This window comes from Electrophorus electricus, chromosome 18, assembly GCF_041902795.1.
Source record: "Electrophorus electricus isolate QZ-2024a chromosome 18, ASM4190279v1, whole genome shotgun sequence".
In the NCBI taxonomy this organism is placed as follows: Eukaryota; Metazoa; Chordata; class Actinopteri; order Gymnotiformes; family Gymnotidae; genus Electrophorus; species Electrophorus electricus.
Window position 1 is genome coordinate 662,697 of NC_137514.1, and position 288,358 is coordinate 951,054.

The 288,358-nt window shown below is 40.7% G+C and overlaps 12 protein-coding genes and 1 long non-coding RNA gene across 44 annotated transcripts in view; 6 read left to right on the forward strand and 7 right to left on the reverse strand.

The window, feature by feature from the left end:
- Positions 1-13,454, forward strand: part of LOC113585188 (uncharacterized) — a 44,179-nt gene extending 30,725 nt beyond the window's left edge. Inside the window, exons 48-65 of the mRNA XM_027022553.3 lie at positions 291-408; positions 1,130-1,345; positions 1,754-1,924; positions 2,051-2,194; positions 2,608-2,657; positions 2,907-3,036; positions 3,267-3,349; positions 3,514-3,643; positions 4,693-4,883; positions 6,113-6,203; positions 6,311-6,458; positions 7,176-7,357; positions 8,380-8,535; positions 8,642-8,778; positions 8,946-9,106; positions 9,357-9,451; positions 10,446-10,677; positions 12,523-13,454. Coding sequence (XP_026878354.3) covers positions 291-408; positions 1,130-1,345; positions 1,754-1,924; positions 2,051-2,194; positions 2,608-2,657; positions 2,907-3,036; positions 3,267-3,349; positions 3,514-3,643; positions 4,693-4,883; positions 6,113-6,203; positions 6,311-6,458; positions 7,176-7,357; positions 8,380-8,535; positions 8,642-8,778; positions 8,946-9,106; positions 9,357-9,451; positions 10,446-10,677; positions 12,523-12,641 — 2,554 coding nt within the window. The 3' untranslated portion in view covers positions 12,642-13,454. The remainder of the gene's footprint in view (positions 1-290; positions 409-1,129; positions 1,346-1,753; positions 1,925-2,050; positions 2,195-2,607; positions 2,658-2,906; positions 3,037-3,266; positions 3,350-3,513; positions 3,644-4,692; positions 4,884-6,112; positions 6,204-6,310; positions 6,459-7,175; positions 7,358-8,379; positions 8,536-8,641; positions 8,779-8,945; positions 9,107-9,356; positions 9,452-10,445; positions 10,678-12,522) is intronic.
- Positions 13,455-42,098: 28,644 nt separating this feature from the next.
- On the forward strand, positions 42,099-78,778 carry LOC113585190 (uncharacterized). The gene is made up of 29 exons (XM_081701559.1): positions 42,099-42,202; positions 50,984-52,442; positions 53,579-53,619; positions 54,035-57,117; positions 57,214-60,786; positions 63,940-64,136; positions 65,813-65,899; positions 66,103-66,296; positions 66,444-66,538; positions 66,654-66,784; positions 66,949-67,073; positions 68,621-68,738; positions 68,834-69,049; positions 69,409-69,579; positions 69,764-69,901; positions 70,006-70,055; positions 70,296-70,428; positions 71,151-71,233; positions 71,803-71,929; positions 72,998-73,188; positions 73,572-73,662; positions 73,860-73,989; positions 74,768-74,949; positions 75,603-75,758; positions 76,044-76,177; positions 76,453-76,586; positions 77,225-77,319; positions 77,461-77,725; positions 78,031-78,778. Exons 1-29 carry the CDS (start codon positions 42,099-42,101, stop codon positions 78,117-78,119), a joined length of 11,592 nt encoding a protein of 3,863 aa, XP_081557685.1. The 3' UTR covers positions 78,120-78,778.
- A 1,242-nt stretch (positions 78,779-80,020) lies between these two features.
- On the reverse strand, positions 80,021-89,369 carry txndc11 (thioredoxin domain containing 11). Of its 2 annotated transcripts, XM_035534523.2 has the most exons (12): positions 89,109-89,369; positions 88,448-88,664; positions 88,042-88,139; positions 87,684-87,813; positions 87,143-87,236; positions 86,743-86,855; positions 85,842-86,042; positions 85,126-85,735; positions 84,875-85,017; positions 82,645-82,757; positions 81,143-81,223; positions 80,021-80,990 (listed from the first exon to the last, which is right to left on the reverse strand). In XM_035534523.2, exons 1-12 carry the CDS (start codon positions 89,234-89,236, stop codon positions 80,522-80,524), a joined length of 2,397 nt encoding a protein of 798 aa, XP_035390416.1. In that variant the 5' UTR covers positions 89,237-89,369; the 3' UTR covers positions 80,021-80,521. The 2 variants fall into 2 exon arrangements, with proteins under 2 accessions (XP_035390416.1, XP_081557064.1); XM_081700938.1 differs by lacking the exon at positions 89,109-89,369 and having other exon boundaries at positions 88,428-88,565.
- Positions 89,263-100,340, reverse strand: LOC113585183 (bifunctional apoptosis regulator). 14 transcript variants are annotated; one of them, XM_035534525.2, is made up of 11 exons: positions 100,060-100,340; positions 99,197-99,424; positions 98,903-99,101; positions 98,489-98,655; positions 96,850-96,994; positions 95,075-95,251; positions 94,765-94,964; positions 94,560-94,592; positions 91,360-91,398; positions 89,560-89,618; positions 89,263-89,459 (listed from the first exon to the last, which is right to left on the reverse strand). In XM_035534525.2, the coding sequence occupies exons 2-11, from the start codon at positions 99,388-99,390 to the stop codon at positions 89,263-89,265; spliced, it is 1,410 nt and encodes a 469-aa protein (XP_035390418.1). In that variant the 5' UTR covers positions 99,391-99,424; positions 100,060-100,340. The 14 variants fall into 14 exon arrangements, with proteins under 14 accessions (XP_035390418.1, XP_035390417.1, XP_081557066.1 ...); XM_035534524.2 differs by having other exon boundaries at positions 99,197-99,503; XM_027022541.3 differs by having other exon boundaries at positions 89,281-89,459; positions 91,360-91,430; positions 99,197-99,503.
- Positions 91,730-96,789, forward strand: LOC113585184 (phospholipase A2-like). Of its 2 annotated transcripts, none has more exons than XM_027022546.3 (4): positions 91,730-92,007; positions 92,410-92,581; positions 93,067-93,173; positions 96,373-96,789. In XM_027022546.3, exons 1-4 carry the CDS (start codon positions 91,968-91,970, stop codon positions 96,579-96,581), a joined length of 528 nt encoding a protein of 175 aa, XP_026878347.2. In that variant the 5' UTR covers positions 91,730-91,967; the 3' UTR covers positions 96,582-96,789. The 2 variants fall into 2 exon arrangements, with proteins under 2 accessions (XP_026878347.2, XP_026878348.1); XM_027022547.3 differs by lacking the exon at positions 96,373-96,789 and adding an exon at positions 93,582-93,898.
- A 1,563-nt stretch (positions 100,341-101,903) lies between the features above and the next one.
- On the reverse strand, positions 101,904-110,657 carry LOC145652088 (uncharacterized). Of its 7 annotated transcripts, none has more exons than XR_014118299.1 (8): positions 110,510-110,657; positions 110,271-110,396; positions 110,012-110,085; positions 109,144-109,847; positions 108,641-108,685; positions 103,174-103,311; positions 102,423-102,487; positions 101,904-102,274 (listed from the first exon to the last, which is right to left on the reverse strand). XR_014118299.1 is itself a non-coding variant. In XM_081701528.1 (4 exons), the coding sequence occupies exons 1-2, from the start codon at positions 105,333-105,335 to the stop codon at positions 104,786-104,788; spliced, it is 462 nt and encodes a 153-aa protein (XP_081557654.1). In that variant the 5' UTR covers positions 105,336-106,734; the 3' UTR covers positions 101,904-102,274; positions 102,423-102,487; positions 103,174-104,785. The 7 variants fall into 7 exon arrangements, 1 of the variants encoding a protein (XP_081557654.1); XR_014118300.1 differs by having other exon boundaries at positions 103,174-103,315; XR_014118298.1 differs by lacking the exon at positions 109,144-109,847 and having other exon boundaries at positions 110,510-110,645.
- Positions 110,658-111,882: 1,225 nt separating this feature from the next.
- On the reverse strand, positions 111,883-116,014 carry sp6 (Sp6 transcription factor). Its single transcript, XM_081701527.1, has one exon. It carries the CDS (start codon positions 115,511-115,513, stop codon positions 114,623-114,625), a length of 891 nt encoding a protein of 296 aa, XP_081557653.1. The 5' UTR covers positions 115,514-116,014; the 3' UTR covers positions 111,883-114,622.
- Positions 116,015-129,693: 13,679 nt separating this feature from the next.
- LOC145652081 (uncharacterized) lies at positions 129,694-138,444 on the forward strand. Its single transcript, XM_081701462.1, has 4 exons — positions 129,694-129,990; positions 136,106-136,390; positions 136,859-137,107; positions 138,241-138,444. Exons 2-4 carry the CDS (start codon positions 136,156-136,158, stop codon positions 138,390-138,392), a joined length of 636 nt encoding a protein of 211 aa, XP_081557588.1. The 5' UTR covers positions 129,694-129,990; positions 136,106-136,155; the 3' UTR covers positions 138,393-138,444.
- Positions 138,445-146,025: 7,581 nt separating this feature from the next.
- Positions 146,026-151,029, forward strand: cdc37 (cell division cycle 37 homolog (S. cerevisiae)). Its single transcript, XM_027022562.3, has 8 exons — positions 146,026-146,336; positions 147,197-147,478; positions 147,651-147,756; positions 147,973-148,088; positions 148,261-148,383; positions 148,522-148,704; positions 149,335-149,406; positions 149,625-151,029. Exons 1-8 carry the CDS (start codon positions 146,229-146,231, stop codon positions 149,763-149,765), a joined length of 1,131 nt encoding a protein of 376 aa, XP_026878363.1. The 5' UTR covers positions 146,026-146,228; the 3' UTR covers positions 149,766-151,029.
- Positions 151,030-152,579: 1,550 nt separating this feature from the next.
- LOC113585194 (3',5'-cyclic-AMP phosphodiesterase 4C-like) lies at positions 152,580-178,830 on the forward strand. Of its 7 annotated transcripts, none has more exons than XM_081700677.1 (19): positions 152,600-152,715; positions 153,035-153,177; positions 153,351-153,886; positions 158,477-158,605; positions 159,893-160,014; positions 161,290-161,460; positions 161,564-161,603; positions 162,323-162,393; positions 162,778-162,827; positions 163,093-163,205; positions 163,597-163,690; positions 165,268-165,422; positions 165,861-165,959; positions 170,238-170,402; positions 170,634-170,733; positions 171,485-171,639; positions 173,721-173,843; positions 174,763-174,945; positions 176,148-178,811. In XM_081700677.1, exons 3-19 carry the CDS (start codon positions 153,845-153,847, stop codon positions 177,054-177,056), a joined length of 2,721 nt encoding a protein of 906 aa, XP_081556803.1. In that variant the 5' UTR covers positions 152,600-152,715; positions 153,035-153,177; positions 153,351-153,844; the 3' UTR covers positions 177,057-178,811. The 7 variants fall into 7 exon arrangements, 6 of the variants coding, with proteins under 6 accessions (XP_081556804.1, XP_081556803.1, XP_081556806.1 ...); XR_014118007.1 differs by lacking the exon at positions 152,600-152,715 and having other exon boundaries at positions 152,809-153,177; positions 176,148-178,532; positions 178,696-178,830; XM_081700678.1 differs by lacking the exon at positions 153,035-153,177 and having other exon boundaries at positions 152,580-152,715.
- LOC145651914 (uncharacterized) lies at positions 165,609-170,284 on the reverse strand. Its single transcript, XR_014118008.1, has 3 exons — positions 168,107-170,284; positions 167,679-167,876; positions 165,609-167,265 (listed from the first exon to the last, which is right to left on the reverse strand). It is a non-coding gene; the product is annotated as an uncharacterized LOC145651914 (long non-coding RNA).
- Positions 178,831-178,976: 146 nt separating the features above from the next.
- LOC113585192 (ADP-ribosylation factor-binding protein GGA2-like) lies at positions 178,977-190,196 on the reverse strand. 5 transcript variants are annotated; one of them, XM_027022558.3, is made up of 17 exons: positions 190,020-190,196; positions 188,055-188,139; positions 186,412-186,487; positions 186,175-186,273; positions 185,576-185,699; positions 184,684-184,784; positions 184,458-184,538; positions 183,086-183,208; positions 182,488-182,569; positions 182,209-182,325; positions 181,960-182,085; positions 181,495-181,556; positions 181,268-181,368; positions 181,055-181,185; positions 180,791-180,960; positions 179,979-180,089; positions 178,977-179,155 (listed from the first exon to the last, which is right to left on the reverse strand). In XM_027022558.3, exons 1-17 carry the CDS (start codon positions 190,060-190,062, stop codon positions 179,045-179,047), a joined length of 1,743 nt encoding a protein of 580 aa, XP_026878359.2. In that variant the 5' UTR covers positions 190,063-190,196; the 3' UTR covers positions 178,977-179,044. The 5 variants fall into 5 exon arrangements, with proteins under 5 accessions (XP_026878359.2, XP_081556809.1, XP_081556808.1 ...); XM_081700683.1 differs by having other exon boundaries at positions 180,006-180,089; positions 181,268-181,556; XM_081700682.1 differs by having other exon boundaries at positions 181,268-181,556.
- A 142-nt stretch (positions 190,197-190,338) lies between these two features.
- On the reverse strand, positions 190,339-195,820 carry ears2 (glutamyl-tRNA synthetase 2, mitochondrial). The gene is made up of 9 exons (XM_027022560.2): positions 195,369-195,820; positions 193,101-193,256; positions 192,779-192,968; positions 191,988-192,460; positions 191,674-191,782; positions 191,071-191,224; positions 190,846-190,976; positions 190,598-190,733; positions 190,339-190,489 (listed from the first exon to the last, which is right to left on the reverse strand). Exons 1-9 carry the CDS (start codon positions 195,634-195,636, stop codon positions 190,406-190,408), a joined length of 1,701 nt encoding a protein of 566 aa, XP_026878361.2. The 5' UTR covers positions 195,637-195,820; the 3' UTR covers positions 190,339-190,405.
- Positions 195,821-288,358: the final 92,538 nt, after the last annotated feature.

Genomic DNA, 288,358 nt, shown 5'->3' on the forward strand with positions numbered 1-288,358 from the left:
TATACTACATGTGTTAGAGAAAAATCCCCATATCCATATTAAGGTTATAATTATTTTTCAAATATTCTTCTTCTTCATAACAAATATAATAATTTTTCAGTTATTATTTTTATTTATTTTTGTATTGTTATATCATAGTTGTTGTTCTCATTCCAGTGAAATGTTTCGATGTTGAAACTTTTGCTTTATCTTTCTCCCCCAGCAGCCAATCAGAGTCTGTGTGTCTGTGTCTGTGTCTGTGTGTGTGTGTGTGTGTGTGTGTGTGTGTGTGTGTGTGTGTGTGTGTGTAGTCTGCCCCCAGCATTCCTTTGTTTTGCTCCTGCGAGCGCATTTACTGCTCTGTCCAGCCAATATGCCACAACTATCATGCAGTCCTTACATCAGTTCTGCACTGACGTAGGCTCTGACGTAAGTACACACGCGTGCACACACACAGTGTGTGTGTGTGTGTGTGTGTGTGTGTTCACGCATGTGTGTTTGTGAGTGTGACCTACTGACTCTATTCTCTGATTTTGGGTTTTGTCTGATTTGGAAATTACACTGGTTCCACTGGTTCAGGTGTGTGTGTGTGTGGTTTGCACTGTGTTTGTGTTTTGTGTACCAGAATAACACTAACTCCATACCTATGGGTGTGTTGTGCCCAGGACGGGATTAGGGTTAGAATTACAGTTAGGGCTAGGTTTAGGGATAAATTTAGGGTTAGGGTGAGAGTTAGGACCAGGATCACTGTTCTCAATACTCCAACACCAGCACGTGACATAGGGGAAATTAATGCAGACAGAAGAACTGAAGGTCTCAGTGTAACTACACTGATCTGCTGATTAATATTGAGGAGAGTGTGCCCTCCTCAGGAGAGGAAGAGGATCGCCAGGGCCAATTGTGACAGTCATTTTAAAGCTAAAGAGTTACTCTCTTCTATCTTGACATGATCTTTTTGTGTTTCATCTACTCTAATATTAATTTGATTTGTTTGCCAGAATCTCATTAATCTGAGTTTTTTTTTCTTCTTGTTAATCTTGTTTGTTCATCTGCTTAATACGATTTATTTAATCTGTTCATTAATCATATTTTTTTGTATGCTCATTTAGCTTGTCTGTTTTGTCTGCTTGTTAATCTCCTTTGCGATCAGGTGACAGCTGCATTGGCGGAGAGCCTTGGTTCGGTGACGTCTGCGTCCATCTCAGCCCTGGGGAATTACAGCACTGGTCTGAGCACAGGCCAGCTCAGCAGCACGCCCCCTGCTGTCCTCTTTTCCTCCCTCAGTGTTCTCAGCACTGTGGTTAGCTGGAGCCAAGGTCAGGCCCTTGCTATCGTCCAGTCAATGCTCTCTGCGGGAGTGCTCACGGTATGCTTATTCACCCTTATGTAAAAGACTTCATGTGGTTGTAGTTCATGGTAGTAAATGTTTTTGTTTGTCATTTTATTGTAGTGTGTGTGTGTGTGTGTGTGTGTGTGTGTGTGTGTGTGTGTGTGTGTGTGTGTGTGTGTGTGTGTGTGTGTGTGTGTGTGTGTGTGTGTGAGTGTGTGTGTGTGTGTGTGTGTGTGTGTGTGTGAGTGTGTGTGTGTGTGTGTGTGTGTGTGTGTGTGTGTGTGTGTGTGTGTGTGTGTGTTGTAGGGTCATAAAAAAATTTGGTCATCATAGTTGATCATTTTCTCTACCACTTTCTACCTCTCCCACAACTCTTGATGTCACTCCAATGCTCTCTCCCTCTTTCCCTCTCTCCCATCTCTCTCACTTTCTGTGCTATCGTAGCTACACTCGTCAGACTCTTTGCTCCAGTTAGGAACCCTGGTAACTGGCATCCCATCTGAAGTCATTGCCAACATTCCTCCGGGCCAACTGCTCATGGCTGTCCAATCACCTGTCTTCCTGTCCAACATCATCACAGCGCCCATCATCATACAGGAGAGCATTGTCAACCAGGTAACACAGCTATATAGGGTGATATAGCATGCTTTCCTACTTTTTTCATTCTCATTGTCAAAGTTCATTGTCTCTCTCTCCTCATTTCTCTCCCTCTCCCCTTCTCTCTCTGTCTCTTTCCTCTAGCTCATCTTAGTGAATACAAGTTCTGACAGCATTGTAGAGAACGTTCCTGATGACATGGCGATGCTGATTCCGAGAGTGTCTCTGCTGAACTTGTCTCCATCGTCTGTTGCAACACTCAATCGGAAACAGTGGCAATATGAACAGGTTCGGCTGTTATGTCATTTCCTATAGGATCTCAGGACACTACCTGTCTGAAGCATAGTGCAGGGTCAAGTCCTAGGCTGGGTCTAATGTTATATAAGTCCCTCCTTTTCTGTCACTCAAAGTGTAGGAGTCAGTGAGGATCAGTGGTAGCTCAGTGGTTAAAGTGCTTGACTTGTAGTCAGAAGGTTGCCAATTCAAACCCAACAAAATCTGTACAGAGAGGGCAGAGATGGTGTGTGGAAACTAAGACTGACCAGCACTGGGAAAGCTAGAAAAAGTTTGGAAAAGCAAATTAAGGGAAAAAAAGATGTCAATATATAAAATCAATAATGAACCTTCATGTATCAGTCCATATTGATTATTAAAAAAATGTTAAGCTGTTCTGCTGAAACTTCAATAAATGTGTTTTACAGGCGATCCTGTTCTTCGACATAGCAGCAAATGGGATTCCTGATCCGGCCAAGTAAGTTAGCTTTTTGTGATCAGTTATGCTGTACCAGCGCCTGCAGTTCCTTTCCTAGAGCCCCACTGCAGTGGCCAAGGTCAATTCGCCTGGTGGAGTCACACCTGAGTTGGCTCAAAAGGCACTCAGTGATTAGCAAGGTCAGGTCAGATCAAGGAAAACACTAAACCTTTCTCTTTCTCTCTCTCTCTGTGTGTGTGTGTGTGTGTGTGTGTGTGTGTGTGTGTGTGTGTGTGTCCGTGTGCATAGTATCTCATTCCAGTTATTGCAGGGTTTCACATGCACAAGTGTTCAGGACTATGATGTTGTCAAGGTACAGAACCTGATCAAAGGCTGCCGGAAACGTGGCAATACCAAGATTGTGCTTCAGGAGTCACAGGTGAGCAAGAACTGAGCACTGACAAACGTGAAGTCCAACTAAAACAGAGTCCCCACCAACTATGTACCCACTTAAAGAGGGTACCCAAGAGTGTCTGGAGCAAGCCAAGTTAGCTGTCCCCATATACCATCCAAGCTTCATGGTGTCAAGCGTTTTATTTGTGTGATGCGTACTGTGTGAAGACTGTAATGCTATGTGATATTTAATATTATTCTCTATGACTCCTCCAGCTGATGTGCATGTATAACTACATGAAGGACTATAATCTGAACACCTTCAATGACTACCCTGCTGATATGCTTCTATATTACGAGTATGTCTATACACACGCAATGGTTTAATCCATATCCACACACACACACAAACACACACACTACCCCACCCTCATATTTATGGCTCACACTCTCTGGATGGAAAGTCTGGTTGATTGTAGCAGAAGGTAATGAAGCCATGTTTTGTGTTTGTTGTGTTTCTCAGCTACTCCCTGATTGGACAGTCAGTATGTCAAGCCTACTTCTCTGCTCTGGGCAATGCTGATTTCACTGTGTTCTCCAACACTCTGGCCTTCAGAAGACAGCTACTGTTTAACAATGCCAGGCAGTGCCTTGTTAGTCTGCATACACGCGCACACACACACACACATATTCATGCACCTATATGTACACTCACTCTCACACACACACACACACACACTCATGCACCCATATTTCAACTCTTTAATAAGATTCAACAATGCAACGCATTAGGCACATTTGCACACGGGCACGTTCATTAGGCACAATAATATACAGACTCAGGTTTGTCCATTACAGACAGCAGGCTATGTATTTGAGGTATGGAAATGAAGTATGAAGTGATATGTGGATGATATGGAGTATGGAACATTAGATGTATGGTCTGGAATAGAAAATAGAACATACATTTCAATAGTCATTTCATCATTATCAATGCTAGGCACTCGTATACAGGAATACTTTCACAGTGAATTTACTATACAATATGAATATACCATAATTCCGTAGGTTATCCAACAGTGCCCTCTAGGAGGGGGGGATGCGGTAGTTCTCCTATATTCTTACATGTGAGGTTCTAGAACTAGCTCAACATAGCACTACTATGCCAAATAATACTCCATATATATCACACACATCACAACTAGCAATTCAATCCACACTAGAATTGCTTTACAATTCACTCACGCATTACAATTCACTCACGCATTACTAGTGAGAAGTAACATAATTAGTGTAATTTCCAATTAGTGTAATTTCCAATTGAACCCACTATCTAACTAATCCTCCCCACCCCATTGCGCAATGATACCAAGCCAAGAGGGTGAAGGATAGCACTTGCTTCTTTATATATATATATAATACACAGTCAGCCAGCAAACCCTTTTGAACTGCTGCTAAATGGTGACATCCCTGGACAGATCAACATGCATGGTATACTTACTTGCATACACACATACACTCATGCACCTATATATACACTCACTCACGCATACCTATGTACACACACACATACATACACTCAAACATATATACACACACTTACAGACACATATTTCACTAAACAGATTCTATATTTGTTTCTGTAATGTATATTAAATTATGTTTGTATTTAATATTTTATTTAATTTATCTCCTCTCCTAGGGAATTTCAGGGTTGAATATTAGCCAGATGCAGCTGATTGTGTTGGGAAACATGGTTTGTGTCCTGAACGGATCCTACATCCAGAACTCAGACCCGTATGTTCTAGAAATGCTGAAACGGTGTCCAGATCTCTCAGCAGACCAGAGCAGTGCAGTGGAGAGCATGTTACTGACAGGACACACCATATATGGGTACAACACACAAGCACAGCCCATATTACTGACAGTAACACCATATATGGATACAACACACACAAACAGCCCATATTATTGACAGTAACACCATATATGGGTACAACACACACACAGCCCATATTACTGACAGTAACGCCATATATGGGTACACACACACACACACACCATGTTACTGACAGGAAATACCATGTATTGGTACAACACACACACACACACACACACAGATATATATATATATATATATATATATATATATATATATATATATATATATATATATATATATATATATATATATATATACACACCACATTTAAGACACACACTAACATACCACACAAACCATATTACTAACAGGAAACACCATATATGGGTACAACACACACACACACACCATGTTACTGACAGGAAATACCATGTATTGGTACAACACACATATATAGACATACACACCACATTTAAGACACACACTAACATACCACACAAACCATATTACTAACAGGAAACACCATATATGGGCACAACACACACGCACAGACACACACATACACACTGTAATTACATAAAGGGCCCCTGAGCAAGGCCCTTAACTCTCAATTGCTCAAGTTGTACTCATAATTGTAAGTTGCTTTGGATAAAAGTGTCAGCTAAATGCCATAAATGTAAATGACAGGAAACACCATATATGCATGCAACAAATACTCACACAGTGTTACTTATTGACAGGAAACACCATATATGGGTAAAACAAACATGCCATATTTCTGACAGAGGGGAAAAATGTGTATATATATGGGTACATGCACACAATTTTTGCTATTTATGAATGGTATTGAGTTTCACTCAATCTTAGTGGCATATCTGATGTATCTCTGATGTCTGGTGTATCTCTTGTGTTTCTTTATGGCGTATCTGTGTGGTGTAACTGTGTGGTGCATCTCTGTGACATATCTCTGTGCTGTGGTGTACCTCTTGCATATCTGTGTGGTGCATCTCTGTGATGTATCTCTCTGGTCTATCTCTGCGATGTATATGTGTGGTGTATCCCTGTGACATATCTCTGTGGCATGTCTATGTAGTTTATCTGTCTGGTATATCTCTGAGGTGTATCTGTGTGGTGTATCTTGGAACATCTCTGTGTTGTATCTGTATCTCTATCTGTGTGGTGCATCTCTGTGGCGTGATACTGTGATTTAATTTCTATTTTGTTCTGTCATCTCTTTTAGGGCTCCCACCAGCTGGAATGTAACCACTCTGACCAACTTGGGCTCTCTTCCTCTCTACCTGAGTTCAGTCTTCTGGTCCCAGTTCACAATGGTGAATAAGGAAGAACTGCTTACTGTAAAGCCTAAAAGAGCGTGTGTGTGTGTGTGTGTGTGTGTGTGTGTGTGTGTGTGTTCATTTGAATCTGTTTGTTGATGCAGAATAATAAAGTTCAGTTCTTCAGGACATTTTTACCCCAGCAAATAAGAGGCAGTGTGTCCCGGGTGCTCATCAGCAACATGATGACTGAAGCAGCATACTCTTCAAGGCCCCAAACCAAGAGCACATACAGAGCAAAACGAGACACAGGTGAGAACAAAAGAGACACTGATGAGAACAACTGAGATGTTGATAAGAAAAAGGCCACACCATTTTTGGCTTAAAATCTGTGTGTCGACAGCAAGACCTTATCGATTCCACCTGTGACATTTCAAAGCTTTTAGCCAAATTCAGAATCACCAGCACCAGAGTCTGCATCTTACAGACATCAGGACTCCTTTGTCTGCCTATATTTTAATACCAGATTAAGCCAGTGTTAGCTAGAAGGACATCTAGTTACTTACTTTCCATCTTTTTTTTATTAGATGTGGCATGTCAACTGTTTGCTAACATTAGCTAGCAGCTAGCTAGGGCTAAAAAAAAATCACTGCCTCTCAATGAGCATCTATCAGAAGTGTATACTGTCAACCAGGTCATCATCAAACAGTAAATCTTTTAAGTCATGGATTAGCTGTGCTGTGGTTTGTGGTTACAGCTGCAAAGCAAGTCGATGAAGCTGTCTAGTCCAATAACCTCATGATGGCTTCCAAATACCAACAAACCATTCATTTCAAAAACACAGATATCATACAGAACAATACTGGAAGCAATTATAATATGAATGGAGCCTGTTGAAATTAAGACAACTACTGAAAAAATTGGGTGTGTACATTCATTGTGAGGTCTAACTTTCGATCTGTTCTGGCTAATGTAAATTTTTCCTTTTGTTTTTACACACACGCACGCATACACTCTTCTCTCCTCCAGCATGTACTATGGGGCAGATTACTCAGGTGCAAGTGTCTGATGGCTCCTTCCCCTTCGGCTACGACGTGACACAGTTTAATGCATGTCTAAGTGTTCAGGTACTGAAGGACAACCTAGCCACCATAGCACAGAAGGCTATGGGGAGTGGCTACCAGCGTGTCATCCTGGACAAACTCAACCAGGTAAACTCAACCATGTAAACAGGGCAAACCAGGTAAACAACTAGGTAAAAAGGGTAAACCATAAACCGGGTAAACCAAGTAAATTTGGTAGAATGAACTTCCACTTGCTGTTCGGACAGCAGAGTCCCTTGCAGTCTTCAAATGCAGACTGAAGACCCATCTATTTGTAGAATATTTAAATGACCCCTGACCATATATTGACTAACTAAAACTAATACTTATTGTAGGGTATTGTTTATTACACTGATGTTGACTGCTCCTTTGTTGCACTTATTGTTCTCTGAGATGCTAGGCATCGGCTAGGCATCAGCATTGATCCCTGTATTTCAAAAGCATTCTAGTTGATTGGTATATTGGACACTAACCTACTGCCCTGGCTATTATGTGTGTACTGTGAGTAAATCACAAAGCACTTTTATAAGTCATTTTGATAAGAGTGTCTGCTAAATGCTGTAAATGTAAATACAAATGTAAACTTCACCAGGTAAACAGGTTAAACGAGGTAAACTCATCCATGTAAACATGGTAAACCAGGTAAACAAGTTAAACCAGGTAAACTTAACCAGCTAAACATAACCAGGTAAACAGGGTAAACCAGATAAACATAACCAGGTAAACAGGAAAAAGCAGGTAAACATAACCATGTAAACAGAGTAAACCAGGTAAACAGGAAAAAGCAGGTAAACATAACCATGTAAACAGAGTAAACCAGGTATACAGGGTAAACCAGGTAAACTCAACCATGTCAACAGGGTAAACCAGGTAAATATAACAATGTAAACAGTAAAAAAGGTCAACTCAACAAGGTAAACTGGAAAGACAAAATAGCAGCCTGGTCACATTTCTGCAGTTCTGCATTGAACATAAAATGCAGGGAAATCTATTACGAGCTTCACGAAGTAGGAATATCTGTGTTAAAATGAGATGGCTGCAGTGAGCAGCAGCTTCTGCAGATGTTCTCAGACCCTTTGGCGTTATGAAGTCAAAGCCAGTATGGTGACACTATCTCCTCCATCACTCAGGCTTACCCAACGGGCATCAGTAACGAGGTGCTGCAAGTTCTCGGCCCTGCCTCCCGTGCAGCCACCTCCGATGACATCAGCAGGTGGACAGTGACAAAGATTGATACGCTGTCCAATCTGATGAACTCCACATACGGATCATGGACCCCTTCACAGGTCTTCCATCACTGGTGTTCACAAAAGGAGAAATAGAGAGAAGGGTCTATTTATTTAGTCTGATTGATTGATTGTTTGGTTGTCTGGTTGGTTGGATGGTTCTCAGGTACAAGCCATCGTAAGCAAATATCTGAGTGGCACAGGGAACTCTCTGGGCAGCTTTGAACTCAATGCATTGAGAGGAGCAAAACTGTGTGCTCTGAACACTAGCATTCTGACCAACATTACCTCTACTAGCCTACAGTAAGTACACACACGTACACACACTCACACTCAGAAATATACACACTATAGATAGACATAGACGCACACAAGTACACACCCTCAAACACACTTAGATACACACTCACTCTCTCTCTCTCTCTCTCTCGCTCTCTCACGCTCACTTATTTGTTGGTGATGTTGATCAGGCATGCTGAAGCCATATCAGTCTCTAACTGCAGTCTGGAGCAGAAGCAGGCTCTGTTTACAATCGCTGAGGTCGCCTTCAGTGACCGCACTCTCTACAAAAGTACACGAGCTACCAATACCATCTCCCGTACCTCCTACTTCCTCACACAGTCATTACTGGGTAAGAAAACACACACAACATCTCATACCTCCTACTTCCTCACAGTCATTGCTGCATAAGAACAGACACATACACACACCATCTCACATAACTCGTAGTGCCTTTTACAGTCATTGCTGGGTAACAAAAGACACTTTATCACAAACTCAGATGTATACACAAACATGTACATTATGTAGGACTGAATTGAGCAATGTTCTAAACATTGCTATGTTTGTGTATGTATGTATGTGTGTGTTTGCGGCCTTAGGTGGTGCCAGGCTTCCATATGTGGAGGCCCTTTGTAGGTCAAACATCAGCATGGATTTGAACACTTTCATTTCACTCAACCAGGAGGTCATCAATGTACGTGTACCTTTCTGCCACAGTTACACAGATCTCTGTCAGACAGGTCTGTGTGTACAGTTAATTACACAGGTCCCTATATCTACAGGTACACAGGTCACTATGTCTAGAGTTACTCACGCACGTTCCTATGTCTACAGTTGCACAGGTCTTTATGTGTACAGTTACTTACAAAGGTCACTTTGTCTACAGTTACACAGGTCCCTATATCTACAGGTACACAAATCACTGTCTACAGTTACCTACACAGGACCCTATGTCTACAGTTACCTACACAGGACCCTATTTCTACAGTTACCTACACAGGACCCTATGGCTACAGTTAGTTACACAGGTCACTGTGTCTACAGTTTTGTGGCTAGTTTTATAGCTTCTGCAGTCTAGTGGGTATTTGTCCCCCTTGCAACAAATCAGCTGGGGTTCACTCCCCATCTTTGGTTGGTTACTTTTCTTGTTTACCGGTTCTACGAACTAACTGTTTCACACACGGGCCCGTCATCATTAGAGTGTGGTTGCTCACCCAGTAAGCTGTTGGTGTCATTATCTATCTGACCTGGGTGTGAGCCCACATTATAACTGTCAGGCACCTATGTACATGGGTCTATTTGCTTACAGTTACTTACAGAAGACACTATGTCTACAGTTACTTACACAAGTCACTATGTTAACAGCCTTGTGGCTTAGTTTAGAAGTTTATTTTGGAAGCTTCTGTGAGAACATATTTATTCCTACTCAGAAAGTAAGTAATTCTTAATCATTTCTCAAAAGCAAAGTTTTTATTTCTTCTGTCTTTGATTTTGTGACATATTAATGTGAGGATTTGAGTGTGTGTGTGCGCGTGCGCATGTGTGTATGCAAGCACTGGCGGTGCATGAGGTTGAGACCTTCCTGGATGGTAATATGGTCCGTAATCTGGTGGATCTCAAAAGGTATGCAAATGCATCTGCAGTGTGCTGTAATAACTGTGTGTGTGTGTGTGTGTGTGTGTGTTTAGGCACTCTCAGTGCCTCAGGTTAAGCAATTGCTGGGTCGCAATCTGCCAGATCTGAAGACATATGAGAATGCCTCAGCAGTGCACAGCTGGGTGGTGATGCAGCTCCAGTCCGAGCTGGACACTCTAAAACTTAACATCACAGGTGGACGTGCCTCACCTACACCTACCCCAGCAAACAACATGAATACCACTGCAGCCAGTAATGTGGCTTCATCCACAACCAAGCCCACAGGTTTGCTCAACCCCAAACACTCACATTCACCTCCAATCACAGTTACACTCACCCCCAAACTCACATTCACCTCCAATCCCAATTGCATTCAATCCCAGTTACCCCCTTTAACATTTTAGCAGGGACAAGGCAAGAGGCAGACTGCAAGTGCAAGAGGTTTATTTGAGCGAGATAAACTAACAAACATGGGATGCTAACAGAGGCTAAAACAGTTTCAGAATCCCCCTTAAGATGCGGCTCCAAACACACAAAACAAAAATAAAAGACAAACCAAGAACCTGGAACAGAAGCAGGCTAGACATGATACTGGAAACCCAAACAGATTAAGGACTGAACAAAAGACACAGGGACAGGAGAAAAGGCAAACAGGGGGACAGAGATGGACACACTCAGGCGCACAGGGTCCAAAGCAGAGAGACACAGGGACTGAAACAGGCACATCAAGAGAAACAGGGACAGGAACAATAACAGAGGCGGGTTAGGAGGCATTGTCAGTCAACTGCAGGTCAAGAGAGTGGCTAATGCTGACAGCGTGTCCAGGAAGTCCAGGGGAGCAGTGGTGAGTTCAGCAGGTCCGGTGGCAAGGGGGTAATAACAGAGGTGGAGAGGCATCTTCTACGCTAGGACCAGGAACAGTAAGAGGCTGCCTGTTGCATTCCTCACTGGGAACAGTCCCACCTCTGGATGCAGAGATAAAAGCCACTGAAGAGCTGCACTTGAGAGAGGTTGTGGCTATAACTAGTGATGATAGGACCAACAAGTCTGGAGTCACGGCTGCCTGAACACTTTCTAGCATGCTGAATACCGTGGCACATTACTTGCCTGGGTCTGGCAAACAGTACTGGGAACAGGAACAGAAGGACACACAGAAGAGTGAGCGCTTGCACGACTTAGCACCATAGCCCACATTGGCTATAGGGAAGGCCTGATAGGCTATGAAGGTCCGTCTCCCCTCAGAGGTGTGGAACAGCAGGCTTCTTGTCAATCGCAAGCTCCTCTCTAGTAGTGTAAAGAGGATAAACACCAGTTGCCCAGGTTGGAGAAACAGGTGTGGGTAGAACCAGAGGCTGTTGGTGTGGTCTCCCAGTAAGTCTTGCTATAAACAGCTGGAAGAAGCCTTTCACAGACCTTGCTTCCTGAGCTTTGAATTTGAGAATGTGTCAGCTCTCTCTAGTGCTTTTCCCCTGAGGAATGTTCTCGTTTACATTTACGGCATTTAGCAGACGCTCTTATGTAGGATGACTTACAAAAGTGCTTTGTCATTTACTCATAGAATATAGCCCAGTACAATAGGTTAGAATCAAACATACCAATTAACTAGAATACTGTAGAATACAGGGATCAATGCTGATACCTAGAAGTACAAAATACATAAGGTCTATCTTAAACAATGAGAAGTGCTATAAACAATAAGTGCTAGAGTTTGTTAAACAATACCCTGCAATAAGTACTAATTTATTCAGTCAGTATGGGAGCAGTGTATGTTGTCCTTTAAATGGACAGTACCTTGAACAGTACCTTGACTATCTCTGGAGGATTTGGGAAGGTTAGGTACTGAAAGTATAGCTAGCATTGCATAATAAATCCTCAAGCTGTATTGTCCTTCCCATCATACTCACAAGGAGTTACTATCAATGAAGGAAGAACAAATGGCTTCCCAGCCCTTTGAGCAGAAAGAAGAGCCTTCATCCACACATACACTAATTCCCCTCATCCACCCGTACACTCTGTTTTCTCACCCTCTGCCTTTCCTCTTCTTCTCTCTCTTGTTCTGTCCTTTTTTCTCTCTCTCTCTCTCTCTCTCTCTCTCTCTCTCTCTCTCTCTCTCCCTCTTTCTCTCTGCAGGTTCAAGTTCAAGAGTGCACACTCTTCCCAGTCTCCTGCAGATTCTCCTCCTGGCTGTTACCACGGTCATGCTGCAGCTCATGCACTACTCTCCCCATAACATAATCAACTCTCTCTGAAGGCTAAATATAAATTATCAAAAATTTATTTCTCAATGTATTGGTTTTATCATAAGGTTTTCATAATAAGTATAGTGCCTCTTTAGCTTTATTTACTTAGCTACACCATGCTCAGGGTCCCAGAAGGATTGTCCAGGGTCCTGATAATGACATTTGGGTTTTTCTCTGGCTAACCACAGTGAGATGGCTTTTTGGGTCCTACCTCAGTCTGCTCCTAGTGTTTACTTCTCTGAAGTTCAGCATTGGCCTTGCCGCACCCTTTTATGACTGTTTTTATAATGTTCTGTAGTTTAGCACAGGGCTGCTGCCCCTTTTATGACATCACAGTGTAAAGGTATGTAGTCCAGCACTGGGTTGGCTGACCCCTTCATGACATCATATTGTTTATTTTATTTTTATTTTATTATATTTTTATTTATAGGCATGGCTCACCCCTTAAACTAATATTCCAGTTTTGTTCTTTGTCAATCCCAACTGTTACTACATTGTGTGAGGCTTTTGGTGAAAATAGGCCTATTAAGAATTTTGAGGTTGCCCCTGGGATATTTCTTTAATCAGTTTAACTGTGCTCTGTGTCCCATTTCCTTCCTGTTATAAATGTGCCAGTAATGTCATCTGGTCTTTTCATTTTGGGTTCATTTTTCTGCAGTGCACTGCACCATGACTTATAGAGATTTGCACAATGTGAAAATACAGCGATATGAAGGCACAGTGTCAAGTCAGTGTATTTAAGACAAAAATTATTAGCACACGCTTTTCTATCTGTATGTATTGTTCCAGTGAGGTAATAAAGCATATATCATTTGCTCAGAATTGCAGATGGTGTTCTTATCACTTTAAAATGTAGATGAAAGCATCATAAATAATTCAGCTGTAGAGATGCTTCATGAATTGTGGCTTTTGTCACTATCAATGCCAGTATCACCAAAATCATTAGTTCATCTACAGGAATGACACAAGAAAAGTAACAACACTGACATTTATGACCCTGGACCGTGACTATGACTCTGATTATTGATTTGCCTAATAAATCTCATACTTCTCAACGTGATCACTCCACATTACAAAAATCTCTTCCTGGAGTTTGATCTGTCTTTCTCTCTCTGATTCCCTCCCTCTCCCTCTCCCTCATTCTCTCTCTCTCTCTCTCTCTCTCTCTTTCTCTCTCTCTCTCTCTCTCTCTCTCTATCAATCTATTTAGTAACAGTCCAGTAATATTTTCTATGCTGCATTTCTGTTATTTACAGATTCATGTGTATTGTCATTACAATATCTTACTAATTATTATACAAATTTAACTGTCTTATACTAAATTGTCATCTTGAATTCATTTGAAGCGTAGCTTTAGATAGCATTACATAATTACCAATACCAAAGTATCCAATTTGTTTTGCATTTCCCAAATAGTAAACCTCTGACAAAGCTGTTTTATCATATTCTCACAATTTATGCTGGGCTATGAAATCAATTTTTCTCTTTCTAACATCTGTTAATTATCATTTGGTGCTGGTTAAATGTATTTAGTTTTCCACATTTTAAACTTTCACCTGCACCTATTTCCACTCCCTGTTTATATGTAAGTGGGGTAGGAGTAAATAAATACACAAACAAAACCTAGTACAAGCCTGGTAATATACATTATAGATAACATTATTACTTATTACATTATTTAAGATACTAAATTACATTACAAGTTTCCACAAAAATGTGGCGTTCAAGTAGTTTCTAATTGATTAGAAAGCGGCATAATTCATGACTAACCAAAAACTGTTTATATTGTAATAGCAACCAGTTCTCCATGAAAGCTTTTTGTTAATTTAGTTTGATGTACAGGAGTAAAATGTGTCAAGTGTTCATTAACTGCTGTAATGGTACGCTCCCCTCCACTCACATCGTGTGATATGGCCCACCATGTGCTGTAGGTATCATTTGTTGACTGTTCACTGTGACCACTTCCTTGTTTGGAACCACTCTCTTGTTGTCATTATGATCACACATGCACCTTGTTACACGTGTTTGTGTCCATTGAAACCCCTGTGTTTTAGTGTTGGTTCTTGGTCATTGTTCACTGCTCACGCATGCCGTTTTCTGTGCTTATTTACCCTTCACATCACGCTGCACTGGACTGTTACATGTGAATGCCATTAATGTTTCTTGTTTCTCTGTGTTTTGTCTTGTGCTGCGGTGCTCAGGCCCTCCTCCCAACTGGCAATTGGAAATTATGTAATAACTATAGCACTCTTGTACTGAAAGTGAGTGTGCAAAGCAAAGGTCACTCATATAGTTATGAACAGAACTATAATTTAGGAATTTGAACAAACGTTATTCAGGTTGGCAGGTGACAAAATTACTATATGATCTTTCCATGTACTTAAATAGAAACACCTTTTACCTACAATTCCTGTCAGCATTGTTAGGTACACTGTATAGGTTTTAAATATACCAACAGACTGTATGTATTTGGTGGTGTGTGTCTGCACACACTCTATCATGTAATTTAACAAACAGTGTGTGTTTGTGTGTGTGTGTCCACACACAATCTTGCACTTCTCTGTATGGAAGAGCAGCAGGACAGAAGGAAAAAGCTGTAATGTACAACTATAGGACTATAGGAAAGAAATCACAGCAAGGTCACACTATTGTAACAGTGCGCTGTCTGTCCTTTACTGTATAAAGGGCAATCTTCACCTTATAGATATGAAAATACACTTCATTCTTATCTTATGAGAGTAGTAACAGTGTTTATTTCCTCATACATAAGAAAGTATTTATACCAAGTTATCCTGTATCAGCAATTTCATTTCACATAATCCTGTTATTTTACTGGTATTTTGGTTGCAGATGGATAGGTTGTTAATAATAATAATAATAATAATAATAATAATATGCACTTATTAGAATACATTGTGGAAAACTAATTTTTCCCTTTATAGAAATGAAAATACACTTCATTCTTATCTGCGAGTGGTAGCAGGGTTTATTTCCTGATACACAGAAGAAAGTATTATAGCAAACATGTTATCCTGTATCAGCAATTTCATGTAATTTATTACTATTTCTTTTTAGAAACTGGTTCAAAATGACCAGTCCTTCAGGTTCCATCTCCTCCAAGTTACCCTCTGCCCTCCGTCCTCTGTAGCCGGATCAATCCAGGGAAGTCAAGAGACCCTGACACCAAGGTAGTGAATTAAGAGAGTTCCACTTTATTGAGGAAAGCACAGAGTATATATGCGTCCTATATCTACTATCTAAATCTACAGGATGACGGGGAAAAGTGAGGCATGTTCTAAGGGTCTACGTAGAAAGGAAAGAGACAAGGTTAGTAAAGATTAGATGCTCTCTGCATGAACAAGCCACGAGCTGTTCCCGTGCCTGCCATGAGCCACTCCTGTGCTTAGAGAGAGACAGAGAGAGAGAGAGAAAGAGAAAGGGAGGGGTAAAGGAGACAAGAAGAGGGAGCAGATGACCTCGGGTGACCAGCGCACAGTCAAACCTCCATGTCATGGCTGATAGGCAGAGACCTTGCGTTGGGTGCCTGAAGACAGAAAGGCTCCAGTGTCTAACAGTGGCCAAATGGTGGCTGAGGCTGTGCTTTATAATTGTTCTGTAGCAATGGTCTAGTGTCCTGTTACCCATGGTAGGGCAAGTGATGTGTTGATAAAAGTTAGGCACTGCACATTTGAGGTTTGCATAATTGAAATCCAAAATTACAGTTAGTGCAGTGTCATGGTGCTGTGTCTGAAACTGTGAGAGCTCACACAGTGTGTGTTCGTGATCACCTGAGGTGGAATGTAGATGGTGCTGACTATGATTGCCGTAAAGCCCAAAGGTATAAAGGATGAAACCTGAGGGCAACCAGCTCCAGGTTGCGTGTGCAGGAGCATATGAGGGTAATGATCCTGGCATTGTTGCACCATCTTCTGTTCACAATAATGCACACTCCATGACCCCTCGACATCCCTGACTCTACTGTCCTGTCCATGCATTTTCCCAAGAGGAACCTGGCTGGCTGGATGGCATGGCTCTAAGCCATGGGTTAAGACATGACTCAGTGAAGCAGAGGGGATTACAGTATTGAATGGCCCTCTGGGAACTTGATCCTGGCCCTGGATGTCATCGAGCATGTTCTCTAGAGACTGGACACTGGCTAGCAGCAGGCCAGACATGGGTGCTCTGTGTGCCTGAGTCCTTAGCCTGTGCCTGATGCCAGCTCACTTTCCTTGGGGCCACTGCTTTACTTTGTTTACTTTGTTCTTCCTCAGGATCTCAATCAGCCAGCTTGGATCCAGAGTTAAACACGACAGAAGGTGGGTGGATTGTAGACTAATAGAAACAAGAGTGTTTTGTTATAGCTAATGTGAGTCATGGTGAAAAGAAAAAAAAAAGTATAATGTAGGTGAAAAAGTCAAAAATATGTGGAAAAAAAGCAAAGTGTTCAGAGCAGATGTGACAGCCGCCATCTTGGTGAAAGATGGTCATCTATTCAAGCGCCTGACCGAACATTTCCCAGTGTGATTTTTCAGATCTATTTTCAGTGTTTTTCACAAAAAAACACCCATCCCTGTGTAATACTGACATGATAATGTTAGGTATTATGCCCAGTAATATTCATTCCAGGAATGGACAGTAATTACAAATGGTAGTAATGGAATACTCTACTCAACAAATATACTTTATGTAAAATGAATATGATTACTAATAGTAAAACAGGCAGACATCATATAACCCAAAAGCTTAGTTAATTGGAGATTTATGTATAGAGTCATAACTTACTTGATTTGCCCCTTACATGATGTGTGTAGAACAAGAGAGGATATGAGAAGTATAAACCTCAAACCTAAGTGTAACGATTGCACACACGAGAAGAGGATCCAGTTGCAGAGGTTTTATTTTAGCAACTAAACTACTACATGCAGTAAGACAGGTAAGCGTGGTTGGGTTGGTCCGGGGTCGAAGCACAGGGTGGTGTTCAGGAGGTGTCCAAGGGTCAGAGGTGACGAGGTCAAGAAAGCAGGTAGGAGTCAATAAACACACAAATAAGGAACCGCTCGGTGCACCACATAAGTGAGCAATACTTCGCGACTAGTATACGGGGAGGAGGAGCTTATAAAGGGGTTGGTAATGAGGTGAATAGGGATCAGGTGTGCACTAGAATTCCGGTGAGTCAGATCAGGGCTGAAGTGCTGAAGACAAACCTCACACAAATAAACTATGCACTCCTGTTGCAGTCTAAACCAGCACTGTACTCTAAACTGTTCTGGCTGCTACCGGTGACTATGTTCAGGGTAGCATGTCACTGATTGCTATGCACAACTCGCTCTACATATGCCCAGTACTGTGTACTGTACTAAATAATTGCACTGTCTACTCATTTTGTATTTGTCCTGTCCTGTAGTTATTATTGTTTATTTAATGTTTATTTAATGACATTTTGCACTATATTGGACTGTTTGCACTTGTGTAGCATGTTGTCTGTTGCACTGTTGTTTTTGTGTTGCACCATGGTCCTGGAGGAACATTGTCTCGTTTTTGTTGTGTATTTGTATATAGCAGAAATGACAATAAAACCTCTTTGAACTTTGAACTTTGCTTAAGGATACAAGGGCCAAGTGGCAGGTTTATGGGTCTGAGTTTATGGGCACAAGGGGTAAATATCAGGTTTAAACACTGACCTACCATTGCCCCACTTATCAGTGTGTCTATGTGCATTTCTGTGTGTTTGTCTGTAGGTGGAGCTCCTCTGTTGGCTTTAATAACTCAGAACATCAGCATGGACATTGCCACCTTCATTAGCCTGAACCATGATGTGGTCATGGTATGATATAAACAGCTCTGCAGTGTTAGACTTCTACTATTTCCAGAATCCTAGCCCTGCCTCTCTCTCTGTACTCTGTCACTACAACACTCTCCTCAGACTTTCTGAATACACACCCACACCAAGTCTTCTTGGTGTAGGCCTGGAGATTTTCTTTTTCACTGGTGCTCTAAAGGAATCTCTACCACAACGGAAAATGATACAGTACTTTGTCATTGTCTATACCAGTTTATCTCCAGTCATAATGAAGTAAAGACATAAATGACTGGAAATTGACAGAAAATAATGTTTTATAGAAACAGAAGTATTCCAGACTTCATGATAACATTTATTATAACAAATTTGATCAGTGTATGAATATTATACTCACTTAAAAAGGTAAATGAAATGTTTATCTAGCTTTGCAGAAAATATCTTTGCAAATGATATTAAATAATAGTATTATTATTAATAAAAAGATGTATTCGTATTATTATTATTATTATTGTTGTTGTTGTTACGTATATTATTATTATTATTATTATTGTTAATATGTTTCATTTATATAGCACCTTCGAAGAAAGATAAAAATAGAACAAAAGAAAAAGAAGAAACTATGTTTACAAACAGAACAAACCAACGTTACCCCGAACTTGGGAACCATGACCCAGTGATTGCATCCACGACGCTCAGTACTAGTGCTGCACACCTGAGATTGAAAGTCATGGTCAGACTGGCTGTTATGGAGAAATCCTACCAATGAATTTCAGAGGCCCTAAACAAGCGCTAAACAAGAGTGGCTACGGATAGGCACCTGTACATAGATGACTCCTGTGGGCAGAAGAGCGCAAACACTGGATTACTGAGCAGTGGATAAACATCACCTTGTCAGATGAATCCAGATTTCTATGGCACATTTCTGTTGGCAGTAGGACACTTTCAGAAGGACCATGCACCATGTCATATGGGTTGTATTGTCAGGCACTGGTTCCAGGAACATGACAGTGAGTTTTCCATGCTTTCCTGGCCTTCACAGTCCCCAGATCTTAATCTTATATATATCATAATCTTATAATCTTAATCTTATCTAATTTTATCTCTGGGACAATGAAGAATTATCTGTCCAAAGCATGTCAGTACTTCCATCTAATCTGCAGCAACTGAGAAGCTATCTTGCATGGGACAATAGCACTTAGTGCAATCTATACCATTATTTAAATCATTATCTAATTGTTGTAATTGTTTTTTAATTAATTTGCTTATGCCAATTCTCAAATGTATTTAATCATCCTCAATAAAATTTATATCTGAATTTAGCTTCTTCTTTTTTTTCAAATAGTACAAATCAAAGATCATCCTCTTTTATGTTTGAAATTCTAGATTAAAACACTTGCATAAAAAATTGTAAATTTACAGTAGAATGGATTATATACAGCCAGAATTTCAAATTCATTCCAATTCATTCAAGAGCATTGGCCCAGTCTATTGGTTCTGTCACTCTGACTATGATGGTTTTCCATGCTGTTGAATTCTGGTTTTAGCCTACATCATAGAACAAGGGGGTATTCTCCTTGTTTAATAAATTACTAGTGTCACATCTGGTTTTAGATTAACTGAGCATTCACCTGGGAATAAGCCAATGGCAGTGAAAACATCAGCAAACTCTTCCATGATGGGCTTATGTTCATCCTTACATGTCACTGATAGCACAAGTTTAGTGTATTGTACACAAACTTCACACTGTAAAGTCCAGGCATGCTTTTGTAAACTTCATTTTCCCACACTTCGCACATGACTTGCCTTTAGCTGGGCAGCTTTAACTGGAGTCATGCCTCTTCTTGCCACAAAACCCACACGTTTCTCTTCTCCTGGGATTCGTTATACTTGAGGTTCTTGCCTTTGCTGAATCAGGTTCTCTGCATGTTTGCATGCTTTGTATGCTGGGCAGTGATCGCGTTTGTTCGTGAGGGCTGCTTGCACCACCAGTAATGGTCTTTAGCTGAGCCTGAGCTAATTTATGTGATCTAGCAATGTTTGCAGCTTGGATCCAACACTCGTTATTTTCTCTCACACACGAGGTATTATGCCAAACATGACATTTCTCTGACCATTTCTCTGACCATTTCTTCATTGTTTGCATAAGCACAGTCCTCCACATGCAAGTTTCGCTCAGTCAAAATGCTTGAAGGTTTCACTAGCACCTTGAACCTTTTTGTAACACTCGTTTAGCAAAAATGGTATTTGCCTTGGGCATTACATTTGAAGGATAATAGATTTTGAGAGCTTTAGTCTCATCTGTGGTGAGAGTCTTTATGTTAAAGATGTCTTTGCATTTTTCTCCAGTCAACAGGAGTACCAAGTTGCATTGTTTTTCTTCAGGGGACATGAGCTTGGCATGTTGCTTAAACTTGCGGCGTATGTCAGGCCAGTTTTTTTTCTTCAGGGGACATTAGCTTGGCATGTTGCTTAAACTTGTGGCGTATGTCAGGCAAGTTACAGGTGTAATGCCCCAGAGGTTCCTCTAGCTAAGTGCATTGGGTTCGTAACACGTCACGAATTAGATTATATTATGACAGGCTTCCGAGTTCAAGAGTTTTTCCTTATCTCATCCAACTTATGGGTAATGAGTAACACCTATCAAACAACTCCATCACTGTGATAGGTTAAACATCAAACAAACCGTCATCAATAATGTCCACTCGACTTCATTAAATGAAAATTAACAGCTTTTACCTTAAGCGATAACACAGTAAAATAGCACCAAACCTTAGTAATAAAACACCCTTTTCCAAACCCAGTTACTTTAATTTAGGGAGTCTGTATTCAACTAGTGTAGCAGGCTACTCTCCTAGCATAGCATATACGATGGCGCCTTTCAGATTACTCCAGTCCCTTCTCCTAGTCTTGCACATTAAATTTTCCCATGCACATTAAATTTTCACATGCACAGACATCCTCTGCAGTTACAGCTGCATTAGCTTCCTTGAAAATGATACCCCACTGCTGCGGTCCCTTCACTGGTTTCCAGTAGCTGCAGGCATCAGATTTAAAAATTTGATGCTTGCCTACAAAGCCAAAAATGGACCAGCCCCTCCATACATGATGTCAATGGTCAAAGCCCGATCAGATATACCTGTTTATAAAATTCTGAATATGAAATATGAATATGAATATGAAAGGTCTGATGGCTATTAGAGGAAGACTAGTAAGTAGTGAGTTGCAGTAGTCTAGCTTTGAGATTACAAGAGACTGCACAAGCACCTGGGCAACTTCCTGCGAGAGAAAGGGCTGAATCCTTCATATGTTGCAAAGGAAAAATCTGTAACACTGGGTCATGTGAGGTCATGATAAGGACTGAGAGTCCCTGGGATGTACAGAAGCACAGTTTTACTGGGATTGAGCTTCAAGTGGTGGGCTGTCATCCATCATCCCTCCATAAATATGTTTTATTTTCCAGTCTAAATACAATTGTTGGATCAATGTTCATGAGGCATGTTCCCTCCACAGTGCTCCACATTGCCCTCTGTTTATTTTCACTACCACCACTCTGTTCTGTTATGTGTTTAGAGGTGCTTTTTGTGACATCACATCCTGTGCTCATAGTTTAAATGTACTGCATCAGAAGTGGACCGAGACTGACCTGCTCAGGTTGGCTTGGTCTCCTTGTTTGGTGTGGACAATGGTTCAGAAGGCAGCGTTTACACTTGTTTGCTGTGAACACAGGTTCGGATGGCAGCATTCACACTTGCTCTAACAAACCATACTTTGTCATGCATTTCTGTTGCTCATGCTGTATATTTTGGTTTTGTGCCCTTCATAGGTGGCATGTGTCCTTTACCATGACACCTGTGTGTCATTATGGTGTATGTATTGTCAATTGTCAGTATGACCAATTGTCAGTCACACTGAACTTTCTTTAGTTGTGGATTTTGTGCACGCTTATGTTCAGTTTTGTTTTCCTACAGATGTGGGGGTTTTTTTTGTTCAAATTGGGACTTAGAATTACTATGACAGTGGGCTTTGAATAGCCAAAACCTGAATTTGGAAAGTTGATTTGATTATGAAATTTATTATGCAATAACTACAACATTCAGGATTTTTTTGGGGGGGAGGGGGGTGGTGTACAGTTATGGCCAAATGTTTTGAGACTGACAAATTTTTATTTTCACAGTTTACTGTCTTAGTTTAGGATCCTTTTGTCAGATGTTTATATGGTATAATGAAGTACAATTATAAGCATTTCATGAGGTTTTTTGTTTTTAACTTTTTTATTAAAAATACATTCAGTTTAAGCGAATACTTAATATCTTTTTAAGACTTCTACAATTCAACTTGGCATGCTGGATATCAGCTTCTGGGCAAAATCTTGACTGATGGCAACCCATTCTTGCCTAATCAGTGCTTGGAGTTGATCACAGTTTTCTGTGTTTTTTTGTCCACCTATTTTGAGGATTGACCACAGGTTCTCAAGGGGATTGAGATCTGGAGAGTTTCCTGGCCATGGACCCAAAATTTCAATGTTTTGTTCAGCAAACCACTTGGCTATTACTTTTACCTTGTGACATGGGGCTCCGTCATGCTGCAAAAAGCATTGTTCATCACAATATTGCTCCTGGATCATTGGGAGAAGTTTTTTGGATACCATTCCTTATTCCTGGCAGTGTTCTTAGGCAAAATTTTGAGTAAACCAACTCCCTTGGATGAGAAGCAACCCCACATATGAATGGTCTCAGGATACCTCACTGTTGGCATGACACAGGACTCATGGTAGCACTCACCTCTCGAGACAATCATTTGTCCAGATGTCCCAAACAGTCTGAAGGGGGCTTCATCAGAGTAAATAACTTTACCCCAGTCCTCTGCAGTCCAATCCCTATACTTCCTGCAGAATGCCAGTCTGTTCTTTCTTGGAGAGAAGTGGCTTCTTTGCTGCCCTTCTTGACACCAAGTCATCTTCCAAAATCCTTCGCCTCACTGTCATTGCAGATGGGCTCACAACTCACAACTGCCTTCTGCCATTCCTAAACAAGTTACCATCAATGAAGGAAGAACAAAAGGCTTCCCAGCCCTTTGAGCAGAAAGAAGAGCCTTCATCCACACATACACTAATTCCCCTCATCCACCCGTACACTCTGTTTTCTCACCCTCTGCCTTTCCTCTTCTTCTCTCTCTTGCTCTGTCCTTTTTTGTCTCTCTCTCTCTCTCTCTCTCACTGTTATTGCAGATGGGCTCACAACTGCCTTCTGCCATTCCTAAACAAGCTTTGCACTAGTGGTGACCTGATCCCATAGCTGCATCCTCTTTAGGAGATGGTCCTGGCACTTGCTTGACTTTCTTGGGTACCCTAAAGCCTTCTTCACTGCAATTGAACCTTGAAGTTCTTGATGATTCCATAAATGCTTGATTTAGGTGCTTTTGATGTTTTTGCCTGTGAAGTCCTTTTGATGCAATGCCATGATGACTGCACGCGTTTCCTTGGAGGTAACCATGGTTAACAGAAGAAAACTTCAATGACCACCACCCTTTTAAATACCAGTCTGCTCTTCTAATCAGTATGAGAGAGAGATATCAGCTGCCTTGTCCTCATTAACACTTTCTCCTGAGCTAATGAGAAGATCACTGAAATGATGTAAGCAGGCCATGTTATTGTGACGGTGGCTGCTCAGAGGAAGCGAGAGGCGGAGTTGCAAAAAAGTGCTCTTTATTATCAATCAGACTTTCAACGATGGAAGCACTTAACAAAACAAATAATAATCTTCTTCAAGGTAAACGCAGTGACTTTTCTTGACTGAATGTTGTAGGTCCACTAATGTGCAGCCCTGTCTCTTGGAATCTGTGGGTTTAAATAAAGGTGAAGCAATTAGGGAACAGTTTAAACTAATCAGTACTGCAGAGATTGTGAGCAGGGTAGGTGAGAGGTTTGATCCCTAGCAGGAGTGGGTGTGTTCCTCCTGCTAGCTGGCTGACCAACCATGACAGCTGTGACAGGGCTGGAATGCAGTGGCTGGAATGCAGTACTTTTTGTGATTAAGTTCATTTTCATGGCAAGGAATGACTTTGCAATTAATTGCAATTCATCTGATCACTCTTCACAATCCAGAGTTAATGCAAATTGCCACCATAAAAACAATCAGCAAACTTTGTAAAAATCAAAATTTGCGCTAGTCTCAAAACCTTTGGCCGTGACTGTATGTGTGGGGGGCATGGGCATACTTTTGTTTTGAAAATTGCTGGGGACAAGAATGTGGACTGCCCTTCAAATTCTTCTTCTTTTAAGAAATGAAGTCCATGGGGACTGATAAAAAGTCAGCACTGGGACAGAAAGGAGGAGGTCCACAGAAGGTTTTATGGCCTTTTGGCATTGGATAATACCAGATGTGTCAGACCTATGGTTTAAAATATATTTGTATTACAATTCTTTTTTATTTATTCAAATTCAAATATTTAAATTATTATTGAATAATTGAAGCAAATGCAGCATATAGAAGAAACAATATTTTCATAGTAAACTTTTAAAAAGCATAACTATGCCTCTGTGTGTGTGCATGTAAAGGATCACCGAAATAGAAAGCCTCACAGTTCTGAAAGGCACTAGAAAATTCCTATGCAATGTCACTCAGGTTGCTAGGCGACAATATTACAAAGATTGGTATTTATAGCAGAATACTGTGTACCCGGTAAGACTTGTCCACAATAATCCACAGATATGAGGATGTGTTTTGAAATCTTCTGACATCTGCTAACACGTTACTGTAGGACACTGTTTAGAAGGATACATGACATTAAGTTGTCATTAACTGACATGACATTACGTATGACAGTAAAAGAGTGCAGCATTTCTTTTTGGAGTGCAATTTTACCAACTCACTTGACAAGCTCAGCATCATTGGCTAACCCTAATCCTAACTCTAACACTAACCCTAACTCTAAACCTAACCCTAACCCTAACTCTAACAATAACCCTAACCCTAAATCTAACCTTAACCCTAACTCTAAACCTAACCCTAACTCTAAACCTAACCCTAACCCACCCCACCCCCCCATACAAAAAACACTGCTCTGCAAAGTAATGTAATGTTTCCCTATCCAGTGTTATGAGACATTGTAATGTTAGCAAAATTACATGGTTATGTCAGTATAGACTGATGCTTGTTAGAATAAGCATTTCACATATCGGTTGTCATGAAGAGCTTATGTAGGTGCCATTTAGCCTTCTAAACTGTGCCCTTCATCAAAGATCTACCCACCTATTTCTTGGGATTTAAGAAAGTTGTATGACTGGAAAGTAGGAATTCATATGTTTGAGTGCTAAGGGCAGTAATGCTTCTCATATGTCATTCAGCTTCTATTTTTCATTTAATGTTTCCTTCCTTTATACATCTTTTCTTCTTTTAACTTCAACCTACATGATTATAACCTGTGATGAACCCTGGCTGTTTGTTTACTGAAAGAAAGCAGGCTATGATTACATGATGGACTGCTGATCAGAGTGACAAAGAAACCCTCAGGTCAGAGAGTGCTATGACACATGTTCTCTCAGACATACCATCCTGTGGCAGGACATCCCTGCATAGTGAGTCAGGTTGTTTAGACAGACTAATGACTTGTAATGGTAAAAAGAGACTGACAGTAATGTCACAACTTGTAGAAGCTGTGTTAATTCTAATATGGAACTTGCAATATGCAATAGAAGTTTTTTTTTTATTTATTTAATTTTTTTTCCCAACATAACTTGGAATTTCGATTTGTAGTCAGATATACATACGTACATTAACCTTTCATCCAGACCTATGTCCAGTGCTAACCCTAACCCTAAGTCCAATGCTGATAGTATGTAAGATTGGTGAGTCTGTTGTGGAGCAGTGCATAGCAGAGACAAATTCTCTTTCAGATGTCTCATAAGGGCAGGTTCAGAAGCACTCAGAGTAGAAAGTGGAACTGTGCATGCTGTCTGTATGGGGTGTGGATTTCTTTACAACAGGGGTGTGTGATCCTGGCCTATTCAAAGTAGCATTCATATAGCTTGTCAGCTAGGTCACAGTCACCCATTGTGTGCTGGATGTGCTCTTATAGCTGGTACATTTACATTTACATTTACGGCATTTGGCAGACGCTCTTATCCAGAGTGATTTACAAAAGTGCTTTGTCATTTACTCATAGAATATATCCAAGTACAGTATAGTAGGTTAGAATTAAACATACCAATGAACTAGAATACTGTAGAATACAGGGATGAATGCTGATACCTAGGAGTGCAAAATACATAAGGTCTATCTTAAACAATGATAAGTGCTATAAACAATAAGTGCTAGAGTTTGTTAAAAAGCATAAATAATGCCCTACAATAAGTACTAAACTAGTCAGTCAATATGCGAGCAGTGTTAGTTGTCCTTTAAATATTTTGCAAATAGATGGGTCTTCAGTCTGCGTTTGAAGACTGCAAGGGACTCTGCTGTCCGGACAGCAAGTGAGAGTTCATTCCACCACCCTGGAGCCAGGACAGAAAATAGTTGCGATGCTTGTCATCCATGAGACCTGAAGCAAGGTATTTCAAGCCGAGCCCTGCAGTCTTTTCCACACAGTCAATGGGTCATTAGAATGCAGCCTCTTCAGTTTGCTCATACCACTCAAAGAATAATGACATTTAATAATGACATTTACTGTCTGTTGACAATAAACTACATAGACGAGTGACAAGTACATAAAAGGTTATCTGTAGAAAACATTGCATTAATACATTAAAGGTAAGATGTATCATAAAATTATTCAACAACTGGATATTCCTTTATTTTTCTTGTCTTTAATAAATAATATTTTATTTTTAAGTGCCTTTCAGAATACTCAAGGCAGTGAGGCAATAAGAAGAAAATAAGATTTAAAGATTAGGAAAAGCAGTCTGAAAGAGAAGTTTTTAAAAGCTTCTGGAAGGTGAACATTGATGGCAGAGACAGAGGTGTCAGGGGATGGAGTTGCATAGCTTTGGGACTGCAACACTAAAAGATCTATCACTATATGTGTGTAATTTGGCAGGAGGAACAGAGAGCAAATGAGCATCATCAGACCAGAGCGACCATGAGGGATTGTGTCTGGACGACAGAGCAGAGGGCTAATCAGGAGCCAGACTATGTAAAGATTTAAAAACCAGGTGTAAGATTTTAGACTGTATGCGATAATGGATCTGGAGCCAGTGTAGGCTTTTTAAATTGAGAGTTATGTTTTCCCTTGATCTGGTGTGCATGAAAACCTTTGCTGCTGAATTCTGCACATCTTGAGAAGACTAGCAGGGAGCCAAACCAGAAGTGAGTAATTCAGTCTGGATCTAATAAAAGCATGAATTAGGGTTTCAGCTTCATACAACAATTGGTCATTTTGGTGGAGTGGAAGTCAGCCTTGACCTTATGTGGGGCAGTTTTATAGGAGATAATGTGTTCCTTATAAGCAACTGCATGAACTGTCAGTTTACTTTTCTTACTAATGTGTTCCAGTTGACGTCCTCTTGCTTTCATTAAGTTCAGAGGTAAACCACAGATCAGTGACAGAAAGTCACAACTCCTGTACGAAGAGGAGCGTGCTAGTTAAGCACAATTAGGACAGCATCAGTGTAATGGAGGACCACAGGAGATGTAAGTGACTATGATATGGGAAACTGGTTGAGGGTGTTCATAAAACTGAAGGACCAACATTTCTAATATTTCTAAATGATGCTACGAGGAGTGGAGAGACAGGGATAGATTAAAAAGAACTGTTCCATGGCCAGAGATATGAAAATCAGCAATGTGCACATCAGAAGATCAGACACAAGGAGTCATACACACAAGATCAAGGATATGACCCTTAGTGTGGGTGGCAGAGGCTACATGGGTGAGATCCAAGCAATGCAACAGGTTCAAAAAAATCAGCAGAGTGAACACATTTACTTTAGTCAATATGAATGTAAAAGTCATCTAGCAGTAACACTGAAGGGTATAATGGACAAAGTACAACTAGCAATTCAGACAGATCAGATGGAAAAACAGGTACAGAACTACATTTAGGCAGGTGGTAGACCATCAAGATAAGTAAGGGCTTTGAGTCCACTATTTTCAGAGCAAGGCATTCAAAGGAAGCTGTTGGCTAAATGGACACACTATGGAGCTTATAAGTAGATCAGTAAAGAACTGCTACATGGCTGATCCACATACTGAAACCCAGGAGGTGTGGCTTAAGTCAACACCTTGTTGCTGGCAGGTTTCAGTCAGCAGAATGAAGTCAATATAATGATCCAGTATGACAGCCACAATAAACATTTCTTTGTTAGTCAGAGAGTGAACTTTGAAAAAGGCTTTGTTTATGTGCTTGGCAGAGATAGAGACAGGCATAACAGGCCAGTCAGCAGATCTAGGAAGTTGCAGAAGTAAAGACCACTGAGTAGTAGAGAAGTGGTGATTTAGGCTCCATATGAGAGGGATACAACCAGGTCCAGGAGTGATATAGTTCACTGATATAGTTAAGAACGTGAGCCACAGTGTAAGTAGCGTGGATGGTGAACTATTCCAAGGCTGACAGTTAAAAACACTACAGAAGGAAACCTACATTTTCTGTCCTTAAAATGAAGCAGTTCAGGAAGTGTACATTGTAGGAAATTGCCATGATGAGTAGCAAAAGTGCTTCAGAGTCACTAATTATCCGGTGATAAACCCCGGGATCCACACTACAGCAACAACACCTAAAAGCTGACTATTGAAGCCACATAATCAGCCACATAATCACTCAGCCAAGATAGATAAACCATGTTAGCCTTACAGATCACAATCACCGGCACAAACACCAGGTGGGAATGTGAAGAGGGAAAGTTCATATTAGGCTGTTCCAACATGAGTGCAGCAAGTAGCAGTCAAAGAATCCAGCAGTGTAGATATTTAGCACCTATGTTTAAAGGTGTAGTTAGTGAAGTCCAACCAGTATGCCACACCAGAAAAGTGAGGTTTGAATCAATGTGGACAATAAACCAGTAATCAGTGGAAAAGGGAAAAACACAAAGAAAAATAAGTACAAGCCAGGGCAAAGCAGCAGCCAAATGCACACAGCATTCTTGCAACCCGGAAGTGATCTTTGTGTTTTCCTCTCTCCCTTCTTTTTCTGTCTCTGTTTCTTGTTTTAATTTTCTTTCTTACTCTCATTCTCTCTCCCTCCCTTTATCTCTCTCCCTCTTTCTGAGAGTTGAGAGTGGAGAGTGGAACTGGGTGTGGATCTGACAGTTGAGATTTAGGTAGGTGTGCTAACACCAGCCTTTCAAAAGATTTCATGAGTATGTAGGTAAGCCAATAGATTTGTGGTCATTTAGTTCTGTGATGCCTGTTGTTTTGGGGATAGGTGTTAATCTGGAACATTTGAAGTAGAAAGGAACTTCACATAATTCTGTTAAAGGTCTAGATTAAGATCTGAATTAAAAGATGATGCTATCTGATCAGTGCAACATAGATTTTCAGACATGAAGATAAAACACCATCTGTTCTGTCTTTTCTGGCCTTTTGATCCATGGAAGAGTGGAGACATTTTCTTTCAGATGTCTCTTAAGAGCAGGTTCAGAAACAATCAGGGTAGCAAGAGGCAGTGCTCGTGCTTGAAGCCTGTTTGCATGGGGTGTGGGATTTTGATGCAGGGCTGTGTGAACCTGACCTTTTCAAAGTTGCCCTAGTATGTATTTAGCTTGACAGCTAGCTGACAGACAGTTTCTATAGCTGGTAGTGTCCTGCAGGTATTTCCAAACAATCATTGGGTCATCAGTTCAGAGCAGCCTCTTCAGTTTCTGGGACTAGCTTCTTTAGGCTTGTTTAAGGTTCTTTTTGCTGCTTTATAAATAAGGCAACAAAATTAAAGGCAACACTAACCCTCCTCCTCTAAACTATTTTTTATTTGTCCATGTCATGGAGATATAACCCCATTACTACTCAGAGTAATAACATATTGACAGTCAACTACTTAGATTGCTGAAGAAGAACTTTAGATTTTTGCAATTGCTAAGACACAAAAACTACTCATTGTGACACAATTATTGAAACCACATCTCTGCTTTACACTCTTTTTGTAATTTTAAAACACTAAACACAGTTCCCTACATTAGACACATAATCAAAAACAGAAATACCTGTGGGGTTTGTTTTTTGGAAAACACTGCTATGCAAATGACTTGCCCAATTATCCAAACCCAGTCCTCATAGGTCAACTCTTCTGGCTAATCAATCAAAAAAATTAAAATCTAAATTTATTTATATAGCACTTTTTACAACAGATGTTGTCACAAAGCAGCTTTAGAAATGTTCAAGTCCAAGCCCCCAGTGAGCAAGACAAGGGCAACAGTGGCAAGGAAAAACTCCCTAGAACATGAGGAAGAAACCTTGAGAGGAACCAAGACTCAAAGGGGAGGGGAGGGCATCCTCCTCTGGCCAACAACAGTCAGCACAATAATACAAATTTTAAGAGAAAAATAAATGAAAAAATGAAAAAATAAGCAATTAATGTCTATTCCAACTTTGTAGAGGTTCTAGTCTTGTCCCAGTGGTATGCACATGTCCGAGACACATCTTGTAGTAGTTGGCTGGGATGGAGGTGTGGTGGGCTACAGCATGTGACATCAAGGGAAGGTGGGAGTAGCCATGGCAGCTGAGACAGGTAGAGGCTCACTAAAATCTTGACATCCCCATTACAAGTCCCCCTAATATTGTAAGCATTGTAAAACATCCTGCAAGAGAACGTCCATTAACGCCAATTAATAAGAACCTTAGAAATCATAACCTAAGCACTACAAAGAGGCCAGGGGTTAGATATCTTGGTTTGGATATCAAAGGATGCCAATATTGGAGAGACAGTATGAGGAAGATCAATCACCATGGAAGGTCTATGATTGCCCACCCTACCAGCGCATAGCCCTTCTCCAGGTGATGGAGGAAACCTGGTGGCACTGATGGATGAGCATGTCAAGGGTGGACGCCTACCCTGGTGTCTGGTGAGAGAGAACATCATCTGTGATGTCCATGAGATGCTGTTAAACTCAAATATGAGATAAGATGCACCCACATTTTTTTTATTTCATAGTCCTGAAATTTTCCTCTCCCTTTCTCAAAACAATAAACACAAATCCCAAAATTCAAGCTACAGCTTTAAAACTTTGACTTTTGCATCCAAACTCAAGTATGCATCCAGACTCTACACACAAATATCAAATGAACAGCTCTTTCTATAGAATAACACTGATATAATAAATGGAAAACACTATTAACTTGTGTATTTTGAGTTTTCAGTGTGTAGGGCAAAGCAGTGTCCTGTAAAAGTTTGTCATAGTACAAATACATACATGTATTTTCACAAATATACCAGCTATTTATATATATTCAGTACATTTACAATGCAAAGTAAAACACAATTACAACAGGAATATTTGTTTATTTATTTGTTTATGTATTTATTTGCATGAACAGTACTGTAATACAATAAAGTCAAAAAGAAAATTAGCAAAATAAGCTTGTAACTCTGACATGAAAAATTATGGTGCATCTTGTCAGCATCCCAGGCGATGTCCTCTCTGTCCAGACAGTGGGCGTAGTACCATCTGGAGTGACATATCCACCTCGACACGCTCCCTGTTTCCTCCATGGTCTTGAGATGGGAAAAGTGTTGGTGATTTTGGCAATCACAATCCTTCCACCTCCATGCCAAAATAAAATTGTGGGTGTTCATTGAACCAACTGTGTACCAGAGGAGCCTTGTTGAAAGTTGTCACAGACGACAACAAACCTGGAGTGCTCTGGACCACCTGCTTGGTGATGGGGAATGTTGTGCAGTGTGTTGTGGAAGGTGGTAATGGCCACCATTTTTGTTTATGGCTGCACATATTGTGATTAGCTGGGAGAGGGAACACTGGCACATACTGGCTCCTCTTGATAATTCTAAATAATGAAAGTTAGTTCTAGATTGTTAGCATTTCAGTTATGTCCATTATGTTAGAAATATCTTCTTTTTAAATATAATATATATATATATATGTTTTACAGCACTTTTATGCATTTAAAATGTGATACAGACTGGGTTTCACAACAACATGTGGAGGTTGTGTTAGCTGGGCAATGCTAATGTTAGCTGTACCTGCTCAACTTGTTTGGATTTGGAATTGCAAATGTAAACTGGAGTGTGATGCAATATGTGAGCTGAGAAGTCTACTCACTCTGCACCATGCTCCTCTGAATCTGCTGTTATTATAGGACATTTCCAGAACTATTTTTCCAAAGTAATACAAAAAGGCCAGCGTGGTTTCTACTGTTTCATGAATGCTATTGTGTATTTCAGGGTCTCCTGAAAATTTGGATGTTAGTATTTTGAGGATTCTACTGTGACAACCTCAAGCATAATTTACAATACGCTTGGAGCTTTTAAACATACAGTCCCTCACTAATAAATCCACTCTAGTATATGATCACAGAGATTTGATTTCATGTGTCTAACAGAAACCTGGCATCAAGATGGATTTTTACAGTGTGCTATATGAAGCATTCCACTTTGGACATAAATGCATTGAAAAGTCACCTCTGGTCATGGTGGTGGTTTAGCCATCCTCCATTAGTCCTAGCGTGAAGTGTCCACAGTGACTCTACCCAAGTCGTCATCTTCTGAACACTTTGCTCTTAAGTGCAAGAGCCTATACATCCTGACACTGCTTCTCATTTATTGTACTCTCTAATATAATGCATCATTAATTTCAGAGATCCAAGAGTTTCTTGCATTTCTGTGCACTGCATCTACTAAAGTTATAATATTAGGAGATTTTAATTTACACATTGAAAATTTGACTGCCTAGTTTCTGAATCTGACCACATACCTTGGTAATAAGCAATACATTGATGTTCAACTTTGACAGTGTGAAACAACTGAATAATAAGGCATGTGCAGGTATGCTATGCTCTATTCTCACTGGTACTGTATTCCTGTGTCCTGTGCTACACAATAATAACTACTTTATGCCTATTTCATACTGTCATATAATACTGGAATGTTTGGTTTCAGAGAGTGATGGAGCTAGATGTTGCTGCAGTGGAGCACAATTTCTTTTACCACAAGTTCTATAATCATAATCATCATCATAATAATATGTTTTTGCAGTTGCTATGACCCAATATCTGAAACTATGTCTATGTTTTTTCTACACAACAATTACACACTGATGTGTGTGTGTGTGTGTGCGTGTGTGTGTGTGTGTGTGTGTGTGTGTGTGTCACTGCAAAATCATCTGTAAAGTTTATAGTATATCATCAAAGTGATGTACTGTAAAAACAAACAAAAAAACAACAAAAAAACCTTCTGCCACTAAATCACTGGAAAAGTTGCAGTGATTACTTTTCAGTGTTTTTTAGGAAGGTGTTTATAGTAGACGCTTTATCATTTGACATTTTGACACTGACATTTTGAAACAAAAATTAAAAATTATATGTAAATAATTCTTATTGCAGTTAGTCACAGTATCTCTTTATAATTATAAAGATAAATTATTATTATGGATATTAACCCAATTAATGTGAGTAAATAACAACAATAATAATAATTGAAATGTGTGTGTGTATGTGTTTCTTACACAGTTAGTGTTATGGGACAGGCTTTTTTTTCTTTGTAACTGTGTGTGCGCGTGTGTGTGTGTGTGTGTGTGTGTGTGTGTGTGTGTGTGTGTGTGTGTGTGTGTGTGTGTGTGTGTGTGTTTAATACTTCCTTTGTCTGCTTTTGTTTCCAAGTGTTTTGTGTTCACTAGAACTTCTATGTGCTACAATCTATTGTAACACTACATTTTTGTGTGTGTGTGTGTGTGTGTGCGTGTGTGTGTGTGTGTCAGAGAGAGAGAGAGAGAGAGAGAGAGAGAGAGAGAGAGAGAGAGAGAGAGAGAGAGAGAGAGAATGTGAGTGTGCATTAGCTGGTGCATGACCAGCAGAAACGTCACAGCATTCAGAAAAGCATCAGAAGGTCTTTACAGAATGTGGACAGGCTTGTCTTTCTGGTTCCTGAACTAACGTACTAACATGATAGATATAGTTATTTTTAGACTGGTATGTAGTAAAGTATAGTTCACAAATATAAGGTTAGTTAAGGTGCCAGTATTCATCTCCATAGTTGGGCAGGCCATGACAAAAATTATGCGAGGGCCTTGCTATCTGTAAATCACTGCAAAATCATCTGTAAACTTTATAGTATATTACTGTATACAAAGTGATGTACTATAAAAGAAACAAACAAAAAACCCTGTTGCTACAAAATCACTGGAAAAGTTGCAGCGATTACTTTTCAGTGTTTTTTAGGAAGGTGTTTATAGTAGACGTTTTGTCATTTGACATTTTGACACTGACATTTCGAAACAAAAATGAAAAATTATATGTAAATAAAAATTCTTATTGCAGTTAATCACAGTATCTCTTTATAATTATAAAGAGAAATTATTATGGACATTAACCCAATTAATGTGAGTAAATAACAACAATAATAATAATTGAAATGTGTGTGTGTATGTGTTTCTTACACAGTTAGTGTTATGGGACAGGCTTTTATTTCTTTGTAACTGTGTGTGCGTGTGTGTGTGTGTGTGTGTGTGTGTGTGTGTGTGTGTGTGTGTGTGTGTGTGTGTGTGTGTGTGTGTGTTTAATACTTCCTTTGTCTGCTTTTGTTTCCAAGTTTTTTGTGTTCATTGGAACGTCTATGTGCTACAATCTATTGTAACACTACATTTTTGACTAGAGAGATGTACTGCCTGTTAGCACATCAACTTAACATTACAGAAATAAAACTTGGAGATGAGAGAACAAAAGTTTGTTTTTTGTTGCCCCCACAGTTCAAACGTGTTTTTTCTCTTTTGACCACAAGGCTAGTTCCGCTTCACCCACTCACTGAAGCTGTAAACACTGACACCTGCTTTGTCGAGAGGGAGTCGTGGTCTTGGAGGTGATTACTGGTGCCCTATTCTTAACCCTAATACTGGTTTAACCCCAGCTCTAACCATAACCCTAATACTGGTTTAACCCAGCTCTAACCATAACCCTAATTCAGAGTTCTCCACTGTGTTTGATGGTTCTTTGCATCTGAACTGTGTGGACTGGTGCTCTATGTTCACTGGTTATTATTGCTTTTTCATTTTATAAATAAAATAAAGATTATGGTTACCCCAGTTTAAAAATCCTGTGTACTACAGGTCCAAACAGCCATATTTAACTAAACCTTCATCATCAAAGATGAAGAAGCTCTCTGTATTTGTGTCATATGATGAAGAGTCAGAAATATATTCTCATTACCTATCAGATTAAACATTTGCAAACCTCATTTTCCTAAATACCAGTCCAAAAATAATTATATCTAATATGTCAATACATCAATTCAGGAACCAGAATAACAAGTTTGTCCACGTTCTGTATGCTGTGACGTTTCTGCTAGTCATGCACTAGCTAATGCATACTCACATTCTCTCTCTCTTTCTCTCTCTGTGACATGCACACACAAAAATGTAGTGTTACAATAGATTGTAGCACATAGATGCTCCAGTGAAAACAAAACACTTGGAAACAAAAGCAGACAAAGGAATCTTCTTTGTTTCGGTGGTGTGAGCACACATTTACCACCTGTAGCACCTGGGTTTGAGATCTGGATTGGTTGTTGCCTTCAGCCTATCACAGATACAGGGAATTGGTGTCAGTAATCTATATAACTATAGCTGCTTTTTCATAACCAAAGGTTTGATGTGCTTTGTCAGAGGTTTGCCATTCAGCTAGCATAATTTAGAGTTTAACCAGTCCAGAATAACAAATGACTATTTGTGGTGGAGCAGGGCCAACGTGGTCTACAGCACTCTTCTTGCTGGGGTTCATGCTCAGGACAATTCTGGGGTCCCTGCTCTTCACTGTGGGCTCCAAGCTAAGGTCCATACTAGTAATGCTGCAAGAAGAGCTCCTAACATACATCTTCCTGGTTCCTTCAGAAGAAACCTCTCCTGGAGGGGACCAGGTGTGTGTTTATAATAACCAAGGTTAATATACATGTGCTAAACAGGGGTTAACATCTTTATTTCCTCTCAGTTGAGGCAGAGTATTTAGCAATTACTTCAATTACCAGGACAGGTATGGATGCAACTGCAAAGTATTTAATAAGGTGTAGAGATACAGGGACAAAGTCCAAAAATGAAAGAAATGTTGGTGAGGATGTTCTAGATGGGTGTGGTTAATTTGTCAGTGATGGGAAGGGTGTTTCAGAGTTGTTTGTGGACAGAAAATAGTTCAGCAACAATATAGATACGAATTTAAAAGGTTACAAGAGAAACAGGGAAACAATGTGGATCACAACCTACACAAATAGAGGCTGAGTACAAACAGAGGCTTGGACTAACACAAGGCAGGCTGGGGCAAACAATGACCAGCAAGACGAATAGGGAAACCACAGAGACAGGACACTAGGAAGGGTCAACTGTGACAGTAACCAGGAACAAGACTAGACACAGACAAGGATAAACCGGGCAAGATGAGGAGCAGGAACAGGAGCAGGACTAGGAACAGAAACAGAAACAAGACAGGAGGCAAAACTCCTGCCTTTGCTTCTCGGCCTTTTGGCTAAAATCAAGTGCAGTATCGTTTTTTGTCAGAACTCAATTCTGCTGAATGAAAACAGAAAGAACTCTGTTACATCTCACTCCAAAGATGCAAAAGAAAGAACATCCAACCACACAATCACCCTTTTTCACACACACACCAAACACACTGTTTAAGTGCATACTCATGTCTGTGCAGGTGCTTCTAATTAGGTGGCTGGAAAGTTTAGGAGTTAGGTTAAGGGTTAGGGGGTTAGGATTTGGGTTAAATGAAATGAAACAACAAAGACAGACAAATGAAATTGAAACAAAACAGTGGTGAGGAACACTAGGGATGCAGAGAGCATGACACAGTCAAGAACCAAACAGAATCAAGACATAACAGACATGTATGCAACCAAACACACCCACGTACTCAGTGACATAAAACGTTTAGCATGTGCTTTTATATGAAACTTGTGTACAAAAGTCAGGCCATCAAAATTAGTTTTCCACAATTTATTCTAATAAGTAAAAAGAGAGCATATTATTATTATTATTATTATTATTATTATTATTAATAACAACCTATCCATCTGCAACCAAAATACCAAATAGAAATAACAGGATTATGTGAAATGAAATTGCTGATACAGGATAACTTGGTATAAATACTTTCTTATGTATGAGGAAATAAACACTGCTACTACTCTCATAAGATAAGAATGAAGTGTATTTTCATATCTATAAAGTGAAGATTGCCCTTTATACAGTAAAAGACAGACAGCGCACTGTTACAATAGTGTGACCTTGCTGTGATTTCTTTCCTATAGTCCTATAGTTGTACATTACAGCTTTTTCCTTCTGTCCTGCTGCTCTTCCATACAGAGAAGTGCAAGATTGTGTGTGGACACACATATACCAAACACACTGTTTAAGTGTGTACTCCTGTCTGTGCAGACACACACACCAAACACACCGTTTAAGTGTGTACTCCTGTCTGTGCAGACACACACACCAAACACACCGTTTAAGTGTGTACTCCTGTCTGTGCAGACACACACACCAAACACACCGTTTAAGTGCGCACTCGTGTCTGTGGAGACACACACACCCAAACACACCGTTTAAGTGCGCACTCGTGTCTGTGGAGACACACACACCCAAACACACCGTTTAATTGCGCACTCGTGTCTGTGGAGACACACACACCCAAACACACCGTTTAATTGCGTACTCCTGTCTTTGCAGACGCACACACCCAAACACATTCTTTGTTGAAGTGCATGCTCATGTCTGTGCAGACACACACACCCAAACACACAATGCTTATTGGTACACTTAAACACTTATTAATGCCACCAATGTACTTAATAAAGCAAAGAGTAACTGCAGGTACAAGGTGTTTCTAATTAGGTGGCTGGAAAGTTTAGGAGTTAGGTTAAGGGTTAGGGGGTTAGGATTTGGGTTAAATGAAATGAAACAACAAAGACAGACAAATGAAATTGAAACAAAACAGTGGTGAGGAACACTAGGGATGCAGAGAGCATGACACAGTCAAGAACCAAACAGAATCAAGACATAACCAGAATCAAAACTAGAGTTTAGAGCTTTTTTCCAAAGTTAACACAAGAAGACATTGTTTTAAGTAGTAAACAGCCATTACCACATCTTCCACTCGTTGCAAATATGCTACATGACTGTAGTGTTCACTTTTTATATTTGTCAGTGCGAGCCTCTGTGTGTTAATTCTAGCCTTCTAGCCTCTGTTCATTTTCCAAGCCTCATGTTATTCACTGCATGTTTCTATTCGTTAGTGTTAGTTCTTATCATTGCTTATGTCTTTGGTATAGCCTGATTCCCTTTTTTCATCATTTTGTTTCATTTAGTTAATCATGTGTTCTTGGACTCTGTGTATTGGACTGGACTGTTATAATTATTAAGACTCTGGATTTACTCATAGTAAAACTCACTCTTCTCATTATATGCGTCCACCTCCTCACCGCTCACCATTACATCCTGAGTGACTGTCTCCATCACACCACCCTCTCCTACGGGGAGTGACAGTCTCTGACACAGTATCCAATCTCTGCTACAGAAATCTATTAGTTGAAACCCTAAATTAGGCTAACCACATGGTAAAACTATGACAATTTAATAAAGTTGGTTATGCATATTCTCATAACTTACACTGAGGTATGCAATAGTTGGTGATCTGTGCAACATAAATTTTAATTATAGTTTGGAATCAAATACATTTATTGCATTTATTACTTTCACCTGCACCTATTTCTACCATAAGTAAATATAGTAACAAAAACCAAAGTGTAGGGACCCCAGCATGAACACCTCCAGTAAGGGCGGAACCAACCAGTAAGGGCAGAGAGCACAACATGGAATCAACCAGAAAAGGTAGAGACCACAGCATGGTACCAACTGGTGGCTTTTAGAGGAAGACCAGCAAGTAGAGAGTTGCAGTAGTCTGGCTTTGAGATCACAAGAGACTGCACAAGCATCTCAGTAGGTTCCATGCTGTGGTCTCTACCCTTCCTGGTTGGTTACCATGCTGTGGTCTCTACCCTTACTGGTTGGTTACCATGCTGTGGTCTCTGCCCTTTCCAGAAATACTATGCTTCAAGTCTCATGGAAGACAAGCATCAAGACTATTCTTTGTCTAGGCTCCTAGGTAGTGGAATGAAATTCTGCTTGCTGTCTGGACAGTCGAGTCCCTTGCGGTCTTCAAACACAAACTGAAGACCCATCTATTTGTGGAATATTTTAACGACCACTGATCCTGCATCTGTGTTGAGTAACAAACTTTAATACTTATTGTACGGTACTGTTTATTATTGCAATGATTGTTGTCTGTTATAGAGCTTATATGTGTTTCACACTTCTAGGCATCAGCATTGATCCCTGTATTTCTACAGTATTCTAGTTCAATGGTATCTTGAACTCTAACCTACTATACTAGCTAGGTTGTATTCTATGAGTAAATGACAAAGCACGTTTGTAAGTCAGTCTGGATAAGAGAATCTGCTAAATGCCGTAAATGTAAACAGAACCAACCAGTAAGGGTAGAGACCACAGCATGGAAACAACCAGGGTTGCTTTTCCCAAAAGCATCGTAAAACAAAGATCATCTTCTAAATGGTAGAATGAGTATTACAACCTGGAAGGGTAGGCAGTAGTTAAAGCCAAGGAGGCAAGGCTACAGATTCATGACTACGGAATTCTTTACCATTTGGCTAATGAAACTTAAGGCTTAACCAGTTGTGTCATGCTCTACAGCAAGCAGAATGCATTCCAGTCCATGGCAAGACACAGAGCTGTTTGATAACAAAATATTAACCAATTAAACAATATAAGACAATATAAGTTAACATACAATATAATATAAACAGTAAATAAAACAAAAAAATAAGACCAAAAAAATAAAAGATTCAACTGAATGAATTGCCTATCAACCTGCTCTGGGATTTATTACAGGAAATCTGTCCAGTAATCATCACTGCATTTTACATGTGAGCGGGAAGCTCCTCTCTATCTGTAAGAAGGGTATCACATGCATTACTTTTTATCTAAAATGCTTGTATTGTCCAGATGCCAGAGCACAGAGGAAAATAACACAGATTCCTTGTTTGTTTGTTTGTTTATTATTATTTTGGGTACCAGTTAGAAAGAAATGTGTAACATAAAAAGACAAAGTTTTTTCCTCCATACCAAAATTAACCATCCAAATAATGATTTACTTTCTTTAATTGTTGTATTAGTTAAAGAAAAGCACACACAAACACACACACACACTCAAATTTAGATGTTTAAGTTTATTAAGAAAGTACCACTGTTATTGTCTTGGACCATACCAGTCTGTTTACAGAAAGTAGGAAAACATGTCACCCTGGTTCTCGAATCTCATAGCTGATAACATGTGAGATTGATATGTCAGAGATAACAGCTGGTCTTAAAATTTAAGAGAATATACTGAGACAATTTGATGCTCTATGAGAACATACTTTAATGTCTCCTACCATCCTCATATGACTCAGAGAGGTTTAGAATACACAGAAAACTACCAAAAACATTTCTTGTCAATGTAATAGATTTTTATTTAATTTGGGTTTTTTGGTAATAAGCCTGCAAACTATAAAAAATAAAACTTCCATTCACAAAATTCAATGTGATATAAACACATTCCTATGATGCTAAATCTGAGTGCACTACTGGTCGGTGCTGTTGGGTGTGTAGTGAAAGAAAATGCCTTGGGGGTTAATCAGGCATCCAGCAGGCTGGACTAACTGATACTATATGTGACCAGCCCCACCCTGTACAGACTCAAGCAGTCACTCTTCTCCCTGCATGCTGCCATTCTCATACCTGCACTGTACCATTGAACAGGTAAGCACTTCTCTCCCTTGCAAGGATACACACATCAGAGTGGACATCCTCTTTCATCATTATTTCTGGGGTATCTGCGTTACAAATCTCTGCCACTATACACTTGTAAACACAAGGTAATTGCTGTTTGTTTTTTGCTGTTTTTCTTTGTTTATTTGAGTTTGGATTTGGTGTAGATAATTGTTGAAGTGATGTTTGAAGGAATACCTATAGCCTAAAACCTAAGTGGTAAAGTGATTTTGGAGGGTTACATTTTGGAGGGTTGACATTCGCTTTAGTTTAATTTCATTTTAATTGTACTCAAATTTAGCTGTCCTTTAGTTTTAAACAAGTTGCAAAACAATTTTGCAAAGAACTGTATTTAGACCCCAAAAAACAAGCCAAAGATGACAATGACAGGAAGAACTTTCTGCCAGCATGAGAAAGATATACATCCTCCTCGGGGTGATACCGGACAATGGGATTTTAAATATCATTTCATGATGTTATTTAATTTTTAAAGGATGCATGAACATTTATCCTGAATATCAGTCAGTCAGTTCTGAATATAAACAGGATGTTAGGTATAAGAGGACCATAATCACTTATCTCAGTAAAAACAGTGTATAAATCACAGCAGATGTTTGATGAGTAGATCTCTGAGCTGCACAGATGAGATTATTTATTGCAGCAGGACTTTGCATTGGTTACAAGTTGGAGAAGCAGGATGAATCACAGTGAGGATGCTGAAGCTCAGGCTCCGGTCAGGCAGAACCAAACAGCAGGAGGGAGCACAGCTGAGGCAGCTCGGCTAGAGGAGAGAAGCAGAAGGTAGTGCAGATATGAGGGCTCCCTGAGACGCTGCATCCCTGGCAGATGCTTGTGTGGGGAGCGGCACTGTGTTTTTGGCTTCCCAAGTTGTGCTTATTTTGTGTACATACTTGTGCGTTTACTTGTGTACTTATAATTCATATGGCTCTCCTATGCACCTGTTTGCCTTTTGACTATTATAAAGAAGTGCTTCATTTTTATCACTGATACTGTGAGAGATCAATCATTTGTTCATTCAAAATAACTCACAAGTGACAGAGAATACGATATATAGGACTTCATTACTGCAACTGGACATTATGTATCAGATTCACAGTTCTGACCACCAGTTAGCAGACTCCATCCACAGAAATAGTTAGATTTACTGATATGAGCACAACAAAAAGTTTAAGAAAATTTAGTGGCCGAGAAAAGGCTGTTGGGGAAAGAATGTGCAATCCTGGTGTTGACTTTCACTATGTGTCAATTCTATTGGCCCACTGAATTTTCTCAATTTATTTACAACAATAGTATACATTAACCTGAGGGTAATTGCAGCCTATGCTGCAAGTGCTGGATTTGAGTACCAAGTTGCAGCTGTTTCATCTGAAACCTCAAGCCTTTTCTGCGGGGACATTCCATGTGTTCCCAAAAAAACAAGGCTCGTCTAGATTGTTTTAATAATATGTCATCTGTTCAAACAGGCAGGATAGGAACTACTATGGCATCCAACTTCTGAAATATATAACTGTTTTAGGTGCACAGACTGGGGAATGTTTTAGCACACTCCGATGAATTTACAAATGTAGTTTGCCCATACATTACCTTTTTAATTGGATGACTACCAGAATTTAGATATGGTGTGGTATTTTTGCCACCCAGAAGGAAGTCAAATAGTGAGATTTTATGGGCCAAACTAAAATAGGAATATGATAAATCAATAATTCTGAATATAAAGAAGAAGACTGAGATTATTAAAGGTAAACTAGAAAACTGTCTGCATTTATTACTTTCCAGAAGAGGGATATTAAAAGGTAGTTTTCTGTACCAGTAAATAAGAGACTCTCATGCCCCAGCCATCAATCAGCCAATCCACAAATGATCAGCCACATTCATTCATCCATTCACAATCCCCTGATGATTAGTTATATTTCTACCCCAGTTTGCTTTTCCATTTTTGTATTTAAGTCTCACAGGTGCCTCACTCCAGTGCTGTGCAGTCGAGCCTGCTAGGCATCTGCCAAGCCCGCTTAGCAAACATCGCTTTTTGTGCTCGCTCTTAATTGTGATACTTTGTGTTTTTTAAATCTTTTTATTAAAATTCTGTTCCCTTTTTGATCACTGGTGTCTCGCTCTGTGTTCATTAAAATGTCACAGAGACACAACTAGATAATAATGGTGAATTTATTGAAATCTTCTGCAAGGAATTTGAGTCCATTTTTATGATGTCTTCAACATGTCATTATATTTGCAACAGGCACTAAAGCTATGGAAGCAGGATTTAGTCATTCCTGTTCTCAAATCCCTTAATCCCTTAAAATCCTATTGACATCTGCTATAACATGTTAATATGATGAAATTTGAAACACCTGTCATGTCACAGTTTGTAAGGAATTTTATGCCTGACTTCTTGCATTTGGCCTGTAGGGCACGTAGGTGCAAAGGATACAATGACCCAAATTAACTTTTTTAAACATTTAGAGAAGGAAAATACATATGCCAGGTTGTTATTTACATCTTTGGCTTTTAATAGTAATTAGTACAAATATTTAGCTATAGAAGTTTTTGATAATTTGGTGGGATGGATTTTTAAAATATTTTGGTGTGGTATTTCACTGCTGTGCTGCTGCTACTACATAAGAGTGAGCTCTCTCACCTTTATTATGCATTCATTAAACCAGCATATGCCAAAACAATTGACAACAGGACCACACTGAAATCTGCAGGTTGTACAGTTGTAAGCTTTGACAGAGGCCTTGGTCCCATTTATGAGGATTTTATTAGTTGTTGGGAGGGTTTTCTTCTGCAAATAAATGTACCCAAGACAAAAGATATAAGATATGTGATCTTCACTTTCGCACACAACTATTAAACTATTAAATGGTCAGGTAGTGTGATTTGTAGTTAGAAATAGGGAGAGCTTTGAGGGGCACAGAGGGGTTTGGGGTTAAAGATGTCATTGCTTGCTTTGTCTCAGTAAATTGTGTCATTTTTAATAATGAAAAACATGATTATTCTTGCAGTTTTGTGTTGACTCAGTTTTATCATTTTATTTTGTATTTTGTGTTTGAAACACTCCAGAACATGAAATGCCAATTTGGAGAGAGATGAGGGTTTTTCAGATTTCTTCCCACAGACTAATCATATATTTCTAACTCCTATTCACACTCTTCTGAATCAAAAAAATAAATAATTGTTTTAATAGCAAGTTTAATCACTTCCACGGAGCTCCACTTAGAGATGTACAGACATTTTAGGTTACATATGCAAAGAACAGCACAATCTGTTGTTTCAGAACTGTTTGGAACTTTATATTTAGCTCCCATTGCATGTAGAGCAGAAATTAACCAGTGATGTAGGGTGCGTCTCAGTTGCATACTATTTACCAATACTAACTTGTTTTTTGAGTATGCAGTATGTAGTGTAGTTAAAATTGTTACATTTAAGTACACTTACAAACCCAAGACGTTAGCTGGCGGTAACAAGGAATCCCGCTTCCCCCTTCAATAGCACTTTTGGTGTTATATGATCTCAAGGTCACAACAGCTGCTACATCAGACAAAAGAATACCCAAATTGACATAGCCAATTGCCTTTCTTTTTATTTTGTTTCTATCAAAAAATTTTGGATTGGTTTTGTTGTCGAGCTATTGTAGCATATACATTTGTGGTTATGAATTGAAGTTTGTTTGATGTGCTTCATTTAACCATTACCGTCCCCCTGTGACACAATGCAAGACCTCACATGAGAGGGCAAATGGATGTGACGTGTAGCAGGAGCAATGAGTCTGGGATCTTGTACTGTAATATGTACTGTTTTGACCACGTTCTTAACCAGCTATATGTAAAAATATATATTTGTATCTGCAAGTAAACCAACTGTAAACCAACAAATAAAGTTATTCACTGGAAGAGAAGAAGTGTGTCAAGCCAAGCTATCAAATGGTCAGTAAACGGTCGGCAGCAATACAATTAGTTTAGAATTCAGTATTTATTTGCCCTGTACAATCATCACAAGACATCTTGAGGTTTCAGTTCCTCTTTTTTTTTCTTTTTTTTTTTCTTTTTTTTCAGTTTTAATTACTTAATTCCATGGAATTGGTTTTATTTTTAGGTGAAAAGACAATGTCTGTAATCTCCAACATTTATTACAAATGCAGAAAGTTCACCCTAAAAACACTATTACCTGACTATCCCCCTGAAAACACTATTACCTGATTATCCCCCTAAAAACACTATTACCTGACTATCCCCCTGAAAACACTATTACCTGACTATCCCCCTGAAAACACGATTACCTGACTATCCCCCTGAAAACACTATTACCTGTTGACTGTACTACCCTGAAAATGATCGTACCCTGATACCACAAAGAAAGGTGCCACAAAAAGGGGGAAGAAAATGTGTTTCAAACTATACATTTAATGAAACGATGGAAAACTCAAAACTAGTGTGCAAATGAAAATTAAACAAACCTAACACATCAGTAACCCACAAAGTGGTTATAACAGAAAAGGGGTTTTATATGTAAGAAAATTAAAACATAAAGACACACACCTATCATAGCAAATAAGACAAGAACACATGCTAGACACATTACTAACCTTCACACTTAAACACAGTATTACACTGAACACAATACTATCTGAAAATAATACTACCTGAAAACAGTACTGTATTTATTATGTTATCTTCATCACTTTGACATATAATTATTGCTGGTCAAAAATATACTGAGATGTCAGTCTTTGCATATTTCCCCATCTAGAGATTCATATTTGCTGTTTAAATTACAGTTGATAAATATAACGTGTGGACTGAAAAATTGCTTGCCAAAAGGGAATGAAGCAGACTACACTTAGTTATTTTCATGATAATTATAAGAGCTAGTTTTTAGTTTCAGATTTGACTTGAACTGAACTAATATATATGAAAAAATATTGAATCTCACGCTTAAAACATTTCCTTAAAGTCTAAGTCAAATGTAATTTACGCCTGAAATATGAGATAGTAAAACATATCATAGGATCTGTGTGTGTTTCTGTGTATGTGTGCATACATGTGCATGTGTAGTTAAGAGTCTAAAATATCAAGCTGTTCTGTATCCCAGACAGGTGGATTTAATACTGCCATCATATCACTGCAAAATTACCAGGGCAATCACATTTATTTATTTATTTTTATTTTTTACCATATTGACATCTCAGACAAAACAGGTCAGACACTCGCAGATGAAGGGACTGAATTTATTAACATAGAGAATGTAGCCAGAGGAAGAATCCAAATTTGTAAGTCAAGACAAACAGCCAGTATCCAAAAAAAAACCCAGCAGGGGCCAAACACAATTTAGGCAAAGTATGCACCAGGAAAACTAGTGGCAGTATTTCACAAGGATATAATAAATCAGGTTTATATAAGCATAGATAATATAAAACAAGTGAAATCAATAGTCCAGTGAGGATGAATGAGTAAAGTGACAAGTGATTGGTTGAATGTTGTACTTCACTGTGAATGGGATTCTGGGAAGTGCAGTGATATTGATTGTTGTCGGAGCTGGAAGAAACTGGTTGCATGCATGATGGCAACAGACCATGATAGCTGCTCCAGCAAACTTAACTTTGCTTTTTAGATCAAATTTATGGTATAAAAATATGATCCAACTTGTTCTTCGCTGCAGATTTTGGACATTGATTCCATTGTTAAAGAACAAAATAAATGTATGACTTACTCCATCATTTGTAACCTCAAAATATAATTCTTTTGAGCCAGATAAATGTAAGCTCTTATGATTATAAAGAAAACAGACTTTTGTCAATATAGCAAAATAATTTAAATTTGGTATATTTTTCATTGTTTGACATTGTAATTTTAAAATCAGCTTTATTTCTTCTTAAGAAATAGTGTGGTGTTTTAAGATGCATATTTAAAAAAATCACTTTGTATTCTTTTAGGATAACTGAACAATGATCTGGTAAATGTGCAAAAATCACAATGAGAACGAAAATTGTTAAGTGTGGAGCGCTTATCCTTTCTGCTCTCTGTATAGGTAAGACACATATCTGCTATCATAAGAAATATTTCATTACAATATGATAAAAAAAAAGTTTCTCATTTGAATAATTCTAATACAACTACTGATCCAATCCCTAGTATCATGCAGTACAGTGAGGTGAGTACCTTTTTATATTTCACACATCAGTAAAAAATAAATGTGTTTATATGATTAAATTGGTTTTACATTGTAAATTTTTACTATATGCATATCATATTTTCTAAGCAGCCCTGACACTGGAGCAGACAATACTATCAGCAGCAAAGATGTTGGAACTACCTCTACTGTTCCTATGACAACCAGCACTAGGATTGAAGCTAGCAACACCCCTTCAAAAGCCTCTCCTGTTGATACCAATACCACCATTTCCGATACCACTAACAGGACCCCTTCAGCATCATCTACTGTTACTACAACAAGCACTGATACTCGGAACACACCATCAACAACCACTAATATTACTATTACCACTAGCAGTATTCCTTCAGCAACCTCTACTGTTCCAACCACCATAAGTGCTACTCCTTTAGCAACATCTTCTGTTCCTAGCACCACTAGCAGTACTCCTTCAACATCTACTGTTCCTTCCACCACTATCAGTACTCCTTCAACAACCTCTATTGTTCCTACCACCATTAGCAGGACTCCTTCAACAGCCTCTACTGATACTACCACCACTAGCAGTACTCCTTCAACAACCTCTAATGTTCCTACCACCACTAGCAACACGCCTTCAACAACCTCTACTGTTGGTATCACCACTAGTAGTACTCCTTCAACAACCTCTACTGTTCCTACCACCACTAGCAGTACTCCGTCAACAACCACTACTGTTCCTACCATGACTAGTACTATTCCTTCAACATCTACTGTTCCTACCACCATGAGTGTTACTCGTTCAACAACCACTACTGTTCCTACCACCACTAGTATTAATCCTTCAACAACTATTACTGTTCCTTCCACCACTAGCAGTATTCCTTCAACATCTACAGTTACTACAACCACTAGCAGTACTCCTTCAACAACCACTACTGTTCCTACAATCACTAGCAGTACTCCAACAACCATGACTGTTCCTACCACCACTAGCAGTACACCTTCAACAACCACTAGTGTTCCTACCACCACTACCAGTACTCCTTCAACATCTACTGTTCCTACCACCACTAGCAGTACTCCATCAACAACCACTACTGTTCCTACCACCATTTCCACTACACCTTCAGGAACCTCTACTGTTCCTTCCACCACAACCACTACTCCTTCAACAACCACTACTGTTCCTACCACCACTAGCAGTACTCCTTCAGTAACCACTGCTGTTCCTACCACCACAAGCAGTACTACTTCAACAACCTCTGCTGTTACTACCACCACTAGCATTACTCCTTCAATAACCACTACTGTTCCTCCGACCACTAGCAGTACTCCTTCAACAACCACTAAGGTTCCTACCAGCACTAGCAGTACTCCTTCAACAACCACAACTGTTCCTACCACCACTAGCAGTACTCCTTCAACAAGCACAGCTGGTCCTACCACCACTAGTACTACTCCTTCAACATCTACTGTTCCTACTACCACAAGTAGTACTCCTTCAACATCTACTGTTCCTTCCACCACAACCACTACTCCTTTAACAACCACTACTGTTCCTACCACCACTAGCAGTAATCCTTCAACAACATCTACGGTTCCTACCACCATGAGCAGTACTCCTTCAACAACAACTACTGTTGTAGGAACTGTTGTTCCTACCACAACTAGCAACACGCCTTCAACCTCTACTGTTCTTACCACCACTACTACTACTCCTTCAATAACCACTACTGTTCCTACCACCACTAGCAGTACTCCTTCAGTAACCACTGCTGTTCCTACCACCACAAGCAGTACAACTTCTACAACCTCTGCTGTTACTACCACCACTAGCATTACTTCTTCAATAACCACTACTGTTCCTCCGACCACTAGCAGTACTCTTTCAACAACCAATAATGTTCCTACCAGCACTAGCAGTACTCCTTCAACAACCACAACTGTTCCTACCACCACTAGCAGTACTCCTTCAACAAGCAATGCTGTTCCTACCACCACTAGTACTACTCCTTCAACATCTACTGTTCCTACTAACACAAGTAGTACTCCTTCAACATCTACTGTTCCTTCCACCACTACCACTATCCCTTCAACAACCTCGACTGTTCCTACCACCACTAGTACTACTCATTCAACAACCTCAACTGATATTACCACGATGAGCAGTACTTCTTCAACTACCACTACTGTTCCTACCACCACTAGCAGTACTGCTTTAACAACCACTACTCTTCCTACCACCATTACCACTACCCCTTCAACAATCTCTACTGTTCCTTACACCTCTAGTACTATGCCTTCAACACCCTCTACTGATACTACAACTACTAGCAACACGCCTTCAACAATCACTATTTTTCCTACCACCACTAGTAGTATTCCTTCAACAACCTCTACTGATATTACAATTACTAGCAACACGCCTTCAACAATCACTACTGTTACTACCACCAATAGCAGTACTTCTTCAACTACAACTACTGTTCCTACCACCACTAGCAGTACTGCTTTAACAACCACTACTCTTCCTACCACCATTACCACTACCCCTTCAACAATCTCTACTGTTCCTTACACCTCTAGTACTATGCCTTCAACACCCTCTACTGATACTACAACTACTAGCAACACGCCTTCAACAATCACTATTTTTCCTACCACCACTAGTAGTATTCCTTCAACAACCTCTACTGATATTACAATTACTAGCAACACACCTTCAACAATCACTACGGTTCCTACCACAACGAGTATTTTGACTACCACTAGCAGTACACATTCATCAACCTTTATTGTTCCTTCCACCACTAGCAATACTCCTTCAACAACATCTACTATTCCTACCACCACAAGTAGTACTCCTTCAACATCTACTGTTCCTTCCACCACAACCACTACCCCTTCAACAACCTCTACTGTTTCTTCCACCACTAGTACTATGCCTTCAACAACCTCTACTGCTACAACCACCACTAGCAGTACTCCTTCAACAACCACTACTGTTCTTACCACCACTAGCATTACTCCTTCAACAACATCTACTGTTCCTACGACCACGAGCAGTACTCCTTCAACAACATCTACTGTTCCTACCAAAACTAGCAACACGCTTTCAACCTCTACTGTTCTTACCACCACTACCACTACCCCTTCAACAACCTCTGCTATTCCTACCAGCACTAGCAGTACTCCTTCAACAACATCTACTTTTCCTACTACCACTAGCAGTACTCCTTCAACAACCACTACTGTTCCTACCACCACTAGCAACACGCCTTCAACAATCACTACTGTTCCTACCATCACTAGCAGTACTCCTTCAACAACATCCACTGTTCCTACCACCACTATGCCTTCAACAACCTCTACTGCTACTACCACCACTAGCAGTACTCCTTTAACAACCTCTACTGATATTACAACTATTAGCAACACGCCTTCAACAATCACTACTGTTACTACCACCACTAGCAGTACTCCTTCAACAACATCCACTGTTCCTACCACCAAGAGCAGTACTCCTTCAACACCAACTACTGTTCCTACCATCACTAGCAGTACTCCTTCAACAACATCTACTGTTCCTACCACAACTAGCAACACGCCTTCAACCTCTACTGTTCTTACCACCACTAGCAGTACCCCTTCAACAACCTCTGCTATTCCTACCACCACTAGCAGTACTCCTTCAACAACATCTACTGTTCCTACTACCACTAGCAGTACTCCTTCAACAACCACTACTGTTCCTACCACCACTAGCAACACGCCTTCAACAATCAATACTGTTCCTACCATCACTAGCAGTACTCCTTCAACAACATCGACTGTTCCTACCACCACTAGTAGTCCTCCTTCAACAACCTCTACTGATACTACAACTACCAGCAACACGCCTTCAACAACCTCTACTGTTCCTACCACAACGAGTATTTTGACTACCACTAGCAGTACACATTCATCAACCTTTATTGTTCTTTCCACCACTAGCAATACTCCTTCAACAACATCTACTATTCCTACCACCACAAGTAGTACTCCTTCAACATCTACTGTTCCTTCCACCACAACCACTACCCCTTCAACAACCTCTACTGTTCCTTCCACCACTAGTACTATGCCTTCAACAACCTCTACTGCTACTACCACCACTAGCAGTACTCCTTCAACAACCTCTACTGATATTACAACTACTAGCAACACGCCTTCAACAATCACTACTGTTACTACCACCACTAGCACTACTCCTTCAACAACATCCACTGTTCCTACCACCACGAGCAGTACTCCTTCAACACCAACTACTGTTCCTACCATCACTAGCAACACGCCTTCAACCTCTACTGTTCTTACCACCACTACCACTACCCCTTCAACAACCTCTACTATTCCTACCACCACTAGCAGTACTCCTTCAACAACATCTACTGTTCCTACCACCACTAGCAGTACTCCTTCAACAACATACACTGTTCCTACCACCAAGAGCAGTACTCCTTCAACACCAACTACTGTTCCTACCATCACTAGCAGTACTCCTTCAACAACATCTACTGTTCCTACCACAACTAGCAACACGCCTTCAACCTCTACTGTTCTTACCACCACTACCACTACCCCTTCAACAACCTCTGCTATTCCTACCACCACTAGCAGTACTCCTTCAACAACATCTACTGTTCCTACTACCACTAGCAGTACTCCTTCAACAACCACTACTGTTCCTACCACCACTAGCAACACGCCTTCAACAATCACTACTGTTCCTACCATCACTAGCAGTACTCCTTCAACAACATCGACTGTTCCTACCACCACTAGTAGTCCTCCTTCAACAACCTCTACTGATACTACAACTACCAGCAACACGCCTTCAACAACCTCTACTGTTCCTACCACAACGAGTATTTTGACTACCACTAGCAGTACACATTCATCAACCTTTATTGTTCTTTCCACCACTAGCAATACTCCTTCAACAACATCTACTATTCCTACCACCACAAGTAGTACTCCTTCAACATCTACTGTTCCTTCCACCACAACCACTACCCCTTCAACAACCTCTACTGTTCCTTCCACCACTAGTACTATGCCTTCAACAACCTCTACTGCTACTACCACCACTAGCAGTACTCCTTCAACAACCTCTACTGATATTACAACTACTAGCAACACGCCTTCAACAATCACTACTGTTACTACCACCACTAGCAGTACTCCTTCAACAACATCCACTGTTCCTACCACCACGAGCAGTACTCCTTCAACACCAACTACTGTTCCTACCATCACTAGCAACACGCCTTCAACCTCTACTGTTCTTACCACCACTACCACTACCCCTTCAACAACCTCTACTATTCCTACCACCACTAGCAGTACTCCTTCAACAACATCTACTGTTCCTACCACCACTAGCAGTACTCCTTTAACAACCTCTACTGATATTACAACTACTAGCAACACGCCTTCAACAATCACTACTGTTACTACCACCACTAGCAGTACTCCTTCAACAACATACACTGTTCCTACCACCAAGAGCAGTACTCCTTCAACACCAACTACTGTTCCTACCATCACTAGCAGTACTCCTTCAACAACATCTACTGTTCCTACCACAACTAGCAACACGCCTTCAACCTCTACTGTTCTTACCACCACTACCACTACCCCTTCAACAACCTCTGCTATTCCTACCACCACTAGCAGTACTCCTTCAACAACATCTACTGTTCCTACTACCACTAGCAGTACTCCTTCAACAACCACTACTGTTCCTACCACCACTAGCAACACGCCTTCAACAATCACTACTGTTCCTACCATCACTAGCAGTACTCCTTCAACAACATCGACTGTTCCTACCACCACTAGTAGTCCTCCTTCAACAACCTCTACTGATACTACAACTACCAGCAACACGCCTTCAACAACCTCTACTGTTCCTACCACAACGAGTATTTTGACTACCACTAGCAGTACACATTCATCAACCTTTATTGTTCTTTCCACCACTAGCAATACTCCTTCAACAACATCTACTATTCCTACCACCACAAGTAGTACTCCTTCAACATCTACTGTTCCTTCCACCACAAGCACTACCCCTTCAACAACCTCTACTGTTCCTTCCACCACTAGTACTATGCCTTCAACAACCTCTACTGCTACTACCACCACTAGCAGTACTCCTTCAACAACCTCTACTGATATTACAACTACTAGCAACACGCCTTCAACAATCACTACTGTTACTACTACCACTAGCAGTACTCCTTCAACAACATCCACTGTTCCTACCACCACGAGCAGTACTCCTTCAACACCAACTACTGTTCCTACCATCACTAGCAACACGCCTTCAACCTCTACTGTTCTTACCACCACTACCACTACCCCTTCAACAACCTCTACTATTCCTACCACCACTAGCAGTACTCCTTCAACAACATCTACTGTTCCTACTACCAATAGAAGTACTCCTTCAACAACCACAACTGTTCCTACCACAACTAGCAACACGCCTTCAACAATCACTACTGTTCCTAACATCACTAGCAATACTCCTTCAACAACATCTACTGTTCCTACCACCACGAGCAGTACTCCTTCAACACCAACTACTGTTCCTACCACCACTAGCAGTACTCCTTCAACAACATCTACTGTTCCTACCACAACTAGCAACATGCCTTCAACCTCTACTGTTCCTACCACCACTAGCAGTACTCCTTCAACAACATCTACTGTTCCTACTACCACTAGCAGTACTCCTTCAACAACCACTACTGTTCCTACCACCACTAGCAACACGCCTTCAACAATCACTACTGTTCCTACCATCACTAGCAGTACTCCTTCAACAACATCCACTGTTCCTACCACCACTAGCAGTACTCCTTCAACAACCACTACTGTTCTTACCACCAGTAGCAGTACTCCTTCAACAACATCTACTGTTCCTACCACCACGAACAATACTCCTTCTACAACAACTACTGTTGCTACCACCACTAGCAGTACTCCTTCACCAACATCTACTGTTCCTACTACCACGAGCAGTACTCCTTCAACAACCACTACTGTTCTTACCACCACTAGCAGTACTCCTTCAACAACATCTACTGTTCCTACCACCACGAGCAGTACTCCTTCAACAACAACTACTGTTCCTACCACCACTAGCAATACTCCTTCAACAACATCTACTATTCCTACCACCACAAGTAGTACTCCTTCAACATCTACTGTTCCTTCCACCACAACCACTACCCCTTCAACAAGCTCTACTGTTCCTTCCACCACTAGTACTATGCCTTCAACAACCTCTACTGCTAATACCACCACTAGCAGTACTCCTTCAACAACCACTACTGTTCTTGCCAACACTAGCAGTACTCCTTCAACAACATCTACTGTTCCTACCACAACTAGCAACACGCCTTCAACCTCTACTGTTCTTACCACCACTACCACTACCCCTTCAACAACCTCTGCTATTCCTTCCACCACTAGCAATACCCCTTCAACAACATCTACTATTCCTACCACCACAAGTAGTACTCCTTCAACATCTACTGTTCCTTCCAGCACAACCATTACCCCTTCAACAACCTCTACTGTTCCTTCCACCACTAGTACTATGCCTTCAACAACCTCTACTGCTACTACCACCACTAGCAGTACTCCTTCAACAACCACTACTGTTCTTACCACCACTAGCAGTACTCCTTCAACAACATCTACTGTTCCTACCACCACGAGCAGTACTCCTTCAACAACAACTACTGTTCCTACCACCACTAGCAGTACTCCTTCAACAACATCTACTGTTCCTACCACCACGAGCAGTACTCCTTCAACAACATCCACTGTTCCTACCACCACGAGCAGTACTCCTTCAACACCAACTACTGTTCCTACCATCACTAGCAACACGCCTTCAACCTCTACTGTTCTTACCACCACTACCACTACCCCTTCAACAACCTCTACTATTCCTACCACCACTAGCAGTACTCCTTCAACAACATCTACTGTTCCTACTACCAATAGAAGTACTCCTTCAACAACCACAACTGTTCCTACCACAACTAGCAACACGCCTTCAACAATCACTACTGTTCCTAACATCACTAGCAATACTCCTTCAACAACATCTACTGTTCCTACCACCACGAGCAGTACTCCTTCAACACCAACTACTGTTCCTACCACCACTAGCAGTACTCCTTCAACAACATCTACTGTTCCTACCACAACTAGCAACATGCCTTCAACCTCTACTGTTCCTACCACCACTAGCAGTACTCCTTCAACAACATCTACTGTTCCTACTACCACTAGCAGTACTCCTTCAACAACCACTACTGTTCCTACCACCACTAGCAACACGCCTTCAACAATCACTACTGTTCCTACCATCACTAGCAGTACTCCTTCAACAACATCCACTGTTCCTACCACCACTAGCAGTACTCCTTCAACAACCACTACTGTTCTTACCACCAGTAGCAGTACTCCTTCAACAACATCTACTGTTCCTACCACCACGAACAATACTCCTTCTACAACAACTACTGTTGCTACCACCACTAGCAGTACTCCTTCACCAACATCTACTGTTCCTACTACCACGAGCAGTACTCCTTCAACAACCACTACTGTTCTTACCACCACTAGCAGTACTCCTTCAACAACATCTACTGTTCCTACCACCACGAGCAGTACTCCTTCAACAACAACTACTGTTCCTACCACCACTAGCAATACTCCTTCAACAACATCTACTATTCCTACCACCACAAGTAGTACTCCTTCAACATCTACTGTTCCTTCCACCACAACCACTACCCCTTCAACAAGCTCTACTGTTCCTTCCACCACTAGTACTATGCCTTCAACAACCTCTACTGCTAATACCACCACTAGCAGTACTCCTTCAACAACCACTACTGTTCTTGCCACCACTAGCAGTACTCCTTCAACAACATCTACTGTTCCTACCACAACTAGCAACACGCCTTCAACCTCTACTGTTCTTACCACCACTACCACTACCCCTTCAACAACCTCTGCTATTCCTTCCACCACTAGCAATACCCCTTCAACAACATCTACTATTCCTAACACCACAAGTAGTACTCCTTCAACATCTACTGTTCCTTCCAGCACAACCATTACCCCTTCAACAACCTCTACTGTTCCTTCCACCACTAGTACTATGCCTTCAACAACCTCTACTGCTACTACCACCACTAGCAGTACTCCTTCAACAACCACTACTGTTCTTACCACCACTAGCAGTACTCCTTCAACAACATCTACTGTTCCTACCACCACGAGCAGTACTCCTTCAACAACAACTACTGTTCCTACCACCACTAGCAGTACTCCTTCAACAACATCTACTGTTCCTACCACCACGAGCAGTACTCCTTCAACAACCACTACTGTTCTTACCACCACTAGCAGTACTCCTTCAACAACATCTACTGTTCCTACCACCACGAGCAGTACTCCTTCAACAACCACTACTGTTCTTACCACTAGTAGCAGTACTCCTTCAACAACCACTACTGTTCTTACCACTAGTAGCAGTACTCCTTCAACAACCACTACTGTTCCTACCACCACGAGCAGTACTCCTTCAACATCTACTGTTCCTGCCACAACTAGCAACACGCCTTCAACCTCTACTGTTCTTACCCCCACTACTACTATCCCTTCAACAACCTCTACTGTTCCTTCCACCACTAGTACTATGCCTTCAACAACCTCTACTGCTACTACCACCACTAGCAGTACTCCTTCCACAACCACTACTGTTCTTACCACTAGTAGCAGTACTCCTTCAACAACCACTACTGTTCTTACCACCACTAGCAGTACTCCTTCAACAACATCTACTGTTCCTACCACTACGAGCAGTACTCCTTCAACAACAACTACTGTTCCTACCACCACTAGCAGTACTCCTTCAACAACATCTACTGTTCCTACCACAACTAGCAACACGCCTTCAACCTCTACTGTTCTTACCACCACTACTACTACCCCTTCAACAACCTCTACTGTTCCTTCCACCACTAGTACTATGCCTTCAACAACCTCTACTGCTACTACCACCACTAGCAGTACTCCTTCAACAACCACTACTGTTCCTACCATCACTAGCAGTACTCCTTCAACAACATCCACTGTTCCTACCACCACTAGCAGTACTCCTTCAACAACCACTACTGTTCTTACCACCAGTAGCAGTACTCCTTCAACAACATCTACTGTTCCTACCACCACGAACAGTACTCCTTCTACAACAACTACTGTTGCTACCACCACTAGCAACACGCCTTCAACCTCTACTGTTCTTTCCACCACTACTACTACCCCTTCAACAACCTCTACTGTTCCTTCCACCACTAGTACTATGCCTTCGACAACCTCTACTGCTACTACCACCACTAGCAGTACTCCTTCAACAACCACTACTGTTCTTACCACCACTAGAAGTACTCCTTCAAAATCTACTGTTCCTACCACCACGAGCAGAACTCCTGCAACAACCTCTACTGATACTACAACTACTAGCAACACACCTTCAACAACCTCTACTGTTCCTACCACAACTAGTATTTTGACTACCACTAGCAGTACACATTCATCAACCTTTATTTTTTCTTCCACCACTAGCAATACTCCTTCAACAACATCTACTATTCCTACCACCACAAGTAGTACTCCTTCAACATCTACTGTTCCTTCCACCACAACCACTACCCCTTCAACAACCTCTACTGTTCCTTCCACCACTAGTACTATGCCTTCAACAACCTCTACTGCTACTACCACCACTAGCAGTACTCCTTCAACAACCACTACTGTTCTTGCCACCACTAGCAGTACTCCTTTAACAACATCTACTGTTCCTACCACAACTAGCAACACGCCTTCAACCTCTACTGTTCTTACCACCACTATCACTACCCCTTCAACAACCTCTGCTATTCCTACCACGACTAGCAGTACTCCTTCAACAACATCTACTATTCCTACTACTTCTAGCAGTACTCCTTCAACAACCACTACTGTTCCTACCACCACTAGCAACACGCCTTCAACAATCACTACTGTTCCTACCATCACTAGCAGTACTCCTTCAACAACATCCACTGTTCCTACCACCACTAGTAGTACTCCTTCAACAACCTCTACTGATACTACAACTACTAGCAACACACCTTCAACAACCTCTACTGTTCCTACCACAACGAGTATTTTGACTACCACTAGCAGTACACATTCATCAATCTTTATTGTTCCTTCCACCACTAGCAATACTCCTTCAACAACATCTACTATTCCTACCACCACAAGTAGTACTTCTTCAACATCTACTGTTCTTTCCACCACAACCACTACCCTTTCAACAACCTCCACTGTTCCTTCCACCACTAGTACTATGCCTTCAACAACCTCTACTGCTACTACCACCACTAGAAGTACTCCTTCAACAACTACTACTGTTCCTACCACCACTAGCAGTACTCCTTCAACAACATCTACTGTTCCTACCACACCTAGCAACACGCCTTCAACCTCTACTGTTCTTACCACCACTATCACTACCCCTTCAACAACCTCTGCTATTCCTACCACGACTAGCAGTACTCCTTCAACAACATCTACTGTTCCTACTACCACTAGCAGTACTCCTTCAACAACCACTACTGTTCCTACCACCACTAGCAACACGCCTTCAACAATCACTAATGTTCTTACCACCACTACTACTACCCCTTCAACAACCTCTACTGTTCCTACTACCACAAGCAGTACTCCTTCAACAACCACTACTGTTCCTACCACCACTAGCAACACACCTTCAACAATCACTACTGTTCCTACCATCACTAGCAGTACTCCTTCAACAACATCCACAGTTCCTACCACCACTAGTAGTCCTCCTTCAACAACCTCTACTGATACTACAACTACTAGCAACACGCCTTCAACAACCTCTACTGTTCCTACCACAACGAGTATTTTGACTACCACTAGCAGTACACATTCACCAACCTTTATTGTTCCTTCCACCACTAGCAATTCTCCATCAACAACAACTACTATTCCTATCACCACAAGTAGTACATCTTCAACATCTACTGTTCCTTCCACCACAACCAGTACCCCTTCAACAACCTCTACTGTTCCTTCCACCACTAGTACTATGCCTTCAACAACCTCTACTGCTACTACCACCACTAGCAGTACTCCTTCAATAACCACTACTGTTCTTACCACCACTAGCAGTACTCCTTCAACAACCTCTACTGCTACTACCACCACTAGCAGTACTCCTTCAACAACCACTACTGTTCCTACCACCACTAGCAGTACTCCTTCAACAACATCTACTGTTCATACCACCATGAGCAGTACTCCTTCAACAAGCACTACTGTTCCTACCACCACTAGCAGTACTCCTTCAACAACCTCTACTGCTACTACCACCACTAGCAGTACTCCTTCAACAACCACTACTGTTCCTACCACCACTAGCAGTACTCCTTCAACAACATCTACTGTTCATACCACCATGAGCAGTACTCCTTCAACAACCACTACTGTTCCTACCACCACTAGCAGTACTCCTTCAACAACATCTACTGTTCATTCCACCATGAGCAGTACTCCTTCAACAAGCACTACTGTTCCTACCACCACTATCAGTACTCCTTCAACAACATCTACTGTTCCTACCACAACTAGCAACACGCCTTCAACCTCTACTGTTCTTACCACCACTACCACTACCCCTTCAACAACATCTACTGTTCCTACTTCCACTAGCAGTGCTCCTTCAACAACCTCTACTGTTCCTAACATCACTAGCAGTACGCCTTCAACAACATCCACTGTTCCTACCACCACTAGTAGTACTCCTTCAACATCTACTGCTCCTTCCACCACTACAACTACCCCTTCAACAACCTCTACTGTTCCTTCCATCACTAGTCCTATGCCTTCAACAACCTCTACTGCTACTACCACCACTAGCAGTACTCCTTCAACAATATCTACTATTCCTACCACCACAAGTAGTAATCCTTCAACATCTACTGCTCCTTCCACCACTACCACTACCCCTTCAACAACCTTTACTGTTCCTTCCACCACTAGTACTATGCCTTCAACAACCTCTACTGCTACTACCACCACTAGCAGTACTCCTTCAACAACCACTACTGTTCTTACCACCACTAGCAGTACTCCTTCAACAACATCTACTGTTCCTACCACCACGAGCAGTACTCCTTCAACAACATCTTCTGTTCCTACCACAACTAGCAACACGCCTTCAACCTCTACTGTTCTTACCACCACTAGCAATACTCCTTCAACAACCTCTACTATTCCTACCACCACTAGTACTAATCATTCAGCAACCTCAACTGATACTACCACCACTAGCAGTACTCCTTCAACAACCTCTACCATTCCTACCCCGACTAATACTACTCAGTCAATAACCTCAACTGATATTACCACCACTAGCATTACTCCTTCAACAACTTCTACTGTTCCTACCACCACTAGCACCACTCATTCAACAACATCTACCGTTCCTACCACCACTAGCAGTACTCCTTCGACAACCTCTACTGTTCCTACCACCACTAGCAGTACTCCTTCGACAACCTCTACTGTTCCTACCATAGCCAGCATTTTGACTAGCACTAGCACTACTAGCACTAGCAGTCCTTCCACCACTATCAATACTCCAACAACATCTACTATCACTACCACCACAAGTAGTACTCTTTCAAGATCTACTATTACTACCACCACTAGCAGTACTCCTTCAACAACCTCTACTGTTCATACCAGCACTATCAGTACTCCTTCAACAATCTCTACTGTTCATACCACCACTACCACTACCCCTTCAACAACCTCTACAGTTCCAACCACTACTAGCACTAGCACTGCCAGCACCCCTTCAACTTCTTCTGAGGTTGGTACCACTACCAGACATTTCACTACAACTATCAACATCCCGTCATCACTACTTACTGTTCCTCCGACTAACATCATTTCAACTCATATCAAAACTCCTTCAATATCCTTTTCTGTTCCTGCCTCTGTTTCACCTACCACTATCAAAACCTCTTCAACATCATTTGCTATTCCTACTATCACTTCTGCTACCTTTACAAAAATCCCTTCGATATACTCTAATTTTCCCACAAGCACATCCACTATCACTATAAATATGCCTTCAACATCCTATGTTCCTGGCATGACCAGCACTTTCACAGCTAATATCCAAACCACTTCCACATCCTCCACAGCTCCTCCCACTAATAGTACTTTCATTACCACTGTTGACACCACTACAACAAGTTCTGTTATTCCTTCTCCTATCCCCAATTCTCCTACAACTATCACCACCTCATCAACATCCTCTGCTGTTCCTCCCACTACCAGCACTACCATAACTAGCAACACTCCTTCAAAATCTCCTGTTGTTTTAACTACCAGCACTTCAACTATCACCAGCAGTACCCTTTCAGCACCTTCTACTGTTCCTACCACCACTAGCAGTACTTCTTCAACAACCTCTACTATTCCTACCACCATTAGCAGTACTCTTTCAATAACCTCTACTGTTCCTACTGCAACTAGCAACATGCCTTCAACCTCTACTGTTCTTAACACCACTACCACTACTCCTTCAACAACCTCTACCGTTCCTACTATGACTACTACTACTCATTCAATAACCTCAACTGATACTACCACCACTAGCAGAACTTCTTCAACAACCTCTACTGTTCCTACCACCACTAGCAGTACTCCTTCTTTGTCCTCTACTGTTCCTACTCATTTCAGCACTACCACTGTGACTAGCAACACCCCTAAAACATCCTCTTCTTTTACTACCACATCCTCTACAACTCATCCCACTAACAGCACCAAAACTACTACAATCAACATCCCTTTACCAACCTCTACTGTTCCTGCCACTACCAGCACTGCCTCTACCTCTGGCAATACCACTTCCACAAGCTTACCTGTTATTACCGCTATTAGCACTACCATGACTAACATGACTACAACATCCTCTACTGTTCCTACCATCACTAGCAGTACTCCATCAACACCATCCACTGTTCCTACCACCACTAGTAGTACTCCTTCAACAACATCCACTGTTCCTACCACCATTAGCAGTACTCCTTCAATAACCTCTACTGTTCCTACTGCAACTAGCAACATGCCTTCAACCTCTACTGTTCTTAACACCACTACCACTACTCCTTCAACAACCTCTACCGTTCCTACTATGACTACTACTACTCATTCAATAACCTCAACTGATAGTACCACCACTAGCAGTACTTCTTCCACAAACTCTACTGTTCCTACCACCACTATCAGTACTCCTTCTTTGTCCTCTACTGTTCCTACTCATTTCAGCACTACCACTGTGACTAGCAACACCCCTAAAACATCCTCTTCTTTTACTACCACATCCTCTACAACTCATCCCACTAACAGCACCAAAACTACTACTATCAACAGCCTTTTACCAACCTCTACTGTTCCTGCCACTACCAGCACTGCCGCTACCACTAGCAATACCACTTCCACAAGCTTACCTGTTACTACCAAAACTAGCACTACCATGACTAACATGATTACAACATCCTCTACTGTTACTACCATCACTAGCAGTACTCCTTCAACAACATCCACTGTTCCTACCACCATTAGCAGTACTCCTTCAATAAACTCTACTGTTCCTACTGCAACTAGCAACACGCCTTCAACCTCTACTGTTCTTAACACCACTACCACTACTCCTTCAACAACCTCTACCGTTCCTACTATGACTACTACTACTCATTCAATAACCTCAACTGATAGTACCACCACTAGCAGAACTTCTTCAACAAAATCTACTGTTCCTACCACCACTAGCAGTACTCCTTCTTTGTCCTCTACTGTTGCTACTCATTTCAGCACTACCACTGTGACTAGCAACACCCCTAAAACATCCTCTTCTTTTACTACCACATCCTCTACAACTCATCCCACTAACAGCACCAAAACTACTACAATCAACACCCCTTTACCAACCTCTACTGTTCCTGCCACTACCAGCACTGCCGCTACCACTAGCAATACCACTTCCACAAGCTTACCTGTTATTACCGCTATTAGCACTACCATGACTAACATGACTACAACATCCTCTCCTGTTTCTGCCACTACCAGCACTATCACTTCCACTAGCAGCCCCCCTTCATCATCCTCTACTGTTGCTATCACTACAACTCCCTCTACTACCACAAGCAACACCCCTTCAACAGTCTCTTCTGTTACTACGACAACTAGCACTACTACTAGTAACACACGTTCAGCAACCTCTACTGTTCCTACCACCACTAGCAACACGCCTTCAACAACCACTACTGTTCCTACCATCACTAGCAGTACTCCTTCAACAACATCCACTGTTCCTACCACCATTAGCAGTACTCCTTCAATAAACTCTACTGTTCCTACTGCAACTAGCAACACGCCTTCAACCTCTACTGTTCTTAACACCACTACCACTACTCCTTCAACAACCTCTACCGTTCCTACCACGACTACTACTACTCATTCAATAACCTCAACTGATACTACCACCACTAACCGAACTTCTTCAACAAACTCTACTGTTCCTACCACCACTAGCAGTACTCCTTCTTTGTCCTCTACTTTTCCTACTCATTTCAGCACTACCACTGTGACTAGCAAGACCCCTAAAACATCCTCTTCTTTTACTACCACATCCTCTACAACTCATCCCACTATGAGCACCAAAACTATCACTATCAACACCCCTTTAACAATCTCTTCTGTTCCTACCAGCACTTCAACTACCACTAGCAGTACTCCTTCAAAAACATCTACTGTTCCTACAACTCCCAGCACTTTGACCACCACAAGCAACACCCATTCAACATCTTCTCCTTTTGTTACCACTACCAGCACTTCCACTGCCACTACACTTTCTTCTCTTGTTCCTAGCTCTGCCACCATTTCCCCTACCACTATTAAAACCTCTTTAAAATCCTTGTCTTTTCCTACCACCACTTCCACTGCCTTTACAAACATGTCTTCAACATATTCTGATCTTCACACAAGCACTTCCACTACTGCTGTCAACATGCCTTCAACACCCTCTGTTCCTACCATGAACGGCACTTTCACAGCTAATATAAAAAATGCTTCATCATCCTCTACAGCTCCTCACACTAGTAGTACTTTCATTACCGCTATTGACACCAATACAACAAATTCTTTAATTTCTACCCCTACCTCCAATTCCCATACCAATATCACCTCTTCAACATCCTTTGTTGTTCTTTACACTGCCAGTGCTACCAGGATCAACACCCATTCAACATCCTCTACTATTCCTACTGCTTCAATAATTTCCAATACCACTAGGAACACTCCTTCAACAGCTTCTGCTGTACCTACCACTAACAGAACTTCTACTCCAAGTACACACACCCCTTCATCATCCTCCACTGTTCCTAACACTACTAGCACTTCAACTATCACTAGCAGTACTCCTTCAAAAACCTCTACTGTTCCTACAACTACCAGCACTTCGAACACCACAAGCAACGCCCCTTTTACATCTTCTGCTGTTTCTACTACCATTTACCCTACCACTATCAACACCTCTTACACGTCCTCTGCTGTTCGAAATACCTCCAGTACTGCCATTATGATTAGCAACTCCCCTTCAGTATCCTCTACTGTTTCTACCACCACCAGCACTTTCACATCTACTCTCAGCAGAACCAATATACCCACCATTACTACTATGAGCATCATTTCATCTTCTCTTACAACTATGACTACCAGTGGCACTTCTACCAACATCACAATTGTTAGTAACACTGTCACCACAAGTGTTTGTACCACATCTGAGAATATCAAATCTTTGGCCATCACCAGTGTCAATACTAGAATAACAATGTCAAATTCCCTGCTTCTTTCTCCATGTTCATCACCATCATTTAGTGTGTTAGTTATTCAGTAAATACATCAGGTAATACTGTTGGTAATTGTTTCAAGAGTAAATAACACAGCTGGTAATTTGTTCACTTAGTAATGCAGGCACTTTATCTACACACCTCTCCCTCTATAATGAGTGTATTGTCTCTCCTCTTTGTTCTGTAGCTGCTGAGCTCCAACACAGTTAAAAATGGATCAGACCTCTGCACACTCCTCAGCAACTACACCCAAGCCATCCAGTACCTGCAGACGGTACGTTTATGTCAGCCTCATCTGTCACACTCTAACTTTCTACTCCATGTGTCTCACATTTGGTCCTGATTCCTGCTCTCTCACCCTCTCATCTTCGTTCAACTCAGGAATCCATGTGTAAATGTATCATTTTTTCTGTCTCTCTCCCTAAATCTTTCTGTTTCTTTCTCTCTCTCTCTCTCTCTCTCTCTCTCTCTCTGCAGCAACCAGTACAGTCTCCAGATGTAGCCAGGCAGACGTTAGCATGTGTGTGGCCTCTTGCTCTCAATGCATCATCTCAGGCTGATGCAAATCAGTGGTTTAATGTCAGTTTGGCTCACTACCTGCCCTACCTCAGCTCTCGTCTGATCAGCCCTGCAGAACTCACCAGCGCCTCCTGCCTGTCATACATGAAACTGTGAGTTTTTGTTTGCTGTAATATAACTTTAAATTGTGCTATCAGAAAAGGTGTCCTTTCCTATAATGTAAACAACTGACCTGCAATGAAATTACTTAAATATGTGTGTGTGTGTGTGTGTGTGTGTGTGTGTGTGTGTGTGTGTAGGGTTTTGGTCCTAGGGAATAATTATAATTTCTCCAAGACGGATTTCACCCCAGCTGATGTGTACAACTCTATAAAGGCTTATCTGACCAGCAGCAGTAAGAATTGCTACAGCTATTTCTCTCTCCTTTTCTATTGTAAGTTTATGTTGTAGAAACAGTACTTATAGTGTGTGCGTGTGTGTGTGTGTGTGTGTGTGTGTGTGTGTTGTAGGTAACATTCCTCGGTGCTATAGCTCCTCAGATCCCAACCTGAACTCCACTGCTTGGTTCACCAACTACATCGGACCCTTCATCACCTTCCTCACCATTAGTGACCTCCAGTCATTTGTGCCAGACACCCAGGTAATACACACACACACACACACACACACACACACACACACACACACACACACACACACACACACACACACACACACACACACACACACACACACACACACACACACACACACACACACACACAGATGTGGATTTTAATGCATATTTTTGATTGTATCCTGTAGATCGGGGTGTTTGCGCCAAACCCAAATAATCTTCAGTTGTTTAACACCTCAGGAATTGCAGCCAATGTTACTGCCTACTACGTAACACAGCTGTACAACCAGAATCCTAACTTCAACCCCCTCAGGTTATACACTACACACACTATGTACTATACTACATATATTTTATACTGCACACTACATCACACAGCTATACGACCAGAATCCTAACTGTGGCTCCCTCAGGTTATATACTTCACACTTTAGCAATAATCCAATAATGTTTTTAATGTTTAATTATAATGTTTATAATAATTATAAAAATGTTTATAATGTTTAATATTGATCTATATCTATAAAGCACTTTTCATTTTTAGTAAAAAAAAAAGAAATTAATCCGTGCACATATGATAACGTACGTAAATGAAAAAAAACAAACAAACTTATGCTTATGCCAGGCTAAATAAGTATCAGTATTTAAAAATATCTGAAGATCTTTTATTCTCAAAACTTTATGCAAAACTCTTCATGAGTTTAGAAGCAATATAAGGCCAGCCTCCTGGGGCAAACTGTTTTGTCCAAGATTTACACAATGCAGCTAAAAGTTGGAATTTAGCAGAGAAATGATGACAATATTAATTATGATATATAATAAACTTAAAAAGAGAAGTGTTTGATCAATATGTCAGCATACGGTTGCTAGGGATTCTTTTCTATGCACACTTATCTTTTGTATTCAAAAACATTTCAGTCAGCTCTCCCTTGAAAAAAACTAAACTTAGAAAAACAAGCATCATCTTTGGCTGTGGACTGTAATGAAAATACAAATAAAATTAATCTCATGAGTGATAAGTGGGAGCTCATCACTTGAAGCTAAATCTCAGTAAGACTGAGCTGCTATATATCAGTGGAGATATCTTTCAAAAGTCAGAACCTTGGGATCTCATTAGAGAACTCTGTTTATCTTGTCTTGCGATCCTTATCAGTTGTTATGGGAAAGTTAAGAAAGATAAACATACTCAGTTTGCAGCATGCATGAAATTAGAGATAGAAATATGTCAAGCCACCTTTTTTTTGTCAGCAAACCAAAGCTTAATTTCATAAGTTGTTTTACAGGAAATGAGATCATCACACAACATATTTGCATTCATATGTCACTTTGATTGAACCAGGCTGCCGTGTAGAAAAATTCTTTTCATCAATTTTAATTTTATCGTTTGTTATTTGCACAGAAAGTCAGTGAAAAGTGAGAATGACTTGATGCTTATTTAGTCCGTTATCATCTTGAGTTTGGACTATGACTCCTGGCAGAACTTCCCCTCTGTGCCATCAGACCCCTTCAACTCCAGAATGCAGCTGCACAGCTTGTTTTCGCCCTCCCAAAGTTCTCCCATATCACCCTCTGTTACATATGCTGTACTAGATCCCTATAGTGGCTCGCATCAGATTTAAAACACCGACACCCACCTACAAAGCCATTACTAGACCAGCTCCCACATACCAAAAAGCGCTGCTCTGCACGATTCTGAAAGTAGAAAGGAGAAGTCTCAGACTAAAGTGACTTGGTTCTGTGTGTGCATCTGTCTTATCTCTGCATGTGTGTGTGTGTGTGTGTGTGTGTGTGTGTGTGTGTGTGTGTGTGTGTGTGTGTGTGTGTGTGTGTGTGTGTGTGTGTGCGCGGGTTTGTGAGCAGCTTGCCAGTCAAGCTCCTGTGTGCGACACCTGTCTCTGCGTTTGTAAATCTTCCAGAGGCAGAAAGTAAAACCATCCTGATGATCCTCAACTACAGCTGCGCTACAATTAGTCCAGAGGTAATCAGTCCAACCAGCCAGTCTCCCTACCCTTTCAGTGATCAGTCTATTCACTTCTGAGTTATTCTGAGTTACCCCCAATCCTCTCTTCCCAGGTCACCGCAACGCTAGTAGCAAACTTTAACTCCACTTTAACCCCAGCCACTATTCAGACACTTGGCAAACAGAGCTTTGGCCTGACGGAGGGTCAGATAATCTCCGCCTCTACTGCTGTCATAAACAGTTCTATATCCACGCTCAGTACAGTCATTGGCTGGAATCAAGGCCAGGTTAATGACATCATCAAGAGTGTCATTACTGCAGGTTTTAAAGTAAGTGTACACTACATATGATGCACTACACCCTACACACTACAGTTGTGCTTGTTATTGATACTGAACAAGGCCCACAAGTAGCATTTGCGCAAATATACACTATATAGAGAGTATACAGTGTATTTATATATAAAGTGTATATTTGCTTTGAGGTCTCTAGCCACCAACATTATTGTTAGCTACAAATGATAGCTACAAAAGTTTCACCCAGCAACTTCAAATTAGCACTGCATTCAAACGAGCACTGCCCTCAGTTTAGCACTACCAGTCTGCACTTTAACTTCATGGTCATCATTTTGAAGGATGGCTTTTTGGATTTTGTTGATCTTTATTATAATTGGATGGTGTTTTGACAGATCAACAGTGGCTCCGCCCTGGAGACTCTGGGCACGCTCATTGGAGGTGTTCCCACAACAACCATGTCCAGTATTCCATCCTCTCAACTTCTCACTGTATCCCAGAACCCAACATTTGTCAACAACATTCTGACAGCACCAGAGGTTCTGCAAGAGACATTTGTCCAGAAGGTGTGCATATGCCCATGGACACACACACACACACACACACACACACACACACACACACACACACACACACACACACACACACACACACACACACACACACAAATACATATAATTCATACATAATTACACTCACTATAATGTCATCTGTTGTGATCTGCTGTGAAGCTTGTAACCTTTCTTCCAGATTGTCTCTATAGATGAGACCCAAGCAGTGGTGAATGTTCCAAATGAACTGGCAACATACATCCCACGTGTTCTACTGACATCTCTGATCACTCAAAACATTTCATTTGTCAACCCAAAGAACTGGAATCAAGGCCAGGTAAGAGAATACAGATACATACAATAATGTTTTTATATTTAAAAATAAAAATAAATAAATACATACATACATAAATATTTGTTTGTTGTTTTGCTTTTTTCTAGGCTATGGTGCTTTTCTATGATGTGATCAGTGTCAGTAATAGTATAGAAGAGTGAGTGAAATCACACACTCTGCTGCACAGAATACACACACACACACACACACAAACACAATATATATATATATATATATATATATATATATATATATATATATATATATATGTATTCATAGTATTCATATACATGGGTCCAATTTATAATACGATTTTGATTGCATGCTGGTTTTGGTGATAAAAGCACAGGATTGTGTGTGTGTGTGTGTGTGTGTGTGGGTGTGTTTTCCTCTGCAGTTTGTCAGATAAAGTACTCCAAGGATTTAGCTGCACCTCAGCACAGGTTCTCCCGGTAACCAAAGTCAAACAGCTAGTGCAAGCTTGTAAACCACAACCAGGCAGGAGCAAGGTCCCTCTGCAAGAGTCACAGGTACACAGATATTTAATCAGTTAAAGTCACAGGTACACAGATATTTAATCAGTTAAAGTTATAGGTACACAGATATTTAATCAGTTGAAATCACAGGTACACAGATATTTAATCAGTTAAAGTTACAGGTACACAGATATTTAATCAGTTTAATCTGTGCCTAGAAATACAAATACCTAAACATCATAAACTCAGTTTGAAAAGTGGATGTTATGTTTTAGTAATAGCAATTGAATTGTCTTGTAATCCACAGTATTGTATTGCTTTAGAAACTAAAACACTTTTGTAAGTCAGCATCTACCGAATTCTATAAATATCAATTTAAGAAAACTTTCAGTTTTCTTGAAAATCACAAGAGGTGCTCTTTAGATTATCTTTAAATTTTACAAAACTATTTTTATTATAAAAGTCATACATTTCCAACTTTAGTAGGCAGTGGGCAGTGATAGCTCATTGGTTACTCGACTAGTAATCAGAAGTTTGCCAGTTCAAGTCCCACCACTGCCAAGTTGCCACTGTTGGGCCCCTGAGCATGGCCCTTAACCCCCAATTGCTTAAAATGTATTCAGTCATATTTGTAAGTAGCTTTGGATAAAAGCATCAGATAAATGCCATAAAATGTAAATGTAGCATGTAGTAGCACTGGGGTGGTATATTGGAGTAAATAAAAGAGGATGTCTGATGTAACAATGGTGTGATTCACTGTGTGTTCTCTGCTGCAGCTGACATGCATGTACAGTTATGTGAAAGATGACACATCTTTGACCTTCAGTGATGTCCCTACTGACATGCTTCTCTACTACAAGTGTGTACCACATACATGCACAAGATGTATACAGACACATTGGTCTGATTACTACATTATAAACGGGTGCTTAAACATTACACGCTAATGAGGATAACACACAAACACACATCCTTAATATTCATTTGTGTATTATCATCATTAGTACTGAATGTTAAGGATGTGTGTTTGTGTGGTATCCTTATTATTATATATTTTTCCAGTAAGTTATGTAAACCATTCAGATACATTTCAGAAGGCTAACCTGTGGTAATGCAGTGTTCTGAACAATGTCAAACTCAAACTTATATGTGTACGAATTATCCATGATTAACTTACACCGCATTAAAACATATATATATATATATATAATATAAATATACTCACTTTTTTTTCATTATTAAAGAATTATTTTAATGTTCATATGTTCTCTGAGTTAATTTTGATAGCATCTCCTTCACTTTTATTTGAGTGTGTGCTAGAAGAGGCTCTCTGTTGTAACTCCAGAAAGGTTCTATCACCTGTAACTCATGTTAGCAAGATTTGGTTTAACATTTGTATGTGTGTTTGTGTGTCTGATGGTGCTCTAGCTATGATACAGTGCAGAAGGTGAACTGCAGTTCATATTTCAGCGCTCTGGGCAGAGCAGATTTCTCTATTCCTTCCAGCTTCCTCAACAGACAGAACATCCTGTTCAACAATGCACAGAGCTGCCTGGTAAACACACACACACACACACACACACGCACACACACACACACACATACACACACACAGAGAGAGACATTTCATGCATAAATTTATTCCAAATGGAACACAACTAGACTGACACATTGTCTTTAAATGATAGATGTATGAGTATTTAAATGCTGTGTAAATGTCTTTAAATGGTAGATTTAAAGGTCTTTAAACTATATAAATGTCTTTAACTTCTAGATTTATATGACTTTAAATTGTATGTATATATTTTTAAATGGTCTTTAAATTGCACAATTAAATGTCATTAATGTCATGGGCATAGAACATGCAGACAAAAACAAAGAAGGAAAAGTGAATGCAAGTCACCGAACATAAAATACACTACTACGGAAAAGAGAACATCAGTGACCGACGGTCGTGCAAATTAAACAGGCTTAAATAACACAACATAATCCAAAGATGTGTAATTACTGATGTGGCTACTAACACACACCACCTGAGGAAGGCGTGTACAGACATACACAAGACAAGTGACAAAACGAACAGCCCACGTGCACCACCGGTTGCCGGTAGATGTCTGCAAAGTGGGAACGGCACTGTGACAATTAAATTTATTCAGAATTTCTATGATGGTAGATTTAAATGTCTTTAAATGGTATGTAATGTCTTTAAATGGAAATTTTAAATGTTTTCTAAAATGGTAATTTAAATGTCATTAAATAGTATATTTAAATGTCTTTAATTTTAATCATCTTAAATTTAAGTGTCAACATATTAAAATTAATTATATATTGAGTCATAGTATTTAATAATTTCTAAATGTCCTGTATTTATAAAGGGGTTGAAACAACAAGACACACTAAGTTTCAAGTTTGAATTTTTCATTTTAATTTTTTTTTTTTTACTTTTTGTACGCACACACACACACAGACAGATGCACACACAAACACACTGTGTGTTCTTTGTACAAGAATCCACGTGGCTGTCTGGTAAAACACACACAAGGACTCTCCATCAAACTCTGGTCACATTAATATCTGTTTATACCTGTTAATATTTATTTATACCTGTTCTGCATTATTGCAGGGCATTTCTGGCTTCAGTCTGAGCAAGACTCAGGTGAATATTCTGGGTAATATGACCTGCACACTAAACTCATCCTACATCCAGAACTCTGACCCACTCATCATAGAGAAGTTAAAGAACTGTGGAGACCTGACTGACTCTCAGGTCTCGGGTATACAGACACTGCTCTTCAATGGCAACACACCCTATGGGTGAGAGACATACAATATTTGGATATTTGTCTTTATGTGGATATGGAGATATGTGCAGGATCACACTCATGGTGGACGATCCAGTCATGACGCAGTGGTAGTGTCCAGAGGAAACCAGAAAAAAACAAATCTTTTGATATTTTAAAATGTAAAATATGAGGCAATACAGTGCAGTGAGAATTTTTCAGTTTCTTGGAGTGGCAATTATTTAAAAAATGTGTGTGTGTGTGTGTGTGTGTGTGTGTGTGTGTGTGTGTGTGTGTGTGTGTGTGTGTGTGTATGTGTGTGTAGTGTATAAGTGTATAGAGTGTGTATGGCATGTGTATATACAGTGTGTATGAATGTAGAGTGTATAGGATCTTATCTTGTGCTTCTGTCCTCAGTAATCCATCAACATGGAATCTGCAGACACTACAGCAGTTAGGCCCCCTGCCTCTCTACTTAAACCAGGACTTCTGGAACAAATTTAGTTCTGTATGTAACCTGTTCTTTAGTCTGTTACTTATTTCCTTGTTTGTTTATCTAAGGTGTTTATCTAAAAAGGCACTGATCATTGGAAAGGTGTGTTGTGTAATTTCCTACTGTATTTTTTATCTATTGTGTGTGTGTGTGTGTGTGTGTGTGTGTGTGTGTGTGTGTGTGTGTGTGTGTGTTTAAATGCATGCTTGAAGACTCTGATTAGCACATTTCTGAGGTCCTTCATTCCAACCCTGAAGACCCAGAAGACTCAAGTAACAAAGCTGCAGAAATTATTTACATCATGCAACTCAAATGTCAAGAGCAAACGTGCTGCAACTATCGGTGCATTTACACTACAAACACACCTACACTTGTGCACTGACACACTGCTGCATGTATCAGTGCATTTACACTATAAACACACCTACACTTGTGCAATGACACACTGCTGCATGTATCGGTGCATTTACACTATAAACACACCTACACTTGTGCACTGACACACTGCTGCATGTATCAGTGCATTTACACTATAAACACACCTACACTTGTGCAATAACACACTGCTGCATGTATCGGTGCATTTACACTATAAACACACCTACACTTGTGCACTGACACACTGCTGCATGTATCGGTGCATTTACACTATAAACACACCTACACTTGTGCACTGACACACTGCTGCAACTATCGGTGCATTTACACTATAAACACACCTACACTTGTGCACTGACACACTGCTGCATGTATCGGTGCATTTACACTATAAACACACCTACACTTGTGCAATGACACACTGCTGCATGTATCGGTGCATTTACACTATAAACACACCTACACTTGTGCACTGACACACTGCTGCATGTATCGGTGCATTTACACTATAAACACACCTACACTTGTGCACTGACACACTGCTGCAACTATCGGTGCATTTATACTATAAACACACCTACATTTGTACACTGACACACTGGGACACAGGGTTTACAGGGCTGTGTTGGTCCATCAGTGTGTAAATGTCTTTACTAATATAGCAAAGTTTAAAGGTTATCAGTATTTTTAGTCAAGAATAAGGATAGTAACTAAATGTGTCTCTTCTCTCTGTGTCTGACAGGATGTACTGTAGGTGAAATCACAGAAGCAACCATTGCAGATCCGTCATTTCCTTTCGGCTACACTTCCACCCAGTTCAGTTTGTGTCTCAGTTTAACTATGCTGAAGGACAACCCCACCACCATCACTCAGAAAGTGGTGGATCCCAGCTTTGGGAGGGTCATTCTTAGCAAATTATACGAGGTCAGCATTATTTAGGATATACTATTGTCTGCCATGTGTGTGCACACACTGGAGCAGTGTATGTTAGGTTATATGTAGGTCCCTAACAAATGCACATCTGTGAAAATCGTGTCACAGATCGTGAACTCGTGGACAGTGTAGAGTTCAGTCCCAGAGTGCATCACTTTTGTTTTCTGATGCTATGGAGATGAGTAAAACAAAACCATTATAAGTGGATTTCCTAAAAGTAGTGAAGTAACGTTATGCATTTTTGACCTTTTGATTTTCTCCTTATGATTTCTTATTTAAATATAAATTGGCACTGCACACCCGAAAAGAAGCAAGCATTGCTTTTTTGAGCATGACATGTAGGCTAGAGAAGCAGTGCATGTTGCTCCACAAACAAGTGCAAGAAGAAGCTTTAGATAGTTTGAAACGACTCCATGTGAACATTCCCATAGTCTTCTAAAATTTGTGAAATTTATCATTTTTTAGAAACTAGGTTCATGACATTAACTAGGTTCTCCTGTGAATTTAGTAGGGCCCTAGTTATATGTAGTGTATGATATATATATGTGTGTGTGTGTGTGTGTGTGTGTGTGTGTGTGTGTGTGTGTGTGTGTGTGTGTGTGTGTGTGTGTGTGCGTGCACGCACATGCGTGCATGTGTTGCAGGTGTACCCGTCTGGCCTTGGGGACGGTGTGGTGCAGTTACTGGGCCCTACGTCTCGTGTGGCCAATGTCAGTGAAATCAAAAGTTGGAACATCACCTCATTAGACACACTGGCATCTTTAATGAACTCAGTTAATGGTGCCTGGACTTCAGATCAGGTAACAAATCCATCAGTGTTTCTGTGTTGAATGTATTGGGTTTTTGGTGTTGAAATATACTGAGTTAGTTAAAATACGCATTTGGAAAATGCAACACGTAACTAATTACTTATGCTACTGATCATTCAAATTGCAGATAAACAGAGAGATTCATGTCTGATTAAAATGAAGATTAAAATGATTTAACAACCATATGGTTGATATGACCTCTCATATCAACCATATATGATGAAAAAGTCTTTGTGTGTGTGTGTGTGTGTGTGTGTATGTGTGTGTGTGTTGTAGAGTAATGCAGTGATAATGAATTATCTAAGCATTCCTGGAAACAGCTTGGGGACAGCTGAAATAAATGCAATTGGCTCTAATCTCTGTTCTTTAAACGTCAGTGTACTCAGTACAATTACTGTGAACGACCTGGAGTAAGTGCACCCACACACACACACACACACACACACACACACACACACACACATACACACACACAAATTGCTTAAAGCTGTAGTCAGTAGGACTGAGAGCTTGAAAACTCAAATGATTGCAACTACCAGAACCTCGTCCTGCTATCTACAGCTTTCTCAGTTTCATGGTGTTTGTTATAAACAACTGATGCAGGAACATCACAGATGTAGATTGTTCATCTTTTAAATTAAAGATCCCCTCAGTCTGAGGATTTCTTTCTCTTTTATATCTACAGGTTTGCCAATCCAATAAATTTGTCCTCATGCTCATTTCTTCAGAAAAGCACTTTGTACAATATCGCTAACATCTCATATTCTAACCAAACCATCCATGTGCCACAACACTATCAACTCATCAGCCTTTTCCTGGGTAAAACACACACACACAAACACACACACAAACACACACACAAACACACACACACACACACACACACACACACACACACACACACATTCATTCACTACAGCTAATTAAAGGCTTGGACATTAGTTCCGTAGTCTTTTTCCAGCTCCGAAACATTTACCTCAGATACGCTCACACGTTAACATTCTAAATGCTGTCATTGCTGAGCAATGAGATTAGATCAGTGTAGTCCTGAGATACTGTTTGAGCCAATATTCTCCTGCTGTGTGATATAACCAAAAACAGGAAGATTAGTGATAAAAAAAACCCATGCAGTAATATGTAAAGTACACAATCCATCAGTATTTAAAATTCTTTGCTCTTAATGCTAAAACATGCTGCAGTCTTTTAGCTTGTATATTTTCTACAAATGAAAAACGTTTTCAGTTTTTCATCTAATTATATTTTTTTCTGCTTATAAAATCCACCTTGGTTGTGAAGCATGAAACAATACAACAAACATTGTTGTATTCCATATCATCACTATCTATAGGATATTTATCCAGTGGATTTTTATGTCCTTAGCCTTCCAAAATAAATGCATCATATCTGTCAGCTATAATACATCACAAATCACTGCATGTCTATGTGTTTGTCTGTAGGTGGAGCTCCTCTGTCAGATATTAAAAATCTCGCTTCTCAGAACATCAGCATGGACATTACCACCTTCAATAATCTGAACCCTGATGTGGTCATGGTAAAGCAACATAAATGACTAACAGATTAATTTAGGGAGATAAAATTAAGCTTAAAAAAATGCAAAAAAATGCAAATGCAAAAATGTTATTCAAAAGAAAGGTTTAATGTGCTTGTCTTTATTTTTGTGTGTGTATGTCAGGCCCTGGATGTGCGTACAGTACGTGATCTGTTTAGGAATAATCTACCTGTTCTGAAGCTATTTGAGGATAACACATTGGTCAAGTCCTGGCGGCTTCAGCAGTACCAGTATGAGCTGGACACTCTGGGTATCGGCCTGATTGGAAAAGCTAACCCTATCACTACTACCCCCACCACTCATTCTAGCACTACCACCCATACCACAACCAGTGTCCCAGTAATCACCACTACCACAAGCAACTCAACTACTGCCAATAACACAGCCGGTAAGACCAAAGTTTTTCAAAGGGCACAAAGATATTATTGTTACTGACTGTCGTGAGTGTAATATTCCACATTATTTCATGTGTGCTAAATTCCACACTGCCAGTTAACATTCTGTAGTGTCTGTTGTTTTCTATATTTCATGTCCCATACTCAATATTTTCATTACTGTAATGATTACTGTAGTTGCCATTACTGTGACTACAGCATGTAATGAATGGAAACACAAGCTCATAATCAGATTGAATTGCCAGTTATACATTTGTAGTCCCAGAGTTAACATAGTTTTCATTTATATCTGTTCTAGGATATGCAACAGTTCATGGTGATGCAGGACCGTGGTGTCTCTCTCTGGTTGTCGGACTCCTGACAGTTACTCTGCACAGAGTGCAATAGCCATGCAGTAGTAGCTCAGGGGTTAAGGTATTTGACTTGTAATCAGAAGGTTGCTGGTTCAAGCCCCACACCAAGATGCTAGTGTTGGGCCCCTAAGCAAAGCCCTTAACCTGTACTCAGTCATAACTGTGTCACTTTGGATAAAAGCATCTGTTAAATGCCATAAATGAAAACACACACCCCAAAAATGCTACTGTGGCCCAAAATATAACACTATGGCTAAAATACTTCTTCAAGTAGATCCTGTAAATTTGTCTTGGCAATGTCTGACATCTTAATGTTTTTAATTGCACTGTAACATAAATTAATGTAAATATATAGCTACATAAATGTGTTTATAATTATTCATTCAAAAGCACAAAAAATATATATTGCATTTCTGCAGATCTTTGTTAATGCTAGATTGCAGTAGGTCTATGATATGATAAATACTGGGGTGGGTCTACACTTTACAATGATCTAATTATTTAAATGTTATTTCAAATTGTAGTAATTTTTTTTATTATTAATTTGCTTATGCATTTTCTATTGTATTTAATCATCCTCAATGAAAAAATATATTTGAATATAGCAGTTGTTCTGTTTTTATAGTTTACTACACAAAAAAAAAATAAAAAAAAATTACATTTATATTTTTAAGAAAGCTCAAAAATCTTTATGCTTGAAATTCTAGGTTAAACACTTGTCCAAGTCATGCATATGCAATTGTAAATTTACAGTAGAATGGATTATATACAAAGCTCTTAAATCTTACAGTGCATACTCTCAAGAGTTGACACCACGAATTAATAGAACTCAATTTCCCAACACTAAACACTGTTGCATCAGTTGGAGCATTTGATTTTTTTTTATTAACCAAATCAAACATATAGTGTCTGGTCACATATACTGTATGAATCTGAATTCACTGGTGTGCAGTATGTTAGGAGAGGACACGGTGAGCTAGGCTGGTGTTTGTGTACTACTTTAGGAGAGGACACGGTGAGCTAGGCTGGTGTTTGTGTACTACTTTAGGAGAGGACACGGTGAGCTAGGCTGGTGTTTGTGTACTACTTTAGGAGAGGACACGGTGAGCTAGGCTGGTGTTTGTGCAGTAATTTAGGAGAGGATTCCCCACATGGAGGGGGCCATGTTTAAAATAGATTTGACCCTGTGGGGGTTTGGTCCTACTGTACAGTACGATATTATAAAGTGTTATAGTATTACATATTGAAAAAGCTTAATGTACAAAAGATCAGCACAAACAGAGCAGCACTTAATGCAGACAGAGACATATTAAATAACACAGTGAGATGAATCACATCAATATCTAGAAATGAGGATGGGAGATTTAAAATGCAAGGTACATCCAGTACATACATGGCCAAGGTTCTATAAACAGTGAAGAATACAGGTGTATGTGTAAAAGTCAGTTGTTGCAGCCAGTTCAGGGGCAGGCAGAAAAATTATGTGGGACCCTAAGTGGGTCTCTTGGTTCAGGGAAGTTATGTCTCTGGGGAAGAAGCTATTGTTCTTAACAACGTTCTTCATACCCAGCTTCTATATGAGTACAAATCCAGACACCTAAACCATGACCTACGTATCACCTACCCAACAGCTTGTTTTGTTTGACTGCTTGTTTTTATTGAAGGTCAATTCAGTCTGTGTATCATTAGGTACTGTTCCTGGATCAATGCTGCAAGAGTCACAGATTTCTGTTTAAAAGCAGAATGTGGTGGTCATAACATTCAGAGACAAAGGTTATTTTAAACCCAGTTTTTTTATTATTAATTATTATTATTCTGCAAGAAACGCCACATGAGGTTGGACAAGTGACCTCACTGTAAAAACACTACTTCGGGCTCTGACCACTTCCAAAGCACTGCAGTCTGAGTGAAGGGACCACACCAGCACACGCAGAAAACATGAAAGAAACATATTTAATCCATACAAATTGTAAACACCAGGCAGCACATGGGCCCAGTCAACAACTGAGCTCCACAAGGACAGATACGCTCAGTGATCAGAGGACCTGTGGAAAAATAATTACTTTAGCCAAGAAAAGTAATGAAAAATTCTGTTCTGTGATTCTACATAATGAGAGAGAGGAGCAAGAGACCTGTCTGGTCAGCTTTTGCACCTCAAACACATTTAGACAGAATTACTGCCCAGCTGAGGATCGTACAAAAGCTGTTGATTGGAGTTTTTGTTTTGTTTTTCTGTTTGTTTGCATCATAACACTGAAAGGTGATGCAGCATGTCTGTCAGTCCACAGAGAACAGCAGTAACAGATCAATGGTAATAGTCTCTGTCAACATTCTAATGGCTTCCACCAGAAGGTTCTAGAATCGTCGTCATAGCACTGCCCCTCACCACCCCAAAATACTACCAAGAGGTCAGGAAGTTTCCTGCTTTGCACTCTCTCACTGTTCTTCCTCCCACCCTTGCCCCTCCTTCAGAACTCTGAGCAGGACTTTCAGCAGAGAGTTCTCAGTCAGGATGTCCTGAGAGGCGGCTGCCAGCTCCTGCAAGCGCCTCACAGCCTCCGCAAGCTGACGGCTCTTTTCGCTGTACAGTGTCTGGAGACGCCCACTCTGGACCTGAAGCTCGGCATTCTGCCCCTGCAGTGCATATGCGTGGAGTGCCAGACGGCGGTTCTCATGCCACAGAGCAGTGAGCTGTTTGGAGAGTCGTTCACGATCCTGCTGGAGTGAGAGCACTTCCCCCTGAAGGGCGCGAAGCTCCGCCTCCAGGACAGACCCCGCCTGCAGGAGTGACTTTGGCCCTGCAGCGTGAACCCGGGCAGAGTGGCTGGTGTGCTGGAGGATGAAACGGACCAAGTTGGGTAGAGTGGTAGCAGTGTTTTCTGGGAACTTTACACTCATTTGCTTCCTAATGGCAGGAGAGAACAGGCGAGAGCAAAGGGGAGAGAGAGGAGAGGGTAGGAGAGGAGCGCAGAACAAGAAACATTAAGGCCTGAAAATGAACGAATATTTGTTTAAAATATAAAGAAAAACCCATGCGCGCACACACACACACACTACCTGTGTCTGGGGAAGAACAGGACAGAGGGCAGATGGTCCACCATGAACTCCCAGGGAAGATCATTAAGGGCAACATTCACCCTGGCAACCACAATACCACACTGACATCACTACTCAAGAGTTCAACAAACCACTTTTACAACAATATTTTTCCTGTTTGCATTGTGAGCAATGCTGTTATACCTATAATACCTACAGCATCGTCATACAATACCTACAGTCGTGGCCAAAGTTTACTGCCTCAGTATTTTTGCCTAATCAGTGCTTGGAGTTGATCAGTTTTTGTTTGTCCACCCTCTTTTTGAGGATTGACCACAGGTTACCAATAGGATTGAGATCTGGGGAGTCTCCTGGCCATGGACCCAAAATTTCAATGTTTTGTTCACCGAGCCACTTGGTTATCACTTTTGCCTTGTAACATGGTGCTCCGTCATGCTGGAAAAAGCATTGTTCATCACTAAATTGCTCCTGGATCGTTGGTAGAAGTTGCTCTTGGAGGATGTTTTGATAACATTCCTTATTCATGGCAGTGTTCTTAAGCAATGTTTTGAGCAAACTCACTGTCTTGGATGAAAAGCAACCCCACACATGAATGGTCTCAAGATGCCTTACTGTTGGCATGACCCGGGACTCATGGTAACACTCACCTCTTCTTCTCCGGACAATCATTTGTCCAGATGTCCCAAACAGTCTGAAGGGGGTTTCATCAGAGTAAATAACTTTACCCCAATCCTCTGCAGTCCAATCCCTATACTTCCTGTGGAATCCCGATCCTGTAACTACATCCTCTTTAGGAGATGGTCCTGGCACTTTCTTGTCTTTCTTGGGCGCCCTGGAGCTTTCTTCACTGCAACTGAACCTCTCTCCTTGAAGTTCTTGATGATTCCATAAATGCTTGATTTAGGTGCTTTTGATTTTCCTTGCCTGTGAAGCCCTTTTGAAGCAATGCAATGATGACTATGTGTTTCCTTGGAGGTAACCATGGTTAACAGAAGAAAACTTCAAGCACCACCATACTTTTAAAAGCAACCAGTCTGCTCCTCTAATCAGCATGACACAGTGATATCAGCCGCCTTGTCCTTGTTAACACTTTCACCTGAGCTAACGAGAATATCACTGAAATTATGTTAGCAGGCCATTTTGTGGCAGGGCTGAAATGCAGTAATTTTTGTAATTAAGTTAATTTTCATGGCAAGGAATGACTTTGCAATTAATTGCAATTCATCTGATCACTCTTCACATTATAGAGTGAATGCAAATTGCCATCATAATAAATGAAGCAGTAAACTTTGTGAAAACCAAAATTTATGCCAGTCTCAAAACGTTTGGCCGCATCTGTACATCATACAATACCTACATTATTACCAACATCGTCATACGATACCTACATAATCATACGATAGCTACAGCATTACCATACAATACTAAACATATAACTTGGTGGCAGTACTCAATTTCCATTGATTCAGTGACTCTTAACAGCAACAAAGATAATGTGTCACCTGGCCACCAGGAGGGTGCCATTTCCCTGGAAAAGCATAGCCAGCCGCAGGAGTACATGGTTCAGCACTGTGCAGAACCCGCACCAGCCTGTATAGTAGAACAACACCACATCCTTGGAAAAAGAAAGAACAAGAAACAGATGGCGAGAAAGAGGGAGGGAGAGAGATGAAGGGACAGAAGTAGGGAAAATTGTTTTTATGGGAAAAACTGTTTAACTGCATAAACCAAGTTTTTCAAAATTATTTCACGGATTTTAGAAGACAAAATGCTGCATTTCACTTAACAACATCGCTAGGACAGTAACTTTACGTCTCCATACTAGCCTAAGATAACAGCTTACCTTAATCTCTGAGTGGTAATCACTGAACACCAGGAGACAGTGTTAGGGTTTATTCTCGCTCACTGAACACCGGGAGACAGCGTTAGGCGTCATTCTCGCTCACTGAACACCGGGAGACAGCGTTAGGCGTCATTCTCGCTCACTGAACACCGGGAGACAGCGTTAGGCGTCATTCTCGCTCACTGAACACCGGGAGACAGCGTTAGGCGTCATTCTCGCTCACTGAACACCGGGAGACAGCGTTAGGCGTCATTCTCGCTCACTGAACACCGGGAGACAGCGTTAGGCGTCATTCTCGCTCACTGAACACCGGGAGACAGCGTTAGGCGTCATTCTCGCTCACTGAACACCGGGAGACAGCGTTAGGCGTCATTCTCGCTCACTGAACACCGGGAGACAGCGTTAGGCGTCATTCTCGCTCACTGAACACCGGGAGACAGCGTTAGGCGTCATTCTCGCTCACTGAACACCGGGAGACAGCGTTAGGCGTCATTCTCGCTCACTGAACACCGGGAGACAGCGTTAGGCGTCATTCTCGCTCACTGAACACCGGGAGACAGCGTTAGGCGTCATTCTCGCTCACTGAACACCGGGAGACAGCGTTAGGCGTCATTCTCGCTCACTGAACACCGGGAGACAGCGTTAGGCGTCATTCTCGCTCACTGAACACCGGGAGACAGCGTTAGGCGTCATTCTCGCTCACTGAACACCGGGAGACAGCGTTAGGCGTCATTCTCGCTCACTGAACACCGGGAGACAGCGTTAGGCGTCATTCTCGCTCACTGAACACCGGGAGACAGCGTTAGGCGTCATTCTCGCTCACTGAACACCGGGAGACAGCGTTAGGCGTCATTCTCGCTCACTGAACACCGGGAGACAGCGTTAGGCGTCATTCTCGCTCACTGAACACCGGGAGACAGCGTTAGGCGTCATTCTCGCTCACTGAACACCGGGAGACAGCGTTAGGCGTCATTCTCGCTCACTGAACACCGGGAGACAGCGTTAGGCGTCATTCTCGCTCACTGAACACCGGGAGACAGCGTTAGGCGTCATTCTCGCTCACTGAACACCGGGAGACAGCGTTAGGCGTCATTCTCGCTCACTGAACACCGGGAGACAGCGTTAGGCGTCATTCTCGCTCACTGAACACCGGGAGACAGCGTTAGGCGTCATTCTCGCTCACTGAACACCGGGAGACAGCGTTAGGCGTCATTCTCGCTCACTGAACACCGGGAGACAGCGTTAGGCGTCATTCTCGCTCACTGAACACCGGGAGACAGCGTTAGGCGTCATTCTCGCTCACTGAACACCGGGAGACAGCGTTAGGCGTCATTCTCGCTCACTGAACACCGGGAGACAGCGTTAGGCGTCATTCTCGCTCACTGAACACCGGGAGACAGCGTTAGGCGTCATTCTCGCTCACTGAACACCGGGAGACAGCGTTAGGCGTCATTCTCGCTCACTGAACACCGGGAGACAGCGTTAGGCGTCATTCTCGCTCACTGAACACCGGGAGACAGCGTTAGGTGTCATTCTCATAGGGTTTATTCTTTCTCACTGAGATGAAAACACTTGTGCATGTTTTGACACAGTCATAGAACTGTTGATAGGCAGCATCAGGCTAAAGCACTGGAGTTTCAACCAACTTCCAAAACAGCAGCAATGTTTGGGTTTCCAACAAAAAGGTTGTCAATCAGGTATGCCAGGGTTTATTGAATTTAAATCTCCATAGCAATGAGAAATGGCTGACTTCATGGTCTGTGATGTGATGAACTCACTAATGTCACATCAAAATTCAGGCCAGTTTCAGTACTGCCGGTAAGATTTTGCATGCTGTTAGTAAACTTTTCATGTGTGCAAGTGTGGCTACAGCCATACCATATCCTCACCCTCTCAGGGTCCATCACTATGTCCATGAAAGTGTGCGTGGTCACTTCCTGAATGAGGGATTGTGGGGGATGTAGTTCTCTTTGCCCCACCAGGTGCCTGCGGAGGGTGCTGTATGGGGTGCTGAAGTTCAGAATGAAGCGCTCTGCAGTACAGACAGAGACAGACTTTTAACCATCATTCCCCATCACATTGCCCCCCAGTGGCTGGACTGAGCAGATGGTTAAGTGTGTGTGCAATTAAGTATGTGTACCTAGTGAGTCTTTCTCAATGTTCTCCAAAACGTAGTGGGTTTCGGCTCCCAGGTCAACAATAGTGCTGAATGTGCAGGCGCTCTGGTTGCCTAGAGTGCTCTGGCTGCCTAGCGCACCAAGCTTCCGGGCCAGAGGCCACGCCAGCTGGGAGTCGAGCAGGTAGAAGTGGAGAGTCCTGTTGGTGCGGCAGCGAAGGCCTGCGAGAGCATCAGCCTGCAGGGGGCAGTGGCGCGCAACAGTGACCTGCAGTCTCCTGCAGCAGGCGCTGTAGCGTGTGAACGGGCTGTAGGTGTGCTGCACACTGCTGCAGACAGGGGGCACCAGAACAGACACTCGACTCATATACGAGTCAAGAACTGCCTCCAGTTCCAGTGCAGAACAAAGACAAGGCTTGGACAACGAGAGTGGGCGGTCCAGACACAGCTCACAGATGCCAACACTAGCGTTAGTAGTAGCAGACTCGGATCTCCACCCTGGCAGCAGCAGAGACTGGCAGCAGGCCGGCCCAGATGACACAAACCGTGAATGGGGCTGTAAGGAGGGCAAGAGGCCATCATCCTGGAGGTGCGACCAGCAACAGGAGTGGTAGCGTCGCACAACATCAGCTACCTGATGGAGAGAGTAAACTGCATAAGTTTGAGTGAGGGAGTAACAGGGGGGTGGGAATGAGAAAAGAAATCTAAAATCTCTAGAGACTAAAGTGGGCAGAGTGCACCTCAGAGAGCAGATGATGACTGGCTGTGAGAGGATTGTGTGGGAGGAACATAAGTAGTGCAGGTCCTTTGTGCAACTCTGCCTCTAGAGAGTAGCTCTTTGTTCCCATTGGCAGAATCCAGCGAATGACATTCTCTCTGTTCTCATACACCCAATCAATGATGGCCTCAGGTGTGAAGTTCCTCTCTGCCCTTGGGAACACCTGCCCAAGAAAGAAGCAATCAAACCAAAAGTACCCCACCGTTCTCCAACTGCAGAGCTTTGTCTTGTCACATTGAGATGATCAGAGGGAACAATTTCAGAGAATCTCTTTAGCAGCCACATTACAGCCTTTATCTGGACCTGAAGCTGCTAAAAGCCTCAAACAAAACAAACCCAGTGGAAACAGCAGTGCACTCTCCCCTAACTCCATACTCAGTTCAGCTAATTACTGTTATAACATTCTTATTGCCAAGATTATGCAAGTTATAATATTAGCTGTTTTTATCACCACCACCACCGATATTACAATTATTAATGTCCTTCCCCTTTTTACTATTAGTATCGACATTTATGACTATTAATGCAATTGTTTTTACTATTACAAACACCAGTGATTTGTGTTCAGCAGGGCAGAACTCAAGCTGAACTCGTGTTCAGTCAGTAAGATGACCAACTGGTCAGACTCGTCTCTGATTGTTGCTGGGCTAAGCAGAGTTATATTCTTTTGTGTGTGTGCATGCATGTTTGTGCACTTGTGTGTGTATGCACGCATGTGTATATGTATTTGTGCATTTGAGTGCATGCTTTTTCGTGTACTTTGGCATGTGCGTGTACACACGTTCATGCCCTTGGGTGCAAGAGTGCATTTGTGTGCTTTTGTGCGTGCTCATTTGGGTGCTCGTGCGCATGCATGTACTCACCAGTGAACTGTTAAAACGGCGATGCAGATACACTGTGTCGTCCTCTCTCACCGAAATGGCTTCTGCCACCTGCAGATTCGTCACTACACCAAAACGCACTGCCCCCTGAGAATCTTTACCAATGAGAGAAAAGCTGGACCATTCAGTTCACACTTATGAATTCCAGTCAACTCAAATCACTAGAAGTGATGGTATAGTCATGTGTGCCAGCCTCACAGGATGAAAGAATGTGACATCACACTAACTTTATATTTGTGTTTGTTCTCACTGTTTGTGTGTGTGTGTGTGTGTGTGTGTGTGTGTGTGTGTGTGTGTGTGTGTGTGCACATTGGGTTTGTGTGCGCAAGCATTTTGGGGGTGTGTATGTGTTAGGGGTGTGTGTGTGTAATAGGTGTCATACCTCTTCTGAGTGCATGTAGTGCAGATGAGAGAAATATAACATAACCGGGCGGCTGAGGGGAGGAGTTAAACTCAAAGAACCCAATCACACCCTGCTGTAGGACAGAACACACACACACACACACACACACAATATAGAAAAAACAGACATTTACTACTCAATGACAAAACTGTTGAGGAGTCATTCAAACACAGCTGGGTGACCTCAGCAGATCGACAGAAAAGCAGAAACAAGCCGGTCTTTTACACCAAAACAGACATAGAAATAACGCCACAAAAACAGACAGATATCTAAGTGAAAAATATCAGTATCTCCCAGACAGACACTCTAAACCACCTGAAACATAACTTGCACCTGTGCTTATGACAAGGATATGACAAGACTTCATAAACTCCTGGCTTACACACAAAAAGAAATCCGCTGTAAGAGATCACCTGTTTATACATGAAAGAGCAGTTCTACACCACATTAACAGTTATGAGGTGTGTGTGGGTGGGTGGGTGCGCGCGATCACGATCACACCTGTGAGCGTGACCGTTACCTCGTGGTGTGATATAAAGTTGTGCACTGCTGTGTGGGAGGGCAGGTATGTGAGGGGTGTCAAAACCCTTCTGATAAAACTCTCCACATAATCAGCAATAGTAGGACCCTTATACTCAATAGGACCAAACCTACAGAGAGAATCACAAAGACGGTGACATACACAGACAGACAGACAGAGAGAGATAGACAGACACAGAAAGAGAACATTAATCATTAACAAATTACAGGGTTATTTAGAGTTTTAACTCATTATACATTTACAGGTTCTCCTTAATAAGTCCATTTTGATTGGTGTAAGCAACACATCAGATACCTCCTGTTACTCCAGTCAGAGAAACAACAGTTACAGCATTTACCTCCTGTAGTACAGGTGCATGACTGGATATTTGTAAAAGTTTTTCTGCTTCCGGCACCTTCCCTGACTCCACCAGCAATTCACCGCCACAAACTGAACCTGCATAAAACATTACATCGTTACAGTCGAGACAGCCACACATGAAACGCATCACTAGGTTGTAAACACAACTTTACAGATTTCACAGCTGTGGAAATTGTTCTGCTGTCACTACTAAAGCAGAACTGTGATGGTAATCAGCAGTTACGATATTCATCATTGGCTACGTGTGAGAATTCGCCACTGTAAACACAAAACAAATCAATTTTACATGAGTCATATCGCACACACTTTGATTTAAAGTATCTTCCAGGTGAAGCAGAAACAACACACCCACTACAAACGTACAAGATGCACTCGGGCTGTACCTCTTCGGCCAAGCGGAGTGCCACTTGCTGTATGTGCTCACGTGCAGCCACAGAGCGCGCGCACCAGGGGGCATAGTAGAAGAGTAAGCAGACGTCTGAGCCCTCACACAGCAGGTCAGCCTGCTCCTGCTGTCCCAGAAACAGATCCACGACAGGAACATGCGTGGGGAAGAACCGCACAGGCGCTCGGGCAGGTACCACCACAGACTTGGCCCGACTGGGGAGGGGGATTAGTTAATACACATCAGTCACACGGTCTGTGAGATCTGTGAACAGGTGGAGAAGCTCTCTGGTGGAATTGGCATGTCTTCCCAACCGAACAGCGTTTCTGGGTGACGCTAGAAAAGCTTCACTTTCCACAGTCCCACGACACTAGTCACCATGCACGTAAAGCCAGTGTTGTGGGACCTCTTCCGTAACAGGACAAGTATGTCCTAGTCGTGTTCATCATACAAGACACGTCGTCAGTGAACCAAAGAGCGTAAAGCCTCCCGTTAGTTGCTCCTACTATGAAGTTACATACTAACGCTTCCAAACTAGGACACGGGCTGAGCCGGGCAAGGCGAACTAGTAACTTGGAAAACTGTTCCCTTACTCACAAACTCGATAAGAAGCCCAGGCCTGACGGACAGCCTCTAACATGTTGTTTTGTGGCGGTTACCTGTAGCTGAGTGTGAGCGCCAGGACGAGAAGGCAGCTGAGCAGCAGCGCTCCTCCACACAGCACGGCGGGTCTAAGGCCCATCTGCTCCACCACCTGCCGGACATGCGACCGCGACCGCTGCCACATTACCGGCTCTGCGCCGCCCCCTCCATCTATAAACGCCGCGTCTCGCAGTCTTCTGACATTTCCCGAAAGGGTTGGGCCGCCCCGGGGTCATAGACAAACGACAGGCCAGCGAACGCCTGGAAACACGGTAACCGTTCAAAAGAGCACTGAACCAACCTGCCTGTCCCACGTAGTTCGTTCACTTCCGTGTTTGCGAGAAGGTGGGTCCGACATAGGGGTCCATCTGAAAAGTACAAACACGTACAAGAAACGTATGGGTCCATCTGAAAAGTACAAACACGTACAAGAAACGTATGGGTCCATCTGAAAGTACAAACACGTACAAGAAGCGTATGGGTCCATCTGCAAAGTACAAACACGTACAAGAAGCGTATGGGTCCATCTGAAAAGTACAAACACGTACAATAAGCGTATAAGACAAATACGTAAACCGCGATCACAAAAACTACTTTAAGTGTTTTTTACTGCGCGTCATTGTATAGCTGTTCATGTTGAACACCACGATGTCAATAAGAAAAAAGTATGTTAGGTGATTCTGTAGAAACATTCTCAATTAATTCTGTTTCAAGCACGTGACTAAAACCTTTGCTCCTCTATACGCATCCACATTTTCTAATATGGTTTTTCATAGCTATTTAACTTTATTTTAATTCGGTTTTGTGTGTTTTTAACTTTCGTATGGAACCCGCGAAAAAAACATGGCGGGGGTTTATTTTAATACGTACAAAATTATTGCCTGCCTAACGCATTTCTCAAGATAATTTTTCTCGAAATCTTTTCTCATGATTATTATTTCCAACATATTTTTCCAGAACATTTAGGGTAATGCTCACTTCACCCTGTAGATGGCAGCAATGCGCCATTCAGGCAGGATTACATTCACTATTGTCCTCCGAGCCAGTCCACTAGAAACTGTGTATCCGTGATCAGAACTATTCTGATGGAATGGGCCACTATATAACACTTTATTTCAAACTCGTTCTCAAATACAGTGAAATGTTCAGTTTCACTCGCTCTCAAATACAAAGATGTTGTTTCACACTGTTCAAAACCATACCATTTAAATCACATCAGAATGTTTCAGAGGAAGGGTGGCAATATAGCAATTATTATAATTGTTGTAATTATATTTTTAAAAATTATAGATATCTTGCCTGTATAATTCAGTGTTTACTGGGGCACTAACAATGTCTGCACGTTGCCTGGGCGATGCTGCTCCCATCCAGTGTGTGGTATAGGGGTAAGGCTTACCCTTAATGTTATCTTGAAAATTCTCTATCTAATTATCTCAAGAAAAATGCATTCAGCAGGCAATAGTTTTCTTTCTTTTTTACCTATTAAAACAAAATCTTCAGCATGTCCTTTCGCGGCCTCCGTACATTCGTTCTTCGTATACTACTACACTTCTTAGATTCCCACACACGTCGACGCTTTTGTATTACAGGTGTGGTCTTCTACACTAGTTATTAGATTTTGCTTCTCTAATTAGAGCAGTCCTATCAGTCCTATCTTGTAGCCTGCAGTCCTGATTACACTCTGTGGTAGACAGTTCAAGAAAACGCAGGAAACAATCATAGGCCCACTTCAGATGGCTACATTTCTCTGCTGCAAATGATTCGTTATTGTTGGTGATTCAGTAGACCACCTTAAAATCCTCCGCTTTAGGCAAGGCAAGTTTATTTATACAGCGGCCATCTAGCGGGCTTCACATAAAAGAATTACTACACTGATAAATAAAACAATTGATTTAACTATGACAAATTTAGAGGCATAAATGTGAATGTAATGAAACTCAGAGAAAACTGATGTTAGTGCAGGAAGGTTTTAATTGCAAGGGTCACAGCGTCAGCATATCAAAGTAGGGGAACCGCGAACGGGGTAACGCGGGAACAGAGGCAGAAAACGGATGCTGTAGTCAAGAGCAGGACAGGCTGAGGAATACGGCCCAGGAGAGCGTCAGAAACATGGAACCGAGCCGGTGTGTGAACTATAAAGACAGGAGAAGAGTAGGAGAGAAGGCCGCAGAGAATCAGCAGAGCAGCATGGTGGCATAAACAGAATATAATGAGGAGAAGGTGTAGCGACAGGGGGATGAGAATGAGGACGAAAAGCAGACCGCTCACCTGGAAAGAGGACGAGAAGTAGACCGCCGATCTGGATCGCTAAAGGGAAGCGGTAGGAGGAGAACTGGTAACTAAAAGAAAAGTTAAAAATAAATTGCTAAAGGAGTTCAAATAAACCTATAAAGTATTGAGATAAAAGACAAAAATGAAAACTGAATAAATAAAACAAAAAGAAATAAAAGTGCATTGTTATGCTGAAAATGTAATCGTGCAGTGCTCCAGGAGCTCAGGAAACAGTGTTCAAACTGACTATGTAGGTCTGTGTTCTACATTATTCCAGTATAGGCGCGACTCTAAGTGTAAACGGAGTTAAATGACAGCTTTCACATCCGTGTGAGAAAACGTGCTACGCCTCCACGGATAAGACTCACGCGAGAGCAAGACGTGTGATTAAATGAAACTCGGAGCCCGTAAAGCGGAGTCTCTTCAGACGAAGCGTACACATGGCACACATGATTAACGTTCCTCGAATACAGGCAAAGGTATAAAGGCTCCCCTGCGCTTCATACGGCAGCTTCTCCTCGGGTGGTGACGCGCATCAACCCAAACATCGGTAGCAGCAAAGAGCCAACAACTGTTCACCAGGAAACGGCCACAGCTGGTTGGAGATGACTGTCATTTACATCGCCACGCTTTTCTTTCTCTCAGGCGAGTAGCACTTGTTATCGAATCCTGTTTACACGTCTTGGACGATCTGTGCTCCACAGAGCAGGATTTCTGTTTTGCCAGATGAACCTAGCTCAGAGTTAGGGACTGCCCGTTAGGAATGTCCCTCAGTTCTCCTATCGGACAGCCCTGGAGCCCTGCAGTTTTGCAGTTGATGGCCTCTTCGCCACAATTCCTAGAATGTTTCCCTCGAAGGCTCCACTTTCCGTCAGACGTAAAAGACTATTGCCTATCGTATAAAAATATTAAAATACGATCAACAGGTTGGCTGCTCGGGCCCTGTCTGATAGGTTCATAATGAGAATTTCCACTCCCTTGTCGCAAAAGGCACTTTCCAGAGGTGCATCCTAACGGCATGTGCTCTTATCACGGTCTCTGCTGTAGCGCTGAGCCCGCAGTTCCCGAGTCTGATGCACTCTGGACGGGACACGCGCAGTTTGCTGGAGCTCGCAGGAGTCATCAAGTGCAGCACGGGCAGATCAGCGGTGGCTTACGTGATGTACGGATGCTACTGCGGGATCGGGGGACAAGGCTGGCCGCGAGACAAAGCGGACTGGTGAGCTTTTACCCAACACACACTCATACAAATGTAGACTGCGATATCTTACACTGTGTCCAGTTTACTTGGAGGAAAAAAAACTAATTCACAATATACACCCAGTCATCAAATTAAAGTGTGGGTGTCTTAGCAAGTACACGACCTTACAGTGTGTACACCATTTAGATGCAGGTCAAGACAATACAATAATTGCTATATTTTGTTGCCTGGTATAAATTGCAGGTTTAGAACAATGTCATTGTTTTCACACACACACAAACTGTGCTGAGTTTGTGTAGGCATGGCAAGCTGTATAGCTGATTCATCATACTGAGAGAGTGAAATCATTACAGTTCAGAAATGCTTACTCTACACTTCACTATGTGATTGACCCTCAACTCATGTCACTGGGGTGCTTACGGTAATAGTAACCCTCCTGTAAAATGCCACTTCTGATGGCTTTTGTGTGTGTGTGTGTGTGTGTGCGTGCGTGTGTGTGGAAGGTGTTGTCACAAGCATGACTGTTGCTATTCAAGGGCAGAGAATCGAGGCTGTCATGCCAAAACAGATAAATATTCCTGGAGCTGCAGCAGCCCGACACTAGACTGCGGTATTTACTTACACACACACACACACACACACACACACACACACACACACACTGTGTGGCACTGTGTGCCATATATTAGGTGTTCACATCCCAGTCCTCCAGGGTTTCCATCCTCCCTTTATCTGGGAGTCAGGTGTGATGAAGTGGACAACTAGTTACATCAGTTATTAATCAACTACAAGTGATTACAAAATCCAGGACTGGATTTGAATACCACTGGTCTACGGACTCACAGAGAAAAAGCAGTCTGCACTACAAACCCTGATGTTTGAGATTCTCCCTTTCTAAATGTTTTCAGGGTATTATGGATATGTGCTTTGCGTTAAAGAAACACTGAACTATAAAACTCCAATAGCACTGGCCATCACTGTTCACCTTAGAACTGGAATTCATGTTATATTTGTTCAGGATCTCTGACTGACCACTGTGAGAAGAGGCTGTGTGTGTGTGACAGTGAAGCTGCACGCTGCCTGAAGAGGGCTCCGTACACCCTTAAATACGCCATGTGGCCTGACTTCCTGTGTGGGGCTGAACACCCCACCTGTGCCTACTACTGACTGACTGACACACACACACACACACCCACACCCTCACCCTCTGTGGGGCTGAACACCTGTGCCCACTCCTGACAGACAGCCCAATCTTTGGGCATTGTTTATGCCCCCCACTCATACTTCTGCCACCCCCACCACCCTCTTGAAAAAAATAAAATATTTCTGCTTGTACTGTTTGTTTAAAACATTGTAATCACATTTCACGAAACTTTTTTTTTTTAATTGAAAACAATTTGTTTAAAAAATAGCATTACGTAAATAATGAGTATCAGTGTAAAATCAACAAAATTATGAACAGTGTCAGAAATGCAAAGAGAATAAAGAATTTGGTTTAAGCAATGTAGCTTCAAGGAAGGAAGACAAACACCATCTCTTGGCTTTGATCAGTTGAGTGATGTCGAGATTCTGGACCCATTTCACTGTGTACGGTTATTATTCTATTATAACTGATGTTTTAAAGATCTGAGATACAGAGTAAACCCCCAAAGCACTGACATCAGCACCTCTTGTCCAGCAGAAGGGCATGTAAGAACACACACACACACACATATACCCCTCTAGTTCAGCAGGAGTACATGCGCACGCACGTACGTTTCATTCAAGATGTGAGTCATCTGTGAGGGGTGGGTGGGTGTGCGTGTCGTGTGGTGTGTGTATGTGTACAAGCATGCATCATACGTGTTGTGTGTCTCGGCGCAGAACCTGCTGTACCACCAGGTCTATGTTAATAATGGGGTTAAAGTAGAGGGCCCAGTAGAAGAGGCAATTACACACAAACTGGGGGAGGAGGGGCCAGACCAGTGCAAAGACGACCCCACATCTCAACACCCACCACAGGTGGTGCCACATCTTCTGAGGGAGCATCCTAAAATTCACACACAACCAAAACAAGTGAAGTGCATTACCTACATGTTCTTTTTTTTGTATTATACATAGCTACTTAACCCTACAAAACTGGCTACTGCTACACCTACCTTATAAGTGTATAGTTAGACACTAGGTTGTCTGTGTGTGTGTGTGTGTGTGTGTGTATATACCTAATTTCTCTCCTGCTCCACACTCTCCAGAACGCGCAGGCCTCAAGCAGTGACAGCAGCATGGCATTTACTATAACAAAACGAGACGTCCAGTAGTGAACACTCAGCCAATCCCACGCAAACTCTGCCAGGAGCTGATAGGGCAGCACAGAGTACTTCACCACAAACTCCGCCCACTGTCTCCAGTTAGGATTCTCCTTCTACAGGACGCACGAGAGAGAGAGTCAGCAAGGCACAGACAGACAGACAGACACATATCTATAATACATATAGAACGTTATATTTAGAAAGAATAGAAGGCTGTACACACACACACACGAGCCTTGCTGGGCAGGTGATCCACATGGGGTGGCCGTCTGGGACAGCAGGTATGTATGAGGGGCAGGAAGCCGTCATCATAGTCAAACAGATAGAGGTAGAGGATGGTGAGGCGAGGAGAATCTTTGAGAGCGTAAAGTAAGAAAAGAGCCTTTCCCCCATTCACCGCCTACAGGGAGAGAGAGAGAGAGAGAGTCAGAGCAGACAGTCTATGGAGAGAGAGAGAGAGAGAGTCAGAGCAGACAGTCTATGGAGAGAGAGAGAGAGAGAGAGAGAGAGAGAGAGAGAGAAACAGCTCTGACACTTTACAGAGAGTTAAATCAAATCAAAATGTATTTATATAGTGCTTTTTACAACAGCCATTGTCACAAAGCAGCTTTACAAATGTCCAAGTCCAAGCCCTCAGTGAGCAAGCCAAGGGTGACGGTTGCAAGGAAAAGCTCCCTAGAGCATGAGGAAGAAACCTTGAGAGGAAACAAGACTCAAAGGGGGTGGGGGGGGCATCCTCCTCTGGGTGACAACGGTCACCAAAATATTAAAAATTTTAAGAGAAAAATAAACAAAAAATGAAAAAATTAAATGTCCAACTTTCTAGAGGTCCTAGTCTTGTCCGAAGTGTCTGTGTGTGTAAGAGAAAGTAGGGCAGATGGAGTCAGAAAGAAATGAGAGAAATTAGAAAACAAACCCTAGTTAAATTATATAAACTACTGAGAAAATAAAATGAAACAAAATGTTGTAAAATGTACAAATGAGCCGAGTACTTACTCAAAATTGAAAAAAATGAACAGAAACAAATTTTAAAACAGTACCAAAATCAGAGATCATAACCTGGCCTTTGAAACTGGAAGACATGTCTAGAAGAACTAGACAAAGAGCCAAACAGAGAGAGAGAGAGAGAGAGAACACAGTCAGGCCAACACAGAGCTGTACGTTTCTCCTTCATAATACAAAATTCACACAAACATGAAAAAAGTCATAAAAAAGCTGAAATCCAGCCTATATGAAAAATTCATGCTTGCTCTTGTTGCAAAAGAGGAAAAAAAAGCATCTATCACTGCAGAACACACCAAAAACCATGTCATAATAACACACTAAATGTCTGACTGCTTACTACCAACATGGTAGTAGTTATTAGTGTTATTAGTGTCATTTTATTCTGTTATTCTTATTTATTTACATAATTCCATTTATAAGAGGTGGGGGGGGGGGTTGTATGTGAAATCACCCCTACACAGACACACACCCTTATACCTGGACATGCCTAATAATCTATTCTCTCTTTCTGCCAAGGTACACCTACCCCTGATTTCATGTTACTGAGCCTCAACCTGTCTCAGCTGCCATGGCTACTCCCACCACCCCCTGATGTCCCCTGCTGTAGCCCACCACACCTACTTCTACTTCTACTTCTCAACTACAACTACTTCTCCATTGCCCTTGATGGACATTCTCATATCGGATGGGTTTTGGATACGTGCACATCATTGGGATCAGACTAGGACTTTTAGAAAATCAGACTAGACATTAATTGTTTTTTTTTTTCATTATATTATTATTTTTCTCTTTCACTACTTATTTTGCTCTTTATTGTTTATATTGTCACTGTTGTGGTATCCCCCCCCCCCATTTGTAAAGGTGCTTTGTGACATCTGTTGTAAAAAGCGCTATATAAATAAATTTGACTTGATTTGACTTGACAAATGTGTGCACCCTCCCCCGATACACAAATCCTCTCCCTTCAAAACACAAACCCCTCACCCCACACACCTTGTACTCCCAGAGGTTCTGTGGCGGTTTGACTCTAGCAGTGCGGACCCTGTGCAGTTCCTGCAGGATGGCTCGTCGGTGGGTGGGGTTATCTATACTATATGGAAGCCTGGACAAGTCATCATCCTCAAGGAGAGTGAGCATCCTGACACACATACACACAACACAACACACACACTATATTAAATTATATACAACATACAGTGCGATAAGAGAGAGTCACACTGGCTTGGATGTCACCCCGGATGAACAAGGTCAATGTCAGATGTTGTGGGATCAGAACAGTCTGATGAAAATTTGACTACTGGAACAAAAACAACACACTAATGGACAAGAGTGCAGACTAGAGGACTGTTGAAATGCTATTACACAAGTAACATCAGTGAGAGAGGGTATTATGCAGAGGATGGGTGATCTATGAATGCTTCAAAACACAACTCCATATAGACTAACTCCAAAAAACTAATAGCTCAGTGTTCCAACAGTGTTCCAGATTGATGAGGTACAACACACATGCTATGGCAAGGGGGAGCGAGGACGACAGGTAAATCATCATCATCATCATCATCATACCCCGAAATTGGGAACCGAGACCCAATGAACCAGAGCTGCTGACCTGAGATTGAAGATCCCAGTTAAGCAGGGCACCAATTTTAGCAGACTACCAACCGAAGTACTTGAAGATGTGCTGGAAGTTGTGAATGCAGCACCACAAACGATCACTACTGTGACAATCACTGATATATGCCACAGCAGAGATGCGTGGCATCAAGGAGCAGTACCCTTCATGGAGGAGGAGGTTGGAGGCCAAGATAAAGGCCACACAGAGAGAAGTCAGCCAGCTATCAGAAACACAGAAAGGCACAAGGCACATGAAGGTACGTGAGAAGTACAAGCTGTCCATACCTGAGGCCTTGGAGATTGCCAAGCAAAGATTAAGAAGCCTAGCTGCCCACTGGAAGCGATACACACAAGAAGCAGAAGCCAGGAGGACAAACAGGATGTTCTATGAGCCAACCAATGTGTACTATTGGTGGCAGGGTGACAGCATAAGAACAGACCCACCAAAGCTGAACAATACTGGAAAGGCATATGGGAGAAGAAGGCATCACACAACATCAACGCCCAGTGGTTAGAGAACCTGAGAGCAGACCACAGCAACCTCCTGAACAGGATCCAGTAATCATCATGCTAGCAGATGTCCAAGAAAGAGTCGCAAGCATGGAGAACAGGACAGTTCCAGGCAAGATCTGAGCCATCAACACCTACACTCTACCAGTCATCAGATACCCCACTGGCATAATAAGCTGGCCTAAGGAGGAGATAGAAGCTACTGAAGAAGGATGACAGCACTAAGTGCTTAGTGAGTACCTCAGACAGCAGAAATCTGAGGAGGATGGAAATGAGGAGGAACAGGGACCATCATGGGAGGAAAAACCCCTGCATGGTATGTACTACTGTCAGATAGTGGAAATGGCTGATATGGAAAAATCCTACCAATGGGAAGAAAAGGCTGGATTGAAAGACAGCTAAGATACTACGCAGGGCTCTCAAGATCCCAAGGAAAACAAAAATGTGTGTGTGTGTGTGTGTGTGTGTGTGTGTGTGTGTGTGTGTGTGTGTGTTCGCACACGCTAACCTGCCGTTAACCTGTTCTCTGTGGAAGGTCTCTCTGTATTGGCTGGTCCACGCACCTAAGTGTTCCACCCACAGTTTGACATCATCAGCTGTCCACCTGCTGAGTGGCTTAAATTCCAGAACCTCATGATTTTCTCCACTGGACCAGTGATAGACCAGCAACATCACCTACACACAGTCAGTCATTTAAAGTGTATTTACACAGAACCTTTACAATAGCCATTGTCACAAAGCAGCTTTACACATGTCTGTGATCCCAGTGAGCAAGCCAAAAGGTGACAGTGGCATGGAAAAACTCCCTAAGGCTTAGTGGAAGAAACCTCAAGAGGAACCAAGACTCAAAAAGGGCGGGCAGGCGCACACACACACACACACACACACACACACACACACACACACACACACACACACTTACAGTGACGCAAGTAAGAGCAGTGAGCACTCCGGAGAAGAAGCTTCCGGTTCCTCTCCGTGGTCTTCCTGGTGGAGCGCCGCGACTGGCCTCATCGCCATGGCGCTGGAAGTCCAGCAGAGACTGAGTGATCCGCGGGTTATTCTGGATCTCTTTTTGCCTCCTTTGCACATCAGCTTGGAACAACTTCTCCACAGCGTCTCTACACAAAACACACAGAGAGTAATCCTGAGCTACCTCTATCCTCTATGCTTTAGTCAGGACAGTGTTTAGATTTTCTGAACAGTCGCATTTTACCTCAGTAGAATGTTGACCTTAGGAAACCCCTCCCATCTCTCGCGACACTCAGGGCACTCGGTTTTACCAGATGACTCCCACCACAGCGCAAGGCAGTGGCGACAGAAGCTGTGGCCACAGTGAAGCGTGGTGGGCTTCACAAGGACATCATAGCAACAGTGGCACGTGAATTCTTGCTCCGTCAGCCCGCTCATAGGGGCACCCACTTCAGCTGAAGCTTGCCGAGAACTGGACAATGAAAAGATGACTTTAGTGCCACTGTCCTCTGTTATCTGAGAGTCTGTCATTGGGGCTTAGCATACACCATCTGAAGTGGAGAGGAGGGGAAGATAAGGGGAAGATGAGCAACAGAGCGAGCGAGAGAGAGAGAGAGAGAGAGAGAGAGATACAGAAAGAGAGACAGGTAGAGAGATTAATTCCATGGTTCTGTGCGCTGTTCTGTTTGCACGTACAAGCTAACGTTCCCTCTAGCTAGCTACATTAAAACCATTCTGATTAACTGTGGGGGAGTTTCAGTTCATTCCAGTCCAGTGCTGAAGTTACTTGTGTACTGAAGCTGCCCATTACCCAGTTCGTTAGTCCGAGAAAGAGAAACGCTGCTGGGGAAGTCTGACAGGTGTCCTGAGAGCTACGTTAGCAAAACAACACAAACGCTGGCATTTAATGCAACTTGTGTACGGCTGTGGGCGCCCCTTGCAACAATACTAGCTAACAATAATGGACATTTTGGGCACATGTTAAAATCTTGAAACACCAGCATACACTCCTAAGAAGTTCTTAAGAGGCATCCAAACTCGCTAGCTAGCACTCTGATCTTCATATTTACACGACATTCATGTTTAGGTTAGCTGCGACAGACATACCTGTGATCAACTGAAACGCTGCTTCCAAACGTGGATTTCAGCTGTCAGGTCGAGAACGAGCCAAATATACAGTCACTCTCCTCGGTCGTTTACCTCTTTTGCTCGTATTGAGCGATTCGGATTGTAAAATGTGCGGAAGCAAAGTGGTGTGTTTTCAGTCTCTACACAAGAAACCAACATACGACTGTAAATCTCCAGGTTTCCTACTCGAGGGTTTCTCTGTCAAATAAACGTCGAGGTGACGTGAACGCAGCACTGAACAGGTGCGCAACATCCTTCCTGCCCCGCCACGATTGTGACGACCAGATGCTCATTCTTCATTGGTGGTTCACTTGGCCGATTCAGTATTAACGATTGTGATTGGTTCCTTGTTGTGTCAGTTATTAGTTTGCAGTAACTCAATAAACATTTTATACATTTATACATTTTCGTGTACAAACATGTGATGAGGCCATTCCTGCAACTTCTGCTTGCGGTCTGCACAAAGAAATGACCGGATGTTAATAGTATTAATATTAACATTATTGTTAAAGTTCACTTGTGCTAAATTTGTATCAAGAATAGGCTACTAACCTATCGAGCTAAGTAGGTTACTTTACATAGATTCGCTTGTTACATTTCCTCGTGTATACAGCTACTATAAACGTACAAAATTATGTCTCAAAGTCAAAGTCAAAGTGAGCTTTATTGTCATTCAGACTATACAACAAGTAGTGTACAGCTGAACAAGATTGTGTTTCTCCAAACTCCGATGTGCAAATATACACTATACATAAAAGTAAGTGCACGAGACAAGACATAGCATAAATGCTCCCTGAACCACTCTTTCACAATTTGAGCCCGATGAATCCTGGCAATGTCATCTTGGAATATGCCTGTGCCATCAGGGAAGAAAAATTCCATTGATGGAATAATCTGGTTTTCAGTGTATTCAGGTAGTCAGCTGACCTCATTCTTTGGGCACATAATGTTGCAGAACCTAGACCTGACCAACTGCAGCAACCCCAGATCATAGGATTGCCCCCACAGGCTTGTACGGTAGGCACTAGGCATGATGGGTGCATCACTTCAGCCGCTTTTCTTCTTACCCTGATGCGCCCATCACTCTGGAACCTTCCATTGCTCCAGAGTCCAATCTTTATGTTCCCTAGCAAATTGAAGACGTTTTTGCCAGTTAGCCTCACTGACAAGTGGTTTTCTTAAGGCTACACAGCTGTTTAGTCCCAATCCCTTGAATTCCCTTCGCATTGTGCATATGGAAATGCTTACTTTCACTATTAAACATATCCGAGTTCTACTGTTATTTTTCTATGATTTGATTTCACCAGTTTAACTGATCGCCGATCACGATCATTCCTTCCTCGAAGATGATGTTTCCCCACTGCCCTTCCACTTTTTAATAATGCGTTGGAGTTATTAACCCGAATTTAGTAGTTTCAGCAATCTCCTTGGATGTTTTTTCTGCTTGATGCGTGCCAATAATTTGACCCTTCTAAAACAGATTAACATCTTTTCCATGACCACAGGATGTGTCTTTCGACATGGCTGTTTAACTTTGGCCACGCAGTGTGTGCGTGTGTGTCTATATATACACATATACGTATATACACATATATACATACATATATAACTCCTTCAGTTAACAAAAAGTGCTGTGTTAACAAAGTGCTGCATTATGAAATGAGAACGACAAATTAGCTAGCTCTTAATAATAGGGAATATGATTGTTCGAAACTGGTTCAAAGTAACCAGTTCTTCAGGTTCAATCTCCTCCAAGTTACTCTTTGCCCTCCGTCCTCCCCAATCCGGGGAAGTCAAGAAACACTGACACCAAGGTAGTGAATTAAGAGAGTCCCACTTTATTGAGGAAAGCACAGAGTATATATGTGTCCTATATCTACTATCTAAATCTACAGGATGACAGGGAAAAGTGAGGCATGTTCTAAGGGTCTATATAGAAAGGAAAGAAGCAACTTTAGTAAAGATTAGATGTTCTCTGCATGAACAAGCCACAAGCTGTTCCCGTGCCCACCATGAGCCACTTCTGTGCTTAGAGAGAGACAGCGAGAGAGACAGCAAGCGAGAGAGAGAGGTTTAAGAGACAAGTAGAGGGAGCGGATGACCTCAGGCGACCAGCTCGCGGTCAAGCCGCCATGTCATGGCTGATAAGCAGAGACCTTGCATTGGGTGCCTGAAGACAAAAAGGCTCCAGTATCTAACAATGATGAAACAGAAAATGAGTTCTTATAAACAGTACTTTTTGGGGAATTCACATAAATAGGGGTATAATAATAATAATAATAATAATAATAATAATAATAATAATAATAATAACAATAATAATAATTATTATTATTATTTACCTGTTACAAAGTTGAGACTTCAGCACCCTCTAGAGGCCAGGAACGGAAGACCATGAGTGGCAGAACTTCAGTTGGTGGGGAAAGCCATATTGAAATTGATCAAGCAAAATATAATAATGAAAGGATAATTGAAACGTGAAAATACTGTTTCATGGTGCACAATAAAGAAACATTTAAAGGAAAAATAAAATGTACATGTATTAACATGTTCCTGCAAAATGCAAACATATTCAGCACACACTCTTCCACAGTTTCAAATGCTTTACAGATCAAAGTTAAAATATCAAGTCTCAGGAGATTAACTAGAACTGAAATTATTCAGTCTTTGACTCTGGATTCTGCCCCACTCCTTGAGATCTACTATGGATAGCTACTCTGCGTGTGTCAGGCATAATAACCAGTTTTGGTGCAATAGAGACTCCAGGACTTTTCAAAACCAAGAGTAATATCCCTCTTGTCCTGGTGGAAAATCCATTTTCTGTTTTTTTCTGACACAGCAACAAGGATTCAATGTGTCAAAGTCCAGTGATATCTTTCAAGCATTTGAGACACATTCCAACAGAAGGTACACTGTACAAGTGTGATTTTGTTTTAGTTTTTTATTCTGGACCACACACACAGACACACACTAAGAGAATCTTGACTGAACTGCATTTTATTTACTTGCTGTATATTTTATAATTATATGATTTTATTGGGTTAATGTAGTCTGTACACTTGAGTTTCTCCAGTTTGCTCTAACATTACATACCTGAGTGTCAGCAGTATGGATCCTCCAGTCTAGCAGAGAGCTGCTTTACTCCTGAGTCTCTTTTTTGGTTGTAGCTCAGGTCCAGCTCTCATAGGTGTGAGGGGCTTGAACTCAGAGCTGAAGCCTGAGAAGAGCAGCCTTCCTCTCAGAGCAAACAACCATATAAAATGAGAAAAAAAGACCATAAAATCCCATGGGACAGAACATTGGATATTCACTATATTGTAACGTCTTACATTAAGCACCTTTTTCATCAAACCCCTTATATCCACCTTAATTCTATTTTAATCGGATGTTTATTAGTTTTTAAAGTGTAACTTCAACAGACAGAAAAAGAGCAAACAAATAGATAAATAGGGTTATTTCCTTACCTTACATGAATTCTATTTCAGATTTAAGATACATGCAGTCCTGCACACTGCATTGTGTATAGTGTACAATATGTACTAATGTTCCACTGCATCACTTTCACTGTAACCACCCAGGTAGAATCAGACGCTTCAGATGCGGATTGTGAAGAGGAACTTTATTAAGGTTCCACTAGATGATCAAAGGTAAACAATAATAGACAGAGAAACGAAAGGAGTAATCCAAATTCTAGAGAGGTCCGAGTCCGTGTCAAAAGCCAGAAGAGTAATCCAAAAAATCAGAAGATATCTTCAAAAAGGGGTCAGGCAAAAATCAGAAACTACGGATGGGACGTTCAATAACAAAACTTCGAAGCTCGTGTCACTTTTCCAACACTTGCTGATTCGACAGTGTACCAGAACTTGTAGAGTCACTTACCCTCAGGTGACTATGACATTTCACAGTTTGAAACCGACAATGAACCACCGGAAATGGGCGGGACTGGATCAAAGTTTTGGCATTATCCCATATCGCAATGATTATTTAACGGACAGTGCAATCCTAAGCGCCTTTTCTGTGGCAGAGAGTCATTTAAAAATAAAACTCCTACATCAAATAAGCGTTCCAAAGCATGGTTTCATGATTCACAGATGAGTGGTTACTTTGTTGCTAATATATGACTGATATTTTTTTTCCATAGGCCTTATACATTCTACAATCAATAATGACATTTTGAAGCATTTATTGCAACATTTCAATAATTTTTCAACAATTAAACATGATTTTCAGCGGATCAGAACAGACGAGTTGAACTTTTAAGACCAGACAGCATTAACACGCTTCGCAGTGTTAATCGGCACGCTGCAATCACTTTTTTCTGGCCATCAGATGTCACTCTTCTCTGATGTCGGATTTCAAGGCTCCAATGCTAAAGCTTCAATGGGGCTTCATGACTTTCAGAAACGATAAAGACCAAGCACAGGTATAGTACACAGGAAAACTAATCCTAGAGGCAATACTTCGCAGTGATTGTGTGTTAGAAGCACACCTAATATATATACCTAAACTCTCTGAACACACAGGTAAGTTCAATATTCTGGTGATGATGATCTGAATGAATGTCTCTGATTGGCTGAGTTGTTGGCTGGGTGCTGTACAGGCTGCTGGGTAGTGTAGTCTGGTTGGGAGTTGGGCGGTATGACAGTACCCCCCACCAAAGAGTCCGGGACAGCCGAGGCACGAGGATGACTGCGACGACCTCTCTTCAACACGGTGACCACTGGTCCCGCACCAGAATCCCCTGCAGGAAGGCGGGGAGGCTGGGGTCCAGTACATCACAGCAAAGATCCCAGCTTTGTTCCTCAGGGCCAAATTCCTCCCAGTCCACCAAGTACTGTGCCACACCTCCCATTCTCTGGGAGTCCAGAATGCGGTGCACAGTGTATACTGGGGTGCCATCATAATCAATCGGTTCCGGCAGGGTATCAACCAGAGAAACTTCATCCAGTGGACCTGAAATAACAGGCTTAAGGAGAGACACATGAAATGATTGAGGTGCGGATGTGTGATGGCAGGTTGAGTTGATAAGTGACCTCATTGATGCGCTTGGATACCTCATAGGGGTCGATATACTTGGGACCTAATTTGCGGCAGGACCCTGGCTTATGGAAGTCCATCATCGAAAGCCACACTCGGTCGCCAGATTCATAGGTCGGGGTGTCCCCTCTGTGTTGCTCTGCTGTCTCCTTATACCTTTTTAGGACGTGTTTGATGCACTGGTGTGTCTCCTCCCAAACCCTCTCACTACGTTGCATCCAATCGTCAACCGCCGGGATGTCAGCAGTTTGAGAAGTCTACGGAGCCATGCGTGGCTGATACCCTTCGAGTGCATTCTAGGTTATTAGGCCAGTAGAAGAACTAGTGAGGGAATTCTGTGCCATTTCTGCCCAAAGTAGGAATTTGGACTAATCTGAGGGATTATTCATGCGAAAGCACCATAAGAATTTATCCAGTTCTTGGTTAGTTCTTTCGCATTGTCCAATAGACTGTGGGTGATAGCCTGATGTGAGGCTAACAGTTACCCCTAGTTGTTCAAAAAGGAAGACCAGATGCAGGATGTGAACTGTGGTCCCCTATCAGATAATATATAGAAGGTCTTCTGGCAGTGAAGAGGTGATGAAGTCTCTGACTTTCAAAGCACTTCATCACGACTGACGTGAGGGCAACAGGGCGGTAGTCGTTGAAGCAGGAAGGCCGAGGTTTCTTTGGGACGGGGATAATGGTGGATCACTTGAAGCTGAATGGGACAGTGCGAAGCGTCAGGGAGAGATTGAAGATGTCGGTGAATATCAGGGCTAGCTGGTCTGCGCAGGCTTTGAGGACTCTCCCGACAGATACCGTCTGGTCCCGCGGCCTTCCTGGTATTCACCCATTTAAACACTCTCCGTGATGATGAGGGGGTGCTGTTCTATGGTTGGTTGCGCTGATAGCAACATTAGCGTTGTTAGCGCTAGCGCTGTTAGCATTAGCGCTGTTAGCACTAGCACTGCTAGATGTAGCCTCGAAGCGAGCAAAGAATGTGTTTAGCTTGTTCGCCAGAGACTCATCCGCACTCATCAGTCCGGAGGGTGGGCTTCTGTAGTCCGTGATCGTCCGTAGTCCCTGCCACACGGCTCTAGAGCCACTCTACTGGAACTGTATCTCTAGTTTCCTCCTGTAGCGCCGCTTTGCCTCCCTCACTGCCCTGCGCACTCCATATGCCGCAGACTTGTACTCTTCCATGTTCCCACTGATGATCTCCGCATTGTAGGCAGCAGTATGAGAGTTCAGAGCCTCGCGGATGGTTTTGTCCACCCAGGGCTTCTGGTTGGGAAACTTCTTGATAGTGGCTCTTGGAATCGTGTCATCCACCAGTTTCCAAATAAACTCCACTACTGCCTTCGTAAACTTCGTAAACATGAGTGCTGCACCGGAACATGTCCCAGTCTGCATCATCCAGAGCGTCCTGCAGAGTGGCCACCGATTGGTCTGTCCAGCGCGCGACCTCCCTCTGAACCGGAGCTTCCCATTACAGCATTTGTTTATATTTTGGTAGGAGGAAGATGGCGGCGTGGTCCAACTTACCAAATGGTGGATGAGTTAGTGCCTTTTAGCTGTCCTTGTATGGGGTGTAGCAGTGGTCTAGTGTCCTATTTCCCCTGGTGGGGAAGGTTACGTGCTGGTAAAGGTTGGGTACTGCACGCTTGAGGTTAGCACTGTTGAAATCCCCCCACCTCGATAAGTGCAGTGTCCCGGTGTTGTGCCTGAAACTGAGAGCCTCATGAAGTTCACACAGTGCAGTGTCCGTGTTGGCCTGAGGTGGAATGTACACGATGTTGACAATGACCGAGGTGAACTCCCAAGAAAAGTAGAAAGGACGAAACTTGAGGTTGATCAGCTCCAGGTTGGGTGAGCAGGAGCAGGTGAGAGTAACAACATTGGCATTGTTGCACAAGCTGTTGTTTACCATCACACACACTCCACCCCCTCTCGACTTTCCCGAATCTGCCGTACTGTCCATGCAGTGAACCGAGAAGAACTCGGCTGGCTGGATGGCGTGGTTCGGTACCACTGGTTTCAGCCACAACTCGGTGAAGCAGAGGAGGTTGCAGTCCCGAATGTCCCTCTAGAACTTTATCCTGGCCCGGAGGTCATTGAGCTTGTTGTCCAGAGACTGGACATTGGCTAGCAGGATGCTAGGTAAGGGAGCTCGGTGTGCCCAAGCCCTCAGCCTGTTCCTGATGCCGGCTCACTTCCCTCGAGGCGTTTTCCTCGCGTCGCGTCCTTTGTTCTCCCTCAGGATCTCCATTGGCCATCTTGGGTCCAGGGTTAGACACAGCTTGAGGTGAGTGCTATGTAGATTAAGAGAAATAAGAGCATCTCTGCTGTATAAGATACGCGTCATGGTGTAGGTGCCATCTTAGTCGAGAGATATAATATATTTCTAAAATTGGACCTCAATCTTTCAGCTTTCAGCCATATTATTTCTTTATGCAGTGGTCTAGGTCAAATGGGACCTCATTAGGAAGAGAGCTGAGATTGTTCGAAATATTCTGATATGAAACATATGAGTATCACACTAGTACCCTTAAATTTAATTTAAATTAAAAATCAAAACCCATAGAAAATGCCCTGAGATTGCATATAAAGTTTATATGTCATAATGTATATAGCACTTTGCTTGTACAGCTGATGAATAGCCTTTTTCTATGAAACCTTGAGTACTTTACTAGTTTGGAATATCTCTTCATCTCTTACTATAGTACAGTCACGGCCAAAGGTTTTGAGTCAAGCACAAATTTTGGTTTCACAAAGTTTGCTGCTTCAGGTTTTATGGTGGCAATTTGCATGAACTCTTGATTGTGAAGAGTAATCAGATGAATTGCAATTAATTGCAAAGTCATTCCTTGCCATGAAAATGAACTTGATCACAAAAATTACTGCATTCCAGCCACTGCAAATGATCCATAGAAGAAAAGGTGAGCGCTACCATGAGTCCTGTGTCATGCCAACAGTGAGACCATTCATGTGTGGGGTTGCTTTTCATCCAAGGGAGTGGGTTTGCTCAAACTCTTGCCTAAGAACACTGCCATGAATAAGGAATGGAATCAAAACATGTTGGTGATGAACAATGTTATTTCTAGCATAACGGAGCACCATGTCACAAGGCAAGTTTTTTTTTGGGTCCATGGCCAGGAAACTCCCTAGATCTCAATCCCATTGAGAACTTCTTGTCAATCCTCAAAAAGAGGGTGGACAAACAAAAGTGATCAACTCCAGGCACTGATTAGGCCATCAAGAATGGGTTGCCATCAGTCAAGATTTCACCCAGAAGCTGATATCCAGCATGCCAAGGTGAATTGCATAAGTCTTACAAAAGAAGAGTCAACACTGTAAATATTAAGTCTTTGCTTAAACTGGATGTATTTGTCAATAAAAAATGTTAAAAACACATGAAATTATAATTTCACTTCATTGTACCATATAAACACACACACACACACACACACACACACACACACACACACACACACACAAACACACATGCCACATAAACCCATCAAGCCTATCAATAACTCACCTCTTCAGAAGAGGTCATCTTGATATATAAGCCAACTTCAAGGGACTGAAACACATAGTAGTGAAAACAATACTTTACTTTTATGTACAGAACATATAGCTAAAAGAAAAAAAAACACAGCTATCATACATGGGATGTTATTCCAAACTCTTGTTTTTTAACATAGCCTCCATGTTGCATAGCAACCTAGCTAAGGTTCATGGAACGTACAGCATTTAATGAGAGCATAATTTATAGCTCATTAGTCAATATAGCTAGCAAGTTCAGTACTACTGAACACTACTGAACAGTAGTACTGAACTCAGGGATATGTTTAATAGTGAAAGTAAGAGCATTTCCACATGCACAATGTGAAGGAAACTCAAGGGATTGGTATCATATAGATGGATGCTCAGAGGATTCATCCTTTTCAAAATCATTGTAATTTGTGCTAATTAAATAACGACTTATTATTATTATTATTATTACTGTGTGCTGTAAAGTCGATTTATACTCATGCTGACCATATATGAATAGTCTTTATCCAGAATATCCTGTTTTGTCTTCAGTCATTATTTCTCAGTCATTAACAAACAAAACAAATCTACTAGAGTGGATTTATTCATTCTTCCCTAAAACAAAATAAATTAAAATACAATCACTCTTCCCCCAACTCCTTATCACAAAAACAGAAATACTACAACAAAGCAAAAATAACACGGCACCCACCCCTACAACTCCAAACAATAAGAAACAAAACAATACTCAATAATTCAGACAATCAGATAACTGTAAATGACTCTCAGTTTTCCTTTTTGACACTGGCTGTAATAACTCACTGCTGCTAATGGAGAAGCTACTCGAGGCATAAAACCTCTAAAGATTGAGTACCCATCAAAGCCTCTATCTAAGAACCTAGCAAATAATAACTCATAAGACCCTATTTAAAAAACCAGGGACAGAAAAAGAGCACAGTCAACTTCAACACCCCAAGCTCAAAAAGAGTCTACCACAGACAATATTTGTACCAAAGCAGATCCTTACAGAGCAGCATCTACCATGGCACACGAGGGGTCTACTGAGCAAGACACCCCTGGCCTAACACATTCACAACACAGATTTAATTATCCCTTTAACCAATCAGGTCGTCCATTGTTGTGACGATGTCATCTCAACAGCTCACTGCTTCTTTGTGCGCCCCTTGTGTGGGTAACCTGAAAAACAAATTCTAACACCACAGCACAAAGAACAACTAAAAAAAACAAAACAAAACCCAAGATTGTAACAGTATCTATCAGTCATGTCCAATAGCATTAAAACGCCACTGGTAACAGCAAATACTTCATTCTGACGGTGCAAAGGTGTTCAACAAATGGATATTGCTTTACTTACATATCTCTTTGTAGGGCCAGTTGTTGCTATGGCAGCAAGGAAGTTAGGAAACTGAAGGATATTCTGGAGAAACACTAAATATATGGTCACCATCAGTTTAACTCAACTCTTCACCTCCTTGAATTTCAGAAGCACTTTTCTTGCACAGCTGATGAAGGACTGTCCAAAACATTCTGTTTCTCAGGAAACCTTGTGTACTTCACTACAATTTGTTACTATCGCTACAATTTTTTACTTGCAGTGTACTGAAGCTTCTCACCTGTAATCCTTTCTGGACATACTCAGACCTCTACAACTTGTTTGGAATGCAGCAATACTACTGGTCTTCAATCTTCCGAAGTTGATGTCACTCCTCTGCTGCACTCCTTTCATTGGCTTCCAGTAGCTGCCCACATCAAATTTAAAACCTGACTGATGTGTTACCTGTTCACTGGATTTAGACTATATACTGTCCAGCTGAGTATATATAGTATATATAGTATACAGCCAAGGTGTTACCTGTTCAATAATAGGCCCTGAGTACCTATTACAAGCATTAAAATACAAGCAGTGCATTTTAATGCTTTTGTTTAATATCAGCTCTTATGTTGCCAACCATAGTGATTACCTTAAGGACATTAAAGACATTATTCAGGACTTCTGTTAGTTACAAGGTTGACTCACTGGATCAGGTTCCAGGATGGTTGAGAGGACCTATGGGGACACAGTGTTGTCAAACGAGTGTTTGTTATCTCTGATATTGTCCTCATTATTATTGTATGTCTGCTACTTACACTAACAATGTTCTGTTTGTTTCGAGTGTGTACTCATAGCAACATTATCTGTAATTTATGTAATCTGTCCTACCATGGTCTGGTGAGTGAAGGTTTGACCATCTAAATTTGTGTCTAGTTTTTTGTTAAAGGACTGGTTTGACTAGCGGCACTCTTATATGTACATGTTGACTAAGGTTGTAAGGTTGACTAAGCTTGCTTTGTGATTCTCCATTAGGGACTTGAAGGAATTCATATGTATTTCTTTTATCTAGTGATTTTTTTCTTATTCTGTTTTATATTACACTTGTACTTCTATAATTTTTTGAAAGTCTATGTAATTCTTCTGTGCCATGGTCACTGTCTATGAGGCATCAAGGTCAGGAGGTGATGAGTCTCAGGAGGTGAATTTAAACCAAAGACACATGTGACTCTTTTTACATGTGCTTCTTGAGATTAATTCAGTTTGTTTAAATACATGTTGCATAAGCAATGATGAGTTATGATTATGATGTCATGGTGAACAGAGCAATCAGCATGAAGGATACATCCATATACACACATACACACACCTCTCCTGCTCTCAATCACCTAGTTACTGATTATAATGAGGACTTGTGCCTTGTTCTGTCTCCCTTCTTCTCTCGCCCTGTATAAACCCCCACAGGTGTCCACTCCCAGTGCTGTGCATTGCTCATCCATAAATTGCCAAAGAAGATGTGCTGAGTTGTATCCTGCTCTTCAGTGTCTTCATGCTACGAGTCATTGCTGCCAGCGAGTTTTTATTTCATTTGTGCTTTAAGGCAGCTTGCTGTTTACTTGCCTTTATATAACATGGAGAATAAAGACACTCTATTACATTCATGTCTCACTCCCTCCCTGACACCATCACAATTACACTGGCAACCTGTTTTTGAGGGATGACATCTTTTATGCAAATTTTAGATGCTAATATTCTGTAAATCCAGACATTAAAAGAAATATTGTACTGTTGCAAAAAAGATTTAATACTTTATGTGGAAAAGTCAGAAAGTTGTTAAATTAAAATTTTAAACAGATGATGGGAAAAGGGACTCAGGACTCAACTTCCCACAGTGCCTTGACTTGTCAGGTGTTCAGATATCCAGCACAATGCCCTGGAGCTCTGGACTCAACTTCCCACAATGCCCTGGCTAGTGAAATGGAGAAATATGAACCCGAATCCTTCAGTGACTCCAGAGTGTTAATCATCACCGCCTGTTTCTCATGTATCTCTGTGTATTTAAGCCTGTTCAGTTAAGTCTGTCATTGTGAGGTATAGTAAGCATACTGAGTGGTTTCTCTGAATTATCATCTATGTATGTTCGACCCTACCTGTTCTCTGGATTATTATTGCTGTGAGTTTTACCCTGCCAGTTCTCGATATTATTGCCATGTGTTTGACCCCGTCTGTTTCCTGGATTATTATGGCTGTGTGTTCAACCTTGCCTGTTTTCTGGATATTGCCTTTTTAGATTTGCCCATGTGTACCTCTGTAGGTTTTCCGTCTAACTGGTTTCGAACTCCACCTGTCACTGTTTACTCTTTGGAATCTCCCTTGTATTTTTTTGCCATGTGCTGGTTTTGACCTTTGCCTGAATCTTTCTGTCTTGTTGCATGTATAAGTCTGCGAGTGCCTGAATATTTCTGTCTTGTTAGATGGATAAATGATAGGTGAAGTCAGAAGACACATGATTCCTCTATGGAAAGAATTCTTCCATGGAGACAACTGATATAAACAATGCACTATTGTATGTCACTCTGGACAAGAACATCTGCTAAATCTCTAAATATAAACAGTACTCTACTAAGAGCAAATGCAGGGTTAAATATCTCCTTTTTATCTATTGATCTATGGACATTTCCAATCATTGGCATTATGAAAAAATCGTATTAATCTTAATATTACATGTTTTTTAAAAAATAAACAAAAATAAGCCAGTTTACTTATCATTTTTATTTTTATAAAGTCTTTACAAAGTCTTAACAAAGGAACCAAAATCTATCACCCAATGTTGACTTTGTATACTAAGTGATGTACCAAAATCACCTTACAATGGATGAAATAATTGTACTAATTGTACTACTTTGTGAATATTTAAAGTAGATAATCACACAGCACTTGGGAATTGCTGCAGCATTGGGACAATGTACAAAAAATAAAAACAAAATCCTTTTTTTGTGAATTTCATCTACAGAGTAGAAAATGTAAAAGGTATATATTGTTCATGGCAATATTGATGAAACTATTCAAATAATAGCTACACATTTATAATATTCTAGCTTTTTCTCCACACATATTTCAATTGCTAACATCGTTGCTAAACTTTATAAAAACAAGTGAATTTTTAAACCTAATAATTTTTAGTTTATTTTATAGCAAAATAATCTTTCACTAATAATCTGTAATCTAATTAACTTTAACTAATGATCTGAAAATCTAAAGATTTGAAGCAGTGTCGCACACCCACTCTTCTGTATTAAAGTAGTACCCACATCGCCTTGTCCTGTCATAGTAATATTGCTCTGGAGAATGTCACTTATTAAAATGTCCCTATTATAATCTACAGCTATGAACTAATGATTTATTGTAAGAAACAAGGTTTTTAAATAGGTTTTTCTGAGAAGGCCACAGTTGGGTAATATGATTATTTATTCATATTAGGGGGCCTCTCAGTTCCTCATACTAAGGGGATTCTTAGTTGTTTTGCCCTTACTGAATTCTCACATTTCTTGTGAACACATGCTTATAAAAAGCTGTGCTTCTCTGAAATGGGTATATGTGTGTGTCTATAATTTTCGTGAATAAATTACACTTGGAAACAAACAAATATGAAAACCAAAACCAGCAGAGAGAAATATAATACCACTCCATGCCTCATTTACCTTGGTGAATCACACTGGATGGAACCATATCAACATCCTGTAGGATCTATGTCCAGAAATGTGCCATCTCTAAGGAAACAACCTAGGCAACTAGGTGAGTGTCATGATCCCATCAGCTTCACACCTTTATGATTATCATGTTCCACTTCAGTTCTGCTGACCATTATCCCAATTATTTTGTGGAAAAATATTTTATTCTTCCATTAAGTTGCCTTCTAGAACATGTGTTTTTGTGAGTTTGTGTTTCACCTACAGTGGTGTGTCTGTGAAAGTTTGTGTTTCACCACTAGTGGTAAGTGTGTCTGTGTGATTTTATGTTTTGTAGTGTAAATTATTATGTGTAGTTATCCAGCAGATATATAGTCAGCAGTAAGGTGATGTAGTGCAGCAGTAATATCAGCAGTGCAGCAGTATTCAGTGGTAAGGTGGTGTTCAGCAGTAATATCAGCAATAAGGTGGAGTTCAGCAGTAATATCAGCATTGAGGTGGTGTTCAGCAGTAAGGTGGCATTCAGTAGTAAGATGGGGTTCAGTAGTAATATCAGCAGTGCCATGGTGTTCAGCGGTAACATCAGCAGTAAGGGGTTCAGCAGTAACGTCAGCGGTAAGGTGGTGTTCAGTAGTAAGATGAGATACAGTAGTAATATCAGCAGTGCCATAGTGTTCAGCAGTAACATCAGCAGTAAGGTGGTCTTCAGTAGCAAGATGGGATTCAATAGTAATATCAGCTGTGCCATGGTGTTCAGCAGTAATGTCAGTGGTAAGGTGGTGTTCAGTAGTAAAATCAGCAGTAAGGTGGTGTTGTAATATCATCATTGAAGTGGTATTCAGTAATAATATCTGCAGTAAGGTGGTGTTCAGTAATAATATTAGCACTGCCGTGTTGTTCAGCAGTAACGTAAGTGATAAGGTGGTGTTCAGCAGTATGGTGATGTTCAGGGAATATGTAGGTGCAGTTAGCTGCTGTGTGCTGCCCCCTCTTCTTTGCTCATCTCTGTTTCGCTCTTCAGATGTAGCACGGGTGGAGCAGATGTAGAGCCGTCACCACTCACCACGGGCGAGAGGCGCTCCCCGCTGCTTTGCACCTCGGGCGGTTGGCATGGCGACTCGTGCACGCGCATGTGCTTGGCCAGGTGGTCAGAGCGCATGAAGACACGCGGGCACACGCCACAGTTGAAGCGCTTGGTGCCAGTGTGCGTCTGCAGGTGGCGCTGCAGCTCATCAGAACGCGTGAAACGCTTCCCACAGAACAGCCAGTTGCAGACAAAGGGTCTGTCACCACTGTGCCAGCGCAGGTGAGCCTTCAGGTGTGATGTCTTCGCATATGCCTTGCCACATCCTGGGATGTGGCAGTTGTGCAGGTGTTTGCGCTTCTCATCATCGCCTGCCGAGGCTCCAAGCGACTCCGCGCTGAGGCAGTTTGGACATCGGCAGGCGGTCTGGCCTGGAGCTCTGCTCCCAGATCGACGGCTGGGTTTGGGCCGGCTGGAGCCACTGGCGCCCTCTTGTGGCTCCTCCAAAGAAAAAGAGGCAGAGGAGCCGGGCTGCAGCATGTCAGGTGCTAACGGCTCCATTTTGAAGCTGTCGGGGGTGTAGAGTGGAGATGGTTGGGGTGATGGGGGAAGGCAGCACATCTGGCTCTCTGGATTGTAGGAGCTGACGGAGGGCTGGAGGCCCATCGAGCCTCCCTGACCCATGCCTCCCCCCCCACCCCCAAGCCCCGGTGCACCTTGCAGGTCCATCCACCCAGCAGCTCCGCCATGCAGATCCCACCATCCAGACATACCCACCTCCTCTGGTCCGCCAGGGGGTGCAGATCGCAGCCATGGCTCATATGGGTGCGCCATGGAGGGTGTGTGTGGATTACTGTGTGTGTGTGTGTGTGTGTGTGTGTGTGTGTGTGTGTGTGTGTGTGTGTGTGTGTGTGTGTGTGTGTGTGTGTGAGAGAGAGAGAGAGAGAGAGAGAGTCCCCAGGAGTTCTGTGGAGGAAGAGAGAGACACTTGGTTAAAAACCACCTCCAAGCAGATGCACACTACACAAAATTTTGTTTAAACTTTTAGGAACTTTACTGATCAGAATACAGAATTACTTCGTTAAAGAATGATGTACAATATAACACAACCATTTTTGTATTTTATTATAGCACTGTTCAGAAGTGGAAGAGAAAGATTAAATTTGTAATGCTTGCAAAAAAAATGTATTACATTTCACGTGTCTGTGGTTTGTTAAAGTACCGCTACATTTAGTTTAAATGTGACTGGTCTGTTGTCAATTATTTATTACATTGTAGACTAAATAACTTAATCAACAAGAGGTGCTTTATCATTTATAAATTATACATTCATACTGTAACCCTAATTTTATGCATGTTTATAGGGTTTCCCTGTTTCCATTCCCATGTCTTTCAGACCCACATAGACTCTAGTGTTCAGTAAAACATGTTTTTCTCTTGTATGGACAAAGTGTATTTTTAATTGCATTCCTGTAGTGAGTTCCAGGATGAGGGGGTGTGAGACTCAGAACTAATGTCTCCCCCTAGTGGACAGACTAGGGTGGTGTTACTTAGAAGTTTCATGCTGACGAATAGATTGTACCACAAAGGCACACACACAAAACGTTAATACAAATACACACATAGACATTTACTGACAACAGTGTCCTACCCTAAAGCTATATTTGCTCATTCCCATAGCGCCCCCCAAACACATAATGTGAGGAGAGACATAAAAGCATGTCCAGACATGGTATTTTAGACATATCACCCATACACACACACACACACACACACACACACACACAGAATCAGAAGCTTCTCAAGGGGGTACCTTTACAGTGACATGGGTGAGTGATTTGCTATTTTCACAGAATTTGTGTAGTTGTTAATGTATATGTATGTTCTTCATATGTTCAGTGCATGCAGATACCTGTGCGTGCATGTATGTGTGTGTGTGTGTGTGTGTGTGTGTGTGTGTGTGTGTGTGTGTGTGTGTGTGTGTGTGTGCATGCGTGTGTGTGTGTGTGTATGTATGTGTATTTATAGGGTTAGTTGCGAATACAGCTGCAGCTGCATGGATTTGCTGACAGCTGGAGCCCTACTCCTCTTGAATTATCAGAGAACGAGAGACATACAGAGAGAGTGAGGAAGAAAGAGACAGACAGAGATAGACAGAGTGAAAGAGAGAGAGACAGAGTGAGAGAGAGAGACATACAGAGAGACTGAGGGAAAGAGACAGAGAGATAGACAGAGAGTGAGGGAGAGAGACAGAGAGGGGGTGAGTAATGGAGCAAAAGAGACAGAGAGAGGGAGAGATAGTGAGGGAGAGATGGAGAGAGAGTTTGAGAGTTGTGTGAGATCTGGGAGGTGATGGCTAGGTTCCAGGATTTATTTGTATGCCTGTGTTAAGATGTTCTGGCAGACAGTTAAACCTGTTTGCTTTATAAATCACACACACACACACACACACACACACACACACACACACACACACACACACACACACACACACAAGTTTGTTGTGATTGTTAATGTTTCCTGTGAGACTGTCAGTGTATGTGTGTGTGTGTGTGTGTGTGTGTGTGTGTGTGTGTGTGTGTGGTCGCTTAAGAGCATGAGAATTAGTGATCACTCGCAACAGAAATGTAGCCACTTAATCTGTTTAAGACAGAACAGCACAGGAGATCCTGCGCATAGGGAACACACACACACACATACACACACACAACACAGTGCGGTTACAGACATGAGTGTGAAGCTGAATATGTGGGGGGGCTGATTTAGCTCTGTGTACTCAATATGAGCCACAAACATATAGACTCAGTTGAGCCAATACTGTGTGTGTGTGTGTGTGTGTGTGTGTGTGTGTGTGTGTGTGTGTGTGTGTGTGTGTATGCTTGTGTGTATGTGCTTGAGTCTGGAGGTGTAAACAATCACTAGAAATGCAAATCAGAAAGCTTCACACTTACACTTGTAAAAGCCAAGAGACATGAATACATGTGTACAAGCACACTTTTAACACACTTTAGTGACTCTAGTGGGTGAGTTATATCTGTGAGTGTTAGGGTTAGGGCTTCCTAAAGCTCACCTCACACACATTTTTCCTTCACTTCCCATATCATGGAGTAATTATTCCTTCATCTTTTAAACCTCTTAATCCAATTCAGTGTCTTGGGGCCGAGCTAATCCCAAGAGCACAGGGTTAGATGAGGACCAACTCTGGACATGCACCAATCCATCACAGTGGAATAATAATCAAAATTGCAAAATACAATAAACCCAGAAACAATAAATCTGTATTTCCTCTCCACATCTGACACCAACTTCAGATTTACACTGATGTTGAAAATGTAAATTACACTAAAGTTAAAACACTGATGCTGAAAGTGTAAATTATACTAATGTTAACACTGATTAGGATTAGGGATGTGAATTAGCGTTAGGGCTAAAGTTAGTGATGTGAACTAGGGTTAGGGTTAGGATTAGGGATATAAACTAGGTCTAGTTTTAGGATTAGGGATGTGAACTAAGGTTAGGGTTAGCCTTAGGGATGTAAACTTTAGGGTTAATGGAATAGAATGTTCTTAAGAAACAGGAAAACAGTTGTCAGTCATTTATAATGTAACAATAAGTAATGGCAGTCTGGAGTGTATGGTTGGTAATTTATGTCTTATGATGACACTTTTCCAAAGTTTTCCAAATTACAATTATGACTGAATACAACTTGAGCAATTAAGGACCTCGCTCAGGGGTCCAACAGTGGCAAGGGGGCTTGAACTGGTAATATTCAGATTATTACTGGGGTACCTTAACCACTGAGCTACCATCTCCCTGGATATTGTGCAGTTTAAGTGTATATGGTTGGTTATTTATGTGTTTACTTGATGTTTTTACTTGATGTTGTGCTACCTAACCCTAACCCCAATCTTAGCCCTCATACAATAACCTTTAAAAACATGGGCTTAAATGTGTTTCAATAGTGTCTGATACACAAACAGTAACATATACTGTTGGTCAATAGTGTCTAATATACAGGCACAAATATGTACAGTCAGTTATATTATTGTTATTATTATTATTACTGTGTATCAGACACTGATTTTATATATAGCTTATATTGGTCAGTTGTGTCTGATACAAAGTCTATAATATGTGCAGTCATTCAGAAGTGTTACATAGGCTAATATATTCAGCTGATCAGTAGTGTTCAGTCTGGTCTGTTATACAGGCACTATTGTTATACAGACAGTGATATACAGTATATATAGTCTGGGTTAGCGTCTGTTACACAGTCAGTAATATATGCCATTGGTCAGTAATGCCTGACCAGTAGAGGTGCCCACATACTTTATATCACTGTACTAATGAATTACCAGGATCAAGTGTACTGTACACACTGTGTGTGTGTGTGTGTGTGTGTGTGTCTGTCTGTGTGTCTCTGTGTGTGTGTTTGTGTTACTGAGTGAGACACTATAATTATTCTTTAACCCCAAGCCCTAACGTAAGCAAGAGGGAAGCACCCAGCTGATCCTATCTGGTCTACAAAAGCTTAACTAAAGAGCCAAATTTAGTGACCTTCACTCACTAAACCCCAGCACTGACCCACACACTACCCCACCACTGACTCAACCCTAACATTGACCCTCAAACACTAAACCCTAACACTAACCCTCACATACACAACCCTAACACTGACTCTCACACACTAAACTCCAGCACTGACCGTGACACACTAAACCCTGACACAGACTCTCACACACTAGACCCCAGAATTGGCCCTCACACACAAAGCCCTAACACTGACCCTCATACACTCAACACTGACCCACACACACTCAATTCAGACACTGACCCTCACACAGTAGACCCTAGCACTGACACTCAACCTTAACACTGACCCTCACACATTATCCCCAGCACTGACCTTCACACACTTAACCCCAGTACTGACCTTCACACACTCATCCCTAACACTGACCCACACACACTCAAGCCAAACACTCAACCTCACACACTAAACCCCAGCACTAACACTCAACCCTAACACTGACCCTTACACACTAAACCCCAGCATTGACCTTCACACACTCAACCCCAGCTCTGACCCACACAGTAAATGTAACGGCCAAATCTGTATCAGACATCCATGGGAGAAACACATGGGAAAATAAATTCTAATTCTAACTGAACAACTGTAAAAAATGTCTTTTTAATGAAAGTCAAATTAAATTGATTTTAGTGTTTATATTGGAGCTTTTACTTTTACTAGGGCAGTGGTAGCTCAGTGGTTAAGGTCCTTGACTTGTAATTAGAAGGTTGCTGATTCGAGCACCACAACTGCCAAGTTGCCACTGATAGGCCCCTGAGCAAGACCCTTAACCCTCAAGTTGTACTCAGTCATAATTGTAAGTCGCTTTGGATAAAAGTGTCAGCTAAATATAATGTACTTTATATGCTATATGAATTGATTCATTACTTACAAACATGAGCTCATTTAGAATCTTGCAGTTAATAATTCTGAATATTGATTGAAATGTTTTCTCCCACATAAGCCAAGCCAAGTAGTGTTATGTTTCTCATGACCTATTGGCATATATGCATCTTCTTCTTTTCACTGAAATATATATCAAAGGGGGGCACCCTCTAACAGCAGGCTGACAATGGACACTACAATAGTAACAAAATAGGCAATAAAGAGTAGAATAAATCGTGAAAGAGAAAAAATTTAATTAAAAGATAAACAATGAATGTCTATTGTATTACAACCCAGAACCCTCCCACCTTAACAATCAAACCCCACACACCTACCATAACATCCCTAACGCCCTGAGCCTAACCCTCCCACCTTAACACTCAAACTCCACACTCCTACCATAACACCCCTAACGCCCTGAACCTAACCCTCCCACCTTAACACCAAATCAGTCACAGTCAAACCTTCAAGCCTGTCTTATTCTGAGTTGAATGACACATGATCAAAGTGACTACAACCACTAAAGCCACTTTGTGTGTGTGTGTGTGTGTGTGTGTGTGTGTGTGTGTGTGTGTGTGTGTGTGTGTGGTCTCTGTATAGTAGAAGGAAGACCTGAGTGAAACACACACGCACCTCAAACATGTTATGTAATACATGTTAGATTACATGTTACAGATATATATATTACATGTTATGTGTTGTGTATTGTATATTTCATGTTGTATGTTATATGGTATATATTACATATTATATGTTACGTTATATATTACATGTTAGATGTTCCCCTCACCTTCCCACCTATATTCAGTAACACTCTTCAACTGAGAGTAGCCCATACTCAGTAAGATTGAACAACTGAGAGGATGAGCAGAATAGCTCTAAAATATCGGTTTATTTTATAGTTGTCTTCATAAGAAAGCAGCGTTGCAGAGCTCCTGAGTGCTAGTGAGTAAGCACTGGACACACACAGCCAGGAAGCACTCTCATCATCATGCCTTTGGTTCAGACCAGTTTCATCCAGTAGACATTAGATCATAAGAATTCACCAAGTGCAGTTTTAGCTAGCAAGATCTGGGTGAAGCAGTAGTGTGTGTGTGTGTGTGTGTGTGTGTGTGTGTGTGTGTGTGTGTGTGTGTGTGTGTGTGTGTGTGTGTTTCAGTGTAGTACACACAGTTTCCAGAGAAACTGGATGTTTCAAACCGAGATCCTTCATCAGCCGTGCAAGCAAATTGCTTCTTAGTTCTAGGAGGTGTAACCAGTTTAACTGTGAAACTATTTTCACCTCCTAGAACGTCAGAAACACTTTGCTTGCACAACTGATGAAGGACCTCTATCTGACATGTTCTTACTTTAGAAACCTTGTGTAGCCTACCATACTGAAATTTTACTGTCTTTAACTTTCAGTCATTGTATTTAAAAATAAGTGGTTATAAACCCTTTATTTGAGCACACTGCTTATTTGATCAAAAAAACCCTGCTTTGGCTTGTATGTTTGTCTGTCCACTAACGTTAGCCCAGTGGATCTCTTGGACAACGTGTCCATGGTAATTTGTCATGTACAGAGAGAAAGGAAGTGTCTGATCGTCTGATATGTTGCACTATCTTTTACTACTGGCACATAGCAGGACGTAACATACAAAGACATACATATACATACAGGGAACAAAAATGAACATAGAACACAATCATACACAAATATGTATGAACACAAACATACACAAACATGTATGTTTCTGTTTCTGCGTTTTGTCTTTCAGTGCAAACCATGGTAGGTTTTTTAATAATTGTAAAAGTATTTTAAAATTTTGAAAATTGCTGAACATTTAAAATAAATTAATCTTCAAAACTGGGCTAATGAAAAAGGTATTACCTGTTGAACAAGAGTACCATTCAGTGCATGTGGGAAGTTGTTCTGTCCATTAAATAACGCAGTCTCACTTCAGCATGATGGTCATATCCTTTCTTCTCGTCCCTGCGTGCCGTCGCGCATGGGGCAGGTATGCGTGCACAGCTGCTGGAGTTTATGACAGGACAACTTGACTCACGAGCCACACCTTTCCTGGAGTGCGCAGCCCTGAGTCTTTGAAGATGTGGTGTGAGTCTTAATGCTGAAAGAGACCCACTGCTGGTATCTCCGAGCAGATAGTCTCCCCAGAGCAACAGTGAATGCACTTTAAAATCAATAATTAGAACAATAATTATTGAATAAACAAAATGGGGAGGCTGAATATTTATACACTCAAGTCATGCCTCTTCCACCATCCAGATGTACATAGTTGTTCTCCTCTCATCTCTATCACAGCACTGTTAATAATTAATTACACACAATATTTGTTCCAGTAGGCAGGTTGCTCTCTGTGTTCATTATTCTCCTACAGACTACAGCCTACAGGACTACAGACTACAGACTGCAGTCTTCAGTCTTCAGTCTACAGACTACCAACTACAGCCTACAGCCTACAGCTACAGACCACATCTTACAGACCACAGCTACAGCCTACAGCTAGAGGCTACAGGTACAGCCTACAGCCCTTGCCTATAGATATAGCCTACAGCTACAAACTACAGCTACAGCCTACAAACTACAGCTACATCTTACAGACTATAGCTAGAGACTACAGGTTTACAGACTATAGCTACAGTTTACAGCCTATGCCTGAAGATATGGCCTACAGACTATAGCTGCCGCCTACAAACTACAGCTACAGCCTACAAACTACAGACTACAGCTACAGATTACAGCCTACAGCTATAGACTACAGCCTACAGCTAAAGCCTACATCTGACATAGCTACATCTACAGACTACAGCTATAGCCTACAGACTACAGCTGCAGCCTGCAGACTACACCTACAGTCTACACCTACAGTCTACAGACTATAGCTACAGCCTAGTGGATACTGTGTTTGAAAGGTATGACAGACGAGGTTTTGTTTCTCTGCCACAGAAGAATCATGAATCAGTTTCACCTTAAAGTAGGAGGAGGAAGGCTAAAAGAGGGAGTTAGAGAAGTTTAATGGTACTCAAAACACTCAAATAGTACTCAGAACATGCAAATGGTACTTAAAACACTGAAAACACATTAAACGTTTGTAAATGACCATGAAGTGTCTGTTTACTTGAGAAGATTCTGAATGATACATTTTTAAAAACAGTTTAAAAACAGTTTGAGAGAAAGAGTAACAAAACTGATCTGTAATCAGTCTCTGCTCAACCATCAGAACACACAGGCCTGTTGGTTTTGTGATCTCCCTCTCTCTCTCTCTCTCTCTCTCTCTCTCTCTCTCTCTCTCTCTCTCTCTCACACACACACACACACACACACACACACACACAAACAAACCTTCTCACTTGTCTCAACATGTCAGTTGAAAACCTCAAGCCACCTTAGACAGTTAGGAAACAATTTCATATCTTTTTCTCCCTTGCTCTCTCTCTGTCTCTCTCAACCATATCCCCCCCCCCCCCCCCCCCCACTAACTTTAATATTTTAAAACATCTGGGAAAGCGTATTCTCTAACCACACTAAATTATATCACAAATATTTTCATGTTAACATTAAAACACAAACATAAAGTAAAAAAAAAAAAAAAACAACTTTTGAAGCACAGCCATAGTAATAGCCTACTCCCTGCCCCCACACCATGTTTTACAGAGTGAGGACAGAATTTGCTCACAAACTGACAGACTATACACATCCAGATGTCTTCACAGTCTTACTCACACATCATCTCTCTGGTATTACTACTTTTCTGAAGGAGTTAATTTTTTTTCTGTATGCAAATACTGCTTAAGCAAAACTCAGTAATCAAAAGCAAAAGATTTTTATTCATAGATAGATAGATAGATAGGTCATTGACAGTAAACAAAATGTCTCTATGAGCATGCAACTCATTGATCCTGTAATGTGATGTTTATAAAGTGTTAAATCTACACATCTACAGTTACCTAATATTCCACATATAACCCCACATAACACCAAAATACCAGCATTAACACTAATTCACACTAACTTTACTGAGAGGAAGGGTTAGGGTTAGCAGGGTTAGCACTGGCTAAAGCTCACTGTAACTTCCTTTCCTTAAATTCCCAAACAGACAGCTGCTCAACGCCACATTTCCTCTGCCATGTTTGCCACTGGAAATCCACAAATCCTACTGGCGGACACACACACACACACACACACACACACACACACACACACACACACACACACACACACACACACACACACACACACACACACACACACACACACACACACACACACACACACACACACACACACACACACACACACACTCCCTCGTTGAGGTGCCCTGTGTTTAGCGTTGGGAGTCAGTCATTTTAGTGAGCAGGGCTTTGATTGTAGTGCACACCTGTATTTTCAGGTAGACACTTCCTCCCTGGCCCCGCCCCTTGCCTTTGATTCTTAAAGAGCTCTGGCGCCTCCATTACTGAGTGTCCGACTGGTTTAGAGTGCACAAACACACACACACACACACACACACACACACACACACACGAATACCCAAACATGCACATGTGCACACTCACACACACACACTTTATACAACCTGTTGGCTGTGTCTGCGTGTATGTGTGCATGTGTCTGAATGCATATGTATACAAAAAATAAACACAATGAAATATCATCTCAACTGAGTGAAGTAAAATAACATTCAAAATGAACTAATTTAAACCTAACACTAAATCAACCCCCCAAAAAGACTAAACATAATAAATAATATGACTGTGATGGAACAGACTTGTAAGTAAAGTAGTCTGAAATTGACTGACATTAATGATACAGGCCAAAAAACATAGAAATACAAGGTGAAAACGCAGAGTATTCTTGATTATCTGTATGTATATATACAGAAGCAGATCACATGCTGAGGTGCGAATGGGGCTGTAATGTGGGCCTTTACAGAACAGAGCTCAAAGCCTGGAGCAAAAGTGGAAAAGCAATTCATGCCCTCCAGTGCCCCCCCGTGGTCAAATGTAGCAAAATTCCCTGAGGTATTTGTAACTCTAAAATACTGCATCCAGTTAATTGCACCCATATTCCTGAACACTCACCTGCCCTTAAATCACAGGTTTGGGTTTTGAATTAGTACACATTTCACCATAAACATCTTAATATCTAGATTATGACAGGTTTGGTGGTAAAAATGATATGGCATAAAAATAAAGTACAACATTTAGAGATGAAAGAGTGACAGATGTCATACAAAACTTCATTAATGATTTTTGAATTGTAGGGTATGTTTTCTAAGAACTACAGATAAGCAGTTGTTATGTATATGTGTGTATATGTATGTGTGCGCTGGTTTGTCTGTCTTTTATGTGTTATTTATGTGTGTGTATGTACGTGTGCCCTGGTTTATCTGTCTTTCGTGTGTTATGTATGTGTGTCTATGTATGTGTGCCCTGGTTTGTCTGTCTTTCATGTGTTATGTATGTGTGCCCTGGTTTCTTTGCTTCTGTGTTGTAGGTTCATGCCAGGTCTTGTGGGTCATTTCCCTTCCGCACTTGGACCCAGTCCCAATGTTGCGTCTCCATGCCAGGATCACCAACCTCCGGCTCACCAGATAAAAGGAGGAAGAGGAAGAGAAAGAGAGAGAGAGACAGGCTGGTTGTGTTGGAAAAAAGACTTGTGTTGTGTTGTTACTGTGCAATTGTTTTGAATTCGACTGACTTAGAACTCGGTGTATGGCCTTGTATTCTGCCCCAGACTTTCAAGTTAATGTTCTCCCTCTGATAGTTGGCTGCTTTGCATATGAATATATATGTACATATCTAGTCTGTTGTAAATATCTTTCTTAAGCATAGCAGTGGATCACGGTGTTGTAAGAAGGGGCTGCCAGTTTGTTTTGAGGCAAATGGGTTCTGTGTCTGTGTTCTTTGGTGATAGGGAGCGAGTGTACGCTGTATTTTGTTTGTTTGGTTTTTTTTTTATCTTGGTCCTTCCTTACGTTGTTACGCTGATCCTCTGTATGGATGTATGTTTATTCCAGCACTTTGTAATACACTTGCTATGCACCGCATTGACTTCGTCTGTTTCGTTTGTTATTCCACTCACCAATCGCTGGCTGTTATTACATCATGTTGTAATGTTACAGAATCCTCTACCTAGACTGAGACGTGTAACAGTGATTGATCTTAAGAAACCAGAATGTGCCACTGATGCAAAAGATGACCAGCCCTGGTGCTCAGGCTGTATTCGTCCCTGAAACCTTAAAGGAACACATAATTATGGACCCAAACACATCACTATGGACCCAAACACTTCACTATAGACCCAAACATATCACTATGGACCAAAACATTACTATATACCCAAACACATCACTATGGACCCAAATACATTACTATAGGCCCAAACAGATCTCTAGAGACCTAAACACATCACTATATACCCAAACACATCACTGGATTTGCTGGATTTGATTTAATATTTAATTTTAACTTAATTGCCTTTAATTACTTTATGTGTGTGTTTTTATGTGGTGATCATGGATCAGGGATTAGAGTTAGGGTTGTTTCTTGTGGGCTGCTTATGTCAGAAAACATGGGCTAAAACAAGCCTCAGATTTGGCTCCCCTTTCTATATAACATTAAATGTAAGTATTTAAAAAATAATTATGCTGTGTTTCTTTCGCTGTTTAACACTAGCTACCACTATGACTGCAGTAAAATGTTACCTTTCTAGAAGGTTACTGGTGCAAGCACGCTTACTGCAGGATCCACATTAACTTGAATGATGATATTCATTTGTTAGTTGAATGATATTCATTTGTTAGTTGAATGTTTGTAAGGTGAATCTTAACAATATGTGAATACCATGAGAGTAAAATGTAGTCAAAATTACAGCTGTGTTCCCCTGAGGAGATGTTAGCATTTTTGTGCTAAGGGGAAATGTGCTTTACGTATATCTCTAATTTGGGAAGCAGGCACACTCTGCAGTGTGGGGGTGTATATGTTAGGGTGTGTGTTACTGCTAGATTCAGCAAAGAGAGACCTCACCTCAGAGCAAACTCAGGGTCTGACTCAGAGATCTGACCTCAGAGCAAACTCAGGGTCTGACTCAGAGATCTGACCTCAAAGCAAACTCAGGGTCTGACTCCAGTTCAAATATATATATGGTTGCATTGCTGTGTTTCTCCCAGGGTTAACGATCCAACAGTCGCATGGTAGTGTGAAACCATACTCGCATCAGCAAATCCCACGGAAGTGCAGGAGGCATGAGCAGTGGCTTATTATCATTTAAAGGAACAGGCACTCTGACCGGCTGTTCTGAACAGGGCTGTTTAGACAGGCTGAGAAGGGTGCTGTGTTTGATCCTTAGAATAGAATAGAATAAGAAAGTTATGAAAGAAAGTTTGAACCGCTCTGCTGTAGCCCCAGACTGGGCCCAGGGTACAAGACTGAACCACTCTTCTGTAGCCCCAGACTGGGCCCAGGGTACAAGACCGAACTGCTCTGCTGTAGCTCCAGACTGGGCCCAGGGTACAAGACTGAACCGCCCTGCTGTAGTCCCACAATAGGCCCAGGGTACAAGACTGAACTGCTCTGCTGTAGCCCCACACTGGGGCCATGTGTAGAGCCCTGGGCTCCCACAGAAAGCCTGTCCAGGCTTGTTGCTGGTAGAGGAAAGACTTGTTGTTTACTTGCCAACTAAATGGAATTTCCCATGAGAATAGACACTGTAATGAATAAAACACACATTTTCCAGACGTTACTTGACTTGTAATTGGAAGGTTGCTGGTTCAAGCCCCACTGCTGCCAAGTTGGCTCTGTTGGGCTCCTGAGCAAGGCCCTTAACCCTTAATTGCTCAAGTTGTACTCAGTCATTATTTTGAGTCACTTTGGATAAAAGCATCAGCTAAATGCCTAAAATGTAAATGTAATGTAGTGGGTTCCATGGTACACTTGTCTCGTTAGTTGTCATTTAACGTGTATATTTAAGTCCTTGTGTAATACTCAGTCCTTGCAGGTGTTTAACCCGGTGTGAGCTTTTACCAGCTATATAGTAGTGTTCATAGTACTGTATATCGTGTGATGCGTTTTGTCTCATTAGACGTAGTGTCACTGTTGTGTTTTACATTGTTTGTTACCCTACGCATGCTAATAAACATCTGTGTGTGTTCGACACGCTCTGTGCGTCCTGCCTCGCTTTCCCACGTCTCACATGACTTCTGTTCAGTACATTGGATTAACGAACATGTTTTAATAGACTGAATTTAATATTTATGCTGAGCATGTATTTAAACGACTGCCCAGAACTGGCCAAAAATTCATAATATCAACTTTGGTCGATTGGAGAAAGTTTGAAAACCGATACATTAACGTTAGAGGTTAAAATACAGTTTATAAAGGTGCCACAGTGTAACATCTTAATTAATGTTATTCGCTCATTACCTAACTAACCTAGCTACATTAAACCCAGATACAAATGACAAAAATCCATAGTGCGTTAGCAACTCCTAGCTAGCTAATGTCTCTTCTAAATATTGGCTGTTTGTGAAGTTAATTAGCTAACTAGCTATCTCATTCTACACTGAAAATTCACAAAATGATACTGATTGATTTGCTATATAGCATGCTTACTGAGCCTGAACTACATGTTCAACCGCGATTTACTGTGGCGCACACGTTTTTGTTTTGTTTTTTTGTTTGTTTTTTAGCTTTACTAGCTAGCGAGCCATCCTGGCTAATTATAACTTAAGATACACTATATGGCCAAAAATATTGGGACACCTACACATTACATCTACTGGACCTTTTATGACACCATCCCATTCTAAATCCACACTTATTAATATGGAGTTGGTCCCTCCTTTGCTTTAAGAGGTATATTTGTTCAGATAGTGTAGCTGGCAAAAAGGAATGTTAACACAGCATACAGATTGGTATGCGTCATACCGCCCATGTCTCAAGCTCACTACAATTCCCAACAAAATAATTTTAATCCTGCCATTATTTATTAAATAATAAATCTAGAAATACATTAAAGTTTACTCATGTGAACTGATTTGGTCATTTTACCTACAGAAAATATCTTATTTGGCAGGTAAGTGTCCTTATCTCAAGGAATCATGCAGAAGCATTCTCAATAAGTGCTTGCAACAAGCAAAATTACTTTCTAAGGGAATTAGACACTTTAGCTAGAAGTAACTAGAAATCATATTAATTTAGGTTAACTATTTACTATTTACTAAACATAGCTAATATAGCTAGCTAACTAGCTATGTAGCTGGCTAGCATTGCTACTTGGAACAATTGTAGCTATCTTATATGTGAGACTCAAATATTATGTGTCTATCAATCAATGGATTAGTAAAGATGTAATAGTTTTACCATATTCAATTTTGGTATGTAAATAGCTCAGAATCTGTGTGTTTGTTGTTTCTTCTTTTTCCATAAGATGCAGGATTGCTGTTCGTCACCCGGATAACAACCCAGCCAATCACAAACAGTTCGTCAGAGCATCGTCACTGGATTATAACATCACCTGTTCTTCTATTCCCAGTCTATTTAAGCCTGTTTAGTCAGTCTTACCATTGCGAAGTATTGCCTCCAGTTTCACTGTTTTGTCATTTTGTGTATCAGATTTTGTATATCAGATTTTGTGTTTTCTCTCTACTGTCTCCTTCCTGCCCCTTCAGATTAGTCTGCCTGTGTTTAGATAGCTTTTTTGGCTTTCGACTCGACTGTCTTTACTTCATGATTGTGCTGATACCTGATCTCGTTTTTCTGGCTCTGACCCTGGCTCGTTCTCTGACTATTGATGGATTATAATAAAACCGGAACCTCTTATCCGTGAGCGTCTGACTTTGTCTACCCAATTACAGTAGGTAACAGAAATTATATTAAATTTTAAATTAGCTAGCTAAAAGGAGTAATTAGATGCTATTTATGTGAGTAAAGTTAAATCTATAAAATATCCAATATTTACACTAATAGAACATTACACAACACAACACAACACAAGGAGAACAGAGAGGTGGAGATGAATGGAATCACAGCACAGCATGATGATGATGGTGATGGTCCCAAGTTCCATTTCATTAATTTCCTGTCATGGTGTGCCAAAGTGCCTTTAATGCAAATATTCAAATATCTCTTTAATATGATTTCAAATATCAAACCAATATAATATTTTGTTTGACCATTTGCCAAAAAACTGACTGATTAGTATTGTTTTATCATTTATGCCGAATCTAAACCCGTGAACCTAAGTCCAGTGCCATGAACTTTGGATTTATGTTCTGTGACGTTTACTGAAGCATATATACATAATTCCAATTGCTGTCTTTAGAACTGGAACTGTGCAACTTTGCCCACAAGATGGCGCCAAAGGATAGGCCACTGCTCCACTTAGTTTGCTCAAACTCGCAGCAGTACACATTTCTAATTGATTAAAGTGTCATTTGAATTTATACATTAAACAATATTTACATCAATGACAACCATTGTTCCTTTATTTCCCTTTTGTTTATGGGGAAAAAATAACACACCGATATCCATGGAGTTTTCACAGCAGTTTATCACTAAATGACACTGATATCCTTGTAGTTTTAAGAAACCTCTCATAATTGATATTGTTTTGTAAGTAATATCTAGTAATGAAACACACAAAAAATCTTTCATAATCAAACATTTTCACACTCATGTTCACCAGAACATAAGGAAATCAGACATTTGAACATGGGATGTAAAGATATATAAAAAATATTTTTGAAAGAATAATGATCATTGTTATTAATTTAAGAATTGTTAGCTTTCTGTGGTCTACTCTTATTTTGAGATTTAATTTGATTTGTTACAGAGTTGTTGGGCACACTTACTCAGTTTTCAACCTTTTGTAGTGTATGTGTGTAGTGTAGTGTTATCCTCTAGTACTGGGGTTTTTGTAGTGTTATCCTCTAGAGCTGAAGCTAGCTCGTAGCCTGACCATAACTTTGGACAACCAGTTGTCGTTCTCAACTCATGTTTCAAATCTGGATTTGACCCTTTCTCTCACAGGAAGCTGCCCAGGTACTTGTTCAGACTCTTATAATCTCAAAGCTAGACTACTGCAACTCCCTACTTGCTGGTCTTCCTCTAAGAGCCATCAGACCTCTACAACTTGTCCAGAATGCAGCATCACAACTGGTCTTCAATCTTCTGAGGTTCACACATGTTACTCCACTGCTGAACTCCCTTCACTGGCTTCCAGTAGCTGCCTGCATCAGATTTAAAAACTTGATGCTTGCCTACAAAGCCAAAAATGGACCAGCTCCTCCATACATGATGTCAATGGTCAAAGCCCGATCCGTACCTTGAGTACTTCGAACCTCAAGTATGGCTTGGCTTGAAACACCATGCTTCATGTCTCATGGAAGACAAGCATTAAAACTATTCTCTGGTCTGGCTCCCAGCTGGTAGAACGAACTTCCTTGCTTGAACGGGGCACCTGGACAAGGGGGCTTGAGATACTAAGATTTTTAGATTAATACACTCACATGAAAATATTTAAACCGTAGTGAGACTGTTCTGATAATCTTAAGCAATACTTTAAAGGATGCATTAGAGGGCACCAGAATGTTGTCTTCTAGAGCAGGAATGTTCGTTTTTCATGTCCCTGATTACCCAGGCCCATCTACATGCTGGTCACATACAATCAGTGGCTAGCAAAGTTTAAGAGCAATGATCCCCTTCACCCTCTCCTCCCCTTAACCACTTAATTCTGATATGTTGGTGCTGCTGCTCCCCTCCCAATCTGATAAAGGATGTTATGTTTCTATAGTAATCCTTATCTGACCTTTGTCATTCATGTAATGCAATAATAGGAACCCTCAAGGAATAAACAATCTACAGGATTGCATGTGTTGTCACATGGACAGTATAGTGTAAGCTGGAAATGATATGAGGAAACACACACTGACTCAGGATACTGCTGTTTTCAAATGCGCACACTGGCATGGGTCTCTGTTTTATTTATGTTAATATGCTTAAAACACATACACATTGTAGTGCTTAATAAATGCTTATATGCATAGTACGCATGCACAAGCACACACACACACACACACACACACACACACACGGGAGTACTGCTCTGGACGTTCCAGCCATAAAAAGAGGGAACATGGGTGTGTGGGTCAGTTTGGCGTCCCCGACACCATACTTTGTTTGTCAGTAGCTTATACACTGGTGTTTAGTCCGCGTCGGTAGGTCAGACACTGGTGGGCTGCTGGGCTGTGTATGTTCATACAGGATGGGTTTCCTTTTGTATGGTTTCTTGCTGTTACCAACTGTGCTGTTGATCATGGGAAAGTCAAATGATGTTGAGTAGAAAACTGAGAAGTGTGTGTACCAGCGTCTGTGCTTCCTACTCAGTCTTCTCTCTCCCATTTCAAACCAAACTCAAACCTCGAAAATAATTTTATTGTGCATGTGTGCCCATGAGTATGTGTGTATCCATGTGTATCCATGTGTTTGTGTATGTGGTGAGTGTTAGATAGAGACAGTTAGTTCTTTGTTAATTTGTAGAAAGCTTCTTTTCAGTTGTTTATTAGCTCCAGGGACTGAGAAAGAAACAATATGTTCGTAGACATTTGGGGAGAGAGCTTGATCAATCTGAATGTCATTTTTAAGGATTTGCCCTAGTGAAAACATATAGGGTCCAAAAATGGATCCTTGTGGGACACCAGAAGGATGCTTGTTTAGATTTACATTTGCTAAGGGAAATAATTATGCCTTTCATGTATGAACTGAACCAGCTAAGGGCCACTCTAGACAGCCCTACCTGGCTTTCCAGTCTATATAAGGGGATGTTATGATTGACAGTGTCAAGTGCAGCACTAAAATCAAGAAGCACCAGCATAAATATCTTATCGGAATCCATGATCAGAAAAATATAATTCTGGACCTGTATAACAGCGGTCTCAATGCTGAGATGCAGCGAGAAACCAAACTGAAAGTCACCATCATAACAATTTTCATTTAACAATTTCCTAAGCTGATTTTAGAAAACTATTGCAATTAACTTATAGGTCAAAATGTATCTTTGTAAGAGATGCTTAATCAGTTTTAGTGGCCCAGGAAATATATCTGAAAGTACTGAATTTTTGGAATTATCACTGAAGAATAGTTATTGAGCCTCTCTTTGTAAGTGCCAAAGTAAGCATCAAAGGCTTTGTTTGTTGGGCCCTAAGCATCTGAGCCAGTGTCTGAGGCTATTAGGTATTGAGTGTCCAAGGCTGCATCTGATGGGTACAGAGTGCCTGAGGCCATCTGTTGGGTTGTTGAGCACTGAGCAACTGAGGCTGTGTCTGATGGACCACAAGCATTTAATTTAAAATATTTCATTCATTAACTTCTGGACTCCCACATGTGTAGGTGAGTCATGCTACTTTCAGTTATAACACAGATCAAATGAGCAAAGGGCCTCTTCTGTCTCACAACTGAAAGGTACAGGTGGGGCCTGTTCTATGTCACATCTAAGTTTACATTTTTGTTGTTTACACCAGTTGTGGTAAATCCAACCACTGATTTTAACATCTAACCACTCATTTTATTTGACAATTGAATCACTGATTTTGTTTAACATATAACCAGATTTTTAAGTTTCTTATTTTAGTTTTTTGTAGTAAAAGGCTTATAAATATTAAAAGTCATAAATACAAAAATTAAATATCTAACCCTTCTCAGTACAACTGATTAAATATTGCTCAGGTACAACATAGTACATTCTAACATTTCATTCAGAACTAAATACACATTTTCCTAATTTTGGAGAATCATTCTGTTTCACATAGGTAATACCACAACTTCAGTGATGGTTACAACAACCTCTTTCTGCCATTTAGATTAGACTGTATAATGTGGAATTAGAGGCCCAGACCTGGACTTGTATATATGAAATCACTAAAGCTACAAATGTAGGAACTGCTATACATAATTAATTTGAACTGAATTGGAATTTATACCAAGAGTCTTTAGAGAATGACAAACAATGTATGTGTTAATATTGTATACAGGCTTTATGCATATTATTATTCAACATTTCACTCTTATAGTGTTTTTTTTTGTTTTGTTTTGTTTTTAGAGTTTTTCTGTTGAAATTCAGATATCTCCTTCAGATCTTGAAAACTTCTAACTTGCCCATTATTTAAATTTAACTATTTAAATTAAAAGCAAAAGTACTCTTTGGTCTTTCTGTAGTTTATATTGTCCAAAAAGGGTAAAAACAACATCTGATTGTAAATTATGTTATTGGGTTGATGTGGGAGAGGAATTATTTGTTCTTCTGAGAGGTTTGGCAGTCCTAAATGGATATATTAGATCAATTATTTTCCATTTCATTTAACAGTAACAGTTAAACTTACAAATCAAAGGTTAAAGACGAGCTGAATTAAAACATTCTGTTACATTTGAAAATGATTTTAATCCTGCCATTATTTATTAAATAATAAATCTAGAAATACATTAAAGTTTACTCATGTGAACTGATTTGGTCATTTTACCTACAGAAAATATCTTATTTGGCAGGTAAGTGTCCTTATCTCAAGGAATCATGCAGAAGCATTCTCAATAAGTGCTTGCAACAAGCAAAATTACTTTCTAAGGGAATTAGACACTTTAGCTAGAAGTAACTAGAAATCATATTAATTTAGGTTAACTATTTACTATTTACTAAACATAGCTAATATAGCTAGCTAACTAGCTATGTAGCTGGCTAGCATTGCTACTTGGAACAATTGTAGCTATCTTATATGTGAGACTCAAATATTATGTGTCTATCAATCAATGGATTAGTAAAGATGTAATAGTTTTACCATATTCAATTTTGGTATGTAAATAGCTCAGAATCTGTGTTTGTTGTTTCTTCTTTTTCCATAAGATGCAGGATTCAGTTTAGTTTGAATTACATCAAGAGGGGCAACGGAAAATGCACTGGATGGTGATGTCACCAACCTGTGATAAGGAGAGAGTGGTGTTGATACAGGAAGAGAACACAAATGATTAGCCAGGATGAGGCATTACTTATGAAAATCATGACATGTGTTGTGTTACAACCATCTACAAATTCATGTAAGGAAGCAAAGTCAAAATAAGGTAGTTGAGCGACAGCACAACACGAAGTGATGATAAAAAAGTGTGTAAGCGCGCGCGCGCGTGTGTGTGTGTGTGTGTGTGTGTGTGTGTGTGTGTAGGCCAATCACTGGTCTATGAAGTCTTGATAAGAGTAGACATGTCACCATGGTAACTATAATGCTATACCAGCACAAACGAGCAGTTGTTTTTCAGAACTGTAAATCAAAGTTTTAACAGGTGTGAATTCTAGTGGTCATTGTTGTCCTATGGTGGGGTGAGACCGGTATGTTGTTACTTTTGATTGGTCAGTGATGGCAAACTCAAATATTGGTAAAGATTAAGTGGAAAAGAATCTGGAGCAGAGTAGGTGGACTGGGTTTGTTTTAGCTTTAGGAGAAAGCTCTCGCTCTCTCTCTCTCTCTCTGGGGCTTATCGTATCTATTCTCTCTCAATTAAATTTACAACATTTGTTGTTACATCGGAATGTTGACTATATATAAAAAGTTGTGTGATGATTGTAAAGCACCACTGGGTTCTGAGAAAGGCATAACTTCATGTAAGTCAGTCTGGATAAGAATGTCTGCCCCATGACCTTGGTGTTAGTAGAACAATGCTCTACCTGTTATAATGGGTGAGATACAGGAATGGTTTTCAACATTCTTTCTCCCTTACTCTCTCACCCCCTCTCTCACACTCTCCCTGTAGGGCAATGGTAGCTCAGTGTTTAAGGTAATTCACTAGTAATCAGAAGGTTGGCAGTTCAAGGCCCTAAGCACTCAGTTGCTCAAGTTGTATTCAGTCCCAATTATAAATGCTGAAAAATCTCTCTCAGTGGGGACATACATCTACCATGTTTAATCACATTTGTTTTTTCTTTGCTTCAGAAGAAAACGGAACAGCATTGTACCCGGTGTTTAACATCACACCCCCAACCATGGAGGTGGAATATGGAGGACCTGTTAAAGTTTACTGCTCTATACCAAACATACCCTCAATGATCTACAATCTGGGCTGGGAGTCTAAGATGGGAGATGGTCAATTAGAAACCAAGTCCACTGTGGTTTTGGATGTGCCATCCTGGACAGAGTGGGAGACCAACAAAATGATGTGCTATCTGACAAGACCTGAATTAATAAAATGTAAAATTGTCTTCAACCTCACCATTTACAGTAAGAACCAACCCCCTACATGCACAGACATATTGGTGTAGACCACCACAGGCACAGGTGTATTGGTGTAGACCACCACACACAGGTGTATTGGTGTGGACCACCACAAACACAGATATTTAAAAAAATTATAGACAGTAACTTTTCTATTTATAGATTACAAACCCGTATTAGTGCACAGATATCCTTATGCAATATTTCTAGCATTTGAAGTGATTTGAAATTTGTAAGCTGGAACTGTACATTCTGTACATTGTGTACATACACATATATCCACATATCCATATATACATTGTACATTGTGTATATATACATATTATACATATATTGTACATACATTGTTATATATATTTGTGTATATATATATATATATATATATATATATATATATATATATATATATATATATATATATATATATATATATATCTTTAACAACAGCTCTCTGTGTGTCTCTCCCTGTCTTAGATAAACCGATGATTACCCAAGATTTACCCAACATCCTATTAGTGGTTGAAGGTGGTAGACACACGCTGACATTTTCAGCCCGCGTTAACCCCAGTGCTCAGTATAAGTGGACGATACCAGGAAACCAAACACTCTCAAATGCCTCTGTCACCATCCACAGTATGCGGTCGGAGGACCAGGGCCTATACACATGCACCGCCAGCAATGGACAAGGAGTGGCTCATACGAGTGTGACTGTGAAGATTACATGTGAGTGTCAAATTCATGCTAATCACAGTTATCTTAAACACATCCACATGAATAGTCAATTTAATCTAAATCCTACATTAAAGTGCCATACTGGCATAGCAAAAGAGACACGGAGCATAAATGTGATAGACCCACTGAACCCTGGATATTACAGCCACGAGGAGGGAGTTCAGTATCAGTGTGTAGACATGAGGAGGGAGTTCAGTATCAGTGTCTAGCTGTGCTGAATGTGAGCCAAATGGAATATACATCACAATAGCTCCACATTACTATCCACTGGGTTGGGGTTATGAATATCCACTGGGTTACAGTTATTAATATCCACTGGGACAGGCTTATTACTATTCATTAGGTTAGAGTTATGAATATCCACTGAGTTAGGGTTATGAATATTCACAGGGTTTGGGTTATGAATATCCACTGGGTTAGGGTTATGAATGTTCACTGTAAAAGTTTTTCCTGTTAAAAATGACTGGATATGTTGAAACATACAGCAGTAAACGTCAGAAGCCTGTCGGCCTATGAATGTGAGCAAAATAATCTTGGAGGCAACTTAACATCCTGTAACAGACATCCTGTAGTTTTGCTTATATACATTTTATTACTTTCACTGTCATCTTAATGAAAATCTTAATTTTAAAAAATCTTTTCTAATTTACTGTTTATTTATCTAGGTGTTTAGTCTTAAGATGATTAAGTTCCATTTCATTTTTATATGTATGACTACAGTGCAAATGAGGGCCATCTTCAATGTGTTCTCAAATGAAAATAAGGTTTGATGGATTGATTGAAATAAAAACATATACACTCACCACACTTCACTAGTCACACCTGTTCAACTGCTCATTCATGTAATTAATTGAAGTCAATCTTGAATTAATGTTCACATCAAACATCAAAATGGGGGAACTCTGATCTGAATGTCTGACTGTTGATGCTTTTTGAGGTGTTGATATATGACTAACTTGAGCCTTCTGGAGGTGTTTGGAGGTGTCGATACATGACTGAATGTTGAGCCTTTTGTGGGGTGTCTGTAGTTTATTCACGTGTCTGGTTTTAGTCTTAGTCTTAGTTATTAGTAGTCTTAAAGTTTGGGTATCAGAGTCAAATTTATTTATCGCCCTTTACAACAGCCAATGTCACAAAGCAGCTTTTGCACGTGTTTGAGTCCAAGCCCCCAGTGAGTGAGCCAAATGCGACAGTGGCAAGGAAAAACTCCCTAGAGCACGATGAAGAAACCTTGAGAGGAACCAAGACTCAAAGGGGGGCATCCTCCTCTAGTTGACAAAAGGACACTACAATAGCAACAAAATAAACAATAAAAAGTAGAATAAGTTGTGACAGAGAGATAATAATAATAATAATAAAGATAAAGAAATAAGCAATGAATGTCTATTTTGGTTTTCTTGAAGTCTTAGTCTGGTTTTCATGTCTGAAACCCATCTTCCATGAGAACATCTGTCAGGGGCAACGGAGAAATAGTTGGACAGAGTGAAGGTGTGGTGGGCTACAGCAGGGGGCATTAGGGGGTGGTGGGAGGAGCCATAGCAGCTGAGACGGGTTGAGGCTCAGTAACATCATGACATGGGGGTAAGTGTACCTCGGCAGAGAGACTACATTATTAGGCATGTCCAGGTATGAAGGTGTGTAAATTAGGAAACTATAATATGCAAAGATGGACTCTGGCAGATCTAGCTATGGCCCCACAGCTAAAAGTGTAGAGCCAGAAGAAAACATGGCTGAGGTAATAAAAAGAGTGCTAACAGGAAAAAGAGGTTTAAACATTTAATTAGAAATAGTATAAAACATGTAATGTAATAGTACTGTGGTGGAAAAATGAGAGCTCATCGAACACAGACAACTTTATGCATTGAGTAGTAAGAATTTATTGAGTTTTGTTCCTTGTATGACAGAAATAGAGAACTGTCTCGCAGTACACTTCTCTTCCTCTTATACACCGACAGTGGCGATAACGCCCAAAGAAATAAATAAAAAACAACTCCTTTAAAGGATCTTATCTAAATCATACATATACTGTCTAAGCACATAATACTCTCTCTGCCCTCTCGCTGAACCCCATGATCAGAGACAGATATGTAAGCATCATATGAAACGTCTGGTTTTGACACCACGCTTCCTCTGTCACAATGCAATGGTCTGCCGGCTTATCCTGTTTACTGCACTGTTTAAGGCTTCTGTAAGGTAACTGTTGCATTATTACTGCCTGATCATATGCTGTGACTATAGAAACACACAAAGCTCATTGAATTCCATAAAATTTCCCCCTTTGATTCTATATCACACATTTATTCTACAAACAATAAGTTGATGTCCCCGCTGGGGTCATCCAGTGATGCTTCCTTATCGCTGTTAACACGGGCGCTGAGAGCTTGGATTGTAGCCGTTCAGGCAAGGCATCCGGCACACATGGATAATAGGCAGGGTACACATATCACCAACAATATGATAGTCAGAGTGATAGGTAGTACTATTGTCCCTATGCGCACGGCCCAACTGCCTAGCATGGCCGTTAGCCAATCCCACCATCCTCCTTTAACTGCAGGTGGCGGGGTGATGGTGGATTGCATATGATTCATATAATCAGTGATATTGTCAATGAGATCTGGAATATAAAAACAGCAAGACGTATTGATCATTTTGCATACCCCTCCTAGCAGCCACATGCAGCATCATTTTAGGTGGTAGAGTTGGTGGGGCTGGAACAGTTTGAGGTCTGGTTAATAATTTGGCACATGGAGTGCTTCATGTTCACTATGCCTATGTCTGCACAGACAATCTTGCTTAACGTGTTGGGCATGCACAATGGCCGATATGTATGCTGTATTGTGTTGACATTCAGCTGTCAATCGTTCTGCCTCAGTGGCGTTGGGGCCCTGGAATGGTATATTTTCCTCTAATAGAGTTAATTCCTCATTGTCCACTTCTAATAAGGTGTCTTCGACTCTTCTCTCTACCGTTGCGATTTCCACCTGCTTTGCCTTAGGTGGAAGCGCCACCAACGTTAGCGGTGCACAATAATCAGTCCCTACCCTTTCTATACAGCACAAATAATTGCCACTAGATATGCTCATATTCCACATATTTCGTAGCGTTATTTTAATCGTATTCCCATCATCGGGGTGATTCTCTATAGTAAAGTTAATTGTCTGCCTGACTTCTCGTCCGGTTAATGAAACCCATATGTATTTTCTATATGCTGTATAGCTACACATATTAAATGGTATTCTGATGATGTGACATCTTACCGTGGAATTTTCTCCTGTGTGGGCTGTGATTACCTGCTTAATTGGCTTATTAAAGGCATGTGCCCAATGCACTGGTTCTTGATCCATAGGGTGTATGAACCAACGTTTAGCGGAACCTTATAGGTCGATGCCGAAATATCTTGCTGGTTCCCATACTATCAAAGATGTGGTTATACCTGAATCTTTCTGGTAGTATGCACTAAATATGATACAGCACCCAAGTATCACAAACGACAGCACACCCATCTTATAGGTTTTTTGACGGTTCCGAGTGTCGAAAGGGTAGGTTTTACCTGCAACACCCTACTCAACACAGTTCGGACCTAGTCTGTTGGGGTGCTGCTGCTTGGAGTCGGGGCTGGTGTTGGGGCTCTCTTACAGTGTGTATGATGTACCCAGGTTCCTCGTCCTTCAATTTTAACAGCAGTGTGGGTTGTTAACAGGGCTTGTTGTGGTCCTGTCCACCGCACTTGGTTCCACTGCTTTCTTCTGAGGTCTTTCACCAATACCCAGTCGCCTGGAGCGATATCATGAAGGTACTTGTCTGCAGGGCTTGGCAGGACAGCTTGCACCTGTTTGGATACAATGGACAGAGCATGGTGCAATGACATGCAGTACTGTACTATGGAATCAGCTAGGAGTACGTTATCCATCAGTGGAGGCCCTACGCCTGTATTGGGTGGTCTGCCGAAAACCGTCTTAAAGGCACTGAGCACCGTTCGCTTTTGGGGTCTGGTTCACATTTGCCATAGGACTAATGGTAAACACTGTATCCAATTAAGTCCTGTCTGTTGACACATTTTTGCTAATCCAGCTTTCAAAGTGCTGTTAGCTCTATCTACCGCCCCTGCACTGGCGGGGTGGTAACTGCAGTCTTTCTTCATATCAATACCTAAATGTTTAGTTAATTCTATGAGACCTTGATGTACTAACAGTGTGCTGTTGTCACTTGAGATACACTTTGGTAGGCCCCACCTAGGGATGACTTCCCTTAGGAACATTTTGGCTACCGTTTGTGCAGCTTGCTTGGTAGTGAAAAATGCTTCTACCCATTTACTGAACATACACACACACACACCAGCATATACTTCTTTCCTTCTGCTTCAGTTAGTTCAACAAAATCAATCAGCCAGTGTTGAAGTGGTTCGGTTGCTGGTGGGTGTCCTACTACTGGGGTTTGCGTGGTGGTTCCTTTTGGGGAGTGTTGAGCGCAAACAAGATAGCTGGAACAAAAATTTTTAAATGTCTAAACATATTATTAAGCAGTTTCAAACTTAAACTTCTGTTCCGAGGAAACCCATAATACTCTACTAACACAGGCAGCCACTTAATGGCATTTTCCCCATAGTCCCTTCGCATGTCATTATGCAAGGGCTGGTTCCACTCGGACAGGTCATATTTCATTAATTTAGTAGATTGGGATCCCATTTTGTTATTCTCTCAATGCATGCGCTGCTGTAATTTAGTCCCATTAATTTATCTTGTGTTCTGTCTCTCAAGGACTGACTCTCCTCCCCGGCCCGGGCCTATTGGGCTCTATTCTTACTATTTCATCGTCATGAAATACATATGCCAGAGGAGAGCTCCTAGACGGCACACAGAGGGAGTATTCGAACTACTTACACAATTAGTCGCTCTCTTCCACTCTTAGTTGTTTTTGGGATGAGGCAGTCACCGCAGGAAGAGGGCAAATACCTTCACTCTGGCGTTACTTTTCCCTGGATGGGTGTTCCCTCCCAGCTCAGCCTTGCCAAGGAGCGTCCTCAGTGAAGTGTTGGTTTTCCCCCTTCGGCGGTAGAGCTGCTCATCCTGCAGACTACGCCAAATTGTGGTGGAAAAATGAGAGCTCATCGAACACAGACAACTTTATGCATTGAGTAGTTAAGAATTTATTGAGTTCTCTATCTCTATCGCTATCTCTATCTCTGTCATACTGTCATATCTCTATCTCTATCTCTATCTCTGTCATACAGGGAACAGAACTTAATACATTCTTACTACTCAATGCATAAAGTTGTCTGTGCTCGATGAGCACATTGATGAGCACATTTTTCCACCACAGGTACCAAGCTCAAACTGGTATAGGTACTGAATATCAATTTGAATATATTGACTAATGTATGGTGTGGAGGTAATAGTGGAGATTTGTTAACTTGACTTACAATAAAGGACAGGACCAGCTATTCTCTTCTACTAGTTCTGAAGTCTGTTTCTTTATTTTATTTTAATGTTTCACTTTAAAACTAGCTAATTAGGGATTTAGGAGCAACAAAGGGATAGAGCCACTCTCAGTCAACTCCACCACTGTAACGTGCTGGCCCGAGTGCTGAAGGGGGTGGAGCAGGACGCACAGACTCTCTCGACATGAACGAACATTTAATTACATAAAACATAACGGCACTCACATATAACATGAGCAATAAACGTGAACACTTAACGATTACACTGAACAGAACAATGACTACATTTCCATCTACACGCTACATCAACAATGACCAACACACTGCACACAACGACAAGAGAGGTGAAGTGACAGCATCATAACATCCCAGTTTACCAGAACTCTCAATGCTCATGGACCCCTAGATCTACACCTTTACCTAAGATGGGAAGAAGTTAATAAAATGCCTGACTGTACCAATTTTCAGCCTAGCCTTACATATTGAGACTGTGTCTGAGTCTCGAACATTTACAGGAAGGTTACTTTATAGTATGGGAGCTTTATAGGGAAAGGATGTGGTAGATATTCTTATTCTTGGTACTAGTAAAGAGCTGCACCTTTTGATCTAAGCAGACGTGGTGGGTCTTAATGCACTAGGCGTTCGCTAAGGCACTGTGGAGCAAGACTGTTGTGTGATGTGATGTGATCAAATTGTCTAGTTCTAGTAAGAACTCTGGCTACTGCACTGCTGAACTAGCTGAAGCTTGTTTAGGCACTTAATAGCCAGATAGTAGGGCAATACAGTAGTCCAGTCTTGAAGTGATAAATGCATGGACTAGCTTCTCTGCATCCTTTTCAAAGTTTTTTCAAATATTTTCAAAGTTTATATTTAAAAATAAAGACTATCTATGAAGTGCACTATTCTTTATTTTTGATATAGTTGTATCCTTAATGCCAAAGCTTGTAAAGATTTTTACTCATTTAAAATAAGTCATATCAATGTATGCTTAAAAGAAATTGATAAAGTACCTATATTTATTCAGGTATTAATAATACAAATGTAAAAGTGAGATGTAAATATTTTGACAAACAAATGCTTGATCCCGCTCCTACCTCTCTTTTAAAGTGCTGCCTCCCCGACATTTATTTTCCTATCTATCCCATCATCAATCGCTTACAACCGGTTATAAACTTTGAAAATATTTGAAAAACTTTGAAAAGGATGCAGAGAAGCTAGTCCATGCATTTATCACTTCAAGACTGGACTACTGTATTGCCCTACTATCTGGCTATTAAGTGCCTAAACAAGCTTCAGCTAGTTCAGCAGTGCAGTAGCCAGAGTTCTTACTAGAACTAGACAATTTGATCACATCACATCACACAACAGTCTTGCTCCACAGTGCCTTAGCGAACGCCTAGTGCATTAAGACCCACCACGTCTGCTTAGATCAAAAGGTGCAGCTCTTTACTAGTACCAAGAATAAGAATATCTACCACATCCTTTCCCTATAAAGCTCCCATACTATAAAGTAACCTTCCTGTAAATGTTCATTTTCCTATCTGTCCCATCATCAATCGCTTACAACCGGTTATGTTCCCCCTGCTCTGAAACTAGCAGCTGTCACCCCTATTATTAAGAAATCGGGTTTTGATAGGTGAGCCATGGAGAATTTCAGACCCATATTCAATTTGCTGTTCATCTCCAAAGTCCTAGAAAGAGTTGTGTACTGCTAATTCAACTTTAGGATTACAGATGCTCTCTCTCACCGTGTACTGCTAATTCAACATCAGGATTAAAGACATTCTTGCTCACTGTGTACTGCTAATTCAATATCAGGATTATAGACGCTCTCTCTCACCATTTACTGCTAATTCAACATCAGGATTAAAGACGCTCTTGCTCACCGTGTACTGCTAATTCAACATCAGGATTACAGATGCTCTTCCTCACCTCTTCAGGTAATTGCGCAGAGGTAACTCAGTGGTTAAGTTAATTGACTTATAATTGGAAGGTTGCTGGTTCAAGATCTACCACTGCCAAGTTGCCATTGTTGAGCCCCTGTGCAAGGCCCTTAACCCTCAGTCATAATTGTAAGTCACTTTGGATAAGAGTGCCAGATAATTGAAATGATAGTCTATAACTTTCAGGTAGTTGCTGCTCTTCATCTGAAATGGGTCCATGCCCACTTTTCTCCAATGCTCTGTTAGTCTGTGTGTCTCTCCTGGCTGCTGATACCAGTGAAGCTGACAAATGTCATATTGCTGCATGAATGTTTCTGTCTTCCAGAACCACACCACTGACTGATTGATGAGCCTAACTGGGAGAGAGGAAATTAACCTAAAGGGCATCAAGCTCATTTCCCCCAGTCTATTTTATATATTACTTATTACTGTGCTTTTAACACACTCTTAATATAAGTAGTTATCGATTATTTAAAAAAATTAACATAACCATTTCCTCCAGTGAGGACGGTGCCCTAGCGCCCTCTCTTGGCCAGCCGCCATTGTGCACATGTTTTGAACATTGAGACAGATGCCTGGCTCTTTGGATAAAGTGTTGATTGCCTCTGTACCAGACTGCGCCGTATTTTATAGTAATAACATGTTGATTGCCTCTGTACCAGTCTGTGCTGTATATTGCAATACTAACGTGTTGATTGCCTACACTACCAGTCTGGGCTGTATATTATAGTACTAACGTATTGATTGCCTCCGTACCAGACTAGGCTGTATATTATAGTAATAACGTGTTGATTGCCTCCGTACCAGACTGGGCTGTATATTATAGTAATAACATGTTGATTGCCTTCATATCACTCTGGGCTGTATATTGCAGAACTAATGTGTAGATTGCCTACACTACCAGTCTGGGCTGTATATTATAGTACTAACGTGTTGATTGCCTACACTACCAGTCTGGGCTGTATATTATAGTAATAACATGTTGATTGCCTACACTACCAGTCTGAGCTGTATATTATAGTAATAACATGTTGATTGCCTACACTACCAGACTGGGCTGTATATTATAGTAATAATGTGTTGATTGCCTACACTACCAGTCTGGGCTGTATATTATAGTACTAACGTGTTGATTGCCTACACTACCAGTCTGGGCTGTATATTATAGTAATAACATGTTGATTGCCTACACTACCAGACTGGGCTGTATATTATAGTAATAATGTGTTGATTGCCTACACTACCAGTCTGGGCTGTATATTATAGTAATAAGGTATTGATTGCTTCTGTACCAGTCTGGGCTATATATTGCAGTACTAACCTGATGATTGCCTACACTACCAGTCTGGGCTGTATATTGCAGTACTAACGTGTTGATTGCCTACACTACCATTCTGGGCTGTATATTGCAGTACTAACGTGTTGATTGCCTATACTATCAGTCTGGGCTGTATATTGCAGCACTAAAGTGTACTCTACCATGCTAACTGAGATCTACCGTTAACACGCGCAATGCGCTGCGGCTCCGGGTGATGACGTCAGAGCGGAAGCGCCGCGGTTTCCAGACTCTTCTACACTAAGGGTTAGCGTTGAACCTCTAAACCATTACAGATACGCGGCGTGTTTCTCAGGATAACGGCTCAGTAGTCACAGCAGCGCTGAGTGTCACCACTGTGCTTTGACTGTCGGTACGCTGGGTTTGCTTTGGGCGCTTTATCGCAGGGTAAAGATCATGACGACCATCGACTACAGCGTGTGGGACCACATCGAGGTATCTGACGACGAGGACGACACTCATCCGAACATCGACACACCCAGCCTGTTCAGGTGGAGACACCAGGTAACAGCAGATCAGTATATTTCAACATCAACTAAATATACTTCTCACCAGTCAGACTTCCTACGTGTCGAGCCGTTACTGTATTAGCTAGCGTTAGTTAGCTAAGATAACCTACATATTTCCCACTGAAATCTAGCTAGATTGGCAAGTAATGTAAATTGTATTTAAAATGTTGGCCTGTTGGCCATTTTACCATTGTTGGTCTGTTGGCCATTTTATATTATGGTTCCTAAAGTCAGATAAAACATAAATAGCTAATTAATTATCCAGCTACCTAACTAGCTAGCTCGCTTGTTTGCTGCCTTTAGTAATTCTCTTTGCTAAGCTAACCTTAGCTGACCCCTGTCAGTAACGTTATCCTTTTATTTGACAGAATATATATATATATAATTATTTTATTGTTATTATTTTTAATTAGTGATGTATGTGTTCCGTTAGTTTGCCCTGTGTATCGTAAGACGTTTCTCGTACTTGCCTTTTCCTGTCTTCTGAAGCTTTTGGTGTTAGTTTGCTAGGTTATCTTGCGATTGAGGTATCTGATTTGCTAAACGCGCTACAGTCTTTGCTGGTGTTGGCTTATGTTAGTTATGTCGATCGTACACAACGCCACGGAAGTATAAAATATCCAAATATGTTTAGTGCAACACCAACCCGAGTCAGCCTGAGGCCCATTGAATTGGTTAGCAACTGGATTGTTGTTTTCTATTGTTTTATACTTCTCAAAGGTATCTGAACTACTGGAGGAGCTTGTGAAATCAAACGAAAATGTATGTTTGATTATTTTGTCAGTGTAAATAATATCCTGTGTGTCTCTTCCTCTGTGTTTTCCCCTGCCTCTCTAATGAAATCCTGCCCCTCAGGCTCGAGTGGAGCGAATGGAATCCTTTCAAAAGAAAGGGGAAGAGCTTGAGAAGAACCTATCAGAGAGCAGGAGGAAGCTGGCAGAGGTGCAAAGGAAGGTGCAGGAGTTGGCGGGTGCATCCACAGAGGAGTCCAGGCAGGAGTTGGACAAGGCCCAGGCCCAGGAAAGGCAGCTGAGGAGAGAGGAGAGGAGCTGGGAGAAGAAGATGGATGAGTATCGTCGAGAGGAGAAGAAGCAGCCCTGGAACGTGGATACACTCAGCAAAGATGGCTTTAGCAAGGTGAGCTGCACATGACGCCAGGACTGGCAATGTATTCTGCAGGAGTACATCTACTCAAAAACTCTCTCACTCTCTCTTCCTCTCTTTCCCCCTATCCTCTCCCTCTCTCGCTCTCTCACACTCATTCTCTGTTCTCCTCTCTCCATCTCTTTCCCTCCTTTCCCTGTAACAGAGTGTGGTGAACGTTAAGCCGGAGGTAAAGGTGGACACTGAGGAGGAGAAGGAGCTGAAGCATAAGACCTTTGTGGAGAAATATGAGAAACAGATAAAGCACTTTGGTAAGGGTGTGCGTGCTTGTACACATCTGCTTGTGTGAGCTTTTGTATGTTTTTAGATATTTCTAGAATGACTCCTGAAGCTCTAGGGCGCACAGACACACCACTCGAGTTGAAGGTGGTTATTTAAATTTGATGCTGCCATAGTTATTTATTTAACCATTTAAATAAAAATGAGTCTCTCTCTCTCTCTCTCCCTCTCCCTCTGTATGTGTGCAGGAATGCTGCGACGCTGGGATGATAGTCAAAAGTACCTGTCTGATTACCCTCATCTGGTGTGTGAGGAAACAGCAAACTACCTGGTCATCATGTGCATCGACTTAGAGGTGGAAGAGGTGCAGGCTTTTTTGTGTGTTTCAGAAACATGCCATTGTGTGTGTGTGTGTTTCAGAAACAGGCCTTCAAGTGGGGTGTGTGTGTGTTTCAGAAACAGGCCTTCAAGTGGTGTGTGTGTGTGTTTCAGAAACAGGCCTTCAAGTGGTGTGTGTGTATGTGTGTGTATTTTAGAAACATGCCCTCATGGAGCAGGTGGCTCATCAGACGATTGTGATGCAGTTTATCCTGGAACTAGCCAAGAGCCTGAAGGTGGATCCTCGCGGATGCTTCCGTCAGTTCTTCACCAAGATAAAGGTGTTTCCTCAAACCCTTAAGACACTCCAGCCTCAGAGGGCTTCTCTTGATTATAGAAGATTTGGGGGTTGGGGTGGTTAGGCCCCAAGTCCAACTTTTCTTAGTGCTGTAATCAGGTTTTCTTTGTGTGTGTGTCAGATGGCAGACCAGCAGTACCAGGATGCGTTTAACGATGAGCTGGAGTCGTTTAAGGAGCGCGTCCGCGGCAGAGCGAAGATCCGCATTGAAAAGGCCATGAAGGAGTACGAGGAAGAGGAGAAGCAAAAGCGCCTTGGCCCAGGGGGCCTGGACCCTGTAGAGGTCTATGATTCGCTACCCCTGGTAAAGCTCCACCACCACTTGCGCACGTCATTTCAGTCAGGTTTCAGATACTCCACATGCGCTGCATTACTCCCCGTCCCTGGTGTCCACGTGCGCTGCGTTACTCCCCGTCCCTGGTGTCCACGTGCGCCGCGTTACTCCCTGTCCCTGGTGTCCACGTGCGCCGCGTTACTCCCCGCCCCTGCTGTCCACGTGCGCCGCGTTACTCCCTGTCCCTGGTGTCCACGTGTGCCGCGTTACTCACCGTCCCTGGTGTCCACGTGCGCTGTGTTAATCCCCGTCCCTGGTGTCTACGTGCGCCGTGTTAATCCCCGTCCCTGGTGTCTACGTGCGCAGCATTACTCCCCGTCACTGGTGTCCACGTGCGCAGCGTTACTCCCCGTCCCTGGTGTCCACGTGCGCCGTGTTAATCCCCGTCCCTGGTGTCCACGTGCGCAGCGTTACTCCCCGTCCCTGGTGTCCACGTGCGCCGTGTTAATCCCCGTCCCTGGTGTCCATGTGCGCAGCCTTACTCCCCGTCCCTGGTGTCTACGTGCGCAGCGTTACTCCCTGTCCCTGGTGTTCACAGTGTTTGGCTAAACAATAGTGGGTTTGTTATAATTGGTAATTGGTGCCTTTTTTTCAAAACAGGAAATGCAAAAGTGCTTTGATGAAAAAGACATTCAGATGCTACAGGATGCAATCAGTAAAATGGACCCCACGGTCAGTGTGTGTGTGTGTGTGTGTGTGTGTGTGCTATAGTATGCTATCAGTCAAATGGAACCCATGGGGTGTGTGAGGGAGTGGAGGGGTTTGTGGGTGGGTGGTCAAGGTATATGTGGGGGGGAGGGTGGTGTGTGAGATGCACAGTGTCAGTGTTATTAAATTCTTAAGTACTTTACTGTGTGTGTGTGTGTGTGTGTGTGTGTGTGAGAGAGCAGGAGGCTAAGTACCATATGAAGCGCTGCATTGACTCTGGCCTCTGGGTGCCAAACTCACAGACAGATGAAGAGGTGGAGAAGGAGGAGGAGCCTCAGTATGAGGAACTGAAGACGGACACAGGAAACACTGAAGCCAAATGAACACTCCTCTTCCTCAGCAAGAGCCAGACAACCAAACCCCTCCCCCAATAAAGCCCCCCCCCCCACATACCCTCAAAGTTGCCCCTTTCTCCTTAACCCCCTCTCTGTTACCCACCTTCCTCCTGTTTGCCCATCCTGGCTGCTTTAGAGTGAATTAATCTGGTAGGGGGATTATGCAATAATTGATCTAACTGGTGGGGCCACTGAGGATAGAGTTAACAGGCACTGTGTATACGTGCTTGTCCGTACACACACACACACACACACACACACACACACAGGTGTCCCACTTTTTTGTTTTGTTTTTTATGTTAGTAAGGGTTCAGTCGGGAAAGCGGATAAGGATTAGGTTTTGTAAAATGTCAACAAGCACAGGATGTTAGAAAAGAACAGAGAGATGAGTAGTAGTAAAGGTAATGCCACACAGAATGGCTGTTCACAGAGAAATGGCCCCTCGTGGGAGTACCACTTCTTGCATGTCTGTCCAACCCTGCCGATGAAGACCGGCACAACTGTGCTGACGCAGGCACTGTATCAACACCTGTTATGGAGTGAGCTGAGCCAGAGTTATGCTGGTTCAGAAACTGCCCCTAACCCAATGTAGCGCCCAGTGCCCCTCCCTACTCTCACTGTGCTTCTGTGTTGATGTGGAAGGTTCGTTTTGCACTCTCGCTGTTGGCCCTGTCTCCTCCACCCCCTTTATTATTGTTCCTTGTCTGTAAGCCTGAGGAAACTCCAACACTGTTATTAGCTTGCTGTTGATTAATGAGTAATTAGTATTAAAAAGGTGGAAATTATTCAGTAAGTGGTGTGTGCTGATACCTTTCAGTTAAAGCTCCATTTTAGCATCAGACAGAAACCACGCCGATTGGCTGACAGGAAGACATGCAAATCTGACGTACTGTGTGCTGCCCCCTGCTGGTGGATGGCTCGAGAAGCGTGAGCATGTGAGCGCTCTAGTCATGTTTATCTGACAATTCTGCATCTGTGAACCACTGGATTGGATAAGTGAGGAAAAATATTGAAATACGGTGATGTTCATATTAGATATTTTTGTAGTGTCCCCTTTTCTGCAGTGCCCATGTATATAAGTGCATTGACCTTATGATCGTTTAACTTGGCAGCAAAGCTATGCTTTTCTTTATGTGCAGCCATTCGAAGCTGGAGTGATTGTTTTTCTCCAGCCAGACATTCATGTATAGGTTCAGACTTATTTCCTTTTATTTTCACTTGAGTTGTTAAGTAAAGCTCTGCTGTAAACAAACTTTTGTGTGCATTCTCTTTAGTTTTCCATTTCTTACAAATGTGGTTTTCGGTGCTTGTGATTTAAGTGATCTCAGTTTGAGTGTCATGTAAGATAATTAGTAGAAAATGATGTGTCTCCAATGTGAACTAACCTCAAGAGAACCAGTGTACACTCAAGAGAACCAGTGGGCCAGTGTACACCTTACATTTACATGTCTGTTTCATGTCTGGATCATATCTTATATGTTGGCTGAGTTGGCCATTAGCTTCCATAAACTGATTCGAAATATCACTATCTCTAAAAACTCTGAATGAGTTAACAGATTGTGATGCACTGGCAATCCTCTGGTCCTTATGATGGTCTTCCTTTATAATTTTCTTTAAAATTTTTAGAATGCTGTTTCTCATCTGCAAGCAATTGTGAATCTTTCTTTTACCTCAGGGAGTGTTCCTGATTTGTTTTAAAGTGGCCAGTGTTCAACCTCTTAAAAAAACACTTCCTTGACTCTAATGATGGGTCTAGCTCCAGACCCATTTCAAAACTTCTCTTTATCTTATATTTGCAGAAAGTGGTTTTAAAGCAACTATTGAATGCTTTTGAGGCAAACAGCATTTTTTAAAAGTTTTGATCTGTTTTGCCAGAAACAGCTCTTGAATAATTTTGAATTTTGGATGATATTTTAATACACTGTGATTCTGGGCAGATATCTCTTTTGGGACTGCTTGACAAGGGTACCTGACCCTTCACGGAGAAGCTGTGTCATCTATGTGACGTCCAACCAGCCTCAACTGGGAAGATTACCCAGGTTGAAGCCCCACCACCATCTTGAGATGGGATCTCAGGGAGCACACCGGGTGGGGCATTATAAAAAAGGAGACCATCCAAGACACCAGTCCAGTTTGAGAGGTCTGTGATCTCTCGAGCGCTGGATGACTGTAAACTTCGGTGTGCTCAGTCCACAGCCAAGGAAGGAAAACGCCCATCAACGAAGGAGCCGACTCTGTAGGTTCATTTTTCACATGGCCGCCGGTAGAGGCAACGATCACCAGTTCACCAACCAGCAATTCCTGTACTACTTTGAACAGATCAGATAATAAGTGTAGCCCAAAGCTTGGTACTGCTCTGAGCCCACATCATCTAAGAAAAGCATTCACACCCTTTAGTTCGTTACCTTTTTTGAGTTGTGATCATGCGTTATATGCTTAACTGTGTGTGTGTTTATTGCGCATTAAAGAGCCATTTTAAGTTTAATATTATGCATGTATTTTCTATACTCCATATTTATAGCAAGAATATTACTGTTTACAATATTGGGTATTGTAAATAGCACTGCAGAAAATATTAGGTATTGTAAATAGCACTCAAAACCAGAAAGCCCATTTCTGCAAAAATTGCAACATCGCTACTAATTTATGGAAGTCGTGTTCGAGCAATCTTGTTTTGTGCGTCTGGTATGTAATGTGGTATAGTAATTAATTTTTCTTGAATTTAACTGGCACCTGTGGTAACGAGGGCAAGTGTTCGTGTGTAAGACACACATCGCGCGCACGTTACCCCGGAGGAGGGGTCCGCTCGCGACATCCTCGGAATAGCGGATATTACCGAGAACCTTTTTACTCCGCGAGTACCTGGCTGCATAGAAACAGAATCACACCATCTAGCCATTCATCCTTCCTCTCACCTATCGGTCTTGCAGAGATCACGGTGAGTGTGAGTTTTTCTCCAGGAGAGACTCATCGCTTGTCCTAAGCTCGTTTAACGGCACGTTTATCTTTATATATCTGTTGCCGAGCGCTCGCGCTACTGACGTAAACGGTCTGCGTCTGTCGTTATAGCGTTGATGCGTCTGCCCGTTAACGGTCTGCGTCTGTCTGCGGGTGTCCGTTAACGATCTGCGTCTGTCTGCGGATGTCCGTTAACGGCCTGCGTCTGCCCTTATAGCGTTGATGCGTTTGTCCGCGGATGCCCGTTAATGGTCTGCGTCTGTCCGGATGTGCGGTTTGAATGCCTGTATTTGCGGCAGCGCGGCACTGTCCTGATGACTGGAGGTTTGATGTTCGTCTGTGTTGGAGAGGCTCTACCCCGGAGATGCTTCACATCTGTCTGCATTAGTGGGTGTGACGGGGGAGTGAAGTGCGACCGCGGTGTCGGACGGTTTGTCATGACGTAATCTATAGTCTTGTCTCTTCCACATTTTTATTTCCATTTGCCAACCAGGCTGTATTGTTGATCTTTCGGAAACTGCCTGCATTTTATAACTGAGCACGAGTCTGTGAGCCGTTTTTGTCAATGAGCTGTGAAACTGAATGCCACTAATCACAAATATCTTGCCGTTGCAGCTGGAACGGGACGCACGAGTGCTGGCTCCTTCCTCACAGTAACAATCTACCAGTCTTCAACCTGGATTACTAATTTAGTGTCAGCAACCAATACAAACCAGGATTACAACATTTATTGCACCGGTGTCTCTAGTTCAGGATAATTAACCTTTAAATTTTTTTTTATTATTTTTTAAAATAAATCAAGACAGGATCACTGACAAGTCCAAAGCAGTCAAGCATTGTGATATGACCAATAGTAGGATGGTGTTTTGTATCCCCCCAAACTGGACAACAAATCAAGTTGAGGATCGTTGACTGAAGAAAGCAGCTTCCACCAGTTCAGTACAGGACGGACGAGGTTTTAAATAAAAAACAGGGTAATAGAGAGATGGGGATAGGGGTGTAACTCTGATGTGACCCCGGCGTGACCCCAGCACGACCTGGCTCTCCATCTGTTGTGCTGTCTGGGTTCAGCTCCGGTTCGTTCCGGAGGGAAGAACCAACCAATCAGAATGAAGAAAAGCCGCAGTGTTCTGACTCTGACTGGAGAAGAGGTAACATGCATACATACAAAAGCACCGTTGCTCACCATGTAGCACATGGTGCTAGTAACACCAAGGTCAGGTGTTTGATACCTAGGGAAGATGTGTACTGACAAATATGTGAGTCGCTCTGGATAAGAGTGCTGTGTGCCATAAATGTAAACATTGTACTTAATATTATGCACGCTGTACCCATACTTGGTCATACACATTGTACTCATACAGGCAGAATCATATGCAAACTACTCATATGCATGAAATCTTATTCTGTGATGGGTGAATTCTGTCTGTTTGAGCTGGATCTGTCTGTTAGAAGTTCTCAGGTGTTTTTCTTCTGGAGTCCCTGCAAGTTGTCCAGGACACTCAGAAGTGAGTGGAAAGCAGCTGTCATCTGTGTAGAACAAGTGTTCTTGAAGAGCAATGCATATGGTGCTTATTAAGCATTGAAAAAAAACAGATTGCTGAAATTCTTGGCACATTATCATATCTGAATATCAAATATATAAACACTGGCATTATACTTGTACATTTTGGTCATGTGTTCTTTATGTTACAGTTAGGCACATCCTAACGCTGTTTTGACACTAGAGGTTGTTTTCATACACAGGTCTGCTTGCTCTGTGAGATCAGTATATTTGTTTCAGTATGAAGGCTATTTTTAAACCCAGGAGTGGTCTAAAATTAAAATGGCTCGTTATTTACGTGTACTCCCGGATGGTGAAATGCCATGTGTACAAACTGCAGTCTTCTTCACAGCTTGTGTTTGTATCCATGGAAAATAATAAAAAGCAGTCAACAGATGAACCAGAAAGAATTCAGAAAGGTTCAGAAAGAATTCTTCTGTGAGAAAGCAAACCAGCGGTAATGAGCCCCTCCCACAAATGAGCCCTTGTCCTGGGTATGTACTCGCACTAGCCCAGACGTGGTCCTGGGTGTGTACTCGCACTAGCCCAGACTATGCCCTGGTGTGTACTCAGGTATTCAGGAGAAGTGTAAAAATGTTCTAACTCTAACTCTTTCTGATCTTAATCTGGTCTTGCACATACAGACACTGGACACACACACACACACACACACACACACAATACTCATATGCTGCACTCATACACATAAACTATACTCATACACCACACTCATACAGAAACTGTATTCATACTGTACTCAGATATGTACTTACTGTACGTATACACACTCTGTACTCATATGTACATCACTGTACTCATACACTATTCATACACTGTACTCATGAGTAAATTATATTAATATACAATCACTTACACTATACTGATACAGAAACTGTATTTACACACTGTACTCACGAGTACACAATGAACTAATCTACATACGCTCTGCTATTGGAACCCTGCCTTTGTTAATTACGATTAATTAATTTTAATTACTCTTAATTAAATTGATTAAGATGATAAAATATGCAAATAGATAAATTGTAACAAGTGTGCAGTGTGTGCAGAGTACTTCAGTAATGTATTTGCAGGTGTGTGTGTGTGTGTGTGTGTGCAGAATAATGTTGCAATGTATGTTGTGTGTTTATGTGCATATGAAGAGCATTGCAGTAATATATGTGCAGAAGTGTGTATGCAGAGTACTGCAGTTATGTGTATATACAGGTGTATGTGTATGTGTGTGTGCCTGTGCAAAGTATTGCAGTAATATAAGTGCAGGAGTGTGTCTACAGAGTATTGCAGTTATGTATGTACAGGTGTTTGTGTGTGTGTAATGTAATGTATGTGCCGGGGTGTGTGTAGAGTAGTACAGTAATGTATGCACATGTGTGTGTGTGTGTGTGGGTGGGTGTGTGTGAGAGAGAGAGTGCACAGAGAACTGCAGTAATGTTTGTACAGGTGTTTGTAGAGTACTACAGTAATGAATGTACAGGTGTTTGTGTAATGTAATGTGTGTGTAGAATACTGCAGTAATGTATGTGCAGGTGTTTGTGTATGTGCACAGTATTGCAGTAATATACATAGAGCTGTATGGGTATATAATACTGAAGTAGTGTATGTGCAGGCATGTGTGTTTGCAGAGTATGGCAGTAATGTGTGTGTGTGTGTGTGTGTGTGTGTGTGTAGAGTACCGCAGTAATGTGATTGGAATAGTGTGTGACTGTGTGAATTTGTGTAGCATGTGCCAGTGCTGGGAGAGTTTTCAGCACACAACCATGGTGTGCTCCAGTGCTGAGGGTGAGTGGGGGCTGTGGTGACTCAGTGATTAATGTACTTGACTAGTAATCAGAAGGCCAAGTTGCCACTGTAGGGACCCTGAGCAAGGCCCTTATCTCAAGTTATGTTCAGTCATAATTGTAAGTTGCTTTGGATAAAAGTGTCAGCTATATGCCATAAATGTATTCATAACCCTAAATCCGACCGTAGATATTCACCATCATAACCCTAAACCCAACCTTAGATATTCACCATCATAACCCTAAACCCAACCTTAGATATTCACCATCATAACCCTAAACCCAACCTTAGATATTCACCATCATAACACTAAACCCAACCCTAGATATTCACCATCATAACCCTAAATGTGACCGTATATGTTCACCATCATAACACTAAACCCAACCTTAGATATTCACCGTCTTAACACTAAACCAAACCTTAGATATTCACCATCATAACACTAAACCCAACCTTAGATATTTGTCTATCAAACCATAATCCCAAATGTACCCCCATCATAAATGCTGTTGTAAATGTAACACATACACCTATCATTTCTGCTGTTATTGTATCCATGACTGGATAATTGCAACTGAGAAAATTAGGACCCTTTTTTATTATGTAAATTGTGAACCTAAGTAAAGAATGTAAAGGTTTGTGTGTGTGTGTGTTTGTATTAGTATCTGGGTCCAGACAGCTTCAGCTACAACACCTAGAACATGTCTTTGTTGCCTAGCAACTGCTGCTTCCCCCTTTCGTTGCTCCAATTTTGCAGTACAGATGAGAAACACACACACACACACATGTATACCCACCCACCCCCTATGATCATACACATTCATGTACAAATATAACAAATATATACATATATAAGTATTCACATTAGTCCATAAACATCAAAATGTACATACACTCTGCTCAAGTTTTTTGCTTTACTAATTTAAGTGCTGTGTGGCTATTTAGATTAAATTCTTGTTTCCACAGCACATTTCTGTAGTAAGCTTAAGTAAGAATTCTTAGTGACATTTACATTTGCGACATTTGGCAGACACTCTTATCCAGAGCGACTTACAAAAGTGCTTTGTCATTTACTCATAGAATACATCCTAGCCAGTATAGTAGGCTGGAGTTCAAGATACCTTTGAACTAGAATTCTGTAGAAATACAGGGATCAGTGCTGATGCCTAAAAGTTTGAAACACATATAAGCTCTATAACAGACAACAATCATTGCAATAACATACAATAAGTATTAAAGTTTGTTACTCAACACAGGTGCAGGTTCAGTGGTCGTTTAAATAGTCCACAAATAGATGGGTCTTCAGTTTGTGTTTGAAGACTGCAAGGGACTCGCCTGTCCGGACAGCAAGCAGAATTTCATTACACCATCTAGGAGCCAAGACAATGAATAGTCTTGATGCTTGTCTTTCATGAGACTTGAAGCATGGTATTTCTGATGGCTCTTGGAGGAAGACCAGTAAGTAGCGAGTTGCAGTGGTTTAACTTTGAGATCACAAGAGACTGCACAAGGATAGCTTCCTGTAAGAGAAAGGGCTGAATCCTTTATAAGTTACAAAGGAGGAATCTGTAAGACCGGGTCAGATGTGACCTGTTCACACTGCACATTTCTGTAGTAAACTAAAGTAGTAAGAATTCTTAGTGAAGTGAAATGTTCAAACACCAGTTGGATGACTGAGGGAGACTGGGATAGTGTAACCTAACCTGAGGGAAGCTGGGTTAGTGTGACCTGACCGGGGGAGGCTGGGTTAATGTGACCTGACCTGAGGGAGGCTGGTTTACCGTGACCTGACCTGAGGGAGGCTGAGTTAGCATGACCTGACCTGAGGGAGGCTGGGTTAACGTAACCTGACCTGAGGGAGGCTAGGTTAGGGTGACCTGACCTGACGGAGGCTGAGTTAGCGTGACCTGACCTGACGGAGGCTGGGTTAACGTGACCTGACCTAAGGGAGGCTGGGTTAGCGTGACCTGACCTGACGGAGGCTGAGTTAGCGTGACCTGACCTGATGGAGGCTGGATTAGCGTGACCTGACCTGAGGGAGGCTGGGTTCGCGTGACCTGACCAGAGGGAGGCTGGGTTAGCGTGACCTGACCTGAGGGAGGCTGGGTTAGCGTGACCTGACCTGAGGGAGGCTGGGTTAGCGTGACCTGACCTGAGGGAGGCTGGGTTAGCGTGACCTGACCTGAGGGAGGCTGGGTTAGCGTGACCTGACCTGAGGGAGGCTGAGTTAGCGTCACCTGACCTGAGGGAGGCTGGGTTAGCGTGACCTGACTGGAGGGAGGCTGGGTTAGCGTGACCTGACCTGAGGGTTAATGGGGTTTCGCACCTCTGCAGGAAGAACTGATCATTGACTCCAGCTATACCTCTTCTAATTAGCATATTTTACATATTTCAATAGGGTAATGAGGCACCTGGAGGTGGGCAGAAGGCCGAGTCAGCATGCTACAGCCGTTCTTACACATCTGGCAGCACACTGGCAGCGGAGTTTCAACGAGGCCGAAATAGAAGACTCTCTCCTAGCTTACAGGTAAACATTTGCTCCTCCTATCAGAGTAATTGAGAGTACTTTAAAAATGTAATTTCTATGGTTTTATTTTCCCTGCTTTTATTTGAGTAGTGAAGTTATTGTTTTTGCAACTGGACAAACATAAAGGTTTTTTGTGATTGAAACTAGGCTGTTGACAATCTGCTGGTGAATAGGACTCTGCTGTATTGGTGAATTGTCACAGAGACTGATCAGTACTCTGGGAAGGGAGACCTCTGGTGGCAAGAGCTGGTAGTACGAACAGACAGCTGAGCGAGGCCCATATTGTTTATTAATGGGTAGTTGTTTGCTTCAGACTCAGTGGCATTTTTGTACCTTAAACCTGTGGGGTTAGGATTAGATCCTGATAGTAAACCTGTAGGGTTAGGATTAGATCCTGAGAATAAACCTGTGGGGTTAGAATTAGATGCTGAGAGTAAACCTGTAAATTTAGTCTTAGATCCTGAGAATAAACCTGTGGGGTTAGGATTAGATCCTAAGAATAAACCTGTGGGGTTAGTATTAGATGCTGAGAGTAAACCTGTAGGGTTAGGAATAGATACTGAGAGTAAACCTGTGGGGTTACAATTAGATCCTGGGAATAAACTTGTGGGGTTAGTATTACATCCTGAGAGTAAACCTGTGGGGTTAGGATTAGAGCCTGAGAATAAACCTGTGGGATTAGTATTAGATCCTGAGAGTAAACCTGTGGGGTTAGGATTAGATGCTGAGTGTAAACCCTCAGGATTAGGATTAGATCCTGAGAATATACCTGCAAATGTTTTTCAGATTTATGTATCAGAAATATCATAAGATTTTGCCTTATTTACATTCACAGCATTTATCTGATGCTTTTATCCAAAGCAATTTACAAGCATGGATCAGTACAACTTTGAGTAATTGAGGGCTCAGGGGCCCCACAGTGGCAACAAGTCATATAATCCATTCCTTAATATTTCACAGGGCTAAGAAGTAGTTGTGTGAATTTCTTATTCAAACTTGGATGTGTTTAGATCCCGTTGCTTCCTCCTTGAGCATGCATTCTCACTTTATCAGGGTTTAAGACCACTCCTGCCTTAGATGTGCTTTGTGTTACCCTTAACTTTGCCCTTTCTGTTGGGATAGTAGGTCCATGTGTTCAGTATGCTTAGGGAGAGTGGGAATAGAATAACTTGTGCCTTTAAAGTAGGACTGTTGTCCTACTCTATTTATTCCATGTTGGTTGATTCTGACCATTCTTGTTTCACATGGTGAGTGGTTGGTGTGCTTTTCTACCATGTTTCTACCCAGGTACCATGTTGGCTCCGCCCACGTGCACGCTCCCCTGAAGTTCTTAGCCTAATGCCCCGCCCCACGACCCTGCCCCTTCGCGTCCCACCACGGATTGCTATCACACATGCTGATACAAACAGGTAATCACACGCTAACATGAATGCGCATGGACACACACACACACACACACACACACTATCAATGTTACACGTTTGTTTTCTTTGGGCTGGGAGCTTACTGCTGAGGGAGTGACTCTAGCATGGAGAGTGTAGCTTGGTGAATGACTGTAGCTTTGAGAGTGACTATAAGTTGGTGACATTAAATATTGGTAGGGTATGAACAAAAAACAGCTAATTAAAATGAAAAGAACTGGTGTGGTATTTGTTCTGCTGTATTTGTATTTATGTGGTATTTGTTCTACTATATTTGTAGTGATGTAGTATTTGGTCTGCTGTATTTGTATTGATGTTGTTATTTGTGCTGCTGTATTTGTATTGATGTAGTATTTGTTCTGTTATATTTGTAGTGATGTATTTGTTCTGATGTATTTGTAGTGATGTGGTGTGGCATTTGTTCTGCTGTATTTGTATTGATGTGTTATTTGTGCTGCTGTATTTGTATTGATGTAGTATTTGTTCTGCTGTATTTGTAGTGATGTATTTGTTCTGATGTATTTGTAGTGATGTGGTGTGGCATTTGTTCTGCTGTATTTGTATTGATGTGTTATTTGTGCTGCTGTATTTGTATTGATGTAGTATTTGTTCTGCTGTATTTGTAGTGATGTATTTGTTCTGATGTATTTGTAGTAATGTGGTGTGGCATTTGTTCTGCTGTATTTGTATTGATGTGGTATTTGTTCTGCTGTATTTGTATTGATGTGGTATTTGCGCTGCTGTATTTGTATTGATGTGGTTCCATTTTTTTACAGGGCATAATTTTTGTCTTCAATTTCTTTCAGTGTTGAGGGTTGAGGGTTGAGTTGGGTTATTTTCTAGGTTTTTCTTGGCTAGTAGGTGTAGTGGTATGTTGGTATTTCGTTTATTGCTGATAAAAGCTGTGTGGTGAAGGGTCTGGGTCTGATTGGTCAAGGTGGTACCAGAATTTGCAGAATCTGTGCTCAATATCCAGGAGTGGTAATCTGTCTAGTTCAGCTCTGCTGGCCAGATTAGACATTGCAGAGTACCTGCAGGATATGTCTGCCGAATTCACGAATTTCATGGTTTTCTATTTGATCTAGTGCCCAGATTTCACTGTTGTAATAAATGGTTATGCAATAATGTACAATAATATACACACAATCTCTCTCTCTCTCTCTCTCTCGCTCTTGCGCTCTCTCCCTCACTCTCTCTTTCTCTCTCTCTCTCTCTCTCTCTCTCTCTCTCGCTCTCTCTCTCTCTCTCTCTCTCTCTGTGCAGTGAAGTAGAGAATGGGGTTTCTCCATCAGAGCTCCAGGCCAGTCCGGCACTCATGCTGCATTCGTCTTTCCCTCAGTGTCAGAGGAGAGAGTCATTTCTTTACCGTTCTGACTCTGACTACGACCTGTCACCCAAAACTGTCTCACGCATCTCCTCCATGGCCAGTGAAGGGTAAACACACACACACACACACACACACACACACACACACACACACACACACACATACACACACACACACACTGACCCCTCGCCTTTCTTCTTCCTCTCTTAGACACACTGCTGAAGATTTCATTGTCACCCCTTTTGCTCAGGTGAGCTACACCCTGTAACTTCAACTTAAGGGGTCAGTAGGAATCTTCCCACCTCCCTGCTGTGTCCTGTCTTCTCACATCCCTGCCGTGTTCTGTCTTTGGTCTCTGTCTCTCTTTTTCACTCACCTCTAATAGAAGCACCTCTGTTTTGTCAGGATTAAGTGAGAGAAAGTTCTTCAACATCCAGTGTCTGATGTCCTTTATGCATTCATCAGTAATACTAAGCTGATATGTCCTCTGGTTTGGCTGAGACATATAGCTGAGTATCATCAGTGTAGCAGTGGAAACTAGCACAGTGTTTACATATAATGTCAGCTAGAGGTAGCATATATAAAGAAAAAAGAAAGGCCCTAGAACAGATGCATAATTATTATATACAAGTGGTAAATCAGTAATAACAGTACATATATTGACTGGAGATGCATAATTATTATATACAATACAATAATGTCATATTCTTTGCGATGTTAGATGTTGTTTTTCCTTTTTCATGAAAAATTAGCATTTTTTTAGCTTGAGAGTTTCAAACCTTTTTGTTATTTCGCTTTCTCTCTCTTTCTCTCTCTCTCTCTCTCTCTCTCTCTCTCTATATATATATATATATATATATATATATATATATATATATATATATATATATATATATGTATATATGTATATAATGAAATGCTTCCTCTCTCTATTTTTCTCTCTCTTATGCAATCTTTTCTACCTTCCAGGTGCTGGCCAGCTTGCGCTCTGTCAGAAGTAATTTCACAATCTTGGCTAACTTCAACAGCTCCACTGTAAAGTTAGTATACAGTGGTAGTGTACCTCCTCTATTCTCATAGTGTAACTCCCTCTCTGCCCATAGTGTACCTCCTCTATTCTCATAGTGTAACTCCCTCTCTCTTCATAGTGTAACTCCCTCTCTCCTCATAGTGTACCTCCTCTATTCTCATAGTGTAACTCCCTCTCTCCTCATAGTGTACCTCCTCTCTCCTCATAGTGTACCTCCTCTCTCCTCATAGTGTAACTCCCTCTCTCCTCATAGTGTAGCCCTCTCTCCTCATAGTGTAACTCCCTCTTTCCTCTTCCTCTGTCCTCCTCTTCCTCTTTTCCTCCGAGTTGGTGGTATAGATTGTCCTGCTGCATGCACAATGAGATGCATTTGTAAATCTCTGTTTCTCCACAGGAGGTCACCAGTGAGTAATCAGTCTTCAGGTCTTAGGACTTCACTTTCAGGTTAACCCTCTCAACCCCCCCCCCCCCCCAAAAAAAACCCCAAAAAAACCAAAAAAACCTTTTACTTTCCTGCTTTAACCAGGGCTTTAACCTGGTAGTATTCTTAACACTGACCTATCTATTGTCAATTGAATATCTATTAAAAGGAGGTCTCTCTGGGTGTCGCTCTGGGTGTCTGCCAAAGGCTGTAAATGTAACATGTAGTCTGTGGTGCTCCTGAACATTTTGAACAGCTGTTTTAGGGGTGTGTGTGTGTGTGTTTTAGATCAACAGTATCAGCAGCTTACACTGGAGACTTTAGCAGAGTTGGACTGGTGTTTGGATCAGCTGGAGACCATTCAGACCCATCGCTCTGTTAGTGACATGGCATCTAGCAAGGTAATGTCCAAACAGCCCACACACACGTGAACTTAAAAAACACACACACAGGTACACACACACAACCTGACCAAGCAAGGTAACACTGCCTGAGACCTACAACAAAATGCTCACACACACGTATGCACAAAAACACACACACAACATGACCTAGCAAGGTAATGTCCAAACATTCCACACACGTGTGCACAAAACAACACACACACGCTTGTATATACACATGACATGACTTAGCAAGGTAGAGTCCCATTAGATGGACCACCCTGCCTCTTCCCCAGGGGTCAAGTGATATAGCTCTGTGCTGCAGATGATGAACTGAAATGATGGAAAAAAACAAATTGTAAATGACACCAACTGTCCTTATAGGGTGTATGTGTGTGTGTTTTCTCAGTTTAAGAGAATGTTGAACAGGGAGTTGTCTCACTTGTCTGAGATGAGTCGTTCTGGCAACCAGGTGTCTGAATACATCTCCACCACGTTTCTAGGTAGGTGTGTGCACTTTTGTATGTGTGTGCATGCTTGCTTGTGCATAGGTGAGAGAGTGATTGTAAGTCAATTTATTGACTACTTAGCAGTATGTAGTGACATGCTGTGATGTCTAATGTCATGGTTAGGTACTGATAAAAGGGAAACATTGATAGGGTTAAGTACTGATAAAAGCGAAACATTGATAGGGTTAAGTACTGATAAAAGGGAAACATTGATAGGGTTAAGTACTGATAAAAGCAAAACATTGATAGGGTTAAGTACTGATAAAAGGGAAACATTGATAGGGTTAAGTACTGATAAAAGGGAAACATTGATAGGGTTAAGTACTGATTAAAGGGAAACATTGATAGGGTTAAGTACTGATAAAAGGGAGTTTTACTCCTTATTTTTATTTTGTTTACTCTTCAAGAATATTGCTCACACTTCCAAAACAATATATTGTGAGAATTGCTGAATTTGCCTTAAACAGTTGCTGAATGTATTCCTGTTATTAGACACACATGCCTGTCTCTCTCTGTCTGTCTGTCTGTCTGTCTCTCTCAAACATAACCTAAACTTCAGGCATGGGGTTTAGGGGGTATTCACCTGGCAATTTTTCATATTCTCTGAACTACCCTGTAGTTTTAAACACAGTTTTAAACCATGCTGTTAAGTTAAGGTACTACCTGTATCAGACATGGAATCATTGTATATATAGAAGGAATATCATCAGGACAGTTTTGAAACAGATATTAGGGGAGAGGAGAAAAGATGAGCAGAGAAAGTCAGAGCGCCAACAGCTTAATATTACAGAAAGTGATGAGGGATTTAGTGTATGGCCTAGTGACTGAGATGCTAACAGTGACTTCAGTAAGTAACAGAAGTAATATCTAAACCAGAGGAGCAGATTAGATCTAGTATGTGGACATGAGAGTGGGTAGGAAAATCAACATGTTCACTCATAGAAAAATAGTCAAACAAAGATAGGAACTCACTTGTTTGCTGGTGTCCTCTATCTGTCTAGATATCAGGAATAGCAGAGTCAAATGAGTGGGGATTAGAGAACTAAGGTCTGTAGCAGCAATTAATATATATCAGATGCCGAGTGATGGTAAGTGGCTGGCATAGCATGCAGGTGGAAGACTCCAGACGCTAATGGGAACAGAGGCTGCAGAGCTGTGATGGCATGTACCAGAACGCCAAAGCTCAGTAGTGGGAAATCGGAGAAAAGAGGCAGAACACAACCAGAAAAAATCATGGCAGATCTTTTATTGGTAGAGAAGCAGACAGCATTGGTTTAAAATAAATAAATAAATACATACATACATACAAAACATACATACATACATACATACATACATACATACATACAGTACATCTAGTTTTCTAGTGCCATCTAGTGATTCTCTACTACCATCTAGTGCGTAAACACACCCACTATGGTAGAAACTTAGAAATGGCTGGAATGAATAACAGTACTGCAAGCCAGTGGGAGATGTGGTTATCCTGTTTAAATTGGTCGTTTTTGTACTCTCTAAGGTGCTGCTTTTTGTATGTATGGTTTGCCTGAGCATTTGTATTGATCTGGTTTTAGATCAGAATGAAATGGAGATTCCATCTCCCACTCTTAAGGAGAAACCTATGAGTCACATCAGTGGAGTGAGAAAACTCTCACACACACACAGCCTAGGAAGCACACCACTGCCTCGCTTTGGGGTCTCTACAGAACACGAGGACACTCTGGTAGAGGTGACACACCTTACTTACATACACACACCCCCACCCCCACCTCATACACTCGCGTGCACACACACACACACACACACACACACACACACACACACACACACACACACACACACACACACACACACACACACACATATATATATATATATATATATATATATATATACACATACACTCACACCAACCTACACCACATACACTCACATACACATATGCACACACTGCACACACACAGAGACACAAACTTACACAGCCTGGAAAACTGCATCACTTCCACACTCTTCATTGTTTCTCCCTCTGTCTCTTTCCTGTTTTTGTCTCTGTGTTCCTTCCTTGTCCCTCTGTTTCTGCCCTGTCTGTCCATCTCTCCACCCTATCTGTTTCTGTCCCCCTGTATCTATGTTCCTTCCTCGTCTCTCTCTTTCCCTTTGTCTATAGGTAATGGAGGATTTGGATAAGTGGAAGTTTAATATTTTTCGGGTGGCTGAACTTTCCAATAATCAACCTCTCAGCTGCATTATGTACTCCATATTCCAGGTGAGTGTGAGTGAGTATATATGTGTTTGTGTTTGTGTGTTTTTGTGTGCGCGCATGCATACCTATGAAACACTTGTGCATAAATATGAAACATTTTCACATAAATAATCTATTACTTACATTTGCGTACGATAACTTACACTTGCATATACACACACTTGCACATTCACTCGTGCATAAACAGAGAGTTTAACCAGGATTGTGTGCATGTGTGTGGCTGTGTGTGTATAAAGCAGTTTTCAGTGCGCCCGGAAGTCATTTAAATTGTAACCAGAAGGTTGATAGTTAGAATTTATAGATCATATTGGTGTGCATAAGGTAAAGTCTGGCCAAAAATCCTGAACATCGCCCCTTAACCTTAAGTAAAGATGAACAAGCAACTGTACCAATTAATACTTGGCCTAATAATCTTTAATCAGTCATTATGTATTACTGGCAACAGTGATGTTTTGTTTTTTTTCTTCCGCATCCTATGATGCATTGAATCTCTACAAGAAGACACGGTAAATCGGCACTTGACTGCTCTGGAAAACCATACAAGAACTAATAATTTTATCATCAATCTAGTTTGCTGCAGGGAAGGCCAAAGAAACCATGGAGGGAATAGTCTCACGGTTCCACCAAGAAGTCATACTGGCACTCTCACTAGCCCATGGTACAACTTGACAGGGGAACAAATTAATCATTGTTTGGATCTAGGATTCAACTGGCAAGAAATCGCTTCGCTTTTTGCGATTAATTGACTTACTTTATACAAGATATACGTTCGGGGCACTTTATGCTCAAGGGGTATCCACGTTCAGTGCAGGAGGGTTCACTAAAATACTGCAAGAATTAGATTCGATTGGACGTTCCTTTCATTGAAGTAGAGCCATACGTTGGCGAATCTATAGTATAAGAACTCCCATTGAGTTATGGTGAGTGGAAAACCAATTTAAGATTGCAGGTCATTGATTGGATATACTATTAGGAAGTAGATTATGCGCCATGTAGACCTGCAGAACTATTAGCAAAGACGTGACTATACCACACCATTAGTCCCCTCTTCAGTGTCCTCCGTTAGGACTACAGAATATGAATATACATTGAGCTATATATGTGGACATAGCGCTGTTGCTGTGTGCTGTTTTGACAGGTATGTTGGTGGAAATCATAAATTGGTAAATCATAAGCTGGAGGATGATATTTCATGGTTGCATTGATGAGTATAGTCACACAATCATATACAATCATATGCAATCATATGCAATCATATACAATCATATACAATCATAGATGTCCTCCAGCTTTTTTGTACCGTCCTCCTCTGAAAAAAATGGAAAAAAACCAAAAATTAATGGCTACTAGCAAAAAGAATTAAAAAAATACAAAGAAAAAAAAGATTTGAGAGATAAATATTGAATACTTAATATTTTTATATAAAGTGCATAATTTCTGGTCTAATTAAATGACTATAATGGTACATATGATGTAGATATGGAGTAGCCTAATAAATGCCATCTAGATGCAGAGTTAAACTCAGTTATGAGTACTTATGGATTGTTTGAATACAGCTGCAAGAGTGATGGTCAGTCTCTAGAAAAATCTGAGATGCATTTATCAACCATGCAGTGGCAGCAAGCATAAAAACTGTAGAGATAAACCAAGGCACACCGAATTAGACCCACATCATGCAGCTTTCTGAATGCTAGAAAGATTTATGTTTACAAATATTCCCACCTTCAGCATCCTGTAAATAGTCCCTCCACTATGCAAAACCCTGTTGTCATCTGGTCTCTTATTGCTCCCTGTCTCTGACCATCTGATGTCAAACAGAACATCCGTGATATTGGCAGTGAGGCTCCCTGGTTTGTAACACAGGACAGACTGAAAAGCTTTTGGATGCTGTTGGATCTTCTGTAACACTCAAAGTGTTTCCTAAATACACAAAATGAAGTTCCAAGAGAAAATGTTCAGTTATTGTTAAAAGTGAATTGTTTATTTTCATGAATATTACAATGTTTATCAGCAATGACAAAGTTTATCAGCAAAACTGTATTACATTTTGAGCAATTTTACAAACCAAGCTGTTGAGATGCAGAAACATTAAACAATACTGATTCACTTTCTGAAATTGTATTTCCTAAAATTGTGAAAAAAAAATATACCTTTCAAATGGACCACAAACATGATTAACCACTTGAAACATCAGGACATCTTGTACTAGCTGATCCTTGTCAGTCAAACTCGTGAGCTGCTTTATACAGCCAACATTAGCAAGGTGGTCTGTCAGTGGCTCTGTGGTCTGCTGAAGCTCTTCAAGGGTTCTTGATTTGGAAACCTTGGTTTGACAAACAGGAAATTTAAGTGATATAACAAAGGTCACTTATAGAGAGCTGGAATGATGAAGCTTGGGAATTTGATTCTTGTTGTATGTTAGTGGTCTGGACACTTGACTGAGCACTAAGGACTTGGATGAGAGTTGTCAAAGGCCTGTGTGCTTGGTTCCTCTATAAAAGAAACTTGTAGAGGCCTCAGCACCTCCTGATGTGAATGTATTGTTTCCTCTCCATTTTCTGCCACTTCTACTAGACACTGCTGGCTGCACATCCTATGTCAGACTCCCCTATCTCCTCTGAACTTGAAGTTTCACCTATTATGGGCTTAAAATACAAACTAATCTCTCAAGCTCCAGGCATTACATTGGCATTAAATATTTAACCATACGTGGTTTCCGAACTACATTCCTTGCTTTTGTGTCTACATAGCTACCTTTTTTATTAGTTATAGTGTAAAGCTGAACTCTAAATAAGCCTGCTGCTTATCTCAAGAACGTGACAGTTGTTTCATTTGGGTTTTGACAGCAGGATTATGTCTTTATTGAAGGTTCAATGAAAAGGACTTTTAGGCTTGAAGAGACAATAAACGCTTGTGAGAAGAGATTGGCATCATCTACCCTGTACTGTCTAAGTGTGGAAGCAGCAATGAGACATGGCACACGTAAAGACAGAAATGCTCTACTGCTTACATAGTTAGCATGATTAGGCATTAAGGAAAATGTTTTGTAATGTATGTCAGTCGCAGCTTACTGATTCCTTAATTTGAGGCTGTGAAACTAGCTAACCTAGCTGGCTAACAAGCTACCACAAAGTTAGCTCACACAGCTACAGTGGTAGCAGGTAGCAAGCTATCTATCTAATAGTCATTTACAAATCACTAGTTAGCTAGCTAGCCAAAGTAGAATAAAAGTTAAACGGCAAGATGTTCTACCTTTTACTTCCCTTAGACCCCCAAGTTCTATATCGTTCTCGTCTGATAGCGGCAAGATTGTGAGGGAAAAGATGACTCCACTGGACGTAAAAGACTGTGGGCTGTGTTAGGCTGGGTCTGGTTCCTCGGCCCAAAATTCTGCGCTGTGAGTCAGAACAATGTACTGATTTCTGACTCAGTTTCAACATTGGAATGTGTGAGTGTCAATGTAGAACCACTTGTCTCAATAGAATTCACAATCTAATTAATCTGTACTGGAGACTCAAGAAGATTCCTCAAGAGGTTAACAGCCTCAGCAGTGATGTGACTACTGTCCCCCATTATGTTCTACTGGACAAATAAAATGAAGGCTAGATTATTAAATGATTTCTGGGCACACTGAAAATTGCTTTACACACACATGGCTACACACATATACACAATCCTTGTTAAACTCTCTGTTTACATACCAGTGAATGTGCAAGTGTGTGTATATGCAAGTGTAAGTCATCATATGCAAATGTAAGTAGTAGATTATTTATGTGCAATTATTTCATGTTTATGTGCAATTATTTTTTCATATTTCATATTCATATTTATTTTCATATTTCATAATATTTCATATTATGTGCAAGAGTTTCATAGATATGTGCAAATATTGTGCGTGTGCCCAAGTGATTCAGTGATTTCACCCTAAACGGCCCACTATAGTTTTATATTTTTCGGGTGGCTGAACTCTCCAATAACCAACCTCTCAGCTGCATTATATACTACATATTCCAGGTGAGTGTGTGTGAGTGTGTAAGAGAGTGTGTGTGTGTGTGTGTGTGTGTGTGTGTGTGTGTGTGTGTGTGTGTGTGTGTGTATGTGTGTGTGTGTGTGTGTGTGTGTGTGTGTGTGTGTGTGTGTGTGTGTGTGTGTGTGAATGAGTGTGTGAGTGCGAGAGAAAGAGTGCTAGGGTGTATCTGTATATCTGTGTGAGCTGTTGATCCTTGCTGACCATTGCTGTATTTTTTATTTTTCTGATCTGTGTGTGTGTGTATGAGATAGGAGAGAGACCTTCTGAAGACCTTCCGTATCCCTGTCGATACATTAGTTTCCTATGTAATGACACTTGAAGATCATTACCATAGCAACGTAGCTTACCACAACAGCCTCCACGCTGCGGATGTTACCCAGAGCATTCATGTGCTGCTCTCAACACCTGCTCTTGACGTGAGTGTGTGTGTGTGTGTGTGTGTGTGTGTGTGTGTGTGTGTGTGTGTGTGTAAATGTAACTGTTTGTGTGTGTCTACTGTAGTCTCTCAAGTTCTTATTCTTTTTTCCTTCTCTTGGTCTCACACTCTCCCTCTTCCTGTCTGCCTTTCACATACTCTCCATCTCACAAACACAATCATACACACACTCCTTCCTCCCTTTCTCTCTCATTGTCTATTTTTTTATTAGGCTGTTTTCACAGATTTAGAGGTCTTGGCTGCACTGTTTGCTGCTGCCATTCATGATGTGGACCATCCAGGAGTCTCCAATCAGTTCCTCATCAACACCAGTAAGATCAGTTCTTCACCAACACCAGTAAGGCCAGTTCCTCACCAACACCAGTAAGGCCATGTCCTCACCAACACCAGTAAGGCCAGTTCCTCACCAACACCAGTGAGACCATGTCCTCACCAACACCAGTAAGGCCAGTTCCTCACCAACACCAGTAAGGCCAGTTCCTCACCAACACCAGTAAGGCCATGTCCTCACCAACACCGGTAAGGCCAGTTCCTCACCAACACCAGTGAGACCATGTCCTCACCAACACCAGTAAGGCCATGTCCTCACCAACACCAGTAAGGCCAGTTCCTCACTAATACGAATAAGACCAGTTCTTCAACACCAATAAGGCAGTTTTACTTTGTCAGCAGTAAAGCCAATTTCTAATTGTCAGCTGTAAGGCCAGTTTCTCATCCTCACCAGTAAGCCCAGTTCTTTAAACACTAGTGAGGCTGGTTTTTCAGTACCAGTAAGGCCTTTTAACCAGTAAGTTGCCAAAGGTGGCCAGTTGTAGCACCACCTCTGCTAAGTTGCCATTGTTGGGCCCCTTAACCCTCAATTACTCAACTTGTACTCGTTCACAATTGTAAGTGGCTTTCAATAAAAGTATTAGCTAAATGCCCTATGAACTAAAACTGGGAGTCTGGTTGTACCCTCCCTGAGTAGGAGGGTTCAATTATTCTCACTTGGAGTTTGAATAAATCTTTAAAGCTTCTCTAGAACTGGAAACCTCTTATTGATTTTAATGTTTGGCTCCCCAGACTCAGAGTTGGCTCTGATGTACAACGATGAGTCTGTGTTGGAGAATCACCACTTGGCTGTGGGTTTTAAACTCCTGCACCAGGACAGCTGTGATATCTTCCAGAACCTCAGCAAGAGACAGAGACAGAGTCTCCGCAAGCTCGTCATCGATATGGTACAGACAAACACACACTGTGGTACAGCCCAATCCCAATATGGCATATAGCAAAGCAATTTAGTGAAATGTGCATCTTAGCAAATATTTATTTTTAAAATATTTTTTAAGTTGTTTTTGAGAAGAAAAAACAGTAGTAGTTGTATGAGACAGAGACAGTAGGAGGGTGTAAAGGGGGACAGTGGGAGGCTGGAGGGGAGACATTGGTCCCTTTAGTTCCATCATCCCCACTTATCCCCCCTAGTCTCCATTTATCCCTACTTATCCCCCTAGTCTCCATTTATCCCTACTTATCCCCCTAGTCTCCATTTATCCCCACTTATCCCCCTAGTCTCCATTTATCCCCACGTATCCCCCCTAGTCTCCATTTATCCCTACTTATCCCCCTAGTCTCCATTTATCCCTACTTATCCCTCTAGTCTCCATTTATCCCCACTTATCCCCCTAGTCTCCATTTATCCCTACTTATCCCCCTAGTCTCCATTTATCCCTACTTATCCCCCTAGTCTCCATTTATCCCTACTTATCCCCCTAGTCTCCATTTATCCCTACTTATCCGCCTAGTATCCATTTATCCCTACTTATCCCCCTAGTCTCCATTTATCCCCTTATCCCTAGTCTCCATTTATCCCCACTTATCCCCCTAGTCTCCATTTATCCCTACTTATCCCCCCTAGTCTCCATTTATCCCCACTTATCCCCCTAGTCTCCATTTATCCCTACTTATCCCCCCTAGTCTCCATTTATCCCCACTTATCCCCCCAGCCCCCTTATCTTCAATTACACGGTGTGCACAATTATTAGGCAAGTTGTAAGACTAATTTTATTATTGAAAAACTAAAGTCAATCCAAAATGTTAGTAAACCTCAAATGTGAATATTTAAGAAAGTAAAAGTGAGGTTTTGGCTTTCTTAGGAGAATATCTATGTGTGCATATTTATTGGGCAACTATTAGTGTGCAGAATTATTATGCAACTAAATGAAAAACGGACATTTTCCCATCCAACTTGTTTATTTTCATCTGTTAAATGAGAATAATAAACAAACAACTCAAAATTTGCAAATAAACACTTCTGACATTTCCAAAAAAAAAAAAATCACTAACCAACATAGCCACCGTTCTTTTCAATAACAGTCATAAGCCTTCCATTCATGGAGTCTGTCAGTTTCTTGATCTGTTGACGATCAACTTTTTGTGTGGAAGCAACCTCAGCATCCCAGACACTGTTCAGAGAATTGTACTGTTTTCCTTCACCATAAATCTCCGGGAGCGCTGGAGGATAACGGGTTCCTGGTCCCTTCATGTTTGATTCTTCTCAAATCTTTGGCAGTTAATTAGCATCTTTTTTCCATCTTCGTTTTTTGCGACCATGTTGATCACGCCCCAATATCTTAGCAATTTTAAGAGTGCTGCATCCCTCTGAAAGACCTTTTACGATTTTTACAAAAGTGTTAAACCTTTTTTTTTGGCCCATTTTGCCTGAGGAAAAGAAGCTGCCTAATAATTATGCACAAATTGATATTGGGTGTTGATCTCCTTAGGCCACACCCTCCCTCATGACACAAATATACATCATCTGATGTGCTTAAATACAATAAGCATTCAAGTTTATACAGCTTGGAATTGGAAAGGTGCATAAAAAATGATGATATGGTCAAAATACTCTAATAATTTTGCACACAGTGTACTCCCCTTATGCCCCCCCCCCCCTTAATCCCCGTATATTCCTATGAATCCCCTTATCCTCCCATTATTCCCCTTATCCCCCATTCGTCCCTTTATCCCCCTTTTAGTCCACTTATCCCCGCTTAGTCTTGGTTATCTTAGGTGACTGGAGGGGGAGAGAGGGGAGACAGTGGGAGGGTGGAGAGGGGGACAGTAGAAGGGTGGAGAGGAGGAGACAGTGGGAGGGTGGAGAGGGGGACAGTGGGAGGGTGGAGAGGGGGAGACAGTGGGAGGTATATATATATATATATATATATATATATATATATATATATATATATATATATATATATATATATATCTGTGTATATGTAGGGATGTGTGTATATACATGTGGGTGTGTGTGTGAGATCAGGTGTTGGCCACAGACATGTCAAAGCACATGACACTTCTGGCTGATCTGAAGACAATGGTGGAGACGAAGAAAGTGACAAGTTCAGGAGTACTGCTGCTGGATCACTATACTGAACGCATACAGGTCTGTGCGTATTATCTGTGTATGTAGAATACTGTGTATGTAGAGAGTACAGTGTGTAGAGTGTACTGTGTGGGTAGAGAGTATTGTGTGTGTGTGTGTATAAAATACTGTTTGTGTAGAAAGAGTACTGTGTGAGTGAGTAGTGAGTGATGTGTGTATGTACAGAGTACTGTGTTTGAATATAGAGAGTATTGTATATGTTGAGAGTACTGTGTATGTAGAGAGTACCATGTGTGTTTAGATAGTGCTGTGTGTGGGTAGAAAGATTGCTGATTTCCACAGTATTTTAGTTCATTGTACTCTCTCCACACACCCAGTTCTTTCTCTACAGCATTTGGCAAACACTCTTATCCAAAGCGACTTACAAAAGTGCTTTGTCATTTACTCATAGAATACATTCTAGCCAGTACAATAGGTTAGAATCCAAGATAACTGTGTGTGTGGAGAGAGTAGTGAGCATGTAGAATACTGTGTGTATGTAGAGTGCACTTTGTGTGTATGTAGAGTACTGTGTGTGGATATAGAGAATACGGCATGTATGTAGAGTTTACTATGTGTATGTAGTGAGAGTACTGTGTGTATGCAGAGAATAATGTATGTGTATGTAGAGAGTGTAGTGTGTGTGTATGTAGAGAAAGTACTGTGTGTGTATGTAGAGTACTGTGTGTGTATATAGAGAATTCGGCATGTATGTAGAGAGATTACTATGTGTATGTAGTGAGTACTGTGTGTATGTAGAGAATAATGTGTGTGAATGTAGAGAGTACTGTGTGTGCATGTATGTAAATTACTGTGTGTTTATGTAGAGATTACTGTGTGTGTGTGTGTGTGTGTGTGTGTGTGTGTGTGTGTGTGTGTGTGTGTGTGTGTGTGCGCGCGCGTGTGTGTGTGCATGCGTGTGTGTGTATGTGTTTCGCAGGTCCTTAGGAACATGATGCACTGTGCTGATCTCAGTAACCCCACCAAACCACTGGAGCTGTACAGACAGTGGACACAGAGGATCATGGAGGAGTTCTTCAGACAAGGAGACAAAGAGAGAGAGAGAGGCATGGAAATCAGTGCCATGTGTGACAGACACACAGCCTCTGTGGAGAAGAGCCAGGTGCACATTTACAAACACACACACACACACACACACACACACACACACACAGCCTCCATGGAGAAGACACAGACAGACAGACACACACACCCTCTGTGTAGAAGAGCCAAGTACACATGCACACATGCACGTGCACACCCGCACACACACACACACACACACACACACACACACACACACAAAAAAAAACAAGAGTGACTTACAAAAGTGCTTTGTCATTTTCTCATAGAATACATCCTAGCCATCATGTTTATGTCCTAACTTACCAAATCTAGATACTCCATGTCTGGAGCTAATGATTTGTCTGCTTGTGATGTGCAAATTTGTCTAACATGTCATCAGTATATATGACTCTTTATATGTAGAGCATTTTTTACTCTGTCAGTATATGTAAGACTCTTTACATGTAGAGTGTTCTTTACACTGTCAGTATATATGACTCTTTACATGTAGAGCATTCTTTACACTGTTAGTATATATGAGACACTTACATATGATATATCATATATACTCAGTATATATGAGCATTCTTTACACTGTCAGTATAAGACTCTTTACATGTAGAGCATTCTTTACACTGTCAGTATATATAAGACTCTTTACATGTAGTGTTCTTTACACTTTCAGTATATATGAGACTCTTTACATATAGAGCGTTCTTCACACTGTCAGTATATATAAGACTTTACATAGAGCATGCTTAATACACTGTCAGTAAATATAACTCTTTACATGTAGAGCATTGTTTACACTGTCAGTGTATATAAGACTTTATATATAGAGCGTTTTTTACAATGTCAGTATATGACTCTTTATATGTAGAGCGTTCTTTAAACTATCAGTATATAATACTTTTTACATGTAGAGCCTTCTTTACACTGTCAGTGTATATAAGATCCTTTATATGTAGAGCGTTCTTTACACTGTGTCTAAAGAAGATCCTTTATATATAGAGCGTTCTTTACACTGTGAGTATATATAAGACTCTTTGCATGTAGAGCATCTTTTACACTGTCAGTGTATATAATACTCTTTACTTGTACAGTGTTCTTTACACTGTCAGTATATATAAGACTCTTTGTATGTAGAGTTACACAGGGGCCGTCAGGTTGATGTGTCACTGCAGTGACAAAAGATGTAAATAAAATTGTGTGTGTGTGTATGTGTATATGTGTATGTGTATGTGTGTGTGCATGCTGTAGGTGGGATTTATAGATTATATAGTGCATCCACTGTGGGAGACCTGGGGTGACCTGGTTCATCCAGATGCTCAGGAGATTCTGGACACATTGGAGGAGAACAGAGACTGGTACCAGAACACTGTACCACAGAGCCCCTCCCCACCCCCAGTCCAGGACAAAGGCCAACCAGATCGGTTCCAGTTTCCCATCTCCCTGGATGATGACACACACAACCACAATCACACATACACGCATAATAACACTCACACCAAACCAGAGGAGATTATTAGTATTGATCAGCATGAGGGAGAAATTGAGAGAGAGGGAGAGAAAGAGGAAGAAGAGAAAGAAGGAGAGAAAGAGGAGAAAGGAGTGGGAGGAGATGAAGGAGAGTATGAAGAAGGAGTGAGAGGAGGTGAAGGAGAAGTGAGAGGAGGTGAAGGAGAGGATGGAGGAGTGAGAGGAGATGAAGGAGAAGTGAGAGGAGGTGAAGGAGAGGATGAAGGAGTGAGAGGAAATGAAGGAGAAGTGAGAGGAGATAGTGAAGATGGAGACCGAGAGGAGGAAAAAAAGACTGAGGAAGAAGAGGGAGAGCTGGGGGGAGAGAGAGAAGAAACAGAGGAAGAGAGGGAAGGAAAAAAAGAAGAGGAAAGAGATGGAGAATACAACGAAGAGAAGAACATATCAGGGCAGATAGCAGAGGATGGAGTGAGTGAGGGATTGAGAGAAGAAAGCGAGGACATAGATGAAGGAGAGTCAGACGAGAAAGAGAGAACAGATGAGGGAGAACAAGATTGTGTGAACGAGGGAGGAGAGAAAGAGGAGAAAGAGGGAACAGAGCAAGAATGGGAGAACAGGGGAGGAGAGAAAGAGGGAACAGATGAGGGAGAACAAGAATGTGTGAACAAAGGAGAAGTGGAGGATGATTAAGGCCCAGAAAAAAGAGCTGAAACAAAAAGCAAAATTAAATACAGGGATTTATAATAGAGTTAAAATAAAAAGGCAAAAAAGACTTCTTCCCACCCAGTGAAGTTGAGGACAGTGAGTCAACATTTACACTGTACAGGGAAACTCACTCCCTCTAAACACCTACCACAGCGCCCCCTGCTGGGTCAGTGCTGAGGTTTGGTGAGCAATAGTCCAGTCCTGCCTCCTCCCCTTAGATTTGTCCTATCCATTAGAGGAGTGATGGAAGGAGAAGACAGTGACAGAGAAGACTGATAGAGAAGGAGACACAGAAGACAGGGAGAGAGAGGGACACAGTGAGAGAAACAGGAGAAGGAGACTAGGAGAGAAAGGGATACAGTCAGAAAGAGAGAAAGACAGAGCACCTAAATCAGAAGGCAGCTGCATTTGTGACGATAGAACGCCTGGTTTGGTGGGCAGCATTTAGGCTCAAATGAATTGTTCACTGCATGGTGTTCCAACATCCTGTTTCTTGACTAGATAAGCACTAACATTAGCTAGTGTGGTATCTAGATATTTGCCAGGTTGAATATTACCGCATAATGACAGTCAAGAGGCTGTAACTAGATAATATACACTGTGTCTGGAGAGAACAGGCTTTATCTACAGAGTATACACTGTATGGAGAGTACAGGCTAAATCTAGAGAGTATACACTGTATGAAGAGTACAGGCTGAATCTAGAGGGTATACCCTGTATGAAGAGTACAGGCTGAATCTAGAGGGTATACCCTGTATGGAAAGTACAGGCTGAATCTAGAGAGTATACACTGTGTATGGAGAGTACAGGCTGACTCTAGGTAGTATACAATGTATGGAGAGTATAGGCTGTATCTGGAGAGTATACACTGTGTATGGAGAGTACAGGCTGAATCTAGGTAGTATACAATGTATTGAGAGTATAGGCTGTATCTGGAGAGTATACACTGTATATGGAGAGTACAGGCTGAATCTAGATAATATACACGTGTATGGAGAATACAGGCTGTATCTGGGGAGTACACCTGTGTTTGGAGAATACAGGCAGTATCTGGGGAGTACACACTGTGTATGGAAAGTACAGGCTGTATTCTGGGGAGTACACACTGTGTATGGAGAGTACAGGATGTATCTGGGGAGTACACACTGTGTATGGAGAGTACAGGCTGAATCTAGATAATATAGTGTATGGAGAGTACAGGCTGTATCTGGGGAGTACACGCTGTTAGGTTCGTGTATAGCCAGGAGTGTGCATATGTAAATTTTTCTGTCTACTAGGGTAGCTCCTTCCTATGTGTAACACACAGAGACAGGAAAGAGAGAGAATAGAGAGCACCCCACTCATCTGTAAATCTATCACTGCCAGCTCTGTGTTCCAGCCTACAGAGGGACCATCACACCACAGCTTTTGTAGCACTCTGGAAATTTAAAGGAGACACCATCTCCCCTCCAGCAAGAGCAAGTATGGACTCTAGCCGTCATACGGTGCTATATTGGTGTCCTCAAGTGAATTGCAAGTGTGTGTGTGTGTGTGTGTGTGTGTGTGTATGGTAACTGTCAGATATGTATTATGATCTAACCTACACTGTGCTAAGACACCTTTTCCTTCCATTTTTGTCGGAAAGGAAAATGTTGGAGCTAAAGGTGGAGAAATGGACCTTTCACCTGAAATGCTTGGACACTGCATGAATCTGTAGCAATGCATTCTGGGAAGGGAGACTACAGAGATGATGGGCCCTGCTGACACTGTGTGCTGTAATAATGTATTTAAATTATATAAAGTGACATCACAAAGTAAAAGTGACTGGTACACTACAGTATGCCTACCTGCAGTCATTGTGACTCTCATATGTCTGCAGACTTGTGAACTGCACTAGCAATGTTTGAGACTAAAAGATGGCACTAGTTTGTAAACAATTTTTTTTTTAATTATTACATAAATGACCAAAATCTCTTCAGAAGTATATAAAAAGGTCAAGGGTTATTCCAGGAGTCCCACTCTGGGAAGTGGTCAATCTCTGCCTCCAGCTGAACACTGTGTTCTCCAAGCATCATGGACAGCCTGACTCTCACACGCACTGGCCTCTGGAACGATACATCCCAACACACACTGATGAGACACTGCTCTCTAGAACGACACATCCTAACACATACTGATGAGATACCGGTCTCTAGAATGACACATCCCAACACACACCGATGAGACATGTGGGTATTGTTCCAGAACACTCATTAATGTTTTTCTAAGTAAGGTGAGTTTTTTTTAGATGCCCAGCACCTGATCTTAATTTAGAAGTGATTAAAGAGGACATTCCTCAACTTACCTTTAACCCCTGCTCCCCTTTATTTATTAAGAGAAAGTTTAGGCAGAGTAGGTCACAGAAATGCCATAAAGGAATTATCCAATATTCTACCAGTGAATATTACATAATGACATTTACTTTAAAAAAAAGACATGCATACAACAATAACTTGCAGAAATTCTATGGAACATTAATTAATCTTGAATTCATATAGAACATAAACCATACAGATTCAAGTTTTATTCTGAAAATAAGCATTGAAAGAAATCCACAAGAAAGATCCACAACTTCCAGACTAGTCTTAATAATCTATGACTTCCAGACTAGTTGTCTTAAGGATCTATGACAAGGTTTAGTCTTTCTTAGGTTTAGAATTTCTCAGGACTAGGTGTTGTACAGGGTTTGGTTTGCACAGCAATAAATTTAAAAAGAATTATAAAAATAAGAAAAATAACAATGACCTCATTGGTGCTGATATTTATTGTATGACACCAGTAATGTTTATCATCTAACAAAACACAGCTGCATAGATAATAAAAGTGCTACACATCTGACAGGAAGCAGAGAAGCATGACCCCAGTGAGAGCCCAGGCCTGTTTTCCTACCTTAAGAGGGTTGGAGAGCAGCAGTACCTGAGAGATGGCAGCAGGGGGCAGTATGGGATTGTATGCGGGCAGATCGCTTCTTGTTGGAGGTTGCAGTTTGACCTGCATTGTCTGCAACATCAATGGATGGAGAGAGAGAAGGGCAGAGGATGTTAACCCTAACCATTAACCCTAGAGTAAAGAAGGACAGAGGGTATTAACCCTAATCCCTAAGCCTAGAATAAAAAAGGGCAGAGGATGTTAACTCTAACCATTAACCCTAGAGTAAAGGAGAAAGTCAAGGATGAGGCCTGTAAAATGAAGGACAATGTTTTACAGTGAGATTTATATTGTGATCATATGGAGGAGGATGCATTAACCCAAATAACCCAGGTTTATTTAGAACTGTGTAGCTGCATAACCTTACAGCTGCTGATAGAGACTGTAGGGCTTGAGATTGTAGGGTTATAGACTGTAGGGGTTGAGATTGTAGGACTTGAGGGGTTAGGATTATAGATTGTAGGGACAGAGATGTAGGGTTGAGAGGTTAAGGTTAGAGATCATAGGGTTTGAGATCATAGGGACTGAAGGGTTAGGGTTGCAGATTGTAGGAGATGAGACCATAGGGGCTGAGCGGTTAGGGTTATAGATCCTAGGTCTTGAGAAGTTAGAGATAGAGATCATAGGAATCATAGAGGTTGAGGGATGAGGGTTAGAGATCGTAATAATAAAGATTATAAGGGTTGAGGAGTTAACTATAACCCTAACCCTAGATTGTAGGCGTTGCAGGGTTGAGGCTGCACACATACTCAGCAATAATTAGGTGTTGTTACCTTTGGAACAGCAGTCAAGAACAGGAAGTCTGAAACAGGAAGTGCTGAGGTATTAACAGTAGAGATGATGATGACGGCAATATCAGGCCTAGAGGGCGGAGCTTCTTTGGTGAAGTGGAAAGACACCCGGATGCCATGATGATCGAACACTGTTATTGGCTTTAGGTGGCCTAAAGTAAATATACTGCATGTTTGTCACTGACAGAAATAAGGTTTTCACTAGGGTCAAGTTTCATTTTTCTGTATTGTTGAATTGTCACTCACTGGGCTTAATAGAATCCAAAGAAACAGTGATGTTCATAAGGGATGAAGGGGGATGTGGTTTATATTCTGATATGCCTGGCTGATTCATCTGATTCATGTCATCTAATTCTGATCTAAATGGGTTCACTTTCCTGAAAAGAAACATTACTGATCAGTTTGAAAATAAAGACACATGACAGAACAGAAAGACTTATTTTGCCAGTTATCACTCACTTGACTGGTAATACTGATGCACTGTGGTTATTGTAGGCTCCTTTTCCATTAGTTGTCTCTATAGAGCCAGACTCCTTCATAACTTTCATTTTATCCTCCAGCTGAAATTTAACACAGTCTCTGGCACGCAGAACCAGTATGTATATGCTGAGCCAATTTATAAGCACTGAGCTAATATACTCCTCAAACTGCCTAAGAGACATGTCATTTAACCAGAATGACAATACCTGAGTGAGTTCCTCAAGGTAAGATTTCACCCCGAGTGTCCTTGGGATGCAGGAGTCTGCAACTGAATAAAAAACAAAATGCTTAATGACACGCTGGTCCCACACTGAATCTTAACGAAGAGCTCCTCTACTCTCGCTATTACTGTTCCTCTACTCCTCCATTATTACTGTTCCTCTACTCCTCCGTTAATACAGTTCCTCTAATCTCTGGCCATGCAGGCAGTGATGTCCCTCTAAAGTTTGAAGACTTTCTGTGCATCCAGGGTTAGGGTTAGCTAGGGTCAGTGTTTGTTATGGTTACATCCTGCATGGCATCCAGTCATGTACCATCTGCTCAGAGGTGTTTGAAGCAGCTTCTCTCATGTTATGTTATGTCAGGACAGCCATAAAGATGGCATCACAGAAGCGGGGAGCTGAGTAAGGACTTTCTGAACGCAGCTAATATGAGACAGAGGAGGGCTTTACCATGGGGGCACACATCCTCCTCCAACAGCAGCAGAGAGCTGCTGTCTTCAATGCAGCCAGCAGTGGCGCTATCTCCCAGCACAGACAAGTCAATCAAGTGGTAGGTCTTGACTGGACTAGCTGGGTCTGTCGCGGGGAGACAGGCATTACAGACCAGATACTGACCAATCGTCTATATAAATATAAATGTCTATGATGCATTTTGACATTTTTGACAATGGAACTGTGTGTGTAGAATGTATACTGAACCCTGGCTGTTGTGACTCTGGGAAGGCACTGTCTGAGTCTCTGGCTCTTGCTTCTGTGTTTTTACTCTGTACAGGTTCATCACATCTGTTATCTTGTCATTCCCTCGCAGTATCTCAGCTACACACACACACACACACACACACACACACACACACACACACACACACACACACACACACACACACACATACACAGACACCATGGGATAAATAGGGTGTGATTTAGAGTGTTTGGATGGGTGTGGGTATTTTGTGTGTGAATGTTGAGTGTGAATGAGACCTAAAACTTTATCATCATCCACGGTTTCGCTGGCCAGTCTGAAGAGGATTGGTCTCAGCCTGTCACAGCGATCATAGACATCCTACACAGAAATACATTTAACCTATCAGAAAGCTCATAGACATCCTACAGAGAAACACAATTAACCTATCAGAAAGCTCATAGACATCCCACACAGAAACACATTTAACCTATCAGAAAGCTCAGACATCCTACACAGAAACACATTTAACCAATCACAGGTCATAGAGATCCCTAAGACAACATTCACCCTACATTATTTTAACATTCATACAATACTAACACCTTTACAATAATTCAATAACACATCAAACAAAAATGCACTCCAACAATATATATTGATATAGCACATAGTTATATAACAGAGAGGAAAGTATTTTTGACTCTCTCAACACATGAACATAACTTGAAAATATCACTATTTTCATCAACATCTGGCTGATTGACTGGTTAACTTTTTACCACCACACAGGGAATTTGTCATCTAAGTTTAAATACAGTAGAAAAAATGACACATTAATGAATAATTAGGAAACAAATATGTGCTACTTGGTAGGATAAACACACAGACACACACCTGCATGTCCTGAGTGTGTTGTGTGTACTGTTGGCTCAGGAGAGATTTAAGTTGTGATGTACAGTTCTCCACATCCTGAAGAGTGCCAACACGTCTGCCCTCCTTTTCTATCTTTTCCTGCTCCTGGAAAAGATGTGCGCACACATACACACACATGAAATGATGACTTGAGCAGTAAGAAGTTATTTATTGTGCAGAGTGTTGTGTTTGTGTAGATGTACACATCTTTATAGACCCCCAGGACTGTCTATGTTGCAGGAAGAGTATCTAAACCCTAATCTGGATATCTAACCCTAATCTTTAGTTTGGTTCTGATGGAGTATTAAATGTTCTAAAGGCCAATGGGATGGTTTTGTAGATATTCAGTGCAGTTTGATGGATGCGAGTCCATTTTAGTGCAGTGTTGGCTACATAAGTCTAGTTTAGTGCAGTGTTGGCTACATGAGTCTAGTTTAGTGCAGTGTTGGCTACATGAGTCTAGTTTAGTAGTGTTGGCTACGTGAGTCTAGTTTAGTGCAGTGTTGGCTACATGAGTCTAGTTTAGTAGTGTTGGCTAAGTGAGTCTAGTTTAGTGCAGTGTTGGCTACATGAGTCTAGTTTAGTAGTGTTGGCTAGGTGAGTCTAGTTTACTGCAGTGTTGGATAATCCACTTTAGTGCAGTGTTGGCTACGTGAGTCTACTTTAGTACAGTGTTGGCTAGGTGAGTCTAGTTTAGCAGTGTTGGCTAGGTGAGTCTAGTTTAGTGCAGTGTTGGATAGTCCACTTTAGTGCAGTGTTTGCAATGTGAGTACAGTTTAGTGCAGTGTTAGCTATGTGTGTCTAGTTTAGTGTAGTGTTCAATATGAGTCCACTTTAGTGCAAAGCTGGATACGTGAGTCCAGTTTAGTGCAGTATTGTAAGACCAACTGTCTAAAGGTAAATTATTCACCAATAAAGAGTAGAGTAATTGTAGTATCACCATTATAGCACATTGGATGGTGATATTACAGTGCCTTACACTTTGGAGATATGTGCTGTGGTCACCTCATGGACATGCCTAAAGAAGCAATAAGTCCTGCTCATATAAGCAATAAGTCATTTTTGGAGTCTTCATCTCCAGTCAGCTGAACTTTATTATTATTTTTTACATTTCTTTCATAATCACTTTCATCAATATTGTTTGCTAATTTTTGGTTGTAAAGATGACTTATTACTCCTTTTAACACTATACTGCTACTGAACCTAGCATTCATTATACATTATACAACCACAGGCACACACAAACACAGGAATGTGCACGCGCGCACACACACACACACACACACACACACACACACACACACACACACACACAGACACAGACACACACACTCACACTCACACTCACACTCACTTCTTTCAGTGTGCTCTTAATCAGTCTGTTAGCTGTTTGCAGGTCCTCTGGACGGGTACTCTTCAGCAGCTGTGACAACAACTACAACACAGACAACAAACCCAGTTACAGCTCCTTCCATTTTGGGCTTATTTTAAACTATTTAGAACAGATGGTACCTTTGAAATGCCCTTACTCTTGAAATACTCTTACTCTTGAAATAGTCTACACAGTGAGTTACTCTTACCTGTGATTTACCTTCATCATCAAACACCGACACCTCCTGCCTGGGACACAGAGGTTGCATCACCACGGTGTCTGGCAGTTTCGGGTCTTTTTTCACAATACCTTGAAAGATTTAAATGTGCTGAGTTTGGAGAGGTTGCATGCTGGTCTGAGGAACAGTTTGAAACATAAGGGTTTGTATTTTAATCTCAGCTTGCTGTGTGTGGAGTCTCACCCAATGTCTGTACATTAAACACCTACTGAAATCCTGCACCCTGGACTCACCATCAGTGCACGATAAAATGTAGTTTGTAGTACAGACGTCTATAATTTAGTACAGGCAGTGATGAAATTAAAGTGTATGGACAATGGCACATTTTTGTATGGTTAGTATACCTTATGACAGTTTACTGTGCAGTACAGACAGTGGTACACTGTTTAGCGTGCAGTACAGACAGTGGTACTGTGCAGCGTGCAGTACTGACAGTGGTACACTATTTAGCATGCAGTACAGACAGTGGTACCTTGTTTAGTGTGCCCTACAGACAGTGGTACACTGTTTAGCATGCATTACAGACAGTGGTACACTGTTTAGCATGCTGTATAGACAGTGGTACACTGTTTAGCGTGCAGTACAGACAGTGGTACACTGTTAAGCATGCAGTACATACAGTGGTACTGTTTAGTGTGCAGTACAGACAGTGGTACTGTTCAGCATACAGTACAGACAGTGGTACAGTTTAGCGTGCAGTAAAGACAGTGGTACACTCTTTACCGTGCATTACAGACAGTGGTACATTGTTTAGCGTGCAGTACAGACAGTGGTACTGTTTAGTGTGCAATAAGGACAGTACTACTGTTTAGCATGCAGTAGAGACAGTGGTACTGTTTACTGTGCAGTACAGACATCTGACCTTGTTTTTTTAACATGCGGTACGCCTCCTGCACCTTCGGCTCATCTTTCAGCCACAGAGTCCAGCCATACAGAACCTCTGTCACCCTCAACTTCACCAGGGCTGTGGTCCAGGTACCCAGGTACTGCATGATTGCATGCAGACACACATATAGTTGCTTAAATGCACCCAACATATTCACACACTAACATTTATATTCATAGTTTATGCTATTCTGAGCCCTTATTAATTACCTCAAAAATATTTTGCTGAGATCTGTGTTCTACCCTGACAGTTTTAATTATTTTATAACTATTGAGCTACGGCTAATCTTGTAAATTATTACTCTCTGAGCTAGGGCTAAGCCTGTATATTATTACGCTCAGAGCTAGGGCTAATCCTATATATTATTAGTATATTAATCTGATCTGAGCTAGGGCTAATCCTATATATTATTAGTAGATTATTATGTTCTGAGCTAAAACTAATCCTATATATTATTAGTAGATTATTACGTTCTGAGCTAAAACTAATCCTATATATTATTAGTAGATTATTACTCTCTGAGCTAGGGCTAAAACCTGTAGATTATTAGTAGATTATTACTTGTAGGTTTGTACCTTTGGTGACAGCACTTTGATGAGTTCATTCAGAAATCGGAATTTAGTAGCCTCACTATGAAAATGTTTCCCACAGTTATTCATGCATACCTCCAGCAACTGGGAAAAGAAAACACAGGACTTTATTACACTCACACACACCCACACACTAGTGAGAAAACAGGACTCCTCCTCCTCTTCCTCCTCCTCCTCCTCCTACTACTACTACACACATGTGCAAATTTTTATGGATCTTACAGTGAGTGCTTGTAGAGATTCTCTCTCCTGAGGCGACTGAATTTTGTGTGCCAACAGACGTGTAGCAACCTGGGGCCTAAAACACACATTAAAATAAAGGGGAAAAAAAACATTAACAGAACTAAGGAGCAAGAGCTTAAGCAGGGGTTTTCTGTGAAGATACAGCAGTACAGTAACCTAACCCTAACTCCTAACCCCAGTACAGTACAGTGTACTGACTTCAATTCCTGGTTCTAATGGGAACTTTTATTCCTGTATGGTTCTAATGGGTTACTGTAATTGGGATTGGTGCAATGTGAGGGTGAGGGTTAACAAGGGTTAATGAAGGGATTTGGAGGGTGAGGGTTAACCCTCTGAAGTCTTAAGGACATTTTCTACGTTTTCGCATATTTTCTTAAATTCATTTCAAAGGTTCTTATTTATAGCATGATACCCATATGTTTTATATCAAAATGTTCAGACCAATTTCTGCTCTCTTCATAATGATGTACCATTTGACCTAGAGCACTGCATAAAAAATAATATGGCCCTAAATCTAAAAATATGAGGTCAAATTTTAGAAGTTTCATGTGAAAACATACCTTTACTGATGTGAACTGTTTTGGTGTTTGGAATAGGGTTACCAAAGTATTTGGTTCACAGGAGCAGTAAAATATATGAATAAAGTAGTATAGAAAAATGTAATGAATCTCTAAAATTACAGTTTTACAATTGTCATATGCTCATAGAATATCAAAATATCAAGCTTCATGTGTGGAGGTGAGAACTGAGCATTACAAAAACTATAATCAAAATATGGCAAAAAACAGAAGACTCAACTTCACAGAACAGTATTGCATATGGTCTAAACATATCCATTCATCTGCACTAGACTAGCTTACTTTCACATTAAAAAAAAATTAACAAAGCAAACATTTACTAATGGTCAGTCAAGTTTCTCAAACAAAAGTCATGACTGTTGTATTACAAATCACTTACATCAATTTTGCACAGAAGCAGCACTCAGCTAGGTGGCTTGCAGCAGACATTGTGTCTACATATGACTAGTTAAAGTCCACTATTAAAATGATATCGTAAAATAACATTAATTTAGCCATCTATCTCTTTTGTATTCTTCATCATCAAAGGAATCAACCCCCTCAGGCTCTAAGGCTCCGTTATCTTTGTCACTACTTTCCAAAATCACTGCAACTTCAGCAGCTGTACACTTTTTGCACATTTTAGTTAGCTAGCCAGTTGTCAGTTGAACGATGGAGAAAATGTTTCCGATGTGAAGGGTAAATCCTTAGTGATTTCATGATTGTTTTATGGGTTAACTTCTCACAAAGACTTGAGTGACACATAAGCAAATCACATGGTGAGAGACAAATGACTTAAATTATACCTGACCTCTATATCTAACCTCTCATAGGCTCTTTATTCTTACCACTGTGTGTGTGTGTGTGTGTGTGTGTGCGTGCGTGTGCGCGTGTGTGTGTGCGCGTGCGTGTGTGTGTGTCTGTTTTTGTGTGTGTGTGTGTGCGTGCGCGCGCGCATGTGTGTGTGTGTGTTTTTATGTGTGTGTGTGTGTGTGCGCGCGCGCGTGTGTGTGTGTTTTTGTGTGTGTGTGTGTGTGTGTGTGTGTGCGCGTGCGTGTGTCTCACCCATCTGGTTGTGCATTAACCTGCTGGTAGAATCCCTGGATACAGTCCCATCTCTCTGATGTGTTCTCAGGGTCTGTCACCTTATCTAAGACATTAGAAAATCAAATAAGTTGATTTAGATTTTCTTTCTGCAAAAAAGACGGTACAAAACCTCTTGTCTATAATTTAATAAAAACACTTTCTTTTCAATAACAAAGTCAGACTACATTATTATCTATAGTTGCAAAAATTGATAGCCCATGTGGTCATGATTTTATTGAACAAATGTTTATATAACAATCTTGAAGGAAAAGAACTTGTAGGTTAACTGATGATGGATGTCTCATTCAGGTGCGCATCTGATCTGCCCCGCCATGTGAAAAAACACACATAAAACCAACAGAGGTTGCCTGTTATTCACAGTATTCTTTTCTAGTGAAATGTAATCTGAAAGGGGATTTTACCAGACCATTTAAAGGGATTTCTACACTAAACAGGTAGTTATTTTACAAATAGAAGAAATTCAGCACTGTTGCTACTCTACCTAGGAAGGGGTGTCCTATAAGGACCAGAGCTTCATAGAACCCTCACAGAAGTATATATAGTGACACAAAGACCAGTGCATACATTTACCTGACACTTTTATCCAAAGGAACTTACAGTTACAACTGAGCACAACTTGGGCAACTGACCTTGCCCACGGTTCCAACAATGGCAACTTGACAATGGTAGGGCTTGAACCAGCAACCATCCAATTACACCTCAAGTAACTTAACCACTGACCTACCATGGCACTGCTTCAGAGAATCCTCATGTGCGTGAGAGAGATTGCTATAGTCACACACAAGATCTGCAGGCATCTCTTGTAATTAATAATGCCCGTGTTCATGGGTCCATCAAGAGAAATTGAATAAGACTGGTGATGTGAGATTATCCTAAATGAAACCACTGCTGTGAATCTCAGGTTTGTTTAACCTACTTGGGTAGTTCTCAGTGTGCGTTTCCCAGTTATTTGTTTAGATATATCATCAAGTCATTAATTGATGCGTGCTGACCCATCTCAGATTTCTATAGGTGTCCCACAGCATCTCACTAACCCTAGCACTATTTGAGTGTGTCTAAGTTTGTGAGTAAAACGTTACTGTAAATGAAATCTATTAATTATGTAAAAACAACCAAAACATATTCACATGCATTACCTTTTACTTGTAATTGACCTCCACTGTTTAAGCCTTTAGTTCAGATTTAATTTTAAAATGCTAATAAATAAGGGTAGTTTTATTTAAGACTTAAATTTACTTTAATGACCATTCACGATAGAAATCCAGGTCCTCCCAAAGCATCCAGTGTGTAGCGATAATCTTACAATATTAAATGACTGTTTGTTTCATTGACGGAAGTGCAGTATCAGCGTGGATAGAAATCTCACACCTAAATACCATAAATGTAAATTAGAGATCTCACAGCTAAATTCCATAAATGTAAATGAGAAATCTCACACCTAAATGCCATAAATGTATATGAGAGATCTCACAGCTGAGTCGCGCGAACACTCAACACAGGAATTAAGCGTGCACGTGATAACGCGCGTGGTGCTTCCGCTTCAGTGCCTTTTCAAAGACTACATTTATATAATGACATATGATATATAAACAAACAACTGGGGAAAGCTAAAGACAGCTTTGACACTTAGCTTTGACTAGACTACATCAGGCAGAACACGGAGTGTTGAAACTTAAAGGTTAAGTCAATTTTGCTGACGCACAATCTTACTAACGATAAATAATTACGCAACACTCATCGTTACGTTTATTCTGCATCTTCGCGATTTGTTTACTTACAACGGTATACATTAACAACATGGACAAAACGAAACCAAGTTTGTCTAAACTACACCAAGTAGCGCTTCAAAATAGGTTTGTGTATACACAAAGGGTTAAAAATGTTTCGCGGGTTTGTTGTGTTTTAATCAAAACGTAAACGTACTCAACCAAGTCTCTAGCGTGTCGGCGCCCTCCTCGCTCGCCATGTCCGTTTCACGCAGAAGTGCTGCGGTTGCAGCAAGCGCCGAGAAGCGCAGAGCATGTGACCTGCTGATAGTCACGCTGAAAAACTGACTCCTACCCACCTTCCCATGTGTATTTCAGCTCGCCGCAACGAACGAGAAATGCAAGAAATTTCATTTTAAAAGATATTAGTCTAAAACACCTTTGCCCTTGTAATTTCCTCAAAATATTGAATGATGACATTTCTTTTCAGGGAACTGATGAAAGTAGTGTTTCCATACATCAAGAGGTAAACAACATTTACATAAAAGAGCTTTATTCTGCTGAAAACAAACGTGTCATAAGTTTGAAGAGAAACAGTCCGAGTTAATGTTTTAGAATTCTCTGCAGGCGAAAGCAGACTTCCTGCTCACCCAGAGAAATCATGACCTCACTTACACTTGGTCCCTGCTAGAGAGAGAGAGAGAGAGAGAGAGACTGTCAGCACTTCAACAGGAACACTCAGATAAACCCATATTTTATAGACTATGGAATATGACTGTTTGTGTGTGTGTGTACCTGTTCTCCAGTAAGTGCCAGGCGGAGGATCTTCATGACTGAACTGTATTTAGTTTTCTTCAGTTTTTTAGCAATAAGCTTCAGTTGAGCAGTCAGAAACTCGGCAGTGTACTGATTTCCACAGCCCTGTACCACCCTACACACATACACAAACTCAGTGGTGAACGCACACATACATTTGCTAATAAATCAATTAGCCAGGTTTTGCTGAATAGCCCCCTGAGGTGAGTTAGTGGATGTGGCCTCACTGTATGGTGAGAGCCGTGATATCCTGCACTTCTGAACTCATTTCCTCCAATTGTTGCCAGGATACAGAGGGGCGGAGCCACAGGTATGAGTACATTGGACTGACCAGCTCCTTCAATGAGGTGATGTGACCCTGTGTGCACACACACAAACAAACAAACAAAAAAGATTAACAGAGATGCAGGAAAGTGATGAGGTTTTAGTTGTTCCCAAGATGACTTGGTTACCTTCCTCAGGTGCAGCACCCTCTGGATGTAAGTAGGCTCCAAAACAATCGGATCTTGAATCAGACTTCCATAGGTTTGTGTGATGTGATTTTTTAACTCATCCACCAGGTGGCAGCAGAAACCTTCATCTTCAATCCTTCGCTGCAAGTGAATCCTATACACAGATAGTCTGTACCTTTAGTAAACTAATGGTTTATGAAAATTTCAACAATTTCTCTAGGAAAAACCCAAAACAATAAAACCACCCAAACAAAAGTAAAAGAAATCTGTTGAAAGGTATACACACAGAAGCAGTGTGGGTAGAAACCCTACAGATGTATTTACATTTCCATGTTCAGCACTGGGCAGAGGTTCATATCCAGGCTGAGTTAGTGTTCTAAATATGCATGTATTCATCAGTATATCAGTGCATGTGCTCTGAGAGAACTGACCCCCTTGGTGTTTCTAGCAGTATTGGAGGCTGATTGCCTACCGGAAAAAGGACCTTTGTTTATATTTACTCTGTGTTGGGTGGCAGGATAACCTCTGTATGTATCTGATTTGTGTTGGGGTGAAGTGATGACCTCTTGTAAGTGTGGGCTATGTATTCGTTGACCTGTTCACCTATTGAATTCGGGCAGTTTGTCCAAGTCAAGCAGCGCAGAGTGAGTCGTGATCTTCGACACGTTAAACTCCTCAATCAGATCATCCAGCCTTCGGCCCAGACGATTACCTTAAACACACAAATAACTGCCAGGCTTACAACAGTACATGGCTGACTTATTTAAACACAAACATATACAAACAGAAATATCTAAAAATAACTAGCATAATGATGATAATACACACTCACTAACTCACTTATCCAATGAATCCCTTGACTCATTCCCTGACCCACTTGCTCACTGACTCGCTCAGCTGCCGAGTTACTGACTCACTGTTGAATCCCGATCCACAGTGAGTAATTATGTCCAGAAGAGCTTCAGGCAGCAACCCCTGCTGTTTGAAGTGCTGGATGTAGATGTCTCCCTGTCTCTTAGACAGTTTGCTGCCATCGCGGTTCAGTAGGAGAGGCAGGTGGGCATAAGTGGGCGGAGTCTCATCCAGGGCACGGTACAGCTGCAGGTGTTTACAGGTGGATATGAGCCACTCCGAGCCACGCAGTACATGACTCACACGCATGTGTGTGTCGTCCACAACACTGGCCAGGTGGTAGGTGGGAAAACCGTCGGCCTTGATGATTACAGGGTCGCCCTCCACCTCTGCTACCTCGTGCCGTGTCCAGCCAAACACCATGTCCTCAAACGGCTCTGAGCTTGAAGACAGCCGGAAACGGATCACATGTGGAACGCCAGCAGCTAGTTTCTCCTGTACCTGGTTAGTTTTCAGCTGTCTGCACCTGTTATCATACCTGCAAAAGTAAGAGATACACCATATCCACTGGAGAGAGGGGGGGGGGGTAGCCACTGTTATCAGAGGAAGACAAAAAAAAGACACACTAGCTACCATACAGACATGTTCCACTCGTGTTAGAATGGCTAGAATAGGGACAGTCTAAAACTAGCTGGCAGCTCTATCATACTACTGCATAAAGCACATAAAAATGGTAAAGCAGTGTGACCAAGTGTGTTACTGTGGTTTTTGAGAGTGTGATTCTGGTTTTTGTGTGTGTGACTGTTAATGTGGTGTTTGTGTTACCATGGTGTTTGTGAATGGGCGAGTGTTTTACCGTGGTGTTTGTCCACTGCGCAGTGCATCCCTCTTCAGCAGCTCCAGTCTCTGACTGGTGCAGAAGCAGTGGTAGGCATGGCCTGACTCCAGCAAAGATGTAGCTGCAGCAGAGTACATGTGTAGCCGCTGGGACTGGACATATGGACCATACTGACCCCCGCTACACACACTCTCATCAGGAGGAATACCTACACACACACATAATGTATGGACCATACTGACCCCTGCTACACACACAGTGATGTTGAGGTGTTGTTAATATGATAGTGGTGGTGGTGATATTTTGATATTGCTAAAGTAACATATTTGATGTGTTGTACCAGCCCACTCCAGCATGTGTTGGATGTTCTGGGCCGCCCCAGGGATGAGGCGGGACTGGTCTGTATCTTCCAGTCGCAGGATAAACGTCCCGCCCTGCTGCTTAGCGAACAGGAAGTTATAAAGCGCTGTGCGTAGGCCACCCAGGTGCAGAAACCCTGACAACAAATGGAACACTGTGTGAGTGTGAATACTCACAGTTGAACACTGTCTATGTGAGAGTGTGAATATTCACTACAACTGTACAGTGTGTGTGTGAATATTCACAACTGAACATTGTGTGGGTCTGTGTGTGTGTGTAAGAGTGAATATTCACCACTGAACCCTGAGACAGAATGAATATTAACTACACCTGAAACAAAGTGTATGAATTAGTACTGCCTGTCACGTAGACCCAGTCTGTAGCATTTGGTGCTCTACAATTGGCAGATCTCACTGAAACGAAAGCGGTTCCGCTGAACCTTGAGGCTCAGTGAAGAACACGACCATCCTGTCCCGAGATTACACAATACACTGCTGAAAAACACAAGGTCCTCCCAGGTTTAGTGAACATACATTTGGCCTTTAAAGTATTAAAGCGCACAGCACACAGACTGATTCAGTCTTCCATACAGCACATGTTCTATTATTTATTAATGACCTAAGCCACTGACAGCAAAACACGCACTGGAACTCGTACTGATTTTAATGAAGTTCACATTTCAAAATAAAAGTGTTTTTACGTCTGAACATCGGCCCTCTAGAAAGAATACTGCACAAAAACAAACAAGCAAACAAACAAAAAACCCAAACACCCTACTCAAATAGACATGCATATATGTCTGAGTGTATCTTTATTCTGAGTGAATAAACTGGGGTCTCAAAATGTTAGTATTGTAGGTCAGCACCACAAAGTTGTTGTAAAATAATAATAACTACCTTATTTTGCCATTAACCACATAAACAGCATACAAACCTGTTTTCAAATTAATGTGAAAATGGGGGTTTAATGTGATTAATGTCATTAATAGAATACAAACCCCTGTTTTCACACAGTTGTCTTTTAAAATCTAGAGATAGTTGTGTTTTAAAAGCTAGAAATACAAACCCCTGTTTTCACATTATTCACATTAATAGCATACAAATCCCTGTTTTCAAACTTCCCTTATACTGTCTGTCTTCTTCCTAACGCTAGCCTTTAAAAGACAACTAACTCTAGCCTTTAAAGCACAACTATCTCTAGCCTTTAAAGCACAACTATCTCTAGCACTGTGCCAAGGCCACCCAGGTGCAGAAACCCTGATAACAAACAGAACACTGTGTGAGTGTGTGAATATTCAGTACAACTGAAAACTGTGAGATTTTGAATATTCATAATTGAACATCATGTGTATGTGAAAGAGCAAATATTCACAACTGAACACAGAGAGCAAATATTAACTACAACTGAACACTGTGTGAATAGTCACTAGAACTGAACACAGTGTGTGAGTGAATATTCACTACAACTGAGAACTGAGTGTGAATATTCATAACTGAACATCATGTGTGTGAGAGTGAATATTCACAACTGTACACTGTGAGTGTGAATATTCACAACTGAACACTGTGTGAGTGAATATTCACAGCTAACACAGAGAGACTGAATATTCACTACACCTGAAACAAAGTGTTTGTATGCATGTTTGTGTATGTGTGAATGCGAGACAACGTGTAAATATTCAATACAACTGAAACAGACTGTTTGTTTGCATGTTTGTGTATGTGTGTGTGAGAGACAGAGTGTAAATATTCAATACAACTGAAACAGATTGTTTGCATGTTTGTGTATGTTTATGTGCATCTGTGTGGGACTCTTACGAAGAAAAGGTAAAAGAATCAGCTGAAAGCAACACCAGAGATGGTGGCATTAGCCACAAAATATTTTGGGGGGTTCTTTATTTGAGATTCAGATATTTAATCCAAACAGTTTAATCGTATAAGCTCAGTATCAAACTAGGCACTTCATTCATACAAAAAGCTGAACTCAGGTGAGATGGAAATGCAAACAAATTCGTTAGCTAATCCGAACTGGATGGTTTTGTAAGACTGGGATAAAATGTTCAGATATGTGTGTGCTGAGAATGTAATGGCAGAGAGGAAACGCTTTGCATATCGCTCGACTCAATATGAAACGGGTAACTGGAGGATCCTCTACATCTCATCATTCTTAGTTAGCTAGCCATCTTAACCTAACTATGCTGTTATAACCCGTGTGAATGATGTGTTTACTGGAGGAGGCAGGCACTTACCTGTGGGACTCGGGGCGAATCTTACTCTCACTTCGCGCTTCTTGTCAGAGAGACCTGGAGCCGATAACTTGTAAGTACGAACATGTTTAGTACAGTTAAAGTAGACTGGGGAAGACACCGATTCAGAAACGTTACGACCAGAATTAATACTGCCTGTCACGTAGACCCCATCTGTAGCATTTGGTGCTCTGCAGTACAGTTGGCAGATCTCGCTGAAACGAAAGCGGTTCCGCTGAACCTTGAGGCTCAGTGAAGAACACATGACCATCCTGTCCCGAGATTACGCAATACACTGCTGTAAAACACAATCTCCTCCCGGGTTCAGTGAACATACATTTAGCCAGTAAAGTATTAAAGCGCACAGCACACAGACTGATTCAGTCTTCCATACAGCACATGTTCCATTATCTATTAATGACCTAAGCCGCTGACAGCAAAACACGTACCGGAACTCGTACTGATTTTAACGAAGTTCACATTTCAAAATAAAAGTGTTTTTACGTCTGAACATCGGCCCTCTAGAAAGAATACTGCACAAAAACAAACAAGCAAACAAACAAAAAACCCCAAACATCCTACTCAAATAGACATGCATATATGTCTGAGTGTATCTTTATTCTGAGTGAATAAACTGGGGTTTCAAAAATGGTAGTATTGTAAGTCAGCACCACAAAGTGGTTGTAAAATAACAACAACTACTTTATTTTGCCATTATTCGCATAAACAGCATACAAACCTGTTTTCACATGAACCACATAAACAGCATACAACTCCCTGTTTTCACATTAACCACATAAACAGCAAACAACTCCCTGTTTTCACATTAATCACATAAATAGCATACAACTCCCTGTTTTCACATTAACCACATAAACAGCATAAAGCTCCCTGTTTTAACATTATTCACATTAATTCACATTAACAACCCCCTGTTTTCAAACTCCCTTTATTGTTGCAGTCTTGCTGATACTGTCTGTCTTCTTCCTAACTCTAACCTTTAAAACACAACAAACTCTAGCCTTTAAAACACAACTAACTCTAGCCTATAAAACACAACTAACTCTAGCCTTTAAAACACAACTAACTCTAGCCTTTAAAACACAACTAACTCTAGCCTATAAAACACAACAAAAGTAACAGCTAAAATACAAGTTTAAAACAATCCATGGCTAATTCTAGCCTTTAACAACACAACTAAAGTAAATGTTAAATACACTAATCATGTTTAGTGTATTTTAAAATTTTAGGTGAACATTGACCAGACCAGGCAAGGCAGATTTATGTGTATAGCAAGTTTCATACACTGTGGCATTTCAAAGTGCTTCACATAGACAGAATTATTTAATAAAAATTTAATAATAAAACTTTTAACATCCTGAGATCTGTCACCTTGGGGGGATTTTCCCAAAAAAGGAGAAACAAAAACAATTTATTAAATGAAATAAATTATTTAAATAGATAGCAATTTAAATAATAATATATACTTTTTTAAATGAATTAAAAATGAATGAATGAATTCAAAATAAAAAAAAATTAAATATCTGAAAGGCAGAGGAGAACAGATGTTTTCAGTAACATTTCAGCTTCAGGAAATTTCAAGACAAAACTGCCTTGGAATTCAACATTTTGTTTCCCAGGATTCTCCCACTGTTATTTTCCCCTTCTCACTCCAAGGCTAGCACATGCCTCCTCTACATGTAGCTGGCCACTGCATCTTTTCAAGATGTCACCAGCACATCACTATTTGCTACTGATGTTCACACTTGGAGGAGAGCACCAATGTCCTGCTCCACCTACACCAGCAGGGAGACTGTATTTGGAGATGGGGTGGAGGGAGTGAAGAACCACCAGGGATCAAATGAGCAATCACCTGCAGCACGTGGCTGGCCGAACAACATGACTCGTGGGAGGTGAGCGTTCCGTGACAAGGGAATTGGTTCTTAAAACCTCAAAAGACTCACAACACAAAATTCATATTTAAATTTTCTGCATGCCATATATCAATCAAATTTTCTTTGCACTTCTGGGAGTTTTCCAGCACCTCAAATGTCACATCTCAAATGTCACACTGAAGACAAAAATCCTGTTATGTCAACAGCAATCCAGCAAAACTAGTTTGCCTACATTTATAACACATTGTTTGAATTTCACAATTATTTGTTAAGTGAACAGAATGTCCAAGACAGTTGAAGTACATTGAAATGTTTGTGAGGGTCAGGTGTATGAATAACAAAACACTAAATACATATAAAGGGGGGAGTGTGTACAATATAGTTTTATATATAAACAAGAGAATGCAAAAAAGTACAGAACATATAGGGGAAGAAGTGTGTGCTCTGTGTTGCTCTGGTTATGAGGAAGTAAATGCTTGACTGGTTTTTACACTTTCTACAAAGCTGCAGAACTCTTTCTGCAAAGATGCAGAACTCCAAAAAAATACAACACATGGAAAAAACAGATTGAGAAAGCACCAACATTATACATACATAATTGCTGTCACTTCACCTCTTTTTTGTCACTCAAGTTTGCTGACTGAAAGTAGTGGAGTGCTGATGTTCCCGGGTGCCCTCATGCCTATGTTTCCTTCTGGCTCTTTCCTTTTACAAGTATTGCCATAGCTAGATCTGCCGGAGTCCATCACTGCACATTATAGTTCCCAAATTTACACACCCTCCTACCTGGTCATACCTAATAATCTATTCTCTCTTTCTGTCAAGGTACACCTTCCCCTGATGTCATGATGTTAGTGAACCTCAACCCGTCTCAGCTGCCATGGCTACTCCCATCACCCCCTGATGCCCCCTGCTGTAGCCCACCACACCTCCATCCCAGCTAACTACTTCTCCATTGCCCTTGATGGATGTTCTCTGGTGGGATAGGTTTCAGACATGTGCACACCATCTGGACAAGACTAGGACCTATAGAACCCACTAGGGTTATTGTTAAACCACTAGAGTTAGGGTAACACCACTAGGGTTAACATTATAGTTAGTTGTTTCCCTAACCCTAGTTGTGTAATACTAACCCTATCTATAGTCCTAGTGGTGTTACCCTAACCCTAGTGGTGTAACACTAACCCTAACTGTAACCCTAGTGGTGTTACCCTAACCCTAGTGGTGTAACCTTAACCCTTAACTCTAGTGGTGTAACACTATCCCTAATGCTAACCCTAGTGGTGTTACCTTAACCACTAACCCTAACCCCTAGCCACCTGTATAAAGGGCTGCTGAAATTGAAGCTTCACAGTTCTCCCGTGTCCCACGCTCCAGCTGGTGTGATGTAAATAAATAAACATTAAAACATAAAAAATATATTATTACAGTGTGCCAGTACGATTTCTTTGCCTCTTTCTGGCACATTGAGCTTATGATTGGCCTGAATGTATTTACTACCTGATTCTTAAATTGCTTGCATTACTGGCATTTTATTTACTTTTGTTCTGGTATAATTAACTAAAACAAAGCTGCAGCTTGACAGCTTGTCATCTGGATACTGTCAGGACATCAGTGTAATGCCACACCTTATTCATCTGGCAAATTGCTACAAGTATTTCTGAGAAACCTGATTGTGTCTTTCTGATGTGTCATAGCTGGGTGGACTGCTTCAACTACATAGGCTATTAGCAGCTGTAAGATGGTCACACATTTATGGCTCTGAATGATGCCTTGAGGGCACATAAGGTTTCTAGTTAGTTATTCTGATAGATGAGCTGTACACTGTAAAAAAAAAAAAGACAGACTCCAACTTAAAATAATGAAGTTGTAAGGTCGATTTGTTACCCACAATTACAAATTTAAGTTGGTATAACAAGTCTTAAAAGGTTAGCTAAACTTAAATTAAAGTCACCTCAACTTGAATTTCTTTCAGATTGGTCATAAATCTCATAAATCTAATAATTTATAATTTACTCTCAAACCATTTCACTGCGAGTTATTCCGTGTATGAATATGTACGTGACAAATAAACCAAACTTGAACTTGAACTTGAATTTGGTAATCATAATCTAATATTTTAAGTTGGCAGAACTTGATATATCAAGTAAAGGTGACTCAAGTTTATGCTAGACTTGCCAATTAAAAAGTGCTTTGAAATTTGTAAACAAATTTTTTTTAGTTAGACTAACCAATTCAAAAGTGTTGTATAAGGCAAGAGCAATACACTACTATACTGAACTATTTAATCATAAAACTACTGAAATAAAGACATCAGTATATTTAAATATTTATTATCTGCATTATCAATTAAAGTCTTCACTTTCACAAATCAAACATGAATAAATATGTAGTTTTCACACAAAACAGATACAATTATTAGCTGTAAATTATAAACCATTAATGTGAAAAATTAATGAGCCTTGTAAGTGTTGCTGTAAAATATAGTTTAGCAAACCATACATAAATAAACAAATGTGAGACCTGCATAAATTTATCTACCTAGCTAATATTAACTAGATGATTAGCAAACAGCAAACCATAAAATGCAAGTGGCATAACGCAGAATTAGCTAGCTAACATTGGCAAATATTAGCTAGATGGTTTTTAGCAAAAGGCAAACTGTACAATGCAACAGTGACACTTGCAGAGTTGAATTAATGTTAATGTCATTAATGTTAATGTCATGATTATGGCTTGATCGCTAGCTAGCTAGTAGAAGGCAAACTAGCTAGTTAGCATTAGTACTAGCTGTACCATAATGTTTGAACTGTTAAATTAAGTCTGCTTAAATTCAACTTTCAAATATGGACTATATATATATATATATATATATATATATATATATATATATATATATATATATATATATATATATATATATATATAAACACATACATATTACAATGCATTTTAATACTAATGGACACTGCATTAATGACATGTTTGCATTGCCAGTTGTTGTTATGGCAGCAATGAAATTTGGAAACTCAAAGAAAAAAAAACTGATCAACACTCTTGGAACTTTAAAACCCCATGGAATGAATGTTATGATTTAAACATTTACTTTTTCATAAATAAACTGGTTATACCTTCTACCTCATAGAACCTCAGAAGCACTGAAGAAAGTGCTGATGAAAGACTTCTGTCTGAAAATTTAGTTTCTCTGGAAGCCCTGTGTACTTTTGAGTATGTATGTACTGTAGTTAAAGATTATTTAAATGTAGTAAAAATCATAATGTAATACACAGGATTTCTAAAGAGATGGAGATTCACCTCCATCAGCTGTACAAGTTGTAGGGGATGAAAAGTTTATGTTCAGAACAGTTTTTGAACATTATTGCTTTTTCCTGATGTGTAATAGCAGGGTGGACTGCTTCAGCTATGCTTGCTATTATTAACAGCTGTATGGTCACGTATTTATGGCGCTGAATGATGCCTTGAGGGCACTTCAGGTTTCTGGTTAGAAAAGGCTATTCTATAGCTGGACTCCAGGAAGTAATTGATTTATATGAAGATTACAAAAACACTGTTTGGTTGTGTTTAGCTGACATTTGCTGTTAATAACAGACTACTGTTTGGTTGTGGTGTTTAGCTGGCATCGTTGTTACCAGAGATGTGGTATGCTGTTATGCTGAACTCTGTAATGTGATGGAAAATTTTGGTAAAGATATTAAAGGCTTTTCTCCTGCTCCCTCTCACTCCTGCTATATGGCCCTTCTTCAATGCACATAATATATTACCATACCCTAGTAACCTGTGCACATGTGGAACATTTAATTCAAGTATCTTTGACAAACAAAAGGGAAGACGCTGTGTGAATTGGACTCTCTCTTTGCATCGTGTAGTCTTGTGGATAGAGGAGTCCACATGAGTATGCTGCGTGTTAATGACACAAAGGTGATACCAATTTTAATCACCTGCTGGTTCACCTTGGGTGTGTCTCCATCCCTCAGACAATGCTTAGACACACCTGCACTGTCACACACCTCCTCCACCCAACTTGGCCACACCCCCACTACCATACACATGCACCACCTGAAGCAGGGCCTGATCTGACCAGAATATGACAGGAAATCCCTATAGATAGTACTGAAGGGAGAGGACTGTCCACTTAGACACTCTCTCTATGGCATTGTACTTTGTACATGACCCTAACCCTAGACACTCTTATTCAAAGCTCATATAAGTAATATTTCTAGAACCATGTTTCTTCATCTCAGGAACATTGCAAAGATTAAGAACATACTCTCTTCAGATGATACAGGCACGCACTCAGTGCTTCGTGTATGTTTGGTGTATAGTGAGTAGAAGACTCTTAATGCTAAAATTCACAACAACAATTATAATGTCATTATTAAGTTGATGTGAAATTAAACTTGTATTCAGTAATGAGATAAAATGCGGAATATAGGTACAACTATAGTGTAAAATTCAGGAGTGAGTGAGGCAGCTGTACTGAGCAGACAGAGCACAGCACAACCCTAAGCCTAGTTCACAGGACACAGCACAACACTAACCCTGTTAACACAAAAAAGCACAGCACAACTCTAACCCTAATCTTAGTTGGCACAACCCTAACCCTAGTTAATACAACATTAGCTCTAATATATGTTCATGCCACCTTTCTCATACAAAGTTGAGCTGTGTATGAGGTACATTATCTGATGCACAGATCTTATAGTGGCTATTCTTTGATTAAATATTACTAGAAATAAGTCTAAGACCACACAGTAAATATCATATGTCTGTGTATAATGTTAACATGGCAATATTATCAACATAATCAGAACCCTGAATGTATCATGTATATGTATACATTTATTAGAACAATGCATGAATACATGCCTCAGCATTGAAACACACAAATACAACAAGGGCACAGTCAATGAGGGCTTTAATATTGGTCAATTTACATTTATGACATTTAGTAGATGCTCTTACCCAGAGAGACTGACAAAACTAACTGCAAGATTCCAGGTGAGTACAAGAATACATGGTGCTCAAAAGAAAAAACAAACACACAATGACAAAAGGGGAAGCAGTCTATAACAAAGACACAGTCTATAACAAAGAGTCTATAACAAAGACACAAGCAACAATAAGCACCAACACTAAACACTAGCGAATCCAAACTGGCAAAGAAAGCAGAAGGTCCCATTTCAAGTTCAAGTTCAAGTTCAAGTTCAAGTTCAAGTTCGGTTTATTCGTCACATACATAGTCATACACAGTACAACACGCAGTGAAATGGTGGAGAGTGCTCTGTCCAAACTGAGGAAGAGAACCAGGGGTGCATAGCGAAAAAAAAATATATATATATACAGATAAATATATATATTCTATGTATGTACAAAAATATATTAACAATGTATGTACAATATATGTATATTATGATTATATACACAATGTACAATGTATATGGTTGAGTATATATGTACACAATCTACAGAATGTACAGATCCATTTTGTATAAACCATATCTACAGTTGTTGTAACAGGTTAATTGAGTATAAATCTAAATCTATATATACAGATGTACAGATATACAGTCATGTTACGTGGTGGTGGTGGTGGTCCCCACAGTTTATCAGTTTCCCTGATTCAGGGCCCGAATGGCCTGTGGGAAGAAGCTCCTCTTCAGCCTCTCTGTCTTAGCCTTCAGGGAGCGGAAGCGCCTCCCTGACCTCAACAGAGAGAAGAGTCTATTGTTGGGATGGGTGGGGTCCTTCACAATTTTCCTGGCCTTGGTTTGGCACCGCTTGTAGTAGGTGGTCTGCAGGTCAGGAAGTTCCGAGTGAGTGATGCGCTCTGCTGAACGCACTACCCTTTGGAGTGCTTGTCTGTCCTGCTTGGTGCTATTTCCAAACCAGACTGTGATGTTCCCCGTGAGGATGCTCTCGATAGTGCAGGTGTAGAAGTTCCGCAGTACCTTGGAGGGCAGTCTGAAGTCCCTTAGGCGTCTGAGGTGGTAAAGACGCTGACGAGCCTTCTTTGCCAGGGAGCTGGTATGGCGGGACCAGGACAGGTCCTGGGAGATGTGAACACCAAGGTACCTGAAACTATCTACTCTCTCCACCGTGGTTCCACTGATCCTCACAGGTTGGTAGTGCCGCTCCTGCTTCTTGCTGCAATCCACGATCAGCTCCTTTGTCTTACTGACGTTTAGGAGGAGATTATTTTCCTGGCACCAGTTTTCCAGGTGTTTAATCTCCTCCAGGTAGGCCCTCTCGTCGTTGTCCGAGATCAGACCCACGACAACGGTGTCATCAGCAAACTTGACAATGATGTTAGAGCTGGAAGTGGCTGTGCAGTCGTAGGTGTACAGTGAGTAGAGCAGGGGGCTTAGGACACAACCCTGAGGAGCTCCAGTGCTGAGGGTGAGGGTGGATGAGGTGCAGTTGCCCACCCGTACTGATTGTGGTCTGTCTGTTAGGAAGTTGGAGATCCAGTCGCACAGGGATGTATGCAGTCCTAGATCTCCCAACTTAGTAGTGAGTAGGGAGGGAATGATAGTGTTAAATGCTGAACTGTAGTCGACGAATAGCATTTTAACATAATTTCCCCTCCCTTCGTCCAGGTGAGTCAGTGTAGTGTGGAGCAGATGTGCAATCGCATCGTCAGTGGAGCGGTTGTGGTGGTATGCAAACTGCAGTGGGTCCGTGGAGGCTGGCAGTGAAGATGTGATGAAGTCTCTGACTAGCTTTTCAAAGCACTTCATCACGACTGATGTGAGGGCGACAGGGCGGTAGTCATTGCGGTCGGAGGGTCGAGGTTTCTTCGGGACGGGGACGATGGTGGACCGCTTGAAGCTGGACGGGACAATACCGAGCGTCAGGGAGAGATTGAAGATGTCGGTGAATACCGGGGCTAGCTGATCTGCGCAGGCTTTGAGGACCCTCCCGCAGATACCGTCTGGTCCCATCGCCTTCCTGGTATTCACCCTTTTAAACACTCTCCTCACGTCACTCTCCGTGATGATGAGAGGGCGCTGTTCTATGGTGGGCCCCGCGCATGGTCCATTGGCTGCGCCGATAGTGCCATTTGCACTAGCGCCGTTAGCATTGGCGCTGTTAGCACTAGCGCCGTTAGCATTGGCGCTGTTAGCACTAGCGCCGTTGGCATTTGTGCTGCTAGCATTAGCGCTGCTAGATGTAGCCTCGAAGCGAGCAAAGAATGTATTCAGCTCGTTCGCCAGAGACTCATCCGCACTCATCAGTCCGGAGGGTGGGCTCCTGTAGTCCGTGATCGTCCGTAGTCCCTGCCACAGGGATCTAGAGCCATTTCTCTGGAAATCTTGTGCACTTAGCTGCAGTTTTGAATATATATATTGGAGTTGATGAAAATGTTATAAAAGTTGTAATGTAGTGCACAAGATTTCTAAAACTGAGCTGTGCAAGCAAAAATGTTTGCTTGAACATGTTTATGCTCAAAACACAAGATGTTCAAATCATAACAACTCATTCCATGTTGTTCTACACTGTGTGCACAATTATTAGGCAAGAGAACATTTTGACCACATCATAATTTTTATACATATTTTCCAATTGCAAGTTGTGTAAACTTGAATGCTTATTGGATTTAAGCATAGATGATGTGTATTTGTGTAATGAGGGAGGGTGTGGCTTAATGAGATCAACACCCTATATCAAGTTGTGAATGATTATTAGGCAGCTTCTTTTCCTCAGGCGAAATGGGCTAAAAAAGAGGTTTAACAGACTCTGAAACGTCAAAAAAAAAATTGTAAAAAGTCTTTCAGAGGGTTTGTAGCACTCTTAAAATTGCTAAGATATTGGGGCGTGATCACAGAACCATTACACGCTTTGTTGCAAGTAGTCCACAGGGTCGCAAAATAATGTTGAGAAAAAAGAAGCAAATTAACTGCCAAAGATTTTAAAATAATCAACCATGAAGTCCTCCAGTTCTGTCATATTCCAGAACTGCAACCTACTTAGAGTGCCCAGAAGTACAAGGTGTTCAGTACTCCTGGCCAAGGTAGTGGCCAAAGTAATGAAGGCTGAATGATCACCACTGAACAAGACACATGCTGTTGAAATGCAGGTAAAATCAAGACTGGGCCAAGAAATATCTGAAGACAGATTTTTCAAAGGTTTTAAGTGACTATTGACAAACCAGAAGGATTGGCCCATGGCTGGATCAGTAATGGACACAGAGTTCATGCTAGCAAGGTGGAGGTGGGGTACTGCTATGAGCTGGTATTATTAAAGATGAGCTAGTTTAATCTTTTTGGGTTGAAAATAGACTCAAAATCAACTCCCAAACCTACTACCAGTTTTTAGAAGACAATTACTTCAAATCAAAGTCAAATCTAAATGTATTTATATTGCACTTTTTACAACAGATGTTCTCACAAAGCAGCTTTATAAATGTTCAAGTTCAAGCCGCCAGTGATCAAGCCAAGGGCTACAGTGGTAAGGAAAAGCTCCCTAGAGCCTGATGAAGAAACCTTGAGACGAACCAAGACTCAAAGGGGGGGCCGATCCTCCTCTGACTGACAATGGTCACCACAATAACAATTAAAAAAAAAAAAAAAAACTAATAATAAAATGAAAAAATAAGCAATTAATGTTTAATCCAATTTTCTAGATGTCTTAGTCTTGTCCGAATGGTGTGCATGTGTCCGAAACCCATCCCCTGAGAGAACGTTCATTAAGGGCAACAGAGAAATAGTTGGCTATAGTGGAGGTGTGGTGGGTTACAGTAGGAGACATCAGGGGACATCAGGGGGTGGTGGGAGTAGCCATGGCATCTTAGATGGGTTGAGGCTCAGTAACATCATGACATCAGACGTAGGTGTACCTCGGCAGAAAGAGAAAATAGATTATTATGCATGTCCAGGTAAGAGGGTGTGTCAATTAGGGAACTATAATGTGCAAGGATGGACTGTGGCAGATCTAGTTATGGCAACACAGCTAAAAGGAAAGAGCCAGAAGGAAACGCAGGTATGAGGGCACAATGGAACATCAGCACTCTGCCGCTCTCAGTCAACAAATTTGAGTGACAAAAGAGAGGTGAAGTGACAGCACCATAACATGCCACTTTACCATAACTCTCAATGCCCATGGACACCCAGATCTACACCTTTACCTAAGATGGGAAGAAGTTAATAAAATGCCTGAGTGTACAGATAGGCCTTCAGCCTAACCTTAAATATTGAGACTGTGTCTGAGTCTTGTACATTTACAGGAAGGTTATTCCATAGTTTGGGAGCTTTATAGCTCTTCAAGCAGTGGTACAGGAAAAAGTCAGCGTCTTTCAAGAAGACCATGATTTTTATGCAGGACAATGCACCATCGCATGCATAGAAGTACTCCACTGTGTGGCTAGCCAGTAAAGACCTTAAAGATGAAAGAATAATGACATAGTCCCCTTCTTCACCTGACCTAAAACTTGTGGGCCCTTCATAAATGGGAGATTTACGAGGAAGGAAAACAGTACAGCTCTCTGAACAGTGTCTGGGAGGCTATGGCTGCTGCTGCACAAAAAGTTGATCTTCAACAGATCAAGAAACTGACAGACTCCATGAATTGAATGATTATGGCTGTTAGTGAAAAGAAAGGTGGCTGAAATGCCAGAAATGTTTTTTTGTCAATTTTGAGTTGTTTGTTTATTACTCTCAATTCAACAGATGAAAATAAACAAGTGAGATGGGATCATTTCCATTTTTCATTTAGTTATATAATAATTCTGCACACTAATAATTATGCACATATAGATATTCTCCTAAGAAAGCCAAAACCTCACTTTTATTTTTTTAAATAATCAGGTTTCAGGTTTATTAATATTTAGGATTGACCCAGAGCACTGTAGTTGTTCAATAATAAAATGAATCCTCAAAAATACAACATGACTAATAATTGTGCACACAGTGTAAAGATCATAGGGTGTAGGCAAGTTGTTTCTCTAACCTTATTATTTCTAAACTTATTTTCTGCCATTGCAAGAACTGGTACTGCAAACTGATAAATGATTAATGCAGCATCCATTATATAGACTCCATTTAACGTTGAAGACATTTTATCTAAAATGTGATCAGAAGCCAAAAATAGGTCTTTATCTACTTTGTTCAGTGCAGTCTCTGTACTACAATGAGGCCTAAACCCAATCTGAAAGACATAATGTGTCTGGATTTGATTCAGGTATGATCTTAGCTGCTGAGCTACATCTTTTTTGGATCTTGGAAATAAAATAAGGTTTGAGATTGACCTGTAGTTTAACTGACATGAGTAAAGGTTAGCTTTCTTGAAGATGACTGCTAAAGATTTAGGCACATTTCCAAAGTTCAGGAAGGAGTTTATTATGAGGTTTTATAACTTCATGTAGCAATTCTTTAAGAAAGTGTGTGAGTAGTGAATCTGGCAAGCAAGCCAGATTTTATGGAAGAGATTAGTGATATTAGTTCAGGCTGTTGGATTCTACTGTTTTTATTGGCATGGTTATTTTGGGCTCTATGTAACTACCTGATGCCACATTAATACTCCAAATGTTTTCTGTTTTACATTTTCTCATTGAAAAAGTAATGGATTAAGTGAGTGAAAGCTTAGGTATGTATGTAAAGACTGAATATAGTATGTAAAGAGTAAATGTGTTATGGACTCTGTGACCACGCACTTTGGCAAGAGAGAGGCAAGAGTGAGAGAGAGAGAAAGATAGATAGAGAGGAATACAGTGTTTAGGTGAACCCTAGTGTAGGTGTGTGTCTGTGTGTATGAGAGAGAGAGAGAGAGAGAGAGAGAGAGAGAGAGAGAAAAAGTGTGTAGGTGAACCCCAGTGTAGGTGTGTGTCTGTGTGTATGAGAGAGAGAGAGAGAGAGAGAGAGAGAGAGAGAGAGAGAGAGAGAGAGAAAGTGTGTAGGTGAACCATAGAGGTAGGTGTGTGTTTGTGTGTTTGTATATAGAGAGACAGACAAAGAGAGAAACAAAAACAGGTAAGCCACAGAAGGGTGGGTGGTTGTGTGGCTGGGAGGGGCAGTGCAGTGTTTAGGTGAACCCTAGAAGTAGGTGTGTGTGTGTGTGTGTGTGTGTGTGTGTGTGTGTGTGTGTGTGTGTGTGTGTGTGTGTGTGTGTGTGTGTGTGTGTGTGTGTGTGTGTGTGTCACTATGTTTGCTGGTGAATTTTTGAGTATTTGGTGCTGGTATAAAAAGCTAAGAACAGTAACGTACTGCACTAATGGCCTTTGCTGATTATATGATACTATGACTACAAGTATATGCTTTGTGAATGTTTAAAATTTACAAAGTGACATGTTCAGCCCTTCTGAATCTGATATCAATGTACAACATTGTTCTGTCATTACATGTATGTCTGTAAATTTCTGTGTGGATGTAAACTATTTTTCTTGACTTCTGTCCATTTATGTATTCAAACATAAATCCTATAATTAAAATGTAAAGTGGGTAATTGTCCACTGTACAGCCTCCTGATGGGCTATCTGCCTCATACTTTGCAGGCAATATCAGACTGTGATTACAAGTATGTCTGTAAATTTCTGTGTTGATATGAAGTACATTTCCTGATGTTTGTCCTTTTAGGGATTTAAATAGAAGGCGCACAACTATATGCAAAGTAGGAAATTGCATGCTGTAGAGCTTCACAATCTTCTAAGAGATTCAGTCTTTGCAGGCAACATCATTATATGTGTGTCTGTAGAATTTTGTGTTGATGTGACATACTGTTCCTGAATTCTGTCCATTTAGATATTTAAGCACAAGGCCTGTGATTAAATGCAAAGCAGCTAATTGTGCACTGTAGAGCCTCCCAATGTCATAAGTGGCTCAAACTTTGCAGGCAACATCAGACTACCATTACATTGCATTACATAATTACTTCTGCCTATTTAGGTATGAAAATACAAGGCTTACGATTATAAGCATAATAGGTCATTCTGCACTGTAAAACCTCCCACCAATGGATTTACCTCAAACTGTGCAGTTTCCCTCAGACTAGTGGTGTAAATACATATTTCAATTTTGGTTAAAATCAAACAAACTATGATAAGGTTTCAGTGATATGACTCAGAAAAGTGATACCGATTTGATCAATGTGCTGTAGGAACACAACAAAAAGCTTTTTTTTTTTTTTTTGATAATTATTTAGTTTCAGACTCTAAAGACTTTTTCAAGACCTGATTTGATGTGATTGAATGAAAAATCCAAGGACTAGTTCAAAAAGTGCAAATTATACAGTTAATGAGTGTGACAACAGTAAACATTTTTGAAAAACACTTGCAATTGCAAATATCTTCAGACTATTTCAAGGAATCATTTGATTCCAGTTGTATGTTCCTAATTGAAAATATGTAGGAAAAAAACATGCTTCATTTTCTGGAATTGTGCCCCTAATTTCCAAATGTTTTGAAACTTTACAGAATCACAGAGAATCCTTACATAGCCATATAATTTAAGATTCATCATGACTGGTCAATGTTAAGCCTGTAAAATGCCTTCTGAAAGCTGATTGGCCAATGGCGATCACAATTTTTAAGTGAATGAGAAGTGAATTCTTAATTATACTTGTACCCTTATGTGAAAGAATGCTGGATGCATAGTTTCACCTTGATCTGATGTTGGGATGCTGAGATACAGTTTTCTGGGGTTTATAGCACCCCATATTGACATATATTTGCCAAAATGAATTAGGCTCCCCAGCCTTAGGGGCCTAAAATATATATAATGTATCATCAAAACTGATTGAAGCATTCATGAGTTATAGACATTTATGCAAAATATGCACTTAACCGGAAGGGTTAATTTGCATATGGCGGCCATATTGTTTTGAAATGTCAAAATGCTTTTGATAATTATTGAGTTTCAGCCTTTACTGAGTATTTTTACACCAAGATTTTGGTGATTGGATAAAAAAACCTGCAAAAGTAGGTTTTGAATATTATGCAAATTAGCAAAAAAAAACTAAGTGGGCAGAGCTAATGGTTCTTGAGACATTTTTGTTTGGCTTGAGCCAAGGAATTCATGGGAAGTGGTATTTCCTTTCTAGGCCTTATGGTATGTGAGTTCTGGACTGGAATGCATTTGGGTATTCCATAGCACCAACTATAGTCTAATCAGGCTGGCATCATGCACCTGAGTAGCAGGAAGAACTACTACCTATTGACCAAGTTTTGTGTCTGTAGGATTTACGGTTTGGTCTGCATGATTCGTTTTAAGGGAGAAAAAGAAGAAGAAAAAAAATCCTAACAAAAACAAAAGGGGTCCAAGCACTATAAGTGCTTCAATGTCTATGTCATACATCAGTATTAACACTAGCATGACTAGCATAACACTAGCATAATTTCTGTATTCTGAGGCCATCACCCCTCCTTGCCAACATTCAGAGGGCCATCAGCCAACATTTGTTATGTAAATTTGTGGCAGTGAAGCATTTAGGCTTCAGCTGTATTGTGCTCTTAGAAAGAAGTCTTGTATTTCCTGGGTGTGACTGTACATATGCTGTAGTCACAATAAATAACAATATATCTAATCAGAACACTATATTATTGTTGATAATATAATTTCTGTATAAATATATTGGTAGTATAATCTCTCTCTCATATATATATATATATATATATATATATATATATATATATATATATATAAAGATTGTAACTTTTGAAGTGCGTCTTGAAACTGTGTGTGTAAAGTGCTATACAGATAAACTTGCCTTGCCTTACAGGCATCATGTTGGTTATTTTCAGTATTGTACAAATGTTTTGTGGAGGTGGAAGTCATTGCCAAAACATTAGGCACTAAACGCCTTACAGCAGGGAGGCTGGCCGGTGGGTGGGTGGTTTGCCTGATGAAAAAATCTGTTGCTTTAATCATTCTAGTTTATAAATCATGCATATGCCCACCAGAATGTGTGGATTCTCTTATACATTAAGTGAAACCAAATAATTCTAGTAGTGAAATAAACACTTATCTCAAAGGGTTTCAAGGATTACCAAAGTGAATGTTGAAATCTCTGACAATAGCTCTTTCTACCAAAGCAAATGTATTAGAAATCTGCAAACTCATTAGTAAATTCTGAATAGGGTCCTGGTAGCCTGTAAATACTAAATAGTCAAACAGGCTATGAATTTCAAAGAATGTCAAACTTTTTGAAATAAGAAATCATAATTAGGTTTGTGGTTTACACCTAATATGTCATCATAAAGCCCCCTGCTCTACTCACTGTACACCTACGATTGCACAGCCACTTCCAGCTCCACCATCATTGTCAAGTTTGCTGACGACACCGTTGTCATGGGTCTGATCTCGGACAACGACGAGAGGGCCTACCTGGAGGAGATTAAACACCTGGAAAACTGGTGCCAGGAAAATAATCTCCTCCTAAACATCAGTAAGACAAAGGAGCTGATCGTGGATTGCAGCAAGAAGCAGGAGCGGCACTACCAACCTGTGAGGATCAGTGGAACCACGGTGGAGAGAGTAGATAGTTTCAGGTACCTTGGTGTTCACATCTCGCAGGACCTGTCCTGGTCCTGCCATACCAACTCCCTGGCAAAGAAGGCTCGTCAGCGTCTTTACCACCTCAGATACCTAAGAGACTTCAGACTGCCCTCCAAAGTACTGCGGAACTTCTACACCTGCACTATCGAGAGCATCCTCACGGGGAACATCACAGTCTGGTTTGGGAATAGCACCAAGCAGGACAGACAAGCACTCCAAAGGGTAGTGCGTTCAGCAGAGCGCCTCACTCACACGGAACTTCCTGACCTGCAGACCATCTACTACAAGCGGTGCCAGACCAACGCCAGGAGAATTGTGAAGGACCCCACCCATCCCAACAATAGACTCTTCTCTCTGTTGAGGTCAGGGAGGCGCTTTCGCTCCATGAAGACCAAGACAGACAGACTGAAGAGGAGCTTCTTCCCACAGGCCATTCGGGCCCTGAATCAGGGAAACTGATAAACTGTGGGGGCCACCACCACCATGTAACATAACTGTATATCTATATATATATATTTAAATTCAATTACCTTGTTACACAACAACTGTAGATATGTTATTATACGAAATGGATCTGTACATTCTGTAGATTGTGTACATATATACACAACCATATACATTGTACATTGTGTATATAATCATAATATACATATATTGTACATACATTGTTAATATATTTTGTACATACATAGAATATATATATTTCACATATAGAGAATATCTATATTTCTCTATGCACTCCTGTTTTCTTTTCCTCAGTTTGGACAGAGCACTCTCCACCATTTCACTGCGAGTTATACTGTGTATGACTACGTATGTGACGAATAAACCAAACTTGAAACTTGAAACTTAAAAAACTGAAATTCCACATTTGTGACCAGTTAGACAAGGGCAGTGTAGCCAGAAAGACTCATTCAATGTATGTACTATGTACTTGTTGTAAGTTTCTGTTACACAGAGTACATTAAATCTCTGATCAATGATGATCTAATTTATCATAAGTGCTTTAGATGTTAGAGATATAATATTTAGTAATTTATCAAGACTGAGTTAGACTGTTTTGTCCAATGCCTGAGGTCGAGCAGAGAGCTCTCTGGCAGAGAGCCTACAGGTATCTCAATATGCCAATAAGTACACATAGGCAAACCGCTTCCATGTTAGATAGAGAAACAAAGAGAAACAAGATAAAAAGGGAAGGAGATTAAAAAAAAGTTTTACTTGGATGTTGGAAGGCTAAGTAGGAGTGTATAAGTGTTTGGGTATTTACCTCTAGGTGATGTTTGTGGTAGAAAGGCATTTAGTTGTTGAGGATATTTGTTTTATGTACCTTTGTGGTTCTGTGATATTTCTGGATGTTTTCTAATGTTGTGTTGGTGTTTGGTTTAAAAGCATTTAGCGATGGGTGATATGTGTAATTGAAAGGCTTTTGCTGAGGTTGTATTTGTGGTTGAGGGACATTTTTCTATGGGTTATTTGTATATTAGGGGAAATTAGCTATGGGGGATGTTGGTGGCTGAAAAGATTTATGGATGAGGGGTATTTAGGCATGGGGACAGTGGGTTTGGGGCATTTGTGAATGAGGAGTATTTAGGCGTGGGGCAGTTGGTTCAGGGGTCTTTGGCTGTTTGGGAGATTTTATGTAAAAGGCATATGTACATTTAGTATGAACAAATGTAAAAGGAATATGTAGATTTATTGTACATACATTGTTAATATATTTTGTATATATATAGATATATATTTCCCTATACACCCCTGTTTTTTCACCTCAGTTTGGACAGAGCACTCTCAAACCATTTCACTGTGAGTTATACTGTGTATGACTATGTATGTGACAAATAAACAATTGCTTTGCCTGTATAGCTAATCATTTCTAAACATACGTTTTAAGTAAAAAATAAATAAATTACAGTAGATCCTTAGAAAATGTTTTAAATATTTTGTCCGTCCTAAAGATTCTAGAAATGTTAAAGCTGAAAATGAGTGTAAACATTTATGAAGCTCCAGTAGTCACTCTAAAACCAAATTGCTGTAAGATCTGTAAGGTGGATGATTCAGGATATCCTGAGGCTATTAGGTGTCTCCCACCCACAAATGTCAGCACACACCCTCATTTTCACTCAAATTTTCACACCTGCTCACACCCGCAGATACACTCAAAGCCTCACATCCACTCACACCCTCATGTACATGTCTAACAGGTAAGATGACACTACTCTTCACAGTTTTTGAATACTATTTACATTATAAATGGTGCAACTGTATTTGATGTATTTCTTAATCAAATTATTATATACGCCAAAGTTATTTTTCATGGAAATGAAATATACTGGATGATATTTATTTGCACATATAATTTTTTAATTTCTTAAGTTATTCTTGCAACTTTTTTATTTATGGTATTTATAAAGGTGCTTTAAGTATCCTTAGCTTGCAGAAATAGATTAGTCCAAAAATAACATTACCTAAGAGTGTCAGAGCTGAAACCAAGAATGAGAGCAATAAAACAATGCTGTAAAATACACAATTCAAGAGCAAATTACTAATACACTGAGTTGTGAAACACTGGAAAAGTAAAAAAACCAATTGATTTATAATGAGGCACATTTGACGTGGGGGTATTCAGAATTGTCTCCACACTGAAAAATGTGTAGAACTGTGTAGAATCTATTCAGTAAGAGTATCACTCCTTACCCCGTATCAATATAATCTAATTAGATGTTTAGTTTGATATGTGATGTTTTGGTTTAGATATTTTATAGTGAATGATTATAGTTTAAACTGGCAAGTGTCAGTCTTGATGGTTTCTTTGTTGATAATGTTATGTTTAATAATTATGTTTAGATGGGATACATTTATCCCTGCGGATGTATGCTATGTTTTCTTTATGGTATGTTCTCTCTGTGTTCTGCTCTTATACATAACTGTGCTCTAGGATATAAGCGCTGTACATAAGTATGATGTGTGCATATCGATACAGAACAATATTCCTCTACTCTTTTCCATTCAGATAAAGATCAATTTCAATCTAAAAAATTAACATGTGAAGGAAATTCCTATGGGTTCTGATTTTCCTAATTTCACTCACATTGTTTTCAATATGGAATCACTAAAGAATACTGTCCATACATTTCTGTAAAAGTTATTTTTTAGTTGTTTTTGTCTCTTGGATTAGATTTTTGATCTTAGATTTTCTATCTCATGAATCTCATAAAATAATGAGCAAAGGTCTGAGAATTCAGAGTTTAAATTCTATGAAATGCTGTATGCTAAAATTTAAAAGGATGTATAACATCAAAAAAAAAACCAACAACAAAAAAAAACATTTAAAGGAAAATACATGATTACGAAAAATCCAAAACACAAATGGTTTGGGCACCATTGTGATCTTCTGGGAGTTTGTTCCAGCTGTGGGATGTATAGTGTTTAAAGCAAGGGAAGATATTTGTATTTTTGTTTTTTTCAATTATTTAGATCTTTTTGTTTATTATTTTGGCATTAGATATCAGTGGGGTGGGGTGTTTACAGGGTGGTCTGACACATGCTGGGAATGTAAAGGTGATTTAAGAGTTTTTACCCATTAGGACTTTCTGTGCAACTGGATTAATTTCAGTAGTAGCTTCTTTATCTCATTTGATTTGGATTTTTTTGTGCAGTTTGCAATGATGAAGTGATGATTGGACGGACCACCATTATGAAAACAAACAACAGCAGCAGAGCTTTAGGTGCTCTCTTGATAGGTAAGATATGCACTCACAAACACAGACACACATGCATGTTCTTAAACATGAATATATAATGTATATAAGAATATACAGATATATGCTAATTGTAAACTTGTCATATGTGTGGAGTTACTTTCCAACTGAGGTATTGCTGTGAAGCAATTAGATATGTATACATAATATAAAGCATGGTGATTAGATATGAATGCATAATCTCAAGCCTTGTGATTAGATGTGAATGCATAATATAAAGTCTAGTGATTACATAGGAATGCATAATATAAAGTCTAGTGATTAGATAGGAATGCATAATATAAAGTCTAGTGATTAGATATGCATAAACTTTGGCACCAAGCCCTCTGTGAGCGTGTTCTATATGCTTATATGGCAAATCATCGATGGCTGTCTGTATCATTTTCCATACCATGTCTATACATAATCTTACTATGACAATGACTATAGTGGTGTGTTTATTTATATTAATTCTTATTAGTTTCTTCTCTGACCCACCTTAATCAGCACTTCAGCACTGATAGGAATAACTGATATTCACATTAGTTAAATTTTTTTAATTGTATTTTCATTTCTGTTAAAAACAACATTAATGGATTAATGAAAACCTTACCTAAATAATGTATGTTCAACAAAATTAAGTAATATTAGATATAACATATAGATAAAGTTAATTAATTATTAATAGTTGCACTTATTTATTTTCTAATTAAATTTTATCATTTATAATCCATAATATTTTATAAGTTTATCATTTATAAAATGTATATTTCTCATTTTAATTATGACTAATTTTAATATTAAAAAATAATTTGAGCACTAAATTAATATTAAAAAATATGTAATATTAAAATTTACAAATTTCCAATTAGGTCAAAGGTCAATGCACCCATCTAGTCTCATATGAATACAAACATACATACACATACTCCCCCTCTATAGTCTCAGGTCACCTCTCTCTCTCTCTCTCTCTCTCTCACACACACACACACATACACACACACACACACACACACACACACACACAGAGGTAAGATCCGAGGTAAAAGAGGTTCATACCTGCTGATAGAAAGTGATCCATAGTTAACTGATAATCTTGACACTCCAGTTGGAACGACGGCAAATATTGCACTTGTTCATATACTATAGCAATAATTTGGTTAAGCGTTTTATTGGTTAAGCGTTTTAATTTGGTTAAGAGTTTTGTCATTCGCACAACATAAACAATTACACTTCACAATGTAATTCTTACTTTGCGTATCCTCTATACACTGGAGAGCAAAAAAAAACTAATACAAAAATCTAGATAATACAAAAACTAGACATATAACAATGAAGACAACAACTAGTGAATAAACTAATAAAAGAAACATTTATGACACCTGTTTAGAGTTAAATAAGTAAATAGTTCTAAAGCTGCTTGTGTGTATTGTTACATAGTTATAAAATTGCATGTGTGTTGTGCAAAGAAATTCAAGGAGCATTAAGTGCAGAATTTCAATGTGTTTCTGCAGCCACTTGTGATGATTTGTGTGGAGAATTAATAGTTCAAAGAGTATGCATGCATGTTTGTGCAGTTCAGTGGGTAGTGTGTGAATCTTAACACAGTTCAACATTTCAGTGGATAGTGTGTGAGTCTTAACACAGTTCAACAGTTCAGTGGATAGTGTGTGAGTCTTAGCATAGTTTAACAGTTCAGTGGATAGTGTGTGAGTCTTAACACAGTTCAACAGTTCAGTGGATAATGTGTGAGTCTTAACACAGTTCAACAGTTCAGTGGATAGTGTGTGAGTCTTAACATAGTTCAACAGTTCAGTGGATAGTGTGTGAGTCTTAACACAGTTCAACAGTTCAGTGGATAGTGTGTGAGTCTTAACACAGTTCAACAGTTCAGAGTGGCAGGCAGCCTGTGTGAGGTGTTCACAAGCCTCGTTGACTATTGGTAGAAGCCATTTGACTGTCTTGGCAGAAGATCTCAGAATACAGAAGATGTAGTTTTGGGGTGTGTGCTGCCCCTGATGATGATGTGGGCCCTCCTGATGACCCTGGTGTAGTAAATGTCCCGTAGAGCAGGGACGGCCGTTCTAGAAATGAGATGTGCAGTTTTTATTACACACTGGAGTGCATTCCTGCCCTGGGCTGTAGTTTCTATACCAGACTGTGATGTTGCTGGAAAGAAAACCTCTTTAGAAATTGCTGAGGATTTTGGTTGATGTCAAATGTTCTCAGCCTTGTTAAAAACTAGAGCCTCTGGTGGGACTTCTTGATCAGGCGATTTGTGTTGTGTGACTAGGTGAGATCCACACTGATGTAAACACTGAGGGGTTTGAAGGCTTTCAGCCTCTCCACGTCTGTAACACTTATGTACAACGGTGTGTGCAGTTCTCCCTCCTCCCTGGATCAACTTGTCTTGTTTGCACTAAAGGAGAGATTGTTGTCATGGTACCAGTCCACTAGATCCACCACCTCTCTCCTGAATGCCATATCCTGTGTGATACTAGTGTTGCCCTTGGTGGCTACGAAGTCACACGTAAAGGGGGAATACAGGAGAGGATTTAGAGCACATCCTTGGGCCTTTTTCATGTTTACTGGAGAGGACACAGTACATAGCCTTGTGGCCCCAGAGGGCAGTGCCCCCTGCTGGCGAATTTGGGGATTGTCATACAAATTTGGTTGAGCCAAAAATCCTCACACTGGCAAGCTCCAATTATGTAGGGGTTTCACAACTAATCCTTTAACATACATAAGATTCACTATGCATTACTTATTAATCAGTCTCATTAAATCAGTCTCAAATATCAAAATCCAATCAGAATCACAAAATCCAATCAGAATCTTTAATTTTTAATGATTTGATCCCTGAAGGATTTAAATAACAGTGATTTCTTTTATGAAACAGGGGAAGCAGGCTAAACACACTAGGAAAACTTGGGGCTAGGAAACTCAAAGGCTAGGATAAACACATAGGCACAGAGTACAAAGAAACACAACCATATAAAATAAACATGCAAATGCAATGAACTAAACACATTCAATGAACAGCCCGGACCAAGGCACACAACAGGGTTTAAATACATGAACCAAAAGGTAGAAACGAGAGACTGGTGCAAGCAATCAAACAAGGGGGGTAGAGAACGAAACTAAGGCATGGAACCAAAACAAACAAGACAGGGAAAACATGGAAACTGGAACTTGGGAGAGACTAATCATGACATATATTTACAGTGAAACAAGCTAAAAGAGTGTGCGCGTGTGTGTATTTGTGGACGCGTGAGTGAGAAGGAGGCGGGACTTGCTATTTTGGTTCTCTTATGGAACCAAGCAAATAAAATGGTGCTGAGTTTAAACAGCAGAGCAAAGTGGCTGTATATTAATGAGCTCAGCTGGCTTGTTCTAACATGATCATAGAACAAATGATAATGGGGATAGTTTTATTAACTAACAAGAAGGTCAGTGTTTCTGAGCCTAGGGAGGTTGATAATACATATGTTTTTTAGTAAAGAGAGAGAGAGAGAGAGAGAGAGATTGCATGCAAAGAGGAGAAAGAACTTCTTACTTCCAGTGTGTACCAATTTTAAAAATATCTAAATAAAGATGACTGAAACAAACATGGATGCATTAAAACAGCATTTCAACTATGTCCATTAATGAAACGGTGCAGTTTAGGTAAACTACAGCCAGATGTTAAAGTCTCATGTGTTTTGAGTGATTATCCCAGCTATTTCCTCTAGAATTAGGAGGGAATTTCCACAGCTGGTTCTCTGTTAATAAAATATGACATCATCCAGGTGTACTGGGAATTGTCCTTCTGGAGCCAAAATCAAGGAAAATGAGTTGTCTTAAGTTTAACAAGAGGGAATTGATTGCCTTTGTTTCAGGCCGCATGACCACCTTCACGAACTTGCTTGAAGTAATTTGGTGAATCTGTTACCAGACTTTAGTTTAGATTCCATCGTTACTGGATTAATTACATTTAAAAATTATTATTTTTGGCTGTTTGCCATTAATGGTCTGCATTGTGCTGAGTGAAGAAAGAACCTGAAAGAGATGACAGAGCCCCTCTTTTAGGTCTAACCTTGGTGCAGGGAAAACTAGAGAGGGAGCGAATTTCTGCTGATCAATGTATTTAAAACAGCTTAATTCCACATGCTTTTAGACACACTCTTGTTCTTCCATTTGATGCAAGCTTGCTATATGCGTTGCTGATGGTGCTGCCACCTGGTGGATTGGCATGGTACCTACAAGTGATTGAAGTCTCCATCTGTGTGACCATGGCGTCCAGATGTGCAGTGGTTGAACTCTCCATCTGTGATGAAGACAGTGTCTTGTTTCTTGTTTACTGATGGTGTTTGCAGCAGCTTTAGAGCAGTAGCAGAGTTTTCTCACACATTCACTCATGGTGATGCATAAACAGCCAGTATAAACTTCATGTTAAAGTCCCTCAGCATATTAAAGGGCCTACACTTCACCATCAGCAGCTTTAGGTTAGCAGAACAGTTTTTAGATTGATGAGGGAGTGAGCGTGCAGTGAGAGGGTATCACTTTGTCTGTCTGTGACTGGGTGGCACAGATGGAGGCTAATCATTAGCTTGTCTCTCAAGCAGGGCAAATTCCTCTACATCCAAGATATTCAATCCATTTTTAACGCAATGTGAAATGACAGAGGCTTTGCAAAGGAGTGACTGCCGGCTTGTATGCTGCAATGAACAAGGAACCATTGCTGTACCTGTAAGGGTCTTGAACTTGTGGCTGTAGAGAGTCCACCACATTCGTGGTGAGTGGTGCTCTCCTCTGGAGAGATCCAATCCATTACATTGGATCTGGTGTGTCTGAGGATCCTGGAATCCTAGAGACTCATCCAATACCTCTCCTTCAGTCATCACTGATAAATTTAATCAGTGTAAAGTCCTGTAAATACACTGAAGAGCAGGTCAACTTGAAAAGCTTATCTAGTCATAAGCAAAACAAGCGAGCAGGAAAACTCGAAAAATCAGTATAGTACAAAGCAAAACAATCAAAGAAAGATATTGTCTAAAACCAACAAATTTTCTCAGAAAGTGTGGACTCCAAAGGTGATGGGTGGGGTTGACCTTTGACCTACTGAAGAGGAGTCATCAAATTTTATGAGATTTTGTTCCTCCATCTATCATCTAATTATATACAGAATAAAAATGAACTTGGAGTATATTTGATTTTTAACTTAGTGCAAGAAATATGGTCATATTATTGTCATGGCCTCGTCCTCACTCTGTAGTTCTTAATAGGCTTATTTATGATATTTGTACATAGTACATACAATGCAATTGAAAATGTATTATTAACAGTTAAAAATTACAATGGTGCTTGAAAGTTTGTGAACCTATTAGAAGTTTCATCTTGTTGTGGTCTAGACCACACTCTTCTCAGCCTTCATATGTTGATGCAGTCTAGATAAGTTCTTTTCCTGTATAACTAAATGTAAATGTTTTTTAAAAGTCTAATAAAAAAAAAAATTTAAGTAAAAAAAACAAAACAAAAACAATTCGTTATGCCATTTATATTTCTATAATCTTCTATATGTGGTAGTGTGAGTGTTGCACCAAAGGTCTGATGCATTTGATTTTAACTGTTTTGACTGTTTTATCTTCCCTCAGGATGTTTAATTTTACTGCTTAATGCACAGGTACAGTTAACACATGCTCACCACCCTCCACACACAAGCTGTTCTTTGTTGCAGTGGAGTGATATGCACAACTTATGTATGACTGTTAATTTCATTTCAGTGTCAGACTGGCCATATTGATGGTAAGGTGTAATCCTAATTAAATACATGATGACTGTGTTCATTATCTAAACAACATTGTCTTTTTAAATATTGTAATATACCTATAGTAAAATGTATTATACCAAAGTATGTAAATGTATTATACTAAAGTATGTTGTACTCCACTTTAATACTATAGCATATTTGTTTCCTTAGGAGAACCAACACATTGTCTCACAGGAAACAGGTCAGCAAATACAATAAATATATTTTTTGAGAGTTTTGAGAGTATACATTCTTTTCTTTGACTTTCCTAACTTCATTGCTACCATAGCATTAACTGGCAATGCAAACAGACATGTTATTAATGCAGTGTCCATTAACAATAAAATGCCACTACACTAAAACCAACAAATCCTTTCTCCAAATCCTTGATATACAGTTGAATACAACTCTTGACACTAGACAACTTCTGCAGTAATGCTTGAGGAGGAATGGCCAATAACAGTTGACAATTTAAGGCTGGTTATTTTTAGTGGCTATGCTATTCTGTGTGTTGTATGAGAGAAGCACACAGTGAGAGACACGGGCAAGAGCCTTGGATTATATATAGTAGAATATGCTGTACATATGAGAGAGACCACAGAGAGAGATCCTGTGGGACCTACAGATCCTGTGGGAACTACAGATCCTGTGGGAACTCCAGATCCTGTGGGACCTACAGATTTTGACAGATAAATAAGTAGTAGATATCCAATCAGACACTGGTAGATAAGATGCAGAACCCAGCAGAGTTAATAGATGTTGCAGTCACAAGAGATCAAAACATCCAAAGCAAGGAATATGAAAATAAATACCAGGGATGGAAAGAGTGTGATGAGACTCTTATTTTTTGTATATGTATATAAGTTAAATATTTCAGAATAAACAAAATTTACTAAATATCTCAAAACTAATTGCATTATTCTACAGTACATGTCAGCTACATTATTTGGAATGCAAAGGTATGACCACTGCCAAAGTTACAGTGCAGGTACAATGGGAGGGACAATACATTACAGTATGTGCATAAGCAATAGTAAGAAATATATATAAGATATAAGATGCAGGAGCAAACACAAGCCATAACACAGTGTATACAATGTATATGGATATAAATTTCTGTGTACAAAATAAATAGCAAAATTGTAAAATGTAAGTTATAGCTGTGTAACCTTGTCAGTTCAGTATGCAGACACAGGGAGGAAGGTAGTTTACCAGTGATATGGAATTGCGAAAGTGATGATTTTGGTTTGAATGCCTTAACTTGTCTTCCAAAATGATTTTTTATAAGTGATGTCAGGTGGAAGGGATCTGCAGACATTCTAGTTGTAGTTAAAGATCAAGAGACTGGGAGTGTGTATGACAGATGTAGTTAAAGATCAAGAGACTGGGAGTGTGTATGATAGATATAGTTAGGGTTCAAATTTTAACTAAGAATATGTGAAACAACTAAACAGTCATTTTAATTTCTTTCCGACCTTACCTGGAAAGCTACGGACTACTAAATTGGACTACTATATTTTGTCTAGCTGGTCCATATAAGATTACAAACACAATTAGAAGTGGTTAACTATTCTGTCAACAACAAGCGAACAAGGCAAGAAGACAAAAATAAGACACAAAAAAGAATTAAATGTCACAATCTGAATATTACACTAAAATGACCAAGCATTATTTGAGATTATTACCCCACCTGAAGACATTGTGAACATTTAAGAACTTCTCAACACTTAATAAATCAACACTTCTCTTTGCCATGTGGTACTATGGGTCAATGACAAAAAAATTTATTTATTATACATATTGATAGATTAGAATAGCTTTATTATACATATTGATATATTAGAATATATTTATTTTACATATTGATAGCTCTTGTAAATAAATTCATGTGGAAGTGCGTTTAATTCTTGGGATGTGCATGGAAAGTGTTGGTTGTCCAAATAAGTTAAACTCTGATGGAATTTAGAGTCTTAGTTCCTAGAGTCATAGTTCATAGAGTTATTGTTCCTAGAGTCTTAGTTCCTAGAGTCTTAGTTCCTAGAGTCATAGTTCAAGCAATATTAACAAGCTGCTGGAAGGTTCCTACATTGCAATTTGTAGATTTATGACACTTTATGATGTCCTGGTAAAGGAAGCAGCAAGTCAGATGGTCAGGCAGGAGTGATAAGCCCTGAGGTATTGACGTTTTATGGTTGTTGTTGCTAGACACCTTGAGCCACAGGGGTCCTGGTTCCTGTCTGTGGACAGGAGGTGAGACAGTTCAATCTTATCAAACCGATTTTTAATCAGAGGAATAAGGAGTGATTTATCTTCACTTCAGTTGATAGACTGAGAGATAACAACCCACTGAAACATTCTTCTTCAAGTGAGTTTGGAAGATGTGGATCCATTTGAAGATGAATAGTGGTGAAGTTTGATCAGTAATAAATCATGAATGATTATGTTAATCACTGAGCTAAAGTCAATTAAGGAAACTGGCATACATGCTGCTGAAATCGACATTTTTCAGGATAAATGGCAACTGATATTTATAGCCTCGTCCACAGATCTCTTAAGCCTGTATGCAAACTAGTCTCAGTGTAACGTTAAGCAGTTAGGAGGCCAGTGAATATGCTGAATGCATATTACACAAGTAACAATAATGACAAATAATACTAGTGATAACAAGAAAACACAAGGCTAGGAATCACACAAGCAGTGGCTAGGAATTAACACAATGACCAGCAAAGCAAACAGGGAACAAGACAGGGTTTAAATACATGCATCAGAATGTAATCAGAATTTAAAAAGACACAGGTGCTACAAATTAAGTGCAGAGAAAACAAAACACAGAAGAAAAGCAAATACATGAGACAGGGTATCAAATGACAATAAGGACACATGCAGGGGCCAAACTTGACACTCAGTAAATGATAACCCAACATTAGGCTTGATAACCCATCAGTTGGACGGTTGTGGTTTCAAATCCTGTCTCTGCCATGCATCCACTGTGGGATATGATGGCTAACCCAAGCTCAAGAGTAACATTTCATCGTGCTGTAGACATGTGCATATATGACCTAGTAAAAGCATACCTTACTCTTAATCTTACCCTGAAAGTGATGAGAAAGGTAATGAGAAGCAACAATAGTCTTCAGGTATGTGAGTATTAGGTGTTAGGTGTTCAAATGCCTTTGTCATCTTTTATGCATTGGAGTAAACTCATAAATGATTTTGCTTGGATACAGCCCAAGATACTGATACTAATTATATTCTATTCAATACTAAATCAAAGATTTTGTTACTAGAACAACAGCTAGTAAAGTAGCTAGTAAACATACATAGATATTATTTATAAAACTGTACAAAGATTTAGCCACACCCCCACTGACAGCATAGGTTGCTAAGATACATTAGTACCTTACTTTTACTACACAACAACCAATCAGGATATAGTATTAACTCACACCATGTTGTGTGTGTGTGTGTGTGTGTGTGTGTATATATATATATATATATATATATATATATATATATATATATATATATATATATATATATATATATATATATATATATATATATACACAGCAGGTAGAATAAGTATTGAACGTGACCAATTTTCTAAGTAAATATATTTCGACACAGGGAAAAAGTATTGAACACGAAGGAAGAGAGGTGCAAAAACCCATGGAAAGTCATGACACCAGATGAAATCTATCAGTAATTAGAAAGCAATCCTGCCACTTAGTGCAAATTAATATCAGCTGGTTCAACTGATGGCCTATAAAAAGGTATCTCATTACCAAGATGCCACACAAGAAACAGCTCATGATGGGTAAAACCTGTGAGTGCTTGCATGACCTGTGCAACATCATTGTTGCAAAACATGCTGATGGCATTGGTTACAGAAGAATTTCTAAACTACTGAAGGTTCCAGTGAGCAATCTTGAGGCCATAATCCAGAAGTGGAAAGAACATAATTTCACCATAAACTGGTCACAATCAGGTGCTCCGCGCAAGATTTCAGACAGAGGAGTGAAAAGAATTGTCAGAAGAGTTGTCCAAGAGCCAAGGACCACCCGTGGAGAGCTACAGAAAGACCTGGAATCAGCAGCTACAATTGTTTCAAAGGAAATTATAAGTAATGCACTCAACCTCCATTGCCTGTATGCATGCTCACCACAGAAGACTCCATTGCTGAAGAAAAAGCATACTGAAGCGTGTTTATAGTTTCCTCAACAACATTTAGACAAGCCTGTGAAATACTGGGATAATATAGTCTGTTCAGATGAGACCAAAATTGAACTCTTTGGATGACATAAGACACTATGTTTGGAGGTCAAAAGGCACTGCATATCACCCCAAGAACACTATACCAACAGTGAAGTTTGGAGGTGGGAACATCATGGTGTGGAGCTGTTTTTCAGCATACGGCACTGGCATGTTTCATATGATTGAAGGAAGGATGACTGGACAAATGTACTGAGACATTCTTGATAAAAATCTGCTGCCATCTACCAGGATGATGATGAAATGAGGGTGGACATTTCAGCAGACAATGATCCTAAACACACAACCAAGGAAACTTTCAACTGGTTTCAGAGAATGGCCCAGCCAATCACCTGACCTGAATCCAACTGAAAATCTATGGAAGGAACTAAAGCTCAGAGTTCATAGAAGGAGCCCACAGAACCTTCAGGATTTGAAGTGTTTGTGTGGAAGAGTGGGCCTATCATGTAACTAATTTCTCCGTACAGAAGGCGTCTTGAAGCTGCCATCACCACCAAAGGCTTTGTGCAAAGTATTAAATACTTTTTTTTTTTGTGCGAAGTAAGCATGTTCAATATGTTTTCCCTGTCAATGTTTTACCTGTCATTTCTCATTATTACACAACTTAATTTATGGACATCTATGGTTTGATTTTCTTTGCATGTGGGGATTGGATGGGTTGGTTACGACATCTGGTGAGAATTTCATGTCAATAGCACTTACTTAGAATTACTTAAATTGATGATGGGTTCAATATTTATTTCACCTGCTGTGTGTGTGTGTGTGTATGTATAATATAAACTTTGCAAATCTGTTAGAAAAATGTTGTGGAATATTATATGTAATATTTTTCCCCTTTAATATGTGAATAGGACAACATTTAACCTCTCAACAGAAACGTGCAACTTTGCTGAAATAACTGATGCATCCTTAATGGTAAGAACCAAAGTCTGACTGTTAGGCTATAGTGCAAAGCCATAAGTGAGGATTATAGTTTTGCCTGGGACCCACAGGTTAGCTCAGCTCAATGGTGGATAGCATTTAGGTTATGTTGGCTGGCGTGACCCCATTTGTCACTTTTTTGAATTGTTTTTTTTTTTTTTTTAATTAGCTGTTATGTAGCATAATGTTCAACTAAACTGCATATTATATATGTTGATAGAATGTGATTTTACCTTTCTAAATCTGTAGGTTTTTCTATGTATATATGTGGGTTTATCTGCATATACATGTATTATGCTTTTCAGTGAATTTGTATTGTATGTCTGTTTTTGGTAAAGAGTAATGTCTGGAAAGGGACTGTGTTTAGAGTAGTCAATTCCTTAACTGTATTGTATGAGTAATGTCATTGAGAATTCCTTAATTGTGTTGTAGGTGTTGGATGCAGTGGAGAACATGAGCAGCCAGATTTTGTGTGGTGTACAGAGTAATGACAGCTTTCTGACAGAAAAACTGCAGCGTCTTCAAAACCAACTTGGACAGCTGATCCAGTCAACACTCAATCTTCTGGCTGAACTGGTGGGTAACCTGTTTATAAACATTTATAAACATTATAGGTATGCAAAACAGTGTTCATTTTGCTTGGAAAGGTGACTGACTTCCTTCCATTGCTGTTTATTCAGGACACAGATACAGGTGCTGATGCTGCAGTGATATCTCATGCTCTGAAGACTCTCAGTGAAGGGAACATCAACAGTGTAATGTTTGTTGAGTCATGGGTGTATGTGAAGCTCCTGCCTCTATTGCCATACTTAACTGAGGAGTTTCTGACTACACTGAGCCAATGCGATTTCTCCTGTGAAGCCTACCACATCATGTAAAGTCATTTAATCTATATTACGTTTTAATTTCATATTTCTCAATCTACAGTTTCCTTGATTACAGTATGTCAACACAGGTCTCTTTCTGAGACTCTGTACACCCAAGTAATATGGATTAGACATGAAAGGTTAAATATAACAAACACATGGAGTTGTTTAGATATATAGCTCAGTTACAGTTTTTGAATTACAGAAATGGCTTTTTTGGCATCTAGTTTAGGCATAAGTGTGAGATCAAACGTTAGTACATTTAAAATATGTAATTGTTTCAAAGTAACACAGTGCTAATGCTAACGAACATGTTTATCAAAAAACAATAGTACATAAGGCAAACAAATTGAGAACTGGGACATTATAATAAGAAACTACAAAAGGAAAAAACATGAAGTGGCTCAGTCAGGACTGCACTGGTTTAAATAGCAACATGGATTGATTACAAGGGAACAAATTGCAGGTGACTAGAGTTCATCGGAGGCAGAGTGCTGTGGATGTACAGGGGTTGCTTTGACCTGTGACAGTAGCCCACCCAGGTGCTGCTTCAATGCTGAGTTAGGGGCTGGAGGGCAGCCACATTGGTAGGGGGATGGGGGTGTTGGTTGGGGGTGCACAGGAAGAGGAGTGATGATGAACCTAAAAGCCTAGTGCCAAGAGGCCAACATGCTAACAACTAAGCCACTGTGCTGCCCAACATCTTGTCCCACATCTTGTCTTCTGTGGTACAAACAACCTGAGCAGGGAGATATGGAAAGAATGTGAGACCAGAAGGTTATTGGGGAGCTGGAGATGGTGGATAGCCCAGTTGATAAGTTAAACTTTGAATGGAACAGCTAGAGTGGTGTTTGGAGTTTCTTGAATGGATGACGAGAGTTGTGTTGAGAGCCACTCCCCAGGCTGGTACCTCAGGGGCCTTCTTATGGGGCCTGGAGAATGTGAAGGGACGCTCAGCTCAGGGGAGAAACTGATCAGTCCCCCATCTAGTCGCTGCAGAAGCAGAGCAGGTACCAATCATGTTCCTGCTTTGTTCTCTCCACCTGCTTGTTGAACTCACATTAATACCCAGCCTGCTACAACTTCCCCATTGACATCATGGTTCTCGTGGGATTGAGCATAATGAGCAATGTCTGCCATATGGTTTTGTTTTGGTTTCTTTTTCTGTTGCTGCCCTTGTTTGGATTCAAGTGTCTGTCTATTTGGTTATTGTAGTTATCTCTGTGAGATTTTTGTTGATATTGCAGAGGATGGGAGCTTCCCTGTAGGTGGGCAGTAGAATGGTCATGGGTTTTTCCTCCTGGGGCTCTGGATTGTGCATGCAGTACAGGACATCAGCCTTGGTGTTTTTGTATCTGGTTCAGTGTGAGGTGGTCAGCAGGAATTGGGTGAAGAATAACTAACAGATGTGCTGCACCCTCAAACCAGTGCATTTACAACTTGAGGGCTAGCTTGATAGTGAGTAATTCCTTGTTCTCCACATCATAATTGTGCTCAAACAGAGCTTGTTTTGCAAAGAACATAAGACATAATTTCTTGGGTTCTCCCTACCTCTGAGAAAGCATAGCCCCATTACTGTGACAGATGTGTCCATCTCCACCATGAAAGCTCTTGGACCATGTTGGGACTGAGATAGGTTGCACAGGGTGTCAATGGGCTATCTCCATACATCACAGCCCTAATATCACAGCATGGCATGGAAAATGAAGCATTGTTGGAGCCTAGTCTTAGCCTGGGATGGATGTCCACAGCAGTGATCTAGAGTAGAGGTTGGCAGGGTTGGAACATGGAACATACTCAGAGACAAAATTGTCAGCAGAGTCCACGTTACCCTAAAGCAGACCCCAACCTTTATATTCATTGGCTTGTTTCAGGTGTACTGAGAGCTGGGACATAACTCTTGCAGTTGGCACTGAAATTCAGAGAGGATTTATTCATTATCAACACTGAATGTCTAATTTAAACAAATTTATTAGTATGTCACTTTCTTAAAACGCACAACTCTCATTTTAGTTGAAATGCAGGGCCCACAATAAAGCCCAGATTTTGATTGAGAAGCACTTGTGGGAAGTTAGGAAGCTAGCTTATAAAGAGTCCAAGAACACTGCAGAGGGAGTAGATGTAAATGTGTCTCATAATGAATTAATGATGCATAAATCTACTCATTCTTTGGCCCTATAGTATCTTGTTGGGCTTAAAAACATCTTAAATATAAAAAGTTGTTCTGTGATTTACCACTTTGCAGTTAAAGCAATTTTGTCTTTTACATGTGATCCTCCTTTTTAGTTGGGTATATATCTTGCACTGTATTGCTTTTATTCCATTTGCTTCGATTTCCACTGCTATAAATGAGCAAATCTGAGCATTGAATGTTTACTCATGATTTTCCCCTTTACTTTTTTTTTTTGTGTGTTATTAGGCATAAACAATCATATGTAACACTGCAGTCAATTCTGAATCTTACCAGATTCGGGGAAATAAGATCTTTGATGCTACAATTGAACCAGGAATTCATTATTCCTAAGCATAAGCCATTCAAAAATGACTGTGTGTGTGTGTGATTGTGTGTGTGTGTGTGTGTGTGATTGTGTGTGTGTGTGTGATTGTGTGATTGTGTGTGTGTGTGTGTGTGTGTGTGATTGTGTGTGTGTGTGTGTGTGTGTGTGATTGTGTGAGTGTGTGTGTGTGTGTGATTGTGATTGTGATTTTGTGATTGTGTGTGTGTGTGTGTGATTGTGATTGTGTGTGTGTGATTGTGATTGTGTGTGTGTGATTGTGATTGTGTGTGTGTGATTGTGATTGTGATTGATTGTGATTGTGATTGATTGTGATTGTGATTGTGTGTGATTGTGATTGTGATTGTGTGTGAGATTGTGTGTGTGTGTGATTGTGTGTGTGTGTGATTAAGATTAAGTAAAAATGTTATATTTTAGTTTAGGGAAGCATATCAGACTGAAAAATAGTCATTTAAAGAGGAGTTGTAATCTGAGTTATGCAAAAGCCCTGTTCTAAATTATTATTCTTGTCTGTTTTGAATGGCAGAGTCAAGCTTTTAAGTACACAAGAAGAATTCATAACAGAAGAGAAAAAGAACATGATATACAGCCACTTCATATACACTTATCTAACAAGAAAAGACAACTCAGGTACAAATGTAAATAAACAGACCCATTCAAAAACAAAATGGAGAAAAAAAAAAAAAAAAAAAAAAAAAAAAAAAAAAATATATATATATATATATATATATATATATATATATATAGATGGATGGATGTGTGTTTTATTAACAGATCCAGGATGTGTTTCAAACATCAGTGACATAAGGGAATGGCAAGAGAAGAACATTGGAAAATTTGTCAGAAATGGGAAATGGGTAAACAAAATCTGTGACAAGTAGAAGTTACACAGAGTAAAAAGACATGTTTATAGAAAGGACCATTATTAAGACAACATGTGTAAATGTCACTCCACAGTTTCTGTTACTAGGAATTTTGACTGCACCCCAAGTAGCCGAAATTACTTTACGGTCTGGAGCACTGAACAACACAGACATGATGAACGTGGTGTTTGAGCGTCTGAATGAAGGCGACAGCTTCCTGAACGTTGAGGAGTACTTGCTATTTCTGAGTCAGAATTCTGAGGTATAATTCAACTGATGAGTCTATCCAGCATACTCAACTTTGGTCTGATAAACAAAATGACTGTTTTGTAGGACAAATTCAGAGAATTCCTAGAGTTACAATTTTGTCAGGAAAGCATGAGTGCTCAAGATTGAGCGAGTGATTTTCCTCCTTCCTCTTCCAAAGATGCTACAGATCAATCCCATGGTCAGGGACATGATGATGAATCGGACATTTGGAATCATTAGCGGTTATTTCCCAAAGTTCTCCATGTATAATTGGACTCAGTGGTTTTGGACGTTACTGGTGCCTCTCTTCCCAAGCCTGACACCAGACATGCTGACAATAACAACATCGTATGTTGACTGCGCTGCCTACCACGTGATGTAAGTCTCATTCTTTTCTATTGTTGCAGCCATGTAACCTTCCTTCATTTTCTTCATGCATGGCCACATTAAATAGAATGATCCAACGTGCAAGCTCTCTTTTTGATCCTTGCCAAAATTTGGGAATGTAAACATTGCAAACATCTGAACATGTTGTGCTGAGATGGATTTCATCTTTCTCTAACAGCGTTGAAGGGCTGGACAAGGCCTTTGACCAAATGAGTCTGATCACACAGCAGGAAATCACGCTTGTTTTGGTTGAGTACCTGAAGAAATCTCAGCAAATCAGCAATTCAGGTAGGTCCAGCGGTACCAAATAAATTTGACCAAGTCTTAAAAAGTGTCTCATGGTTATCTCCTTCACTTTTTGTGAAGTTTTTATTTTATTTTTTTTTTTCAATTAAGCATTTCGTTGAATCTTTTTCGATATTGATTTAGCTCTGCCTTGTGGAACTGAAAACGGCACCAGTGCCTGGTTCGCGAACAACTTTCGATCCTTCTCTGTCCATGTGACCTTGGCAGACATACAGTCACTCAACTCTAACTTCTCTGTCGTAAGATTCTTAAAGTTCCAGACTGTATTCACAAGTCACATCTATTGCTTTAAATGTTAAGCAGAAATGCCTTACACAAACATTCTCAATATCCTTTTGCAGTTGAACTCACTGAATCTCTTGAGTGCATCCGAAGTAGCCAAACTGACTTTAACTTCCGGAGCACTGAACAACACAGACATGATGAAAGTGGTGTTTGAGCGTCTGAATGAAGGCGACAGCTTCCTGAACGTTGAGGAGTACTTGCTATCTCTGAGTCAGAATTCTGAGGTATAATTCAACTGATGAGTCTATCCAGCATACTCAACTTTGGTCTGATAAACAAAATGACTGTTTTGTAGGACAAATTCAGAGAATTCCTAGAGTTACAATTTTGTCAGGAAAGCATGAGTGCTCAAGATTGAGCGAGTGATTTTCCTCCTTCCTCTTCCAAAGATGCTACAGATCAATCCCATGGTCAGGGACATGATGATGAATCGGACATTTGGAATCATTAGCGGTTATTTCCCAAAGTTCTCCATGTATAATTGGACTCAGTGGTTTTGGACGTTACTGGTGCCTCTCTTCCCAAGCCTGACACCAGACATGCTGACAATAACAACATCGTATGTTGACTGCGCTGCCTACCACGTGATGTAAGTCTCATTCTTTTCTATTGTTGCAGCCATGTAACCTTCCTTCATTTTCTTCATGCATGGCCACATTAAATAGAATGATCCAACGTGCAAGCTCTCTTTTTGATCCTTGCCAAAATTTGGGAATGTAAACATTGCAAACATCTGAACATGTTGTGCTGAGATGGATTTCATCTTTCTCTAACAGCGTTGAAGGGCTGGACAAGGCCTTTGACCAAATGAGTCTGATCACACAGCAGGAAATCACGCTTGTTTTGGTTGAGTACCTGAAGAAATCTCAGCAAATCAGCAATTCAGGTAGGTCCAGCGGTACCAAATAAATTTGACCAAGTCTTAAAAAGTGTCTCATGGTTATCTCCTTCACTTTTTGTGAAGTTTTTATTTTATTTTTTTTTCAATTAAGCATTTCGTTGAATCTTTTTCGATATTGATTTAGCTCTGCCTTGTGGAACTGAAAACGGCACCAGTGCCTGGTTCGCGAACAACTTTCGATCCTTCTCTGTCCATGTGACCTTGGCAGACATACAGTCACTCAACTCTAACTTCTCTGTCGTAAGATTCTTAAAGTTCCAGACTGTATTCACAAGTCACATCTATTGCTTTAAATGTTAAGCAGAAATGCCTTACACAAACATTCTCAATATCCTTTTGCAGTTGAACTCACTGAATCTCTTGAGTGCATCCGAAGTAGCCAAACTGACTTTAACTTCCGGAGCACTGAACAACACAGACATGATGAAAGTGGTGTTTGAGCGTCTGAATGAAGGCGACAGCTTCCTGAACGTTGAGGAGTACTTGCTATCTCTGAGTCAGAATTCTGAGGTATAATTCAACTGATGAGTCTATCCAGCATACTCAACTTTGGTCTGATAAACAAAATGACTGTTTTGTAGGACAAATTCAGAGAATTCCTAGAGTTACAATTTTGTCAGGAAAGCATGAGTGCTCAAGATTGAGCGAGTGATTTTCCTCCTTCCTCTTCCAAAGATGCTACAGATCAATCCCATGGTCAGGGACATGATGATGAATCGGACATTTGGAATCATTAGCGGTTATTTCCCAAAGTTCTCCATGTATAATTGGACTCAGTGGTTTTGGACGTTACTGGTGCCTCTCTTCCCAAGCCTGACACCAGACATGCTGACAATAACAACATCGTATGTTGACTGCGCTGCCTACCACGTGATGTAAGTCTCATTCTTTTCTATTGTTGCAGCCATGTAACCTTCCTTCATTTTCTTCATGCATGGCCACATTAAATAGAATGATCCAACGTGCAAGCTCTCTTTTTGATCCTTGCCAAAATTTGGGAATGTAAACATTGCAAACATCTGAACATGTTGTGCTGAGATGGATTTCATCTTTCTCTAACAGCGTTGAAGGGCTGGACAAGGCCTTTGACCAAATGAGTCTGATCACACAGCAGGAAATCACGCTTGTTTTGGTTGAGTACCTGAAGAAATCTCAGCAAATCAGCAATTCAGGTAGGTCCAGCGGTACCAAATAAATTTGACCAAGTCTTAAAAAGTGTCTCATGGTTATCTCCTTCACTTTTTGTGAAGTTTTTATTTTATTTTTTTTTCAATTAAGCATTTCGTTGAATCTTTTTCGATATTGATTTAGCTCTGCCTTGTGGAACTGAAAACGGCACCAGTGCCTGGTTCGCGAACAACTTTCGATCCTTCTCTGTCCATGTGACCTTGGCAGACATACAGTCACTCAACTCTAACTTCTCTGTCGTAAGATTCTTAAAGTTCCAGACTGTATTCACAAGTCACATCTATTGCTTTAAATGTTAAGCAGAAATGCCTTACACAAACATTCTCAATATCCTTTTGCAGTTGAACTCACTGAATCTCTTGAGTGCATCCGAAGTAGCCAAACTGACTTTAACTTCCGGAGCACTGAACAACACAGACATGATGAAAGTGGTGTTTGAGCGTCTGAATGAAGGCGACAGCTTCCTGAACGTTGAGGAGTACTTGCTATCTCTGAGTCAGAATTCTGAGGTATAATTCAACTGATGAGTCTATCCAGCATACTCAACTTTGGTCTGATAAACAAAATGACTGTTTTGTAGGACAAATTCAGAGAATTCCTAGAGTTACAATTTTGTCAGGAAAGCATGAGTGCTCAAGATTGAGCGAGTGATTTTCCTCCTTCCTCTTCCAAAGATGCTACAGATCAATCCCATGGTCAGGGACATGATGATGAATCGGACATTTGGAATCATTAGCGGTTATTTCCCAAAGTTCTCCATGTATAATTGGACTCAGTGGTTTTGGACGTTACTGGTGCCTCTCTTCCCAAGCCTGACACCAGACATGCTGACAATAACAACATCGTATGTTGACTGCGCTGCCTACCACGTGATGTAAGTCTCATTCTTTTCTATTGTTGCAGCCATGTAACCTTCCTTCATTTTCTTCATGCATGGCCACATTAAATAGAATGATCCAACGTGCAAGCTCTCTTTTTGATCCTTGCCAAAATTTGGGAATGTAAACATTGCAAACATCTGAACATGTTGTGCTGAGATGGATTTCATCTTTCTCTAACAGCGTTGAAGGGCTGGACAAGGCCTTTGACCAAATGAGTCTGATCACACAGCAGGAAATCACGCTTGTTTTGGTTGAGTACCTGAAGAAATCTCAGCAAATCAGCAATTCAGGTAGGTCCAGCGGTACCAAATAAATTTGACCAAGTCTTAAAAAGTGTCTCATGGTTATCTCCTTCACTTTTTGTGAAGTTTTTATTTTATTTTTTTTTTTCAATTAAGCATTTCGTTGAATCTTTTTCGATATTGATTTAGCTCTGCCTTGTGGAACTGAAAACGGCACCAGTGCCTGGTTCGCGAACAACTTTCGATCCTTCTCTGTCCATGTGACCTTGGCAGACATACAGTCACTCAACTCTAACTTCTCTGTCGTAAGATTCTTAAAGTTCCAGACTGTATTCACAAGTCACATCTATTGCTTTAAATGTTAAGCAGAAATGCCTTACACAAACATTCTCAATATCCTTTTGCAGTTGAACTCACTGAATCTCTTGAGTGCATCCGAAGTAGCCAAACTGACTTTAACTTCCGGAGCACTGAACAACACAGACATGATGAAAGTGGTGTTTGAGCGTCTGAATGAAGGCGACAGCTTCCTGAACGTTGAGGAGTACTTGCTATCTCTGAGTCAGAATTCTGAGGTATAATTCAACTGATGAGTCTATCCAGCATACTCAACTTTGGTCTGATAAACAAAATGACTGTTTTGTAGGACAAATTCAGAGAATTCCTAGAGTTACAATTTTGTCAGGAAAGCATGAGTGCTCAAGATTGAGCGAGTGATTTTCCTCCTTCCTCTTCCAAAGATGCTACAGATCAATCCCATGGTCAGGGACATGATGATGAATCGGACATTTGGAATCATTAGCGGTTATTTCCCAAAGTTCTCCATGTATAATTGGACTCAGTGGTTTTGGACGTTACTGGTGCCTCTCTTCCCAAGCCTGACACCAGACATGCTGACAATAACAACATCGTATGTTGACTGCGCTGCCTACCACGTGATGTAAGTCTCATTCTTTTCTATTGTTGCAGCCATGTAACCTTCCTTCATTTTCTTCATGCATGGCCACATTAAATAGAATGATCCAACGTGCAAGCTCTCTTTTTGATCCTTGCCAAAATTTGGGAATGTAAACATTGCAAACATCTGAACATGTTGTGCTGAGATGGATTTCATCTTTCTCTAACAGCGTTGAAGGGCTGGACAAGGCCTTTGACCAAATGAGTCTGATCACACAGCAGGAAATCACGCTTGTTTTGGTTGAGTACCTGAAGAAATCTCAGCAAATCAGCAATTCAGGTAGGTCCAGCGGTACCAAATAAATTTGACCAAGTCTTAAAAAGTGTCTCATGGTTATCTCCTTCACTTTTTGTGAAGTTTTTATTTTATTTTTTTTTCAATTAAGCATTTCGTTGAATCTTTTTCGATATTGATTTAGCTCTGCCTTGTGGAACTGAAAACGGCACCAGTGCCTGGTTCGCGAACAACTTTCGATCCTTCTCTGTCCATGTGACCTTGGCAGACATACAGTCACTCAACTCTAACTTCTCTGTCGTAAGATTCTTAAAGTTCCAGACTGTATTCACAAGTCACATCTATTGCTTTAAATGTTAAGCAGAAATGCCTTACACAAACATTCTCAATATCCTTTTGCAGTTGAACTCACTGAATCTCTTGAGTGCATCCGAAGTAGCCAAACTGACTTTAACTTCCGGAGCACTGAACAACACAGACATGATGAAAGTGGTGTTTGAGCGTCTGAATGAAGGCGACAGCTTCCTGAACGTTGAGGAGTACTTGCTATCTCTGAGTCAGAATTCTGAGGTATAATTCAACTGATGAGTCTATCCAGCATACTCAACTTTGGTCTGATAAACAAAATGACTGTTTTGTAGGACAAATTCAGAGAATTCCTAGAGTTACAATTTTGTCAGGAAAGCATGAGTGCTCAAGATTGAGCGAGTGATTTTCCTCCTTCCTCTTCCAAAGATGCTACAGATCAATCCCATGGTCAGGGACATGATGATGAATCGGACATTTGGAATCATTAGCGGTTATTTCCCAAAGTTCTCCATGTATAATTGGACTCAGTGGTTTTGGACGTTACTGGTGCCTCTCTTCCCAAGCCTGACACCAGACATGCTGACAATAACAACATCGTATGTTGACTGCGCTGCCTACCACGTGATGTAAGTCTCATTCTTTTCTATTGTTGCAGCCATGTAACCTTCCTTCATTTTCTTCATGCATGGCCACATTAAATAGAATGATCCAACGTGCAAGCTCTCTTTTTGATCCTTGCCAAAATTTGGGAATGTAAACATTGCAAACATCTGAACATGTTGTGCTGAGATGGATTTCATCTTTCTCTAACAGCGTTGAAGGGCTGGACAAGGCCTTTGACCAAATGAGTCTGATCACACAGCAGGAAATCACGCTTGTTTTGGTTGAGTACCTGAAGAAATCTCAGCAAATCAGCAATTCAGGTAGGTCCAGCGGTACCAAATAAATTTGACCAAGTCTTAAAAAGTGTCTCATGGTTATCTCCTTCACTTTTTGTGAAGTTTTTATTTTATTTTTTTTTCAATTAAGCATTTCGTTGAATCTTTTTCGATATTGATTTAGCTCTGCCTTGTGGAACTGAAAACGGCACCAGTGCCTGGTTCGCGAACAACTTTCGATCCTTCTCTGTCCATGTGACCTTGGCAGACATACAGTCACTCAACTCTAACTTCTCTGTCGTAAGATTCTTAAAGTTCCAGACTGTATTCACAAGTCACATCTATTGCTTTAAATGTTAAGCAGAAATGCCTTACACAAACATTCTCAATATCCTTTTGCAGTTGAACTCACTGAATCTCTTGAGTGCATCCGAAGTAGCCAAACTGACTTTAACTTCCGGAGCACTGAACAACACAGACATGATGAAAGTGGTGTTTGAGCGTCTGAATGAAGGCGACAGCTTCCTGAACGTTGAGGAGTACTTGCTATCTCTGAGTCAGAATTCTGAGGTATAATTCAACTGATGAGTCTATCCAGCATACTCAACTTTGGTCTGATAAACAAAATGACTGTTTTGTAGGACAAATTCAGAGAATTCCTAGAGTTACAATTTTGTCAGGAAAGCATGAGTGCTCAAGATTGAGCGAGTGATTTTCCTCCTTCCTCTTCCAAAGATGCTACAGATCAATCCCATGGTCAGGGACATGATGATGAATCGGACATTTGGAATCATTAGCGGTTATTTCCCAAAGTTCTCCATGTATAATTGGACTCAGTGGTTTTGGACGTTACTGGTGCCTCTCTTCCCAAGCCTGACACCAGACATGCTGACAATAACAACATCGTATGTTGACTGCGCTGCCTACCACGTGATGTAAGTCTCATTCTTTTCTATTGTTGCAGCCATGTAACCTTCCTTCATTTTCTTCATGCATGGCCACATTAAATAGAATGATCCAACGTGCAAGCTCTCTTTTTGATCCTTGCCAAAATTTGGGAATGTAAACATTGCAAACATCTGAACATGTTGTGCTGAGATGGATTTCATCTTTCTCTAACAGCGTTGAAGGGCTGGACAAGGCCTTTGACCAAATGAGTCTGATCACACAGCAGGAAATCACGCTTGTTTTGGTTGAGTACCTGAAGAAATCTCAGCAAATCAGCAATTCAGGTAGGTCCAGCGGTACCAAATAAATTTGACCAAGTCTTAAAAAGTGTCTCATGGTTATCTCCTTCACTTTTTGTGAAGTTTTTATTTTATTTTTTTTTTTCAATTAAGCATTTCGTTGAATCTTTTTCGATATTGATTTAGCTCTGCCTTGTGGAACTGAAAACGGCACCAGTGCCTGGTTCGCGAACAACTTTCGATCCTTCTCTGTCCATGTGACCTTGGCAGACATACAGTCACTCAACTCTAACTTCTCTGTCGTAAGATTCTTAAAGTTCCAGACTGTATTCACAAGTCACATCTATTGCTTTAAATGTTAAGCAGAAATGCCTTACACAAACATTCTCAATATCCTTTTGCAGTTGAACTCACTGAATCTCTTGAGTGCATCCGAAGTAGCCAAACTGACTTTAACTTCCGGAGCACTGAACAACACAGACATGATGAAAGTGGTGTTTGAGCGTCTGAATGAAGGCGACAGCTTCCTGAACGTTGAGGAGTACTTGCTATCTCTGAGTCAGAATTCTGAGGTATAATTCAACTGATGAGTCTATCCAGCATACTCAACTTTGGTCTGATAAACAAAACGACTGTTTTGTAGGACAAATTCAGAGAATTCCTAGAGTTACAATTTTGTCAGGAAAGCATGAGTGCTCAAGATTGAGCGAGTGATTTTCCTCCTTCCTCTTCCAAAGATGCTACAGATCAATCCCATGGTCAGGGACATGATGATGAATCGGACATTTGGAATCATTAGCGGTTATTTCCCAAAGTTCTCCATGTATAATTGGACTCAGTGGTTTTGGACGTTACTGGTGCCTCTCTTCCCAAGCCTGACACCAGACATGCTGACAATAACAACATCGTATGTTGACTGCGCTGCCTACCACGTGATGTAAGTCTCATTCTTTTCTATTGTTGCAGCCATGTAACCTTCCTTCATTTTCTTCATGCATGGCCACATTAAATAGAATGATCCAACGTGCAAGCTCTCTTTTTGATCCTTGCCAAAATTTGGGAATGTAAACATTGCAAACATCTGAACATGTTGTGCTGAGATGGATTTCATCTTTCTCTAACAGCGTTGAAGGGCTGGACAAGGCCTTTGACCAAATGAGTCTGATCACACAGCAGGAAATCACGCTTGTTTTGGTTGAGTACCTGAAGAAATCTCAGCAAATCAGCAATTCAGGTAGGTCCAGCGGTACCAAATAAATTTGACCAAGTCTTAAAAAGTCTCATGGTTATCTCCTTCACTTTTTGTGAAGTTTTTATTTTATTTTTTTTTTTTCAATTAAGCATTTCGTTGAATCTTTTTCGATATTGATTTAGCTCTGCCTTGTGGAACTGAAAACGGCACCAGTGCCTGGTTCGCGAACAACTTTCGATCCTTCTCTGTCCATGTGACCTTGGCAGACATACAGTCACTCAACTCTAACTTCTCTGTCGTAAGATTCTTAAAGTTCCAGACTGTATTCACAAGTCACATCTATTGCTTTAAATGTTAAGCAGAAATGCCTTACACAAACATTCTCAATATCCTTTTGCAGTTGAACTCACTGAATCTCTTGAGTGCATCCGAAGTAGCCAAACTGACTTTAACTTCCGGAGCACTGAACAACACAGACATGATGAAAGTGGTGTTTGAGCGTCTGAATGAAGGCGACAGCTTCCTGAACGTTGAGGAGTACTTGCTATCTCTGAGTCAGAATTCTGAGGTATAATTCAACTGATGAGTCTATCCAGCATACTCAACTTTGGTCTGATAAACAAAATGACTGTTTTGTAGGACAAATTCAGAGAATTCCTAGAGTTACAATTTTGTCAGGAAAGCATGAGTGCTCAAGATTGAGCGAGTGATTTTCCTCCTTCCTCTTCCAAAGATGCTACAGATCAATCCCATGGTCAGGGACATGATGATGAATCGGACATTTGGAATCATTAGCGGTTATTTCCCAAAGTTCTCCATGTATAATTGGACTCAGTGGTTTTGGACGTTACTGGTGCCTCTCTTCCCAAGCCTGACACCAGACATGCTGACAATAACAACATCGTATGTTGACTGCGCTGCCTACCACGTGATGTAAGTCTCATTCTTTTCTATTGTTGCAGCCATGTAACCTTCCTTCATTTTCTTCATGCATGGCCACATTAAATAGAATGATCCAACGTGCAAGCTCTCTTTTTGATCCTTGCCAAAATTTGGGAATGTAAACATTGCAAACATCTGAACATGTTGTGCTGAGATGGATTTCATCTTTCTCTAACAGCGTTGAAGGGCTGGACAAGGCCTTTGACCAAATGAGTCTGATCACACAGCAGGAAATCACGCTTGTTTTGGTTGAGTACCTGAAGAAATCTCAGCAAATCAGCAATTCAGGTAGGTCCAGCGGTACCAAATAAATTTGACCAAGTCTTAAAAAGTGTCTCATGGTTATCTCCTTCACTTTTTGTGAAGTTTTTATTTTATTTTTTTTTTTCAATTAAGCATTTCGTTGAATCTTTTTCGATATTGATTTAGCTCTGCCTTGTGGAACTGAAAACGGCACCAGTGCCTGGTTCGCGAACAACTTTCGATCCTTCTCTGTCCATGTGACCTTGGCAGACATACAGTCACTCAACTCTAACTTCTCTGTCGTAAGATTCTTAAAGTTCCAGACTGTATTCACAAGTCACATCTATTGCTTTAAATGTTAAGCAGAAATGCCTTACACAAACATTCTCAATATCCTTTTGCAGTTGAACTCACTGAATCTCTTGAGTGCATCCGAAGTAGCCAAACTGACTTTAACTTCCGGAGCACTGAACAACACAGACATGATGAAAGTGGTGTTTGAGCGTCTGAATGAAGGCGACAGCTTCCTGAACGTTGAGGAGTACTTGCTATCTCTGAGTCAGAATTCTGAGGTATAATTCAACTGATGAGTCTATCCAGCATACTCAACTTTGGTCTGATAAACAAAATGACTGTTTTGTAGGACAAATTCAGAGAATTCCTAGAGTTACAATTTTGTCAGGAAAGCATGAGTGCTCAAGATTGAGCGAGTGATTTTCCTCCTTCCTCTTCCAAAGATGCTACAGATCAATCCCATGGTCAGGGACATGATGATGAATCGGACATTTGGAATCATTAGCGGTTATTTCCCAAAGTTCTCCATGTATAATTGGACTCAGTGGTTTTGGACGTTACTGGTGCCTCTCTTCCCAAGCCTGACACCAGACATGCTGACAATAACAACATCGTATGTTGACTGCGCTGCCTACCACGTGATGTAAGTCTCATTCTTTTCTATTGTTGCAGCCATGTAACCTTCCTTCATTTTCTTCATGCATGGCCACATTAAATAGAATGATCCAACGTGCAAGCTCTCTTTTTGATCCTTGCCAAAATTTGGGAATGTAAACATTGCAAACATCTGAACATGTTGTGCTGAGATGGATTTCATCTTTCTCTAACAGCGTTGAAGGGCTGGACAAGGCCTTTGACCAAATGAGTCTGATCACACAGCAGGAAATCACGCTTGTTTTGGTTGAGTACCTGAAGAAATCTCAGCAAATCAGCAATTCAGGTAGGTCCAGCGGTACCAAATAAATTTGACCAAGTCTTAAAAAGTGTCTCATGGTTATCTCCTTCACTTTTTGTGAAGTTTTTATTTTATTTTTTTTTCAATTAAGCATTTCGTTGAATCTTTTTCGATATTGATTTAGCTCTGCCTTGTGGAACTGAAAACGGCACCAGTGCCTGGTTCGCGAACAACTTTCGATCCTTCTCTGTCCATGTGACCTTGGCAGACATACAGTCACTCAACTCTAACTTCTCTGTCGTAAGATTCTTAAAGTTCCAGACTGTATTCACAAGTCACATCTATTGCTTTAAATGTTAAGCAGAAATGCCTTACACAAACATTCTCAATATCCTTTTGCAGTTGAACTCACTGAATCTCTTGAGTGCATCCGAAGTAGCCAAACTGACTTTAACTTCCGGAGCACTGAACAACACAGACATGATGAAAGTGGTGTTTGAGCGTCTGAATGAAGGCGACAGCTTCCTGAACGTTGAGGAGTACTTGCTATCTCTGAGTCAGAATTCTGAGGTATAATTCAACTGATGAGTCTATCCAGCATACTCAACTTTGGTCTGATAAACAAAATGACTGTTTTGTAGGACAAATTCAGAGAATTCCTAGAGTTACAATTTTGTCAGGAAAGCATGAGTGCTCAAGATTGAGCGAGTGATTTTCCTCCTTCCTCTTCCAAAGATGCTACAGATCAATCCCATGGTCAGGGACATGATGATGAATCGGACATTTGGAATCATTAGCGGTTATTTCCCAAAGTTCTCCATGTATAATTGGACTCAGTGGTTTTGGACGTTACTGGTGCCTCTCTTCCCAAGCCTGACACCAGACATGCTGACAATAACAACATCGTATGTTGACTGCGCTGCCTACCACGTGATGTAAGTCTCATTCTTTTCTATTGTTGCAGCCATGTAACCTTCCTTCATTTTCTTCATGCATGGCCACATTAAATAGAATGATCCAACGTGCAAGCTCTCTTTTTGATCCTTGCCAAAATTTGGGAATGTAAACATTGCAAACATCTGAACATGTTGTGCTGAGATGGATTTCATCTTTCTCTAACAGCGTTGAAGGGCTGGACAAGGCCTTTGACCAAATGAGTCTGATCACACAGCAGGAAATCACGCTTGTTTTGGTTGAGTACCTGAAGAAATCTCAGCAAATCAGCAATTCAGGTAGGTCCAGCGGTACCAAATAAATTTGACCAAGTCTTAAAAAGTGTCTCATGGTTATCTCCTTCACTTTTTGTGAAGTTTTTATTTTATTTTTTTTTTTCAATTAAGCATTTCGTTGAATCTTTTTCGATATTGATTTAGCTCTGCCTTGTGGAACTGAAAACGGCACCAGTGCCTGGTTCGCGAACAACTTTCGATCCTTCTCTGTCCATGTGACCTTGGCAGACATACAGTCACTCAACTCTAACTTCTCTGTCGTAAGATTCTTAAAGTTCCAGACTGTATTCACAAGTCACATCTATTGCTTTAAATGTTAAGCAGAAATGCCTTACACAAACATTCTCAATATCCTTTTGCAGTTGAACTCACTGAATCTCTTGAGTGCATCCGAAGTAGCCAAACTGACTTTAACTTCCGGAGCACTGAACAACACAGACATGATGAAAGTGGTGTTTGAGCGTCTGAATGAAGGCGACAGCTTCCTGAACGTTGAGGAGTACTTGCTATCTCTGAGTCAGAATTCTGAGGTATAATTCAACTGATGAGTCTATCCAGCATACTCAACTTTGGTCTGATAAACAAAATGACTGTTTTGTAGGACAAATTCAGAGAATTCCTAGAGTTACAATTTTGTCAGGAAAGCATGAGTGCTCAAGATTGAGCGAGTGATTTTCCTCCTTCCTCTTCCAAAGATGCTACAGATCAATCCCATGGTCAGGGACATGATGATGAATCGGACATTTGGAATCATTAGCGGTTATTTCCCAAAGTTCTCCATGTATAATTGGACTCAGTGGTTTTGGACGTTACTGGTGCCTCTCTTCCCAAGCCTGACACCAGACATGCTGACAATAACAACATCGTATGTTGACTGCGCTGCCTACCACGTGATGTAAGTCTCATTCTTTTCTATTGTTGCAGCCATGTAACCTTCCTTCATTTTCTTCATGCATGGCCACATTAAATAGAATGATCCAACGTGCAAGCTCTCTTTTTGATCCTTGCCAAAATTTGGGAATGTAAACATTGCAAACATCTGAACATGTTGTGCTGAGATGGATTTCATCTTTCTCTAACAGCGTTGAAGGGCTGGACAAGGCCTTTGACCAAATGAGTCTGATCACACAGCAGGAAATCACGCTTGTTTTGGTTGAGTACCTGAAGAAATCTCAGCAAATCAGCAATTCAGGTAGGTCCAGCGGTACCAAATAAATTTGACCAAGTCTTAAAAAGTGTCTCATGGTTATCTCCTTCACTTTTTGTGAAGTTTTTATTTTATTTTTTTTTCAATTAAGCATTTCGTTGAATCTTTTTCGATATTGATTTAGCTCTGCCTTGTGGAACTGAAAACGGCACCAGTGCCTGGTTCGCGAACAACTTTCGATCCTTCTCTGTCCATGTGACCTTGGCAGACATACAGTCACTCAACTCTAACTTCTCTGTCGTAAGATTCTTAAAGTTCCAGACTGTATTCACAAGTCACATCTATTGCTTTAAATGTTAAGCAGAAATGCCTTACACAAACATTCTCAATATCCTTTTGCAGTTGAACTCACTGAATCTCTTGAGTGCATCCGAAGTAGCCAAACTGACTTTAACTTCCGGAGCACTGAACAACACAGACATGATGAAAGTGGTGTTTGAGCGTCTGAATGAAGGCGACAGCTTCCTGAACGTTGAGGAGTACTTGCTATCTCTGAGTCAGAATTCTGAGGTATAATTCAACTGATGAGTCTATCCAGCATACTCAACTTTGGTCTGATAAACAAAATGACTGTTTTGTAGGACAAATTCAGAGAATTCCTAGAGTTACAATTTTGTCAGGAAAGCATGAGTGCTCAAGATTGAGCGAGTGATTTTCCTCCTTCCTCTTCCAAAGATGCTACAGATCAATCCCATGGTCAGGGACATGATGATGAATCGGACATTTGGAATCATTAGCGGTTATTTCCCAAAGTTCTCCATGTATAATTGGACTCAGTGGTTTTGGACGTTACTGGTGCCTCTCTTCCCAAGCCTGACACCAGACATGCTGACAATAACAACATCGTATGTTGACTGCGCTGCCTACCACGTGATGTAAGTCTCATTCTTTTCTATTGTTGCAGCCATGTAACCTTCCTTCATTTTCTTCATGCATGGCCACATTAAATAGAATGATCCAACGTGCAAGCTCTCTTTTTGATCCTTGCCAAAATTTGGGAATGTAAACATTGCAAACATCTGAACATGTTGTGCTGAGATGGATTTCATCTTTCTCTAACAGCGTTGAAGGGCTGGACAAGGCCTTTGACCAAATGAGTCTGATCACACAGCAGGAAATCACGCTTGTTTTGGTTGAGTACCTGAAGAAATCTCAGCAAATCAGCAATTCAGGTAGGTCCAGCGGTACCAAATAAATTTGACCAAGTCTTAAAAAGTGTCTCATGGTTATCTCCTTCACTTTTTGTGAAGTTTTTATTTTATTTTTTTTTCAATTAAGCATTTCGTTGAATCTTTTTCGATATTGATTTAGCTCTGCCTTGTGGAACTGAAAACGGCACCAGTGCCTGGTTCGCGAACAACTTTCGATCCTTCTCTGTCCATGTGACCTTGGCAGACATACAGTCACTCAACTCTAACTTCTCTGTCGTAAGATTCTTAAAGTTCCAGACTGTATTCACAAGTCACATCTATTGCTTTAAATGTTAAGCAGAAATGCCTTACACAAACATTCTCAATATCCTTTTGCAGTTGAACTCACTGAATCTCTTGAGTGCATCCGAAGTAGCCAAACTGACTTTAACTTCCGGAGCACTGAACAACACAGACATGATGAAAGTGGTGTTTGAGCGTCTGAATGAAGGCGACAGCTTCCTGAACGTTGAGGAGTACTTGCTATCTCTGAGTCAGAATTCTGAGGTATAATTCAACTGATGAGTCTATCCAGCATACTCAACTTTGGTCTGATAAACAAAATGACTGTTTTGTAGGACAAATTCAGAGAATTCCTAGAGTTACAATTTTGTCAGGAAAGCATGAGTGCTCAAGATTGAGCGAGTGATTTTCCTCCTTCCTCTTCCAAAGATGCTACAGATCAATCCCATGGTCAGGGACATGATGATGAATCGGACATTTGGAATCATTAGCGGTTATTTCCCAAAGTTCTCCATGTATAATTGGACTCAGTGGTTTTGGACGTTACTGGTGCCTCTCTTCCCAAGCCTGACACCAGACATGCTGACAATAACAACATCGTATGTTGACTGCGCTGCCTACCACGTGATGTAAGTCTCATTCTTTTCTATTGTTGCAGCCATGTAACCTTCCTTCATTTTCTTCATGCATGGCCACATTAAATAGAATGATCCAACGTGCAAGCTCTCTTTTTGATCCTTGCCAAAATTTGGGAATGTAAACATTGCAAACATCTGAACATGTTGTGCTGAGATGGATTTCATCTTTCTCTAACAGCGTTGAAGGGCTGGACAAGGCCTTTGACCAAATGAGTCTGATCACACAGCAGGAAATCACGCTTGTTTTGGTTGAGTACCTGAAGAAATCTCAGCAAATCAGCAATTCAGGTAGGTCCAGCGGTACCAAATAAATTTGACCAAGTCTTAAAAAGTGTCTCATGGTTATCTCCTTCACTTTTTGTGAAGTTTTTATTTTATTTTTTTTTCAATTAAGCATTTCGTTGAATCTTTTTCGATATTGATTTAGCTCTGCCTTGTGGAACTGAAAACGGCACCAGTGCCTGGTTCGCGAACAACTTTCGATCCTTCTCTGTCCATGTGACCTTGGCAGACATACAGTCACTCAACTCTAACTTCTCTGTCGTAAGATTCTTAAAGTTCCAGACTGTATTCACAAGTCACATCTATTGCTTTAAATGTTAAGCAGAAATGCCTTACACAAACATTCTCAATATCCTTTTGCAGTTGAACTCACTGAATCTCTTGAGTGCATCCGAAGTAGCCAAACTGACTTTAACTTCCGGAGCACTGAACAACACAGACATGATGAAAGTGGTGTTTGAGCGTCTGAATGAAGGCGACAGCTTCCTGAACGTTGAGGAGTACTTGCTATCTCTGAGTCAGAATTCTGAGGTATAATTCAACTGATGAGTCTATCCAGCATACTCAACTTTGGTCTGATAAACAAAATGACTGTTTTGTAGGACAAATTCAGAGAATTCCTAGAGTTACAATTTTGTCAGGAAAGCATGAGTGCTCAAGATTGAGCGAGTGATTTTCCTCCTTCCTCTTCCAAAGATGCTACAGATCAATCCCATGGTCAGGGACATGATGATGAATCGGACATTTGGAATCATTAGCGGTTATTTCCCAAAGTTCTCCATGTATAATTGGACTCAGTGGTTTTGGACGTTACTGGTGCCTCTCTTCCCAAGCCTGACACCAGACATGCTGACAATAACAACATCGTATGTTGACTGCGCTGCCTACCACGTGATGTAAGTCTCATTCTTTTCTATTGTTGCAGCCATGTAACCTTCCTTCATTTTCTTCATGCATGGCCACATTAAATAGAATGATCCAACGTGCAAGCTCTCTTTTTGATCCTTGCCAAAATTTGGGAATGTAAACATTGCAAACATCTGAACATGTTGTGCTGAGATGGATTTCATCTTTCTCTAACAGCGTTGAAGGGCTGGACAAGGCCTTTGACCAAATGAGTCTGATCACACAGCAGGAAATCACGCTTGTTTTGGTTGAGTACCTGAAGAAATCTCAGCAAATCAGCAATTCAGGTAGGTCCAGCGGTACCAAATAAATTTGACCAAGTCTTAAAAAGTGTCTCATGGTTATCTCCTTCACTTTTTGTGAAGTTTTTATTTTATTATTTTTTTTTCAATTAAGCATTTCGTTGAATCTTTTTCGATATTGATTTAGCTCTGCCTTGTGGAACTGAAAACGGCACCAGTGCCTGGTTCGCGAACAACTTTCGATCCTTCTCTGTCCATGTGACCTTGGCAGACATACAGTCACTCAACTCTAACTTCTCTGTCGTAAGATTCTTAAAGTTCCAGACTGTATTCACAAGTCACATCTATTGCTTTAAATGTTAAGCAGAAATGCCTTACACAAACATTCTCAATATCCTTTTGCAGTTGAACTCACTGAATCTCTTGAGTGCATCCGAAGTAGCCAAACTGACTTTAACTTCCGGAGCACTGAACAACACAGACATGATGAAAGTGGTGTTTGAGCGTCTGAATGAAGGCGACAGCTTCCTGAACGTTGAGGAGTACTTGCTATCTCTGAGTCAGAATTCTGAGGTATAATTCAACTGATGAGTCTATCCAGCATACTCAACTTTGGTCTGATAAACAAAATGACTGTTTTGTAGGACAAATTCAGAGAATTCCTAGAGTTACAATTTTGTCAGGAAAGCATGAGTGCTCAAGATTGAGCGAGTGATTTTCCTCCTTCCTCTTCCAAAGATGCTACAGATCAATCCCATGGTCAGGGACATGATGATGAATCGGACATTTGGAATCATTAGCGGTTATTTCCCAAAGTTCTCCATGTATAATTGGACTCAGTGGTTTTGGACGTTACTGGTGCCTCTCTTCCCAAGCCTGACACCAGACATGCTGACAATAACAACATCGTATGTTGACTGCGCTGCCTACCACGTGATGTAAGTCTCATTCTTTTCTATTGTTGCAGCCATGTAACCTTCCTTCATTTTCTTCATGCATGGCCACATTAAATAGAATGATCCAACGTGCAAGCTCTCTTTTTGATCCTTGCCAAAATTTGGGAATGTAAACATTGCAAACATCTGAACATGTTGTGCTGAGATGGATTTCATCTTTCTCTAACAGCGTTGAAGGGCTGGACAAGGCCTTTGACCAAATGAGTCTGATCACACAGCAGGAAATCACGCTTGTTTTGGTTGAGTACCTGAAGAAATCTCAGCAAATCAGCAATTCAGGTAGGTCCAGCGGTACCAAATAAATTTGACCAAGTCTTAAAAAGTGTCTCATGGTTATCTCCTTCACTTTTTGTGAAGTTTTTATTTTATTTTATTTTTTTTCAATTAAGCATTTCGTTGAATCTTTTTCGATATTGATTTAGCTCTGCCTTGTGGAACTGAAAACGGCACCAGTGCCTGGTTCGCGAACAACTTTCGATCCTTCTCTGTCCATGTGACCTTGGCAGACATACAGTCACTCAACTCTAACTTCTCTGTCGTAAGATTCTTAAAGTTCCAGACTGTATTCACAAGTCACATCTATTGCTTTAAATGTTAAGCAGAAATGCCTTACACAAACATTCTCAATATCCTTTTGCAGTTGAACTCACTGAATCTCTTGAGTGCATCCGAAGTAGCCAAACTGACTTTAACTTCCGGAGCACTGAACAACACAGACATGATGAAAGTGGTGTTTGAGCGTCTGAATGAAGGCGACAGCTTCCTGAACGTTGAGGAGTACTTGTTATCTCTGAGTCAGAATTCTGAGGTATAATTCAACTGATGAGTCTATCCAGCATACTCAACTTTGGTCTGATAAACAAAATGACTGTTTTGTAGGACAAATTCAGAGAATTCCTAGAGTTACAATTTTGTCAGGAAAGCATGAGTGCTCAAGATTGAGCGAGTGATTTTCCTCCTTCCTCTTCCAAAGATGCTACAGATCAATCCCATGGTCAGGGACATGATGATGAATCGGACATTTGGAATCATTAGCGGTTATTTCCCAAAGTTCTCCATGTATAATTGGACTCAGTGGTTTTGGACGTTACTGGTGCCTCTCTTCCCAAGCCTGACACCAGACAAGCTGACAATAACAACATCGTATGTTGACTGCGCTGCCTACCACGTGATGTAAGTCTCATTCTTTTCTATTGTTGCAGCCATGTAACCTTCCTTCATTTTCTTCATGCATGGCCACATTAAATAGAATGATCCAACGTGCAAGCTCTCTTTTTGATCCTTGCCAAAATTTGGGAATGTAAACATTGCAAACATCTGAACATGTTGTGCTGAGATGGATTTCATCTTTCTCTAACAGCGTTGAAGGGCTGGACAAGGCCTTTGACCAAATGAGTCTGATCACACAGCAGGAAATCACGCTTGTTTTGGTTGAGTACCTGAAGAAATCTCAGCAAATCAGCAATTCAGGTAGGTCCAGCGGTACCAAATAAATTTGACCAAGTCTTAAAAAGTGTCTCATGGTTATCTCCTTCACTTTTTGTGAAGTTTTTATTTTATTTTTTTTTTTCAATTAAGCATTTCGTTGAATCTTTTTCGATATTGATTTAGCTCTGCCTTGTGGAACTGAAAACGGCACCAGTGCCTGGTTCGCGAACAACTTTCGATCCTTCTCTGTCCATGTGACCTTGGCAGACATACAGTCACTCAACTCTAACTTCTCTGTCGTAAGATTCTTAAAGTTCCAGACTGTATTCACAAGTCACATCTATTGCTTTAAATGTTAAGCAGAAATGCCTTACACAAACATTCTCAATATCCTTTTGCAGTTGAACTCACTGAATCTCTTGAGTGCATCCGAAGTAGCCAAACTGACTTTAACTTCCGGAGCACTGAACAACACAGACATGATGAAAGTGGTGTTTGAGCGTCTGAATGAAGGCGACAGCTTCCTGAACGTTGAGGAGTACTTGCTATCTCTGAGTCAGAATTCTGAGGTATAATTCAACTGATGAGTCTATCCAGCATACTCAACTTTGGTCTGATAAACAAAACGACTGTTTTGTAGGACAAATTCAGAGAATTCCTAGAGTTACAATTTTGTCAGGAAAGCATGAGTGCTCAAGATTGAGCGAGTGATTTTCCTCCTTCCTCTTCCAAAGATGCTACAGATCAATGCCATGGTCAGGGACATGATGATGAATCGGACATTTGGAATCATTAGCGGTTATTTCCCAAAGTTCTCCATGTATAATTGGACTCAGTGGTTTTGGACGTTACTGGTGCCTCTCTTCCCAAGCCTGACACCAGACATGCTGACAATAACAACATCGTATGTTGACTGCGCTGCCTACCACGTGATGTAAGTCTCATTCTTTTCTATTGTTGCAGCCATGTAACCTTCCTTCATTTTCTTCATGCATGGCCACATTAAATAGAATGATCCAACGTGCAAGCTCTCTTTTTGATCCTTGCCAAAATTTGGGAATGTAAACATTGCAAACATCTGAACATGTTGTGCTGAGATGGATTTCATCTTTCTCTAACAGCGTTGAAGGGCTGGACAAGGCCTTTGACCAAATGAGTCTGATCACACAGCAGGAAATCACGCTTGTTTTGGTTGAGTACCTGAAGAAATCTCAGCAAATCAGCAATTCAGGTAGGTCCAGCGGTACCAAATAAATTTGACCAAGTCTTAAAAAGTGTCTCATGGTTATCTCCTTCACTTTTTGTGAAGTTTTTATTTTATTTTATTTTTTTTCAATTAAGCATTTCGTTGAATCTTTTTCGATATTGATTTAGCTCTGCCTTGTGGAACTGAAAACGGCACCAGTGCCTGGTTCGCGAACAACTTTCGATCCTTCTCTGTCCATGTGACCTTGGCAGACATACAGTCACTCAACTCTAACTTCTCTGTCGTAAGATTCTTAAAGTTCCAGACTGTATTCACAAGTCACATCTATTGCTTTAAATGTTAAGCAGAAATGCCTTACACAAACATTCTCAATATCCTTTTGCAGTTGAACTCACTGAATCTCTTGAGTGCATCCGAAGTAGCCAAACTGACTTTAACTTCCGGAGCACTGAACAACACAGACATGATGAAAGTGGTGTTTGAGCGTCTGAATGAAGGCGACAGCTTCCTGAACGTTGAGGAGTACTTGCTATCTCTGAGTCAGAATTCTGAGGTATAATTCAACTGATGAGTCTATCCAGCATACTCAACTTTGGTCTGATAAACAAAATGACTGTTTTGTAGGACAAATTCAGAGAATTCCTAGAGTTACAATTTTGTCAGGAAAGCATGAGTGCTCAAGATTGAGCGAGTGATTTTCCTCCTTCCTCTTCCAAAGATGCTACAGATCAATCCCATGGTCAGGGACATGATGATGAATCGGACATTTGGAATCATTAGCGGTTATTTCCCAAAGTTCTCCATGTATAATTGGACTCAGTGGTTTTGGACGTTACTGGTGCCTCTCTTCCCAAGCCTGACACCAGACATGCTGACAATAACAACATCGTATGTTGACTGCGCTGCCTACCACGTGATGTAAGTCTCATTCTTTTCTATTGTTGCAGCCATGTAACCTTCCTTCATTTTCTTCATGCATGGCCACATTAAATAGAATGATCCAACGTGCAAGCTCTCTTTTTGATCCTTGCCAAAATTTGGGAATGTAAACATTGCAAACATCTGAACATGTTGTGCTGAGATGGATTTCATCTTTCTCTAACAGCGTTGAAGGGCTGGACAAGGCCTTTGACCAAATGAGTCTGATCACACAGCAGGAAATCACGCTTGTTTTGGTTGAGTACCTGAAGAAATCTCAGCAAATCAGCAATTCAGGTAGGTCCAGCGGTACCAAATAAATTTGACCAAGTCTTAAAAAGTGTCTCATGGTTATCTCCTTCACTTTTTGTGAAGTTTTTATTTTATTTTATTTTTTTTCAATTAAGCATTTCGTTGAATCTTTTTCGATATTGATTTAGCTCTGCCTTGTGGAACTGAAAACGGCACCAGTGCCTGGTTCGCGAACAACTTTCGATCCTTCTCTGTCCATGTGACCTTGGCAGACATACAGTCACTCAACTCTAACTTCTCTGTCGTAAGATTCTTAAAGTTCCAGACTGTATTCACAAGTCACATCTATTGCTTTAAATGTTAAGCAGAAATGCCTTACACAAACATTCTCAATATCCTTTTGCAGTTGAACTCACTGAATCTCTTGAGTGCATCCGAAGTAGCCAAACTGACTTTAACTTCCGGAGCACTGAACAACACAGACATGATGAAAGTGGTGTTTGAGCGTCTGAATGAAGGCGACAGCTTCCTGAACGTTGAGGAGTACTTGCTATCTCTGAGTCAGAATTCTGAGGTATAATTCAACTGATGAGTCTATCCAGCATACTCAACTTTGGTCTGATAAACAAAATGACTGTTTTGTAGGACAAATTCAGAGAATTCCTAGAGTTACAATTTTGTCAGGAAAGCATGAGTGCTCAAGATTGAGCGAGTGATTTTCCTCCTTCCTCTTCCAAAGATGCTACAGATCAATCCCATGGTCAGGGACATGATGATGAATCGGACATTTGGAATCATTAGCGGTTATTTCCCAAAGTTCTCCATGTATAATTGGACTCAGTGGTTTTGGACGTTACTGGTGCCTCTCTTCCCAAGCCTGACACCAGACATGCTGACAATAACAACATCGTATGTTGACTGCGCTGCCTACCACGTGATGTAAGTCTCATTCTTTTCTATTGTTGCAGCCATGTAACCTTCCTTCATTTTCTTCATGCATGGCCACATTAAATAGAATGATCCAACGTGCAAGCTCTCTTTTTGATCCTTGCCAAAATTTGGGAATGTAAACATTGCAAACATCTGAACATGTTGTGCTGAGATGGATTTCATCTTTCTCTAACAGCGTTGAAGGGCTGGACAAGGCCTTTGACCAAATGAGTCTGATCACACAGCAGGAAATCACGCTTGTTTTGGTTGAGTACCTGAAGAAATCTCAGCAAATCAGCAATTCAGGTAGGTCCAGCGGTACCAAATAAATTTGACCAAGTCTTAAAAAGTGTCTCATGGTTATCTCCTTCACTTTTTGTGAAGTTTTTATTTTATTTTTTTTTTTCAATTAAGCATTTCGTTGAATCTTTTTCGATATTGATTTAGCTCTGCCTTGTGGAACTGAAAACGGCACCAGTGCCTGGTTCGCGAACAACTTTCGATCCTTCTCTGTCCATGTGACCTTGGCAGACATACAGTCACTCAACTCTAACTTCTCTGTCGTAAGATTCTTAAAGTTCCAGACTGTATTCACAAGTCACATCTATTGCTTTAAATGTTAAGCAGAAATGCCTTACACAAACATTCTCAATATCCTTTTGCAGTTGAACTCACTGAATCTCTTGAGTGCATCCGAAGTAGCCAAACTGACTTTAACTTCCGGAGCACTGAACAACACAGACATGATGAAAGTGGTGTTTGAGCGTCTGAATGAAGGCGACAGCTTCCTGAACGTTGAGGAGTACTTGCTATCTCTGAGTCAGAATTCTGAGGTATAATTCAACTGATGAGTCTATCCAGCATACTCAACTTTGGTCTGATAAACAAAACGACTGTTTTGTAGGACAAATTCAGAGAATTCCTAGAGTTACAATTTTGTCAGGAAAGCATGAGTGCTCAAGATTGAGCGAGTGATTTTCCTCCTTCCTCTTCCAAAGATGCTACAGATCAATCCCATGGTCAGGGACATGATGATGAATCGGACATTTGGAATCATTAGCGGTTATTTCCCAAAGTTCTCCATGTATAATTGGACTCAGTGGTTTTGGACGTTACTGGTGCCTCTCTTCCCAAGCCTGACACCAGACATGCTGACAATAACAACATCGTATGTTGACTGCGCTGCCTACCACGTGATGTAAGTCTCATTCTTTTCTATTGTTGCAGCCATGTAACCTTCCTTCATTTTCTTCATGCATGGCCACATTAAATAGAATGATCCAACGTGCAAGCTCTCTTTTTGATCCTTGCCAAAATTTGGGAATGTAAACATTGCAAACATCTGAACATGTTGTGCTGAGATGGATTTCATCTTTCTCTAACAGCGTTGAAGGGCTGGACAAGGCCTTTGACCAAATGAGTCTGATCACACAGCAGGAAATCACGCTTGTTTTGGTTGAGTACCTGAAGAAATCTCAGCAAATCAGCAATTCAGGTAGGTCCAGCGGTACCAAATAAATTTGACCAAGTCTTAAAAAGTGTCTCATGGTTATCTCCTTCACTTTTTGTGAAGTTTTTATTTTATTTTATTTTTTTTCAATTAAGCATTTCGTTGAATCTTTTTCGATATTGATTTAGCTCTGCCTTGTGGAACTGAAAACGGCACCAGTGCCTGGTTCGCGAACAACTTTCGATCCTTCTCTGTCCATGTGACCTTGGCAGACATACAGTCACTCAACTCTAACTTCTCTGTCGTAAGATTCTTAAAGTTCCAGACTGTATTCACAAGTCACATCTATTGCTTTAAATGTTAAGCAGAAATGCCTTACACAAACATTCTCAATATCCTTTTGCAGTTGAACTCACTGAATCTCTTGAGTGCATCCGAAGTAGCCAAACTGACTTTAACTTCCGGAGCACTGAACAACACAGACATGATGAAAGTGGTGTTTGAGCGTCTGAATGAAGGCGACAGCTTCCTGAACGTTGAGGAGTACTTGCTATCTCTGAGTCAGAATTCTGAGGTATAATTCAACTGATGAGTCTATCCAGCATACTCAACTTTGGTCTGATAAACAAAATGACTGTTTTGTAGGACAAATTCAGAGAATTCCTAGAGTTACAATTTTGTCAGGAAAGCATGAGTGCTCAAGATTGAGCGAGTGATTTTCCTCCTTCCTCTTCCAAAGATGCTACAGATCAATCCCATGGTCAGGGACATGATGATGAATCGGACATTTGGAATCATTAGCGGTTATTTCCCAAAGTTCTCCATGTATAATTGGACTCAGTGGTTTTGGACGTTACTGGTGCCTCTCTTCCCAAGCCTGACACCAGACATGCTGACAATAACAACATCGTATGTTGACTGCGCTGCCTACCACGTGATGTAAGTCTCATTCTTTTCTATTGTTGCAGCCATGTAACCTTCCTTCATTTTCTTCATGCATGGCCACATTAAATAGAATGATCCAACGTGCAAGCTCTCTTTTTGATCCTTGCCAAAATTTGGGAATGTAAACATTGCAAACATCTGAACATGTTGTGCTGAGATGGATTTCATCTTTCTCTAACAGCGTTGAAGGGCTGGACAAGGCCTTTGACCAAATGAGTCTGATCACACAGCAGGAAATCACGCTTGTTTTGGTTGAGTACCTGAAGAAATCTCAGCAAATCAGCAATTCAGGTAGGTCCAGCGGTACCAAATAAATTTGACCAAGTCTTAAAAAGTGTCTCATGGTTATCTCCTTCACTTTTTGTGAAGTTTTTATTTTATTTTATTTTTTTTCAATTAAGCATTTCGTTGAATCTTTTTCGATATTGATTTAGCTCTGCCTTGTGGAACTGAAAACGGCACCAGTGCCTGGTTCGCGAACAACTTTCGATCCTTCTCTGTCCATGTGACCTTGGCAGACATACAGTCACTCAACTCTAACTTCTCTGTCGTAAGATTCTTAAAGTTCCAGACTGTATTCACAAGTCACATCTATTGCTTTAAATGTTAAGCAGAAATGCCTTACACAAACATTCTCAATATCCTTTTGCAGTTGAACTCACTGAATCTCTTGAGTGCATCCGAAGTAGCCAAACTGACTTTAACTTCCGGAGCACTGAACAACACAGACATGATGAAAGTGGTGTTTGAGCGTCTGAATGAAGGCGACAGCTTCCTGAACGTTGAGGAGTACTTGCTATCTCTGAGTCAGAATTCTGAGGTATAATTCAACTGATGAGTCTATCCAGCATACTCAACTTTGGTCTGATAAACAAAATGACTGTTTTGTAGGACAAATTCAGAGAATTCCTAGAGTTACAATTTTGTCAGGAAAGCATGAGTGCTCAAGATTGAGCGAGTGATTTTCCTCCTTCCTCTTCCAAAGATGCTACAGATCAATCCCATGGTCAGGGACATGATGATGAATCGGACATTTGGAATCATTAGCGGTTATTTCCCAAAGTTCTCCATGTATAATTGGACTCAGTGGTTTTGGACGTTACTGGTGCCTCTCTTCCCAAGCCTGACACCAGACATGCTGACAATAACAACATCGTATGTTGACTGCGCTGCCTACCACGTGATGTAAGTCTCATTCTTTTCTATTGTTGCAGCCATGTAACCTTCCTTCATTTTCTTCATGCATGGCCACATTAAATAGAATGATCCAACGTGCAAGCTCTCTTTTTGATCCTTGCCAAAATTTGGGAATGTAAACATTGCAAACATCTGAACATGTTGTGCTGAGATGGATTTCATCTTTCTCTAACAGCGTTGAAGGGCTGGACAAGGCCTTTGACCAAATGAGTCTGATCACACAGCAGGAAATCACGCTTGTTTTGGTTGAGTACCTGAAGAAATCTCAGCAAATCAGCAATTCAGGTAGGTCCAGCGGTACCAAATAAATTTGACCAAGTCTTAAAAAGTGTCTCATGGTTATCTCCTTCACTTTTTGTGAAGTTTTTATTTTATTTTTTTTTTTCAATTAAGCATTTCGTTGAATCTTTTTCGATATTGATTTAGCTCTGCCTTGTGGAACTGAAAACGGCACCAGTGCCTGGTTCGCGAACAACTTTCGATCCTTCTCTGTCCATGTGACCTTGGCAGACATACAGTCACTCAACTCTAACTTCTCTGTCGTAAGATTCTTAAAGTTCCAGACTGTATTCACAAGTCACATCTATTGCTTTAAATGTTAAGCAGAAATGCCTTACACAAACATTCTCAATATCCTTTTGCAGTTGAACTCACTGAATCTCTTGAGTGCATCCGAAGTAGCCAAACTGACTTTAACTTCCGGAGCACTGAACAACACAGACATGATGAAAGTGGTGTTTGAGCGTCTGAATGAAGGCGACAGCTTCCTGAACGTTGAGGAGTACTTGCTATCTCTGAGTCAGAATTCTGAGGTATAATTCAACTGATGAGTCTATCCAGCATACTCAACTTTGGTCTGATAAACAAAACGACTGTTTTGTAGGACAAATTCAGAGAATTCCTAGAGTTACAATTTTGTCAGGAAAGCATGAGTGCTCAAGATTGAGCGAGTGATTTTCCTCCTTCCTCTTCCAAAGATGCTACAGATCAATCCCATGGTCAGGGACATGATGATGAATCGGACATTTGGAATCATTAGCGGTTATTTCCCAAAGTTCTCCATGTATAATTGGACTCAGTGGTTTTGGACGTTACTGGTGCCTCTCTTCCCAAGCCTGACACCAGACATGCTGACAATAACAACATCGTATGTTGACTGCGCTGCCTACCACGTGATGTAAGTCTCATTCTTTTCTATTGTTGCAGCCATGTAACCTTCCTTCATTTTCTTCATGCATGGCCACATTAAATAGAATGATCCAACGTGCAAGCTCTCTTTTTGATCCTTGCCAAAATTTGGGAATGTAAACATTGCAAACATCTGAACATGTTGTGCTGAGATGGATTTCATCTTTCTCTAACAGCGTTGAAGGGCTGGACAAGGCCTTTGACCAAATGAGTCTGATCACACAGCAGGAAATCACGCTTGTTTTGGTTGAGTACCTGAAGAAATCTCAGCAAATCAGCAATTCAGGTAGGTCCAGCGGTACCAAATAAATTTGACCAAGTCTTAAAAAGTGTCTCATGGTTATCTCCTTCACTTTTTGTGAAGTTTTTATTTTATTTTATTTTTTTCAATTAAGCATTTCGTTGAATCTTTTTCGATATTGATTTAGCTCTGCCTTGTGGAACTGAAAACGGCACCAGTGCCTGGTTCGCGAACAACTTTCGATCCTTCTCTGTCCATGTGACCTTGGCAGACATACAGTCACTCAACTCTAACTTCTCTGTCGTAAGATTCTTAAAGTTCCAGACTGTATTCACAAGTCACATCTATTGCTTTAAATGTTAAGCAGAAATGCCTTACACAAACATTCTCAATATCCTTTTGCAGTTGAACTCACTGAATCTCTTGAGTGCATCCGAAGTAGCCAAACTGACTTTAACTTCCGGAGCACTGAACAACACAGACATGATGAAAGTGGTGTTTGAGCGTCTGAATGAAGGCGACAGCTTCCTGAACGTTGAGGAGTACTTGCTATCTCTGAGTCAGAATTCTGAGGTATAATTCAACTGATGAGTCTATCCAGCATACTCAACTTTGGTCTGATAAACAAAATGACTGACTGTTTTGTAGGACAAATTCAGAGAATTCCTAGAGTTACAATTTTGTCAGGAAAGCATGAGTGCTCAAGATTGAGCGAGTGATTTTCCTCCTTCCTCTTCCAAAGATGCTACAGATCAATCCCATGGTCAGGGACATGATGATGAATCGGACATTTGGAATCATTAGCGGTTATTTCCCAAAGTTCTCCATGTATAATTGGACTCAGTGGTTTTGGACGTTACTGGTGCCTCTCTTCCCAAGCCTGACACCAGACATGCTGACAATAACAACATCGTATGTTGACTGCGCTGCCTACCACGTGATGTAAGTCTCATTCTTTTCTATTGTTGCAGCCATGTAACCTTCCTTCATTTTCTTCATGCATGGCCACATTAAATAGAATGATCCAACGTGCAAGCTCTCTTTTTGATCCTTGCCAAAATTTGGGAATGTAAACATTGCAAACATCTGAACATGTTGTGCTGAGATGGATTTCATCTTTCTCTAACAGCGTTGAAGGGCTGGACAAGGCCTTTGACCAAATGAGTCTGATCACACAGCAGGAAATCACGCTTGTTTTGGTTGAGTACCTGAAGAAATCTCAGCAAATCAGCAATTCAGGTAGGTCCAGCGGTACCAAATAAATTTGACCAAGTCTTAAAAAGTGTCTCATGGTTATCTCCTTCACTTTTTGTGAAGTTTTTATTTTATTTTTTTTTTTCAATTAAGCATTTCGTTGAATCTTTTTCGATATTGATTTAGCTCTGCCTTGTGGAACTGAAAACGGCACCAGTGCCTGGTTCGCGAACAACTTTCGATCCTTCTCTGTCCATGTGACCTTGGCAGACATACAGTCACTCAACTCTAACTTCTCTGTCGTAAGAGTCTTAAAGTTCCAGACTGTATTCACAAGTCACATCTATTGCTTTAAATGTTAAGCAGAAATGCCTTACACAAACATTCTCAATATCCTTTTGCAGTTGAACTCACTGAATCTCTTGAGTGCATCCGAAGTAGCCAAACTGACTTTAACTTCCGGAGCACTGAACAACACAGACATGATGAAAGTGGTGTTTGAGCGTCTGAATGAAGGCGACAGCTTCCTGAACGTTGAGGAGTACTTGCTATCTCTGAGTCAGAATTCTGAGGTATAATTCAACTGATGAGTCTATCCAGCATACTCAACTTTGGTCTGATAAACAAAATGACTGTTTTGTAGGACAAATTCAGAGAATTCCTAGAGTTACAATTTTGTCAGGAAAGCATGAGTGCTCAAGATTGAGCGAGTGATTTTCCTCCTTCCTCTTCCAAAGATGCTACAGATCAATCCCATGGTCAGGGACATGATGATGAATCGGACATTTGGAATCATTAGCGGTTATTTCCCAAAGTTCTCCATGTATAATTGGACTCAGTGGTTTTGGACGTTACTGGTGCCTCTCTTCCCAAGCCTGACACCAGACATGCTGACAATAACAACATCGTATGTTGACTGCGCTGCCTACCACGTGATGTAAGTCTCATTCTTTTCTATTGTTGCAGCCATGTAACCTTCCTTCATTTTCTTCATGCATGGCCACATTAAATAGAATGATCCAACGTGCAAGCTCTCTTTTTGATCCTTGCCAAAATTTGGGAATGTAAACATTGCAAACATCTGAACATGTTGTGCTGAGATGGATTTCATCTTTCTCTAACAGCGTTGAAGGGCTGGACAAGGCCTTTGACCAAATGAGTCTGATCACACAGCAGGAAATCACGCTTGTTTTGGTTGAGTACCTGAAGAAATCTCAGCAAATCAGCAATTCAGGTAGGTCCAGCGGTACCAAATAAATTTGACCAAGTCTTAAAAAGTGTCTCATGGTTATCTCCTTCACTTTTTGTGAAGTTTTTATTTTATTTTTTTTTTTCAATTAAGCATTTCGTTGAATCTTTTTCGATATTGATTTAGCTCTGCCTTGTGGAACTGAAAACGGCACCAGTGCCTGGTTCGCGAACAACTTTCGATCCTTCTCTGTCCATGTGACCTTGGCAGACATACAGTCACTCAACTCTAACTTCTCTGTCGTAAGATTCTTAAAGTTCCAGACTGTATTCACAAGTCACATCTATTGCTTTAAATGTTAAGCAGAAATGCCTTACACAAACATTCTCAATATCCTTTTGCAGTTGAACTCACTGAATCTCTTGAGTGCATCCGAAGTAGCCAAACTGACTTTAACTTCCGGAGCACTGAACAACACAGACATGATGAAAGTGGTGTTTGAGCGTCTGAATGAAGGCGACAGCTTCCTGAACGTTGAGGAGTACTTGCTATCTCTGAGTCAGAATTCTGAGGTATAATTCAACTGATGAGTCTATCCAGCATACTCAACTTTGGTCTGATAAACAAAATGACTGTTTTGTAGGACAAATTCAGAGAATTCCTAGAGTTACAATTTTGTCAGGAAAGCATGAGTGCTCAAGATTGAGCGAGTGATTTTCCTCCTTCCTCTTCCAAAGATGCTACAGATCAATCCCATGGTCAGGGACATGATGATGAATCGGACATTTGGAATCATTAGCGGTTATTTCCCAAAGTTCTCCATGTATAATTGGACTCAGTGGTTTTGGACGTTACTGGTGCCTCTCTTCCCAAGCCTGACACCAGACATGCTGACAATAACAACATCGTATGTTGACTGCGCTGCCTACCACGTGATGTAAGTCTCATTCTTTTCTATTGTTGCAGCCATGTAACCTTCCTTCATTTTCTTCATGCATGGCCACATTAAATAGAATGATCCAACGTGCAAGCTCTCTTTTTGATCCTTGCCAAAATTTGGGAATGTAAACATTGCAAACATCTGAACATGTTGTGCTGAGATGGATTTCATCTTTCTCTAACAGCGTTGAAGGGCTGGACAAGGCCTTTGACCAAATGAGTCTGATCACACAGCAGGAAATCACGCTTGTTTTGGTTGAGTACCTGAAGAAATCTCAGCAAATCAGCAATTCAGGTAGGTCCAGCGGTACCAAATAAATTTGACCAAGTCTTAAAAAGTGTCTCATGGTTATCTCTTTTACTTTTTGTGAAGTTTTCATTTATTTATTTATTTTTTTCCCATTAACCATTTCGTTGAATCTTTTTCGATATTGATTTAGCTCTGCCTTGTGGAACTGAAAACGGCACCAGTGCCTGGTTCGCGAACAACTTTCGATCCTTCTCTGTCCATGTGACCTTGGCAGACATACAGTCACTCAACTCTAACTTCTCTGTCGTAAGATTCTTAAAGTTCCAGACTGTATTCACAAGTCACATCTATTGCTTTAAATGTTAAGCAGAAATGCCTTACACAAACATTCTCAATATCCTTTTGCAGTTGAACTCACTGAATCTCTTGAGTGCATCCGAAGTAGCCAAACTGACTTTAACTTCCGGAGCACTGAACAACACAGACATGATGAAAGTGGTGTTTGAGCGTCTGAATGAAGGCGACAGCTTCCTGAACGTTGAGGAGTACTTGCTATCTCTGAGTCAGAATTCTGAGGTATAATTCAACTGATGAGTCTATCCAGCATACTCAACTTTGGTCTGATAAACAAAATGACTGTTTTGTAGGACAAATTCAGAGAATTCCTAGAGTTACAATTTTGTCAGGAAAGCATGAGTGCTCAAGATTGAGCGAGTGATTTTCCTCCTTCCTCTTCCAAAGATGCTACAGATCAATCCCATGGTCAGGGACATGATGATGAATCGGACATTTGGAATCATTAGCGGTTATTTCCCAAAGTTCTCCATGTATAATTGGACTCAGTGGTTTTGGACGTTACTGGTGCCTCTCTTCCCAAGCCTGACACCAGACATGCTGACAATAACAACATCGTATGTTGACTGCGCTGCCTACCACGTGATGTAAGTCTCATTCTTTTCTATTGTTGCAGCCATGTAACCTTCCTTCATTTTCTTCATGCATGGCCACATTAAATAGAATGATCCAACGTGCAAGCTCTCTTTTTGATCCTTGCCAAAATTTGGGAATGTAAACATTGCAAACATCTGAACATGTTGTGCTGAGATGGATTTCATCTTTCTCTAACAGCGTTGAAGGGCTGGACAAGGCCTTTGACCAAATGAGTCTGATCACACAGCAGGAAATCACGCTTGTTTTGGTTGAGTACCTGAAGAAATCTCAGCAAATCAGCAATTCAGGTAGGTCCAGCGGTACCAAATAAATTTGACCAAGTCTTAAAAAGTGTCTCATGGTTATCTCCTTCACTTTTTGTGAAGTTTTTATTTTATTTTATTTTTTTTCAATTAAGCATTTCGTTGAATCTTTTTCGATATTGATTTAGCTCTGCCTTGTGGAACTGAAAACGGCACCAGTGCCTGGTTCGCGAACAACTTTCGATCCTTCTCTGTCCATGTGACCTTGGCAGACATACAGTCACTCAACTCTAACTTCTCTGTCGTAAGATTCTTAAAGTTCCAGACTGTATTCACAAGTCACATCTATTGCTTTAAATGTTAAGCAGAAATGCCTTACACAAACATTCTCAATATCCTTTTGCAGTTGAACTCACTGAATCTCTTGAGTGCATCCGAAGTAGCCAAACTGACTTTAACTTCCGGAGCACTGAACAACACAGACATGATGAAAGTGGTGTTTGAGCGTCTGAATGAAGGCGACAGCTTCCTGAACGTTGAGGAGTACTTGCTATCTCTGAGTCAGAATTCTGAGGTATAATTCAACTGATGAGTCTATCCAGCATACTCAACTTTGGTCTGATAAACAAAATGACTGTTTTGTAGGACAAATTCAGAGAATTCCTAGAGTTACAATTTTGTCAGGAAAGCATGAGTGCTCAAGATTGAGCGAGTGATTTTCCTCCTTCCTCTTCCAAAGATGCTACAGATCAATCCCATGGTCAGGGACATGATGATGAATCGGACATTTGGAATCATTAGCGGTTATTTCCCAAAGTTCTCCATGTATAATTGGACTCAGTGGTTTTGGACGTTACTGGTGCCTCTCTTCCCAAGCCTGACACCAGACATGCTGACAATAACAACATCGTATGTTGACTGCGCTGCCTACCACGTGATGTAAGTCTCATTCTTTTCTATTGTTGCAGCCATGTAACCTTCCTTCATTTTCTTCATGCATGGCCACATTAAATAGAATGATCCAACGTGCAAGCTCTCTTTTTGATCCTTGCCAAAATTTGGGAATGTAAACATTGCAAACATCTGAACATGTTGTGCTGAGATGGATTTCATCTTTCTCTAACAGCGTTGAAGGGCTGGACAAGGCCTTTGACCAAATGAGTCTGATCACACAGCAGGAAATCACGCTTGTTTTGGTTGAGTACCTGAAGAAATCTCAGCAAATCAGCAATTCAGGTAGGTCCAGCGGTACCAAATAAATTTGACCAAGTCTTAAAAAGTGTCTCATGGTTATCTCCTTCACTTTTTGTGAAGTTTTTATTTTATTTTTTTTTTTCAATTAAGCATTTCGTTGAATCTTTTTCGATATTGATTTAGCTCTGCCTTGTGGAACTGAAAACGGCACCAGTGCCTGGTTCGCGAACAACTTTCGATCCTTCTCTGTCCATGTGACCTTGGCAGACATACAGTCACTCAACTCTAACTTCTCTGTCGTAAGATTCTTAAAGTTCCAGACTGTATTCACAAGTCACATCTATTGCTTTAAATGTTAAGCAGAAATGCCTTACACAAACATTCTCAATATCCTTTTGCAGTTGAACTCACTGAATCTCTTGAGTGCATCCGAAGTAGCCAAACTGACTTTAACTTCCGGAGCACTGAACAACACAGACATGATGAAAGTGGTGTTTGAGCGTCTGAATGAAGGCGACAGCTTCCTGAACGTTGAGGAGTACTTGCTATCTCTGAGTCAGAATTCTGAGGTATAATTCAACTGATGAGTCTATCCAGCATACTCAACTTTGGTCTGATAAACAAAATGACTGTTTTGTAGGACAAATTCAGAGAATTCCTAGAGTTACAATTTTGTCAGGAAAGCATGAGTGCTCAAGATTGAGCGAGTGATTTTCCTCCTTCCTCTTCCAAAGATGCTACAGATCAATCCCATGGTCAGGGACATGATGATGAATCGGACATTTGGAATCATTAGCGGTTATTTCCCAAAGTTCTCCATGTATAATTGGACTCAGTGGTTTTGGACGTTACTGGTGCCTCTCTTCCCAAGCCTGACACCAGACATGCTGACAATAACAACATCGTATGTTGACTGCGCTGCCTACCACGTGATGTAAGTCTCATTCTTTTCTATTGTTGCAGCCATGTAACCTTCCTTCATTTTCTTCATGCATGGCCACATTAAATAGAATGATCCAACGTGCAAGCTCTCTTTTTGATCCTTGCCAAAATTTGGGAATGTAAACATTGCAAACATCTGAACATGTTGTGCTGAGATGGATTTCATCTTTCTCTAACAGCGTTGAAGGGCTGGACAAGGCCTTTGACCAAATGAGTCTGATCACACAGCAGGAAATCACGCTTGTTTTGGTTGAGTACCTGAAGAAATCTCAGCAAATCAGCAATTCAGGTAGGTCCAGCGGTACCAAATAAATTTGACCAAGTCTTAAAAAGTGTCTCATGGTTATCTCTTTTACTTTTTGTGAAGTTTTCATTTATTTATTTATTTTTTTCCCATTAACCATTTCGTTGAATCTTTTTCGATATTGATTTAGCTCTGCCTTGTGGAACTGAAAACGGCACCAGTGCCTGGTTCGCGAACAACTTTCGATCCTTCTCTGTCCATGTGACCTTGGCAGACATACAGTCACTCAACTCTAACTTCTCTGTCGTAAGATTCTTAAAGTTCCAGACTGTATTCACAAGTCACATCTATTGCTTTAAATGTTAAGCAGAAATGCCTTACACAAACATTCTCAATATCCTTTTGCAGTTGAACTCACTGAATCTCTTGAGTGCATCCGAAGTAGCCAAACTGACTTTAACTTCCGGAGCACTGAACAACACAGACATGATGAAAGTGGTGTTTGAGCGTCTGAATGAAGGCGACAGCTTCCTGAACGTTGAGGAGTACTTGCTATCTCTGAGTCAGAATTCTGAGGTATAATTCAACTGATGAGTCTATCCAGCATACTCAACTTTGGTCTGATAAACAAAATGACTGTTTTGTAGGACAAATTCAGAGAATTCCTAGAGTTACAATTTTGTCAGGAAAGCATGAGTGCTCAAGATTGAGCGAGTGATTTTCCTCCTTCCTCTTCCAAAGATGCTACAGATCAATCCCATGGTCAGGGACATGATGATGAATCGGACATTTGGAATCATTAGCGGTTATTTCCCAAAGTTCTCCATGTATAATTGGACTCAGTGGTTTTGGACGTTACTGGTGCCTCTCTTCCCAAGCCTGACACCAGACATGCTGACAATAACAACATCGTATGTTGACTGCGCTGCCTACCACGTGATGTAAGTCTCATTCTTTTCTATTGTTGCAGCCATGTAACCTTCCTTCATTTTCTTCATGCATGGCCACATTAAATAGAATGATCCAACGTGCAAGCTCTCTTTTTGATCCTTGCCAAAATTTGGGAATGTAAACATTGCAAACATCTGAACATGTTGTGCTGAGATGGATTTCATCTTTCTCTAACAGCGTTGAAGGGCTGGACAAGGCCTTTGACCAAATGAGTCTGATCACACAGCAGGAAATCACGCTTGTTTTGGTTGAGTACCTGAAGAAATCTCAGCAAATCAGCAATTCAGGTAGGTCCAGCGGTACCAAATAAATTTGACCAAGTCTTAAAAAGTGTCTCATGGTTATCTCTTTTACTTTTTGTGAAGTTTTCATTTATTTATTTATTTTTTTCCCATTAACCATTTCGTTGAATCTTTTTCGATATTGATTTAGCTCTGCCTTGTGGAACTGAAAACGGCACCAGTGCCTGGTTCGCGAACAACTTTCGATCCTTCTCTGTCCATGTGACCTTGGCAGACATACAGTCACTCAACTCTAACTTCTCTGTCGTAAGATTCTTAAAGTTCCAGACTGTATTCACAAGTCACATCTATTGCTTTAAATGTTAAGCAGAAATGCCTTACACAAACATTCTCAATATCCTTTTGCAGTTGAACTCACTGAATCTCTTGAGTGCATCCGAAGTAGCCAAACTGACTTTAACTTCCGGAGCACTGAACAACACAGACATGATGAAAGTGGTGTTTGAGCGTCTGAATGAAGGCGACAGCTTCCTGAACGTTGAGGAGTACTTGCTATCTCTGAGTCAGAATTCTGAGGTATAATTCAACTGATGAGTCTATCCAGCATACTCAACTTTGGTCTGATAAACAAAACGACTGTTTTGTAGGACAAATTCAGAGAATTCCTAGAGTTACAATTTTGTCAGGAAAGCATGAGTGCTCAAGATTGAGCGAGTGATTTTCCTCCTTCCTCTTCCAAAGATGCTACAGATCAATCCCATGGTCAGGGACATGATGATGAATCGGACATTTGGAATCATTAGCGGTTATTTCCCAAAGTTCTCCATGTATAATTGGACTCAGTGGTTTTGGACGTTACTGGTGCCTCTCTTCCCAAGCCTGACACCAGACATGCTGACAATAACAACATCGTATGTTGACTGCGCTGCCTACCACGTGATGTAAGTCTCATTCTTTTCTATTGTTGCAGCCATGTAACCTTCCTTCATTTTCTTCATGCATGGCCACATTAAATAGAATGATCCAACGTGCAAGCTCTCTTTTTGATCCTTGCCAAAATTTGGGAATGTAAACATTGCAAACATCTGAACATGTTGTGCTGAGATGGATTTCATCTTTCTCTAACAGCGTTGAAGGGCTGGACAAGGCCTTTGACCAAATGAGTCTGATCACACAGCAGGAAATCACGCTTGTTTTGGTTGAGTACCTGAAGAAATCTCAGCAAATCAGCAATTCAGGTAGGTCCAGCGGTACCAAATAAATTTGACCAAGTCTTAAAAAGTGTCTCATGGTTATCTCTTTTACTTTTTGTGAAGTTTTCATTTATTTATTTATTTTTTTCCCATTAACCATTTCGTTGAATCTTTTTCGATATTGATTTAGCTCTGCCTTGTGGAACTGAAAACGGCACCAGTGCCTGGTTCGCGAACAACTTTCGATCCTTCTCTGTCCATGTGACCTTGGCAGACATACAGTCACTCAACTCTAACTTCTCTGTCGTAAGATTCTTAAAGTTCCAGACTGTATTCACAAGTCACATCTATTGCTTTAAATGTTAAGCAGAAATGCCTTACACAAACATTCTCAATATCCTTTTGCAGTTGAACTCACTGAATCTCTTGAGTGCATCCGAAGTAGCCAAACTGACTTTAACTTCCGGAGCACTGAACAACACAGACATGATGAAAGTGGTGTTTGAGCGTCTGAATGAAGGCGACAGCTTCCTGAACGTTGAGGAGTACTTGCTATCTCTGAGTCAGAATTCTGAGGTATAATTCAACTGATGAGTCTATCCAGCATACTCAACTTTGGTCTGATAAACAAAATGACTGTTTTGTAGGACAAATTCAGAGAATTCCTAGAGTTACAATTTTGTCAGGAAAGCATGAGTGCTCAAGATTGAGCGAGTGATTTTCCTCCTTCCTCTTCCAAAGATGCTACAGATCAATCCCATGGTCAGGGACATGATGATGAATCGGACATTTGGAATCATTAGCGGTTATTTCCCAAAGTTCTCCATGTATAATTGGACTCAGTGGTTTTGGACGTTACTGGTGCCTCTCTTCCCAAGCCTGACACCAGACATGCTGACAATAACAACATCGTATGTTGACTGCGCTGCCTACCACGTGATGTAAGTCTCATTCTTTTCTATTGTTGCAGCCATGTAACCTTCCTTCATTTTCTTCATGCATGGCCACATTAAATAGAATGATCCAACGTGCAAGCTCTCTTTTTGATCCTTGCCAAAATTTGGGAATGTAAACATTGCAAACATCTGAACATGTTGTGCTGAGATGGATTTCATCTTTCTCTAACAGCGTTGAAGGGCTGGACAAGGCCTTTGACCAAATGAGTCTGATCACACAGCAGGAAATCACGCTTGTTTTGGTTGAGTACCTGAAGAAATCTCAGCAAATCAGCAATTCAGGTAGGTCCAGCGGTACCAAATAAATTTGACCAAGTCTTAAAAAGTGTCTCATGGTTATCTCCTTCACTTTTTGTGAAGTTTTTATTTTATTTTTTTTTTTCAATTAAGCATTTCGTTGAATCTTTTTCGATATTGATTTAGCTCTGCCTTGTGGAACTGAAAACGGCACCAGTGCCTGGTTCGCGAACAACTTTCGATCCTTCTCTGTCCATGTGACCTTGGCAGACATACAGTCACTCAACTCTAACTTCTCTGTCGTAAGATTCTTAAAGTTCCAGACTGTATTCACAAGTCACATCTATTGCTTTAAATGTTAAGCAGAAATGCCTTACACAAACATTCTCAATATCCTTTTGCAGTTGAACTCACTGAATCTCTTGAGTGCATCCGAAGTAGCCAAACTGACTTTAACTTCCGGAGCACTGAACAACACAGACATGATGAAAGTGATGTTTGAGCGTCTGAATGAAGGCGACAGCTTCCTGAACGTTGAGGAGTACTTGCTATCTCTGAGTCAGAATTCTGAGGTATAATTCAACTGATGAGTCTATCCAGCATACTCAACTTTGGTCTGATAAACAAAATGACTGTTTTGTAGGACAAATTCAGAGAATTCCTAGAGTTACAATTTTGTCAGGAAAGCATGAGTGCTCAAGATTGAGCGAGTGATTTTCCTCCTTCCTCTTCCAAAGATGCTACAGATCAATCCCATGGTCAGGGACATGATGATGAATCGGACATTTGGAATCATTAGCGGTTATTTCCCAAAGTTCTCCATGTATAATTGGACTCAGTGGTTTTGGACGTTACTGGTGCCTCTCTTCCCAAGCCTGACACCAGACATGCTGACAATAACAACATCGTATGTTGACTGCGCTGCCTACCACGTGATGTAAGTCTCATTCTTTTCTATTGTTGCAGCCATGTAACCTTCCTTCATTTTCTTCATGCATGGCCACATTAAATAGAATGATCCAACGTGCAAGCTCTCTTTTTGATCCTTGCCAAAATTTGGGAATGTAAACATTGCAAACATCTGAACATGTTGTGCTGAGATGGATTTCATCTTTCTCTAACAGCGTTGAAGGGCTGGACAAGGCCTTTGACCAAATGAGTCTGATCACACAGCAGGAAATCACGCTTGTTTTGGTTGAGTACCTGAAGAAATCTCAGCAAATCAGCAATTCAGGTAGGTCCAGCGGTACCAAATAAATTTGACCAAGTCTTAAAAAGTGTCTCATGGTTATCTCCTTCACTTTTTGTGAAGTTTTTATTTTATTTTTTTTTTTCAATTAAGCATTTCGTTGAATCTTTTTCGATATTGATTTAGCTCTGCCTTGTGGAACTGAAAACGGCACCAGTGCCTGGTTCGCGAACAACTTTCGATCCTTCTCTGTCCATGTGACCTTGGCAGACATACAGTCACTCAACTCTAACTTCTCTGTCGTAAGATTCTTAAAGTTCCAGACTGTATTCACAAGTCACATCTATTGCTTTAAATGTTAAGCAGAAATGCCTTACACAAACATTCTCAATATCCTTTTGCAGTTGAACTCACTGAATCTCTTGAGTGCATCCGAAGTAGCCAAACTGACTTTAACTTCCGGAGCACTGAACAACACAGACATGATGAAAGTGGTGTTTGAGCGTCTGAATGAAGGCGACAGCTTCCTGAACGTTGAGGAGTACTTGCTATCTCTGAGTCAGAATTCTGAGGTATAATTCAACTGATGAGTCTATCCAGCATACTCAACTTTGGTCTGATAAACAAAATGACTGTTTTGTAGGACAAATTCAGAGAATTCCTAGAGTTACAATTTTGTCAGGAAAGCATGAGTGCTCAAGATTGAGCGAGTGATTTTCCTCCTTCCTCTTCCAAAGATGCTACAGATCAATCCCATGGTCAGGGACATGATGATGAATCGGACATTTGGAATCATTAGCGGTTATTTCCCAAAGTTCTCCATGTATAATTGGACTCAGTGGTTTTGGACGTTACTGGTGCCTCTCTTCCCAAGCCTGACACCAGACATGCTGACAATAACAACATCGTATGTTGACTGCGCTGCCTACCACGTGATGTAAGTCTCATTCTTTTCTATTGTTGCAGCCATGTAACCTTCCTTCATTTTCTTCATGCATGGCCACATTAAATAGAATGATCCAACGTGCAAGCTCTCTTTTTGATCCTTGCCAAAATTTGGGAATGTAAACATTGCAAACATCTGAACATGTTGTGCTGAGATGGATTTCATCTTTCTCTAACAGCGTTGAAGGGCTGGACAAGGCCTTTGACCAAATGAGTCTGATCACACAGCAGGAAATCACGCTTGTTTTGGTTGAGTACCTGAAGAAATCTCAGCAAATCAGCAATTCAGGTAGGTCCAGCGGTACCAAATAAATTTGACCAAGTCTTAAAAAGTGTCTCATGGTTATCTCCTTCACTTTTTGTGAAGTTTTTATTTTATTTTTTTTTTTCAATTAAGCATTTCGTTGAATCTTTTTCGATATTGATTTAGCTCTGCCTTGTGGAACTGAAAACGGCACCAGTGCCTGGTTCGCGAACAACTTTCGATCCTTCTCTGTCCATGTGACCTTGGCAGACATACAGTCACTCAACTCTAACTTCTCTGTCGTAAGATTCTTAAAGTTCCAGACTGTATTCACAAGTCACATCTATTGCTTTAAATGTTAAGCAGAAATGCCTTACACAAACATTCTCAATATCCTTTTGCAGTTGAACTCACTGAATCTCTTGAGTGCATCCGAAGTAGCCAAACTGACTTTAACTTCCGGAGCACTGAACAACACAGACATGATGAAAGTGGTGTTTGAGCGTCTGAATGAAGGCGACAGCTTCCTGAACGTTGAGGAGTACTTGCTATCTCTGAGTCAGAATTCTGAGGTATAATTCAACTGATGAGTCTATCCAGCATACTCAACTTTGGTCTGATAAACAAAATGACTGTTTTGTAGGACAAATTCAGAGAATTCCTAGAGTTACAATTTTGTCAGGAAAGCATGAGTGCTCAAGATTGAGCGAGTGATTTTCCTCCTTCCTCTTCCAAAGATGCTACAGATCAATCCCATGGTCAGGGACATGATGATGAATCGGACATTTGGAATCATTAGCGGTTATTTCCCAAAGTTCTCCATGTATAATTGGACTCAGTGGTTTTGGACGTTACTGGTGCCTCTCTTCCCAAGCCTGACACCAGACATGCTGACAATAACAACATCGTATGTTGACTGCGCTGCCTACCACGTGATGTAAGTCTCATTCTTTTCTATTGTTGCAGCCATGTAACCTTCCTTCATTTTCTTCATGCATGGCCACATTAAATAGAATGATCCAACGTGCAAGCTCTCTTTTTGATCCTTGCCAAAATTTGGGAATGTAAACATTGCAAACATCTGAACATGTTGTGCTGAGATGGATTTCATCTTTCTCTAACAGCGTTGAAGGGCTGGACAAGGCCTTTGACCAAATGAGTCTGATCACACAGCAGGAAATCACGCTTGTTTTGGTTGAGTACCTGAAGAAATCTCAGCAAATCAGCAATTCAGGTAGGTCCAGCGGTACCAAATAAATTTGACCAAGTCTTAAAAAGTGTCTCATGGTTATCTCCTTCACTTTTTGTGAAGTTTTTATTTTATTTTTTTTTTTTCAATTAAGCATTTCGTTGAATCTTTTTCGATATTGATTTAGCTCTGCCTTGTGGAACTGAAAACGGCACCAGTGCCTGGTTCGCGAACAACTTTCGATCCTTCTCTGTCCATGTGACCTTGGCAGACATACAGTCACTCAACTCTAACTTCTCTGTCGTAAGATTCTTAAAGTTCCAGACTGTATTCACAAGTCACATCTATTGCTTTAAATGTTAAGCAGAAATGCCTTACACAAACATTCTCAATATCCTTTTGCAGTTGAACTCACTGAATCTCTTGAGTGCATCCGAAGTAGCCAAACTGACTTTAACTTCCGGAGCACTGAACAACACAGACATGATGAAAGTGGTGTTTGAGCGTCTGAATGAAGGCGACAGCTTCCTGAACGTTGAGGAGTACTTGCTATCTCTGAGTCAGAATTCTGAGGTATAATTCAACTGATGAGTCTATCCAGCATACTCAACTTTGGTCTGATAAACAAAATGACTGTTTTGTAGGACAAATTCAGAGAATTCCTAGAGTTACAATTTTGTCAGGAAAGCATGAGTGCTCAAGATTGAGCGAGTGATTTTCCTCCTTCCTCTTCCAAAGATGCTACAGATCAATCCCATGGTCAGGGACATGATGATGAATCGGACATTTGGAATCATTAGCGGTTATTTCCCAAAGTTCTCCATGTATAATTGGACTCAGTGGTTTTGGACGTTACTGGTGCCTCTCTTCCCAAGCCTGACACCAGACATGCTGACAATAACAACATCGTATGTTGACTGCGCTGCCTACCACGTGATGTAAGTCTCATTCTTTTCTATTGTTGCAGCCATGTAACCTTCCTTCATTTTCTTCATGCATGGCCACATTAAATAGAATGATCCAACGTGCAAGCTCTCTTTTTGATCCTTGCCAAAATTTGGGAATGTAAACATTGCAAACATCTGAACATGTTGTGCTGAGATGGATTTCATCTTTCTCTAACAGCGTTGAAGGGCTGGACAAGGCCTTTGACCAAATGAGTCTGATCACACAGCAGGAAATCACGCTTGTTTTGGTTGAGTACCTGAAGAAATCTCAGCAAATCAGCAATTCAGGTAGGTCCAGCGGTACCAAATAAATTTGACCAAGTCTTAAAAAGTGTCTCATGGTTATCTCCTTCACTTTTTGTGAAGTTTTTATTTTATTTTTTTTTTTCAATTAAGCATTTCGTTGAATCTTTTTCGATATTGATTTAGCTCTGCCTTGTGGAACTGAAAACAGCACCAGTGCCTGGTTCGCGAACAACTTTCGATCCTTCTCTGTCCATGTGACCTTGGCAGACATACAGTCACTCAACTCTAACTTCTCTGTCGTAAGATTCTTAAAGTTCCAGACTGTATTCACAAGTCACATCTATTGCTTTAAATGTTAAGCAGAAATGCCTTACACAAACATTCTCAATATCCTTTTGCAGTTGAACTCACTGAATCTCTTGAGTGCATCCGAAGTAGCCAAACTGACTTTAACTTCCGGAGCACTGAACAACACAGACATGATGAAAGTGGTGTTTGAGCGTCTGAATGAAGGCGACAGCTTCCTGAACGTTGAGGAGTACTTGCTATCTCTGAGTCAGAATTCTGAGGTATAATTCAACTGATGAGTCTATCCAGCATACTCAACTTTGGTCTGATAAACAAAATGACTGTTTTGTAGGACAAATTCAGAGAATTCCTAGAGTTACAATTTTGTCAGGAAAGCATGAGTGCTCAAGATTGAGCGAGTGATTTTCCTCCTTCCTCTTCCAAAGATGCTACAGATCAATCCCATGGTCAGGGACATGATGATGAATCGGACATTTGGAATCATTAGCGGTTATTTCCCAAAGTTCTCCATGTATAATTGGACTCAGTGGTTTTGGACGTTACTGGTGCCTCTCTTCCCAAGCCTGACACCAGACATGCTGACAATAACAACATCGTATGTTGACTGCGCTGCCTACCACGTGATGTAAGTCTCATTCTTTTCTATTGTTGCAGCCATGTAACCTTCCTTCATTTTCTTCATGCATGGCCACATTAAATAGAATGATCCAACGTGCAAGCTCTCTTTTTGATCCTTGCCAAAATTTGGGAATGTAAACATTGCAAACATCTGAACATGTTGTGCTGAGATGGATTTCATCTTTCTCTAACAGCGTTGAAGGGCTGGACAAGGCCTTTGACCAAATGAGTCTGATCACACAGCAGGAAATCACGCTTGTTTTGGTTGAGTACCTGAAGAAATCTCAGCAAATCAGCAATTCAGGTAGGTCCAGCGGTACCAAATAAATTTGACCAAGTCTTAAAAAGTGTCTCATGGTTATCTCCTTCACTTTTTGTGAAGTTTTTATTTTATTTTTTTTTTTCAATTAAGCATTTCGTTGAATCTTTTTCGATATTGATTTAGCTCTGCCTTGTGGAACTGAAAACGGCACCAGTGCCTGGTTCGCGAACAACTTTCGATCCTTCTCTGTCCATGTGACCTTGGCAGACATACAGTCACTCAACTCTAACTTCTCTGTCGTAAGATTCTTAAAGTTCCAGACTGTATTCACAAGTCACATCTATTGCTTTAAATGTTAAGCAGAAATGCCTTACACAAACATTCTCAATATCCTTTTGCAGTTGAACTCACTGAATCTCTTGAGTGCATCCGAAGTAGCCAAACTGACTTTAACTTCCGGAGCACTGAACAACACAGACATGATGAAAGTGGTGTTTGAGCGTCTGAATGAAGGCGACAGCTTCCTGAACGTTGAGGAGTACTTGCTATCTCTGAGTCAGAATTCTGAGGTATAATTCAACTGATGAGTCTATCCAGCATACTCAACTTTGGTCTGATAAACAAAATGACTGTTTTGTAGGACAAATTCAGAGAATTCCTAGAGTTACAATTTTGTCAGGAAAGCATGAGTGCTCAAGATTGAGCGAGTGATTTTCCTCCTTCCTCTTCCAAAGATGCTACAGATCAATCCCATGGTCAGGGACATGATGATGAATCGGACATTTGGAATCATTAGCGGTTATTTCCCAAAGTTCTCCATGTATAATTGGACTCAGTGGTTTTGGACGTTACTGGTGCCTCTCTTCCCAAGCCTGACACCAGACATGCTGACAATAACAACATCGTATGTTGACTGCGCTGCCTACCACGTGATGTAAGTCTCATTCTTTTCTATTGTTGCAGCCATGTAACCTTCCTTCATTTTCTTCATGCATGGCCACATTAAATAGAATGATCCAACGTGCAAGCTCTCTTTTTGATCCTTGCCAAAATTTGGGAATGTAAACATTGCAAACATCTGAACATGTTGTGCTGAGATGGATTTCATCTTTCTCTAACAGCGTTGAAGGGCTGGACAAGGCCTTTGACCAAATGAGTCTGATCACACAGCAGGAAATCACGCTTGTTTTGGTTGAGTACCTGAAGAAATCTCAGCAAATCAGCAATTCAGGTAGGTCCAGCGGTACCAAATAAATTTGACCAAGTCTTAAAAAGTGTCTCATGGTTATCTCCTTCACTTTTTGTGAAGTTTTTATTTTATTTTTTTTTTTTCAATTAAGCATTTCGTTGAATCTTTTTCGATATTGATTTAGCTCTGCCTTGTGGAACTGAAAACGGCACCAGTGCCTGGTTCGCGAACAACTTTCGATCCTTCTCTGTCCATGTGACCTTGGCAGACATACAGTCACTCAACTCTAACTTCTCTGTCGTAAGATTCTTAAAGTTCCAGACTGTATTCACAAGTCACATCTATTGCTTTAAATGTTAAGCAGAAATGCCTTACACAAACATTCTCAATATCCTTTTGCAGTTGAACTCACTGAATCTCTTGAGTGCATCCGAAGTAGCCAAACTGACTTTAACTTCCGGAGCACTGAACAACACAGACATGATGAAAGTGGTGTTTGAGCGTCTGAATGAAGGCGACAGCTTCCTGAACGTTGAGGAGTACTTGCTATCTCTGAGTCAGAATTCTGAGGTATAATTCAACTGATGAGTCTATCCAGCATACTCAACTTTGGTCTGATAAACAAAATGACTGACTGTTTTGTAGGACAAATTCAGAGAATTCCTAGAGTTACAATTTTGTCAGGAAAGCATGAGTGCTCAAGATTGAGCGAGTGATTTTCCTCCTTCCTCTTCCAAAGATGCTACAGATCAATCCCATGGTCAGGGACATGATGATGAATCGGACATTTGGAATCATTAGCGGTTATTTCCCAAAGTTCTCCATGTATAATTGGACTCAGTGGTTTTGGACGTTACTGGTGCCTCTCTTCCCAAGCCTGACACCAGACATGCTGACAATAACAACATCGTATGTTGACTGCGCTGCCTACCACGTGATGTAAGTCTCATTCTTTTCTATTGTTGCAGCCATGTAACCTTCCTTCATTTTCTTCATGCATGGCCACATTAAATAGAATGATCCAACGTGCAAGCTCTCTTTTTGATCCTTGCCAAAATTTGGGAATGTAAACATTGCAAACATCTGAACATGTTGTGCTGAGATGGATTTCATCTTTCTCTAACAGCGTTGAAGGGCTGGACAAGGCCTTTGACCAAATGAGTCTGATCACACAGCAGGAAATCACGCTTGTTTTGGTTGAGTACCTGAAGAAATCTCAGCAAATCAGCAATTCAGGTAGGTCCAGCGGTACCAAATAAATTTGACCAAGTCTTAAAAAGTGTCTCATGGTTATCTCCTTCACTTTTTGTGAAGTTTTTATTTTATTTTTTTTTTCAATTAAGCATTTCGTTGAATCTTTTTCGATATTGATTTAGCTCTGCCTTGTGGAACTGAAAACGGCACCAGTGCCTGGTTCGCGAACAACTTTCGATCCTTCTCTGTCCATGTGACCTTGGCAGACATACAGTCACTCAACTCTAACTTCTCTGTCGTAAGATTCTTAAAGTTCCAGACTGTATTCACAAGTCACATCTATTGCTTTAAATGTTAAGCAGAAATGCCTTACACAAACATTCTCAATATCCTTTTGCAGTTGAACTCACTGAATCTCTTGAGTGCATCCGAAGTAGCCAAACTGACTTTAACTTCCGGAGCACTGAACAACACAGACATGATGAAAGTGGTGTTTGAGCGTCTGAATGAAGGCGACAGCTTCCTGAACGTTGAGGAGTACTTGCTATCTCTGAGTCAGAATTCTGAGGTATAATTCAACTGATGAGTCTATCCAGCATACTCAACTTTGGTCTGATAAACAAAATGACTGTTTTGTAGGACAAATTCAGAGAATTCCTAGAGTTACAATTTTGTCAGGAAAGCATGAGTGCTCAAGATTGAGCGAGTGATTTTCCTCCTTCCTCTTCCAAAGATGCTACAGATCAATCCCATGGTCAGGGACATGATGATGAATCGGACATTTGGAATCATTAGCGGTTATTTCCCAAAGTTCTCCATGTATAATTGGACTCAGTGGTTTTGGACGTTACTGGTGCCTCTCTTCCCAAGCCTGACACCAGACATGCTGACAATAACAACATCGTATGTTGACTGCGCTGCCTACCACGTGATGTAAGTCTCATTCTTTTCTATTGTTGCAGCCATGTAACCTTCCTTCATTTTCTTCATGCATGGCCACATTAAATAGAATGATCCAACGTGCAAGCTCTCTTTTTGATCCTTGCCAAAATTTGGGAATGTAAACATTGCAAACATCTGAACATGTTGTGCTGAGATGGATTTCATCTTTCTCTAACAGCGTTGAAGGGCTGGACAAGGCCTTTGACCAAATGAGTCTGATCACACAGCAGGAAATCACGCTTGTTTTGGTTGAGTACCTGAAGAAATCTCAGCAAATCAGCAATTCAGGTAGGTCCAGCGGTACCAAATAAATTTGACCAAGTCTTAAAAAGTGTCTCATGGTTATCTCCTTCACTTTTTGTGAAGTTTTTATTTTATTTTTTTTTTTTCAATTAAGCATTTCGTTGAATCTTTTTCGATATTGATTTAGCTCTGCCTTGTGGAACTGAAAACGGCACCAGTGCCTGGTTCGCGAACAACTTTCGATCCTTCTCTGTCCATGTGACCTTGGCAGACATACAGTCACTCAACTCTAACTTCTCTGTCGTAAGATTCTTAAAGTTCCAGACTGTATTCACAAGTCACATCTATTGCTTTAAATGTTAAGCAGAAATGCCTTACACAAACATTCTCAATATCCTTTTGCAGTTGAACTCACTGAATCTCTTGAGTGCATCCGAAGTAGCCAAACTGACTTTAACTTCCGGAGCACTGAACAACACAGACATGATGAAAGTGGTGTTTGAGCGTCTGAATGAAGGCGACAGCTTCCTGAACGTTGAGGAGTACTTGCTATCTCTGAGTCAGAATTCTGAGGTATAATTCAACTGATGAGTCTATCCAGCATACTCAACTTTGGTCTGATAAACAAAATGACTGACTGTTTTGTAGGACAAATTCAGAGAATTCCTAGAGTTACAATTTTGTCAGGAAAGCATGAGTGCTCAAGATTGAGCGAGTGATTTTCCTCCTTCCTCTTCCAAAGATGCTACAGATCAATCCCATGGTCAGGGACATGATGATGAATCGGACATTTGGAATCATTAGCGGTTATTTCCCAAAGTTCTCCATGTATAATTGGACTCAGTGGTTTTGGACGTTACTGGTGCCTCTCTTCCCAAGCCTGACACCAGACATGCTGACAATAACAACATCGTATGTTGACTGCGCTGCCTACCACGTGATGTAAGTCTCATTCTTTTCTATTGTTGCAGCCATGTAACCTTCCTTCATTTTCTTCATGCATGGCCACATTAAATAGAATGATCCAACGTGCAAGCTCTCTTTTTGATCCTTGCCAAAATTTGGGAATGTAAACATTGCAAACATCTGAACATGTTGTGCTGAGATGGATTTCATCTTTCTCTAACAGCGTTGAAGGGCTGGACAAGGCCTTTGACCAAATGAGTCTGATCACACAGCAGGAAATCACGCTTGTTTTGGTTGAGTACCTGAAGAAATCTCAGCAAATCAGCAATTCAGGTAGGTCCAGCGGTACCAAATAAATTTGACCAAGTCTTAAAAAGTGTCTCATGGTTATCTCCTTCACTTTTTGTGAAGTTTTTATTTTATTTTTTTTTTTCAATTAAGCATTTCGTTGAATCTTTTTCGATATTGATTTAGCTCTGCCTTGTGGAACTGAAAACGGCACCAGTGCCTGGTTCGCGAACAACTTTCGATCCTTCTCTGTCCATGTGACCTTGGCAGACATACAGTCACTCAACTCTAACTTCTCTGTCGTAAGATTCTTAAAGTTCCAGACTGTATTCACAAGTCACATCTATTGCTTTAAATGTTAAGCAGAAATGCCTTACACAAACATTCTCAATATCCTTTTGCAGTTGAACTCACTGAATCTCTTGAGTGCATCCGAAGTAGCCAAACTGACTTTAACTTCCGGAGCACTGAACAACACAGACATGATGAAAGTGGTGTTTGAGCGTCTGAATGAAGGCGACAGCTTCCTGAACGTTGAGGAGTACTTGCTATCTCTGAGTCAGAATTCTGAGGTATAATTCAACTGATGAGTCTATCCAGCATACTCAACTTTGGTCTGATAAACAAAATGACTGACTGTTTTGTAGGACAAATTCAGAGAATTCCTAGAGTTACAATTTTGTCAGGAAAGCATGAGTGCTCAAGATTGAGCGAGTGATTTTCCTCCTTCCTCTTCCAAAGATGCTACAGATCAATCCCATGGTCAGGGACATGATGATGAATCGGACATTTGGAATCATTAGCGGTTATTTCCCAAAGTTCTCCATGTATAATTGGACTCAGTGGTTTTGGACGTTACTGGTGCCTCTCTTCCCAAGCCTGACACCAGACATGCTGACAATAACAACATCGTATGTTGACTGCGCTGCCTACCACGTGATGTAAGTCTCATTCTTTTCTATTGTTGCAGCCATGTAACCTTCCTTCATTTTCTTCATGCATGGCCACATTAAATAGAATGATCCAACGTGCAAGCTCTCTTTTTGATCCTTGCCAAAATTTGGGAATGTAAACATTGCAAACATCTGAACATGTTGTGCTGAGATGGATTTCATCTTTCTCTAACAGCGTTGAAGGGCTGGACGAGGCCTTTGACCAAATGAGTCTGATCACACAGCAGGAAATCACGCTTGTTTTGGTTGAGTACCTGAAGAAATCTCAGCAAATCAGCAATTCAGGTAGGTCCAGCGGTACCAAATAAATTTGACCAAGTCTTAAAAAGTGTCTCATGGTTATCTCCTTCACTTTTTGTGAAGTTTTTATTTTATTTTTTTTTTTCAATTAAGCATTTCGTTGAATCTTTTTCGATATTGATTTAGCTCTGCCTTGTGGAACTGAAAACGGCACCAGTGCCTGGTTCGCGAACAACTTTCGATCCTTCTCTGTCCATGTGACCTTGGCAGACATACAGTCACTCAACTCTAACTTCTCTGTCGTAAGATTCTTAAAGTTCCAGACTGTATTCACAAGTCACATCTATTGCTTTAAATGTTAAGCAGAAATGCCTTACACAAACATTCTCAATATCCTTTTGCAGTTGAACTCACTGAATCTCTTGAGTGCATCCGAAGTAGCCAAACTGACTTTAACTTCCGGAGCACTGAACAACACAGACATGATGAAAGTGGTGTTTGAGCGTCTGAATGAAGGCGACAGCTTCCTGAACGTTGAGGAGTACTTGCTATCTCTGAGTCAGAATTCTGAGGTATAATTCAACTGATGAGTCTATCCAGCATACTCAACTTTGGTCTGATAAACAAAATGACTGACTGTTTTGTAGGACAAATTCAGAGAATTCCTAGAGTTACAATTTTGTCAGGAAAGCATGAGTGCTCAAGATTGAGCGAGTGATTTTCCTCCTTCCTCTTCCAAAGATGCTACAGATCAATCCCATGGTCAGGGACATGATGATGAATCGGACATTTGGAATCATTAGCGGTTATTTCCCAAAGTTCTCCATGTATAATTGGACTCAGTGGTTTTGGACGTTACTGGTGCCTCTCTTCCCAAGCCTGACACCAGACATGCTGACAATAACAACATCGTATGTTGACTGCGCTGCCTACCACGTGATGTAAGTCTCATTCTTTTCTATTGTTGCAGCCATGTAACCTTCCTTCATTTTCTTCATGCATGGCCACATTAAATAGAATGATCCAACGTGCAAGCTCTCTTTTTGATCCTTGCCAAAATTTGGGAATGTAAACATTGCAAACATCTGAACATGTTGTGCTGAGATGGATTTCATCTTTCTCTAACAGCGTTGAAGGGCTGGACAAGGCCTTTGACCAAATGAGTCTGATCACACAGCAGGAAATCACGCTTGTTTTGGTTGAGTACCTGAAGAAATCTCAGCAAATCAGCAATTCAGGTAGGTCCAGCGGTACCAAATAAATTTGACCAAGTCTTAAAAAGTGACTCATGGTTATCTCCTTCACTTTTTGTGAAGTTTTTATTTTATTTTTTTTTCAATTAAGCATTTCGTTGAATCTTTTTCGATATTGATTTAGCTCTGCCTTGTGGAACTGAAAACGGCACCAGTGCCTGGTTCGCGAACAACTTTCGATCCTTCTCTGTCCATGTGACCTTGGCAGACATACAGTCACTCAACTCTAACTTCTCTGTCGTAAGATTCTTAAAGTTCCAGACTGTATTCACAAGTCACATCTATTGCTTTAAATGTTAAGCAGAAATGCCTTACACAAACATTCTCAATATCCTTTTGCAGTTGAACTCACTGAATCTCTTGAGTGCATCCGAAGTAGCCAAACTGACTTTAACTTCCGGAGCACTGAACAACACAGACATGATGAAAGTGGTGTTTGAGCGTCTGAATGAAGGCGACAGCTTCCTGAACGTTGAGGAGTACTTGCTATCTCTGAGTCAGAATTCTGAGGTATAATTCAACTGATGAGTCTATCCAGCATACTCAACTTTGGTCTGATAAACAAAATGACTGACTGTTTTGTAGGACAAATTCAGAGAATTCCTAGAGTTACAATTTTGTCAGGAAAGCATGAGTGCTCAAGATTGAGCGAGTGATTTTCCTCCTTCCTCTTCCAAAGATGCTACAGATCAATCCCATGGTCAGGGACATGATGATGAATCGGACATTTGGAATCATTAGCGGTTATTTCCCAAAGTTCTCCATGTATAATTGGACTCAGTGGTTTTGGACGTTACTGGTGCCTCTCTTCCCAAGCCTGACACCAGACATGCTGACAATAACAACATCGTATGTTGACTGCGCTGCCTACCACATGATGTAAGTCTCATTCTTTTCTATTGTTGCAGCCATGTAACCTTCCTTCATTTTCTTCATGCATGGCCACATTAAATAGAATGATCCAACGTGCAAGCTCTCTTTTTGATCCTTGCCAAAATTTGGGAATGTAAACATTGCAAACATCTGAACATGTTGTGCTGAGATGGATTTCATCTTTCTCTAACAGCGTTGAAGGGCTGGACAAGGCCTTTGACCAAATGAGTCTGATCACACAGCAGGAAATCACGCTTGTTTTGGTTGAGTACCTGAAGAAATCTCAGCAAATCAGCAATTCAGGTAGGTCCAGCGGTACCAAATAAATTTGACCAAGTCTTAAAAAGTGTCTCATGGTTATCTCCTTCACTTTTTGTGAAGTTTTTATTTTATTTTTTTTTTTCAATTAAGCATTTCGTTGAATCTTTTTCGATATTGATTTAGCTCTGCCTTGTGGAACTGAAAACGGCACCAGTGCCTGGTTCGCGAACAACTTTCGATCCTTCTCTGTCCATGTGACCTTGGCAGACATACAGTCACTCAACTCTAACTTCTCTGTCGTAAGATTCTTAAAGTTCCAGACTGTATTCACAAGTCACATCTATTGCTTTAAATGTTAAGCAGAAATGCCTTACACAAACATTCTCAATATCCTTTTGCAGTTGAACTCACTGAATCTCTTGAGTGCATCCGAAGTAGCCAAACTGACTTTAACTTCCGGAGCACTGAACAACACAGACATGATGAAAGTGGTGTTTGAGCGTCTGAATGAAGGCGACAGCTTCCTGAACGTTGAGGAGTACTTGCTATCTCTGAGTCAGAATTCTGAGGTATAATTCAACTGATGAGTCTATCCAGCATACTCAACTTTGGTCTGATAAACAAAATGACTGTTTTGTAGGACAAATTCAGAGAATTCCTAGAGTTACAATTTTGTCAGGAAAGCATGAGTGCTCAAGATTGAGCGAGTGATTTTCCTCCTTCCTCTTCCAAAGATGCTACAGATCAATCCCATGGTCAGGGACATGATGATGAATCGGACATTTGGAATCATTAGCGGTTATTTCCCAAAGTTCTCCATGTATAATTGGACTCAGTGGTTTTGGACGTTACTGGTGCCTCTCTTCCCAAGCCTGACACCAGACATGCTGACAATAACAACATCGTATGTTGACTGCGCTGCCTACCACGTGATGTAAGTCTCATTCTTTTCTATTGTTGCAGCCATGTAACCTTCCTTCATTTTCTTCATGCATGGCCACATTAAATAGAATGATCCAACGTGCAAGCTCTCTTTTTGATCCTTGCCAAAATTTGGGAATGTAAACATTGCAAACATCTGAACATGTTGTGCTGAGATGGATTTCATCTTTCTCTAACAGCGTTGAAGGGCTGGACAAGGCCTTTGACCAAATGAGTCTGATCACACAGCAGGAAATCACGCTTGTTTTGGTTGAGTACCTGAAGAAATCTCAGCAAATCAGCAATTCAGGTAGGTCCAGCGGTACCAAATAAATTTGACCAAGTCTTAAAAAGTGTCTCATGGTTATCTCCTTCACTTTTTGTGAAGTTTTTATTTTATTTTTTTTTTTCAATTAAGCATTTCGTTGAATCTTTTTCGATATTGATTTAGCTCTGCCTTGTGGAACTGAAAACGGCACCAGTGCCTGGTTCGCGAACAACTTTCGATCCTTCTCTGTCCATGTGACCTTGGCAGACATACAGTCACTCAACTCTAACTTCTCTGTCGTAAGATTCTTAAAGTTCCAGACTGTATTCACAAGTCACATCTATTGCTTTAAATGTTAAGCAGAAATGCCTTACACAAACATTCTCAATATCCTTTTGCAGTTGAACTCACTGAATCTCTTGAGTGCATCCGAAGTAGCCAAACTGACTTTAACTTCCGGAGCACTGAACAACACAGACATGATGAAAGTGGTGTTTGAGCGTCTGAATGAAGGCGACAGCTTCCTGAACGTTGAGGAGTACTTGCTATCTCTGAGTCAGAATTCTGAGGTATAATTCAACTGATGAGTCTATCCAGCATACTCAACTTTGGTCTGATAAACAAAATGACTGTTTTGTAGGACAAATTCAGAGAATTCCTAGAGTTACAATTTTGTCAGGAAAGCATGAGTGCTCAAGATTGAGCGAGTGATTTTCCTCCTTCCTCTTCCAAAGATGCTACAGATCAATCCCATGGTCAGGGACATGATGATGAATCGGACATTTGGAATCATTAGCGGTTATTTCCCAAAGTTCTCCATGTATAATTGGACTCAGTGGTTTTGGACGTTACTGGTGCCTCTCTTCCCAAGCCTGACACCAGACATGCTGACAATAACAACATCGTATGTTGACTGCGCTGCCTACCACGTGATGTAAGTCTCATTCTTTTCTATTGTTGCAGCCATGTAACCTTCCTTCATTTTCTTCATGCATGGCCACATTAAATAGAATGATCCAACGTGCAAGCTCTCTTTTTGATCCTTGCCAAAATTTGGGAATGTAAACATTGCAAACATCTGAACATGTTGTGCTGAGATGGATTTCATCTTTCTCTAACAGCGTTGAAGGGCTGGACAAGGCCTTTGACCAAATGAGTCTGATCACACAGCAGGAAATCACGCTTGTTTTGGTTGAGTACCTGAAGAAATCTCAGCAAATCAGCAATTCAGGTAGGTCCAGCGGTACCAAATAAATTTGACCAAGTCTTAAAAAGTGTCTCATGGTTATCTCCTTCACTTTTTGTGAAGTTTTTATTTTATTTTTTTTTTTCAATTAAGCATTTCGTTGAATCTTTTTCGATATTGATTTAGCTCTGCCTTGTGGAACTGAAAACGGCACCAGTGCCTGGTTCGCGAACAACTTTCGATCCTTCTCTGTCCATGTGACCTTGGCAGACATACAGTCACTCAACTCTAACTTCTCTGTCGTAAGATTCTTAAAGTTCCAGACTGTATTCACAAGTCACATCTATTGCTTTAAATGTTAAGCAGAAATGCCTTACACAAACATTCTCAATATCCTTTTGCAGTTGAACTCACTGAATCTCTTGAGTGCATCCGAAGTAGCCAAACTGACTTTAACTTCCGGAGCACTGAACAACACAGACATGATGAAAGTGGTGTTTGAGCGTCTGAATGAAGGCGACAGCTTCCTGAACGTTGAGGAGTACTTGCTATCTCTGAGTCAGAATTCTGAGGTATAATTCAACTGATGAGTCTATCCAGCATACTCAACTTTGGTCTGATAAACAAAATGACTGACTGTTTTGTAGGACAAATTCAGAGAATTCCTAGAGTTACAATTTTGTCAGGAAAGCATGAGTGCTCAAGATTGAGCGAGTGATTTTCCTCCTTCCTCTTCCAAAGATGCTACAGATCAATCCCATGGTCAGGGACATGATGATGAATCGGACATTTGGAATCATTAGCGGTTATTTCCCAAAGTTCTCCATGTATAATTGGACTCAGTGGTTTTGGACGTTACTGGTGCCTCTCTTCCCAAGCCTGACACCAGACATGCTGACAATAACAACATCGTATGTTGACTGCGCTGCCTACCACGTGATGTAAGTCTCATTCTTTTCTATTGTTGCAGCCATGTAACCTTCCTTCATTTTCTTCATGCATGGCCACATTAAATAGAATGATCCAACGTGCAAGCTCTCTTTTTGATCCTTGCCAAAATTTGGGAATGTAAACATTGCAAACATCTGAACATGTTGTGCTGAGATGGATTTCATCTTTCTCTAACAGCATTGAAGGGCTGGACAAGGCCTTTGACCAAATGAGTCTGATCACACAGCAGGAAATCACGCTTGTTTTGGTTGAGTACCTGAAGAAATCTCAGCAAATCAGCAATTCAGGTAGGTCCAGCGGTACCAAATAAATTTGACCAAGTCTTAAAAAGTGTCTCATGGTTATCTCCTTCACTTTTTGTGAAGTTTTTATTTTATTTTTTTTTTTTTCAATTAAGCATTTCGTTGAATCTTTTTCGATATTGATTTAGCTCTGCCTTGTGGAACTGAAAACGGCACCAGTGCCTGGTTCGCGAACAACTTTCGATCCTTCTCTGTCCATGTGACCTTGGCAGACATACAGTCACTCAACTCTAACTTCTCTGTCGTAAGATTCTTAAAGTTCCAGACTGTATTCACAAGTCACATCTATTGCTTTAAATGTTAAGCAGAAATGCCTTACACAAACATTCTCAATATCCTTTTGCAGTTGAACTCACTGAATCTCTTGAGTGCATCCGAAGTAGCCAAACTGACTTTAACTTCCGGAGCACTGAACAACACAGACATGATGAAAGTGGTGTTTGAGCGTCTGAATGAAGGCGACAGCTTCCTGAACGTTGAGGAGTACTTGCTATCTCTGAGTCAGAATTCTGAGGTATAATTCAACTGATGAGTCTATCCAGCATACTCAACTTTGGTCTGATAAACAAAATGACTGACTGTTTTGTAGGACAAATTCAGAGAATTCCTAGAGTTACAATTTTGTCAGGAAAGCATGAGTGCTCAAGATTGAGCGAGTGATTTTCCTCCTTCCTCTTCCAAAGATGCTACAGATCAATCCCATGGTCAGGGACATGATGATGAATCGGACATTTGGAATCATTAGCGGTTATTTCCCAAAGTTCTCCA

Bases quoted from the DNA above. Each gene is read 5' to 3' on its own strand.
- LOC113585183 (XM_035534524.2), bottom strand. From the start codon at position 99,483: ATGACAGACTCTCAGATAACAGAGGACAGTGGCACTAAAGTCATCTTT. The intron at 94,593-94,764 runs GTATATACACAC...TGTGAATTTTAG, and splicing joins TGGAGCAGGAGAGAAATTAG to GATGCTCCCTCAGAAGATGT. The intron at 89,619-91,359 runs GTGAGCGGTCTG...TGTACTTTTCAG, and splicing joins ACTTCTCGTCCTCTTTCCAG to ATGGACCCATACGCTTCTTG.
- LOC113585192 (XM_081700682.1), bottom strand. From the start codon at position 190,062: ATGGCGAGCGAGGAGGGCGCCGACACGCTAGAGACTTGGTTGA. The intron at 182,326-182,487 runs GTCTCATTCACA...GTGTGTGTGTAG, and splicing joins GGATGATGATAAAGTTTTAG to CTGAGATACTGCGAGGGAAT. The intron at 180,090-180,790 runs GTAACAACACCT...TTGATGTTGCAG, and splicing joins TCTTGACTGCTGTTCCAAAG to ACAATGCAGGTCAAACTGCA.
- cdc37 (XM_027022562.3), top strand. From the start codon at position 146,229: ATGACGACCATCGACTACAGCGTGTGGGACCACATCGAGGTATCTGAC. The intron at 146,337-147,196 runs GTAACAGCAGAT...CCTGCCCCTCAG, and splicing joins TGTTCAGGTGGAGACACCAG to GCTCGAGTGGAGCGAATGGA. The intron at 148,089-148,260 runs GTGCAGGCTTTT...TGTGTATTTTAG, and splicing joins TCGACTTAGAGGTGGAAGAG to AAACATGCCCTCATGGAGCA.
- LOC113585184 (XM_027022546.3), top strand. From the start codon at position 91,968: ATGACTGTCATTTACATCGCCACGCTTTTCTTTCTCTCAG. The intron at 92,008-92,409 runs GCGAGTAGCACT...TCTCTGCTGTAG, and splicing joins CACGCTTTTCTTTCTCTCAG to CGCTGAGCCCGCAGTTCCCG. The intron at 93,174-96,372 runs GTATTTACTTAC...CTTTCTGCCAAG, and splicing joins CAGCCCGACACTAGACTGCG to GTACACCTACCCCTGATTTC.
- LOC145652081 (XM_081701462.1), top strand. From the start codon at position 136,156: ATGGAGGTGGAATATGGAGGACCTGTTAAAGTTTACTGCTCTATACCA. The intron at 136,391-136,858 runs GTAAGAACCAAC...TCCCTGTCTTAG, and splicing joins CTTCAACCTCACCATTTACA to ATAAACCGATGATTACCCAA. The intron at 137,108-138,240 runs GTGAGTGTCAAA...CCTTTACAACAG, and splicing joins TGTGACTGTGAAGATTACAT to CCAATGTCACAAAGCAGCTT.
- sp6 (XM_081701527.1), bottom strand. From the start codon at position 115,513: ATGGCGCACCCATATGAGCCATGGCTGCGATCTGCACCCCCTGGCGGA.
- txndc11 (XM_035534523.2), bottom strand. From the start codon at position 89,236: ATGTGGCAGCGGTCGCGGTCGCATGTCCGGCAGGTGGTGGAGCAGATG. The intron at 86,856-87,142 runs GTATGACACCTA...TCATTGGTAAAG, and splicing joins ACTACATGCACTCAGAAGAG to ATTCTCAGGGGGCAGTGCGT. The intron at 81,224-82,644 runs GTGACACATTAT...TGTGGTTGCCAG, and splicing joins GGCACCCTCCTGGTGGCCAG to GGTGAATGTTGCCCTTAATG.
- LOC113585194 (XM_081700678.1), top strand. From the start codon at position 153,845: ATGAAGAAAAGCCGCAGTGTTCTGACTCTGACTGGAGAAGAG. The intron at 161,604-162,322 runs GTGAGCTACACC...TCTACCTTCCAG, and splicing joins TTGTCACCCCTTTTGCTCAG to GTGCTGGCCAGCTTGCGCTC. The intron at 170,734-171,484 runs GTAAGATCAGTT...TTGGCTCCCCAG, and splicing joins TCAGTTCCTCATCAACACCA to ACTCAGAGTTGGCTCTGATG.
- LOC145652088 (XM_081701528.1), bottom strand. From the start codon at position 105,335: ATGCAACGTAGTGAGAGGGTTTGGGAGGAGACACACCAGTGCATCAAA. The intron at 105,047-105,134 runs GTATCCAAGCGC...TCTCTCCTTAAG, and splicing joins AGTATATCGACCCCTATGAG to CCTGTTATTTCAGGTCCACT.
- LOC113585190 (XM_081701559.1), top strand. From the start codon at position 42,099: ATGAATCACAGTGAGGATGCTGAAGCTCAGGCTCCGGTCAGGCAGAAC. The intron at 57,118-57,213 runs GTACTCCTTCAA...GTACTCCTTCAA, and splicing joins TGTTCTTACCACTAGTAGCA to CATCTACTGTTCCTGCCACA. The intron at 64,137-65,812 runs GCAACTAGCAAC...TTTGTTCTGTAG, and splicing joins TAAACTCTACTGTTCCTACT to CTGCTGAGCTCCAACACAGT.
- ears2 (XM_027022560.2), bottom strand. From the start codon at position 195,636: ATGGTCATGTGTTCTTCACTGAGCCTCAAGGTTCAGCGGAACCGCTTT. The intron at 191,783-191,987 runs GTGAGTCAGTAA...TGTGTGTTTAAG, and splicing joins CTGTGGATCGGGATTCAACA to GTAATCGTCTGGGCCGAAGG. The intron at 191,225-191,673 runs GTGAACAGGTCA...ATCTGTGTATAG, and splicing joins AAACTGCCCGAATTCAATAG to GATTCACTTGCAGCGAAGGA.